Source organism: Podarcis erhardii (assembly GCF_964252035.2).
Source record: "Podarcis erhardii genome assembly, chromosome: 1".
In the NCBI taxonomy this organism is placed as follows: Eukaryota; Metazoa; Chordata; class Lepidosauria; order Squamata; family Lacertidae; genus Podarcis; species Podarcis erhardii.
In genome coordinates this window covers 105,670,080-105,958,437 of record NC_138497.1, presented here as the reverse complement: position 1 = coordinate 105,958,437, position 288,358 = coordinate 105,670,080, and the positions used below count along the sequence as shown (strand labels likewise).

Sequence of the window (288,358 nt, the reverse complement as noted above, 5' to 3'; positions counted from 1 at the left end):
TTCAAAGAGCCTCATGAGAATGTTTGTTCTCTCCTTCCAGATGCTCTCTGAAGAATCTTACCAAATGGAGACTCATAGTTTCACTACTAACCAATTTCCCTATCTCTTTTGATTTGATTGCCATCAAGCCTGTTGAAGAGTTTTCAAAAGCCTTCATGCTCTTCTGTGATATTTTGATTTGACTAATATGGATTCTTTCTCCTGGCAACAGTGGTGAGCTCCCATTGCTCTGTCCCAGCTTCTGTCAACCTAGCAGTTTGAAAGTACACCAGTGCAAGTAGATAAATAGGTACTGCTGTGGCAGGAAGGTAAACGCCATTTCTGCGCTCCCTGGCTTCTGTCTTGGTGTCCTGTTGTGCCAGAAGCTGTTTAGTCATGCTGGCCAAATGACCTGGACAGCTGTCTGTGGACAAATGCCAGCTTCCTCATCCTGAAAAGTGAAATGAGTGCCGCACTCCATAGTCTCCTTTGACTGGACTTAACCATCCATGGGTCCTTTACCTTACCTCCTGGGCCAACATGGCTATTTTTCCTCTATTTTTTGCAAAGCTTGTTACCTTGGCAGAATACATATATGTTCAAAATGTGTTGGGAAATCTGGAAATTCTATCAAAAAGAACTGATCACTCCCTAGCTTTTAAAATACGCATTGGAACACAACAATATTTCTCAGCAGGAAACCTATTCTGGCTGTCCATGATTGTTATCTAGTTCTGTGTGTTTCAGCCATTTCAACACAAACTGCCTGAAGATAAATAATGCTGGAATGTAACAAATATTTATTACCAAAGCACCCATAATGGTGCACCCATAATCCACACACCCTTTCTGTCAAACAAAATGTTCTGTGTTATTGTGAGCTACTGACATTTAATGGAAAACACCCAACCTGGTTGTCTAGTTCATTTTAAAGTTCATGATGGATCATGTTAATGTTTGTCTGGTCTGCACTGTATCTTTTTTATTTTATTTTCTTAAAAAAACATAGTTTTCCATACTATTTATGGTTGGAAAAGTGAGATAGGCATCCATGTCGTACTTATACTAATCCACCTTGTTTACTGATAGTGTACATAGTCAATTCTCTGACTTCCAAGCCATACTCAGCTTTCTTAAGTAGAACGATGGAAGGGGTTGTGTAGCCTACAGCACACGTCATAGTCAAGCTGTTGTGTTACATCTCCAAAACAGTTCTGAAACTTCAGAGATTGTTACATGCCCATAAGCGGTGCTTGACAAGCTAACATCATTATATACACAGAGTGGGTATGAAGATAATATGCTGACATCAGCCACTGGAGCAAAAATTGTTGCAACCTTGCAATATTGGTAATTAATGGTGGGAAATATCAGCACAACTGACCATGGCAGAAGTCAGAACTGTTCCTCCATATACATAACTGTTTGTTAACAAGAATAACCTATATATTATTTTAGTAATTAATTGGATACCAATTTGGATTCAGAGCAAATGTATGTTAAGCACTGTTTGATTATGATGTGTGTGTGTGTGTGTGTATGTGTATGTGTGTGTAGAAGAGGCTCATCTAGTCCAATATCCTGAAATGCAGGAATCACAGCTAAAGAAGAAGATAAAGAACTGCACAACATTTAGAAGATATCTGAAGGCAGCCCTGTATTGGGAAGTTTTTAATGTTTGACATTTTATTATGTTTTTATGTGTGTTGGAAGCTGCCCAGATTGGAAGTGGTGGTGGTGGTGGTGGTGGTGATGAAACCCTGGCAGGTGTCCATATAACCTTCATTTTAATACCTCCAATGAAGGAGAGTTCATCATCACCTTCTGATTCCAAAGACACCGAAAATGAGACAGGCAGATGGGAATATATTGGACAGAGGGGAGGGGGGAAAGAAGACAGCACCAAGAAGAAGAGACAGACCTCAGAAGAGGCTCTGAAAGTACAAATGCGTAAGCTATATGTATTCAGAAAAATGCCATCTGCAATTTCTTAAAGGCACACAGGAAGTCATCCTGCACAATTAATAGTTGTGTAAAAGAGAGAATTTCATGCAAGCCATACCAGCAGCCGTACAATTGTTAAAAACATGGAAGTCTGCCCTGCTTTATTATTTGGCTACCCTAAATCTTTATTCTCATATTCAGCTCACATAATTTCCTCTCCATCCTTTTCCCTTCTAGCAGCACTGCCAAAGACTCTTCCCATTCATTGGGCGTGCTTAATAACTGGAAAACTCACGTTCCAGTTGTTGGCATATATAAAAACAGATGAGGCAGCGCTTGGTTCTTGGCTCCATCACTTGGACTCTGTGTGAAACTTTCGGCTCCCTTTACCTAATTGAGCCACCTTTTCCTGCTAATGTGCTTTTCCCAGCTTTTCCTTTCTGTTTTAACTAATTGCCACACTTCAACACTTCGGGGAATTGTCTCCCAAGGGAAGTTCTCATTATGCACCAGCTTGCTTCTGCAAAAATCACACAAGGCTGGTATTTCCATCTCCATTTCATTTTTTCAGATAATGTGTTAATTACCTGGAACAGTCCCCAAGGCAACTTCTCCAAAGCCACCTGCATCTTCCAAAGTAACAGCCGTCTTCTGTCTGTCAAGAAGGAAGAAACTTGCACTTCTTTCCACCTACAAACAGGCAGCAGGATAGGCAAATCAGAGAAGAAAGACAATGCCCTTTGTAACTTGTTCAGATGCTGATCTTTGCCATTTGCAAGCAGTTTCCAGTTTCCAAGGTGAGGTGTCTCAGTTGTCATGATCTTCACATCTTTTTCTCTGAAGCATGGTTGGTTGGTTGGTTGGTGGCTGTATAAAACTAAAAGTGAAATGCAAGGCAATGTTAAGAACATAAGGAGAACATAAGGTCTGGATCAGACCAAAGGCCTACCTAGTCCAGTATTCTGTCCCAACACTGACCCAAATGATGCCTCTGTGAAGCCCTCAAGCAGGACATGAACACTATAGCACTCTTGGATGGGGGGAATATAAATAATAAAGTTGTTGTTGTTGTTGTTGTTGTTGTTAATGCTTCCCAGCAACTGGTACTAAGAGGCCTTTGGTCCTTGAGTTAGTTTGTATGCAGCCATCATGCCTAGCAGCTATTGATAGCCTTACCTTCCTTGAATTTGTTAAATCCCCTTTTAAAGCCATCCAAGTTGATGGCCTACCTTCATGGATCACTGCCTTGCTGTGGCGAAGGGGCTTGAATAACTCAGAGAAGCTATGAGCTGTGCCGTGCAGGGCCACCCAAGACGGACGGGTCATGGTGGAGAGTTTTGACTAAATGTGATCCACCTGGAGCAGGAACCGGCAAGCCACTCCAGTATCCCTGCCAAGAAAACTCCATGGACCAAAACAACAGGCATATAAAAGTTATGACACTGGAAGATGAGCCCCTGAGGGCACAAGGAGAAGGGGACGACAGAGGACAAGATGGTTGGACAGTGTTCTCGAAGCTACCAACATGAGTTTGACCAAACTGCGGGAGGCAGTGGAAGACAGGAGTGCCTGGCGTGCTCTGGTCGATGGGGTCACGAAGAGTCGGACACGACTAAATGGCTAAACAACAACAAAGTTGGTGGCCACCACTATGCCTGGTACAGCGGCGTAGCATGGGTAGCTGGCACCTGGGGAGGGCGCACACCGGGGGTGGGGTGTGGAAGGTGAATGGAGCCCATCACACCAGTCCAGCCATCACTGACAATGACTCCGGAGTGACCGAGTCTCAGGGGTCTGACGAGTCGCATACGTCACTGCCAATGCCACTTTTGACCGTGATGGCGTGCCTTTACTTTGATGCAAGCAAAAGTAATTGGGCAGCAATTGTCACCTGACAACAATGCTTATTCAAATTGTCTCTGACAGAGAACATGGGCCCTCTTTCATGGGAGAGAGCAATAGTTTTAACAAAATGTAACCTTTCATTAGAGCAGTTGGATATCAATTTTGGTTGAAGTACAAGGTACAGAATCAAAAGAATCCATAATGGGGGTAGCATCCCCTTGTGGTTGGAGGGTCTATTGTTCCCTAGTGACAAAATCCCATCACTGTAGGTCATGGGAGGTCTGGATGGCATGTTATTGGCTATCAAGAACAGAGTAAGAGGAAAGAATGAGTTATGCAATAAAATGCATCAACATCAGAAGAAAGATTATCAAGGTTCTTTTGCATAGCAGATTTACTGTCCGTCTAAGTGAGCAGCATTTGTATTATACACAGCTGATTGTGCCGTTTTACACAGACTCTTTGTCTCATTAGATTTCCAGTGAGGAATTTAAATATGCAAGAAAAAGACAGCACCCTCTCCTTCTGCATGAAGTATGCGGTCTCTAAAACTCCCCTCCTCTCTCCCCTAGTTATGATGGAAACCACTCCTCAAGCAGCTCCCTTAGGACCTAACCTCATGTGACATTAATGATGTTATTAGCAATCATGTCATGTTTTTAATGATCATGTCATGATCTTGGGTGGGAGTTATTCTCAGGAATGTGCAAAGGGGGGTACCTGTAAAATCTACAATCAGTTTTAAAATCCTCTGCCTCTCCCCTGCCCCTCAAAAGTGCTGCTTCTGTTATTAGGAAGAAACTTCCTGCTGAGGTCAAAGGTTTCTCCCATTGTTGCTGACAGTGTTACAAAGCGGGCAAATTATTCCAACAGCACCTCCTATTCGCTGAGAGGTGATTGTAGGAGCAACATTGCATCGTAGCCTCTCAGGGAATAGGAGGCGCTGCTGATGGTCTCTACCCACCCCTGGGGGAATAGCATTGTGGGGACTGCTGAGGAGGCAGCATATACAGCCTCCAAGGGGTGTGCTGCAGCAATTGCTGCACCAGGTGATGCAGTCCTTGGAGGCTGGATCTGTGGATCCTGCTGCCCGAGGCAGCCACTTCACCTTGCCTCATGGATGGGCCAGCCCGGAATACATTGCTATCTTGCAACTGGCCTCAGAGCAGTGGCGTAGCGTGGGGGGTGCAGGGGGGGCGGCCGCACCGGGTGCAACATCTGGGGGTTAGGGAAATCCACGGGTTAGGGGGCGCAAATCCACGGGTTAGGGGGCGCAAATCCATGGGTTAGGGGGCGCAAATTACTTGCCTTGCCCCGGGTGCTGATAACCCACGCTACGCCACTGCCTCAGAGTTCCTGTTCCTGCACCTATGCTAGGCAGGTTTGGTCCTGGTCAGTTAGTGAAGTACAGAATAAGAAAAAACCAGAATAGGATGGGCAGAGGATTGGAAGCTAGGTCTCAATAGTGCCTGCTTGAGTGTAGAGCTGGTATTTGAATGGGCCAATCAGGATCTTCAAAATTGCCTTTTATCGTGGCCTTTCCTCAAACCCAGCATTCCCATCTCCGGATGTTTTGCCTCCATCAGCCACTGCCAGGATCCAGGATGACCAAGGACGAGGGGAGTTGTGACTAACTGCAGAAGCTAACTAAATTTATTGATTTGTAGAGAATGTCACAATTCAACAGTGCCTTTGAGCAAGGTCCAGTTGGGGCAAAAGGAAAAGGCAAATATGGAAGGCAGAGAGAACTCCCAAGTCCCCTATCATATATACATTTTATAATAAGTTTCTTAATCCACTATTGCTAAATGTCGCCTTTACTCATACCCTGCAGAGATTGTACTCAGTAATGTCTCATCAGCTTGCACAAGGTTGAGCCTAATGCCAATTAAAGCAGTATTGATAGCCACTGAAAGATAAAGTTAACATACTCAACATACTTCATCTATTTTGACCCAAGAGACAGGCTTCTAAAACAAAAGAAGAGAAGTCAGGGCCAATATATACAGCTGACCAGAGTATTAACTGAGTGCTGGGATGCTTGCTAGCAGAATCCTTCAAGCAAGAAGATGTATTTCTATGGCTATTGTACTGCCAGTGCTGTTTCTTGGCTGGTCTTCCATGTGTGGTGTGGACTGTACAGTCAATACTCATTAATCATTTTAATTGTTCATAGTGTGGGAGGCCTTGAAAAATAACAAACTTATTATGAACAAAGTTTGCCCGTATTTTTGTGAAGACAGAATGATAGAGCTGAACAAACCTCAATCAGCATTGCCTTTAGTTTCAGAAATAAGCAAGCTTTCAGGGATCAAAATATGTGCAAAATGCAATGGTAAGCAAATTTTCTTAAAACAGGACACTCCACTGCCACGAAACTAAACACAGCACATCATGCTGTAGAAATATGGATTAATGTTTGTTTTACCCTCTCTGAAAACTGATTATTAGGCACTAGTGACCAGTTTTTAATTTTATATTTAAGCATTTAAGTTATTTATCTACAGTGGTACCTCTGGTTAAGAACTTAATTCATTCTGGAAGTCTGTTCTTAACCTGAAACTGTTCTTAACCTGAAGCACCACTTTAGCTAATGGGGCCTCCCACTGCTGCCACGCCGCCGCCGCATGATTTCTGTTCTCATCCTGAAGCAAAGTTCTTAACCCGAGGTACTATTTCTGGGTTAGCAGAGTCTGTAACCTGAAGAATTTGTAACCTGAAGGGTTTGTAACCCGAGGTACCACTGTACTAGGGTGGCCACATGTAAAAGAGGATAGGGCTATTAAACGTTCAGATGTCCTGCCTTCTTTTAATCTGCTAACAATCTCTTCACCAGTCTATTGAGATCCTAACCAATCTCTTGACAACTTTCTTTCTTTCTTTCTTTCTTTCTTTCTTTCTTTCTTTCTTTCTTTCTTTCTTATTTTCCCCAATGCATTGGATGGGTGAATTGCCCATGATTTGGCACATTGTGTAACCTTCTAATGTTTCATTACCAGGATTCAATGGATGTACACAATACCAGAACTCCGGGGGGGAGGGGGGGGAGTCTGAACTATTTCTATAACCTTGATGAAAAAAAAGCTCTACCAAAAGAAGACAGAGGAAATAAGTTAGACTGCTTGGTGGGAGAGAATGTCAGCCTTTTGCAGCCTAAACTGAGGACGCAGGATCAGGATTGAGAGGAGTAAAAAAAAATATCACATCAATGTATCCATTTTGAAAGACGAGATGCACCTCCTGGTGGTAAAAGGATGTAATAATTCAACACAAGCAGACAGGCAGGTTTTCGGGGGGGGGGGTGCGGGAATCAACATCAACAGAAATGCACTCAGTGATATTTAATGGGAGAAATATACAGAGGAAGTTGCCCACTGCAAGGATTTGTGCAATCTCACTGGACACGCATATGGCTAAGTTCTTTATGGGACTGTCAGCTATCTCGGCTTCATCAGGACAATTCAAGAAATCTCTAGCATGCATATTTAAAGATATTCTGGAAGCATGTTATAGGGACTAGTTTAGAATGTGGTGGCCACGCACTCCACAAAGGGTGGTCCTCTACTTGGTAGGGTCTCAAAATTGCCCATCAACAGCTTCTACCTGAACAGCAGACTGAGCAGCCAGACAATTCACCTGGTCACAGCCTTCTCTATTATGGTGAGATGTTCTGCATTTCTGTTAAAATTACAGTCCGTACTGCTTAATTTGCATCTGTACGTATATATTAGCATATGCAAATACCATGTAAATTGGTGCAGTCTTTTGGGATGGTGTGTTGTTTCCTCTTTTTCAGGTGATGTATAAATGGCCAGCCTACTTTAGAAATGGACAGTTTTTAAAATTACAGTAGCCCATGACCTGTTCATACTGAAATTGCCTCCTACAGTAAGATTTGTTTGTTTCTCAGAAGCAGGTAGGATGCCCAGCTATTTCATTTCATTGCCCTGAGGTGAGAATCTCAATTTTACCTGTTTTTCATCCCCCAACCAGCACTGGCTAGCTAAAAGGATGTTGATCTCCTGCTCAAACATAATAGATTCCTATTGTTCATTTGGCAATCCCACTTTGAGAAACTGTTTTAAAACTGCACTTACTAATGTAATACAATATTGTATGTTTTTTTTTTTAATGTGACATACTTCACCAACAACAAAGTGCCTTTGCAGTCTCTGGGTGAAGTTACAGGAAGATTTGCTATTAGGCATGTTTGCTAATGGCTTTGGGTTTCCCATTACTAGGAAAGAGATCTAATTCATTTAACACTGATGCTAGGAAATTCCAGCACCAAGCAGAATGCAATCAGCGTCTTTATGGTTCCCAGAAGTGGAGGTGGAATGAAACAACAAGCCTCCTGTTTGATTTTCTATTTCTGTTATGTTTTTGTCATGTTTTTAATGTAGGAGTACCTTGTGGTATCTAACTAGTCTTCTTCAGAGTAGTGTAATGGGCTAGGTGTTGGAGCCTCAGTAATGAAAAGTGCTACAGAAATTATACATAATCAAAACTGTTCCCATTTTCCACAGGCAGCTTACTTAAACAAAACAGCGAGTCCAGCCACTTAAGCGAAAACTATTGACAGAAAGCTATTGACACTTATCCAAAAATCTGGTTTAGAGCGGTCTAGTACCCTTTCATGAACATTTTAACAGGGGAAAATGCCTTTGCTATTGAAAAACATGGAACTGAATGAAGGCAAATCAATAGCTATCCATTTAAAAATTCAAAACAACCAGATTATGAAGTAACCTGGTTTTTGTCCTTCAGTGTTGTTCCAAATCAGATAATATCAATATAACTATTATAATTATTTATTACATTTTTATACTGCCCTTCATCCGAGGATCACAAGGCAGTTTAAAATATAAAAAGATAAGCATAACAAGTAAAAACAATAACACAGACACACTGTTTAAAAGGCCATAGATTGTTTAACTAACCAAAGGTCTGGGAGTAGAATGATGTTTTTGCCTGGGACCTACAGTTCTGTAATGAAGGGAGCCACCACAGAAAAGTCTTGTTCTCATGTTGCCATCCTCTGGACCTCTCATGGAGGTGGCACGCAAAGAAGGTCCTCAGATGGTGATCTCTTTTTTTAAAAAAAAATAATATTTATTAAAGTTTCAAAAAAGTTACAAGAATAAGAAAGAAAGAAAAAAGAAAAAGAAGCAAAAAATACAAAATACAGAAAAGTAAAAACAATTAAAAACAAATCAACCTTTCCATGTCTTGTCTTTCATTTGCTTGTTTCCCTGACCTCCTCACACCTCCCTTTTTTGTATTCTAGTTCAATTAACGATTTCAGCAAATCCTTTCCATTTTTGCTTTTATCTTAAGAATTTATCTTAATATATTATAACTTTACATTCTCACCTATTAACAATCCATTTTTACACACTCCTTTGTAACATTACTGCTAAAACCACATAACTTCATTCCAACATCCTTCTAACATTCCTTAATTTTACAATGTTTCTGTAGATAGTCTTTAAATTTCTTCCCATCTTCTTCTACCAACTCTTCTCCCAGGTCTCGGATTCTGCCAGTCATTTCCGCCAGTTCCATGTACTCCATCACCTTCATCTGCCACTCAGATGGTGATCTCAAGGTCTGGGTTGGTTCATCGTTTCACATGCCCCCAAATCTGAAATGAATCTTCCCCCTTTACCTCCCTCCCTCCCTCCCATGTGGCATGACTAGCATCTATTTGCATGTGTTCCTAGCTTGACTGGCTCACTGTGGTTTGCTCAGTGAAATAATGAACTGAATACATGCATTCTTCTGCCTTTATCATGACTGGTTTCCACAGAAACAAATGTCCATGTCTTGTGGTTCTCAGGGTATGTCTATCACTCAACACGCCCTCCCTACCAAGATGATAGCAGTCATTTTATTAATTACTTTTGTGGGGAGAATGGTACGTGCCAAACTCAACAGGAAGATAAAATATACAGCTTTCAATGAAGAAAGTAAACAAGGTCTCTTTATTTTCTGCAAACTGCATCAACAAGTAACATCTTGGGACATGAACTGCTTTTATTGACCAGGTAAAACAACAGTGGGAAGCAGAAATTGAATAACAAGCCAAAATTAGTTTATTTTAGAGCCATTTTTATTTCTAGGCAATTGCATAATTGGCTATGCTGTGTTGCATTCTTAATCAGGTGCTGAAAGCTTTATGCCTGCATCTTCATTGCAATGCCTGGGTTTCCAACGGTTTCGAACTAAAATGTCTAGATCAGGGTTTCCCTAACTTGGGTCTCCAGCTGTTGTTGGACTACCAATCCATCATCTCTAGCTAGCGGTGATCAGGGATGATGGGAGTTGTAGTCCAGCAATAGCTGGAGACCTAAAGTTTGGGAAACCTTGGTCTAGATCAGGCATAGGCAAACTCCAGCCCTCCAGATGTTTGGGACTACAATTCCCATCATCCCTAGCTAACAGGACCAACTGTCAGGGATGATGGGAATTGTAGTCCCAAACATCTGGAGGGCTGGAGTTTGCCTATGCCTGGTCTAGAGAAATTGTGATGAACAAGAAAGCAACAATTGTGCTATGCTACTTTTCAGGTAATGGTTTTATCAGGAGTGCAATAACTAAGCTAAGTGGGATAGGTGGAATAGTGGAATAGAAATAAAACTAAGAAAGAATAGCTTTTTGCCTAAGCTCAGTCTGCCGTAGAATCAAACGTCTGTCAACAGTACCATGAAGTAGGGGGCAGAAGGGCTTTCCTGAGCTCCCATCAGGTCGGTTGCTGATGGTAACCACAAGGGAGTGTTGGGAAGGCCAAGGAGATCAGTGCTGCGCTGTGCAAATGCATTGGCTGAAATGGAACACCTTTTTAAAAATAAATAAATCCATGAAGCTATTGCTTTGAGCATTACATAGGAAGCTGCCTTGCACCAGATGAGGCCATTGGTCCATCTATCTCATTATTGCTGACTCAGATGCTCAGCAGCTCTCCATAGTTTTGGAGTTTCTTTCCTAGCCCTGCCAGGATTAGCTTGGCATGGCATTGGACATGGTAGTTCAACTGCCCTCAGTCCTCTCTTAGATCCATTCCAAACACAGCTTCCAGGACATATGCCTCATTGGAAACAGTGGGACTTGCACCCAAGGAAACATTCTTAGGATTGCAACGGAATACACTGCTGAAATGAGCGCGGACAGAGTTTCTGCTGCTGCTGCAGCTAACAACAGGGTAAAGTGTAGTCTGGTTTTAAACGAGTGGGGTGTTTAGATCCCATATGTGTTAGACTTCGTTTAATCTTTATTTCATTTAATTTATATTTAAGTTACACAGTTTACACATTTGTTGATGTTCTTAATTAATTTTATTGGGGACCTCATTGAGTTATATTAGCTTTTTGCTGTTTAATGCTTATGTACAGGATTATTTTTTTTCTACATAAGTTCCAACTGTTCCCCCATACGTTGTAAGTGCTTATAAGCTAACCAACCATATGGAAGGTCGTTATCATTATCGTAACAGAAGGCTGGTTAAGATCAGTCAAGAATGAGTTTTCTCTAGGAAGGACTAGGTTTTTCTTGCAGGGAAAATGAAGGATTGCTGTAACTCAATATGGGTTATTTCAGTACATAACAGGTTGTGAGCCCATAAAATTTCCTTCTCAGAAAACTTAGGCTAGGGCTATTTAATTGCCCAAGCAGCCCATTCAGGGAGAAGCTGATCAGAACAGAAGCAGTGGTACATACTAACTATGTAACTTGTGGGATGGTCATATGTGCACCTCTTGGCTTGATCTCCTCCTTCCTTTTTTTGAACAGGAGAAAATTGTACAACTGATTTGCATGAGCTTAATTTCTGAATCTTAGGCAAGTCAGTTGAAAAATTGGAGGCATTTAATTGGCATAATACAAGAGAGAGAGAAAATGGAAAGTGAGGACAAACAAAAGGGAATGCCAACTAGTATGAATGGGGGAAAACTGAAGTTGCTCCTCTTGTACAAATTCAAATCTGTGCAAGTGTGGACTTCTCTAGTCTAATTTGAAAGGAAGGGGAGTGGATTAACAGCTAAATAATGCTGAAATGTGGGCCAGCCTTGTATCTACAGGACATCCTGCATTTACGCTAAAGGACAAGTTTCCCCCCTGCTAGGTGATTATTTCAGTCTCTTTGGAGATGCTCCAACTCCATCTGCCAGCCTTAGAGCCTCACACTATGCCTAAATGAGCATGCCTGCCTCAAGCACTTCCTCCTGTCAGTCACTAACAAGCACCTTGCTGGATAACCAAGTTGGCCACAGCGAAACGTGCGTAGATTCAGCCCACTGGTGCTCACCTAATGCTTGAAACGACAGGGAGGGGGAAATGTCAATTAAGATGTCATGCCCAGAGAAGGATAAAAGAGAAATTTGGTTCAGCCAAGGGGCAGCAAGCCGAACTGAAGGATGAATAGAATAATGGGGAAGAGAGGAACGAGGAAACCTGTCTTCTGTCACTCACTCTGAGCCGCACATAGTGTGCTACAATGATAACTTGCTAGTGTTGTAAAAAGCCAGTCACATAATGACCCCCGAGCTTCTACCCCAATCCTACTGTCCTCATTTACTTTATTCTGAATCCCTGTGTGAACTAATTGCTTGCAAAAAAAAAGGTTGGCAGCTCTAATGCGACAGGTTACAGCACACAAAGGTTGTGGCCAGTCAGATACAGTACGCTTCTCAGTATCTCATAGGAAATGGCCAGAAAGAGAGTCGACCATGCTAGAAAATGGAGATTCTGGGTCTATGGACTTCCTCCTTTCACTTCAGTGAAGAATAAGCCTTATTATGTACATCATTGGAAAAACCGGACTCCCCCTTCCATCCGAAAGCCCTTGCTCTGTGTGTGCATGGAAGCCTCAGTTCTCTGCAAGTGATCTCTGGATCAGAGCAGTTTACTGTGTATTTAAAGAACTACCTTATTACATAGCAAGAATTGAGGCGGTTAGGACAGTGAGCTGAAAAAAGGGTTAAATTTTGACCCCATTCAGAATGCAGGAAAGAAGCACCACACAGAGATATATATGGGCATTCTCTGGTTCAGGTATAATACCTGAACAGGGCTAGCAAGGACAATGCTTCTGGCCCCACTCTGATGTGGCCTTGTGACATATTAATCCAGACAAAGTTGATTGGCTGCATAATGGTATGATGTCATTATATTACCAACATATGATCCCTGATAGATTTGGCTTGCTTCAAGAAAAAAACAACACCATTTTTTAAAAAGGCACCTATACTCTAGGAAACAAAACAGGTAAAGTCAATGAACAAAATGTGTATCCAGGGTCAGCAGGTATCAGGGACTGGGCAGAGGGGGAATGGAGGAGACCGCCTCCCCAGCCTCACCCTTCCAGAGAAGACAGTTCAGAATTACAACAGGGGTTTGAGGGAGGTCACAGCTCAGAGGAAGATGAGGGGGAAAGCTGGGAAATAATGGGAGAGGAGGAGGAGGAAGAAGCACCAGAGGAAGGACAGCTGATGGACACAGTGTCCATGACCCCACCCCCTCCCAGAACCTGGTGAGCACTGAAAGTAGAAGAGCAGAAAGCTCAGATGCTGAGGGCACATTTCAGCACCCTATAGTGATGACACATGAAGGGAGAGAGGGAAGGGGTGGAGACTTACTCGGGGCAACGCCATTATTCCAAGAGGCTGCATTTCCAAACCTTTCTCTGTGAATATTGAATAAAAAGCAGTTGGTAAGAACTTTTCATTGTCTTATCTGTTCCTGGCGACTTGCCATGGGGGTTGGATCCACTGCCACCTGACAGCAGTGAGAGTCTCATGAGCTTCCTTCTGCTCTTGCCCCACCCCAAAAAACTTCAAAGGCAAAGCATAACTCAGCAAAGCCCAAGTTGAATGATCCTATAAAGAAGGTGAGGAGACAGCTTTGCCTAACAGAGCTGACATCTTCAGTGGCGTAGCGTGGGGGGTGCCAGGGGTGCCGGCCGCACCGGGCGCAACTTGGGCAGGGGCGCACTCGCACTAGCAGCTCTCTGCCCCTACTAAAATCCACTGGTTAGGGAGCCCGCGCTCGCTCGGCTTGGCGAGGAGGTCGCAGAAGGGGGAGAGCAAAGCCTTCTGCCGCTGGCAAAAAAAGGAGAGGAAGCCGGGCGGGCGGGCTGGCTGGCTCGCGGGGGTCTGGCTGCGCCTGCTGCTGCCGTTGCCGCTGCTGCCGGGCTTTGACAGCTTGGCGAAGCGGAGGGAGAGGTAATTGCGTCTCTCTTTCCACTGGCCGCCTGGGTAGTGAGCCGAGCGGAGCAGGGAGTCTGGCGAGGGGGCGGGAAGAGACTTTCCCCCCTTTTTCCCACCTCGCCTGGTCAAAAAGGAGAGCGGAGTCTCCTCAGGGTGCCCTCAGGCAGGGCAGGGCAAGGCAAGCAGAGCGAGGAGGAGAGAGAGGGGAAGGGGGGGGAGCAGCCAGGAAACGACGCGGTGTGGAGGGGGAATCAATTAAGGAGAGAAGCCTCGCTGCTGCTGCTGCTTGGGAGAGTAAATTACTGTACTTGCCTTGCCCCGGGTTAGGGGGCGCAAATTATTTGCCTTGCCCCGGGTTGGGGGGCGCAAATTACTTGCCTTGCCCCGGGTGCTGATAACCCACGCTACGCCGCTGGACATCTTTGCTCTTTCTTGTGCACAATCAGAAACATCTTTGTCTTCCACGATCCATATTTAAGTGGGAGTTTTTCAGATCATGTAATGGCTACTTTAAGAGAGCAAGGCAGAGGAAGAAATGCCAAATAAAGAGGCAGAAATACCCACACCCCAAATATACTAATGTAGCTCAAATGCCATCTCAATTCTGTGACCTGTTTCAATTCAACTTATTTGCAGGTTTTCCTTCGTTTGCATAATTCATTCTGTTTCTCCCCATCACAGAGAGGTCAGTAAGCTATATATGGCATGGATCTTCAGTCTATGGCCACTGGAGATCCTGTTGATCTCACTAAGCATAGCGCATTAGCTGTACAGTCATAAAGGCTAGAATTTTACTTTTAAACATTAAACACACACACACACACACACACAAATAAATCCTCAAGATGCTGAAATCTGTAGCCCCTTATGCTCTGATGAAGAGTCACATGAATAGACAAAGCCCTGAGCAATGAGACTAGTTTACCTAGTGTTTCAGTGAGAAGTATAAAATGGGGTGCAGGGAGTTAACCATTCATGCCTTGGTATTTGTGTTTGTTTCCTTGCATTGCTCTGTTAATGCAAAAGTTGTATATCAACAGTGACAATATGGGGAATTAGAGTTATTCAATGGCAGATATGTATGCAGGCCAACAATGCTGCTTTCAATCTTCAATCCTCTGTGGGCAGTAAATGGAAACAAACCTTTTAGAGACAAACACTTTTTTGTGAATAACTTGCGGCTTTTCTGAAAACCCGTCAACAGTTTTATAGAAATTTTTTTTTTAATTTTTTTATTAAATTTTGACATAAATATATTTCACAAACGTACAAAAGACAAAATGAAAAAGAAAAAACAGAAAAAGAGAGAAAAAAAGAAAAGAAAAAGAGAAAAAAAGAGAAAAACACAAAATACATACAACTTTAAATAACATTGATCGACTTCCCTTTATCTCGATTTCGGAAAATATTGCCTTGTTTATCTATCTGCTGTGTCTATTCCTTAATAAAACTTTTTACGTAGTAAGCGTTATCTCATGCCTACTGTGATTTCTGTAAGTACATATGTGTTTCTGATCAACATTTTGATTTTCCCCTTGTCTCTATTTTCATATATATCCTAAATTTATTCCATTCATTGTTAAATTTTGCACTTCTTTGATTTCTTATTTTCTGTGTCAATTTAGCCAACTCCAAATAATCGGATAGTTTAAGTTGCCACTCCTTTAGTGTTGGGATTTTTGGTGTTTTCCAGTACTGTGCTATGAGGGTTCTGGCGGCCACCGTTGCATATTGAAAAAAGGTTCTATCTTCTTCTTTGATATCCTTACCAATTATCCCCAGCAAGAAGGCTTCGGGTTTTTTAACAAACGTATATTTAAGAATTTTTTTTAATTCATTATAGATGGATTCCCAAAATTTTTTGAGAATCTCGCACGTCCACCACGTATGAATGAAATCGCCCTCCTTGCTCTTACATTTCCAACACAGTTTATCGCCCGTTCTATACATTTTATGTAGTTTTACTGGCGTTATGTACCATCTGTACATCATCTTATACATGTTTTCCTTTAGTGTCGTGCATGCTGAGAAATTCATATCTTTACACCACAATGCCTTCCATTTGTCAAACTCTATGTTGTACCCTAGGTCTACCGCCCACTTCACCATCACTTCCTTTACTTCCTCGTCCTTGGTGTCCCACTCAAGCAACTGGTTGTACATTTTTGATAATAATTTTGTTTTACTTTCTATTATTTCAATCTGAAATCTAGATTTCTTGTCATTTATTCCGATCTTATTATCTTCCCTCCACACTGAATTAATTTGATGGTATTGAATCCAGCCAGTCAGCTTGCTTTTTATTTCTTCATAAGGTCTAATCCTCCACCCGGATTCTGTTTTGGTTAGTAAATCTTCATATGTCCATCTTTCCCCCTCGATGTTTAATTTTTTAATTGTTAAAATGTCTATTGGTGATAACCACCAGGGCGTTTTCTGCTCCAACAATTTTTTATTCCTTTCCCACACTTCCAGCAGTGACCCTCTGAGAATGTGATTAGAAAAACCTTTATGAACCCTTCCTTTATCTCGCCATAAATAGGCATGCCAACCGAATCTTAGATTAAACCCCTCTAGATCTAACAAATTTTTGTTTTTGATGACAATCCAGTCTTTTACCCAACAAAGACATGCTGCTTCATAATATAACCTCAAATTTGGAACCGCAAGACCACCCCTATCTCTTTGGTCTGTCAACAATTTGAATCTAATTCTTGGTCTCTTTCCCTGCCAAATGAATTTAGAAAGTAATCTCTGCCATTCTTTGAATATTGAGATTCCTATAATTATCGGTATATTCTGGAATAGGAAGAGTAATTTATAGAATAAATGTCCCAGGAAATGTTTGCTACCCAGTGATAAAAGAATGGGCACACTAAGCGCATATTCCAAAATACTTCTTCAAAAGGCAATAACTGTGACTTTGTTTTTTTACTTCAGCAGCGAGACAAATGTGGAGTGAGTCTGTAGCTGTGATTCAGTAGGTGCCTTCAGATGTGCAGAAAGCATCCATTAGGACTCATTTTGTCCTCCCTTTCAATGCTACCGTCAAAATCACAAGCTGCTTTTGAAACTCCCTGAGGTTAAAAGAAGTTTGAAATCTGTGCACAGGGGATGTGCTGTTTGGAAGGATGAGTGGAGATCTCACTCGGGGTACACAGACCAAGCCGCGTGTTTCTCTGGCCTGTGGGTCTACATAATCGTTACATGTTTATCAATGTATGTGTCGAGAGGTAAAAAGACCCGAGAGTGATGTACAATTCAAAACACAAAAGACAAGCAACCAAAACAAGCAACAAAATTAAGCACTAAAATTGGAGACAGCTTAAAATCGTTCTACAACTTGGTAAGGAAATGAGTATAACAGTGAATAAAGTTTGCTGTAGCTTCAAAGGCAGTGGATTTGGCAACATGAGTAGACCCCTTCCAGAGCTAACCTCAGGGACAAACTACACATTTTCAATAGCTTCATAGAACAGGTTCAATGATGGTTGCTAACTCTTGGCATACAGAATTTTGGTAACTGGGTAAGTGGTAGAACGCACAGGGCAGGGTAATGCTCTGTAAGTCTAAGATGTACAGCTTATTACATGTGCATGCAAATTTCTGACATCCAAGCAACGCCACCCATGCAGTCCCCTGTTCAGCTTTTATCCACCTGATCATTGGGAGTAAGACTCCATAGGTCTGAAATAAGGCACCTACACACTGCGGCAGGGCCAGCAGGATATACAGCACTGGACATGATGTTCTCCCTTCCCCAAGGATAGGCCATACACATGGATAAGGTCTGAAGAGTGACGCAATCGAAACAGGGCCCTGATTTCTACTGTGCCACCATCAGAAAGCAGAAAGCAACCTCCTTGCACATTAAGCAAGTCAAGAGAGCAAACTGTTGAATGGTCTCTTTAAATCTGAAGGTTCATTATTGTTCCACAAGATGTGTTTTTCTTTCAGGGCCAGAGCAAATAGCATGACCTAGTTTTACAGCTGTGAAGCAGTATAGCAGGTGCTGTTAAGTTATGTTAATTAAGCTGTTGGGTATAGTATATAAAGAGCAGCACCTAGCTCTCTCAGTACCTCGGTGGATGGTTTGGTGTTTGGGCCGTGCTTATCGATATTAATGTAAAAGGAGTTTTTGTTATTAAAACCTAGCAAAAGTTATTTTGTGTTTCTTGAATATGTGGTCTCCCCAGCAAGCTTTCTGCAGCGCAACTAATCTGCAAATAGCCCACACAAACTAGGCCACTAGCTTACTCAAGTCAAGTCACACCGATATCTCATATGTATTTATTGATTTATACCCCAACTTCCTCTGATCAATCATGCTCAAGGCATGTTAAAAGCAAAATATATAAACATGACAAATGAAAAACAAGTGCTAAAACAATTGCCCATCAGAATAGACCAGTCTTAAGAGTCTGTTTAAAAGGCAAATTTAGAGGAGGCGGGCAGGTGAACCTCCTTGAGAAAACTATTCCCTTACTATGGAGCCATAACTAAAAAGACCCTCTCTTTCATTCCAATCAGCCATACATCTGTTGGCAATAGGATAATAAGTAGGAACTCAGGAACTGAACACAGATCAGGAGCAGGTTCATCTCAGAGGAGGAATCTCGGGTTCATATGTGTAGAAACACAAAAGCTTTTTCCCATTCTCCAGTCACTTCCAGACGACCTGTTCATTGAGCATTCATCTTGATTTGCAAGCATAAAGTTTGCAGTAATTAATGGGGGCAGGAAAAGCAGATTAGGAATGGGTGGGGGGTAAAGACAGTGTTCTGTTCTCATCCTGAACTACAATCCCAGAAGTAAAACAAAGCAAAACTGGTTGAGCGCTCCCCTGCCTGCTCCACACCATCAGACAGCAACCCTAGCTGCAATGTTCTGAATGCAGGGAAGCCATTAAAAAAGGTTCCTGCAGTTTGCTAAAAAACAAACAGCCATGGCTGACCAGCTCCATTCAGAAACTTCTCCCACAGAGCGAGCAATTTGTTTCTTAATAGCTGTGGCTGAACATTTCAGGTATCAGAAAATGAAAGAAATTTGGTAACAAGTCACACTGCCTTATGATTGCTTGGCAGTCGGTCAAACTTTTGAGTTTGGAGATACAGCCTTGAACAACTAGTTTACTTATTTGGAATCCAAATGCTGAAAATTGTGCAGCGATAATTTCTGTAAGGCGTTTGAGCAGGAATAACAAAGATTGGAGGGACACAGGTGGCGCTGTGGGTTAAACCACAGAGCCTAGGACTTGCAAATCAGAAGGTCGGCGGTTCGAATCCCCGTAACAGGGTGAGCTCCCGTTGCTCGGTCCCTGCTCCTGCCAACCTAGCAGTTTGAAAGCACGTCAAAGTGCAAGTAGATAAATAGGTACTGCTCCGGCGGGAAGGTAAACGGCGTTTCCGTGCGCTGCTCTGGTTCGCCAGAGGCGGCTTAGTCATGCTGGCCACATGACCCAGAAGCTGTACGCCGGCTCCCTCGGCCAATAAAGCGAGATGAGTGCCACAACCCCATAGTCGGTCACGACTGGACCTAATGGTCAGGGGTCCCTTTACCTTTACCTAACAAAGATTGGGTGGCTGGCACTCTACTTTGTACTCCTAAATACATTCTTAGGCTGCAATCCTATACCTGCTTGCTTAGGAACAGCCCCATTGAACTCAATGGGGCTTATTTCTGAAGAGATGTGCACTGTTAGCTTTAAGTGCAGGATACCTTTGCTCACACAGACCCAGGGACCCTCCTTCCATTCTGCCTGTCGCAACGATGGCCATTTTGCTAGTGTTCCATTAAAAATTAGTTATGGTCTTGAATTGTTGGGGAGGGCGACTCTGTGTTAAGTTGTGAGCGAACATAGCAGACAACACAGCGATTTCTCCAGAGCAGCTCTTTATTTGTAAGCTGGACAGAACTGATCAGCAAACAGCTCAGCCTGCCTGCTTTTATAGGCAGCCGGCTATCAACATTGTAGCAACAACAACCCAGGTTTTCCCGCCTAAAATAACTGACATGGACCTGAGTGAAAACTATCTACAGTATCCCCCTGCTGGCCCAGGGTGAGAACTTCAGTACATAACACCCTGCATTGCCTTTTTAAGAAGCCGTAGAATAGAAGGGCACTAACAAAGGACACAAAGGCGTCCACATATATTCCGGAGGAAAGGGCAAAGGGGTAGCCACAAAAGGGTAAAAAAAAAAAAAGCCCAGAGAATAGGTGGAACTTCGAAATGAAGAAATAGAGCGCTGACCTTCAGAATTTCACAGCAGTCCTAACAAAAGGCAAGGAGGCAGATTTCTACAGTCAGTGCTTTAACGTCAGACCCAGGGGGTTAAAAAGATAATAATAATAACTGGCAGGAATGTCCTTTAAAACATTCTCATTACTACCAATGCAAGAATCTCAGGAAAGTGCTTTTGTCTCTGGCACAGCACACAGTTCGTTGTTGCTTAGTGACAAGCAAAAGACCATAAACCATTTTGTACAAGGTTCACAAAGAAGAGTAAAAGACATTCCTCTTCACTTGCTTATATAAAGAAATATTAGCATCACATTTTTTCCCCATCCCACACGTACTCCTCTAAAATAGGCCAACCATTCTGTTTACTCACTCTGAACCACATCCTATTTTCATTTCATGACCATCATCATTCAGCAGACTGCTTCTGGTAAATTGTTTATATGTAATGTTTTTGAGATTAGAATCTCTGTCCTAGTTTATATACTACTCCAACAATGTGACTGTCACCAGGAAGCCAAAACATAAGAAGACCCTTGCTGGATCAGAGCAAAAGCCTACCGGGTCCAGAATTCTTTCAACCGAAGTGGAAGAAATTTGCAGGTGTAGTTGCTCATGAAAAATAGATAAAGCCTGCCAGATCACAGGCAAATAGATCCAGGGGCTTTTATGCTGGACACCTTGAAATCATTTCGAAATCCTTAATCTTTGTGGCAAAATTAGATTATATTGGCAGGTTTCCTCAACCCATCTGAGGGTATGAATCCTGCCAAATTTCAGAAGAATAAATGCAATAGTTTTTCTGCAAGGACAGTCTTTACAAAGTTGGGATGGGTAAAAAATTAAAAAAAGGAAGCACTTAACCTCCTCTAGTTATTTGTGGACAATTCCTCTGAAAATAGTGACTATGAGAGAGGTGTTGCTAGGTTGACTTGACAAAGTGCAGACAAATTGCTCCAGTAGTTCCGAATTGCCAGGTCACCATGAAACACTTCGTGGTGCCCTGGTGTCCTCACTTCATTTCAGGCTGCCTCATACAGATCCTACTTTGCCTCAAACTAGACTCATCTAATCCAGCATGCTGTTCTCACCAGTTGCCCATGGAAAGCATGGAAGCAAGATATGAGTGGCCCACAGTCAACGGCAACAGCTGAATAGGCATCAAAACAGCCTTCCCAGGCCTGGTAATCGTGGGGCATCTCAACACTCATTTATTTACTTATTGCTTATTTCTCAACCAACCCACCCTTCATGTGTACTGATACGGGTGGATGAGAGACACCATAACGCTGCAGGTTTTATGTTTCCTTATTTGTTTTTGAAGAAAAAGATAGAATGAACACTATATATATATACCACACAGCAAAAAACAGTTCCCAATCCAAATATCAAGATTACCCTGAACTCCTGACTTCTCCCCATCCCTTCCATGGGCCCTAAAGTAATTATTTACAACTGCATATCAATACTTATCCAAATGTTTAATCCTTCTATATTATCCATTCTTTCCATTACTTTACAAGTGTGGTCAAAATCCTGCTAATGTTTTAACCTACTTACAGTGGTCTCGTAAGTAAATTATTAAAGTTCTTGTCTTCTTGATTTTTGAGCTTTCCAGTTAATTTTGACATCTTGGCATAGTCCATCAACTTGGTTTGCCAGTCTTCTCTGGTCAGCGTAGTTTCTTCCTTCCATTTCTGGGCTAGTAGAATCCGTGCGGCTGTTGTTGCATACATAAACAATCTTTTCTGGTCCTTTGGTATCTTGGTACTTATAATTCCTAGCAAAAAAGCTTCTGGTTTTTTTAACAAAAGTTATTTTAAACATTTTTTTCATTTCATTATATATCATCTCCCAGAAATTTTTAGTTACTTTACACATCCACCACATATGATAAAAGACACCTTTTTCTTTACATTTCCAGCAGATATTTGAACTTGTTCTGTACATTTTTGCTAACCTGGCAGGTGTCAAATACCTATACATCATTTTCATATAATTTTCTTTCAGTGAACAACATGCTGTGAATTTCAGTTCTGTTTTCCATAACCTCTCCCCCAACCACGGCTATCAGCTGCCTTCAAGCAGGTGAACTTGCCTTATTTAGTGCTCCATATCATTCCACAGCCAGACGGGTGCCTCTATCCATTTGCCAATTCACCTCTTGCATGTGGAAGAAAACTGGGCAATGATGACTGTCGCAGCTGCTGCCTGCTGGGCTCTGTTGGGGAAGAGGGGAAAATCTCACCTTTATATCCACTCAGCTGCCATGTGCTTTTGTGATATCACAGGCAATTCGTAGTCAATGGTAACAGCTTGGGAAGCCTCACAATTTTAGGTGCACATCAGTGCAATGATTTGTTTGTGTGTGTGCTTATTAACAATATTTCCTATAGCCCCTCCTTCTACCAACTCCCCATCCCAATCTCTCAACTAGTTAAGCCATCACTGTTCCAGGAAACATTCCAGCTTGGGGGGAAACCCTTAAGAGGGGTTCAGAGGAAAGCTGGTGAGGGGCACAGCATGGGGAGTATTTCAAGGATGAGACAAGAGTGGTCTGGAGGGCTGGATTTAGCCTGAAGACTAAGGTGCCCTATAGATAATTGCAACATTAAACAGTGGAAGTGGAGCATAGAAACTGTGGCTAGTAGCTGTTGGTGCCTTATCCAGGTGCAGCAATAAAACAGCTAGCACATTTGCAAAGCTAAGCAGGGTCCAGTGTGGTTTCAAATTGGATGGGAGACTGCTGGAGACTGGACTAGACTGACCCTCAGGGTCCTTTCCAACTCTACATTCTATTATTCTAACTTCACCTATGCCCCATTTGTATTACAGTACGTGTTGGCTGCTAGGTAGCATTAACTGGTTCCAAGGCTGCAAATACTTTCAAGGCACATTATTTCCCTCAATGAATTTGGAGTACTGTAGTTTAACACACACACACCCTTCCTTGAGTTACCATCCCCAGCAACCCTTAACAAGCTACGGTGCCCATAATTCCTTGAACCTTAAGTTTCTATCAGTATAACTCAGGTGTAGTCAACCTTTTTATACCAACCACCCACTATACACTGTACATCTTTCTTGATGGTAAAATTTCCTTACTGTCCATCAGTGCTCGATGGAAGGAGGATTCAGCTTGTGCCATAGAACCCCCTACCATCCACCTAGAATCCTCAAACACCCACTAGTGGGCGGGAAGGACCAGGTGGACAACCCCTAGTATAACTGAATAAACAATAATTTACTCCATTAGGTCTAGGTCTTGGCAAGTCTAAATAAAGGGGAAACCTAGAAGTGTGTGCATTTTCACAGGCACCATTTGAGAAGGGAAAGCCATCTCTGTTTGGGTTTTCTCTCCCCATCCTCTACACACACCTTCATTAGTTCCTACTGAAATCACAATGCCATCATCCTAAGCTATATTTGCATACAACTCAGATTTCGCTTCTACAAGTTTTTTCAGCTTGAACTGCTTGTTCCTGTTCGAAGTCACAGTCCTTTGAAATCACAGCTGGTTACTCTATAAATTAGCTTAATGCAGCCAACGCCACACCGTGAGCTCAGCTTGGAAAGCAGCAGCATGAAAAGATCAAATTTAAATGATTTGCTTTACTTTGGGATTCTGTAGACTAAGGAAGATGAATACAGAAAAGCCATCACTGAATAAGAAGCAAGGCTTTCCTTTTTAAACGAGATCCAAATGAAAGGGAGGTGGGCATTTTCTGCTTTCAAACCCTGCTGTATTGTTCTGCCAGCAGCTTGAGTTCTTCTGATTAAGTAAAACTAATATCTTAAAAATACAGCAGTGCTGTGTAGCTTTTAAATGTGTGAGAGAGTATTAGCCAAAATGAAACAAGGTCAGTTTTTGTGCTTGGTTTTCAATATTAAATTTGATATTAAATATTAGCATCCATTGTCAATTTAATAATACGCAACAAAAAGTCACCTTTGGGCAGGAGAGTCCTGTTTATTCTGTATAACAATGCAACAGGGTAGAGATATCACTGGTATGGCATAATGGCTAACTGTCCGGTCCTAACCCCCTGATCTTTTTTGCTGGGGGTGGGGTGCAGTAGGAAATGGAGCTGATCCTCCACTGACCCCTTCCTGTCACCCCCAGCTTTAGAGGTAAAAAGGTACTGGCAGCTTCCCAGCTATGGAGAATATGTTATTGCCAGATCCAATTTTGCAGCTCACAGCACAGAAAAAGTGACAGCTGGAAATTTCTTTTTATTCTCCCCCTCCCAGCTTCCTTCTTATTCTTACTAAGAGAAATGTTGGTTCTTACCAACAGGATTGGAATATAAGTGTATATCTCCAGATTTTTCTGGATTCTAACTCCTATCTGCTCAAGCCAACATGGCCAGTTGCCAGGGGTGATGGAAATCCAACAATGGGTGGTTGAGTACAGGTTCTCTATCCCTAATATAGACTACAGAAAATGATGGCTCTGCTGGACACCCATGTAGGCTTTGGCGCACACCTTATAACACTGTTATCATGCCATCTCCCCCTCTCTTATGAATTGACTGTCTCCAGTCATGGAGACTGAATAAATTAAATTATCTGTCCCACTGAAATCACACAATGCACAACAAGCAAAGGAAAGGAAGCCAGAACCAATACTCCAAAGGAAATCAAAGCAAGCCATTTCTGTTTCACATAGGGTTCTCCTCCCTGTTCACAAAAGAAAGTTACTGTAAGTTTGGAACTTTTTAGTGATACACATCAATATTTACAGGTAACCTCCCAAAATAGACCAAAAGCTTCCTGAGCATTCAAAAAGCATTCCATCAGCACCTGGTAATGCTGCTTACGAAACATGAAAGTGGTTTTTAATTGTTAACAATTGCCAGCTGCAAAGAGGCTTTGCTTCCCTTTGTGTACCTGACCATCTCAGCCCCAAAGCTGCCAGAGAACATTTCAGCTGCATGTTACAAACGTCGAAGGAAACAATTCTTGCCACTACCAATACATTAACGCTCTTAGCTTTCCTGTCTACGCTATCAGAGTCCACATCTTTCTGCGTACATTCAGGTCAGATCTGCCAGGATTTTGCTTTCAACAAAAGGGACTTAACAGATCCTTCGCTCAAACCCTTTTAAATGTCAGGCTGTGTCCTTTACAACAAACATCACAAGAAGCTAAATGGATTCATTATCAACAAGGTTTTTTCTCTGCCCCAACCTGAGGCTTTCTTTCCAATGTAATTCTTGATTTAATTGCATTTTTTGCCCTCTTTCCTTTAACTCGGCGGCGGCCACCTGGTGGTTTGTTGATAGCAGCAGCTGGCATCCCACCCCTAACAAAGCAAGAGCTTGCCCCCAGAGGGCAAACCATGGTTTAGTGTGAATGTGTGAACATGCTGGCTCCCAAGAAGGAGATCATAGTGACTTTGCTCTTCCCTGGGTTTTCTAGGTCAGTGTGGTGTGCCAGCTGAACCAAAGGTTGGTTTAGTTTATCATCTGAACACGGGGTTGTAGTTAAGGTCTCTCCTCATTAACCACACTCCAAGCGATCTTCCTCAAGTAGTGGCACTGCCTTAAAGGTAAAGGGACCCCTGACCATTAGGTCCAGTCGTGACCGACTGGGGTTGCGGCGCTCATCTCACTTTACTGGCCGAGGGAGCCGGCGTACAGCTTCCGGGTCATGTGGCCAGCATGACTAAGCCGCATCTGGAGAACCAGAGCAGTGCACGGAAATGCCGTTTACCCTCCCACCGGAGCGGTACCTATTTATCTACTTGCACTTTGACGTGCTTTTGAACTGCAGGAGCAGGGACCGAGCAACAGGAGCTCACCCTGTCATGGGGATTCGAACCGCCGACCTTCTGATCGGCAAGTCCTAGGCTCTGTGGGTGTTTTTTTTTTAAAATGATATTTATTAAGATTTCCAAAAAAAAGGTTACAAAAATGAAAAAAGTAGAAAAGAAAAAGAAACAAGAAATACAAAATACAGAAAAAATTAAAACAGTTAAAAATAAATCCCTCTTTCTATGTCTTACAATTCATTTACTTGTTTCTATGACTTCCTCACACCTCCCTTTTTTGTATTCCAGTTCGAATAGTTAATTCAGCAAATCCTTTCCCTCCTTGTTTTATCTTAGTTCTTTATCTTAACATATTATAACATTATATTTTCATCTATTATCAATCCATTTTTACATATTCCTTTTTAACCTTATTACTAAAACCGCTTCGTTTCATTCCGACATCATTTTAACATTCAAGCTCTGTGGTTTAACCCACAGTGCCACCTGTGTCCCTTAGGGCACTGCCTTACCAGCACATTATTAGGGGATGGCCCAGTGGGTCCAAGCCCCACATCGTTTGCGCCAGAGCCATTAGTCCATCTAGCCCAGTACTGTCTCTGTACTGACTGGTAACAGCTTCTTGGGAAACATTCCCAGCCCTTGCCGCAGATACCAGGGATTTAATCTAGGACCTTCTGCATTCAAAGCAGATGGCCTACCACAATGTGATGACCTGTCTCCAAGGAAGGCTTCACAGGGCGTCTTTCATCCTCTCTTGATTGTTGGTCGCTTTTGATAAACCATTTGGCAGTCGCTGAGTTAGAAATGTGTCTGTGCATTGCTAACAAAGAAAAAAGAGAGTTTTAAAACACAGAAACTGAAACATAGATACATGCACCAGGTTCCCTCAGCTCAAAACTGTAAACTGAGTGTATTGATCTGCATGGGCTCTTAGATGTCTGGAAGTCTTTGGATGTTTCAGATGGTTACACAAACAGCCTCCCACTCTATATTGGGATAATGTAATATTTTTTCTCTCATAGGAAAAATCCTGAGACACGGTAAGTCAATCCATCACAACAGTGCTGAGGTTAAACACATCCCTAATCCAGAAATATCATGCACCCTGAGCATCTGTAACAGTAGCCCACTAACTGTTACAACTGTTTGTTTTTTTAAAGTAGTGTCATATCTAAATAACTACTATATTCACTTTGCTTTCATCCACCCTTTTATTGTGTGATGCTCCCCTGTGTAGAAAGCTACACATGAGCAGCATGATTTGACTAAAATTCAGGGGAATCAGAAGATGGGGGTTGTGACTTTCATTAGGCCCAACCCTGCCTTTCCCCTGTAAACAGAGCACTATTGGTGAATTTATAAGCAGATTATGTTTCCGCTCAATGAGTCAAACAATCATTGGTCCGTGTAACCAAGTAATCTGTGTCTTGACAAGGAGCAGACCCTCCAAGTGTCCCTCTTTTCCAGGGACAGACCCAGATTTACAGAAGCCATCCCGGTTTCTGATTTGATCCCGGAATGTCCTGCTTTTCCTTAGGACGCCCCTATTTTCATTGAAGAAATGTTGGAGGGTATGGAACAGATAAAGGGACCCCTGACCATTAAGTCCAGTCGCAGATGACTCTGGAGTTCCAGCGCTCATCTCGCTTTACTGGCTGAGGGAGCCGGCGTTTGTCCGCAGACAGCCTCCGGGTCAGGTCATGTGGCCAGCATGACTAAGCCGCTTCTGGCGAACCAGAGCAGTGCACGGAAATGCCATTTACCTTCCCGCCAGAGTGGTACCTATTTATCTACTTGCACTTTGACATCCTTTCGAACTGCTAGGTTGGCAGGAGCTGAGACCAAGCAACGGGAGCTCACCCTGTCAAGGGGATTTGAACCGCCAACCTTCTGATTGGCAAGCCTTTGGCTCTGTGGTTTACACCACAGCACCATGAAATAGGATGTCCCTATTTTCATTGGAGCAATGTTGGAGGGGTATGCAGGAATGGTCCCTCAAAGGCCTAGGAGAAGGCCTTTGCTAACCAAGTTACCGAAGTTCTGTTTAATTGGTGATTCAAAAAATACTGAATCTGAGACCTGCGTGTGCATTCTACCAACAATCCAAATTCCTTCCTCCTGCAATTAAAAGGTAACAGGTTTCTTCTGGGTTTGCACCAGAAATGGCTTCGGAACAAAAGAACGGGGTCATCAAAGAAGGTATTGTTTGTTTTCTGCATAATGAACTGGGGCAACTTAGAAGAGCTTGACCCAAAGGCTTGACCCAGATAGTTTGTAGAAGACCTTGGCTTCTTGATGATGAAAGCAGCTTCTCTCTCTCTCTCTCTCTCTCACTCTCTCTCTCTCTCTCTCTCACACACACACACACACACCAGCTCTTCTTTGTGTTGATAACATAGGCAGCGAAAGCTGTTGCTTTGTCTGGCTTAAACAGGGCCAGTCTCAGGTCCCAGAGCTGCACAGATATTAAATGCCAGCTCTGTCTCTGAGAAGAGACAGGCTGCCAGTCAATAAAGGAACTGCATGTATCACAAAACAATCAATCCTTTGCTTTCAAGGAGGTTCAGGTGCTCTGACTTCAGTGGAAACCTGTGATTAAACCGATTCATTCCACAAAATGCACCCTAATGCCTTTAAAAAAAAAAAAAAAGATCGGCTATCCTCAAAATGGCTGTGGTGCCTTGTTTCCTCAATGATTCTTGGCAGTGTGCAGTAATTTTATTTATTAGGAAGGCTGAGAGCCACAGACAGATGCAGACCTTCACAACTCTTCTCATTCAGGAGGTTGGAAATCATCCGTGAAAGAAAAGCTTAAGTAGCAGGGTTGGTCAAACCTGTTGATGCTGGGTTTCTCATTTTTTTCCAGTCTTCTGTTCACCACATTTACAGTTCAATTGACTGTTGTTGTTGCTGTTGTTGTTTTTATTTTAAAAAAACATAAACATATCTTCATGAAAATGTCTCTGCATTTTAGTGTCCTTTTCTCCTAATATACAAATTTTTGTATGCAGTTTTGCAAACATGCACATTTTGCAAGCAACTCTCCTGAACACTGTCTGTTATTTTCATGAATGCATGCATTCTTATCCCTGCTGTCTCCTAATATATGTGTTTTGGGGGCACATTTTCTAGTTGGAGAAATGCATCACAACATTTGAAGAAGTACAAATTTTGAAAGATGGCGAAGTGCCGGTGCGTGGATTGTTCAGGAAAGTGTGGGTTGGGTAGGCTTGCATTAAATTAAAATATGAACTGAACCAAATTTCTCCCAAGTATTCCAAGGCAGTCCTGTTGGCATCATTAGCAGAAACAGTCTAGGAACCAAGGGGCAGTGACTACAAGCTCTACAAACTGTTATACAGACACACTAGTGGCAACAGTAGCACTTATGTTACAGTCCATACATTTGCCAAGGAGACGAGGCACCAGTGACCTGGGTTTCCCACCCAATTTCCACGCAATTGGCCCAAGGTGTGAGCATGATCAGAGTGTCAGGTGGATGTTGGGCATGGGCGTAGCCAAGGTGGGGCAGTGTTAGTTTCTGTTCTTATCACTCTGCAGCTGCGTGGAGTCACAGGACTTTGTTTACATTCCAGAGACCTTCCAAGCTAGTGGAAGTCTCATGGGAGGGGAGACAGGCTGTGATGTTAGTGGTTTCCTGTTTCCTTTGTTCCTTTGTTCAGTTGCTCTCTGCTTTCATAGAGAGATGATGTCTTTTCTGTTCTGCATAGTTTAGAAATAAAACTCTTTAAAATGTAGCCATAAATCTCATCACTTCCGCATGCTGTTTTGATGCTCTGCTGGGAGGACGTGCCTTGGAGCCTCATCAAAGGCTCGAGGTCGTTAAACACGTCAGGAGGCGATTCTGAAGGCTCGGAAAGAAAATGAGCTTTATCAGCTTGGCCGAGCGGAGATCCCGATAGGCAGGGAGGGGTAGCTGCTCCACTAAATAAATAAAAACACATAGCAAACTGAGGTTCTTCCCTCCCACACACAAAAGGCCTGCCCCTCCTAACAAAAATCCTGGCTATGCCCATGATGTTGGGCCTAGAGCTGGCAGGTTACAACGGTCAAGGGCAGAGCCACCAGTCATATTACCATCTTCTCACACCAGTTCAGCAAATGCATGGATGAGAACAGTACTAATGTGACAGTGACACTAAAGTGAACCATGGTTGTGAAACCAGATGCCTAAGCTGAAGACTGAGGAGGGCCCTATTCTCATTGTTCAACGAAGTGTTGGAATGGGCAGAGAGGTGTAAACTTTCCCAGCCTCACACACACACCCCATCTCATTGCTGAAATGAGGATGAGAATAACTCCTTCTGTGAGGAAAGGAAGCTGTGTGCCTGTCTGCAGGTGTGTATGGTGTACATCTGAGCATGTGAGAGAGAGTAGGTCCACCCACAGCCATCTTTGGCCCTGCCCACATGCACTCAGAGGGTTGGCAACAAAGAAGTCAACAAGCTCCCCACCCTCACCCCTTGCTATAAGCTGTTGTTGTTTAGTTGTTTAGTCATGACCGACTCTTCATGACCCCATGGACCAAAGCACACCAAGCACTCCTGTCTTCCACTGCCTCCCACAGTTTGGGCTATAAGCTGTAGCAATTGACAATGTAGAATTCTCACCAACTCTGCAGCTTCAGTGTATCACCAAACCATCTATTTACCTGTTGAAAACCAAGGACAAATCATCAATGGTTTACACACATTTTAGGACACAGTCATTAATGGTATACAGTGTTTTCAGCGTCTTCATAATTTAGAAAGCTTCACATTGTCCAACAGTGATAATGCCATCCCTGACTCTGGTTTTTTTTCTGATCTAAATTAAATGATTGCTAGTTTTGTGATCGGTTAGATGAATCAGAAGGTACTAGATCTCTCTGTTATGTGGCAGCGTAGACCTTTAACTTGCAAACAGAGATAAAAGAAAAGATTTCTCAGATTATTATTTGAGCTATAATTTGATGTTTTCATTCTTCTCCAGTTGATCTGATCATGGATCCATTGTAGCAAATTTTAACACCAAGATCTGAAAAGCACTCTCTAGGGACACAACAACTACTTATAATTGGCATCTCCTCAAAACATTTGTACAGGAGATTAATCATTATCAAACACACTTGTTAATTTACTGCCTGATTATAACACGAACGTCAAAACTGCTCCTTTTGAAATGGCTTGATATTAAATATAAATGTTTTATCTATAATAGTTGAGGAAAAACCACACACACATATATGGTTACATTAATCTTTAGAAAATCACAGACCTTTTGCAAGAAATTCAAAACGAACCATTTCATATAGCAAGATGGGAGCCAATTAAAATGACAGTGAATGGCTTCAGTGAAGTATAATCTTCCATAAAGGTTATATTATAATTTTTTTCTCAATGCATTGCTGAAGATAAGGCTGAAAAAGCACTTACCCTGTAATGCTCACCTTATATGCTGATAACCAGCATTGCATGTAAAAGGATTTTCCTGAAAAGTCAGAAAATAAGCAAGTGTGACATGTTCCTCAGCATGGGGAAAATGTAATTTCTCAGATCCACCAGCTATATCAGGGTTAAGGCGAGAGTATGGACCCTGTGACCCTGCAAATGTTACTGGACTACAGTTCCCAGAAGCCCCAGCCAGCATTGTCAAGAGCCAGGGATTAAGGGGTTGTGGTCTGGCAAAATCTTAGGGCCACAGGTCATAGAACTGCAGAGTTGGCAGGGACCACATCTAGTCCAACTTCCTGCAATGCAGAAATATGCAGTTGTCCGAACCTTCAACCTTGGCATTATCAGCACCACACTCTAACCAACTGAGCTATCCAGTCCTGCTAGAAAAAGAGACAAGAATGCTTTGTATATACAAAATAGAATCAATCAGTCACATGGAATAAAGTGCATTTTTTTAAAAAAAAAAATCCAAATATTACATTTTTTAGGGGAAAGTAAGTTATCCCATATAGTTTTATCTTTGTTTTGTTTTTTATTAAAAAAATTAAGGCAGAACGATTTGGATTTTATGGTTCTTAAACTATACACTGCCTTGTAGTAGAAAGATGGAAGCAAACTAAAAATCAATTGCTATCTTACAACAGTAGAATAGCAATTTGGAATGCAGTGTACACAAAACGGTGGGTAGTGTCATAAAAAAACATTTCACAGTCCATTTTTAAGGCTGAATATAAGAATGGGAAGAACACTCTGGCCTCTGCCATTGGCCAGGGGACTGAGGGCCACTAGAGGCTGCACCCCTGCCTCCCAGGAAGAATATCAATACTGTACAAGAGAGGGACCAACTTGGCCACATCTACCACAGGCCACTTTGACAGGTGGGTGGGACCACCCTCCTGTCAATGACCTGATGTCATATCATGTCAGGTGATTCAGATTTAAAGGCACAACTACAAAGGAAGGATCAGGAGTGCATCCTAGGTCCCATTTGGGCTATAAACGTAGCATACCACTTAAAACACTTATGTCTTCCCCCAAAGAATCCTGGGAACTGTGGTTTATTAAGGGTGCTGAGAGTTGCTAGGAGACACCTATTCCCCTCACAGAGCTAAAGTTCCCAGCATACCCTGGGAAGAGGGATTGACTGTTAAACCACTCATAGGATTGCAGCGTGAGTGTGATTAAAGAACTGAAAGCGAAGAACAGCAATTGAAGAGTGCCAACCATCTGTCTGCAAACAAATAAATTGACAAGGCAATTATGCATCCATCTATAAAGGAAGGAGGCAAGGAAGCCAGGAAGAGGAGACTAATAATGTCCAATTTAATCAGTTTAGACAAGGTCAACCAACAATGGAAAATAATGCATTTTTAAGGCTACTTCAAGCCATTTTTCATCTTGTGAATTCAGATGCACAAACATCTGAAGATTTGCCATGCCAAAACAACAACATGCACATTGTCCCTTGGTCTGAAGTGTTGTTGTTGTTTAGTCGTGTCCAACTCTTCGTGACCCCATGGACCAGAGCACACCAGACACTCCTGTCTTCCACTGCCTCCCGCAGTGAAGGGGGAGCACCGTGTGTAGCACTATACTGTATGTAACTGGGGAAAAAATTCTTGTTGTTGGCACCCTTCTGTCTCAAGAGACAATTGAGTGTGCCTTCAGGGGTCAAGTCAAACTGATTCATTTGCAGCACCAAAGTGACCTCCCCATGGTTCAAGCTTGGGCAGTGTGTATGGAGGTCCTGGGCTGCCCAGAGAACAAGACCTCACTGATATGGTCCAAAAGCAAGCAGAGCGATACATTTGACACCAACCAAAACCTGAAAATACATTATCTATTAATTTGTGGCATATATAAATACAAACGTACATTGATTTAGTCAATATATTGGTGCCACATGGCAAAATCCAAGGATGACCACCTGCTTGTGCATCTGCTTCCTGTTTTCTTCTCCTCCATCTGTTCTGGAGCGTCCTGCAACCTGCTAAAGCTGATCCAAAGGCTTCCAGAGGTGCTACTGGAGGGGAGGAGAAGAAGGAAAAAGAGCAGCCCATTGTGGATGTGATCATCTACTTGCACTACATTAGATCTCACCCATAAAACAAAAGTTGCCTTAAAACATAATAAATCCACCTGTAGATTGAGGAAGTAATAAGTTTTCTCCGTGGCAATCGATAAATGGTTCCCGATTTAGTAGAAAATTGCATTGCAGTTGTCTCTCTTTTCTCCATCTCAGAAAATATGTCAATTTTTCCATTAAAGCAAGATGCATTCTTCTATTTATGCTTTTATTATTAGCACTCTTTGTAACCTCCATTCCTTTTTGTGTATAATATTATCTCTGTTGTTACCTTGCATGAGGTTAACTCCTTATGATCTTATTTTACACTGCCATCCATATATAAAGCTTAAGGGGGGGTGGAATAATGGCTCTAATGGAAATTAATCATCTATCATCTTTGTATAATCTTTGATTTTATCTTTTTTCAGTATCTCTTTGCTAACTGTTGCGTGGCAAGTCCCCTCCCCCCTTGTGAAATGAAGACACGGACACATTATTTAAGGTTAATGGGCGAAAAAAGGCCACAACTTTATTGATTACAGGAATTGAAAGGTATTGGCCTTAGGCATTGGCTCCTATCGACTACCCGGCATGGAAACCGGGAAGGGTTAACCACCAGCCGGTGGAGTCCTGCTGAAGTACGCCAACTAGGATCCCCCGGGTGTCACCACTCGGGGGCGTGCCTTAGGCCCTCACCTCCCTAGGTATCGGACAGGGCAACGCCCCCCGGAGTCCTCTAACAGACTACCCTTTTCCTTGGGGGAAGGTGATGGTGCTTCCTTCCCCCCCCCTTCATTTGCATCACAATAACCCCTGCCAATGCCTAACCGCCAATACCGAGGAAGTTGTGACGTTTGCTACGAGGGAGGCGAAAAAACCAAATGGCAGGAAATTTGCCAAGTGGAAAAATTCCTACCAGGCCCCTTGCAGCGACCAACCAGAGTCCATAGCAAGGTCAAAGCTAGCTAAACCTAAGGGTGGGTGGGATGGGAAATCCGGAGCAGCTGGAAAGGGAAGAGAGGGCGGTCCCCGGGCGCGCCAGCCTTAAATGCGCAAGGCCACGCCTGTTGTAATCTTCAAGCCTAGTCAGAGGAATGTGCCATTCTCCAGGCACCCGGCTTGGATTACTTGTTGACCTCCCTGTCTGCGACTCCCGGCAGGAGACAGGCGGGGTCTCTATCGGCGATCCTCCTCAAACGTGAGAAGAACACACCACTCTTCCCTCCTCCCTGTCTTCGCCAGGAGGGGGAAAGAGACAGACAGAAATGTATTTACATGCCTTTATTTATGTCTATGCAGCAGTACAGAGAAACACGTCTGCACTCTCCAAACACCAACAGCAGAGAGAGAAACTCCACCCCTGTACTTCCAGTACATGTCAGGTGACACTCTGAGCTAACATCCGGTGCTCAGTACAGTGAAAAGACTGTCCCTTCGCTCCCACGGTACAGTCCCAAACATCAACATCCTGTTTGGCTTTCCAGCCAGCTGCAGCTCGCTGCTGCATTGCTCCTTTTTCGTAACAACGCCTCCCCGGCCCGCCAATTGGCTGGCCGGGTCGGTGACGCGCCCGAGGATTCCCCTGCTCTCGCGGGGGCTAAGAGCCAGCCCCCGCATGCGCGGGAGGGGGTGGGCCCGCAACCCCACCTCCTTTCAAGCTCAGAAGTGGCTATGTAGCCACCATATGTGATAGCAATCCTCTCTCTATTTCTGACACTTACAACATATCTGTGTTCCAGATCATTACTGTTTATTACTATTTATAGCCATTGGTGTCATATATCACCTTGCCATTACTGTATAATAATTTTGGCTTACAATCGCGTAAAGAAAGTGTACCTGCTTTTCATAGTTTCCTAAACGTCCATTAGAATATGTTGTCCTATGTCCTATACCACTTAACCATAAATTTGTTCACTTTCACAGAGTCCGTATTGCATTTTAGAAGCAGTTTATTTATCCTTGTTGATATATGCTATTTACTTTCTTGATTGGTTAAGTTCTCAAAATGTTAGTTCTCTCATCTTATGGTTACGTAGTTCTATTTGCTTATTAGACATATTGAACCAAGGAGAACACACCTGACCCAACCTACTTCTGATACTTGAGTATTCAACCATCTTATTTGGACAATCCAAGCCTACATATCAGTCTGTTTGCCTGCCTATCTATCTGTCTGTCTGTCTGTCTGTCTGTCTGTCTATCTATCTGAAGCTCCTAGCCTGTCTACATTACATTGCAGATCAGTTTCAAGTTTGGGGGTTCCCCCCCCCCAATAAAAAACAAGAACACCAAAAAAACCCACTCTTTATTAAGTCACCATTTATACCCTGTTGTGTTTGTTTTATTATTTTCTAAACTATGTCCTGATCAGTTTCATGTTGAATTAAACAGCATCTGCACTTGCTGTTTAGCATCTATGGGTCATATATACAAAAGCATACTCACTGCAATCATGAATTCCATTGGCTCACAAGTTTGCATTTCATTTGTAACTATTCAGTTTTTAAACTGCTATCAAACTTTTAGGAGACCCCGTGGTCATGTAGCTGAAGCCACTCTGTATTTTGTTTCTACAGTGAGTCAATTAAACATGATAGGCAAATTGAGCAACCTGATACTGATATTTCCACATGGCAATCTCAGCCTAATGAAAATCCTCCTGGAAAAACCCTGTGTTAGAATAGCTAAGCATCAATGTACACCTTTTATTCTAACCACAGAGCACTGCTTTGATTCAGGATTTAATGCAAAAATATAGAACTCTCTTCCTCAGTCATGAAGTCAGGGTGATTTAGAATTCAGAGATGCCCACCCAAGAGTGCAAGCCCTCTTATACCTGCAGAAGGGTGGGTTTGTGTTTTTTTTTCTTACTTCAAGATTCTTGCACAAGGAAGAGAACTAAAATTCAGAGGTGTGACTCTTCTTGCTCAAGACGTGGCACAAGGTCTTGTGGAAAGACAACAAAGAGTTGTTGGCTGACATTTTGAGAGATTTCTGTTGTGTACAATATCCTTCATCTCCTGAATTTTCCCAAAGAAACCTGAAAAATGTTTACAGAACTAGAGATAGAGGCTTCATGCTAAGATATAATTAATGACAAGAAGCAGAATGTAGTGTGTGACCCTGAACGATATGACACCAGATGAAAAGGAACATAGGGAATGTGTGACCAGGCTTGATGAATTTTCCAAGCACTTAATAATTCATTCACAACAGGCTTGGTCTTTCATCAATACCAGCAGTAGTGTTTGATGCCTCAAACCCTGGATATGTTCTGTAAGAGCTATAAAGATGTTGTAAGCAAGCTGGTTTTAAAATGCTATAGCTGTTAAGCTGACATTTTTCATTTTGTTGTAACACATTAAAAATTAGTCTATAGCGCTGTGAAATCAATTAATGTGAAACAGAAGCCACTGATGAGAAAGCGTAAACAAACAAACAAAAAGATGGCTCTGAGGGTTGGAAAACTACCACGTAATAAAGACTACTTTTCTAAATGTTTATTCCTTTGCAACATCTATTTCTTTCATTTAGTAATGGGAAGCAACCTACTTTTGCCTCCCACCATTTCAAAATTTCTCAAATTTGCAGAATAATTTTAAAAAGAGTGCTGCTGTATCAGGCCAAGCATGCTCCAGCACCATTTTCCCAATCCAAAATACCCCGGAGCTGCTTTTTACCAGGTATGTTTGCTCCGTGGGGCAAATAGCAGCTGTGTATGTGTCTGTAAACCACTGACAGCTTTAATGAGTCATTTTAATAACATGTAATCTCCCATTGTCAAGTCTAGTTTGGTCTTGCAAGCAGATGTTGGCGATCCAGATATCAGAGACCTCCCAGCTCCTTTAATGTATTTTAAAAGCAGATGTGAGGGATCTGAACTGGAGCCACATCATGGTACTTGAAGCAGAGTTTTAAAACCAGCACTGGGGAGGGGACTCAGCAGCTCAGGAGCCAAATGCAGCCTTCCAAATCCCTCCATCTGACTCTTGGGACTCTACCCCCAGGCCACAATCCTCATTGGCCCTGCTTCCTGCCCTCCTTGACTGTTTTGGCCTGGCTGGCATGTGTTCTTGAACAATGGTAGTGCTCCATGGGGCAAAGAGCAGCTGTGTATGGGAATAGCAGCCTGGATGGGAAGCTGGAGAAGTGTGTGTGGAAACTAGCCTACCATACAAAAGGAAAAGAAATACACTTATTGTTCCATCTACTTCTAGCCTCAAACACCATTGGCATGTGCGCCCCCACAAAAAAAATTGCCTTGAAGGGAATGCAGCCCCCAGGATGATAAAGGTTTACCACTCCGTAAACATTTTTCCACAATGCAACCCACCCCACCCCACCCCCCAAGCATTTATTTGTGCTTAGGAAAAGCCATATGTACTGAGTACCCAATCACAGTTCTCTAATGTCTCATCTAATTTGGCCCAAAGCATCAAAACCAATTTCGCAACTATTCAAATAAACCAATCTGGATTTAAGTGCTTTTCATCTAAAGGGAAAAAAAGGAATCTTGCTTATTAAAGTTTCATATTAAGAAGTGGGGGGGAAGGCTGGAGTTCCGGCAATCATTACTGGAAGCAAAGTGGAGTAGAATGAAAACCTCTTTTTTATTTTTTTATTTTAAAAAGCTTTTTGATTTAATAGAGAAAAACCTTGAAGGCTTATTAATTTTCAGGAGCACTGGGAAGGCATTCACCTGTATTTTTTTTTCCTACCTGTTTCTTCAAATCTCTAAATTGCATCCTATTTCTTCTGCCTAATATGAGCAGTTTATATGCTCTGCATTCATTCATTCTGCCTGTTTAGCAAACCGTGGAAATTCATCTCTTTTAAACACTGTAGGAGCTGATGAAATGAATTGACAGCTTCAGAAAAACTGGGTTTTGTTAGAGAAATGCAGCTCATGGGATTAGATGCTGCTGCTTTTTGCAGTTAGCGACAATGGTTCTCTAACAATTCCATTTCTCTCTAATATACGAAATTGCAAGGATGTCATCATGCTGCAGTTTGCTTGGTAGTAGACAGGTGGAGCTGTAAACTACAGTGTGATGAGTTGCTGGGCTGAAAGGTGGGTGGGCAGCCCAGGAGAATACAGGAAGGAGGAGATCCAGAGGGTGGATCCAGGGGCAGCCTACATGAGTGGTCCAGGTGAGGTGAGGAGGAGGGAGTCAGAGTACAGAGACACAGGCAGGGGAGCAGGTAGGACACAGAGCTGTAGAGTACAGACCTGTGCCTGGAAAATGCAACTCAAAAGGAAGTCTGAATGACCCCTTTGCTTTAAAAGAAATACAGAGAAATTGTACAATAGCTGGTTAGATAGATGGTGTCCAGCAAGTTGGGAGGAGACCCAGTACTGTGATGGGGAAACTGTGATGGAGTTGGTGAGCCACCAAAAGCAGTTTTGTAGGATGTGGGTTTGCCACCTTTGCTATAAGGACAGCTACTTAAGACACCTATGTTTAAACATGTAAAAACATGATTGCTCAAACATATGGTGCTTGTGTTGTGAACACTATTTATACATAGCAGCTCTAAAGGAAATGGGGAAACACTTTTACTGCTTAAAGCTTCCCAGCTAAAGCAATGACCACCGCAGTGGTATACATTTCAGACATTAATATGTTTCAGTAGCAATTGATCGAGAACAATTCAGTGGATGAGTGGCTGTTGGCCAAAGCATTAACAGTTTCTTTGTCTTTATTCAAGAATGTTTACTTTCCCTCCTCAAATCCCCTCTTCCTCCCTCCAAAACAGATGGCATTTGATTCCAGATCTGTCTGGGAAACAGCTTCTTTGAAAACATATTATGGCATCGGCATCTGGTGGTTGCTTCAGTTTCAGTCTGAGCAGTGCGTCTCCCCAGTCACTAGAAGTGATTCAGTTCCTGAGATAATTTATTATGCCATCTCAGGTCACTCAGTGCAGTGAGCACCAAAAAATGTAAAAGAAGATAAATATAACATGAGTCTGTCACTGGAAAAGAGAATTGGGAGATGCACAAAGTGATTTAATGGAGCAGCAAAAATGGCTATCATCTGGCAAACATCACCCTAGAGAGCAAGATGAAATTAATGGCTAATAGATGGTAAGGCAAGATGTGAATGGGGGGAGATGTTCCCCAAACCCAGAGAATAAGGACAGAAGCGCCACGTACAATGATAGTTCTAAATAATAGTCATGGTGTAACAGTGCAGAGAAGAGAGACTTTGCTGTATGTGGAGGGGAAAGCAATGTGTGATGCCAAGGCTGAATAATCATGGCCTTAGCCTGAAAGTCATTCCCCCTGAACCCAGGTATGTTTTAGCTACCTGTTAGTGAAGGAAATTCACTTTTCTTCTCATGCTTAATGGTGCACTAGTGCTGACCTAAGCGTGGGGCTCAGCTCTGGCAAGGAAAAAAGGTTCCAGGGCTCCTGAATTCTAGCTCAAGATGAAATGCTGTGAAAATCAGGAGAGGAGATATGTGGGTGAGAAGACCAACGGCATTCCCTACATTCAAACACAACGAAGAAGGTGACATGGAAATATTTCGTCTTTTCTTGAGCTAGTCTGCAATTTGTTTATAGGCAACATTGGGCAGTTAACATCAGTGGGTACTGGAACTTACGATGGCTGCCTAGAAACACTTATCTCCTGGATCAGCAGTATCCTACCCCTGAATACCAGCTGGTGAGGAATAACTCATGCGCTGCCCATAGGTTGGCCACTGTGAGAAACAAGACACAGGACTAGATAGGCCTTTGGTCTGGCCCAGCAGGCTGCTGTCCAAGGTGCTGCTGGCAATGGGGAACTTCAGAACACCTGATCTCATGGCTTATGGTTCTTTATTTTTAAACCAGACTTGGATTAGACAGTCCTTCAAAGAGACGACTCCTTCAAACTTCAAATTGCTTGTTTTGATTTATTGTATTCCTCCCCCCCCCCATTTTTATGGTTTTATCTTTTTGTAAACCACTTTGAGGTTTTGTTGTTGTTGTTTTTACAATCAAGCAGTGTATAAATTTTATGAAATGCATGGGCGTCTACAAGATGGTACCTGTGACATCACATTGCTAATAAATAGAACACAATAAGTGACCTCTTACCTATTGGATTCTGTTTTTATTTCTATTTAAATAAAATGTTTAGAGGCAGGGCATTCCCCTGTTGTGATGTTCAAGTACAAAATTATTTTAAGTGCAGAACAAAGTGGCAGACATTATAACTCTCACAGCTGTGGTGTGCTGCTTTCTGAAAAGCATGAACTTGCCTGTTTCCTTTAACGCTGCCTTTCTTACAATCCTTATCCTTGGCGGTTTCAGCTGAAATATCTATAGGCCTAACTTACCAAGTCTTTATTTTAGACTAGCATTGATCACCGGATTGAGTCCTGCTGTAACAAGACCGAAACGGCTTCATTTGACATCACTTTGTATAAAAGTAGGCAATTGCTTGATGCTTCATTGTCTTCAAAACTTAGCCCTGCAGCTAACCAACATGTCATCACTCAGATTTTTATTGCTCTCTGTGGGGCATTAACAGCTTTAAAATGTTTTCTTTTTTCACTCAGAGAGCATGTAGAGGTGCTCCCCACCCCGTCCACTACAAAAAACCAACATCAAGAATCACAGTAGGCTACATTGAAGGATTTTTTTGTTATTCTATTGTACACAGTGCTGATTCCAAGTGTTTAAAATGAGGCCTCTTCTGAAGTCCATTGAAGAAAACAAGTGCATTCCTATTCCTTCTTTCTTAACTGATGAGCACATATAACCTGAGGCATCGTAACTTGAGGGTCGACATCTGAGTTTCCAATATATCTTTCAATCCTAGGAAGAGCTAGATCTTCACATATGCGACAAAACTAAAAATTGCCATCATTAACTGGATTAGAGCATTCATTAAAACGGGTGCTATTTGAAGCTCGAAGGCAAGGAAATGAGTGAGTCAGCTTCACCAAAGTAGCCCCATCATGTGCAGGTTTTCCAGCACAATTGCCTCTGATTAAAGAATGGATGTCCCTGGACAGCATATGAAAGACAGAAAGCGAGGAACCTGATGGCAATGATTTGATTCCAATACAGTGGTACCTCGGGTTAAGAGTTTAATTCATTCTGGAAGTCTGTTCTTAACCTGAAACTGTTCTTAACCTGAAGCACCACTTTAGCTAATGGGGCCTCCTGCTGCCGCTGCTGCATGATTTCTGTTCTCATCCTGAAGCAAAGTTCTTAACCCGAAGCAATATTTATGGGTTAGCAGAGTCTGTAACCTGAAGCGTACGTAACCTGAAGCGTATGTAGCCTGAAGCGTATGTAACCCAAGGTACCACTGTACTCACCCTTCACCCTAACATCCTAGGGCAGGTTACGGCAATTTAAAACACAGTTTTTAAACTTACAATTAAAAAGTTTAATAAAAAAGAGGGGGAGCCCTGAAAATATACATCACAGGTATCAAAGGATGTGGTGCATGCTTTTTTATGTGATAAGATGCCTCTTATCTGCCTAAATTTCCATTGTTTGGAACTGGCCCTACCAGAGTGTAGCAGCCACCTCAGGCAGCTTTTGACGAGGAGCACAGAGCACACAGAGCTATTTGCACCTTGTGGGTTGCCATGCAGGGGCTACACAGCATCTGCTGTCCTTGGCACTCCTTTACAATCATTTGTATGCATGACAGGCCAGAACTAACTTCTGCTGCCTGCCTGAGGTTGCAAAACAAGAGATCAGAAGCATTAAAACAGGGGGTTGCCAAAGAATCCACAATGCATGTTTGTTCTTCCTGGTCAGTTCCTTTTTTTACTGGCTCTGCCTCTCCTCTATACTGAACACGCCCCCTTAAACATGCCAACATATCACTGGATACCAGGATCTCACAACCATCCTCCCATCTGTTATGAACAGAAGAAATCTCTCTGTGAGCAAAGATGTGCTTTCTCAAAATTCCAAATGTGGCCACCGGCCCAAAAAGGTTGGAAACCCCTGGCCAAGTCCTCACTGGTAATTTTCTTACCAGACAGTAGTAGCTCTACATATGCATCAATCAGCATAGATGTCCACACATCTGCACACATGGAAGCCTTTCCTTAAAACTGGGAACTCTGGGAAAGGCTGGCTGCTGGAAAGCAGGAAAACTCTGGTGTTCTACTGGAAAATTCTGCTGTAGTTTTCTGCACTCTGCTGATCACACTAGTTGAAGTGTGGTGTGGTATCAACAACAGGTTATGGGACAACTGACTTCTACAAGTCTAACAATGTGTCTCTGTGTGTGTGTGTTATATTTATTCATTTCCTTAGCTCAGCTTCATTGCTTTCATGCCTCACCACACACAGATAGGGAGGCCAGAGCAGCAGCATGCCAGAGCCTTCCTCATTCAACAAGTGCAAATTGGCATTCATATATTCACCTGCATGACTTGCTGAACTGACTGGCAAAGCATGAGGTCAGAGAAGCAGCAGCAGCAGCAAAGGGAGAGAGAGGGTGGCAAGGGTGAGGCTTTGGAGTTGGAGACAAGGGGTTAGATGATGCATGAGAGTTGAGAGATGAAAGAGAAAAGGAGAAGGGGGGAAAGAGTTGTGATGGGTACACAGAATAAGAAGGACGTAGAGTCGAAAGGGGAGAAGAGCGGGAAGCATGTAAGCTGCCTGAGATGGGAAAGAGACTTGCAAGCAGGGATCAAGAACATGAGGATTTTAGGGTGTGGGGGGTTAAAAAAAAATTAAGAATTTTAAGAACTTTGCTTTAGGATGAGAACAGAAATCGTGCTCCAGCGGCGCAGCAGCAGCAGGAGGCCCCATTAGCTAAAGTAGTGCTTCAGGTTAAGAACAGTTTCAGGTTAAGAACAGTTTCAGGTTAAGAACGGACCTCCGGAACGAATTAAGTACTTAACCTGAGGTACCACTGTACACTAAAGTATTGTATGCTTGAAAGCTAGGGAGAAGAACATGGCCTTCAGCTGGTGCTGAAAGGACTACAACATAGGCTCCAGGTCAGCCTCTCTGAGGAGATTGTTCCACAAATGACCTCTCTCTCTAGTATCATGGATGTTAACTCATTTGGTGGAGTTCCTGGAGAACAACTCTGGAAGATGATGGTTAAGGGTTGAGTGGGTACATGTAGGAAGATGCAATCCTGCAAGTAACCTGGCAACAAGCTTCTTAATACTTTAAGGGATTACATCACCAGGACTGTTTTGGCTACCTCAGTTGCTTGGCAGAGAATGATACTGAAGAGGTTGAAATCTGTTTCCAGTCTAATCTAACAGTATGTTGACAGATGCCCATAATAAGAGAGTAATTCAAAAAGCCTCTTCCTTGTCCAGGAACAGCTTCCACCAGCTGGTCTCCCTGACCTCAGCCAATTACAGTGCTTGCCATTTTATTTTACATTGGGATGTTAAAACAACAGATCAAGGGCAGCATTCTCAAAATGTCCCCTCAACAAATAAACGCCTAAGCATATTTCATTTCCTGTGATTTCACCTCTCTGCTTTTTATTTTTTCATCCTTTCTGCAGGAAGTTGCAGCTGTTGGCTAAAACATGGGTGCTGCCAAACCTACTCCATATTTGCAGAAGGGGTTTGTTAAAAGCCAGCAGGAAAACGAACAGACCACTTGCAGATTTTAGCTGCTGAGCTCTGTGAAAGCAGCATGTACTCATGAATGAGAGCCACTTACTAAATTGCTTGTAGGAGAGAGATCAAATGTCCAGAAGGACTGCTTGTTGTCCAGAGGTAATCCTAGAAGTCACATGCCCCACCACAAGCAGTCCATTACTAGGAGCAGATGTATGGATGCAAGTTTGACCCCACCAATTTCTGCAATTCTTCCATCCTTTGATGAAGTGGAAATATGATGAGTCGCATTTATACTGTATCTGTTTGTGCAGATGCTCAGGTCTCCTGTGTTTTCTTATACATGGGAGCAGGCATACATCATGCCAATAGCTTAATTCTCCAGGTGATGACATAGTAAACCTACGAATGACTAAATCTTATTTTAGCCCTAATCCCCAATCCTTTTCTTTATTCATTGTCATGGATTCCATCTACAATTATTCCGTTTATTTTTCTCTATTTTAATTGTTCTTTCTGTAGGGCTGCAGATTAACCACCTTCTTTGTCATAAATCAACAGTCAGCCAGTAACATTTGAAGCGAAAGATTGAACATTTTGACTTTTTAAAAGAATTAATACTGTGCTACATGTTTTGTACATAACACACACGCTCACACACACACTTTGTAACTGTGGGCTGGATCTAGATTTTCCATGATACTTCGACTCCCACTAATGGAAGAGAGGAAGAGGAAATTTCTGCTGATTCCTCCTTTCCCTTGCAAACACCTGAAAACCTACTCTGGAGATTTGGGGTATCTGCCAGAACAGTATGGAAGGGGGATAGGGCTGCAAGGCTAAGTGGAGATAGTAAAAATTACCTCTCCAATTTTCTCCAGCAGGAACCTCCGCTGTCTCAGAGTTGTAAGCAGTTTTGAGCAGAAGAAGTCCTTCAATTCATGGAAGGAATTGTCTGGAAGCAAGAATTTCATTGCCCCTTTAGACTTGGGTAGGGCTCACTTTGAGGGGGAATTGGGAACATGCATCTACATTTGCAGGAGCTTCATTTACTAGTGAGTAAGGAGGCTTCCAGGGACGCAGGTGGCGCTGCGGGTTAAACCACAGAGCCTAGGACTTGCCGATCAGAAGGTCAGTGGTTCGAATCCCCACAACGGGGTGAGTTCCCGTTGCTCGGTCCCTGCTCCTGCCAACCTAGCAGTTCGAGAGCATTGCTCTAGTTTGCCAGAAGTGGCTTAGTCATGCTGGCCACATGACCCGGAAGCTGTACACCGGCTCCCTCGGCCAATAAAGCGAGATGAGTGCCGCAACCCCAGTGTCGGCCACAACTGGACCTAATGGTCAGGGGTCCCTTTTTACCTTTAAGGAGGCTTCCAGATGGACTTTTTATTCTGAATTGTTTATTGGGAAGTTAGTGTCCTGGGGGGGATGGCAGACCCCCAGTACCTCTGAGCATCTCCCGGTAGGCACATCTCTGGAATGGCATGTCCCTTCACTCCAGAGTGCCTTTCTGCGACACTTCTCATATGAAAAGTGCACACAAGTCTTCCAGCATCACACGGCAAGAAGATAGAAACATCTGTAGATCTAAACTACGTTTTGTTCATAATATATACAGAGAATCCATAATCACATCTGTGTTCTCCAAACTCTGGCAGAAAACAGAAAACATACAGCAAAGGCGAAAGTACAGTCCAAGAACACTCTCAGACGGAAGAGATAAGACAGTCTTCCATTCCCACACTCTTCTCAGACATCTCATGTGATTTATACTAATCACACTAGCCAGCATCAGCTACATAAAATCCTAACAGTTAGATGTTGTTGTGTGAAAATAGGTGCTATCCCACAATTTCCAGTGTATTTTCCAGTCACTTTACCTATCACAAAACGTCTAATCTTTTTGGGAAGTGGGCTTGTTGTCCATGACTTCCTATTCCACTGTAACTGTGCAACCTGAATTTCTCTCTATATGATTGGGTCCCACTCAAAAATAGCAACAACCTGGAAGCACCCTGTGTCTCTGCTATTACCTTGCATTTGCATAGATGAATGTTTAAATGAGTACTTCTTTTACATGAGAAGAATAGCGCATGATTACCTCAAAATCATCCCTAGCAGCAGTGACAGTGTGAATGAAAAATGGCAACGAAAACAACATTTATTATCATTTAATTTGTAATGTATGAAACACAGAGAAATTGAATCAGTCATACTAGTATCATTTGTTTTAACTGATGCCTTTCAATACAATTAGCTTGTGTTAACAGTTGTGCAATTATTGAAATGTGTATCAGAAGTAGTAATGCTGCTGCTGCTGCTTTCGCAACAAAAATAGCGTCATGGGCAAGTCTATTGTCCTTAACTTTTATCTGTGTCTCTTACACTTAAACATTACAAAAAGTCCAAGCTGACATATTTCCTGCCCCAAAAAAATCGAATTAAAAGTTTTGTGTAAGCTGATTTTCTTTTGTCAACAGAACATAATTAAATTCCTCATTGTTACAGTTTTGGCATCCAGCAGATTTCTGGGGAAATTAACTGCTACAGAAATTAGTGATCTGAACATGCCCTACTGAGATACAGGATGTAGCAAGTAGGTTTCCAATACTTTATGATCCCAGAATACTGGCTAATAAAGTTTTGAAAATGAATTATATCAAGCCCATTAAACTAAGTTACTCCCCTTTAGTAAAAAGTTTGCATTCTATAAGTAGTTCATTAAGGGTAAACAAACGCCAAACGTAAGGTCTACGAACTCCATAATGATCAGTGGCATTGGCTGAGACCTCCAATGTCCGATTTACCTTTGCTGTTAATATTGGCAAGTGACTAGTGGCTGATGCTCAAAGTAAGCTGGGCAGATGAAAGAGGACAGGACTGCTGCAACTTCAATAGCTATGTTGCAGCAAAACCTTTGCAGGTGTACTTTGTATGTACAATACTGCTATTATGTAAAAAAAGGTAAAGGTACAATACTGATTTTCATCTGGCAGTGCTGTAGCGGGGGGGGGGGGTAGCTGGGTTTTTTGTTCTGGGTGAAGACTCAGGGGGCGCCATTGAGGGTCCCAGCGTGTGTGTGTGTGTGTGTGCATGCGCACGTGCGTGCAAATGCACGTTGGGGGGGGGGGCAAACTGGGTCTTTGACCTCCAGGTGAAATAAAGCCTAGTTCCGTGCCTGTCACCTGGGCCCTCTCTAAAACAGTAGGGAAATAAAGGAAGTAGGATGATTTCAAATCAGACCAAAGTGGGATTGTCTTATATCTTTTCCGGGGTCCAAATGCAGAGCTCCAGGCCTCTCTATATGGCCCTCAGAACTCTGCCTAGGCCACACCCCTCTCCCCACCCCAAATAACAACAACAACAATTTTATACCTTGCCCATCTGTCTGGGTTTCCCCAGTCACTATGGACGGCTCCCTAACTCTCATTGACTTTGTTCCACAGCTTTTTTAACTGCTTTGGCTGGGCTAGGATGGGGCCTTGAACTGCTTTGGCTTGCATGAGTTGAGTTTGAAGGGTGATGACTCTTATTTCAAAAAGTGAAAATCCAGACACAAAAGTTAGCTTTGCCCAAAGTTGTTTAGCATTGGGTTTTTTTTTCAAAATCTAAGGAGAAGGAGGAGAAGTTTCTGAGCTATTTTTAAGCAAATTTGCCAAAATCTAAACTTCCGACATGGGTTGCCATATGTCCAGATTTTCCCAGACATTAAAGCAATTTTTCGCATCCCGGCTACGTCTAGGAAATTCCAGATGTATGGCAGTCCGAGGGGCATGCATGTTTGCTTAGAAATGTCTGCTTTTTTCACCTGTTGTCGAAAAGTAAGAGTTACATCCGTTGCTCCGCGCACATTAGCCTCTGGCCACACCCACCATTGGAATATCCCGCTCCCAGAAGGTTCCCCAATGTGGCCCTCTGGCTGAGAAGGGTTCCCTGTGGCCTACAGAATAGCAGGAAGAAGAGCTTCTTGCCAAACCTCACCATGGGAAGCTAATCCAAAATAGCAGTGTTGCTACCAGTGGAGCAAAGGTGTCAGAGAGGATGCATTTGGGTGGGGATAGGATGGGAAAGTATTAATAAGTGACCATTTTGCACACTCATTCTTCTCAGGTATAAATAACTCTGGCAATATTTAGATTATGTTGCTTTTCAGCAACTTTGTAAAGCTCATAGAATTAATGTTGGTGGGGAAATGGCAGCTGAAAACCCGTGTTGGCCTGATAGCTATTGATATCTCTTGTGTGAGAGAAAGTTAGCTCCATATGAATGCTAGTGCTGTGCTTTGTATTCTGATTGCTCTGTTTAGATGTAACTGCTTCTTTTAACCTTGTTCTTTTGAAGAGTCTATTTTAGAAATACATTACTATGGGCAAGAGTTAAGCGATGCTTAGCCCTTGATCTTCCAAACAGTCCAGTAGAAAGTCAGCGGGGTTATTCCAGAGGACACATAAAGGGAACTGTAACTTCAATGTCATTCTAACCTAATTTCTCACAGTCTTTTTTGTCCCTCAACTCTTCTCTGAAGGGTCATTCGGGGAATAGGTAGGTAGCCGTTTACAGAACATGTCATGAGTCCTAATAGAAGATTCTCTTAGCATTCTACTTTATTTTTAGTACAACAGAGCAAAGTTTATTTGTTTAAATAACACAATTTAAAAAAAAAAATCCTCTGCAACATGAGATATTTCCCCAAGGTTTACCTGTGCCTACAAACCCATCTATAAATTTTTGATTCCTTGTCTGCCTCATTACAATTTTATTTGTCAGAGCCTGGCTCTCTTAAAGCAATTTTCCCATTCTATTAATATTAAGAAATAGTGAAAGCATGCTAGCTTTCTCTCTTTTTTAAAAAAAAAAAATAGTCTCAGATGTGTCATCATCAGGCTTCTTGTCTTATTTGCAAACCAATCTGCCAGTAATATGCATAGGGTTGCTGTGCAAATGTCACTGTAAGTTTGGGAGCATGGAGACAGAACCAGAATTGGTTGCTCCTCTGCCTACCATTGCCTGTGGGCTGCCCTGCCCTCTGTACTACCAGCCTCAATGGGCATCAGCTGCCATTGCTTAGCAGGATTCAACTGTTCGTAGTATTCCCAAAAACATTTTTTTCCAAGTAATTTTTTATTATTTTCTTTACATATATATTCTTTTTCCAACAGTCCTTATTGTTACCATATGTTCCCTTTGACTTTGCCGAGTCTTGACTTCCCTCCCTCCCTGCAATTGGTATATTTATCCCATTCTTATCATGCACATTATTCTTATATCACTACTGTTTTACATTGAATGTATTATTCCAGACCTGCTAGTGTCTTTACATTTTTACAGTTCTCCTTTAAATATTCAATAAATTTACTCCAATTGTTCCTGTATCTCTGGTCTTCTTGGTCCTGGATTCCCCCTGTCAATTTGGCAAGTTCTGCAAAGTCTGTCATCTTCACCTGCCACTCCTGGATGGTTGGTATCTCTTGTGTTTTCCATTTTGGGGCCAGTAGGGTTCTTGCAGCGGCCGTGGCATACATAAACAAATTCTGATCCTTTATTTGAATTTCCCTTCCCATTAGACCTAGCAAAAATGCATTTTTGCCCAAAAACATTTTTAAGAACTATTTGGATGGTTCTTTGAGACTACACACTCTCCTTTATGAAGAAATTGTTCAAAGAATGGGAAAACAACAATTTTTAGCAACTTGAGTTTGCACGTGGGATTCACTGAATAATATGAAAGTGAGCTGTTGTGTGTCTTTATTACAGTTACACTGTGTGTGCCAGAACATTTAAAGTAACCAGATTGATGTGATTAATATTTCTCCAGCTTCACATTCAGTGAGGACATTAAAGACTATTGAAAATGTCACATTTAAAAACAAGCAGGGTTATTCATCTAATTATAGCAAAACATTACTAAGGAAATTAAATAACACTCAAAAATAAATTGAAAAGTACTTTCCCGGTTCTGACTGAGAGCAAAGCAGAAGAATATAGAACTTTAGCTACATGTATACAGTTGTACCTCAGGTTAAGTACTTAATTCGTTCCAGAGGTCCGTACTTAACCTAAAACTGTTCTTAACCTGAAGCACCACTTTAGCTAATGGGGCCTCCTGCTGCTGCGCCACCGGAGCATGATTTCTGGTCTTATCCTGAAGCGAAGTTCTTAACCTGAAGCACTATTTCTGGGTTAGCAGAGTGTGTAACCTGAAGCGTATGTAACCCGAGGTACCACTGTACAGTCATCCAAGCAGATGGGAAGAAGGGCCAAAATTTCAAATGAGATTCACTATAAGAGCAAAGCAATGCACTTTGGGGCAAATAGTGTGTGTGTGTGTGTGTGTGTGTGTGTGTGTGTACTAGTATACAACATCACCATATTAAATGGATTGACAGCAGATCAAGAAAAAACACAGGAAAAAGAATCCCTGTTTCTTCATGCCAAACAAATGCAAGAAATTCACTGCCAAAGAAAAGTAGGGGTTAGACGGTTTTCAGAAAATGACAGATTCAGGGAGGATGGATCTACCAGCGGATAAAACAAAGCCTGGTGGCACCTTGAAGTCTAGCAACTTTATTTGCAACATAAGCCTTTATGAATTTGAGCACCTACTTCATCTTATGCCACCACAAATTTGATAGAGACTTTAAGGTAACGACAAAAACGGAGACCCAATCTCAAAGATGCAGAAGAGTTAAACAGTTGCAAAATATCTGTTTTCAAATCACCGGAAGGCAAATCTCCTAAGATTGGTTCTCCTTTCTTGTCACTCTCATTCGACGCTGCCTGTTTTTCACAAGAGGGACTTTAATGTGCGGCAAGATTCTTGGTTTTGCTGCAGTGGCTTAGCATAGCTACCCATCGGGAAGTTGCCATTAAAGAAAACAACACCCATCTAGTATGTCAGCTGGAGACACCATTGTCAGAGGTACCTTAGATTAGCTTTCCAACTGGAAGCATAGATTAGTCCAGAGTTTGATTCAGCCCAGCTCTTATTGGGTTGCCATTAGTGCTTTATCCCAAATCTGCCCTCCTGTTTCTTTGTAGCAAGGGTATCCTTTGGACTATAGGGAGACAACAGGATTTTCTGGGCATAGAGTGTTGTTATGTGAATGGGACACTTCAGAAATTAAGATAATGGATGACTAGAATCTCACTGGCACTGCTTTGCAGCACACTCCACTGACCTGTAAGCGAATTTATTTATGAGCTTTCCATGGAAAAGTTCTAGGGCTGTAGCCTTTGGGGCTTCTAGGGCTACCATACATCCAGGTTTTCCCAGAAACATCCAGGAATTGGGCTGCAAAATGGCATCCAGGTGGATTTTTGCTGAATCAGGGAAACCCGGACATATGGCAAGTAGGGTGATTTTTTAAATAAATGAGCATTATAATAGCTTGGCAGTGATTTCATTTCGGGTTTCCCAGGACAAAACCCAGCACTGTCAATGTACATACATACTTTTATTTGTGTGCCGTCTTTCTACACTTCAAACCATGCTCAAGGTGGCTTACCACATACAAAATACATAACTACAGCATAACAAAAGCAGTCATGAACAATAAATAAAACATTAAAAAATACAAAACTAAACTGAACAATTTCCACATAAATCACATGATCTAAAATAAAGATGAAAAACCAACAGCACCAACTACCCCCAATAACACCCCATACTAACTCTCAATTAATGGTGGCATATATACACCATGCATTTAAAACACATCCCACCCTCAAGGAATCCTGGGAACTGTAGTTGTGACTCTGTGACAGGTAAACTACAGTTCCCATGATTCATGGGTGCTGTGTATGTGCTCTTAATGTGATTTAAGGATTTTGTTTATATGCAGCCTATGTAGACAAATAGTCATTTCGGGAAAATGTAAGTAATATGGCATGTTATTATCAGAATAAAATCTGTTCCCAAGCACAAAGGACATACAGTGGAACCTCGGGTTACAGACGCTTTCAGGTTACAGATGCTTCAGGTTACATACTCCGCTAACCTAGAAATAGTACCTCAGGTTGAGAACTTTGCTTCAGGATGAGAACAGAAATCGTGCAGCGGCGGCGGGAGGCCCCATTAGCTAAAGTGGTACCTCACGTTAAGAACAGTTTCAGGTTAATAACGGACCTCCAGAACGAATTAAGTTCTTAACCCAAGGTAGCACTGTATAAGGTAAAGGTACCCCTGCCCGTACGGGCCAGTCATGTCTGACTCTGTGGTTGCGCACCCATCTCGCTTAAGAGGCCGGGGGCCAGCGCTGTCTGAAGACACTTCCGGGTCACGTGGCCAGCATGACGAAGCTGCATCTGGCGAGCCAGCGCAGCACATGGAAACGCCATTTACCTTCCCGCTAGTAAGCGGTCCCTATTTATCTACGTGCACCCGGGGGTGCTTTCGAACTGCTAGGTTGGCAGGCGCTGGGACCGAGCAACGGGGATTCGAACCACCGACCTGACGATCAGCAAGTCCTAGGCGCTGAGGTTTTACTCACAGCGCCACCCGTGTCCCCACTGTATAGGTAAGCATAAAGCAATTGCACCATAGACGGCAGCAAGCTTACAGGAGGTAAATAACACCAATAAAGTCAACTCTTAGGCCATCCTGTAACTCTCACCAACCCCTACAATAGACTAAGTATCCTTCTCCTAACCGGTTAACTCAGATAGAAAGCACTTCAGCTTTGGGCCCAATGCACTGCTTGCTAGGCCAGCTAGACAATGCCTTGCTTTGCCATTTCCCACTCAAGTTGAAATGATTTGCATTGGATTTTTGCTGCTTATCTGCTCAGAGCAGATAAAATGATTGCATCCAGCCATTTGATAGCTTTAATGCCTCAGTCACCTGCAATTGTCCAACTTTCAGGCTCACCCCTGCTGCTGCTTCAGTTTAATCTGTCACACTCTAACGCTAGTGGCACAAGATATATTTTTCACATTCATTCACTATCACAGTCTGACCTAATTCATTTCTGGTGGGCGGGGGGTAACCCCAACAATGCCTACATAAAATATATAATTCTCATCCAGCACAATCTGTTTAAAACATCACTCTCATTTACCTTTGCTTGAAAGACCTCACATTTTAAAAACACAGTAGAGAAAGAAGCAACTGAGGCATTTCATATCTCTATCTAAATCAGATTAGGGAAAATAATTTCTGGAGCACAAATTCAGATGCAACGTCGGCTGCTCATTCACCCATGCAACACACACAGAAAGAATTCATAAGCTTTTAATTTTTTAATTAACGCTTATATCCCACTCCAGTATTAGCAAGCATGTCTACTGTTATGAGCTGTTTAGCTATGGACTGTTCCAGAAGTTAGAGAACTCTGCATTAAAAGTCTTCAAGCAGTCCTTCTCTAGGATGCCATAGCAGCAGAGTTCCTGCAGTAGAAAGGGGTTACTGTTAGGCTAAGGCTGTGTACAACACCATACAGCTCTCAACTGAGTCTTCATCTGGGAGCACAGAGAGTATGCATAACTTTCCCTCTGCCATTTATCTTCCCAACCACCCAATCTCTTTCAAAGGTTGCCTAATTGACTTCATAGATGAGCAAGGATTAAAACCTAGGCCTTCCTGGTCCAACACTGACACTTAACCACTATATCATACCTTTCAAAGCAAGCCTCTCAAGGTCGTGAGAAACTCTTCAGTTTGCCAGCCACAAATTGTTGAGTGGTCTCTTTAAATTTGAAGGGTAATTATTGTTCCACAAGATGTGTATTGCTTTAAGGGCCAGAGCTTTAAGGGCAGACCTAGTTTTACAGCTGTGAAGCAGTATAGCGGGTGCTGTTAAGTTGTGGTAATTAAGCTGTTGGGTAATGGTATATAAAGAGCAGCATGTAGGTCTCTCAGTACCCTGGTGGTTGGGTTGGTGGATGGGTCGTGCTTGTTGATATATTATAATTAATGTAAAAGGAGTTTTTGTTTTTGTTATTAAAACCTAGCAAAAGTTATTTTTCCATTCCTTGTAATGTGTGGTCTCCGCAGCACACCTTCTGCAGCGCAACTAATCTGCAAATAGCCAACACAAATGAGCTTCCTACTAACTTGATAGCTCGCCCACTGCACTCAGCTCCAATTCTGGCATACAGAATATACAGTAGCTGAAATGTCACATCCTCTTCCCTCAAACTTACGTCAACTACATTTTGCACCTGAAACTCATTAGGTGAGTGTACAGATATGGCTCTCCAATGGCTATTCATGTTATTACAAACAGGAGGAATGCTGATATTCTGCCTCCTGGTCCAGCAAAGATAAACATTTGGGTTAGAGATGAGTTTATGCTACTACGGGCTATGCTACTGGAGCAAATTATAACTCATCGACAAAATGTTGATAAAAGGATTGGAGCACGGGAATAGTTTTTCAATGCAGTTATGCCATTTGTACCTTTAGGAATTTTTCACCATAATAGAAAAAGGCTTTACTCCTTACGATTCCTCATAATTATAAAGAAATAAAAAGCACTCTCGGCACAAATTGGGCACTGCTAGGCACAGAATTAGAGGGAAGAGTGAATAAATCAGCAGTAGAGAATCTAATTTCGTATGTAAATCAGTCCAGTAAAACGTTTTGCTTTCATTCTCAAGAAAATGTATTTCGCAAATATGATTTTTAAAAATGTATCTTTAGCAATTATCTTAAACCAGAATCCAAGGCCCCACTTTATGCTTGCCAAAGGGCTTGTGCTGCTTCTTGAGCAGCAAACTGCATTGTCAGACCACAAACAGCTTTTAAACTCCCCTCTGTTCAAAGGGGCCTTAATGCAGTGGGTGGGCTGGGGTGAGAGAAACAGGTTTAACATGCCCTTGAGCATAGAGCTTTATCTGGAAATGCAACAGCTTGCCTAAAAGCAGACTACAAAGAGCTATCACAAGAATGAGATGCCTGATTTTTTAACATAACAAAATTGCTGCTGTGGATTTGAGACTTGATTTTTGACACAGACCTCAGTTTGGATGAAAGCAAACATCCCATTTTTTCTCCTCACAGATAACCAAAAGACAAGTATAAACTTTTCTTCACCCAGCTAGGTGGTCCACACAGCAATACCTCCCTGCTTGGAGGCACTGGCAGAAGCAAATGAGAAATACCAGGTAAGAGCAGTAGTGCTAAGCCCTCTTCCACAACCTCCCATATATTCTGGCTGCACTTGGGTCTTGTTGCAACCCAAAGGGACGGAGCAATCTGGTTTAAATACTTAGGGAACCTGGAAACATTTCAGCAGTCAATATGAAATGGCCACCAGTTTTAGTGATTCCTTTGGGAGACTTGAGTGATGAATAACCAATGTGGTACATTTTTGTCCAACTAGGACCCAGGAGATGCAGGTTTAAATCCAACCTCAACCATGCAACTCAGCCACCATCTGTCAGTTTAACCTATTTAATGGGCCAAGAACCCTTTTCTAAAAAGCTGTGGTTTTTGGTCCATAGTAACAATGATCAAGCCAACTTATTACAAAAGAATACATCTAAACCAGCCTATAAGGTTTATAGGGAGGGGAGAGAAATATTTTTGTAATGTTTTAGAACATTTAGATGTTCAATGATAATGCCCAATCTTATGCTGTTTTCACCCTACTGTAACAATATTTCTTTATGCTCTTTATCTTTATTTTATTAATAAAATAATTTCTTCACAAGGTTAAAAGGGGTGGGGCTGAGGACAGCCTGCAACTGTTGCCTGAAGCTGCCATTGCCAAACCGTTGAGATTAAGTTTGCAATGTGAGCTTGGATTAAGTATAGTGCAAGTTATACCAATAGTACATTGATTTAAATCTATTTTGAGCTGCATACTGCCAATTCCTCCCTGTTTTTTCCTATAATCCATTTGAACTGCTTAACTGGGGAGTGGGCAGGCATTCAATAAAAAAGCTGTGTGGTTAGTAGTCAGAAAGTCATTAGCAGTAGTGGGGTTTGAATGAACCCCCTTGTGTATTAAAAGCACATGGGTTTGTGGTATTACAGAGGCTAGCTCCCTCCATTCCCCAAGCTGGGCAACTGCGAGAAGAGGTCCAATATCAGGGTTGGTCCTGTGGCTGAAATAAGTTTTGAAAGAAGCATTCTGTTGTAGCCAATAGATTAGGTTGTGGTGTGTGCATGATGCCCACAAGTTTCTCTGCTTTGTAGACACATCCACAGGCCCAAAAGGTTAGCAGTCCCTGCCCTATACTTTGCAGTTCCCCATGTGTGCAGTTTTGCATGCTTTTATTGGTAAGCGGGGTCCCTTCTATTGGTGAAGGACAGTTCAGAGAAGGACAAGGGAAGGACTGCTGCACACATAGGTGTTTCTACTATCACACATAGGTGTTTCTACTAGCTACTACTTAGAACTACATGTACATATTAAGGTGAGCAATAATATTCATTCAAGAGGGGCAAAGCATGATGTGACTGGGACGTTACTGGTAACAAAATTTAGTAACAGAATAAAAGATAAATGATCTAACATCACCAAAAGCAGAATAAATGACCAAACACCACTAATAGTAAACAAGATTAGTTTATTTGCAGTAAACAATTTACAAAAACAATGGGGGGTTTGTGACGCAAAAAAATACTGCATGGACAAAATGAGTTCGGTACAAAAGTCAATTATTATATTCTATATTTAAAAGGAACATGTGTTTCTATTATACTTTGCCTTGGACCCTAAGGGCTGTATCCGACACTGCCGGTCCATTGGCACAAGGAGCTTCAGCCCCTTCCCCATAACCCTCAAAACCACATCTAGAAGGATGGGAAGCTCTCCAGAGATGATTTGGGGGATGCACAGCAGGCAAGGATAGGCAAGTCCCGTTGCACCCATGCAACCCTGCAGGCACAGCATCAGCTACAATCCCACCCCAAATTCTGAATGAATGCGTATGTTGCCTGCCCACTCTCCCTTCCCAAATGCAGCCTTCTGATGGTGCAGCACACTCCATTTAAAAGGACCCCCAATCTCAGAAATGCATGGGAAAGACAATAAAGTTCTACAGAGAGAAAATAGCAGTATGTGTATTCTTTGGTTCAAAGCCATACATTAAAAAATCTAGTCAATTAATTATTTGCCTATTTGCATACTTTAACTAATCAGGTGTTGAAGTCAGATAAGCATGATACATTAGTTTTCATTATAATTAGAATATTTTAATTTGTTACCCTGGTACTCATTTTAATACTATACATATTGTAATCAGTGCTGCTTCTTTTTTTAAGGAGAAAAAGGTGCCGGTACTCACCATGAGGTTGTTACAGGAAGTGCCACACTTTTAACACTTGGAGAAAAAGAAAGGTGCCGGTACTGTGTCCCCTGAGTACCCCCAGAAAAAGCACTGATAGTAAGCTATAAGAGAACAGCCCTGCTGTTTTAAAAGTGTAACAAGCAAAATATACAGTTCTGTTTGGACAGTGTTAAAATATGGTTCAGTTTTACATGCAAGAGCCTCTGGCCTCAGTACTTCCCCTGCTGTCGCTGTGAGAAGATGTGAAACTTTCACTTCTGCTTTCCATTAACTATGGCTTGTCACATATGACCCTTCAAACTGTGGTTAATCTTAACTATGATTTCTGGAAACAAGTAAGAACTGTAAACCAGGGTTTGAAGTCCAACAAAAGTTTCTCTAAGTTCAAACACAGTAGATGTATAGGGACAATAAATCTTCCCTTTGTGCCAGTGAATTTCAACCTAATCAGAAAACTATGGTTAATGGAACAAGGCAGGAATCCAGTTTGATGTCGGTTTCATATTCTGTCTTGTTCCTAAGCTGTTTCCCAATTTGGATGAAATGAGAAATGAAAGTAAACTGAGGAGTTCCTGGGGTTTTCGCACCTGTTACGAAGGGGTTATGTGCATGCTCACAAGCCTTATTCATACTGAACTTATTTAAGTCAATATACGATAATCAGAACCTTTGCTATGGCCATCAGCTGATGCGAATAAAGTTTTATCTATCTAAGATTATCAGAACCAGGCCAATAAATAACTGTTAGTTGAAACAGAAGCAGAAGTTTCTGATCTTCTCCTTGTGGCTGCAACAGGTGGACAACAGAAAGGAGCCCATGAATCCAAGGTTAATACACATAACACTAAGCCATAGTTTATTTTAGCACTACACACTTTTGCAGCCAGTCTCACTGAGAACAGAAAGAAACTAAACTGAGAACAGGGACAAAACACATTACAGCCGCATTAATACAATATTGGTGTAGTCAGAATTTTGACCCAACACTTGGAGGTAGTGAAAATTAAAGCAGTGCTTTCTTAGCTATCAAGTGGTACAATCTACACATACTTCTAATTGAAATCCCCCCCAGCACTCCTAATAAAAGTATTATGTAACATTGTTACAGCTTGACAGCTGGTGCCTGAACTGATGCCTGTCAAATGGGAAGCCCCTCTTTCTTAGCGGCATGAGGGAGCGAGCGAAGCTGAGAATTGAGACTTGTAAATTAGGGATCAGCCTGCAAGAAAGAAGCTATGTGATTTTGTCTTCTAGGTCTTTGACACATATATAGCTGTCCTAGCCCTTCAATGACCCCATAGCAGGGCAAAACTAGGCTTTATTTCACCTGGGTCAAAGGGTAGAGTTTGGCACTTCCACATGCACTTGCATATGCATACACAAAGGCTGGGGGACTCAACTATGCCCCGCTAGAGGTTTCACCCAGGGCAAAAAAACTTGCTACCCCCCCCCCCGTAGGGCTCTGCCCTAGAGATAAGAATAAGGTGGTTAGCAAGTTTATTTGCACTGAATTTATGTTCTGTATGTAAACCTTTTTTTTTTTTCCAATCTACAAACCCTGTCCTTTTAAGTCTAGGAACAAAGTAAGTCCCATAGTGGAAATTGAGTGAAATTGCAGGGTCTCTCCTTTCGCTGCTGTCCCCTTCTCCCAAATGAAATTAAGTTAGTGTAAATCCTCTGAAATCGAATGAGCACAATTGATGTGATTCAAACCTCCCCCCCCGCCCCAATTTTGTTGCTAAGTATGCAGCATGTCAAAACCAAACCTGAAAGTTCACTGAATGGTATAATAGAATAATGGCAATTATTATTAATCCAGTGGCTATTTTGAGCATTTTATCAGCAACAATCCTGAGCTAATTCTCATGAAGTGGTTGCCTCATGAAGTCTTTTGAAAATGCTGCAATCATTTCATGCAGCCGGACATTTTGTGTACACCTCCTTTCCTTATTAATCTGTCTCCACCCATTGATTTGTTTTAGAAATGCCTCCAGCTGCTTCCTAAAACATTTGGCATCATTTTGGAGAAAGCATATTAAAACAGAGATTGAGGCAAGTATACTGAACACATGGATGGTTTGTTTGTGTGAAGGCAGCTTCAAGCGTCGTCTACTCTAGAAAGCTGTCTCTCTATGAGAAAGTTCTCAGTACAGACTAAAGGAGACACCATACTAGGGCAAGAGCTGCCACTATTCCATTCAGTATGGCCATACTATAGCCCATGTGAAAGGAGTGCCCAGTCATTCGCCTGAAAAAAAGCAGAAAACCAGTATGTAGGTAACAAGAACATTACAAAAGCTAAAATTAAAACTTTTTAATCCTAGTCATAGTCCTATTCCAAAAATGAAAAATTATTTCATTACCACAATAGAAAGCCTGAAGAAGCCAAAGTATAGCAGATTATTACCAATTCCCTTCAATAAAACTCCCACAAACAGCAAAAACACAGAGAAATGGGAGTATATTCAAAATATTCTACATACAGAAAGCAATAAATATTGGTAATTTGGGGGGGGGGTAGTTCACTGTATATATTGTAGATCATGGATTTAATTATTTTTTACCTTGACTTAAAATTGTTTCAGGAATACTAAAGTAAAGGTAAAAGGACTTTATATAAGATATGAAAACTTATGATAGGACACACCCTGCTGGCTAACCTGTAAAATTGTTTAATATGAAGTCTCAGAAAGAACACATTCTTTGTATTTTGTGAATACAAGGCAACAAAACTGTCCTTAACATACAACATAACAAATTAAACCTATTTTACATCCTATCACGTATAACAGCTTATGGTAATATTGCATTTCTCAACTAAAAACATAGAATTATTGTACTCTAGCTAGTCACCATGGACTCTGTCCTGGTGACTAGTCCAACACTAGTTGGCATAAATTTGTTTCCTCGAATATGAAGTTGTAACAGCACCAGCATATTTAGTAACAAGCTGTTCCTTACATATCTATTATAGTGGTTTACTAAGCCCCGTATCTGGTCATATTTCAGTCTTACGAAGAAGGAACTCACTTGAATCGTGCAGGTGAGAGTGGAGTAGGAGGAAACATTCCCGGTTCAAAGGAATCAAAATAGGTTACTGTCCAAGAAAAACTGCAACATGAAAGTCCACTCATCAAGGATAGAACAAGTAGACTCCAAAATCCTTAGGGAAGAGAAACAAAGTGAAAACCTGGAATACAATTTTAATTTGGCCACAGGAGAGATGCATCAACTCCACTGTAGAATAAAGATCAAATCCGGAATGGAAGTAAACTAGCAAAATGACAATTACAATACAACCCTACGAATGTTTACTCAGAATTAAGTATATTGAGTGGAACATGTTTGCATTATATGTGTGCAGAATGTTGTAATTTTCATTATGGTTAGAACAAAACTAGCATTTTTGTGTCTGATCTATGGAAAGTAATCATCCATTGAGTTGTTACTGTTCGCTCTATTCATTTTTTATAATCTATCTGGAGCCAAATACCATCTGTTGTGGATCTTCATGTAGTTCTCCCTCAGTGAATTGCAGACTGTAAAGTTTATATTCCCCCCCCCAAAAAAATTTCCAGTCTTCCAAATCGATTGTATAGCCTAGGTCCCGTTCCCACTTTAGCATGTTCTCTCCTTGTACCTCTTGATCTGAAGGTACTTTTTGTAACAATCTATACATTTTTTAAAGTTTTTTTGATTACTTTGTAGTACCTCTTTCAAATTTTGAAATTTTGTTTTCAAATCCCCTAGTTTTTATATCTTTCTCATACGTTGCCTTTAATTGGAAATATTCTAGCCAATTTATTCCCATTGTTTTGAGTTCTTCATAATTTTTTTATTTAGTGTTTCCATTTGTTTCTTCTGCTAATTATCTATATGTTGGCCAGATAGTTTTTATATTATTTTTTAGTGTCGAGGTTGCCTCTAGTGGAGAGATGCACCATGGGGTTTTTTCTGTAATTCTCTCTTTCGTTCTCTCCCATACCTCAAATGGGGCCTTTCTTACTAAATGAATCCTTTATGCAGTTGTATCTTCCCATAAAATAGATATCCGTGCCAATAATATCCACTTTTTCAACCAGTTCCAGCACACTGCTTCAAAATATCTTCTTAAGTCTGGGACTGCAAATCCCCAACTTTCTTTTGATCCCATCATTATTTCTGATTTTATTCTGGCTTTCTTCCCCTGCCATATGAAATTGTCAAGGTCTCTTTGCCAGCTTATGAAATACTTTGTCCCAATTATTATTGGGATAGTTTGAAATAAAAATAAGATTTTTTGTAATATCACCATTTTAATCATTGATACTCTCCCCCCTAATGATAATTTTAATTTGTTCCATTTTTCTATATTCCCTTTGATTTCCTTCCATTTTTAACATAATTGTCATTAAATAAATCCCTGTTTTTATTTGTAATCCATACCCCTAAATAATTTACCTTGTTTTCTATTTTTAATCCCGTTGTTCTCTCTTATCTCATTTCTATCTTTCTCCCCCATATTTTTTGTTAATAATTTTGACTTGTCTTTATTCAAATCCTGATACATCGCCAAATTCTTTCATTTTTATTAATGCTTACTGAATATTTTCTATTGGTGTTTCAGTTGTTATAATTACATCATCCGCAAATGCTTTTACTTTATAACTCTATGTTTCAAGGTTTATGCCCATTATTTCTTCATCTTTCCTTAAAGCTATTAATGTTTCCAATACTGTTATAAATAAAAGTGGTGATAGGGGGCATCCCTGTCGTGTCCCTCTTTCAGTTCAAATCAATTTTGGACAATATACTGATACATCGCCCAGCCCTATTAGCCAATAAACAAAGCCTAAAATGAACAGCCATTATTCCAAAATAAAGCGACATGAGCAGCTTACCTAAAATGCTTGTTTCTATATTCTCATCGGTCTTCCCTTTTTCAGATCGCAAATCTGTTGGCAGAAACAGCAAACAATGAAAGTTGTAAGGCAAAGCAATTCTGGGTAGAAATTGTTCTCTGGCAAGTAGCACACCCAAGCATTTTTTCTTCTGCTGCACGACTAGACAATCATTTTGTTGCATAAAAAAATCAGTCAGAATTCAAATGCCTGTTAAAGTGTGCCACAGGTTTTTAAGCAGAAGTATGCGGGTGGCGCTGTGGCTTAAACCACAGAGCCTAGGACTTGCCGATCAGAAGGTCGGAGGTTTGAATCCCCGCGAAGGGGTGAGCTCCCGTTGCTCAGTCCCTGCTCCTGCCAACCTAGCAGTTCAAAAGCACGCCAAAGTGCAAGTAGATAAATAGGTACCACTCTGGCGGGAAGGTAAACGGTGTTTCCGTGCGCTGCTGTGGTTCGCCAGAAGCAGCTTAGTCATGCTGGCCACATGACCCAGAAGCTGTACGCCGGCTCCCTTGGCCAATAAAGTGAGATGAGCACTACAACCCCCGAGTCATCACGACTGGACCTAATGGTCAGGGGTCCCTTTACCTTTACGGATCACTATGGATGCCTTCCTTGAAATTCCTGCATTGCAGGGTTGGGGTTGGGCTAGATTACCCTCACGGTCCCTTCCCTACGATTCTATGGCTGCTGGGAAAGCGCTAGGCCTGGCAAGCGGTATCCCATGCACCGAGGCGTCTCCTGCCTCCTCTTCTCGCCCTCTCCTCACCTCTCAGTACCAGGCAAGCGATGGCCAGCAGGAAAGCCAGCAAGGACACGGCCAGGAGGCAGCACAGCACGGAGAAGGCTCTGCTCGGCCACCGGCGAGCCGCCCCGTCCGGCAGCGGGGCCAGGGTAGCCCGGGACACGGGGCTTCTCCCGAGGCCGCCCAGCAGCTCTCCTTTGCCGCCGCCACCGCCTTCCTCCTCCTCCTCAAGCTCCGCCTGGAGGTTCCGCGCTACCTCCCCTCGCTCCGGCGGCCACGGAGTGCCGGGGGGCCCCACGCGGCCGTAACGGACCGCGGTGTTCCGGTAGCGCACTGCCATGGCAACGGCGCTTTCGAAGTTCTCGCGCGCAAAGCGGTTCCCCTCCCCGCCCCCCACGCGACTGCCTCTAAACCGGAAGGGTATCTATCTCGCGAAAAGGGGGGGACCGAGAAATTGCCCACGCCGGAAGAACGCATCGGGAGCCCCGCCCTCTTCTGTCTGTCTCTCTCGCACCTGCCACCCCACCGCCTCGCTCGCTCAACGGATTAAACTGCTCAGGGCCTCTTAAAGGGACCGAGCGAGGAAGCAAGCCAAACGCCTTCGCTGTCTCGCTCCCTCCGCCCGCCCTTCCAGTTCAGCTGAGGGACCTCTTGGCTTTCCGTAGCCACGCCCCCGATCTCGGCTCGCGGGAGCCCATTTTCCCAGTGTCCTTTGCGCGCACGTCCCCCTCTGCTCCCACTCTGTAGTTTCCATCCTCCTCAGGCCCTTCCGTTGGATAAACCCTGACCCCACGCGCGCTTCTTTTTTCTTTCCCCCTTCGCCCCCCGCTTTGCTCTTTGCCTCCCGCTGAGGGGAGGGAGAGCGGGAGGCGGCGGCGGCGGCCTTCAATTCTCCCCACAACCCGGCCTGGAGTGAGTTTTTTGTTCCGGCCCAGCCGCGCGCGCAGGGCGCTCCTCCTTACGTGTCGGTGAGCCTGACTTTCGACGGAACCCCTTTTCTCCCATTGGGCCGCAGGGCGGCCGCCGCCGGCCCCCGCCCGCCCCTCCTTCCTCTTCCCGTTCGCTCCTCCTCTAACGGTTCCGCTTAGACGCCCCGCAGCCGGGAGGGCAGGCTCGCCGGAGCCGGGCCCGGTCCAGGGGAGGCGATGTCAGGCGGGGACTCGGCGGCCGCCGCGGCCTCCCCTCAGCCGCTCCCTTTCTCCCTGCCCAAGCCGCCTCCCCTCATGCAGCTCAACCCCGGCGAGGGCGTGCGGCCCGTGGGGGCTCCCGGCTCGGAGCAGTCGCCCAAGAGCAGCCGCATGGGAGGCCGCCCGGATTGGCCGGCCGGGAAGCCCGTCAGCCTCTTGGCTCCCCTCCTCCCGCCTCGAGGGGAGCCCGAGCCCCTCCTGCCCTTCGGCCCGTCTTCCCGCCAGCCGCTCCGGGGGAGGCTGCTGGGCAGGTGCGGAGGTGGCGGCGGCGGCGGTGGCGGCGGGAGCCTCCTCAATCCTTCGATGCGACCAGGTGGCGGCGGCGGCGGCGGCGGTGGAGGAGGCGGCGGTGGCGGTATGGGCCGAGAGCCCCTCATGGTGAGTGGAATGGTTGTGACTTGTTTTTCCCGCTGCGTTAACTCCCGCGTGGAGTTACCCGTCGCGCGTTCATTCTGAGCGCTTTCAGCGTGATCCTCAAACTCTGAAGTCGAAGAATAGGGTACGGTTCTGGTCTAACCTGAGTGGAATATGGAGATGGGTAGTTGTTGTAATAGGTCCGGGGCAACTTGCAGTCCGGCATAATCGCCCTTCTCTGTTTCCCACGCCCTACACACATCCCCCCCCCAAAAGAAAAAAGAGTGAACTTCATGCTTCTAACATAATCGGTTTCTAATAATGGAGCTTTTTCTGCACAGACGTCTTGTCCTATCTTGATCTCTTAAGCACATCATGTCCGAAGTCCTTTTGTTCAAGTTTTGGGCTACTTCGTTACCAGCAAGCTGCTTATCAAGTTATGTATTAAGTAGATTCATACTTTGTTTAACCTTGTGCTTTTCAAGTAGCTGGATGCAATCTGTGCTCATAAAATGAGAGAAAAGGGTAACTTTTTGTTTGGTGACGGTACTATGTAAATTTGGCTTTGGGTAGAAAATGGCTGTTTTTAACACAATTTTTAGTTGCAAGTCTGTACATATGAAGAATGGTTGAACAAGCCCAATCAGGTATTCAGTTTAGTGTCTGAAGACAATCATGAGAGGGGAGTGGGGGCATGCTGGCAAGATTTGTCCCCTCCTATGCCTCATCTTCCCCTCCATTATAGCCCACTGCTCCAGGAGTTGGAAGATAAAGTTCTATAGCAGGGAACCTCTTGTATGTGGAGGTATCATAAAGGTAAGGTAAAGGTACCCCTGACCATCAGGTCCAGTCGACCGACTCTAGGGTTACGCGCTCATCTCGCTCAAGAGGCCGGGAGCCGGCGCTTGTCCGCAGACAGCTTCCGGGTCACGTGGCCAGCGTGACTAAGCCGCAGCTGGCAAACCAGCGCAGCACACGGAAACGCCGTTTACCTTCCCGCTGGAGAGCGGTCCCTATTTATCTACTTGCACTTTTTGGGGTGCTTTCGAACTGCTAGGTTGGCAGGAGCTGGGACCGAGCGAAGGGAGCTCACCCCGCTGCGGGGATTCGAACCGCTGACCTTTCGATCAGCAGGTCCTAGGCTCTGTGGTTTAACCCACAGTGCCACCCGCGTCCCACGGAGGTATCATAAATTTAGGTAATTGGTAGTGCTCACTTGCCAATACAGTAAGTTGAAAATAATATGCACATGATTGTCAGGATAGTTTCATATTTTATGTTGTTCTTTTTTGCCCATTACAGGGTAATGGCCTGAATGGCAAATAGGTGTATACATGTTAGACACATAATGTGGGAAGTAATCCAATAATATGCTGTTTTTAGTAGTTGTATTTAATTCTATTTAGTTTTTTAAACAATACTGCTTGAGTTCCTTTAGGAAGTTAAAAACTGCAGTTCTATCAAACATGCAGCCCCCATCCAATTGTGGTTCGATGCAGGAGACATTGAGTATCCATCATGACTTGCCATGCACTACTTAAGTGCAGGTAGCGTATCCTTCAGTTGGCCTTTATATTAATACAGTGAGGATTGGAGCTTAAGGCTGTTCTTCAGTAACATCTCTAAATGTGATAAAAATTTCAGGACATTCTTGGTAATCAGATTGCTATTTCTGTTCTTATGGAGACTGAGTCAATGTTTAAGCTTTCTACAATACTTTAACATTATAAAGAAATTAAAATTCATAAAAGCCTAGCAGGTAGGGAGGATACTTGGTTGGATCCACGGGAATCCTACTGTTAATGAAAGAGATTTTTATACAATAAAGACTTCTGTGAATGATAGTGGGGAGAGGTGGTAGTTTTTCCTGATTGGATCAGGGCATCTACACCCAGTTTCATATTAAATACAAACCTTTTTCAAACATTGGGGAAGTCCTGTTCATGAAAGAGCATTTTTAAATCTCACACAATGTTCTAAGCTATACTCTATAGATCTATAACTATATAGCTCTATAACTCAATGTTCTAAGTTACTCTATAGGGTAATGCTGCAAAGAATCAAAAGTTTGGGGTTTGCTTTTGTGGAAACTCTGGAAAGCATTAAAAACCAGTGGAATGGAATATTATAGTTTGAGAGTAATCTACTTTCACATTAGAAAACTTAAGAAGAAATATATTGATGAATCCGAGAATTTCATGGAAGCAAACAACATGTGAGGCCATAACTTTATTATAGCAGACAACAATACCTAAATGACCTGACTTGGAACCCAGAGAGGTTGTTTCCATTGTGTTTATTATCTTGGAATCTTGATCTGTCACGAATATTGTTTTTTTCAGATGGGACATCCGGGTATGCCTCACTACCCTCCCATGGGAATGCATCCTATGGGCCAAAGGCCACCCAATATGCCTCCAGTCTCTCATGGAATGATGCCTCAAATGATGCCCCCTATGGGAGGGCCACAAATGGGACAGGTAAGTTGGTTTTTGTTGGTTTTGTTAATAGCGTCTTAAAAGGTGCATTTTGAAGCATGAATTTTAATCCATTTTAGGGTTTTCCATAACTCAGTAGGTGTTGATTACTCTGAGCTTCACATCACTACAGTTTTTAAACTACCTTTTCTTTTCTTTTTGGAAAAAAACACATTATTGACTTCATTGAATTGAAAGTTGTCTTGCAAGTAGACAAATCACTTCTTCTCAGTTGAGACATATTTTAATTCATGTAACCAGTAGGTCAAAAAGAAGACAGAACCCTACCACTTTAACGCCTTTTATAGGAGTTCCTGAATATTTATAGTTATGGGGCCTTTGTGCTGTGAAGTGAAGGGGTTTAGCCCTTATATGATCAGTGACGAGCATATATCCTGTGTTCTCCTTGAGAATCCGTGAGAGGTATGGCCAGTGAGCAGTTGAGCCCTTTCTCTCAGTGCTTTACTTTCCCTGTTCTCTCAATTGTAGAGGTTGTAGCATTTCATTTGTCTCTTCCATGGTTATCTAGAAGAATCAGAAAGAATAAACTGTCTAGCATTTGCTTCTCTGCTTCTCCATCATTGGGAGAAATCCCACTTCTGACGATAGTTAAAGAAGACTTTACTCTGCTTAGGATTGCCCCCCGTCCCCCGGCTGTCAGATGCCTTTTCAGTAAAGCCAGCAGCTTCCAAATATTTCTTCCCTGATGTCCTAGTTGAAGGCGAATAAAGGGAACCCTGTCCTAGCATGCAGTTCATAGATCAGATTTGTGGGTGGCATGCTTCCAGATTATGAACAGTGTGACAGCTTTTTAGTTCAGATGCTTGTAGGGTAGCGTAAACAAGAACTAAAGAGGAGAAGGAAAGACATGCAAAGTAATTTGGGCAGTGAGTGTTATTTTCTGTAATTGCTCACTTTCAACAGTGATTTTTACTACAAAAGCTTTGTATTCTCCAGTGAAGCTTTGCTGATCAACTTTCCCTTGGTTAATAGTGTCAGTAAAATTTCTATCTTCCGGTGTGTATTTTAGAGGTAAATTATTAGAAACAAGAATTGTTTTTAAGTAGGTCAGAATGTGGTTTGGTATCCAGAATATAGGAGTTTTGTATCTTAAGTGTGGCTATCCATCTGTTTAGACTCCCATGTCTGCCCTCCCATGAACTTTTATCTGTTTGTTTAGAACCTCTCTCCTTGTTGCTTTTGGGGGCAAATACCCATAGTTCCACTGGGAATGTACCCACAGTATTTTGTCATATTCCATTGGACCTTTTCCCTTAATTTAAATAACAGCTTGTTCCTACTGATGATAGAATTCACTTTCTTCTGCCCTTGGTTTATAGTGACCCTGAACTTGAAAATTGTGTGCATAACCCATAAAATTTATGTTGCCCCAAAGTAGTTAAAGCAGGGCTGTTAAACACACAGTTAACAGGCTTTATAACCATGTATTGTGGCCCATCATATATTGGATAAACATTGAGTTTTTGTGGCTCACCAGGATCAGAACAAACTGGATTTATCAAGTTCTGTTAATGTGGGAAGCATACAGCTTGTGTCTTGGAGGCTATTAATCTGCCATCTCTGAATTAAGAAATCCTTTGTTTCAAAAGCTACTTGGATAGAAGCTTTTAGGGAGCATCTCTAGCATGGAACACAATTATTTGGAAGCAGCAGTGGGGCAAGACTCCTTTCTTCTCCTGCTTCTACAGGATGGTGGGGAATGGGAGGGCCACTCCCATTCTTTCTTCTCTTCCTCACGCTTCCAAGAAAACCTTGTGGATTGAGGGTGGAGCAGTAGCCCTACCAAATACCTCTCCCTCCACACAAGATGGAAGGTAAGAGGGAGCAGTAACCTGATGCTCCCTGAAGATACATGGGAATGGGGTCACTTGGCCAATCCTCCAGGGACTGTCACTTTATAGTGGGGGGTGATTTCCCAAGAACTTTTTGTGGGGCTTGCCAATCAAATTGGCTGAATATGGCCAATTGAATACATTACACACATATGTAAAGTCCACTGCTCTTGTTGTCATCCACTTGTTGCAGTCCCCCAATAAGGGCTGATGAAAAAAATCGGAAATAAAACTTCTAGCTTTCCTACAAAATTCATTTCCAGTTAAAATATCATGTGCATACACAAACAGATTAATTCTTCGTAGTAACTGCATTGGGTCTCTGCCTTGAATGGCTTTTGCTAGACCCCCACATAACCGTTGCCTTGCAACGTCCCAATGTGAAGAATAGCCCCCTTCAGCATATTTATGATGCTTTCAGGAACAAGGGCAGTGATGTGGTTTTAAGCAGCTACGGTAGTTTGCATCCCTGTTGCATGCTTTTCTCAGCTTTTTTTAACAGTTCATGTTTTTGAACCCTGCAGTCATAATTCTTAAACTTTATAGTACTCTTCATCTTGGAACATCTTTGCAAGCATAACTCTTACTCCAGCCCTGTGAGACAAGTTCTTCAGGTATTATCCTCTGTTCATAGATGAGGTAAATGAGCCCTCAAGATTATTAGAGTTTACATAAGTCACATGGATTGGGTTTGGGAACTGGAATTAGATGCTTAATTGATTTGGGCCCCATTCCTACAGTGTTTCATGAATAGTGCTAATATTTTGGGTTATTTAATATTAAAACACTGAGTTTTGGGAGCCCTGTATTCTTGAGAGAACCTTTCTGCTTTCCCCTCCACCCTGAAACTTCACTTCCTTTATCTTTTGCTTTGGGTACCCATTTGACAGACCACTATGAGTAGCTGAAAAATCTTGCCCTTATTTGTTGGCCCTCTAACTAAAAATCCCATGCCCACAGAAATTCCTCTGATCACGTAAGACCTTAAAATTTTATACCTGGAAAACCATTAAGCTATTGGATAAATATTTTGTTAGGAGTATAAAGCACTTTACATAGTTATATTTCTTTGTTATGCCCCAATTTATTTATGTTTGAGCAGGATCAAACACTATTTTTATTAGCATAAAAAGTTACATATGTAGCAATTTGTATTAACTTGTAAACACGTACTATAATGATACTTTTATTGTAGATGCCTGGAATGATGCAATCAGTGATGCCTGGGATGATGGCACCCCATATGTCTCATGCTCCCATGCAGCCTACAGGACCGGTAATTATTAAATCTATATTTTGTGATTTTAAACCGTTGACTAACTGTATTTTATTTTTAACCTAACATACAATGCATATTTTTCCCCTGTTTGAATAATTTTCCAGCGATGTTGTTATGGGGGGGTTATGTTAATGGCTTATTCTTATTATAAGGTACAGGAGTGTGTGATTTATTTCCTACTTAATGTCAGGAGCAGTTGTCGGGAATAGAGCACCCAGAGTAAGTGAAGTTAACTCTTTATTAGCAGAAATGTCTGTTCAGGAGCGCTAGGCCTGATGAGCACAGCAATTCTTCTCAGTAGATCTTGTCCCTGTGAGGCAGTTGTAGAGGCTGAAAGTCCCTGCCTTCCCACAGCTGCCTAAATCATCTCTCCCAGGTCCTTCCCAAGCATTCTGAGACTATGCTGACATGCCTGTCACTGCTGCTCTCTCTTCATATGTCTTCTGGTCCTGGGAGACCCAGGGGAGGAGAACTTGTAGTAGCAGGACAGGGAGGCACCCTGGCTTCTTCAACAGCCTGACTCATCTCTACCTCTTGGCCTCCCTCCTCTCCTCCTGATTCTGGACTTCTTTCTGTCACAGACTCTCCCTTCTCACTAAGCTATACTTTGTTATTCTAGTGCAGGGATGGTAGAGTGCAACTCCCATCATCACTGACAAATAGCCATGCTGCTTAGGGCTGTTGGCAGTACAACAGCCTCAAGGGTCATTCTAAGTAACCTATTGTGCACATTGCTTACAATAGCCCACTCTTGAATGGTAAAACAGTAAACTTTAAAGATTAAGTAAACAATAGTTTAAATAAACTACAGTTTTTCTTATCAAATGTAACAACAAACTGTGGTTAATTTTAAAAGGTACTGGATTCTGCCATAGTCTTGAAGCTGTATCAGAGGTGGAGAAGACAAGAGGCATGTCTAGTGCTAAACTATATGTTATGTCTTCATAATTCAGTTTTAATGCAATCAGAATAAGTAAAGCTCCCTAAAACACCTGAATAGCAGCTTCAGGGACCCAGGGAATATTTTTACAGCATCAGAGCTATGCTTAAAGCAGCAAATGCTAAAAGATAAGTGGCAAAACAAAAGTGGCACACAAAATGACTTCTCCATTCTCTTACACCCCCCGCCCCCAGCCCCTTACGCCCTGTTAAAAAAACAAAATAAATCAAATTTTATTATGTGACAACTTACCCAAGCAGATAGTCCTGTATTGAAGGATTCTTGAAATAATGTGAGGTGATGTGAAAGGCCTGATGAAGTCATGAGCCTTGTCACCCTATTGTGCTGCTGAACATTTAAGGACAAGGCTCCCTCAGGAAATTTGTTTAGCTATGGCATATTTATAGTATAAATCTAAAGGCTTTTTCTGGTTAGGTCAAATTGTCATTAAAAAAAATTTCATCACCTCTCACTTGACTAACATAGTGTTGCTATACTGTTGCATCACCTTCACAGTAATTAATTGGAATAACAGAGAGCAATTCATAGGATTTCAATTTCAAGATTAATTGGTTCAATCTTTTGAAACAGTCCTTTGAAGATTTTCCAAGTTTAGCGGTTGGCAGAACAATAATATGGTTCACCAAGCGCCTGTTAACGAATTGCATTATCTAGCCATGTTTAGTGTCGGTTTCATCTTTCTCATAGCTCCTTTTTAGCATCCAGGAGAATGAGGCATGTCGTAGCAGACATTTGAAAATCATATTGGAAGCGCTATCAAAAACATGACTAGTAGGGGCTGCTTTGATAGTGTGATGTGTAGCTTTATATACAGGCAGCAACCATTTCGTGCAGAGGGTCCGTTCCCAGCCCTTGCACACATTGGTGGAGCACAGATAAGTGCGCTCCATTACACCACACCACACACACTCATCGGCGATCGTGTGTCAATTGGATGTGCCTAAAATGGTCACCACCCACATAGCAGAGTTGCTTCTTAAGCAGGGGTTAGGTTTCAAAGCAAAAACTACCTTATCAAATTCCTAGTATTACCTTGTTTGTAGTGCCTTCCTCAGTCTCTGTATTTTCTCATTGGCTGTTGGCTGGCAAGGGGGCTTTCCTACTGGCTGACAAGTGGGAGAGGGCTTGCAGGGACACCTCCATTGCTCCACTACCTCTCTTCACTTCTCCACGTGTGAGTGACCTACCAAAGTTGGGAGGGGGAGGCAGAAAGAAATACAGGCAGGCAGAGGAAAAAGGCTGGGGTGGATTCTTAAAGTTGCACATAGGATCCTAACTTCTTTAAAATGGAAAAGCCTCATCATCCCTTGTTCTTCACTACCATTACTTCATTTTGCAAAGCTGTGATATGTTACTCACTGGTTGTGGTGGCAAAATAAGGTTGGTGGTTGTTTACCAGGGGGTAGGCATTACAGGACAATGTCATAATGTAGTACTGGGTTTAAGTCCTCAGTGGGACGAGAGTGTGTGAGAGAGGGAGATGCTGTCTTGTTAATATTTTACGTTCCAAGAGTGATTTCTGTCTATAAAACAGTAACTGCTACCAAGCTCCTATAGTTGAATTTGCTTAAGTTAGCATGTAATACATCATGTAAGTTTTAACTTTTTTTTTTCCTACAGCCAGGAGTAAACAGTATGGATTCTCAAATTGGTATGTAAAAAGAATTCACTATTTATTTAACAACCAGAAAAGGTTCAAAACTAAAAAGAAGTTTGTTAATAATAATGTGGGTTAAAATTAAGATTTTATTCAGTTACAGGCAACTCCTCTTTTATGTGGGGGTTCCATTCTGAGGTACCAAACGTGTCAGCCTTCCACCACCATTCTGCCCCTTTGTGGTGCCGAAAATGGTGCACATGCCAAACATGCACAAATGCCTGTATGTAAGGAGAATTTGAAAATATCCCTTCTTCCTATTTACTAATTCTCAAGGAACTAAAACATTGAGGTGCTTCCCACTCGGTTGACAAGGAGGTAGGATTTTTTTGCGGAAGGATTCATCTGGGATTGAAGTATGATGCACCTCACACTTACTTATTTATGAATTGAAATTGAAAGAGTTTGTTCATTTACCAATGGAGAATTTCACCAGCATCTTTCCCTCTATTTCCAGAGTGAGTGTGGCATCCTTGCATACCTAAAATATTTACATGCACAAGAGGGAAATTTCACTAGGCTTGGGAATCCTGAAGCTTACAGAAGCACAAAAAAGTTAAAAAATAACACTTTTGGCAGGGGAACCCCAAAAATATCCTTATAAGCTCTGAGCTTACCCACAGGCCATTTAATGCAGACTGATTGATGGGGAAGGAATGGGAAATGGGAAATCAAATGGGAATATCATGTAGGGAGACATGGCTGTCTATGACTGGAACACTGAACAGGAGCATTGCATGTTACAATGTTTTGTTACAGGTCCCAGTTTTAGCATGTGAGTATTGTCTCTTGAACGTGCTGGAGTTGAATATAGTGACTCTTGCATAAAACTGTGAACATGACAGTTAGATCTTCATCATTGCGGATCATTAGATTTTGAGCATTCATTTCAGATTCTGGCCTTCCTGTTCTGAGAAAATTATTCATTTGAAGCTCAAAATGAATAGGCAGGAGTAACTGAGAGATTCTTGAAATATTCAGTGAGCTTCAGGGGGAAAGCTTTTATAACAAGAAGTGACTGGCTGCATTTACTATCTGCTCATTGCCAGAATGTAAATTCATAATACAGTCTGCTTGAAATGGTTAATTGTAAGTCACTTGTAAAATTTAACATGTATGTTTTCATGTGGTCTGAAAGTCTTTTGAGTCACATTAAAAGCAAATGTGGAGGTGTGGATTGTTCTGGTTGTGCTGAAATGTGGTTTATCATTTTATATTTCATAGGTTTAGCCCCCCCAGGAACTCAGGTAAGCAAGGAACTTTTGTTGCTTGGGCAATTTAATAATTTCATGTATTAAACTTTGTCCAGTTTCCATGATTTTTCTCCCTTCCATTCTAAGGCGAGATTGCACCTTGCCCTGTGCGTTGGATGCCTGGGTTCCTTTACATACCTTCCAAACATCCACATGTATGCATAACAAGAGTGTATGTGCATAAAATACAACAACATGGTTGACTTTTATGTCAGCTCATCTGAAACATGTACATGAATGAAATACATTTTATTTGCTCCCAAAAGTTCACTTTCTTTGGAGAGGTCCTTTTGGAGCTCCTCACAACTTCTCTTTTTTAATGACCCTGAACAATTTAATGTTATCAGCAATTTAGCAACTTGGCCACCTCACTACTCATCATTTACTCTAGATGCTAATAAACTAGTTTTGAAAGCACAGCTCCCAAAATCAGCCCATAGGGGACTCCTTCCATTCATAGAACTGCCCATTTATTCCTACTTTCGTCTTCCTGCTACTAAACAATATGTGATCCACAAGAAGAGATCTCTTCTAAATCCATGACATCTAAGCTTATTCAGAAAGCTTTGGTGAGGTATCTTGTTGAAACCTTTTTGAAAGTCCAAGTACACAATGACAATCAGTTCACCTGTATCTATAATGTGCTCTTAAAGAACTCATAATATGTTCGTGAGACAACTTGCTGAGAACAGAAATAGATGCTTTTGAACTGTTACTGGGTATGGTGGGGGAGGTTTTTAGCATCTTTCTGAAACTGCTGGGAGCTCTGTCTCTGTGTTTCCTCTGAATTGGGAGAGGAGGTTGAAGGGCTAGACTGGTGCTTGGAGGCGGTAATGGCTCATGGACTAGTAAATTAAAGCTGAATTCTGAAAAGACAGGTGCTATATCTTCAGAGCTTATGAGTCTGGAAAGTGGGGAGATGGTGTGTTCTGGAGGAGGTGAACTCCCCTGGAAGAAGCTGTCACTGGATGCCACCATACCTGCAGCATTCTAAGCTTCCCATTGACCTGATCAAGCAGTCTCTTTGTATGTTCTTATCACAGACTGCTCCTGGAGATGTAGTGGCATCTGGTGAGCAGGAGACTTGGAGAGGGCAGCTAGGACTGCAGACTGAGGAACAGGAGTGCTAGATAGTGGTGGTCTTTGTAGAGTTGGTAGCTATCACTTCCCAGAAGATCCCTGGTTTGGAGAAGACGTCTGCTTCACCTGACTACAGATTTCAGGTGCAGATGAGTTTTGCTTGGACTTCACCTTTGCAGTTATTCTGGTGTGAGTCCTCTGACATTGGTTGGGAACGCTAATGCCACTCCTAGTAGTGAAGCCCAGAATTAATGAATCATGCATGGCTTAGCATTGCATCCGAATGGGACCATTTTACAGATTGGGGGTATGCTGTACTTATGGCTGTGTATTCTTCTGTTTGCAATCTTACATTGTTTTAAAGAAAAAGTAAGCTGCTATATTTTCTTCAGAAGTGTGCTTTCCTCTTCAATATTTAGCCTACACCTCCAGTAGTTTGTTCAGTGCAGCAAGTCACCCCGGCCAACAGCTCTGCTAATGAGGAACCTTCCAAACAGGTATCAATTTACCCCTGTAGACATTTCTGTGGCACTTTGTCTTGCACTTCCTAGACATGTTGCAGAATTTATTGATACGAAGCTTTGTTTTTCATAGAAATCTATGTGGTCAGAGCATAAGTCACCAGATGGAAGAACATACTACTATAATACTGAAACAAAGCAGTCTACCTGGGAGAAACCAGATGATCTCAAAACACCTGCAGAGGTAAAATAAACAAATTGAGAAGAGTGCCTATTTAATTGACCATGTTTTCAGTGAGTATAAAATGCCTTTTATCACTGGAGTGTGTGCCAGTTTTCCTTTCCAGCTGCAGCCTTTCGTGCCACATTGAATCCTACTCTGGAGAGTTCCCTAAACTTCAGGATTAGCTTTTTGAGGGGCTGCAGTGGGAAGAGGGTGCCCCAAAAGCTCCATTACAGGCATGGTATTTCACGTGCAGCCCTTTATATTTTGTCCTTTGTTTCTTTTGATGTGGCTTTGCATGCCTCTCCTTTGATTTTATAGGCATTTTTAATATATGGTGTGTCATATTACGGAATGATTTTTAAAACGTTTTTTCTAAACATTCTGTTCTCTAGCAAATGTTGTCAAAATGTCCGTGGAAGGAATATAAGTCTGATTCTGGAAAGCCTTACTACTACAATTCCCAAACAAAAGAGTCACGCTGGGCAAAACCCAAGGAACTTGAAGATCTTGAAGGTAAATTTTGTGGGACCTTTTTTTCTGTCTTGATTTATAGCTAGCACCTATTGGGTATAATCCAGGGCTTGGCTAACCTGTGGCCTTCCTGATGTTGTTCAGCTTCCATCAACCACAACCATCATGGCCAAAATGATGGTGGATGTTGTCATGCCGCAACTTCTGGAGAGCCATAGGTTGCAATCCTGGCATACACCGTATTCTCTGGGTAGCAGAGATAACTCTAGTCATTGAAGTCAGGATTGGATGCTATTATATAATGAAACTGTCCCTAATCTAATAAATGTCTTTATTGGGGGAGGAAAAGGGAGAATATGTTGGCTAAGCTGTCATGGACAAAGACGAAAATAACATAATTGACCACAATAGCTATTGTGGAATCGCTTGAAAGAGCAGCTGTCACCCAGTAGTAGTAGCTTCCTTCAGTAATTTTTAAGTGAGAGAATTGTTGCCTCTATTCCCAAGTTCCACGCAGACGCCACAGTCTTACTTTGCAGCTCAATATTTTGATGCAATTTATTGCATTTGGATCAGTTTAATACTTGTCTTAACATACTTTATCTTCTAATATGCAATTTTATTCAACTTATAAATAAATCTGACAACAATTTATTTCTTTTGTGCAGCAATGATTAAAGCTGAAGAAAACAGGTATGTTTGAAAATATTTTACTCGAGAAAAATTCCATGAGCTGGGACTTTTAAAAGAAGGGTGGTATCAATACAACTATATTTACACTAGCTGTTTGTGGGTAGAACAGACTTCAACTTGCACACTAAACTTCACCTTCCTCTGCTCGGCTGCCTCCACATGCATTATTGCATTGGGTGGTGGTGGTTGTTGTTGCCTTAAACACATTTTATTTCAGAATCTCCTGAGTATTTCTTAGTAGTGAAACATATTGTTATTTAGTCATGTGCGACTCTTCGTGACCCCATGGACCAGAGCAGCCCAGGCACTCCTGTCTTCCACTGCCTCCCACAATTTGGTCAAACTCATGTTGGTAGCTTCGAGAACACTGTCCACTGATCTCATCCTCTGTCGTCCCCTTCTCCTTGTGCCCTCCATCTTTCCCAGCATCAGAGTCTTTTCCAGGGAGTCTTCTCTTCTCATGAGGTGGCCAAAGTATTGGAGCCTCAGCTTCAGGATTTGTCCTTCTAGTGAGCACTCAGGGCTTATTTCCTTCAGAATGGATAGGTTTGATCTTCTTGCAGTCCATGGGACTCTCCAGCGCCAGAATTCAAAAGCATCAATTCTTCGGCATTCGGCCTTCTTTATGGTCCATCTCTCACTTCCATACATCACTACTGGGAAAACCATAGCTTTTAACTATACAGATCTTTGTCGGCAAGGTGATGCCTCTGCTTTTTAAGATGCTGCCTTGGTTTGTCATTGGTTTTCTCCCAAGAAGCAGGCGTCTTTTAATTTTGTGACTGCTGTCACCATCTGCAGTGATCATGGAGCCCAAGAAAGTAAAATCTCTCACTGCCTCCATTTCTTCCCCTTCTATTTGCCAGGGGGTGATGGGCCCAGTGGCCCTGATCTTAGTTTTTTTGATCTTGAGCTTCAGACCATATTTTGCGCTCTCCTCTTTCACCCTCATTAAAAGGTTCTTCAATTCTTCCTCACTTTCTGCCATTCATCCAGTCCAGCCTTGCACATGATGAATTCTGCATATAAGTTAAATAAGCAGGGAGACAATATACAGCCTTGTCATACACCTTTCCCACTTTTGAACCAATCAGTTGTTCCAGACCCAGTTCTAACTATAGCTTCTTGTCTCACATAGAGATTTCTCAGGAGAAAGATGAGGTGATCAGGCACTCCCATTTCTTTAAGAACTTGCCATAGTTTGCTGTGATCAACACAGTCAAATGCTTTTGCGTAGTCAATGAAGCAGAAGTAGATGTTTTTCTGGAACTCTCTAGCTTTCTCTATAATCCAGTGCATGTTTGCAATTTGGTCTCTGGTTCCTCTGCCCCTTCGAAATCCAGCTTGCACTTCTGGGAGTCCTCGGTCCACATACTGCTTAAGGGTGAAACATATACATTACCTAATAGAGGAGGGGGATTTGGGAACATATGGACATAGTTGTTCACTTCGCCTTTTCTTTCAAACAAATTGCAGAACTGGCTTTTTTTAATTAGCATGGCAAATTAAGCTAACTATTAGTCTTCAGCACTGCATTCTGCAAACCTAGAAGTCTGCAGTTTTTTTCATAATGTGTAAGTTTACATTGGACAGTTGGAACCAGTAATCGGAAAGCCATATACATCAGACCCTACCTTATGGAACTTTACCAGTAGAGAGCTGGCAGGAACTATCCTTCCATTCATGCTTTTCCTGAAAACTATGTTGTTTAGGCTGGCCAATTGCACTCTAGAAGATTTAATGATGTTTTTAATGTTATTTTTATGCTGATTCTATGCTCCTTGAATTTTTAAAATGAAAGTATGTATTATAAATATATAATTAAAGACATAAACCACAATCCAGTAAGAAGGTTGTAGGCTGCCAAAATCTGAAGAGAAATTGGATTTCCCCCGGAATAATTCTCAATGATAAATGCATTGTTCCTGTGATTGGCAGGGTTATTAACACAAATATGATGTCTGCTGTTTATGTAGCGGTAAACCAGAGGAATCTGTTCCACCATCGTCTGCAGTCGCACCAGGGGTTACAAATGCTGCAGCCATTGTTCCTGAAGCTCCTATAGCTGCCCCAGCAGTCCCTGCTGCTCCAGCTGTTGCATCGGCTCCGGAAACTGAGCCTTCCACTGTTGCTACTGTTATAGAAAATGAAAGGGTCACTGCTACAGCTGATGAGCAGGTACAGCCAGCTGCTGTTGTACAGGAACAGACTGCAGAAGTTGTGACAAACTCTGTCGAAGAAGCTCCTAAACAGGAATCCTCAGAGTAAGTATTGCTATGTCTAGTTGGTGTGCACTAATCTCTATTTTTTTTCAAGACAGTACTTGGGGTGGGGGTGGGGAAGTGGATTTGGCAAAAAAAAAAAGTGGGGAATGCGAAAGGAAATAACTCGCCTCCCCACCTTTTTACTGCTTCTGAACTTGTGTGCCTCACACCCTTTTTTGTGCATGAATAGACTTGGTTAAAATAAGGGTTAGGAATTGTTTTGTACTCCATAGCAGACAGATGAGGAAATTAGTGGATACAGAGTCAACCCTCCCACTCCTTGGGAGCCTTCCTAGCAAATTTGGAGTGATTTCCCCTGTAGATTAATCTTTCTTTCTCCATTCCTAAGTGCTATGTTGTATTGCCACTTATAAGAGGCAGAAGCACCTAGTTGATCTCCCTTCACATCCAGTGAGTGGAGGGAGATCAAGACTAGATGCGGAAGGCTTTCATATGCATCCTGGGAAAGTGAAAAGGCGTGGCAAGCTGAGATAAGTATGAATGGACTTGACAGTGCCATGTCCAAGCCATTATTTTCTTCCTTTGGATATATATATGGGCAGTTCTGTGGAACAAAAGTTTTAGAACATGTTTAAGTATACTTTTAAAATACTATGAATAATGTAATGTGTAGTTTGGCCATTAGAAGGGTATATTTTATTAGAGTTGGGAAACTTCAGCCCAAGGGCTGTATTTCCCTCATAGCTAATCTTCCAGGCTATGCTACCTCTTCCCCATCCCCCCCCCCTCATGTCCACATTCATTCAAATCCAAACAAAAACATATATACACACAAAAATGTATTCATTTGCAAACTCATTTGAACATGCACCATACAGCACGTAGGCTGTGTAAACAGGTGCAAAGTGTATGAATTAGTTCATGGATTGGGTTTTGAAAAGAAGTCAAGGGCATTTCATACATAACAGTCTTATTAACGCCTTATTAAATTGCCTTCAGCCTTTACCTGATTTGCAAGAAAACTAGCACATTAGAGCAAACAGCTCTTTAAAATTACTGGTCTGATAACTACTGTCAGGTATGAAATTGCTTCTTCCTTCTCAGTGGAGAACCAATATATTTTTAGTTCTGAAGAAATCGGAACTACCCCATCCCACATAGGTCTAGAGGGTCTATCGACCCTCAAGAGCTCTTTTTGTGTGGGGGGGGGTGGGGGGAGAGATGGGGAGTTGCATGGTTTGTAGTGGAAAGGAGGAGCCAGGAAAGCCCTGTTGCATGAGCAGTGATTTGCTTGATCTTTTAAGGATTTAACCCAATGGCTAGAAGCTGTCATATAATGCTGTATCCTGGAACCACATTATGCCTGAAGTCTGTTGGGGTTCAATTGTGTATGCTGTCACTTCCGGGGAGACATTAGCTCTATTGTTTACAGTTCCTACTCTTAGTGTCGCTTACATTTAATTAGTACTGGTTTTTGCTAAAGCAGCATGCTGTTCTTTAAATCCATAGTGTTGCTGCCAAAAAGGACGAAGAAGATGCCCAGCCAGTTAAAAAGACCTACACATGGAATACAAAAGAAGAAGCTAAGCAAGCATTTAAAGAACTATTGAAAGAAAAGGTTTTTAAATTGAGTCAACTACTGTTTAAAATTTCAAGAATTGCAAATATACTTGAGTTGGGAGAATTGCTGATTTTGAAAGAAACTTTATGGAATAACATTCATACTGAAGTAAACATGGAAAGAATATTCTAGCCAAAATGCACTTGGTATAAACTTTCACATCATGCTCCAGTATTGGTGAAAAATTCTTACATTTGTTTAGGTCTTTTGCGGGGGGCAGTGGGACCAAAGAAGGAAAGACAAATGAAATTTTTATGTGAGAAGAGCATTCTGGTGGCACAACAGTTCCACATTTGCAGAATTGGCCGTGGGGGGGGGGGCGGAATGAAGAGAAGGAAAAACGGTTGTGTTTAAAAACTTCAATTACCGGTATCCGCTTACTCTTTGTAAATTCTCACTCTGAAGAGTCAGATGTTGCTTTATTAAGTGGTATTACATCCCAAATGTTACTAATGAAACATCACTGCAGAATCAAAAGGACGAAGCCCTATGTTTTTATTAGCTTACCACCCTATCAAAAAAAGTTAGAAAATAAGGAATGCAACACTAGCCATATTCACTCATGATAAGCCATAAACAAAGGCTAAATCATATACAAGCCAATCATGCATGCTTTGCTTCTCTTTACTAGCACTAGGGGGAAAGCAAATGACAAACCCTGGCTTAGTGCTATGTTTCAATCAGATTGTGGTTTGTTTCCTCTGTATGCTATAGGACGAAACAAAGCAGTCCAGATAGGTGTGTTAACAGTAATCTGATAACTATGTAAACAAACAAAAAAATTGTCCAGTAGTACCTTAGAGACCAACTAAGTTTGTTCTTGATACAAGCTTTCTTGTGCATGCACACTTCTTCAGATACACTAAAACAAAAGTCACCAGACACTTATATATAGTACTTCTGTTTCAGTGTATCTGAAGAAGTGTGCATGCACACGAAAGCTTATACCAAGAACAAACTTAGTTGGTCTCTAAGGTGCTACTGGACAATTTTTTAATATATTTCAACTGCGTCAGACCAACACGGCTACCTACCTGAATCTGTTAACTATGGTTTGCTTTCATGTACGAACTGATTGATGCACCATTTCTAGAAGTGTAAGTAAATTATGAGAAGGCTAAAAATACTCATGAATATAGAAAGTGTCTTGTGTACCAAATTTATCATTTCCTAGTTTTATGGTAGTTTATCATTTTTACAGGAAAAGCAAAGAAATGTGACAGTCGTTTGTACAAATATTCTTTTATTTTTATAATAAAAACATACCAAGCAGAATATTTACCCACTTTTGCCACCAAATAATCTGAATCAGTACATTTGACAACTATGCCCCACTGCACAATTTAGATGCATCCATTCTTACCTTAGCTAGCATTCCTAAAGCTACCGTTGCACAAACAGAAGTACTGATTTGAGGACTTACATGATTTACTTCATGTCTTCATAGCGTGTGCCATCCAACGCCTCTTGGGAGCAAGCTATGAAAATGATAATTAACGATCCAAGATACAGGTATGCTGTTCCTATTTTCTTTTTAATCAACATGCTTTTAAGTACCGGTAGTTGTGTGTATAAACTGATGTTCTGACAGCTCAAGTGAGCTCATGGTTTGAATGTTGCCCTGATGTTCCTATTTTCTGATATTTTTAATCCTTTTAAAATTGTGTAAGTTGTATGTTTTTCTTCGTATGCCACTTTGAGAAACATGTAAAAAAAAAGTTATGTATATATTTTAAATAAATAAATTTAACTTGTTTTTCTCCTGAACAGTTTTTTAAAAACTGGGTTGTTGTTGTTTTGAGGGGAAGCAATTGTGTACTAAGTACTTTGAAACTCTCTCCCTGTGTGCAGTGTTAAAAGAAATCTTCGTAAAAAGATCAATTGATACTGCATTTATCAATAAATTTATGGCTTTTTTCTTTAATTTGTAGTGCTTTGGCAAAACTAAGTGAGAAGAAGCAAGCATTTAATGCTTACAAGGTCCAGACAGAGAAAGAAGAAAAAGAAGAAGCAAGATTAAAATACAAAGAGGCAAAAGAATCTTTTCAGCGTTTCCTTGAGAACCACGAGAAGATGACATCCACTACCAGATACAAGTAAGATAAATCTAATGCATAATACTAGTTGTACAGTTCTAAATTTAAAACTTGAGCCTGGGTTGACTTAAGAGGGGAATGTGAATTAAAAAACAACACTTTAAAATACTGTTTCAAATACTGTGCTATGGGGAATAACAATTTGTGCAAAGTCACTGTTGCAAGGTTATGTTCTCCAATTTCTACTTCTGCTGCCCATGCCTCCTGTCTGGTGCAGATTTATATGGAGGAGGAGGACTTGGCAGAAGTCTATTCCCTCCCCTTTTCTGTTGAGTGAAACTCCGACTCTGCAGCCATTTGAAAGTCTAGATACAAACCATGGTTGCCTCTGCATTTGTACAAAGACTGCAGTGTGTGAGAAGTTGTCACTGAGACTGTTGGCAAAATATGTATTGGGAATGGATGCAAGCAAGGAAGGGATCCATTGCTGTGTGTTTTAAAAATACAAAAACCTTTCATCCAAGCAATGGGAGAAAAGAAATGGCAGGAGCTGGAATACAACACATAGAACTTTTAAAAAAATCTAAATTGTTAACACATTAGTTCTTTTATTTTAGCTTTGCAAGCTGGAATGATTTTGTAATATTAAACATGAGTTACGTATGATTACACATTTTATACTCTCTTGGTTATCACACATTTGGCAAGGATTGGGATGTTGACTGATCAGTGTTAAAGAGTGGGAGCAAAGTGATTTATAGAGCCTTTTTTCTTCCTATTTCTATACAGAAAAGCTGAACAAATGTTTGGAGAGATGGAAGTCTGGAATGCAATATCAGAACGTGATCGTCTTGAAATATATGAAGATGTCCTATTCTTCTTATCAAAGAAAGAAAAGGTAATTTATACACACCCACTTACTCCTCTTCCTCTTTTCTATAGGTAAATCTGTCTTCCTCTACATTTTAACAAATATCATATCTAGATTTCTATAAATGACAATGTCTTTTCCTTAATGTGGCACTACTTAATTTAGTTCCGAACAAAATAGAGCAAAAGCTTGATGTGGTTACACCATAGGCATTTCTTGAAGATAGTCTTCTAGTCTATCCGGAATTATGCACGCATCCTGGCAATGAAAAGTAGTGTGATGTCTCTTTCTTGTTCAGTGATGAAGTTATGCAGTTGCTTCAGACTGGCGGATTTGCTACAAAATGCCGCCTCTTAATCTGTTGGTAATGTTTGATACTGAGCATTTTAGCAAAACAAATGCCATTAAATGTATCATTTAACTTTTTCAGGAACAGGCCAAGCAGTTGAGGAAGAGGAACTGGGAGGCATTAAAAAACATCTTGGATAATATGGCTAATGTCACATACTGTACTACCTGGTCAGAGGCTCAGCAATATCTGATGGACAATCCTACCTTTGCAGAAGACGAGGAACTTCAGAGTAAGGAGACAGGGTTTAATCCACGTAGTGCTAAAGTTTCCCCCCTCTCCTTCCCCTCTGTGCCTCCTAAATCTGCTCCAGGCCTTCTTCCCACTCCGGAGCAGACTTGGGGACAGCATGAGGAAGGATTATCCCATTGCACTAGCACAAACATTTAGTTAAATACAACTCAAAATATCCTGGTTCCTTTATTGTTGGAATATGATCTTAGTGATGATCTGATGGCAACAGCAACTCGGATCTTTAACCTTCAATCTAGCTTGCTCCAGTTTAGAGGTGGTGTGCCTGATAAAACAGCATTGTTACCTTTGGCAGCCAAGATTTCCCAACTCACATTGCTCTTGGTGGAGAATGCAGGAGCCAGCACTGCACAGACTTTGATCCAATTCAGACCTAATCAGTTTATTTTCCTTTATATGGTTTAGCAGTATTTTTTGTTAATATTTTGTTTGGGTGGGGTGTGTGTGCGTGCACATATGTGTATATATATTTATATATTATATAGATAGATGGATAACATGAATATAAGCAAAGCACCTTGGTATCTTGGGTTTGGAAATCATTGAAAGCTCCTGTTACTTTAAAATCAAAAGCTTGTCATTGGTATAGCAGAAATGAAGGAAGGGAGTGCATGTTTCTAGGGCTTGCTGCAGATTGCTCTTGTAGTGAGAAATTGCCATTAAAAATGTTGGGGCAGGCAGGGATGTTGAAGGAGACTTGTCTGATGTCAGAAGCCTGCTGTACTCCTGGAGGCTCCCTGTGCACAAGTGGCTCCAATCTTCAGGCAGTTGCCCTCCAGAACTTGGATGCTGATGAGAATGATGCGGGGGTCGGGTTAGCACATTTGCCCCATGCCTGTTCCTTCTTTTTTCCCCCTGATAATGTAACATCTAAAGAGAGGGCTATGGTTTCTTCTGAGACTTTATAAATCTTACATGAGAAACAAAGCAAAAGCTTTGCCAAAAGCACGAGCCAGATTTTTTAAAAATGGCTTACCTCAGCATTGGGGAAGTTCCAGTTGTGTCAACAGGCACAAAAGGATTCTCCTTTCCTCTCAGCCCCCCTCACCTCCTACCTGCTGAAGGAGATTTTTTTTCCCCAGGGACAGGGGGCTGCTGTGGAGGAGGAGAGGAAGGGAAGTCATGTTTGTGCAAACAGAAGATTGTGGCATAAGCAAATTACCACAGTTGGACCTTACCCTTTATTTTCTGAAATGTTTGCATGCTGCTTTTCTAGATATGGATAAGGAGGATGCATTGATTTGTTTCGAAGAGCACATAAGGGCTTTGGAAAAGGAGGAGGAGGAAGAAAAGCAGAAGGGATTGCTCAGGGAAAGACGACGGCAGCGTAAAAACAGAGAATCTTTCCAGGTTAGTGACAAAATGAACTACTAGGTGTTGGGATAGGTTACCATCAATCTTGGTATTCTGTAAAGTGCAAATAATGAGTGTAGATAAATACTAAAGGATCTTGCAGGTCAACATTTTATGGCTTCACCATAGTCTGTTTTACCTGAAGAAAGTTTATTTTCGATTCATCATCTCCTGGCATGTCTGTTACAGTATGGCCCATGGTCAGGGATGATGGGAGTTGTAGTCCAGCATCATCAGGGAGCACAGGTTAGCCACCCCTACTCAAGACTGCAGTCCTAACTCCACTTAGCTGGTAGTAAGTGCCACTGAATTCAGTGAGACTTAATTTCTGAGTAGACATTATTAGTATTGCAGTCCTAGAGGTATGCTAGATGCTTTTCCATTTGATGTCCACATGCTATATTGTAGCATTCTATGGGGCAGTAAAAATGACAGGCCTGACTCATTTCCATTTTAATATACAGGATTGTGAGATTCCCCATTTTTTACTGTTTCCTTTGCAGATATTTTTGGATGAGCTGCATGAACATGGCCAGCTGCATTCAATGTCATCATGGATGGAGTTATATCCAACCATAAGTTCTGATATTCGATTTACTAACATGCTTGGTCAGCCTGGTAAGTATATTCTCTCATGCTTGTAGAAAATAAGATGGAGGTAATGCTTGTGCATTTTTGGTAGATAGAAGCAGGGTTACTAATGTAATAAGAAATGCAACTCTTGGGTAAGCGGGAGGTTTTGACCAATGTAGTTTCTTTCTTCAGGCTCAACAGCACTTGATCTCTTCAAGTTTTATGTTGAAGATCTGAAAGCACGCTACCATGATGAAAAAAAGATAATAAAAGACATCTTAAAGGTGAGGGGAAATGTGATTTTAGTTGCTGGGAGAAAACCAGTGTTTCCAATCCAAAATGAGTGGGTTTAGATACCTTGAGCTGGGAATCCACACTGTCATGTTGTAACATGAGTTTGTGCCATCAAAATTTGCTGTTTTGCAGGACAAAGGATTTGTAGTTGAAGTGAATACTACATTTGAAGACTTTGTCACAGTCATCAGTTCAACTAAAAGAGCTACCACTTTAGATGCTGGAAATATCAAGCTAGCTTTCAATAGTGTAAGTTGGGCTTTTAAAAATCTAGAATATTTTTTAAAATCCTAATGTTAAGAAGACTTGATAAAATGTTTACAAGTCTGCAAATAAGTATGTAGTATCTGTATAGTCAACTGCTAGAATATCAACTTAATGATGATAGGTGGAAAAGTGTGGAATTGATGGGGCTGTTTAGACCTAAAAGCAAATCACAGTTGAGGAGCCTCAGGCTTGCATCCTACCTCCTCCACTCAGATAAGTTTCAATCAAAGTTTAGTGGCAAACTATGATGTATCAGAATTTGCCCTGTTAGTCATTTATAGAATCCAAATCATGGGTGGTGCCAAATGTTGCATGAAAAGACCTCCACTCATGCAACATGACTTCCTCTTCTCCTTCCTACACACACACCCCAGATAAGCTCCAGATGATTGAGGGACTCCCCAGAGGGGATTCTGGAGGTGCTCAAGTGAAAAGAGAGGAAGGCAAAGTCCTACATAGTGAGTGGGAAGTCTGTTCTACTCATGAATGGATCACATTAGGTTCAATCACATGATTTGGTGGTGCGTCTGAACCACCATTATATGTGACACATGCACAGCAAGTGATGAGAAAAGTACTCCCTTGCAAAATGGGATTTGGTTGTTTTCCCTTTTTTCCATTGCCCTTACATTGAATGGTCACTTGGTTTCGTTTTCATGTAGCTGTTGGAAAAGGCAGAGGCTCGTGAACGTGAGCGAGAGAAAGAAGAAGCCCGCAAAATGAAACGGAAAGAGTCTGCTTTTAAGAGTATGCTAAAACAAGCAACCCCTCCAATTGAAATGGATGCAGTGTGGGAAGATGTAAGCATGTTCCATAGCATTTTGCAAGAGAATGTTGGTTACCCAGAAAACACTTTTCCCCCATTGTTAAATGAAGTGTGTGTTTGGGGCGGGGGGCGGTGTATAACTATCAAAAGTAATGAACAGCAGCAATAGACCTATAATAGTTAAATGTATCAATCTACGTACAATTTCTTTTAAATGAAATTAGAAAGACTGTAAATGGAATAATAAAATAGGTGAAGTGCTTGCAGGGAGATAAATTGAAGGATTTTAACTCAAGTGGTCATGGGGTGGGGCTGTGGGGTGTCTTCCCAGGAGGATGCAAAAAGGTCCCGTTTAAGAGCAGAGATAATAGATACATTTTGGAATGAAATGCACTTTTGAATGTTTTCTCACATTTAAAATTGTGGCATCAGATATTCCAAACATGGATCAGACAGGTTTTTATACAGGGTACTCTTTTAGAAGTCAAGGAAGAATTAATCCCACTTGGCACAGTATGAATATTTGATGATTGGAAAAGCTTTGGATTATGTTCAATGAGAACACTGGAAGGCATTTCTGAAAAAAAATGATGTGGGGTCTAAATTCTTAACCTTTATAAGCATCATACATAAAGCACCTCACGTTTCTGTCTTTACCATGGGATCTTGGCTAAGATTCAGCCATGCTAAGAATATCAGCAGGAGTGTGTTTCATCATTATTTGATCTGGTTTTTATGAACACAATACTTTTAGCTAGTAGATTGTATTGAGCCGTAGTCTGATCTTTTTTTGGAAAAACAAAGTAATTTGTATACAGAACATTTTTATTTTATAAATTGAAGTTGCTGGCTAAACCATATACATAATTCTTCTCTTATATATAGATTCGGGAAAGGTTTGTGAAAGAACCAGCATTTGAAGACATCACTCTAGAATCAGAAAGAAAAAGAATATTCAAAGATTTCATTTATTTACTAGAGGTAACGATATTATGATAAGAGCATTGTCTGATAGATTTGAAACAGATTTTTAAAAACTTAACTTATTGAACTGATCCCCTACAATAGAATTGGAGAACCTTTTCTTCCTGTATCTCTTAGTGAAAATCTGTTGGCGCCTGCATGCAAGTGGTGGGTGGGAGCCAGAGCCAAAAGTTGGTGAGGTATTCCCTTTTCTTGTGGACACCCTTTCCCAATTTTTTCCTTGGACAACTCATGAACTAAAGCCGCCTTTCTCCAATCTGGTGCTCTCCAAAGGTTTTGGAGTACAAAAGGCCTTGCCCAGCTTGCTTATTAGAGTGAGCCAAAGGGGATTAGCTGGGTTGGGACCAAAGAGAATAACGTCTCACTGGGGCAGGAGCAAGTTCCAGCCATCCTTAAGGGGGCATCACTGAACCAAGTTATTTATTTAACAACTATCACTGATTGGGGAATACTGTGGCAAGGTGCTTGAAAGGGTGATGGCAGCCCAGCTTGGATCAATTTCATTCTGGCTTCATCTGGGGTCCAAATAACAGAAGGATGCTGTCCCTAAAATATTTAGCAGTAGGTGTCAGCATTTGCCTGGACACAAAATACTATTGAAAGCATAGCTTTGTAGAATATATTTATGGGGACATTAGCTTCCTGTCTGAGAGTGATCTGTAATTAATTTTAACGGTTGGCATCTTTTTCATTAGATTCTATTTTTAATAACCTAAACACTGGTAGTGTATTCATCATCAGGAAGGATTACATGAAGATGTCAGCCCTCCCACTGTTGGAACTGCTCTTTAAATGTTGTAATTCATACCTCCCAAACATATTTCTTTGCAAGAAGTATCCTGTGTTTCCAAAATCTCATTTGCTGTTAAGAAGATGGAAGAGTATGAACAAGTGTGGCTTTGCAAAGCCAGTAAAAGCCAGTGTCCAAAAAGGCATGCAGTGCAGTTTCAAAATAAAAGTATATAGAGGAAGTATTTCAGAATAGAGACTTAAAGAGATACACTATACATACTGTATTTGTGTAGCAAAAAATTTAACAAAACGCATGCTTACTCTTTCAAATGAGTAATTTTTATTCTTTCAATGCTGCAGCATGAGTGTCAACACCATCATTCAAAGAACAAGAAGCATTCTAAAAAATCAAAAAAACATCACAGAAAAAGGTCTCGCTCTCGTTCGGTAAGGTAGAGTGCAGTATTCAGTTGGTTCTTTTTACCACCCAGCCTTTAAAAACTAATGTTACATGTCAAATACTCTTGCTTTAAAGGGTTCAGAATCTGAGGATGATGACAGTCATTCAAAGAAAAAGAGGCAACGCTCAGACTCTCGATCAGTCTCCGAACGCTCCTCCAGCGCGGAATCTGGTACTTAAAAAAAAATCTTACCTAACAAAATAGAGATTTAGCAGTTATCAACTTAAATAACCCTGATACCTATTTAATTCTAATGCATTAATAGAGAGAAGCTACAAGAAATCAAAGAAACACAAAAAGAAGAACAAAAAGAGGAGACACAAGTCTGTGAGTATACCTCAGTTTGGCACTGTTCTCCCCCCACCCCACTCATCTATCTGTGAAACGAAGAATTAAGGCGCACTTAATAAAATTTAACAACAGTGTGCTATTTTATTATTTGAATGTGAATTGTGTGACTGTACATTTGGTACAGCCATTTTTTTCTTTTAAAAAAATCCCTAAATAGTAGTAGTTGTCTTCCTTCCTAACTGAATTCTTGAAAGTTAAAGCATTCTGTATCACTGAAGTTTCCTGTCCTGAAAGCTCACAAGCTGCCAGATACTTCTCCTGAGCCAGAAAGTCTGAATCCAGTTTGTTGTGCTTCACTTGCACATAATTTCTGTGCTATGAATATGATGTACAGTTAGAAGCCTTGCAGGTAGACGAGTCCCCCCCCATACCAGTTAAGACTTGCAGCCAGTTGGCATGAGTAAGAGCTAGGTTAAGTCTCTTTAAATGTTCAGTCATGATTTTGAAAGTTAATATTTTGAACATGGAAGACTCAGGTTGAAATTCCTGCCTGTCTTCACCAGACTGTTGTGTGGTAATGAGAACTGATTGAAACACAGGCTTGGGATATAGAAAGACTCTTGTGGAACTAGAGGTAGATTCCCATTGGCCCCACCCTTCTACAGTGTATTCTCTGTGCATCCTTGATTTATACTGTTTATCTTACTCTGTACAGGATTCTCCAGAATCGGATGTGGATCGAGAAAAAGACAAAAAGGAGAGAGAAAATGAAAAGGAAAGAAGTAGGCAAAGATCTGAATCTAAGCATAAATCACCTCCTAAAAAGCGACCTGGCAAAGATTCTGTGAGTTTGCTTGGCTTTATTGTGTTAACTATCTTACCAGTAGATTAGTGGTTGTGTGGTCTAAAGGTGGAAGGATCTGCTATTTCTGATCGGTGTCACTGTTGCTTGTTTTTTACCCATAATAGTTATGCTGCAATTTTTTAAAAAACCTGGGGCCCTCCAGATGATGTTGGATGCCAATCAGCCCAGCCAGCATGGCCAGTCATCTGCAGTGATGGGAGCTATATTCCATTATCTGGACAGCCACAGATGTATTTTGATACATATAAGCTGCCAAAGCTATCACAACATTTGGAAAAGAACAAATTGGTGGATAACTGATACACACATTGGCCCAAGAGGTCATTTTGTATAGCTGTAGTTTTGTTTTGGCCTTTCAAGTTTATAGCCTTCCTTTAAACACCAAGCTTGTATAAGGAAGCATGGACTAAAGTGTAACATTATATCTTCTCTTCATCCACAAAATTTCTTGAGAGCTTATTAGCTGTAGCTGAAGACCTAAATGCTAGAATTTAATGATCCGCATTTAAGTTTTGCTGGCTTTTGCCTGGCCCAATTACAATATAGATTATTGGCTCTGCTAATTCTCAATAGAGTGGCAACTATGGATCATAATGGCTTAATGGGACTAAGTTATTGTGGTTCAAGCATAACAAACTATTGTTTGGTCTCCAGAACTGTTTCTAGCTAATACACATCTCTTGTACAGTGGTACCTCGGGTTAAGAACTTAATTCGTTCCGGAGGTCCGTTCTTAACCTGAAACTGTTCTTAACCTGAAGCACCACTTTAGCTAATGGGGCCTCCCGCTGCAGCCGCACCACCACCGCACAATTTCTGTTCTTATCCTGAAGCAAAGTTCTTAACCCGAGGTAATATTTCTGGGTTAGCAGAGTCTGTAACCAGAAGCGTATGTAACCCAAGGTACCACTGTATAAGCCTTAGAATTTACAGTGACCACCAGCCACTGATACTATATGTATTTACTCAAGGTGGTGATGTGTAGTTAACTCAGTACCTTCAAGTTAACAGTACTATTGAAAATCCACTGAGAACAGCAAAACGATCAAGCCACTTGGCTTTGCACTAAGCTGAACTCTGTTCTGGAAGTCCAGTTAGGGTTTAGAATACAGTATGAGCAATTCCCCTTCCTCCCTGCGATTACTGAGGCATCTGATGAGTACATCCAACTCCTTTTTGAAGATTTAACACTAGGATTTAGCCCCCTGGACCTAAATCACTTTGGGCATAGCTTTTCTGTGAAGAAGGCACTAAGAGACTCCCATGTTTATTCGGAGTTCAGATTAAGTTACTTTCAACTTCAGAAAGATCAGATTCCTCAAGCATCTTTTGTTCAGACACTAGTTATATCAACATTTTATATGGGATTTCTGTTCATAGTGGTGGAACATGTCATTTCTTCTCTCTTTACATTTGACTTACTGAATGTGGATTAAAAGGACAGCATATAACTTTAGATAACATTGCTGTAGCATCGTAACCTGGAAGAGTGCATCCTTCTCCTTTGTTCTCAGTATGTTGTTCACCACTAAAGTTACTGTCTGCCTGGAAGTGTGACTACACAATGTCCTTGATCAATTTTGACTTTTCTTGAGGGAGCAGTGCCAGCCAGTCAAATGAAAAAGCAATTAAAAGAAATATATTGGGTGCACTTAAAAGTAGTTATTTGAATTTGGTCAGTAAATAGGCCTGAGGCCTGTAATTTACCAGTGGTGCTAAAATCGTATAGTTTGAGAGTTTCAAGTGATTTTTAGTATGAAATCTTAGGTTGTCTAGTGATGGCCAAACTGCAGTTCTTAATAAATACTGAAATGTTCAAAATAACTACAATGACTGAATTCTAAACTGTGGGAAAGGGTATATCGATTATTTTTCATTGTCCTTTTTCAGGGTAATTGGGATACCTCTGGTAGTGAATTAAGTGAAGGTGAACTAGAAAAACAAAGGAGGACCCTCTTGGAACAACTGGATGAAGATCAATAAAAAGTATTTATACCAAATATGTTTACAATGTGATTTAATAAGAAATATAGATGATTCATTTCAGGAAATGGATTCCAATGTTCCATTGGCATAGCAATGGCTTTTCAGTTCTACTGCATAACTAAATATTTCAAATAATATCATTGTGTGCCTGGCAGTAAATTGTCAAAGACGGTGAACATTCAGAATTCAAGCTGAAGTTCTGCTTCTAATAAGCTAGGCAGCCTGTATATATACCCCATGCACCTTGGCATTCTTCAAAGAGCACATTAGGATGAACAGAAAATCTTTTTATTTTTGAGCCCTTTCAATAGCGGCTTGGAAAAGTGCTTGAGCCTTTCGGGCCTCTTGTGTCTATAAAACAGCTCTTGCTATGAAAGCCTAAACTTGTTTTTCTTGTCAAATAAGGTCTGGGGGTGGGTAAGGGGTGCACATGTTCTGTTCAGAAAGATGCTCCTATAATTTTCTTGGGCTCCACTTCTGTTGGATTTTTTTAATTACTTTTTTATTTTGCAAGTGGAGGGAAAGGAAGAAGAGAGGGGGAAATATTTTTTCTTCATTTATGGTAGTCCAGAATCCATTATTGGGTTTTTGTGTATTACCTTGCTGGCCAAAATGATGTTTTAGGTGGTTTCTATTGAATTTTGACTTTAGGTTGAAATGTATATCGAGTTTCACCCTGAGGTGAATTTTTAGTGTCAAGTTTTAAAACTGTGAAAAATAGATTAATTAATGGAAATCCTAATAGGCCCTTAATTTTCAAGGCTGTAAGGTATGCTGATGTAATAACATAGCTGCCATTTTTTATTAGAGAAGAACCTGGTATATGTACAAAGAAAAAAACCAAATTGGCAAAGGGTATTATTTCAGCATTAATCTTAATGTTACAGAAAATAGCAAAATCAGACTAAATTGATGCAATATGTTGCCTTAAGGACTTCCGAAGAATGTACCACCAAGTTTTGGAAAGCAGTTGCAATACTCTTGTCTAGAAAAATCAATGTTAACGTAATACTTTTCTTTTGAAAGATGTTGATCTAATGTTGAAAACCTGGTCTCCTTTTATTCTGTTCTTTTTCCTTTGTACTGAATAGATTCTGACCAGCCTTTGATTAAAACTATCAGCCCTATACATTGAGGAGTATTGACTACTGTGGTACAGACTCTAAAATCTTTCTGATTTGAATATTTTTGTACATTTTTATCACTTATTAAACCTTGTCTTCTAGCGTGCACTAGTATTTTTTCTGTTTTTTTAAAATGCTCTGTACAGCCAACACATTACTGATCTCACACAGTGTTACTGGTTAAGTTAAGTACTCTAGTGTGGTGCTTCCATTTTAATATATGTATAATCACAGCAACAAAAGAAAGGAGCTGTCAAAGATCTGTAACAGCACAGAAGTGGAATACTTAAATATATAGTGGTGGTAATTCAAGATTGGCCTTTTTATTTGTGAATTTAGCCTCTACTATGCAAATTAAGAAATAAGGACAAATATAGCAGGCATGTTGTTATCCTTAGGTTTTACAGATTTCTATGGCGCTTGTGTAACAGTTTGCTCTACTTGCAAGTAAAAGGTTGGCTTCACAGTACAGTGGCTTGGAACTGCCACTCCTATAAGGGAACTCTGCTGATTGGAGAGAAGCCATTTTCACTGATTTTTCCTTCTCTCCCCCCTCCCCCAATTGATAGAGTATGGGGGGAGACATCAAACAGTACAGGGTTGTACACGATGCATTCTGAATACTCTCAGGCACAACAAAATGAATCATCCCTCCTTTATGGTGATCACTTCTTAATGAAAAATTATTCATACTAATTTTGTCTAGTTATATAGCTTAAGGTAGAGTGCAGTGAAACGTCCAGGAAATTCCAGAGCAGTAAGTGTTGGGGAATGAGAATGTAAAGTGCTATGACTTCCTGCTGTCATAGTGTTTGGGACTCTGCTTATACAAGAGAATTTAAATATGTATTTTGTTAATGTTGAGGAGGGGGAAAAAAAACACAATTGCATATTTGGCTTCCTGTTTGAGAAACTGCAAGTACGGTTAACTTGTTCATACCAATTGCATAGTTTGCCGTACATGGATTGGTAGCGCATCATGTTTCACACTCAGCTACATACTGGTGTAGAGGTGGGAAAGTGTCACAGTACTTAAAACAGCTATGAAGGAATAGCAGTTTCCCCGCTCTGATGCAAGTAATATTTATGTAAAATATTTTCTTATTGCCGCCTTGCATAATTTACATGAAGAAACATGTTTCTAAGTAAACATTACTTTTTAAAGCGTTGTCTTTATTTTTCCATTAAAAATAAAAAGCTTTAAGTATAAAGTTAGTTTCTTCATATTTCTGCAAACTGTCATGCCCCATATCTTATTTGCTACAATCTGATTTCTTCTCTAGTTTGCATATCTTGTACATTTGAACTTTGCCCACTGCGTCTCAAAGAGAAACAACATACATATAAGCTGCATCATTTGAAACTTCTTCAAATAGGTTCAAATGCAAACGTAAAGCAATGCAAATGGTTACATGGAGATCTTTCCAATTCTACCATTCTGAGTCTATGTAGTCCGCTCATCCCCTCACTAGGTTTCATTTTTCCAGCGTTTAATTTAAAAAGGGTTGTTTGCTCTTAACCTTATAGGAGAAAGTGCATGGTAATGAAGTTACCTGTTTATAGCTCATTACTACTACATTGTGGAAAAAGTCCAGTGCCAATAGGAACTCACGCCTACATGCAGCCCTCTCTGGTTCTTGTTTTAGCACAGCCCTTGTACTCTGCATAGTTCCATGGCCCCATATAGATCAGTCTGAGTAACAAGGAAAAGCTGTGGATCATTTGTAGTAGTGTAAATAGTTTATTCAATCATATGCCATGAACAGATCAGAAAAGTAACATGAACTGCTTTTATAAAACACCTATAATATTGCTAAGAAGCAGGTCTGTTACTAGATAAAATATTGAAGAGAACATGCCAATATTACAGCCCATTGTTCCTTTCTAAATATTTTTAGCATACTGTGATTTCTCATAACTCCTTAAATTTTTGAATTATATTACCAAATGTTGTTTCCCCCAAACCTAAACATTCATCTTTCTGCGAAGGAAAATGGCACAATCGTGGCATGTTCTCTTTAACATGTCAAGTACACATTGCTGTAAATTGAGAGAACAATTGGCAGTTTGTTTAAAATAAACTTCTCTGTAAATAGTTAAGCAAATGTCAATGTAATAACTTTTGAGCCCCAAACTGTCCATTTAGTTAAATATAAAAAAACAAAACTATAAGTTAAAATAACATTCAGATTGTATAGCACAGGCCGATGCATTTTTAAACAATATTTACAATATTACCCCGAGGCTAGAGTGGGAATTAAAGAGAAGTGTAAAAACCATAAAAAGCACCAAATTTGTAGCAAAATATCTGTACATTTAGAAACATTATCATATAACTACACATTATTAAAGGAATATGGGACCTTTACCAGTGGTTCACATAAGCACAACAAAAAAGAAAATAATTCAGTGGTTAAATACTATACAATAAATTTTACAATTAACAGTGATGCAGTGCTACCAGGAAAGGAAAGCTGTAAGCAGGATGTCCCTTAACTTTAGTCTGATTTTTGTCTTGGGAGAGAAAATCAAGTGCCCTGCCTTGTAAGCAATAGGTGGGGTTGGCAATGGCCGCTCTTGGTAATTAAAACTTTGCTTTAAATGTTTCAACTGGTTAAAATTTGAAATACAAGCACTCTAATCTGGAAAGGATAGCCACAAGTGCAAGGCAGATGCATTTCTAAAATGAGAACGTCATCTGTGCACTGTAGCGTTCAACAGCTTGTGCGTTCCCTATTAAACCCACATGTTTGGAAGAAATGAAGTGCAAATACATTTACAATTTCCAACTACACATCTGACTTACACTTCTTGTAGATGCTGCATCCATCAGCAGATCTGAACTGGGATAAAAAAAATCTATTTCAGGTTTGAGAATGTATGCAGTGATACAACTGTTTCGTTAACTAGCTACATTTCAGCTGAGAGACAGCTCTTACTTTATGAGCCAACCTGGATTGTCGCATGGCAGAATTTCTTGTGGAATGGAGGTACAAGCTTATTTATGGAGGGTATCCTAATTTTTCGGCAGGGCACCAGATTTTCATTATTCTGACAACTGAACAGTTGTGGTCCTCAGGAATTATAATACTGATTACTGAGAAGTTAATATCTTAGTGCTAATTAATAAATAACATTGTTACCCAAAAGCTGCCTCTACCTGTAGAAAACAGTGGTGGAATTTCATCCATGATTCTTCTGTGTTTGCATTGTGTTCTATGAGCTATACCTCCTCACTTCAACTTCACTACCAACTGGTATATAGCAGGTAGAATCTGAAAGCAGGTAGCTGTGTATTTAAAATAAGCCACATGTTATCACATCCTATTTACAGCCAAAACCCCACTATCCAAGCCTTTCTTATGCCAGTTAAGTTTAACCCTTTGTAAAATGTAATCACATCTACATCAACTTCTGTTTTCTGGATGTTTTCCCCACCCTTAAGAGGAATGCATTCTTCTTAAAAGGGTACAATTTAATGAGTTTCTCCCCTTCGTATATGGTAAGTCCTTACATATGCATATGAAGGTGTATGCATACATCATCATCATAATAAGTGCAACAGAATCTCAAAACTAAGTCAAACTGTCCAGGAGGAATGTATTGAAATCATTAAAAAAAATCCACAGTGGATCACTTCCAAGTATTACCTATTTACAAGTCATGAGATCAAGAAAGCCCACTGAAGGCTATTCACTAAATGGTATGTAACAAAACAAAACAAAAATACAATATGTATTTTACATTTTGGTTAAAAACACTGAACAAATTTATTGGTGTAAAACAATACCCAATCAAATAAAGTCCTATTGCTTTGATTAATTTGAGCAGGTAATTGAATTTTAGGCACTTGGTAGTTACAGTTGAGTGGAGAGCTCATCTCTCCCCCCCCCCCCGTATTTTTTCCCTCTGTGTTCCTATGTGTTTGCTGTTGTTATTGAGCCCTTCAGAAGATAAGTTAATGTACTGCAATAAAGTCCACAATTAGAATGGTAGCGCAAATATAGTTCACATGGCAAGGAATCAGTCAAGCACACGTTCTACTTTACACATGCACGTTCTCCCAATCCAGCTCACATGGCTATTTCAGCACCGTTGAGAGTGCGTAAATTCTGATCATCAAAACGCCGCCTCACGCTTCTCCTCACCGCATCGGCTCGTCTGTAGGGCTGGTTTCTAAGATCTGCGGGGAAGAAGCAGGAAGGTGTCAGAAGCGGGCTAGGCTGTGCCTCTGGATCTAGACAAGGAAAGAGTCCTGCTGGTAGCCAATCAAAGCAGCTTGAAGCAAAAGAGAAAAAGGGACTGTTTAAGCTCCCAAGAGAGCCGAGCAGAACAGCACTGATGGGTCTCTCTCTTCACTGACTATTACTAATATGGAACTTCTGCCTACTGCATTATTCAGGGTTACGGATCTAGGTATGAAAAGGGTTCTGCTGTGGAAGCAATCTCGCAATTTCCTTGCATAGCAAAAGCTTCCATCAGATTTCTCCTGTATAGAGAGAATCGGGTGGGGAGCTGCTTCCACACCAGGGTTCTGCCACTGAAGGACCAAACTTTGGGGCCACCATGAATCTGCATCAGATGCTTTTTCTTAGGATGAAAATGAGGGTATGGATTATTATTTTTAAAAAACACACACAAGACAGGATGGCAGCAGGGTTAGATGCTAATGCTGGTTGGCTGTCACGTGCCACTAATTTTCCCTGAGACCCAGGCTTCATTCATTCTCCCAACCTCTTCAAACTGACCTCAGCCTCTTCTATACTGGTGAGTTATAATGTGAAAAATGTGTTATAAAAATGGGACAACAGGGCGCTGTAGTGTTGCCCATGTGAAATTGCATTGAGAGCTATATTTTTATAGTGTTTTCCAGATCAGTGTAGATCCAGCTGGCGACTCCTTTGCCCCACATGCTACCAATTTCTGCTGTCCACAGGAGGCAAATCTATTGTGTTTGCTAGTGGTATAACCTTCCAGGTTTTTTAAATAAAAAAGCAGCAGCAAAAACAATAAGCAGGCACTGCTCCTCTTCCCGCCCCCCTTCTACCCTGGAGGTCCCTTAGCTCTTTAAAATCACACCTCCCCAGCTGTGCTAGATTTCCAGACTACAGCAACCTACCAAACCATTCACAATTTGCACAATCTGTACTTGCTTAATGCCAGCAGTTTTGACTACTGTATTGCATTGGCACTTTTAAAAGCCAGTTGGTCTACACTGCTAGCAGTGGCGCGGTCCTGATTATGCTTAAAAGAAGGGAATGACGTGGGTAGGACTGCTTGTGGCTGCTGCCCCAACAACATTACCCAACCCTACAATGCCGCTGTGAGCAGCAGCCACATGGCCAGTCCCATTTGCTTCAATAGACTATTGTATTTTAATATTCTGTTGGAAGCCACCCAGAGTGGCTCGGGAAACCCAGCCAGATGGGCGGGGTATTAATAATAAATCATCATCATTATTATTATCATTATTATTATTTGCTGAAACTGGGGACAGTGCTGCATCAGGAGCAAAAAGCACACACCTATCCTGAATTTGTTTCCCTTTCCACCAACAGGGTTCCCTATAAACTCCCTACTCACACACACTCCCATACATAGCAGCACGAAGGTGCTATCCATACACACACACACACACACACACTATTCTCCATTGTTTTTTCTTAGATTTTATTCTAAGGTCCATGCACACTCCTGCTCCAGGAGAATGAGATGGATACAGGAAACGGGCACTTTCAGAGGAATTGCCCCTCAACATAGCTGATGCTCCCAGAGCCCGCACTGATAATTCGAAGAAGCCAGCCAAATGCTCTCAGTGGCAGCGTACAGTGTAAGGCTGGCTGCCATTGCTATGGGAAGCGCTGCTACTGAAGCAGAAAGGCAAACAAAGGTGCCGTTGTTAAAAGAGGAGCAAAGAGAATGACAGTCCCCCCTCGCAGGGAAGATTTAGTTGTAGCGCTTACTCAGCCTACAAGAATAGGATTCACTAGCAGCCCCCCGAGGTCTTTTGGATAAAGCAACTGGCTGTAAATCACAGGAGGCTCCCAAAGACCCAATTGGGGAGGCAGGGGCAGCTAGTAGATGTGGGAATAATAGTTAATTGCTAAGATGCAACTAACAGCCATAAGATCCACACACAGCCTTTTCTCTTTTCCTAGGGTTTGCTTCACTAATAGTGCCTGAATCCACTGTCCTTGCAGGGTAGACAGAGCACACAAATAAATCTTTGCACGTAAGCTCCCATTTCTGAGAGGTTCCCACATTTCTTTAGTATGGCAAAATGCCTTTTGGAACCACCTGGCATATGGAAAAGGAACGGGCAAAGCTTTATACACTGTATGCTTACGTCAGGACATGCTATATTGCTGTTTGATGGGCTGCTGTTAAAAAAAAAAAAGGAGCACAGCGCCTGTAAAATAGTTGGCAACCCTACTTTGTGCCCCTTCCCTCTCTGCAGAACACAGACTCATCAGTACAACACAGAGGCAACAACATCTATTTTGTGGAAGAGTGGAAAGGGAGGAGCCACTAAGTGATGTGACGTCATCCAGCACAGGCAAGAGCTGCAGATTAATCCATCCCACACGCTACAGATAAAAACACACAACAGAAGAAAGACCGAAAAGCACCAGCAACGCTGCTAAACGCTTACAGCGTCATCCCTCCTTTATCTTAAACTTGGCTGTGATTTGCAGCAGTTTTTGTGTTGGCATACAGAGAGAGGAGGAAGCTAAGTAAAAAGTGATGCTTGCCAGCTCTGTGTATCCTCCACCACCGGTGTGCTAGAAGAAATCCTTACCCTCGAGTGAACATTTGGAAATTTAGTGATATTATTCTTCTTTAAGGCTAAACAGAAGGGGGAAAAAACACAGAATGATGGTTAAGTTAAAAATGGGATGGAACATGAAGAGCAACTCAATTCTGTGCCCAAAAAGCAAAATAATAATATATTTATTTTTAAAAAAAATAAATGTAAAAAGCCACACATGTTAGCAAGTAAAGCAAAAGTGGGTGAGGTGGAGGCTTAAAGAAGGTTAAAAAAGAACGGGAAGGAAAGAGGTGGCCATTGTAAGCCTCTTACTAATAAAATTCCAAGCTGCTTTGAACATTGGCTCCAGGATGACTGTCCAGCAATTAACTTGAAAGAGCAAAAGAGGAGTTAACAGGCAGCATTCTTATTTTAAAGCTCCCCATTAAAACATATTACACCAGTAGGAAATGAAATGCTGCTTTAAGATGATTGGTTCTTGTATCAAAGACAACAGCATTGACAGACACATGCAGCGTAAACAGCACTCCTTTTTAAAAAACATTCTACAGTGCAAGATGTTAATGGATCCAATTCCATGACAATAACACAGGGTATCTTCTATGGCAAGGCAATTTTGATCATATTGCTTCACTAGGCCTTATCTGCTGCCTGAGTAGTTTCTTCATCCAGCCCCTCAATCTTTGTTTCTTGGCTCTAGATGAGCGTAGCATGAGAATTATTTAAAATTTATTTCTTATGGCTTGGGCTCAGAAGTCAAGACCTGCTTTCAGAACCATGGTCTGCCTGGGTCCTGGGTTTTGCCCAGCCTCCACTATTACGAAGGACTGAACTGATCAAAGGCAGAATGCTATCTTAAGTGAGGCTACCACTTGGCTCAAAGGAGATTTCCCATTAAGTTGCCATGGAACTGAAGCTAACGACTGTGGGTGTGAAAAACAAAGGGAGTGGGTGCGGGGACCATGACCACATTTATTTTATTCCTGTTCACACATGCAAACACAAACATGCAAGCGATGGTTAGAAGGACCCATGTGGAAATAGGTGCTCACAGATCACAAAACAGTGACTTCATTTTACATGCCATAAAACAAAGCCCATAAACATTCAGCCTGGCTCACTGATGTATACTAGGTTTGCTTCCAGAGATAGGCTTGGCTTAACAGGACTCATGCAACATAGATCAAGTCACGAAGTAAAGGAGGTGCGAGAGCCCAGAGGAGAAGACACAGAAAAGCCAAGTGAACTGTCCATCACATTTGCCATTACAACCCACAACCATCCCTTGCAAATTGTGGTGGCTGGCTTGAAGCGCAGCCACCATGGGCCTTGAGGACATTTCTGTGACTTCCATCACTTGCTGCTCTATGGCGCTGAGCCCACAGGGTGACTCTGAAATGCGGAAGGTAGAACAAACGGTCACTGGGAGGATGGAAGGGAACCAAAAAAAGGTTCCTGACAGGCAAAAACATGCAATGAGATGAGCGATGTCAAATATGACTCCGACGAGTTGCCAAACATCACTAATCCATTCAAACAGCTATATTGCAGAGAAACGTCAAAAACCTACAGCAACCTTTTTGTTTTTTTTTTAAAGAGCGTTGGGTGTGAAAGAGGAAAGGTTTAGTAATGGAATTCCTCTGTGAGAACAGGTTCGCAGAAAAAACGAGAGCCACGCTTGGCCGTTCGAGCAGTAAAGGGCACAGTCTTCAGCACTGCATGGAAAATAACAGCCAGACAAGACAGAATATACAGTAAGAAGCAAAGATCTATTGTATTAGTACATTGTTAGTGCTTTGTTAAAGACACCCTGAGGTGGCTTATTCAGTCATTTAACCACAATAGGATTTGTTTGGCTGGGTTACCAGTAGAATTATCTTTCTGCAAATCACAACAGTTACTGGGGTGTGTTTTTTAAAGGTAAAATTGGTGTATGAACAAGGGCGTGATGAAGTGCACACTTTTATCTCAGCACAACATTTATTTGCATGGCTGTTCTCGCACTCTGATGGACTGCTCTTGGAACTTAGTGAAATGAAATCACACAACAACAGAGTGGGCAAAGTAAACCCTAGGCGAAGTCTCAGTCAGGAATCAGCCATAAATTTACCACTGAAAATGAGACATAAGATGCTAGTGAAGTCCTGGCTGGATAGGATCCATGCATCTGTGCATGGATGTTTTTAAAACCCACCGTATTTGTTGCTTGCATTTGGTATTACTCATACTCAGGGACCTATTACTGCTGATTATGGAGAAATTATTAACAATTAGCTGCTGCTGTTTTCATCCACTCTGTGATTGTCACAGAAGCCACTAAATCAGATTTCAGCAAATCACCTGTCTGTTGCAGGAGTAGTTTGCCCATACTGTACTTGTCATGGCTGCTATAAATTAGACCCAGCCATTGTCAGCCTATTGCGTTCAATTATGGATTGCAGAAAGGGACTAGTATTAGTCTGTTGCAAGAGGAATATGCAGCTCTGAAGTTCAAAATCGTTCAACAAATCCAAATCACACAATTTTGTCCTCCGTCACATATTTAATGCTGGAGCAATTACCATTAGTAGGACTTGAAGGACAAAACAAGAGCTTTTAAAAGCAAGGCTCAACACCAGTGGCTTTGCACATGGATCAAAAATACTCAAAGATTTGCAAGGCATGCACCTGTTGCAAAAATACAGTGGTGCCTCGCAAGACGAAAAGAATCCATTCCGCGAGTCTCTTCATCTAGCGGTTTTTTCGTCTTGTGAAGCAAGCCCATTGACGGCTTAGCGCTATTAGCGCTATTAGCTGCTTTTAGCAGCTTAGCAGATAAGCAGATAAGCAGTTTAGCGGCTAAGAAAAGGGGGGGGAAAACCCCGCAGGAACTCGCAAGACATTTTCGTCTTGCGAAGCAAGCCCATAGGAAATTCGTTTTGCGAAGCACCTCCAAAACGGAAAACCCTTTCGTCTAGCGGGTTTTCCGTCTTGCGAGGCATTCGTCTTGTGGGGCACCACTGTACGTCTAATAAGGCTCTACGTGGTCTACAGCTTGAGTTATGAGAGCATGCTGAAGTGAAGGAGAAATTAAATAATACACAAATGTTATGTCAACGAGGCCTTGCCAAAGAACAGGCCTGAAACCCTGAGCGCTATATAATGTGCACCATTTGTTAAATGACTTGATACGTGTGATTATTGTCACTTAAATCAATTTATAACACTTTAAAAAGCTATGTTAGAGCTTTGCAAAGTGAAAGCTATGAAGGGGCACTTTGGAACAGCCTCTTCCTCTTCCTCCTCCTCATTATTATTATTTTACCTGTGATGATATCTTCGATAGCTCCATCCTTCCCCTCGTACACATGTCTATTGTCCTTGACTTGTCGCCGTCTTAGCTCTGCAATCAGCTCTTGCTGCTGCCTCTTCGTTTTATGAGACGGAGACTGAAAGGGAGCAAAGGACGGTAAAAAGGAGTGGCCAACAAGATGCTGAAAACAGCTGCTCTTCTCTTTGAGGTGTAACTTAGGTACCTGCCCCGTACAGAGTTAGAACCACTAGGTCAACCCTGTCTTTCTTTCCCCAGCCCTACACATATTTCACCTGCACTCATTTTCACTAACTCCCAGTTCACTTCGGGGGGGGGGGAATGGGAAGTTATGGTTCTAACCTATGAAACTTTGAAAAGTTTGGGATCAGAGTATCTACAAGACCACCTTTTCCTACACCAACCTCTCGGCTGAGAGAACAATGTTTGAGGCCTGTCTCAGGGGGTCCTGGCCTTCTGAGGTTAATCAAAATAAGGGCCTTTCATGTGGTGGCTCCCTGATTATGGATTGCTATTCCCAGGCATACCCATCTGGCACCATGATTATTACTGTTTAGATGTCAAGTGTGGTCTGTCTTGTTTGTCACATCCTAACACTTAATCTGCTTTTAGCTAGTTTTTGTTATTTATACATTGTCATGCTGATCGTTTTTGTTTTTGTTGTTTCTTTTTTATTGTTCTACACAATATCAATGGCAATTGTAAAGCTGCCATGAGGGCCAAGACACTGGAAAAGTGGGGAACACAATCCTGACATTACAGGAGGTGGGGGTGCTTTGTGCAAATATCTGTAGAAGTCACTTTGTGTAGCCTGACCTTGCATGGTGAAAATTCCTAATTGCATTGTTAAAATATATTATCATGGAAGAGAGGGTCTCATATGCCAAGCAGAACTCTGGAAAATGCTAGATGCAACCCAAAACGGCCGTTTCTGCCACTGCGTTTTCTTTGAGCCTCTTCCGACTAGCCTTCCTTCACATTTGGTCACTGCATACTTATGGGTGACTATGTGCTGAATGTCTTCCTATTATCGAATTGCTTGGCCGAGACAAATGCTCATTACTTCTCAGTAAGCATCTTTCAAACAGGGCAAATTCCAAGCATTGTATCAATGGCTTTAGGAGAATAAACACCTTTCTGAGATTTAGGAATAACAGGAAAGGGCATACACATGAAACTGCTCTGGTTTCCTTGTAAGTTTCTTGTATGTCTGCCTTGTTAAAATGTCTCTATGAGACAGAGAGCTTCAATAGTTATCTCTCAGAGAAAACACCTGACAGAAAGTTGTTTGGAGTGTTGGTTCCTTGCCGATCCCAAAGACTCAGAGAAGCAGTCTCAGCCAATAAGGCAGCAGCAACCAAGGTGGTGCTTTCCAGATGTGTATTCCACAACTCCCATCATCCCTAACCACTGGAGTTCAATAATATCTGGACTGCACCACATCGGCTGCTCTGCAATAAGACGATCTCTTTCACGGGACCAACACGTGCCACTTTATCAGTGCACGTAACCAAAATCGATTAATGGCTTGTTTGTTTGCTACCTTTTGGTCTTGCTGCTCCATCAGTGCCTCCTGTTCCAGAAGTTTTTCCATCAATGCCTGCTGTTGCTTTTTCCTCAACTCGTTCTCCTCTTCCGCTTGCTATCGACAATTTTAAATGAAATACACACACTGGTTAGAGTTCGCAACGACTTCAAAAAAATGGGATTCGTTTTTAGCTCACTCAGCAAAATACAAATTCATTAAAGCCAGTTTAACTTGGATGTGCCGCTTCCTGTTGTGGCATGATACGGCAAATTCTCCCAAGAATTTCTTCAAGAATTTGTCCTCTTGTGATTCCCAGCAGCTGTCATTCAGAGGCATACTGCCTCCGACAGTGGAGAGCATAGTCATCAGGGCTAGGAGTCACTAACGGCCTTATTCCCCCTCTCTTTTGAAGTCACCTAGTGGCAGATCTTTCCAGCCACATGTATACCTGCGTGCATGACCTCTGCATGTCTGAATGTGTGTAACACAGCAGGAGTGCTGTGTGTTCCTGATGTCTGGTGTGTGTTTGTCTTCTCTTACCCCCTGTTGGATTTTGTTTCATTTTGCCCCAGTCATCATTGGAATGCAGTCCCCAAGAGGTTGGGCAAGTTTCAATCTGGCCTTTGTTCTGGGACACGTTTTCCAAAGATGGAACCTTAAGGCTCTTTCATATAAATCATATGGAAGGGACCACGAGGATCATAAACCCCTTGCGATGCAGGAATCTTTCACTCAACATGGGGCTCAAACCCACAACCCTGTGATTAACTGTCCCATGCTCTACCGACTGAGCTATCTGTGTATTTGCTAAGGAAACTACAAAACCACAGAGGGAGCCTTTGGTTAGAAAGTGTGGCCACATTTGTAAGAATAACAGAAGTGAACTGAACTTTTGTTTACCTTGTAAGCTTTCACAAATCGAACAAAGACTGGGAAGAAGACTGATGGAGGTGTCGTCTTGGGATTCTCTCCAAAATACTTCACAGCATCATCAAAGGCATCCTGTAAAAGAGAGCCTTTTTAATATATATATATATTTCATTTCAACAAATCTCAAGGCATAACCCAAACTATGCAAGATGGTGTTTAACCCACGAAAAGGAAACCACCCCCCACAAGCTGAAGGCTGATCAGGTGGCAAGCAATCAGGAAGGAAGCAGCAGAGACAAGAGTGTAGGTGCATTGGAGCCTCTATTACCAGTGCAACAGAAGGGAGGCCTGCTTTGCAACCTGTTTTGCAAAGTGCGCAATTTCAGGTCTTTCCTTAGAAAGCAAGAAAAATCCCAGTTCCAAGTATAAACTTGCAGTTTGAAAATAGGCATTTTGAAGTTCTGCCATGTACTGCTGTTAATTTGCCCTCTTGTGCTGGGATTACTCAACCATTTTTGCCTTTTGCAGGTTCAGAACAGATAAAAGGAAGAAACTTGTTTCTACCATTATTATTTTAACCAAGAAAGTAAATAATGAAACTTAAGTGGAGCTACTAAACATTAAGTATCTGTGTGTTTCCCCTGGAAAATAGCTGTGTGTGTGTGTGTGTGTGTGTGTGTGTGTGTGTGAGAGAGAGAGAGAGAGAGAGAGAGAGAGATGTTTAAGGGTGCATGATTGCACATGCCACTAAATGAAATGCTATTGCATAAGGTGTGAAGTCACTCTCAGTGACAGATGTCACATCAATACTACAAAAGGATAAACACGTTCTATTGTTTTTTTTTCAACCACCCTTCCTTCTTCAAGCAGCACAGAGAAGCATTCATTGTTCCCCTTCTATTCCCCCTGAGGGGGAATGACTGGCCTAAGCTCAGAAGAAGAAGAAGAAGAAGAAGAAGAAGAAGAAGAAGAGGAGTTTGGATTTGATATCCCGCTATATCACTACCCTGAAGAGTCTCAAAGCGGCTAACATTCTCCTTTCCCTTCCTCCCCCACAACAAACACTCTGTGAGGTGAGTGGGGCTGAGAGACTTCAAAGAAGTGTGACTAGCCCAAGGTCACCCAGCAGCTGCATGTGGAGGAGCGGAGACGCGAACCCAGCTCCCCAGATTACAAATCTACCACTCTTAACCACTACACCACACTGGCTCTCGTTCATTTAGACACTCTTAACTATACAACACTACACTAGAACAGGGGAATCAGTGAATACTTGTCGCGCCTACTCCAAAAGGAACATCTTTGAGCTTGAAAAAGGTAACAAAAGTTCTCCGTTCCTGAAAGCTAGACCACTGAACAACTGCTGGGATACACAGAATACCTGAGCTATTTTTGCATCATCCTGCAGCTTCTTCAGTTTCCCTTCATTGTTCTGAATAAACTCCTTCAGCATGGTGTTGTGATCGTGCATGGTGTACTCTCGCTTCGTTAGGTCGAGACCTCTTTGGAGTTCCTTTACATCCAACAGAACATTTTCAAGGGATACTAAAGGGTGGAAGGGGAAAGACAGTCAAAATGTTACTACGCATTGCCTAATTGAGCCCTAACATCTCCAGTTAGACAGATCTCACGTAGCAAAGCCTGGAGATATAGCTGCCTGAGACCCTGGATAGTTTTAATTGGGGAATCTCTGTTAAAGTGTGGTTGTTGTTCCTGCTACTACTATTAAAATTGAGAAGCCAACAATGGAGGGTCTCACACACACAAGCCAGAATTGCAGGCCAGTGAGCTTATATTTTGCATCCAAGAGACAAAACTGGAACGGAACAGAAAGGCTAGGAATGAGATGGGATGGGGGGAGATGCATCAAACAAAAGGAAGGTGAGTAGTTCAGGGAAGGTATTGTTTTAAACCACCATTACAATATAGATGCACATGCTCCAGTCGGGCTGATGCCTCCTATACAGTTTCTACCCTGACCATGTGGAACGGAGTAGGAGAATAGGATCTGATCTCCTCCACCTCTCGTGGGCCATTTTGTCAGGTGGGCACCATGCCCCTTCCAAGTAAAGATTTCTCTATGTGTAAAGTTTTCTGTCGGAAGGATCCTTTCTGTTCGGTATGTTCACACAACATTTACAAGACGTGCCTTCCAACAGGATGTGCATCTCTTGCACCTGAAGTTAAGGACTTTACACAAACTGTGTGGGAGCCCAATTACTGAAAAGAGGAAAGGCTCATGTCAGCTTTAGGGAACAGTGTGCTACAAGAACCAAGAAGGCATTTAAAAATTATGATGCTTCTGTATCCTATTGTGCCCACAACATTTAAGATGCCCACCTGTCTTCTGCAAGGTGGTATCTTTTCCAAACAGGTAGCTTTCCCTAGGACATGGGTGCATTACTGTATTACAGTATCCACAGAACATAGCTGAACCTGCTTTTAAGTACTTGGGAAATGAATGTTGGCTATGTTACCTGCAGCAGCTTTCTCCACATAGTGAAGCTCATTGTAAAAAAGCGATACTTGCTGATATTTCTCTCTCACAACATTTGATATATAGTGCAATAGAGTTTGTTTCCTGTCTGTTGATTTTGTGTCCAGTAACTGCAAAGAAGAGGCAAAAGAAGTATGTTAGATTTGGCTTCAACATCCTTGAGTTAACTTTCCTTAGCAGCCAACCCATGATCTGCCTGTATACCAAGGGTGGAAAAGCTATAACTCTCCAGATGTGGCTGAGCTACAATCCCACCACCCCTGGGGCTGATGGGAGTTGGAGTCCACAACATCTGGAGGGTCACTGAAATAGACACATGACACAATGAAGTAAGTGCAATGCAATGAAGATATCATAGCCCTGTATGAATGTTACAGGTCAGGGGAGGGGAACATGTGACTCTTGAGATGATGTTGGACCAGAACTCTCATCATCTCTGATCATTTGCCATGTTGATGGGAACTGAGGTCCAATAACATCTGGAGGACCACAGGTAAAGGATTTTAGGACCCCTGCAATTGTTGCCCATAGTTTTGAATTTATTTATGTTACTTAAACATGATAATTCATCATATTGTCAGAAGACGACCACAAGGAAAAGAATAATCTAAATCAGGAAAACTATAGGCCATTAAAGCAATCAATGTTGTTATCTTATTAAATCTGTCTGGTGTATTTTCATAGCACTGGTAATTATTGTTTATTACAGGTCATTAGAGGCATTCATTCCCCACCCCTAGCAACAGGGTCCATCGCATATTGCTTTTATGAATGGTCCAATGCTATTATCCAGAAAGTGGAGAGACTCATAACTAGAACTGGCAGAAAAGACAGGGGAGTGCTAAACAGACTTCTCTGCCATTGCAAATCTGTACAGGGGGTCTACCTGATGCAGTTAGTGGTAAGGAAGAGTTTAATCATGGTGAGAAAACAAACCAGGGGAGGGTAATGAAGTTATGGGGAACTGGAATTTACCTTTGTCTTGACAATATGACATTAGAAATCTAAGCCAATGGTTCCATTCCTTCCCTAGCTCACTGACAACTCACTAAAAGGATGCTTAGAACACTGTTGTTCATACAGGCTGTGCAAATAAATGGGGATGTGCAAACAATCTTCCAAGCAAAGCTACTTTCAAGTCCACTGGGGGTATATTTCCCCTTACTTACCAGATCTAAGCTCTGCAGTTTAAATCCATAAACAGCTCCTCGTTTACTGCTGTTCATATAGTTACCCAGAGCCAAGATTATCTATGGAAATCATAGGGGTGGGAAAAATTGTAAGCATCAACTAATAACACATAACATTCTGTAATAAAAAGGAAAGGGGTCATTTTAACTTAAATATATAGCCCCCTAAAGACTACTGTTTAAGGGGGTGTGTTTTTACCACCAATTTTTTTTTAAAAAAAACAACAACATTGAATAAACAAAATAAACACTTGCCTCTAGGATTTTCTTGAGTTTCTGAGATGACTTTATTGAGACAGATGCTGCAATTATTGCATGAAGTTGCTAGAGGCAAAAACAAGAAATCATCTGAACATCTGTAAAAGCCAAGTGTGAACTAAAAACGGACACCCACTGGCTTCTGCAAGAGGGACAGGTTGTGTATGTGTAGCCTTAGTCAGACATTAAGGTTCACAGAATACTAACTGGATAAGCCAAGTCACAGTCCTTCACCCCAGCTCCTATGACACCTCACATGAGCCCCTCCCTAATGATGCTTGAGATATTTGGGAGGATGCCTGTAGGGTCAGCCTTCCAAATGCATGTAGATTGTCCTCATGAACTGCAATCCTGAGCACTCAGGATTGCAGGTCACAAGGAGAGCCTACAAATGTTTGGTAGGCTGCTGATATCCTCTCAAACATGCAAACCTCATTGGGGAGGGGGTGGCATGGGCCACAGTGACATGGGGAGGGAAACACATGTGACCCCAAGTGCTGTGCACTCACACTGTGTGAGCTGGAATGCCCAAATAGTGCTTGGGTCAGAATCATATGGCAAATGACTATTTACAACTGACTGGATCTGAACCAGGAAGGCAATCCTGCATACACAAGAGAGGGTGCACAACTTTTGTTGATACCCGCTGGCTTGCTACAGTCCCTTTGCTACATCCCATACTATTCTGGAGCAAATGCCAAAACTCAGGGACAGATTTTTTTAAGGGTACAGCAACATGAAGGGGGAGGAGATATGGCCTTATGCCTTGAGTAGACCTTTGCTCACAAAATTTAGGATGAAGGCCCCGATGGGGTCAGAAAGAGGCAAGCAAGCAATGGTGCACAATGAACTTATCACCATGTAGTTCCAGGCAGCTGCTAGAGGTGATGTGTCAAAGATAAGCAAATATTCCTGCACTGTGGGGAGTTGGCCCTTGGGTTCCCTTCCAACTCTACAATTCTATGATCAAGCAGGGGATAACTTCAGCCCATCTCTAACAAACAACTAGACTAAAAGTAACTGCTCCAAAAGGAACGTAGCACATGCATAAGCCACACCATGGAATTCCATTCAAGAAGGAGCTACTCTCCCCATCTCACTCACTGGAGTCAGCATCTGGATGCTTTCTGCAAAATTGCCAACGAATGCCATGATGGTCATCTTTTGCATCAGCCTCTCAATCTTGCTGAACTGCATCATGAAACGATCCTCATCTGAGAGGTTCTCAAGGGGCTTCCTCTCCCGCTCATAAAGCCGCAACATTTTCACTTCATTTTCCGTGGGCAAAAATCTCATCAGGCATTCGACAAAATCCACTGGTAGAGTCTTCAAATCAAACCTGGCCAAATGCAAAAATATATAAATATATAAATATATTTAAAAGAAGAGATGTTTACAGGGAAGGAAGAGGGAGAGAGCTCTGTTTTCACTGAGTTCCTCTATCAATGCATCTTATTAGAGCTACTAATCAATTCTACAGACAAAGCATACTTAATGCAATAATCAAGTTAACTGTGGGCGCAATTATTTCACACTGGCAATTTTGGCAGTCAATATGCAAAGTGTGAATAGATGTGTGTCCCTAAGTACTTGAATATGGGTATCTGTAAGTGAAAGACATGCACAAGTTACTGACATTTTACGTATTTGCTGTAGGAAACACCACTGTAAGCCAGGTACAATCGCAGCAAACAATTACCATATTAAGTGTGAAGCGGCACTTGGGATTTTTAAAATTCTGAATATAGATGGTTAGGACTGCACTGAGAACTCTCTTGGTTGCTTTTTATATATTGCTCTGAGAAGCACCCTGAAAACCAAGTAATCGTATTTTTAAAGCTGCTAAAAGAGCACGATTGCAACAAGCATAATGAACTTTATGTAAATAGAAGCAGAAAAAAGGCATATCCCTTTAATTGAGATTTGTAGCCTACACACGGGTGCCATTTGCACTGAATCTCAAAATGCTGGTTTTGACCTTTCATGCTCCTTAATTTGGGTGTGTGCTTCCTCTTTTAGGAAGTGCTCCCACAGCCCTGTAGCATCTCCCAGCAAGCTCAGCTAAGAATTTGTACATTAATGGAAGAGGGAGGATATAGGAGAAAGGAGCGCCTTCACTGTGGTAACCTCAAACACAGAGAATGGTTTATTGCAGGAAATCAGTCTGCACTCCACTCTTCTGAAAGAAATGCAAAGCACATTCCTGCAAGACAGCTTCTGCAAGACTTTAAAAACGAATGGCTGTCAGCATGACCATTGCACTGAAGTGTTTTTAGCATTATGGCTTTCAGGTACTTTAAAAGTGTTTTACTGGATCATTTTATTATTGCCAGTTGAGTATTTGCAGACGCAGCCTAAACACCACAACACCAATCTGCATTTCATTCAAGACACTTGGACTCAATTCAAACACTGTGAAGGGGAGGGGGGGTAACCTAACCCTTTCCCATTCCTTTAATAGCTACCATATTTATCTCACAATAGTGTTTAAATTGCTGCTAGAAATGAAAGCCTTGCATGACAAGAATTATAGATGAAAAATACGAACAACATTTTTCAGAAAACCACCAGTTGCTTTTTACAGTTCTCATAATGGAAGGAATTCAACATTGCGTAAAGGCAGTCCTTCCATCACAGCAAGCGTTTCAGCTTCCCAGATGAACAATGCACATTGTTCTGGGGGTTCTCCCAACCCCCAAGACCAGTTTGGGAGGGGGGGTGTAATTGGGGGGGGAGTCCCATTGCACAAGTAGAAGTCTTTGTTCAGGGCTTCCACTGACTGGATTCATTAGGTGAATCCTGCCCTGTGTTACTGTGATATATGCAGAGTAAGCAAAATCCAACGGGCTTACTCCAGAAAAGGGTGCACAGCTTAACAGCTTTATGGTGATCAACTGTATATATAAGCATTAATGGCATATGAGGATCTTCCTTGGATCTAAGCAACTTGCAGAAATACTGCTGACCAATTAATACAACGTGCCTCAAACCACCTTTGTAAAACGGCCTTTACACTTACGCCTGAATAGCTTTGCATATCTCATCTGCAGTCTTTCCAGCTTTCCTTAAGGTGATCGCAAGATTTTTAGCCCTGTTTGCTTCCAATAGCGTGACTTTGTTCGATCCCTTTTGAGTTATTTGCTTGCTTGAAGAAAGATCAATGGCCGGGCCTTGGGCTTTTGTCTTGAATATTTCTTCAAATTCATCCACATTTAAATCCTAGGACAGAAACCAAACAGAAACAAGAAGGAGTCTAGAAATCTATGTCGAATGGGGGGGAAATGCAATTAATGAAAAGTGTAGAAGCTGTAGTGCACTGGGAAAGGGGGAGGTGACTGTGTGACGAGGAGAAGGCTTTGATGCTCTGCAAAGTTTCTTGGTCCATTGCAAGATTAGCAAAAATACTGCACGTAGCACAGCAGAATAGGACTCTAGTTACCTTAATGTCAACAAGACCATCAAACAGAGTGATTACTGAGGTCATTGGAGTGTTTAAAACTTTTTAGGTATGTATGATGCAAGGTCAAAATAACTTTTTTAACAGCTTTTTAAAAATAGCTTTTTAACAGGATACAGTAACTTCCAAAACACAGACAGACAGAGAACACCAAATCACAATCTGCAGGTCTCATACCTCCAATATCCTTTCGTCATCAATTTCATTGAAGACTGTCCCATTAATCTGATTGGGTTTCAGAGCCACCCAGTTAAAAACTGGCATGCGGAACTTTGTCTTAATTGGCTTCTTGATTTTCACAGCTTTAAAGAAAGCAGAGAGTACAATTACACATTTCAGAAAAAAGGCAACAAGCCTCTTGAGCAATCCAGAAGTACTTATGGGGGATGGCACTTCAACACTGGAGGAGGCCTGACAAGAAGTAAACAAATACTGTAAAGTGTTGGGGAAAATTTGGGCTGGCTAGAAAGCTTGAAGAGAAGAGACAATTTCTCTCTCTAATTCAGGAAGTTTGCCTATCATTCATACAAAGGTTTGACAAGAACAAGCATGTTTTGGTACAATTGTGCCTATTTTCCCTATATTTGATGAGAACACATGATTCAATCACTACAGGAAGTCTTAAAAATTGTACTCTGTTTACCCATGTGATTTTAGCTACGTCCTGTGATGGTCTACTATTATTCTTCTGACTGCACTAAAATTAACCCAACACACAAACATTGCCTGATTATTGGATGAAATCATGTGGAGTTGCCTATTTAAGGAAGAATAACCATACATTTACCTAAAAATCATAGAAACATGACTCAAGTTTCCAGTCTCCATTAAATGTGTAAAAGGCACCAGTGGTACTCAACCAAATACTGTTTCTGAGTGGGCACTAAGGTACCAACCGGTGAGTGCTGTCTAGCCTCACTCCATTTAAGAGGCAGAAAACCTCATCATTTTCCAGATGTGAGCTCCTCCCCTTCCTGTAGTGAGCAGCTCATTTTCTGTCTTATTTGAAGTTGGAGCGATTGCTCAAAGGCTTCTCTGGTTCAGCATTTCCATTAAAGAAACTAAGTGTGAGTATATGGTATTTTTCTCTCATGAAAGGTGGTGGTGCCCAAATGCCCACACGAGAATTAACAGATAGGGATGAGGTTTATTGCAAAGCATCTAGAAGATGTGAAAGTCAGGTGTCAGCCACATTTATGGAGTGATGGACATGAGCCGGGAGACTGCCAATTCCCAGCAGGAAAATATTGTGATATGTTGCACTTACAACACCTTCCAGATTTTAAAAGCAAGCGAGTACACACAAACATGCATCTGTTGATTAGGATTGCAAATGTGTGATCTGTACCTTTATTTAGCATGATCAGTGTCATGACAGCTAAAGGAGCTTCTCCTCCCACGTCAACTTGCCCAGGTGTTAAGCAGGGGAGGCCTTGTTGGCAGTGCTGCCTCCTTCTGTGGTTCATGCAGCAATAAAACTGCTAGCACATTTGCAAAGCTAAGCAGGGTCCGGGGGGGAGCACGTGTTGAAATTTCTGCACTGCAGGGGGTTGAACTGGATGATCCACAGGGTCCCTTCCAACTCTACGATAATATGATTCTTCATGGCAGTGGCACATGAAAGGGCCTTCTCTGTGTTGGCCCCCAGGTTGTGGAATTAACTCCACCCTGAGGCACGTCTTGTGTCATTACTGCAAGCCTTTCAGTGATTGGTCAAGATGCACTTCTTCACAAAGGCCTTTTTTCTGAGTGGATGTCATCCCACAGTACTGCTGTGGATTGCTGTTCTGCCATTGGTTGTTTTGGGTTTTATTCTAGGATTTTAAAGTTTGCATTTGCTTTTAATTATACTATTTTTTGGTAACACACCCTGGGGCCGTTTGGACAATCAATCAATAAAGTGTCCAAGTTGTTGCATGTTACATTTGCATCATGTGTCACTGATTCACTGGGGCTACCAGTTTAAAGTCCATAACCATGCTGAAAACCTCACTCAGGGCTCATCCACACTTCGCTTCGCTCCACATTTCTAGCAACAGGTCCAAGCTTTCCAGGTCTGTGTCTAAATGTTTTCCACCTTCCTTCCTTCCTTCCTTCCTTCCTTCCTTCCTTCCCGGTCCTTCCTCCACAAACTCCCATTCTTTGCCACTAAAAACAACTTCGTGGAAAACCCTAATTGCTGCTTGCTCCAATTCAGCAGTAAAGATTGGGTTTTCCTGAGGAAAGCAGCAAGGGTGGGGGGAAGCACTCAGTCACAGACCAGGAAAATGCAGACCTGTGCCTAGAAAGTACAGGGCAAAAGGCAAGCGTGGATGAGCCCTCAATCCTAAACAAGCAAGTGGTGTTTTGGAAATGCAAGAAGAGAAGCTCTAAGCTGAATATAAGCAATTGGAATTGACAGCAGCCACCAGGGAAACTACGCTGCAGATTAAAAGAATCCAGAGTCTGTGTTTTACACAGTAAAGGAACACTCTCCAGTCTCGGCACAATAATTTCTTGGATTATTTGTTACTTTGACCATCTCTCATTGTGATTGTCTACTACTTTTTCCAAAGCAGCTCTGAAGACATGCCTTCCCCATTAACCAGTGGACAAAGAATAATAAGCTGAAGCAGGAAAATTTAGGTTAATTACTAAGGGGTGGAGAAACTTCCTAACCCTAAGAGCCAAGGGGACTGATTAAATGTCCATCGCTGGAAATATCCAGCAATTAGTAACTCATTCACTGTAAGCATTAATCTTCATGAAGTTCAGGGGATGTGCACATAAAATTCAGGAAATGACATTCTAGAGAACATTTGCCACTGAAAACATCAATTACAGCAGAAGTTTTAAATTGGTTCTGAAGCTTTAAGCAATTTGGTTAATTAATCAACTCAACCAGCTCCTTCCTCACCTTCATGTCATTGAGGACCAACTCCAGTTTGAAACTGGACACACAGTGTGCAGATTCCAATGCACAGTGTTTTGCAACAGTAGATAAAATCCTGCGCTACAACGGTAGTATCAAGTATTGCCAGAGAAAATCCTAGCTTATTTTGCCACAATGTGTATTATTATTTAGTGGGACAAGCAGTTTATCAATTTGACAGCATGAATTTAAAACTAAATTAGTGAATTGTTAACATTTTTGCAAGCTTCACACAGTCAAGAAGCCCCTGCTTCTTACTCCTCCAGTTTTGAAGATGCTACTTAGCCAGGAAAGTGAAGTTGGAAACATGCAGTTGTTATGTCCACCGTCAAGCAAAGCATACCTAGTGAATTTTACCATGGGCAAACTCACATTCCCAAAGGACACTACTGTTCACGTATGATGACTGGGAATGTGTACACCCCAAATAGCTTATTATCTATCCTTCCCCCCCCCCTTCCCCTATAATGCAAATTTCCACACATCTTTTGTCAGCTGTCAAAACTGGAGCTGCGAATTACAATTTGATAGGCAGTGAGCCCGATATTATGTGATGATGTCACTATCCACTCAAAGGTCTGAAGCTACTTCTCATTTGCTTAAAAGATGCACTTGTTTGGATGTGCGGTGACATCACGAAGGGAAGGTATATTAAGAATATTTCTGTTTGAAGGTAGCCAAGTGATTGATCTTGATGAGTCTCTAACATAAGATGCAATGCTGCATGCAATGATATGCCTTAGAATACCCTAGAGTTTCTATTTTATGGAAAAACCAAGGCCACATACACACCACACATAGAAAACAGCAATGATACAACTTTAAACAGTCATGGCTCCCCCCAATCAATCTTAAGAAGTATAGCTTGTTAAGGGTGCGGAGAGTTGTTAGGAAACCCCTTTTCTCCTAAACAGAGCTTTTGCACCACAACAAGTCAAACAAACATCCCACGCTTTCGGAGAATGCAAAAACACAGCGAGCTAGTTTTTAAAGTGATACACAAATGGATTTGGTTAACAAGACAGGAAAAGAAGACAGCAGAAAATGGGATTAAAATGTACTTAAAATACTCAGCAAAAAGGAACCTACAGAAAAGCTTGATTGGCCCATCTTACAAGGAAGCAGAGGGAATAAATAAGAAAAAGGTTAGCTATGGTTACGTAAGTCATTTAATAGAACAATCTATTATCACAAATCAGGGCTCCTGAATACCACTTCACACATTATCATTTTTCTACACAGAAATAATCAATTGCACTTAGGCGTATAGAGTTTATGGACCGGGCAGCCTACCCATGGTAACAGGTATTTACCTAACATCACCCGTTAAGGTAAATTGCATTTTCCTACTTGAGGTTATCTTAGTGTAGCAGAACAGCAATGGATGAGGCATGTGCCCACCAAAAGCCTTCTATGGATTTCATTTAAGTATCAAACAAAAGGTAGCATCCATTGTTGGATGGTCCAGTACCATATTAATTCTGCAGTAAACAGTATTACTTGGAAGCTACACTTTACCCAACTTATTTATATGGGGAGATTGCAAACAAAGCCATAAAGAATTAAGCCAAAACAATAACCTAGAATTAGTTTACCAACAAATAAACTACTGAAGCCCAATACAGTGGTACCTCGGGTTACATACGCTTCAGGTTACAGACTCCACTAACCCAGAAATATTACCTCGGGTTAAGAACTTTGCTTCAGGATGAGAACAGAAATCGGGCTCCGGCGGCGTGGCAGCAGCAGGAGGCCCCATTAGCTAAAGTGGTGCTTCAGGTTAAGAACAGTTTCAGGTTAAGAACGGACCTCCAGAACGAATTAAGTACTTAACCTGAGGTACCACTGTATATGGAGCATTCGTTTCCTGAAGCACCAATATGTTTCCCAAAAGGAGCAGAGATGGCCACCAACTTGGATGCCTTTAAAATAGGTCTAGAGAAATTCAGGGAGGCTAAGGCTGTCAGTGGCTACTAATCTGATGGACTATGTTCCATCTCCACTGTGGGAGGCAGTATGCTTCTGAATACCAGTTGCTAGAAACCAAAGGAGAGAGTTCTGTGGCATTCAGGTCCTGTTTGTGTGCTTCAAACAGGCATCTGGTTGACCACTGTAAGAACAGAATGCTGGACTAGATGGGCCATTGGCATGATCCAGCCAGGCTGTTTTTTATTTTATTTTGTTAGATTTCCCCCTGCAACATATTTCCTTCATATACAGGCAGGAGATCAAAACCCAGCTATTCTGAATTAATTTCAGTTCCCAGTGGCTGTCATTTTCAATAAGACATCAAAAATGGCTCTAGATTCAGCCTCAGGACCAAACCCAGAACTGTGGTGTTAAGTTTTCCAACTATGTTGAGGGTCTTTCTTCATTAATGAAGTTTTGTCCAGGGATGTTAATGGGCTGGCCTGATTCACGATTTTTTTAATTCTTCCAAATTGTGCTCAAGTCAACAGAAACTGTATTAATTGCAGTGAGGCAATAGATAAGAGTATTAGCAGGCTGAATGAACATCAGATTTGCAAAGAGGGTTGTGACTAATGACAAAACCAAGCCAAGGGTTGTAAATTGAAGGGGGAGGGGGAACAGGCTGGAGCTACACAGCCAGTGCAATGCCACTGAAGAACCAGAAATTGAATCTCTCATCTTCCAAGTTCACCTCTACTATCAGAGGATGAGCAACTGCTGATGTTGGACTCAATGCAGGAAGAGGAAGGTGGGGCGGGGGGAACACACATTCATTTGAGTGCTTTAGCCTTGGCTACTTCAAGCTACTGTTATTCCAAATAAATTTCTCAGTGGCACAGAGGCATCCAAATTCTGCCTGTTTTTAAGGGATATCAGAGAAGGTTTAAAATAAAGAACCAGCCACCTGCTTTTAAACATATATATATTAGGGATAGTACCTGGGCTTTCTAAGTCTGCAATTATCATATTGTTCCATGACCTAAACTGTAAAATACCAACAAATATTCAATCGCTTGCTCAGTTCCTTAGCAAACCCACTCACACTTTTCTGAGAGATGTCTGCCTCCTATCTTCAGAACCCCAGATTTGGAGATTTGGATTCAGTGTTTGAGGCGAGGCATCTAACACTTTTCCACCACCAGTGAGATAACATGAAGGGATTGTAGCAACAGTATAAAGCCTCCGTTTAAAATCAAAGCATTTTTCTGCTAGCTACTCATAATCTGCAGAATGGTGAGGGAGGGATGGGAATCATCAGATGTCAAAGAGATAAACAACTACCTGACATTCAGAAGACATCTTAAGGCAGCCCTGTTCAGGGAAGTTTTTAATATTTAACGCTGTACTGTTTTTAACACTTGATTGGGAGCCGCCCAGAGTGGCTGGGGAAACTCAGCCAGATGGGCGGAGTATAAATAAATTATTATTATTATTATTATTATTATTATTATTATTATTATTATTATTATGTCTTAAGTGTTCAACCTTTGTATTGGCTCCATCAGGTGCTCACCATCTCTCCTTTGAGAAGATGCAGCAAAACAACACAGAGATTTGTCATTTCTTTAGAAAGTTATTTTGCTTTTAATTCACTGCTGCAGCTAAGGTTTTGCAGCACTGGGACACCTTGATTCATTAAGCAATGAAGACTTTGGAGCACTTTTTCATTACATCCATTCTGACTCATTCCTCTTTGACCAAGGACATTTTTTGTATTGTGTATAGGACTTCCACGGCACGCCAGCAACACTGGCTGCTTCTTACCTGCTAATCCTGAGTTGAAAACGACTGTAGGGGAGGCTGTTCCCGGAAGAGGAGGCGCTGATGGTGGGGGTGGGGGTGGGACTGGAGGGGCCAGTCCTGGTTCTGCAGCTGGGCCAGGAAGAGGAGGTGGGGGAGGAGGGGGAGGAGGCGGTGGAGGGGGAGGAGGCATTGGCGGTGTCACAGGACCATTTTGAACTGAGAAATGAAAAAGACAAAACAGCATTTTAAAGTATTCAACCAAACTATGTCCGCCTCCCTCCCACACCCCAAGGGAGTTCTCTCAACTACAGGCAATCCACATGGTGAACTTTGCTATACATTGTGCCTGCAGAGTAGAGAAGCTGCCAAATAGATGTTATTTTGCAGACCCTTGCAAATCATGCAATGTGTAGAATGGACCTCAAACACAAGATGGCAAGTTTAGCAAAAGTGAAGAGGATGGAAGTTGAGAATAGGATTAGATAAACTCCTCAGGGTAGGGGAATCACTCTGTTTTCATGCTTATGTTACTCTGCATTGTGTCATATACCTAATACTACAACTAGCAGTAGTAGTCGTCGTAGTGATAACTACTTATAGTAATAACAATTACTGCCACTGCTTTTTATTATTATTAAGTTCACTAACTTGTCATGATGATGAAGACATAGGGTGTAATCCAGAGCCAGTTTGGCACACTTCAACAACAGTCTAATCATAAAGTTATTTATTTGGGAGTAGACCATATTGATTTCGAGGGAATTAATTTCTAATTAAATATTTTTAAGGTAAGATGCCTAGATAGCCAGTGAACACTTAAGTGTGACTTGATTCACTGCATCCAGCTTTCTCTGGATTGGGTCCCAGCCTCTTTCATGTATGGTCTGATGTACTGTGGGAGAATAGGCTAACCCCCACTACCTTAAGTTGAGCAAATCTCATTTCTTCTGCAACATTTCTCACCTGCTTCCGATTCTGATTCTGACAACGGCAAGGGTGGTGGTGGAGGGGGCAAGAGAACCGAAGGTGCAGAGCCAGAAGCTGATCCTCCACAGGTGCCTGTGGCAGCTTCTGCCCCTGAGGGCAATGTCCCAGAAGCCACCCCAACAGGAAGAATGTTGATATCACCATCTCCTTTCTTCTGAATTTTAATGGACCCTTGCTTCTCCAGTTCATGGATCTTCTTCTCCAGCGTTGACTGTCGTTGAATAGCTTCCTCTTTCTCTTTGACCATTTTCCTCAGCGTGTGAACCTGTGTGTTCGCATCCTTGTATATTTCCTACAAAAAGAGGCCACGGGTAAAGAATCGACATGTGTTTGACATGCAGAATCATCTCAAAACTGAACGAACAACATAACATGGGATTCCCAGCTGAGTCATTGTCAGGCAATGTTTGATGGTGGCGGCAAATGCACTTCTCACTTTATCTTCATCCAAACTGCGTTTTCCTTTAATAAGTTGGATAAGGAACCTCGATCATGGGCACAAACTGGCAATATCAGGAAGGTTTAAATTATTTCCTAGGGTAATGAAGACTCTATGATATGTACTATTGGCACACCCAATCCATTAAGCCAATAAGATCCTATTGTGTTCTGGGTTGGATTGCCTGACTTCTGGTGGAAGATACTAGTGACAGAATATCGGCTTGTTTCCTTTTATCCCATTCCATGGCTAAGAGACTCACAGAAAGGAACCAAGTGTTATAAACCTTCATTGATCCAACTTCAGGATTAAATCACTTCTGCAGACTGCAAGTAAACTGAACTGTAGCCAACTGTGGGAAAAACAGTGAATCTAGCAGTTTCCATGTTTTTAGAGTCTAACATACTTGTGAGGAACTTGGCTGACCATCCAGTGAGCACCCTGAGCAGCACAATCCGCACTCAGTACACTTACTCGAACGACATCCAGTTCTTTGTTCCTCTGCATGAGTTGTTTTTCCAGTTCCACAATCTTTGCCATAGCTTCATTTTCTGTATCTTGCAGTTTTTCTGATAACTAGACACAAAAGGGGTGGGGGAGGGGAATGTTAATTGGCAAAAAGGCTTATTCATTCACAGTGGCAACTGCATGCCAGAGCCATGCATTATGTATATAATAAACATTGTATCATTCAGTTATTCATGCTGTAAAATGTCTAAGAATAGGCCCCTTGCCAGAGCTATAGGAACCATACATAATCTTTACAATCATAGGGTCTATTTGTGATGGATCAATAGGTTTGGTGTTGAATTTACATGGTCAAAAGCTGTGGGAGTCGCCCATGTAACTGTGTATGAGAGAGAGAGAGAGAGAGAGAGAGAGAGAGAGAGAGAGAGAGAGAGATGTCAAAGTTTCATTTGAGTAGTAATGCTTTACTCAAAGAACCAGCTTCCATTTATTTTTCTTGAGGCTGTGAACATCATAGTTACATTTTATGAAACTAATGAAATCTTGAGATATATAGTGATGGGAGGCTAAATGCAAACACTAGAATTGACGGCAGTTTGTTCTGATTTAGCACTAATGAACGCTCACACCTCCTTCTGTGGGCACCCTTTGCGGCGCGCAGCACCCCCAGGCCATGTGGGACTCACCAGCTGGTTGGGCTGGTTGGAGTTCCCACCAAACCCTGGTTTAAACTGTCCAATTGGTGGCTTGTGGGGGTGGGGCAAGCCGAGCGGACCATGTGTGGACAGGCTTCCCTCTGGTTCGCTTGAGTTGTATTACACGGTGGAAAAAATTAACAGGGCCATCCGCTTGGCAATCTTGCATATCGGAGGCAGAGTTGTGAAGCATTTGGACATTAAAACCAACAGATTGGAACTTTTCAGACCCGACAGAGTGCACCTCACCACCTCGGGAAATGAACACTGGCTGGATGACATTAGGCATGGCTTAAAAGAATGATTGTCGGATTGCTAATGTGTTTTCAGGTGTACATAGTCTTGGCGGTGAGACTGCAAGTTTGTGGTCTCAGGTGGCGATTTTAGGCCTTGGTCGGAATCCTTTAGTCTATCTTCCCTAAATGGGGGAGGGAAGGCATGAAGTGGTCACACACACACACACGGCAGCGATTCCAGGGTTCCCCGTTAAAGGGGTTTTGAGTTGAGTCACTGGCCATACACTAAAAGGTTGTCAGTGAACTCCCCTGCATTGCGTGGAAATGGGGAGGGGGGCTGCCTGCGTACACAAGCGTCTTGCAGTGCACCCTCCCCAGATCCATTTAACCCTGAGGAGTCCCAGTTCCCCAGCTGGGGGGGCTGGGGGGGATAGACGTCCAATGCCTAAGCCAAGGTCTTCCTACATCTGAAAGGTTCAATAAAGTTGTGGCCAATTTTAATTCCATAACACATTGTCATGAGTCATTATTTCTTCTGGTGGTGTCTTGGGAGTCTCTGTCTGGGCACGCAAAGAGTGGGTTTTCCAGGGGAAAGCAGCATGGCAAAGACAAAACTGCTTGGATCCATGCCTAAAAGCATGGAACAAGCAGGAAACCGCTCAGAGACATACTTTTTTGGCATGGGACAAGCACAAGTGATGCCATGTTCAAGTACTTCAGATTTGATCACCCATAACACAGCCTTTTTTGCCTTTATAACTAGTAACTAGTAATTCTTAAGTAGGGACATCTCCTCCACCATCCCATTCCAGCATGATCCCTGCGGCTAATACATTTTTAAATCTGTAAGCTATGCTTTGTGAACACTTACAGTACTGTATATCTTGGAAGCTACAGAGATTTGTGCATGCACTTTTATGGTATGAAACACAGATCTGCTTATTTGTGGGGGTTTTTCCCCTATGTGTCCATGGAATTTGCAATTTATATGTAAATTAGCACACACACCCCAACCTATAACAAGAGTTCTCGGTCAAGCTGCTCTCCCAAGTGCTTCCATCTGGAATTGTAATTCAACTGAAATTAAATACTCCAGAGCTGTTTTGAGTCAATAACATGATCAGAGAACAACAAGGACCACACGCATGCAATATTAATATAGGGAGTTTTCATTCATATGGATATAACACCATTGGCTCTATATCACACGCACACACACACAAATGCAGTTTAATAATATTGAAGTTGGACCTAATAGGAAAAACATTTTTTAACAAAATTGCTTGTGTAAGTTTTAAAACTCTAGTTGGGAGTATGTAACCACTTCTACTTAGGCTATAACCCAGGTTTCCTCAACCTCGGCCCTCCAGATGTTTTTGGCCTACAACTCCCATGATCCCTAGCTAGCAGGACCAGTGGTCAGGGATGATGGGAATTGTAGTCTCAAAACATCTGGAAGGCCGAGGAAGCCTGCTGTAACCTTATGAGATATGGTTCCAGATTTGTTCCTACCAGCTCCAGACCCCGACTCCAGACCCTCTGAAAATCTCTTCTAGGAGGCTGACTGGGGGTTGGGGGGGTTAGAAGCTTCAGGGAAGGATTGGTGCAAAATGGCTTCCTTTCCCCTTCTGCCATTGGGATCAAGTGTCTTTCACAAATGGAAGGAGCACTTTCAATTGTGGATGGCTATGTCTGGATGCAGCCCCTGGTTTTTTTTTAAAAAAATGAGTGTTTTCTGATTGTTTTAATTATAAATATTTATTAACCCAGAGAGGGAGATGACAAACACTTAAGAGAGTAATCAGATAATGTTTGGTTCACAAAAAATCTTAGTAAACCTCTGCAGCAAACATCACTACCTGTTTAAAAAGGTAAAGGGACCCCTGACCATTAGGTCCAGTCGTGACCGACTCTGGGGTTGCGGCGCTCATCTCGCTTTATTGGCTGAGGGAGCCAGTGTATAGCTTCCGGGTCATGTGGCCAGCATGACTAAGCCGCTTCTGGTGAACCAGAGCAGCGCACGGAAACACCGTTTACCTTCCCGCCGGAGCGGTACCTATTTATCTACTTGCACTTTGACGTGCTTTCGAACTGCTAGGTGGGCAGGAGCAGGGACCGAGCAACGGGAGCTCAACCCGTCGCAGGGATTTGAACTGCCAACCTTCTGATCAACAAGTCCTAGGCTCCGTGGTTTAACCCACAGTGCCACCCGCGTCCCCTGTTTACTGCCTGTTTACTAGGCAGTAAAAAGAGCAGGCCTGCTAGATCAGGCAAAGGGTCCATTATCTCAGAATCCTGCCCCTAACGGTAATCACTCGGGCACTTCTGGGAAATCCACAAACTGAACATCGTTTATACAGCAGGTAAAAATTTTTTCCCACATTTGTGTCAGTTTGGAACAGAGACAAAAAATGAAGTTCAAGACTAAAATTGCAAGGACATTTTTTCAGTCCAGCTCTAAATGAACTTCCAGACAGAAATTGCTCAAACCTCTTGTGCTTTAACAGGAATTTGCCTCCTTTAGTTCCTAGTAATATTAGAGTGTCTGTTTAATGATGTCTTGCAGGCACGCTGTCCGTGACATTGCCAAGATAAAAGCAGGCATAGCACTGCAGACTGAACTAAAAATATTAAATCACACAGAAACCAATTATCCAGGTAAACTAGCCTTTCCTCTATATTTTAAGAGTGTGTGTGTTTTCTTCTCAAGGTAGCAATAAAAATAATAGAAGACCAAAAGCTTTACTGGTAGTAATGGATATAAACGAAATAAAGTGCATTTATAATCACATTTTGATGCTCAGATAAATAATCAAATGACCAAATAAAAACCAGCCTCCAGAAAGACCCCCCAACCTCTACATTTTAAAGCGCCAATACTAACATGAGATATATTTTCTTCCAGTTCTTCTACTCTTTCCAAGGCAGCATTCTTGGTTTCCGCATCTTCAAGTAAAGCTCCCACATCAAACACGTTGTCCAGGTAAGCTTGAATCTGCACCTGCAGCTTATCGCTTTCTGTGTGTTTCAGTTTCTGGAAGATCAAAATAGGGCAGGGGGCACAGCATTGTTTAGCACCGCTAAATAAGTCAGGTTTTCCACCACCGTCACATGTTGCTAAAGTGGTTGATTTCATTGTTACTAATAAAAGCAATATATATGCAGGCCTCTGGGTTCAGGTAAGTTGAAAATAAACTATGGTTTAACGTGAAAGAGCAGCAAATGTAAGACAGAGTTGTTCCACCTGGCCTTTGGCTTGGAATCAAATTGATCCCCTCCCCCTCTTCCTTTTTCTTTTCTCCTTCTGTGATGGAACTCCTATTTGGGGACTTCCCTGGCTTTTTTCTGGCCCACGTAGGACCAGTCTGGATAGTTGGCCTTGGTGAAGACTTGACGTTTTCATCCCCCAAAAAGTTTTTGATTTGAGTTCCTACTGAAATGAGGCTGCATTTTAATGTTGTATTTTAATCTTGCTTTTAAGTTGTATTTCAATCAATTGTTTTTATACCCGTGTTAGTAGCCCTGAGCCCGGTCTTGGCTGGGGAGGGCGGGGTATAAATAAAATTTTATAATAATAAGTTAATAAAAAATGGGTGCACAGTGCTCCGAAGTCCCTGCTTCACACCTCCACCATTCCTGTTGTTGTCGTGAAAGGGTAAGTTATAAACCATGAGCGGAAGCTTGTCATGGTGTGTTCTTTCTCCCTCCTCCAATTCCCATTGATTCTGCTGGATAACAAGGTTAATCATGCACATCTTGCTCAGTTGTGGACTTTAAATGCATAATATTGGCAATGTGTTCTATTCTAAATCACCATCAACCCTCCCCCCTCCCTCAAAAAAGCAATTTGTTTGAGTTACTTTTAAAAATACCCATCACATTATTCACCCTGACTTAAAAGGAGGCTCTGTGTAAGGAATTTTAAGAGCACTGCTGTTATGGCATTTCCATACCAGCAAAAGTGTTTTTCTTGTTGAACTGAACTTACCAGCGAGGAGGGGTTGTTAGCCTAAGGTTGAATGAAAATAACTCAAAAGGGTTAGCTTGGGATGGTGAGTAAGTGAGTGTTTAAATGCAAAAAATAGTCCCCATGCTGCACTGTACCACCAGGACAAGCATATTATATGGAACATAAAGTATTGTTGTCAGAATACATGAAAGAAGCTCTTGACTATGTTATACGATGGAACAAAGCCAAAAAGCAGCAAGAACAGCTGAATTCTAAGCAACAACAACAAAAAATCTGTCTCCATGTTAAAAGTTCCTAATAATAGAGCACCATGGGAAGAGAGGAATGAAAAACACTTCAAGATGGAGAAATAGGACACAAGAACTTAACTGTAATTGGTACCCACAAATTCATAGCAGGTACGAGAAGAAAAAAGTAATAAAAAGATATTCCTTTTGCTGTATAAGCCTAACCAAAGCCCATTGATTTATATTAAGAGGCCAGTATTATTTTATAATTTATATCACAGCATTGGTACAAATGTTCAGACAATGTGATTACAATACATCAAGCCTAGACTTCATTCTATAGGAAGCAATTTAACCTAATTTTATTTTATTTTATTTTATTTTTTTAATAAAATTAAATTAAATTAGGTTAAATTGCTTCCTATAGAATGAAGTCTAGGCTTGATTATGCTGGCACAATACTGGAAAGTGGAAACCATCCCCAGCATGAATGACTGGCAGATTAAAATGGTAAATTATGCTGAGCTTGATAAACTAACAGGTAAAATAAGAGATCAAGATGAACAGAAATTTCTGAAAAATTGGGAGTAAATACTGGAACTATATTGGAATAAATGTTTAATGTGAACTGGCGGGGTTAGAACAATACTACCAGCGAGTGAATCTAGGATTATAGATTAAAAATCAAATACGTAATGGAAGTAGATATTCGATACTTACTAAAAGGATGGAAGGGAGTTCAGGCTGTGTGTTTTGTTTTTTGTTTTTTGTTTTTTGTATGATGTAGCCAAACTATTTTTTTTTTTTTGTATAGTTGGAGAAAGGAAAAAAATTGACTTATATATCTTTGTTGTACTGACCCTTGTTTTGTAATCTTTTCTGTATTTTTTTCTTCTTTTTTATATGCCTGTCTTGTGTATAACTTTAATAAAAATGTATTCCAGGAAAAAAAAAGGAAGCAATTTAACCAACACAGCATTACATATCAGCTGCCGCTCTCATATTGGCTTTTCAAACCCAATTATGGACATCCCCATTTCTGAGATGAAAAGGAACTGGCTAGTTATTTTGGGACTCTAAGCTCCAGCTCTAAGCCACATGACTGAACACTCCCCACTCCCGGGTCAGAATTACGTGCTGCACATGGTGAGCATCACTGGAACAACAAACTACGTTTTTGTAGATCACAGTTCAACCTGCCTTAGGGAGGTTGGCTGCAATGAGTAGATTAAGAAAACCCAGGGCTTTTTTCTCCCAGCCGGAACTCACTGGAAGTGAGTTCCAGCGCTTCTCAGATGGGCACCATTGCCATTATGAGAGAACAAGGAAGATGTTCATGGAGAGTTCCGGTACCTCTTTTTCTAGAAAAATACTACTGAGAAAACCAATTGTCCTTCTAAACAATTCAGGTGTCCCATTATAAAGTCTATGGATTCTAGGGGGTGGGTCCTAACTCTGTAATGAAGTGCATGCTTTGTATGCACAAGGTCCTAGGTTCAATCCCTGGTGTCTGAAACCCCGAAGTGCCAGTGCTAATCTGTGCAGACAATACTGAGCTAGATGAAAAACTGGGTCTTGATACGCTTCTCTATGGAAGGCAGAGAAAGACACACACACCTCCATCTGAAATTCCAGGCCAGCAGAGCGACTGGTGAGTCATTGCCAGTTAGTGCAAACAATACAGACCTAGATGGACCAAATAACTGACTTGGTCATATAAGACAGCTTCCTATGTTGAGCGCTAAAAATGTGTGCAAAACTCAAGGAAGACAAGGGATGCGGTGCAGAGAGAGGAATGGGTAACGACGACATAACAAAGCAGAAATTAGCAATATTATAGTGATACTGGAGTGGGGGATCTCAAGTGTGCAACTGAAGTTTCTTCTTCCTCTTGACAACAGTCCCATGTCATCCTTTGCTTCTTCTATCTCCACAGTTGTGGTTAACTCACGGCTGCCAAGAAGGCAACCACTGTATGATTCCCGCAACTGAACCACAGGGATGCAGAAGGAATAGAATCCTCAAAAGTCAGCACAGTTTTGGTATGTCGCTCTGCTTCTCAAAAGAATGAGCAGGAGAAAGTGGGGAGCAGGAGGACTCAGGGGAACAGAGAGAGTGTTGAGCTGCTGGGACTCCTGAAATGGATCCAGTTGTCTCAGCAGTTAGGTCAGCGCAGTGGAGGTACACTGTAGCAGAAGCATTCCATTGGAGCAAAAGTCACTGCACCAGAAGTGTGCACAGTATATGGCTTCATTCACATTTTCTTGGCATTGGAAGCGGGTGGTCACTGTGCGTAAAATGCAGCGTTAAGAGGTGATTCTCCCTTCTGACTTCTTCCAGGTTTGTGGCTGGCTTTTACCTGGGGCCTCAAAAGTTCAACAAGCAAAAAAAACAGCAGCACAAGGCACCGGTCGACAGAAACTTGTGAGAGAATTTGGTCCTTTTTCTGAAGATGGCACGGCTCGTCAAGGAACAAATTGATATAAAGAGCCCGTGACACTGACGTTTGCAGCTGGAGCATGCATTTAGCTCATTGAGCACTAAAGGCAGAATGGACATTTCTAAGGAAAGACTGGCATAGGAAACATTGGTCAAACGGGGTGGGCTACCTTTTGGGGACTGAGAGCTGCACTCCCTTTGTGGGGAAAGTATAAGATACTGGAAAAGTATAAGACATGGGAAAATATAAGATATAATTCAGAACATGCAGGGGTGACCCCTAAGGGAGGAGGGTAGGTGGGTAAAACTGAGAAACATTCATTTTTCCCCTTGCATAAAGACCTCAAGCAGTGGATCAGGGTGTATTGATGGTGGTTGATTATTCATTGGATTGTCTTCGTGAGAAGCTTTTTATTTTAGTATGGCTAATGTCTGGCAATTGTTGTTGTTGTTTTAAAAAAAGTAAAGTAAAAGCAAAGAACTCCCTATGGCTCTTTTTAACACAGAAAGCAACAATGAATTCTCAGCATAATCATATCCAAGTACAAAACAAGCCAAAGCAGGCGGTACTCACATCTAGGTATTCATCCAGGCCTAGCTTAGTAAATTCATACTGGAGGTGAACTCTGAAATTCATGTCCTCTACTGAGTGAACCACTATGTTGATGAACTGCATACACGCCACCTGTAAAACAAGAACCATCAAAGAATGGAAACTGGTAGTGCTAACCCTTCATTTTGCACAGGGACAAATCATGTGCAGCAATGTTTGCTGCCTTGTATACAACCCGGATGTTTTAAGACCACCTCAAGATTATGCCTGACAATTTGTGGGAGGTGGGGAACGAATTATACTTGACAAATAGAAATAAAGTTTTCTGAGTAAGAAGCATGTGTCTTGAAGAAGGGGAGATGTCCTACAGCATGTCTGCTCAGAAGTAAATCCCGCTGACTGAATGCATTGGGCTCACTCCCAACAGGAAAAAGAGTATACTACAAACTTAAGCTCTTCTTTAATGGCAATTCCTCTCACCAATTATTGCATATGTCGTGCCTAGAATGGTGTGGATTTCAGAATGGGAACTGTAATCAGACAAATATGGTACTGTATGCGGAACGCAGCACTTTGAACACTTCAAGAGGTCTGGCCTAAACACATTCAGTGAACTGGGACAGGGATAAGGAGAGTAGCGTTAACACAAGCAAAAAGCAGAAGACTGAAAAGAAGTCACCCATTAGAAGTCATTTTCCCTGCTTCCTGGATAGATGATTAGAGATAGATAGATGATAGAGCTAGAGCTAGAGCTATATAGATAGATGATAGATAGATGATAGATAGATAGATAGATAGATGATAGATAGATGATAGATAGATAGATAGATAGATAGATAGATAGATAGATAGATATAGATAGATATAGATAGATAGATAGATAGATAGATAGATAGATGATAGATAGATAGATAGATAGATAGATAGATAGATAGATAGATGATAGATAGAGCGAGCTACAGCAGTGGAAAATATAAACACTATCTGATCCAAATGTGGTGGAATGGTTTCAGACACTAATTCACAAAGGTATGACCAAGTTTTAAAGTTTCCATCATTAATATCTCTACTTCTCTCCCTTCATTCCAGCTACAAATCCAAAATCTGATTGATACAAACCAGCATTGCAAGAACAATTTATTTGGACTGAATAAATGGATGCTCTGACACTCATTTCCACATGAGTGAGGCACATATTTAAGGATCATGAGCTATAGTTTACTGAAGCAAAATATCTGGATCATTTTAAAATGGCACTTCACACACTAACAGTGTCTAGGAATGCCTTTTCAATTTTTCTTTATTCCAGAAAGCTTTTTTTGGGGGGGGGGTCCCATTCTTCTGCCCAGGTGTCATGTCAAGTTAAAGGTCAGCAGCTTAGAGTGATCATTCTGTTTACGTCAGGTCTCAGTTGCTCAAGTTTCAAGAAGTGCTGTGGAGCCTTGTTTGACTCTTTTTTACACTGTTACGACAAATACAGCTTCTGTTCTGCTAATAAGCAACCAGCAAATACAAGGAACAGAAATGGTTCCCCCAGTGCAGACGGGCTCAGAAACCAGTCATGGAAGGTCACCAGAGACTGGTTCTTTTCCTCCTCAACTTAGTTCCTCTCCCAAAGCTCTTGAAACACATGTCCCACAGGTGGTTTCCAGCGACATGCAGATCTTGTTAAACACCAGATGGCAACAGACATAGCTGATCTGTTTGCCCATGTGCCATTAATTCTCAAGTGGCTCCTTCTGCATAATTATTTCATTTTATGTCACTCGGGGAAGGTGGGGGCTTAATGTAAATGACCCAAAACTTTATTCACAATGAACAAAAGTCTTGACTCCCAGATGTAGCGCAAAAGCAGATCTCAAAAGTGCACTCTAAGGAGAAATGTTTCTTAAAATGCTTCATGGTATTTTGCAAAAGGTAGACGGTTTATACTGCCCTAAGACAGGAAAGTGTTTAGTAACCAATTCTGCTTGAAGCACCTACAGTCGAGGTTCAGCTGAGACTAATTTAACTGGTCAGATCTCATTGTCCCCAGCCTTTCAACAACTCCTGAAAAGGGGAGGATGGTGAAGAGCAGGCTTCCTCAACCTTGGCCCTCCAGGTGTTTTTGGCCTACAACTCCCATGATCCCTAGCTAGCAGGACCAGTGGTCAGGGATGATGGGAATTGTAGCCTGAAAACATCTGGAGGGCTGAGGTTGAGGAAGCCTGAAGAGCTTCTTCCCAGAGCAACTGTACTGCATCTCACAGTGAACCCTCTCTCTCAAAACCAGTGATCCCTGCCTGTCTATGTATTGCTTTCTATTGCGCTGAATCTTTTACCATCAGTGTCTATCAGAATGGGATGTTCTTTGATTTGTTTCTCTGGAGTCTCTGCCACGCAGTGGTACCAGATGCCCACTGGGATTGGTAGGGTGGGAGACAGACTGACCAACACCAGGTGGAGCCAGAGACAAAGGCAGATGAAGCCAACTAACTCTAGGTTTGTTTCCATCCTCCTCTGAGTTTCATAAAGGAGTGCAGACAAAGAGGAAAAAGCTGGCAGCCAGTGTCCCGGACTGGTTGTAAGTAAGAGGAGGCAGGAGGGGGTTGGCAGAGTGTGATCTGAGGCTGTTGGGGGCGGGGTCCCATCCACTCTAATGGATGAGCCTCCAGTGCTGTGTCCAGGCCCTACCAATGCTTATCTCCTTCCTTTCAAGCCCAATCTTGGAGGAAATGTGATCGTTTAAAATCCCTGGCATCCACAAGCTGAGCTTGCAAGATCTCTGCAGGGAGCTTCTACCAGCCAGTGCAGTCAAACCAGAACCTGATGGATCAGCTGACTTACTGCAAGACCACTTCCGATGTTCCCCTCCATCCTCTTCACTGAAACTAACCACTTGTGCTCACTGTCTGAACTTGTGGGCTTTATTCATGACAAAAAAGAGTCCTGTGGCTGGTGAGTCAACTAGACGTCGCCACTTTCTCCTCCTTGCAGATGATCAGTCTGTTAGCTACCCAAAAAAGTTAAAAATATTCTACAGTGGGGTTTTTTAAAAATCTCTTACTTCCCTTTTGCAAGCAGCTTACATGGTTTATAAAGGCACGCTATATCATATGGCCATGCATGAAAAGGGTACTTGAGTTAGTACAACAGTCTATCATGAGTCTTGTGGAGAAGGGCGGTGGAGAAGGGGGGGCTGGAGGAGTTCAACCCGGGGGAAAGGTCCTAATGAGTTGGGGGTGGTGATCAGGAGTCCCAAGAGGAGTCTTAGATCCAGGGGAAGGCTGAGTGTGTGGTCAAGAGAATAGCACACCTAAGTGTCAAGGGATATCCCAAGCTCAATGTCACTGCCAGCTGAGGTGGCTCAGATGTTTTTCCCCTGGCAGTGAGAAGCCACCTCTTTCGAGGGAAGTACTTAGGGATAAATCTGACAGCAAGCCAGCCCTGCCATCTCCACCTACTTGGGACCACCAGGTCTCCCCATTTGGCCTTAGAGTTTGATTGACCAAGCCACGCCATCCTGCCCCTACAACTGATGATGTCAGATGCAGGGAGGAAAAGACAAAGCTGAGCCAAAGGGGATTTGCATAGCACTCTGGAAGCCCCGACAATCAGTTGGTTGTCAGGGCCTGTGCACTACACACAACACTTGGCAAGTGACAATCAGCTGACCATCTGCACAGGCACCTGGTGTCATTGTGATTAACAGGTGGAAAGCCCCGTCCACCTGTCAAACATGGCTCACAGGGGAATAGACTCTCCAGGTTCAGGTGCAATAAACCTCTGAATGCCAGCTGGAAGAGGATATGAAGTCAGGAAGGACTGCTGGTATTCTTTGTTAGTGGACTTTTCAGAAGCATCTGGGTGGCCAATGTGGAAAGTAGGGTGCTGGACTAGGTGATGCAACTAATCTTGTATTCTTAATTTATACAAGGGCTGGTACACATACACTCTTTTGCTTTGGAACACTGATGAAGGGATCCTTGCTCAGTGATGGTCAGCGCAGGAGATTAGAGAGGATTCTAGGACAAATGTGCCTTGCTCCCTTCCCCATGAGAAAGAGGAGTGGCTTCTGCTGCCAAACAACAGCCTTTCCTTATTAGTAACATCTAGAATTTTTAAAGTATTGCATTGCCTAAATGATTCAAAGTTGGTCTTCTCACACCAGAGAACACCTTTTCAAAGTGCTAAACCCTGGTGCCTTCATAGAAATTCCAGCAGTGGTAACAGGGCACAGATGGGTTCAGTGGCCAAACTTAACTTGTTAGCCAGAATTGTGGCCTTTTAATTTCATGCTGGAACATATAGTTCACTTGCACTGTCTGTCCTCAGTGTCTATTTTCTCTCTCAGTAAAAGGGGATGTGGGGATCAGTGACTAAACTAGGAACAAGGAAACTGGTAAAATGGAAGTGGAACATTTGTCTGTAGAACAGGAAGAGGAATAGCATGCCACTTCCCCATCTATGCTTTGGTTCATGAGGCATAAGCATGCTGTAGACTGCAAATATTTACTTCATTTCCCCTCTCAGTTAACACTGTTCCTTACTTTAAAATAAGCCTTCCCAGACCATGGCAGTATCACTTTGACTTTTTAAGTCAGGGTAATCAACATGGTGCTTTCCACAACTTGTGGACTACAAGTCCCATCGGTCACAGTAAGCACAGCCAATGGGAAGCGATGACAGGTACTGTAGTTCATCAACATCTGGATGAACATATTGGATACCCCTGGCTTACGCACTTTTTCTGAATCCTAAAAATTTCAAAACTGCAGCCTAGGACCAATAACTGGAGCCAATCAAGCTTTCCCATTAGGAAACACAGCAAAGAAACACAGAGGTCACCAAGGAAGTATATCCTATGATTAAGTAGAAAGGAGTGTGTTGCATGCAGCACTGCTTGGTGAGCAATGAAACAACTCCTATTGCTCCTGCCTATTGCATTTCCCACACAGTCTTTGCCTTGCAGCCCCGTTGTTCATGGCCCTAGAAATGAGGGTTAGCATTGCAAGGGGGTCCATAAGCTTGGGTCCTCTGAATGGTGCTTACAGAACAGGCTTTCCCTTCTGTTCTACCCACTGCAGCCCTCCCAAAAGGTGATCATGAGGTGCAGGAGACTCTCATGGATGGAGTGGAATGTGCTGCTGCAAAGGACTGCTCATGCTGAATACTTATGCATCCAAACCATATTCGTTTTGTCTTTGTTAATCTGGGTGAAGCTGAAAACTTCTTTTTTCTCTTTAGGTAGGCCCACTCCAGAAAGTTTTGAAACCCCCAATTTATATGCAAAATATACACTTAAAAGTAAACAATAACAATGATCCCAAGTAACATAAGGTGACACATACAACACTCACCATGAAATCTATATTGTTATCTTCATTTCGAAAATGTTCCATCAGCTTCTCAAACCTCTGCTTTTCCCCACAAACCTGGAAAGGAATTGCAGAGAGGTTCCGTTATACATCTGTACACTAGAGGGAGTGCTAAAAACACCGCTGAATACCTCTTGGCATGTAATGTGCAAAATAAATGGGAGTTCTGAACTAGTCAAGTAGATATTCTGATACCACATATCCAGAATACTGCAGTCAGATGCAGTGTCTGGGCAGAAATCGCTAAAATGTCCGTGAAAATCCAGACATATGGCAACCCAGGGTCGCCTTTGGCGATTTCCCTTTAAAATAGCTCGAAAACGTTTGTTTTCTTTTGCGATGTTGCCAAAAACAGCTCAACAACTTTGCCCAAAAAGTGTTCAACAACTTTTCTGTCCGGCTTTTCACTGTTGTGAAATATGGCAACCCTAACCACTATAAACTTCTAAAATACAAAAGAACATGGAAAATCAGTATTTAATTTAACCGGGGTGGGGTCATGTTTAGTAACCAAATTTGGCACCTCTTTTATTTGCTCTTGCATCTACAAAGGCAAGTTAATCCTCATAATAGCAACTTTTTCATTGCTTTGCTCCTTTGGGTTTTAACAACACCTTAACACAGAGAAATTAAACCACTGAAACTATGACAGGTAAACTGTTCACCAGTATAATTATAACAGGTTAGGTTGCTGGGAAAGGTATAGAAGCAGGAGCTGTAAAAAAAGGTTGGTAAACCTAGTGAAAAGCTTTGCCATTAGCATAAGCTCATTATGATCATTGAACTTGCTACAGCATGTATGATTTGTGTGATACAAAACGAACAGCATGTAGGCCTAGACTTACTTAGGATCCTTCAGTCATGTCCTATTAAAATAATAATTGACCATGTCAGAGTCAATCATATTGTTAATACTACAGAAGGTGTAGAGACCATTGGACCCTCCAAATACTACAGCTCCCATTAACCCTGGCAATTGGTCAGGCTTGCAATTGGAAGTTAGAGCTGACCAGAATCTTCAGGGCAAAATTTTCCCCATTTCTGCACTACAGAGGAAGCAGAGCTTAGAGCACAGTCTTGGTGAAGGCCCTAAGAACTGAGGCAGGAGGGGTCTTCTGCGTTAGACCAGGGTTTTCCTTTTTTTTAGCCGGAGTTCACAGGAGCTCCACTGTGGCTCATCCCAGTCACTGCTAGGGATTTCTGATGGTGGCACAGAAATTCTCTACACAATCAGGGCAATCCATCTGGCAAGCTGCTCTGAAAATTGCGGAACATTTGCCAGTTGGCAACTGGAACAGGCAGATCAAACCCTGGGACTCTGCTGAACTTTTGAGTTAAATGAAAATGCGAGAATAAGACACAGAATTCAATTCAGAATGAACTCCTTAAGGCAGGGGAATCAGGAGGCAACCGTGAATATGATCTAACTTTTAATATGCTTATGCGTTTAAACCTTCAAGTCACACTCTCTTAATTGTTCTGCTTTCTTTCTTTTTCTCCCACTACCCAGAGGTCACAATGACTTCTTTTTCTTCTTAGTACAATGGTCTAGTGTAATCAACCCATTTCACTCCAGGGTAGTACTATTTTGGGAGGGTGTTTCTTCCAGACTGGCATTGCAAGCTTACAGATTGTTGGGGGAACAAAAGACCAGTTTTCTTGCAAGTTTCTGTTTAAGTAAATGGTTGTTTAATGTTTACTAGGCTGAAAATACTTTGGAATAAAAATAATACACACACCAAGAGGGCTAACATCATTTGCAGATTACATCTCCAGGCAAAGACGATTGGCTCATGTTTTCCAACACGTCCTGCTGTTACTTATAAAATTAAATAGCTGAATTGACCAGTAAGAATGAAGCTGGCTTCTTATTTGCAATAAAATTCTCCTCCTGAGTTACGATACATAAATTTGAACCTCTATTAATCTCTGTAAGAGTCTGGGGTTCAATAATGGACCCTGCAGGAGGGAAAGTAATGAAAAATAAACAGCCACAGTTCACTTGCCAAGCACTGATCCTCAAGCTCACTAAAAAGTAATAATAACAACAATAACAATAACAATAACAATAACAATAAATCCTTCACAGCTTTCTATCACAGGCCCAAAATTCTGATGCCATAACGCTGCATTTACTTGTTGGTAAGCCCCATTGATTTCAATGGATTTTTTTCTCCAAGTGAGCATATTTAGAATTGTAGCCTCGGCCAGACTAACCAAGGAACATGATGAGGTGCATTTTCACCAGTCCTTTCAATCACAGGTTTTAAAAAAGCATGTTTAATATAAAGTGAGCATATTTAGAATTGTAGCCTCGGCCAGACTAACCAAGGAACATGATGAGGTGCATTTTCACCAGTCCTTTCAATCACAGGTTTTAAAAAAGCATGTTTAATACAATCATTTATTTTTTTTTAAAGAATTCAGCCCCATGAAGCCCCAATCCAGGCCCACATTCTTGATTTGTGTTGGCATTGATCTGGTTTCCTGACCATAAATACTCCCTTCCATCTGCACTTTGGGGGCAAATAAGAGTGCAGACATTGATTTCTGTATGGCTGCTTTTCCTCCCAAATAAAAGTGGCAGAATTAAGCAGGCCCCTTCTACAAGTAGAGCTCTCTTCAAGCTTTCAAGGCAAATTTTGAGACTGCATTAGGCTGGTCCACAACAGGGCCTTCTCGGTAGCAGTTCCCCATTTACAGAAAGCCCTCCCCTAGAGAGATGAGCCTGTCTGCCTTTAGTATTAACATTCAGGAGGAATTTAAAAGCATCCCTGCTTATCCAGGCATTTGATGTCTGGAAGATACTGTTCCTGGTAATCTGGAAATCATTTGCTGTTTAGGATATCTGGATGCTTTTAAATGTTTTCAAACATTAAAAAAAAAAATTTAAAAAAATTTAATTGTTTTTTTTTTGCGTTTTTGTTGTTTGCAACCCTGGGCTCCTTCAGGAGGACAGGTGATATATAAAATGATAAGCAAACAAACCAACTTGGAAGGGGGGAGAGAGAGTGTTAAGTCTGAAATATGACTGTCGGACAATTTATTGCATGACGGATGGTAGCTACAATTCATTTCTTATAAATAAAACCAAATTTGATCCCATATAACACAAAGAGAGAAATACAGCCTCCCTTAAACTGAAGAGAATGCTAACAATCCCGACTCATCCATCCATTTATATTGTATAGCTGCTCTTCAGAAGAGTTGTTCTGTACAAAATAATAATGATAAAAATTAAATTAAAAAAATGAAGATCAACCCATACTCCAGTTTTAATGTAACTGCAATATATCTGTAAACTTGGTATCCCAGGATGTTTTAGAGGCTGGATTAAACTAGATTAAACTACTGGAACCAGCTCAATATGTCTGCCTGACTTCCTGTCCCATTTAGCTGCTCGTAAATATCAGATAACAGACCTTCATATATCATTTTAATGCAGTGCAGAGGAACTTTCTTTTGACACACAGTGGCCAAACAATGTGCTGGGATTGTAATGAACGTCATTTATTAAGCCTGGAACTGGGGGAAAGAGCATGCTGGTATTGAAACTGGATGAAGCATAGCTCTTCTCAAGGACAACTAAGGCTACAATCCTAATTCCACTCCCCTGGGAGTAAGACCCATTGAATGCAGTGCGAATAATGTCTGCGTAGATAAGGTGAGGATTACACTAAAATGAAAGAACAGTATAGGAAACAAGAGCAGACAAAACAGAAAGCACAAAAAATCCCTTTAGTGCCAAAGGCTCTTCTATATCCTTTGAAACAGGTGAATCATTATTTTTATACGAACCACGACAGCTCGGTTCTCAGATGCATTCCAAAAGGAATGTATTCCTTATGCACTGCTGCCTAAACTTAGCAAAAACCAAGTGTGTGTGTGTGTGTGTGTGTGTGTGTGTGTGTGTGTATCTTAAAAATGAGCTGGTACATGGAAATATGCTGCAGATTCAAGCCTTTGTCACAATTCGCTAATGAGATCACAGGAGGTCCTTCTGCCCCGAATGGAAACAACAAATGTCAGCAGAGAAGAACTCTAATCTCTCTCGCACATTTGCCTCTTATGCCTCCTCCCCACAGCATTCAGGCACAGCCTCAAACACACACCTCCTTTCCACTCACCAATTCATATGTTCCCTACCTAGCTCAGACTTCTCTGTCCCATAAAAGGGAATGAGCAGCTTCTGTCTTCATTCTTAAAAGGCAATTTGACAGGAGCTTGTCACAGAGTACTCCCTCCTTAGACTGAAGACTCTAGCTTACCCTCCATTTTTGAAATGATCCTGGATTGAGTGAAAAGTGTGTGTGTGTGCGCGTGTGTGTGTGAAGTTTGGCCTGCATTTATGACTTTAACTTTTTTTTTATTTTAGCCGCTGTTTTAACAGTCTTAAACTTAACTTGGCTCTGGCTTTAATAGTTGGTTTTACTGTTCTGCCCATTCAAAATCATTGCCTATTACTATACCCTATAATAACTACACAGTATAATTATTTAGTGCCTTTATTCTTGGTTTAACCTCTCATTTGCATGCAGTTCTGGGAACCCTTCGAGTTCGAAGAGAGGGATAAAAATGGAGGAAATAAATTTTAAATGTGTATTTCTTGGATGGATGCAAGAGAGCTGGGGAAGCATCCTGCTCTGTCAGCAGCTGCTCAAGTTCAGTCACAGTTCCACTGGACATCATGCTGTTTAATGTTTTCATGTGTATTTTCCAGGTATTTCCATTTCTTACTCCAAAAGCACTGGTGGCGGGGGGAGGGGTTCTACTCACACTACTACATCCCTCATGCTTGTCTGTGACTCCACAGCCATTTATGGACCAGTCAATGTCCTACTACTATCTCCATAGAGGGCTTCCAAGTTCACAATTCTACAGGAAATTTAATAATAAAATGGTAAAGTATATGTTTCACAATGTTACCTGCTAATTAGGTTGATCTATTTAGACCTGGGATGGGGAACCTGGGGCCCTCCAGATGTTTCTGGACTACAGACCCCCAAATTAAAAGAAACCTAACTCAATGTGCTAAAAATATGTGGATTTTATCTACAAAACAGCCCAATGTGTTTTGGCCAATTATCATTTAACTGGCGACAGCTAATGTGAATGAGAGAGATATTTTCCCGAGAACTCTGTGGGCTGTTTTTGTCAATTTGACCTCTGAAGGTTTTTAAACAACAGCGGGGCAAAACATGTCGGCTTGTTTTGAAAATAAAATCCCTACCAGTGAAGGAAGTGAGGCAAAATAAGGGAGAGGGAGAGGGAGGTGGAAAGAAAGGAGGGGGAGGGAGAGGGAGGGAGAAGTGCAGAGGAAAGATCAGTCAGATGGGTCAAGGATTTTATTTGAAGGTTGGAGAAATAGATAAGACTGCTTAGAGTCATGGAACTGTAGGGTCTGGCTCAGTTGCAGCATGGTGCTGATAATGGCCAAGGCTGCAAGTTAGATCACCATATGGGATAGCTGCATAATCCTGCATTGCAGGGGGTTGTGAGCCAATGTTATGTATTATAGGCCCAAAATGCAAGACCTGTGCTCCTTCACACTCCCTTCTTTATAGTTGCTTTTAACCATTTGTCCTTGTTTTTATCTTTTAAAGTTATGTATGATATAATCACCTTCTAACTACCAGTTTTTATCCCTTACTTGTTTTAAGTCTTAAGTGTTCGCTTCATCCGTAAGTTTTATCTTATGCTGGTCTGTGACCGAAATAAAAGCTTGATGCTGATACTATGTATTATGAACCACGGCGATCTGACATTAATTAGGATCCCGCTTCTAGATTCAGTGTGAACTAGTGTCACAAACTAATTTGCACATGGAGGCTAATGTTCACCACACTAGAAGCGGCGTGAGATAAGCATGCTGAAATGTGTCCCCATGATGCACATGTATGAACAGCTACATTAGTCTCAGGCTGGGCCTCATGAAATAAAGATGAGCCGCTGAGCTCCGGCAGACCTTATCCAAAGCAGCTGTGTAAGGCACATGGCAATCTCTGATGAAACAAGAGCAACCTACCTCTTTAAAATTATCAAAGGCAGACAAAATGATTTCGTGCCCTCCTCTTACAAGACAAACTGCTGCCAACAGTTCTAAGACCAGTGCCTTTGTTCTGTGCAAAGGAAGGAAGAGAGAAATCAATTAGAGCAATGTGATGACTCAGCTTTCGCAAGATGGATGTGACGGCATCTGAGAATAATATTTCTTTAATATTCAGCTGCTGCTTCAAAAGAATGACCCTGCTATTAGCTTCAAGCAAGATGTTGCGAATGCTCAGTACCTCTGCGGGTCATAGAGTTGTTTGTGTCAAGTTAAGCGATGGCAACTTTAGATTAAAGCAAACCAGCTGAAGGAGGAATTAATCAGGGACTATATAGCATATGCAAATGAGGGGTTTCTCACAGAGCAACTTCAAGCAGGAAAAACTAATCATCACCACACACAAAATTTCCAACACAAAAGAGGAGCCTTTTACCTGGGATTCTTGTTGTTCAGGCTTAGTGCAATTTCATTAACAGCATGGGGGTGCGACATGACCATATTGAACCCGTACTAAAACAGAAATTGGAAATAAGAGTACAGTGTTTGGAATGCATTATTATCTTTATTAAAAAATCCACAAACCTGGGCAATTTCATTCATTTCTTGATAGTGAGTGCAAGTTTGCTACTGAATGTAACTTAATTAAACTGAGAATTAGAGCCAATCCAGGCTTTTTGGCAAGTGTATCTATAAGATGTTTGTACATTAGGGTTGCCATATTTTGAGGAGCAAAAAAGAGGACATTATGACGACTCTCATTTTAAATACCCCTACTATAGGTAGGCTATAGAGACTGTGATATATTGCTGAGGGGGGCAGAAGAAGAGGAAAGCAAGTCTTTAACCACCAGTTAAGTCTATGCCTCATCCAGAAAGTATAGCCAGAGATATTTTGGCAAATTTAAAAAATCTACCAGGAAAAAAAAATTGCCCTGAAAAAGAGGACTTGTCATGGAAAAAGAGGACACATGGCAACCCTATACATCTAAATACGACAGACCACAAGATTCAGTCTGAATTCTGATTTGGTGTTTAGAAAGCAACCCACCTTAATCCAAAGCAGTTTGTAGGTTGTCCAATTCAGCTCAGAGTCAATCCAAGTCTGCTTTGTTTCCCCCTACCAATTGACTATTAGTAACACCAAGAATGCATCCTGACTGTGTCAGGAATTACTTCCAACTTTTTTTACCCAGTTTCAGTTGCAGAATGCTTGGTTGATCTGCCCAAAACGTACCATGTTTTATATTATTATGTCATACTCCTAGTAGGCCCAATTAAATCAATGGATATGAAAAACCTACGTCTATTTATTTCAGTCTACTATGAGTATGACTTAGAAACAAGCCTTTAATAATTATCAGTAGTGGGAGTCACAGGGATAACCACTATTTTTGTTTTCTCTCCATAGCTTTCAGTTATAGTGCTTTACATAATATTTTGTGCCCACATGACTCAGCCTACTACATTTTTATAAGCATGGACACATGTTTCCTTTACTGAGAGAAGGAACACAATCCATCCCATTGAAATAAGTTACCAAAAGAACTAAAGTTTCGTTACCTGGTAATTCATGATGGCCCGTAAACACATGATGCAGACATGGACATCATCCTTTTTACTCACTAATCTTGAATTTTTAAGTGTTCTTCTGCTTGGTAAGGTGTTATACCTGCAAAGAGAAGATATTTGGCTATTAACAAAAACTGATTTTCCATCCGTTCTCTGCCATCACCTGTGAAGATATGCAAGCAGTCTCATTATTAATAATGACAACAACACAACAAAATAGTGACAGCAGCATCATTTCAGTCTTGCCTCAGCATTTCAGTTGCTGCAAAATGTTCGTATTAGTGTCATGAACAAATTAACAAAGTTAGCTTCATATCATACCATGGAATCATAGTTGGAAGGGTTAGAAAACATTTCAGTAGAACTGTTAACTGGTGTGTTATACAACAGATCTGGATTCAGTTGGACTATTATTATTCAGTTGTGTGACAAACTCAAAGGACTTTATGCTATGAGAAAAGGCTTGGAATACAGTAATTCCCAGTATTTCTGCATCCTCTCAAGCACCTGTCCTACCTTTTCTGAGGTTAATAGATGCACTAAGAAAGCCGACATCTTTGCAACAACAAGCGAAGATGTGCTAGTTTAGCAGCTGTTTACATTGTGATTACAACCTGGCACCTGTCAGGTCTTGGCACTCCGTCAATGCATGATGTCTGGAGTAATCACTTAATCACTGCTGTGGTACTTTAGGTCCTAGCAAAGCCATACATTCTTTCTGAATAAACTCTCTAGCTGTCAGTTTCTTGCCAAGTGTCACTCATCCAAAGAGCTACATGTTGCATGAAAGGCAGGAAACGTTAACACCGATGTTATTTGGCTTCATCTTGTATCTGCCTACACAACTGAGTTCCATACAAGCATATTCAACACTTTAACGGGGATTTTCTCGAGCTGCACAGAGAGCAAACCTACATGTACACTGAAAATCCACAGCAGATTCTCCCCGAGACTGTAGCTTCAACCTCCACCACACTAGAAATTCAACACCCGATTCAGTTTTACAGTGTTTCTGCAGACTTTGCTCACATATCTTCAAAGCAATGCTAACCCCTGATCTGTGACGGTGGAAAGAAGAGCACACCCTGCCCACCAGCAGTGTTGCTGCTGACAGAAGTTGTCATAAGTCATGGGTAGGATAAAGAGCCATCCCATTTCCTAGTAAAGGGTTTAATCCGGGCCCCTCTGCTTCACTAGCCTGGAGCTGGCACCACAAGACCGTGGAGAACTACCACCACCTCCATCCACGTTCCACCCTGGCCAGCAGGGCTGTAGAGTTGGCAAGAAAACCCCTGCCACCACCTCTAGTTAGCACTGAACTCTTTCAAGTGTATATTCATGACCATAAGGGTTAAAGACTTCCTTTTTAAAATGGAGATAAACAAAAGCTGACAAAACAAAAGATAAACAAAAGCTGAGATTCTCAAGAACCTGGGTTTGGTGCCCACTAGCTTACTGTGGCTTTCCTGCACTTACTCAGCCCTGCATGTAAAATTCTATCAGCCCTCCATTCATCCCCCACCCCCACCCCATAAAGCTCTGTGCTAAAGCAGAGCCTCCTTATAAAGGTCCTGTAGTAATAAGTTTACACAGAACATATCGGCTGCCATGGTTGGTTGGATGGTTAAGCTTAGAAGTGCTATTACATACTTGGATTCTACAGAAACACACACACACACACACACACACACACACACACACACACACGTTGGACCCAGGCCCAGTTCTTCCATGGCCTCCATTTACTGATTTAATATTCATGGGAAACTGTTTTCATTAGTCAAGTTACAACAGCACTCTGCATTTAAAAAACAACAACAACTACCATCATCTAACAAACTCCAATGCAGCTCATTATCCCACAATGCATTAGGAAAAATATACTTTTATTAACATGTTTTATCTACAGTATCATTTTAACATGTGGATATAAATGTTCATAGATTAGGTCTTTTTAATAACCTGCTCCTTCTAATTGCCAAATAAAACAACGTAGCACTATTCAACCTAGCCAAATAAAAGCTAATTATTCTAAAATTGTTTTAGCTGTTGCTTTTAATGGCCATCTTACTAAATCATCCTAGCATAATTTAACTGGGGCTGAAATACTACACAAGGAGCAAGTCTTGTTGAAGTATATGAAGCCAAAATATATAGGTCTGGATGCAATTATCATGATGTCTGCATTTAAACTGAAAACCTTACTTACCAGTATGAAAGAAACAGACATTCAATATTCCCGAGCTTCATGTTAATAGAGAAAATGTTTCCATTTGTTCTATACCAACTCTCTGCCAGGTCTCATTGGCAGTTACCATCATGTGATAATTAAATTCGATATGAAAACATCACAGCCTTTGTTCTCACTGGATATTCTCATAAGCATGCATGCCAGTCCATCAAAGACAGCTGGTGCCTCAGACCAACATATTTTGGGGAAAATTCATATCCTATACCATTTATTGAACACTGAATCTGAAACTTTGGAGGGAGGGATAATTCAGGACCACACCTACACCACTGTTCTGAGAGCTTTCACAGGGTGAGATTCACAATTTTCTCCAAACATGTATCTCTGACTCAAATGTCAGTTGATAAATCAGGGCATTGTACATTAGATATTACTTAAATTTGCAGTGAACAGAAATAACAAACAATTGATATCTCCCTCTGACACAAAATAAATGTAGCTGTATACTCTCTGTTGAGCATAAATAGGCGAGTGAAAAAGATCTGTGTACATTCATGAAAAATATATATTTCTGATAGGTGGGAAGATGAAATAAAATATTATCTTGTGCTGTGCAGCAGGCCTTGCAGAGATCTGTTCCTCACTGCTCATATATGCTTCATCGTGGCAGCACATGATATATGTTATTTCAGCTCTAATGTCAACTGTCTAAGCTAGTTTATGCTACAGCTTGGAAAAGCTATTTTAAAAAGTGCATTACTGCCATAATTTCCAATGTTCATATAACTACCCATTTTTATTAGCCACCCTCTTCTACTAAAATATTATCATAAATGGAACCAGGAACAGCTACTTAAAAAATGGAATGCTATTAAAGAACATATGAGTTGGGACTCCGCAGTATAAGTCCCTTCAGGCCAGCTCTCAGACTGAGCATGTAAATACAGGGCAAAGCTCATTTTGCTTTCTGGGCTCAAGTGCACCACTTCTAAGGTTATCTAAAAGATTGTGCTCTCCAATGCAAGCCTGTCTGGGTTGTAAGAACTCTGAGAGAGCCCCTTCTTTCTGTTCCATCAACACCTGAAGTGTTTGGGTAGGAATTTGATAGGTAAGAACTCTGAGAGAGCCCCTTCTTTCTGTTCCATCAACACCTGAAGTGTTTGGGTAGGAATTTGATAGGTGGTCTTCTCATTGATTGCCCTCAAACTCTGGATCTCCTTGCCAAGGAAGGCCCTTCTAGTCCTGAGGTGACTTGAGGACAACATTCACCCTTGGGCCAATCCTCCAAGGCCAGATACCAGTGGTGAGTGCAACCACACCACCCAGACATAGAACACAAAGAGACATCTGTCTGGTCAGCTGAGAAGGAGATGCTATTGTCTTCTTCCCATTCATCATCTGGGGCACTCTGCCCCTAACCCCCCTACACTCCTATTAAGAAAAAAGTCACTGTGTGTAATCCAGGTTTCCAGAATGGAAAATTAACACCAATTTCTGTTGGTGAAATGAGTATTCTGGGCTGAATACCAGGCAAGAGTCATTACAGCTGGCAAATCTACAGCCAAGCTGAAGGGACACTTATTTAAGGGCCTCTGTTAATAAGAAAACACTTTACATTAACCAGCTACAGGAGTGGAACAGACTGAAAATTCCTAATCTGGATCTTTATTTCTCAGTGCTATGAGCAATGTGGAATGTGTGTGGATATTCCCTGAAGTTATCCATTTCAATTATTACATTAATTGGCAGAGGGCCTTCTCAGTAGTGGCGCCCGCCCTGTGGAACACCCTCCCATCAGCTGTCAAAGAGACATTTAGAAGACATCTGAAGGCAGCCCTGTTTAGGGAAGTTTTTGATGTGTGACATTTTAATGTATTTTTAATCTTTGTTGGAAGCTGCCCAGAGTGGATGGGGAAACCCAGCCAGATGGGTGGGGTAAAAATAATAAGAAGTTGTTGTTGTTGTTGTTGTTGTTGTTGTTGTTGTTGTTGTTGTTGTTGTTGTTATAGATGCTAAGATTAAGATAAACTTAAGTAAGGTCATCAAAGGAAATTTTCACTTCCATTCTCTCCACTGCAGCCCCTATCCCCATATTCTCAGAAAGTCTCTCCAGAGGATCAGTTGCCCTCCTGAACAAATCTGGGATGGGGTGATGGGAGCTGTTGGAGAAGACGACAAGGGCCCAAGCTTGGGTGTGCCTCCATTCAATTTTGGACAATTCCCCACTCCAACTTCCACTAGCAACCCCTTGTGCAGTATCCCACATTGTTCAGGACCCCACACCTAACTCTTAGAAGAGGCTGCAGAGAGAGAAGGGGTAAGACACATTCCTTCTGTGAACTTCATTAACATGTCACCGTATCTTAGGTTGCAAGCCATATCAGCACATTAGGTTCCTCTATCTCAGCAATTGAGAAACAAGTGGGGATTGTTTCTGACACTTTGTGGATAAAGATCCATAGCCCAGAAACATATATATATATATATTAAGGAGAAAAGAAAACAGAACGCTCTTGATCTTTGCTTATGCGGCATGACTTAGCCTCAAGTTTATTGCTTTGACAATGGCTGTAAGATGTGGGCATATTTTTGGTGCTTTTCAACTGTCAGCAGATATCAGAGCTTTAGTATGTATCTCTATCTTCAGCATTCCCTCTGTTTTGTTTGCTTTATAGTGGCAGAAAACACTGGTACCCAGTGGAGACATTTCACTTAAAGGAGGTCTTGACATCACACACACACACACACACACACACACACACACACACACACACCAACTGAATCTAGGGTGGGTGAGATTATGCCCCCTTGTCTTTCACTGCTTTCTTTTCATTTCTTGCTACCAAATGTTAGGGCAAAGAAAAGCTCTTAGACGAGCTGCTGATTTTCATTTTTCTTCTGCTGCAAGTCAGAGATGATGCCTCTGATAATATATTTATTTTAGTAATTAATATCACATGTTTCCCTTTTTGCCCTTCACTTGTGCTTTTTTCTTCCTCTCCTTCAAAGGCACATTCTAAAGCTAGAGAAGCCTTGGGGGTGGGAAGAAATCCACCCTGCCCATATTTCTCTAGCTTTAGAGGTTTTCTTACTTCCAGAGAATGAGCTGCAAAGCACCCAGGTCAAAGCTCACCAGGGCCATAGATTTTTAGGCAATCCCACTATCTTTCAGCCTCAGTGCACACTACTGCGATCCCGAAAATTTATATTGTTGTATGGGTAATGCCAATGAAGCACTTTCAAAAGTCTTAAAAACGCTATAGAACAAGTCGCTATTATATTAGGACTGATGAAAACAGCACATTTTGTTGTTGTTGAGAAATAGCTGTTGCTTCTCTGCATGAAGAGGGGAGTTCATAGTAGCCTCTTCCCCCCCCCCCCGCCCCACACCTTTGTGTACATGCATGTACAGAGGTATTAGACAGCGTGAACCATCTTTCCCATTTCAAGCTTTTCAGCACAACTGCTCAAATGCTCACGATGTGGGATTCGATCCAGACATAACGATGCTAAACCACAGAAATCAATGGGACTTAAAACAGTCTTGATTAAGTGAAACCCTGTTGCTTTAATAGGCCTACTCCATCCACTCCACCATTTTCAGCAAATGATTTTGCAGGGACTTAACACACTGGGGAATGTGGAAGCAGAGCCCTGCTGGAGAGAGGAAAACTTTGCTGTGGAAGGATAGCCTCTTTTTCACCTAAATTGCCAGCTGTGATGGCAACAATGAAAAACAGAAAACGAATGCTCATTCAGAAGCAGCAGCAACCTCAGGGGAGCAGTGGTAGGGCACAGAGGGCGTGTTGCCTTCAATAACTTGATCAACAGACATTAGGCAAGAGGTGCTTCTGACATTCTATACAGCAAGAAATAAATGTGCTTCCCCAAGTAGAAAAATACCGCACTTTGGTTGCTCAGAAATTACAGTATCGATGCAACAAAAGTGCTGCCTTGGAGGTAGACCCGCAGGGAGTGCAGAACAAAAAGGGAAGCAATTAATACATTGTTGTCGCCTCCGCTGCTTTTCTGCCTCTGCAGTGAGGTTGTGAACGTTACAGCACAAATGTGGAAGGTGTGGGTGATACAGTGCAGTCCTATGCATGTTAAACATTTGTCTCGTATGAAGACGGTACACTAGAGTCAACTGCACAGAGTCCCCCCTTTTTTTGGGTAGGCCATAATAAAGATCACATGAGACAGTGGGTTGCTTTGACTAACACATTAGCTTTGAAAAGAGGCTCTCTAACAACTACACATACCTGAGGAAGGAATATCTGGGAAGGCGCGATTTATAATTCCTTTTGGGACTTCAGCAAGATTAGAATGCTGGAGATGGACTGAACTAGGCTAGCAAACCAGAAACAAATCTTTGGGAACGTTTAAAAAATAAAACAAAATGTTCCCCTTGATGGCGGTGACATGGGCCTCAGAACAGGCCAAAGCGAAAGCCTTAAAATTCCATACTAAGAAAACTAATATATGATGGAATACTAGCCAATAAAAGCTGAAAGACAACAGTGTACATTTTGTGGTTTATTTATAACTAACCACAAGCTATGGGGAATTCCTACTTTAAATTCCTGTCTTATTTTTTAAAATCAACCACCACCACCACTGCTGCCAACACACACACACACACAAATACAGAAGTAAGTATCAGCATATTAGATATAATGAGATAATCCACATCTCAGACAGTGAAAGTTCCTCTAGCTGGAACCATTCATGAATGACACGTGGTCCACCTTCATTATAACACATGGCAAGCAGTGCAAGGGAGCCTGCTGCCATGTACCAGTCAGCTTTTAAAATTCTATTTTCTGGGCATAGCTTTTACACCCACGACTTACGAGATTTTCCGGCTTGAAGCCTCACCAGTAGAGTGTAAACTGAAGCCACTCCAGAGGCAGTTGTGTGAAAAGCAGCTCTGGCGGCGTTTGAACTGAAGTTGTTCAGGCAGACAAACCATTCTGATGGCATTTTGAGGCACGGATGAGCATGGAGGAGAAAAGGAGAACAAGGCAAGTGAGGAAGAAGAAGAAAATGATGCCATAGGGAAGGGAAAGGAAAGCACAGGAGAAGCCGTTGACACAGAGCGAAGAGAAGGTGTATACAATGTGGGCGGCGCATATGAAAAAGGAGATGGAGAGGAGGAGAGAAAGAAAATGTAAGCAATGTGTAATGCACACCTGTATTTCTGCTACAACTATCTTCCAATGGGGGTTCAAGGAAGAACACAACCAAAATCCATCTACTACTGATTTATGAAGTTTTAAAGCCCTGCTTTCTTAAATGGATCTACAGTGTACAAACTGTGCAAGAACTGCTGCTGCATAGCTGTTCCTGGGTATCACCCTATAAGCAATTGCCTTGTCCCTGTCTAGAAAGCATACAAATTATTTGGCCCACTGGAGACATTTTTGATATTACCCTCTCTCTTCCGCTTTTTCCAGATCAAAAACTAGCCCTAACAATTTGATCTTCCTTCTCTGCACTCTTCATTCCAGTTGCATGGATCTCTTTTGCAAATTATCTGTCCTCTGATTCTCTCCAAGCTTCTGAAGCCTGAATCAATGGCATGGGCTAAATTTGTTCTAAGTCCGCTGATGCAGCCTGACTGTTTAATGTCGAAGTTCCAAGAAAAGGAGTGAAAAAGGCTGCATAAAATTCTAAATTCTAAACCCTTAGTGATTTGAAAGCTTCTTTACTTTTGATGTCAGCCAGCAATATTCAAAAAGGAGCAGTGAACTTAAAGCAATTTGATATTTACTATCAATAGCCACCTTAAGACGGATACTTGCATTGAATAAAAAACAGGCTGCATTTGAGGTAAATCGTTAGGGAAATTAGCTTGTGCATGAGCAGTTCCTGCTGATCAGGCATTCACTACTTCCAAGAAAAGCAACTATGCAATAGTGGCATAGTTTTTCCATACTGATATTTCTACATGGTATTAGAGGGAATAGTAAGTGCTAAGGGAAATAGTACTAGAGGGAAGATCCCGCCACAGATAGATACTAAGCAAGAGATACTACATGATAACCACTGAAGAATAAGCAGCGATGAAGAAGCTGTTTCAGAGGAGCTGAACTAGGGACCTTGAGCAGATCTCAGCCTACTTGGTGGTGGCCCTCAGCAATGCCTCGCCTTGACCTTGCGTTGTGCTGACACCAGCAGCAGCAGCTCCCCAAAAGCAAAGAGCATAGGCATAGGGAGAGTTGTTTAAGAGAGCGCTAAAAGAGAGAGAGCTTCTAGGGCACAAGTTGGATGGGAGAGAAGGGAAAAGGAAGATGAAATGGATGGTGGGCTGACAGACTGATTCCTCAAGTGTGAGGGAAGGGAGAGAACGAAGGGGAAGGAGACGAGAAGTGCCTGAGGCTGCTTCTCTGCAGTCTAGTCCCTCTGCTCTGCACTCATGCCCAAACAGTCCTCCTTTCTTTCCACCCACTATCCTGTTGAGCCAGAGAGCTTCTCTTCTCCCTTCTGAGTGGAAAAGGCCATAGGGAGTGTTGTAGGAAATGAGAAAGAACAAAGAGGTTCCATTTAAATAAATAACAAATTGGAAGGGCCATCTACCATTAAACAGAGTAACATAGCCACTTCATGAAACAGATTCAGAGTGTCATGAAAGGGTAGCAAACTGGTAGTTAGTCAATTTATTACTGTTCTTATTTTTACTACCAAGGACGGAGAGAGGTGCTTCCAAGGTTTTCTGCCTCAGGAGTCAAAATAAATTGACTGGTTTTAGATACTGTTGGGAGGATCCACCTAATGGGCTTCCACTCCTCCCCCTCCTCCATATAGTAAATATCACAAGTAATGGGTTTGGCATGTAATAGTTCGAAGATTTTGCCAGCCTTGGTCAAATCAGTTATGAGTATTTATTTATTCTTTGGTATATCCATGCCAGAGGGTAGTAAGAGCTCTCCAAAAGGCTGTTTGCTTTAGAAATGTAACCAGATGACTCTTCAATGTGGAAGGACTCTACAGGTGTCTACTCTGAAGGAAGCCTCATTGAGTTCAGCAGGAACGTGCTAAGCGGGTATGGGACAACAGCCTTATCGCTCCATTAATTTCACAACACCAAGAAAAAAGCACTCCTAGGGGCATGCTAATTATTAGCCAAGCAATCACCTGCAAAATAAAAAAACACCACAAGCAAACTACAAACTCGGCTCACTACAATATAAATAATTAGCTTCCTCAGATAATTTTTAATTTAATTAAGCACAGCCTGTGAAGTTTGGCTAAGTAGTCGTCAAAATATGTAAACTGTATAATGTGGATTGGTGTCAATATCAAAATAATGTAATATTCAACTGAATTCTCTCCTGCGTGAAGCCGCCATCTTGTTCCCTGGAGCCGCCTTGCTTTCTTACCGTAGAGTAGAATGTCTGCTAGAGCGGGTAATGCTATTGCCAACGGGAGAGGGGAGGTTACTTCCTCGATGGAGGTCTTCAATGGATCGACTCCAAGGCTTAGATTTATCCATTGAGTTTTCCATGTTGTTTTCCAAGCTTTCAAAGTCAAATCTAAACGGAAATGAACATTTCAATGCAGGTTTGCAAAACACAAAAAGAGAAAAGAGAAAGTAAGCAAGAAGAGAGAGACGTAGACAACTTTTTCCTTCCTGCTGCTGAACATCTGCAGATTTACTCTGTCCCAGCTGATTACAGTCAACAATATAGTGACAGAGCGCACTGTAACATATTTCCCCTTGAGCTAAAAACAGAGTGCTAGTTACACGTACGTTTCACAGTAAATTTGGATCTTGAGAAACAGGGAAAGGGCCATCATGCAGATAGAACTGAGAAAGAATCTTACAACCTTATCCAGATTTTCTAACTTCAAAACTGCTTGATTTGTTGGAGGAAAACAAGTCTCCACGGCTCTCTTCATTTTTATTTTATTTTTTTAAAAAAAATCAATTAGCTTTGCTTTCTAATTTAGTTTCAAATCTATCCCTGTATAATGGCCAAGACCAAACTCCAAACATATGCAATGCATTTAATGTAATCATTTCTGCTCTTCCTTTGTTTTATTTTTCCCCAGCCCTTACTCAATGCACTACTCTTTGAAAGCGGAGCCATCTCTTCCCTTCTTATATGCTCTGAGGTTATTCTCCATGCATGCCATGTTAGGGAAAAGTAAACAACAAGTAAAACACCTTGCTCTTGGTTCAATATAGGAGGTGAAAGTCTTTAAAGCAAGCACTTCTTTTCCTGCAACGTGCCTTTCCCCCCAAATCAGTAATGTCCTGCCATTAACTTTGTTCCAGTTCAAACAAAACAACTGTCTCTCCCAAGCACCTTTGTTTGTATGTGTCCTAAAAACCAAATCACATTTCTCTTCATCTTAAGAACCTGAGGCCCTGAACCAGGAGAACTGCAAGTATAGCAGAAACTTGTTTGCCCGTTGCTGAATTCATGTTCCTTTGAAGTGGAGATGGGAAATCTGTAAGCCCTCCAGATGCTGTTGGGCTGCAGCTCCCATCAGCCCCAGTCTGCTGAGCCAACGGTCAGGGATGCTGGGAGTTGTAGTCCAGCAGCATCAAGAGTGCCCCAGGCTCCCCATCGCTGCTTCAGAACATTCAGGACTGGACAGCACAGAAGCAAAACAGGACACTGAATGAAGCACAGTTCGGGCCAATCTTCCTCTCCCCTGCTTCCCCGATAGATCCACACTGCAAGGGGATTTCTCATGGGGAGCTAACAGCATGTAGCTCCATAAGACTCCTAACGCTTCCCAGTTTCTGCCCAGTACTAGCAATCACACCACCGCCACCATCTTATTGTATCTATTTTCATGGCTAATTCAAATACTTTGAGAGTGGCAAGAAGAAGCTTGACTGCAAAGTGGTTCTGCTTTCTGCAGTTCTGCCATAGCATACCAAGTGGAACTCACTGGTCTCAGCCATGGTAAGACTGCGAACCTACTCCATCTTAAGATATGAAATCTCACTTAGGGAAATTAGAGGTATAAAAGCTTTGGAAAGGGCCCATTGCTCAGCAGAGTAGATGTGTTGCATGCAGAAAACCCTTGGTTCAAAGCACTGGCATTTTTTGTTAAAACGATTTCAGGTAGCAGGTGATGGGGAAAACCTTGGACCTTGGACAACTAATGCAAGACTTGACAATACTGGGCAAAAGTGCTTCCTGTGCCCCTAAGAGGTCTACGATTCCATGGAACATTTGAATGGGTATGTTCTGAAGGTATGGAACTATCTACTTTGGACAAGGATGCAGAAGGCTGAAATCATCTCAGCATAGAGGAACAAACAAGTGCAGTATCCAGTGTTTCCTATATGCTGCTGATACAACATACTAAGACAAGCAGTGCACTGTGTAACCCCACAAAGAAGAGATTTCTGGCAGCAATCTTTGGAAGACCATCAATTGCTAGAACGGTAAACTATTGCACTAAAGGGTGTTCATGCTTTAGTGCACGGTCATGCACTAACAAGGCCAAAACAGCAAATCACTCTACACTGTAATGTTTTGCTTTGCGTAAGCCAGGTCTTACTTACGTGACTGCATACTGTGCAAAAGACAAATACTCTACCAAAACATCCAAGCCTTTGTTTTCTTCATTCAAAAACTCCCTGACCCACCTGTTAGGGGAAATCATTAGAGATCAGCATATTTGTACTTGTGCAAGCAAGTCTGCACACACACACAAAAGAACCCAGTAATTACAGGAGAAAAGAAACACATTTTGCAAAAGCTAGTAATTTCTCTCTCAGAAACTTTTCAGCATGGAATGTAACGGTGTCACCAAATCACAAGGCCACTGCACATGCTCAGAGCCAAGGTAAAATAGCCCCTCTCAGTCAAGATTTTGAGGTTATCATTAGATAACCAGCACAATTACCAGGTATTTCACTTATTTTAATTTAACCATCTGGTCAGGAAAGCAAGCATCATTTGGGCTTTCTGCTATCTCTATGTAAATGTAATGCCAAGGATATTTTATCGTTTTGAAAAACCTGGAAATGCACTAACAGAGAAAGTTGGTCAACAGTAACACGGCGGCAAAACCCAAGCAAATATCATGTTAACTGGACTATACCCCCAAATCTCAAGAAACAAATGAGTTTTTGAACTTCCTTTTTTAAAAAATAATATTTATTCCAATTTTAAAGATTACAAAAAGAAAACACTAAATTAAGCAAGAAAAAACAAAACAATACATCACATGAATACAGACAAGCAGAAAATTAAAAAAACCCAGAAAAATACAAACAATTAAGAAAAAAAGAAAAAGAAAAAAACAAGTTAAACCTTCCCATAACTCATTTGCTTGTTTCCTTACGAAACAAGGAAGGAGTTTTTGAACTTCCAATGGTCTTTCTGCAGGGATAATTGGACCCGAGCCATAGCAACCACACCAGTGATTCCTAATTTGTATGTACTGATTTATTTTAATGCAATATTCTTTTTATCATGCTGTACACTGCCCTAGTATATACTACCTGAACAGCAGTAAAGAATCTTTCAAAATGGATTTTCATTTGACATAGATTAGGCAGAGGCCTTTTTATTGGGGACCCTTCCTCAGACTGGGAATTATGGGAAATTGGCCAGGCAGTGGGGGTGGGGAGAGAGAAGAAAGAAAAGGCTGGGGAGAATACTGATGGCCCAAAGTCTGTGTTTATTTCACAGCAAATGATTTAGGCTGTAATCACATACAGCCTAATTGGGGGTGCCCATTTATACTTTTTAAGTAGACAGGTATAGGATTGAGCTATCAGTCACAGTTTTAAGAAGCAATGCTCTCGATGGATGGGACCAGGAGTACGTGGTACGGCTGACATTTCACCACATATGGAAGGAAGCCATTTTCTGTCTCAAAGGATTCATGTGTACAGGTACGGATAGCTGCACACAACCAATTAGCTCAAGCTCATAGTCACATTGACACACACAAAAGAATTTCACAGCAGCCACTGACTTCAAAGTCCTAATGAACTTAGCAGAAATAGTCTCTCACTTCAGTCACAGCTAACATCTGGCAAGACATTAGGGTAAGTCATAAATTTCACTTGGCATTTTTAAAAAGTTAACTCTCGGGCAAGTTTCCATAAAAGAAAAGAGTAAAAGATGATATACTGACAACTTCTACTGCATATTTGGTTTGGGAAATATTACTGAAGTTTGACGTTCAGCTGATGACAAAACTGCTACAATTGCTTACAGACTTCATTGGCATGTCATCTCAAAGATATTGCCTAAACATTTGCTGCTCTGCCAACTATGTATTAGCAATGTTGGCCTAGCTTTGGTATTTCATGGTCAATTTCACTTCAAACGGGCTTTGCAAAAGGTGGGGGAGGGGGGAGAGAAAGAAAGAGAGCCAGAACTTTTAACAAAAATAGTTTGTGAAAGATTGGGGGGGGGGGCGTGTTCCAACACACTTAAAATGCAGCTCTCTTTTGAAGCAACACTGCAGTTGTTGAATTGTGTCTCTCTAAATTCTCACTGCCTGAGCAGCACAACGCTTATGCAAAACCAGGCCACATCACAAAGTCATAGTGCCTTGAAGGAAAGAAAAATATGCCAGAGTAGTAGTTTTCAAATTGTGTTCTAGGGAAACCTGAGGGTTCTGAAAAGCTTCTCAACGTTCCCAAAGAAAAGATCTGTAATGGTGGTTGAGGTATATTGTTTTTGTTGTTTTTCTCTGCCTTTTAAAATGTTTTATAGACTATTTTTCTTTCTTTTTCTTTTTTTCTTTTCTCTTTAACTCTTTGTAATTAATATTATTCATAAAATAAAATAATTTAATTTTTAAAAATGAAATGAAACCAAGGCACCCAGAAAAAAACATTTTTACCCACCATGGGTGATGATGATTTATTAAATTTCTATACCACCTTCAATCAAAGTATCACAAGGCAGTTTACAATAAAAACATAAAAATACATGCCATAGTAACAAACAAAAACAATGGCTCCCCCAATAATTTAAAAGGCCACAGAAAGTTTAATTAGCCAAAGGCCTTTGAGAAGAGGGATGCTTTCACCTGGCATCTAAAGATATGTAGAGAAGGTGCCAGGTGAGTCTCTCTGGGGAGAGCATTCCACAAGAGGAGAGCCACTGTAGGAAAGGCCTGTTCTTATGTTGTTCCTGCTTGGACCTCTCACAGAGGAGGCATATGAAGAAGGGCCTCAGATCATGATTACAGGGTATAAGTCTGACATATTCACGAGATTATTCAGTTGATGCATGACAATGAGGCCCCGCAGGCCTGGCCAGTACTTATATGTACCGTGCATTCTCTGGAATATGTCCCAGAATGCTCTGCAACACAAGGGAGTCAATGGCAGATATTTAGGAGTACCTCAGCAGGCAAGCCAATGAGGAAAGGGTTCCTATAGCAAAGCTTGAAAACCCACAGTCATAATACTATTTGAACCATGGTTCCATTTGAGCCATGAAGATACACAGCTAGGCCAAGGAAGCTTTGAGGCATCTGATCAAGGCCTGTATTTTAAAAGGAGCTTAAAGATATATTTGCAAATGTTTATATGTTTCATGCCAGGCAGAAACCACCTGGCTAAGTACTTTGGCAGTTGTTTATCTTCCTGCTCTCCTGAACAAGAGCCCCCCTGATTTATAGCAGTAGTAGGAGACAAGTTTCTCAAAGTTGTAAAAGGGAATTACAGGCTGGGAGCAAAAGTTACACTGACCCTACATATTCACAATCAAGCTGCAAAAACACTAATTAAGAGTTGGTAAATAGTAAGACTTATTGCTTAACAGAAAATAATACCATGTGCCTCTCATCAGACTCTAGCCATATTTTCCTAAGGTTTAAGGTATACTGAGAGAGTTAAAGGGCAATAAATTTTGGGAAGAGCTAATGGGAAAAGCAGCTGGCTGGGAAAGGGGGGGTGTAAACTGAAGAGGCTTCTTTTGAAGCTGTTTTTTACTGAGTTCCTTTTTTACTTTGCAAAGGCCTTTTCTTCTAAAAAGCTATCTATGTTATGTATGAGATTTGTTGGCTTAATGTAATTAGGCAAAGGATTTAGAAAGTAAGAAATGTTAGATTCTTATGTTAGATTCTTGTTTCATTGATGGTGTGTGAGAATGTGAACCCAAGATCTCTGTTTAGATAGAATTTAATACCACGAGCCATTTGTTTTAGCCATTTGTTTTGGAATGCAGGGGCAACAGGGGCAAAAGGTGATCTGGTAATTAAGGTGCCTTGTCGAGGCAAATGTAAGATATATGGCTACTTGTCTGCCATTTATGGATAGAAGGAAATATAGCTCTTTGTCTCCCATAAAAGGTAATAGGAAATGGGTGTATCTTTTATGATTGGTTCTAGCAAACAGCCAATAGGAATTTCAACCAGGCTGATTGGACAGAGGTAGCCAAAGGAGGAGCAAGGGGGCTGGGCTGAGGAAATATAAGTGCTGGCCATCAGGGCTGGAAGGGGCAGAGCTTTGGTAACCATATACCACTGTGCCTATCATTTATTTGTCTGACAAATAAATTATTACTTTAATTTCTCTATTGCTGCGTTGAATATTTCATTCCAGCTAAGCGTTAACCACAAGCAGGGTGCTACAGCTTTAGACAGGTTGTGAGAAATGTCTTTTGCCCAAACGTCAGCAACGGTAAAATAAAATAAAATAAATCATTCTTACCCAATGTGATTCGTTCTTAAAGAAATTTCTAGTTCTCGTAATACTTGTGTAGATTCTTGAACTCTTCTCCTAAATTTCTATAATTTGCAAGGAGAGAAAACAATGCCTGGGTGTGATATTTAGATTAAGGTAGATGGTATATAAAACCTTCACACTCCCATGACAAGGGGAATACATAAGTCATTAAGATGCATATTAAGTTTAAATTCTGAAGAATTACTCTATTAATCAGACAACCAGTGTTTTTTTTGTGTGTGTGTGTGTGTGTGTGTGTGTACACATACACACACACACACACACACACACACACCATACAATTTCCAGTACAAATAAACTTATAGTATATGAAATACATTTAGAAATCAAAATATATCTTTTACGCAACACTTTCTCCAAAGCTATCCAATATTTCATCCTGACTATTTAACCTTCTCTCTTATACTATACTATATGGGTAATAGTTACATTTAGCTACACATTTTACTGCATGATCTGTACACACATGGCAAATGTGTTTTATTGTGCTCTCTCCCTCCAATCCACCTGGAGCAGGACAAGCTTAAGTGACAGAATAGTGCCCAGAAGCTGTGATGAGCTGGATGAGGACCAAGAAACTGAGAGCGAATCCTGATAAGGCTGAGTTGCTGTGGACAGTTAGTTCCCAAATCCAGAAATTAAGAGAGACAGCCTGTTCTAGAAGGGGCAGAACTCCCTTTGAAGGAGCAGGTGCATAAACTGGAGGTTCTCCTTGAATCTCTGCTGACACTAGAGGCCCAGGTCCACAACCAGCTGCTTCCTCAGCGATGGCCTCAGTAATCCACACTTCAATAACCTCACAACTGGATAACTGCTCTATGTGAGTAACCCTTTAAAATGTTCTAAAAGCTCCAGCTAGTGCAGAATTAAACTTCCAGGTTGCTATCTGGGTAACAACAAGGTAGGATTCATGTAACACCAATCCCTAAAGCGCAACACTACCTGCCTGTGTGCTACTGGATCTAAACTAGATTTTAACTTGAAGCCTACAGGTGCTGTGTTCTGCAACCCATGAACCTTGTGCCAAACCACTTTCATTCCAACTTATGCCAGAGGTCTACTGGGTTTGTAATACCCATCAATTCTTTGCCCACTGACCTGCAAAGACATCCTTCAATGCCCAACCAGCCATGCAACTATAAAATGAAATGTAAACTTTTCACTTAAAAAAAATATGCAAGGAAGACAAACTCTTCTGAACCCTGATGGGACCTGCCTTTTGATATAAAAGAATGCCCCATTTATTCCATCATGTCAGCTGAATCAGGTGGTGAAGTTTTGACTAGACATTTCCTGGGTACAGGTCTCGCTTGCTTGCATTTATATAGCTCTTAATCACCTAAGTCTCGAAGCAGCGTACATAAAAATTACAAAAGTTATCTTTGGGGAAAAGGAGAAAAAGCTGTGGGAGAGAAGAATGAATGTTTGAAAGCCTCTGTTAAAAATATAAAATATATAAATATAAATATAAATATATAAATATATATTTATAAAAATATAAATGCACATAAGGCATTAACAAGTCTAGAAGAAGGCTGAAGTGAGCCCTTCTCCCAACAATGTCCCCCAGCATGCAAGCTTTCCATATTTTCAAATGTGCAGGGCTGAGGGTCAGTGCATAGAAGAGGTAAAGGTAAAGGTAAAGAGACCCCTGACCATTAGGTCCAGTCGTGACCGATTCTGGGGTTGTGGCACTCATGTTGCTTTTTTGGCCGAAAGAGCCGGCGTACAGCTTCCGGGTCATGTGGCCAGCATGACTAAGCCGCTTCTGGTGAACCAGAGCAGCGCACGGAAACTCTGTTTACCTTCCCACCAGAGCAGTACCTATTTATCTACTTGCACTTTGACGTGCTTTCGAACTGCTAGCTTGGCAGGAGCAGGGAGCGAGCAACGGGAGCTCACCTCGTCGCAGGGATTCGAACCGCCAACCTTCTGATCGGCAAGTCCTAGGCTATGTGGTTTAACCCACAGCACCACCCGCATCCCATAGAAGAGGTAGGCAGCATTAAAAAAATGTTAACACCTTCACCCCTCTCATCTCCAGCATAATTATTTTTTGCACTCCAGACATTGCTGAACTACAATTCTTATCACCACTGACAATTGGCCGTGCTTGTGCTTGGTCTTGGGTTTCGGAGGAGCTGCAGTTCAGCAACATCCAAAAGCCCAAAAGTTCCCCATACCTGGTCAACTGCTTCATTTGGCTGATTTTATATACTACTCCTAAATGAAAATTGGGGGGGGGGGATTCAAACATTTACAAAATAAAATCTCTTACCTTCCTAGTTACAGCTGGATCGAGATAGCCTTTTAATTTCTGGATATATGTGTGTGGAGGATTCTTGACTTGAAATCTTTCCTGTAGGGGAGAAGAATAATGGTTAGCCATCCAAACAGTTACTAGATATGCATTATAGCTAGATACCATAACTGAACGTGCCACTCTTCGCTTGCTGTTTTCATTTAATTAATATTTTATCTTCAGTTTCTTTAGGTGTCAGAAACTGGAATAAAGGCCCCGGAGTCTAAACGCTCTGAAAAAAACTAAACATGTCATAATTAAAAATGAGCCACAGTTATGCAAGTTAACAGCTCTGTCACCTCCTCCTGTTTCAATTAATACCATAGGATAATTATGTGTGCCGTGAAAAAACTTTGCATGAGAAAGAGGTTTCCGCTACCAACTTCAAGATACAAGCTCTGAGTTCATTTTTTGTCTCCTTCCTTCCCTCCTTCCTTGACTAAACAACAACAAATTACATAATGCATCTCAAGATAAATATGATTTTGATGCATATTTCATCTCACTTTATGCATTTCTACGCATATTTTATTCAAGAATATGCAATTATTCTTTTGCACATTTTTGTATGGTTCTCACAGTTTAAAAAAGAAAAAAGGTATCGCAAAATTCAGAGATGCAGGAAAAATGGAGAACTATGGTCTGATTCATGTCCAGATTAGATCAAGTCACTTAGCAACAAGGACCAAACAAAATTCTCCTCCACCTCTGATCCTTCCTCCAATTTACAGAAACACTGGAATGAGTACCTTCTGATAAGAGTAACTAGCAACCTTTTTTTTTTATGACACTTTTGGAAGGAGAGTTTAGAAGCACACAGGAGGGCAATTAACCATTTCCGTGCTGAATACTGCCCTGCAATAGTGCTTCTCCCTTGCAAGAATGCCCTTAAAGCCAATGGAGCTGACGGCAGAGGGGAATGCTAGAGCAGGAGAAAGAATTAAGTACACACCTCCCATTTGCCCATTCCTAACTGGTCCCTTCCTATGAGCTATCAGACAATTGCTAGCCACATTTGCACACAACATATAGTTTGGCCCTCGCAACTCAGTCTAACAGATGTGTACAGGAAGAGTGTCACCATTATCTATGTAAATTCACTGTAATCTGTCATTCCCTTCCTTCTCACCATTCCCAGTCTCCCAAAATCTGAACAGATGTAGTTTGAGGAGGTGGTTAGAATAGGTAGTTTGTCTCTAATAATAATAATAATAATTTATTATTTGTACCCCACCCATCTGGCTGGGTTTCCCCAGCCACTCTCTAGTGTGGATATGCCCACAATAGACATGTGAAAGTTCACATCATCATCATCATCATCATTTTATTTGTATGTCGCCTTTCCATAGCTGAACCTATGCTCAGCTTACAACATGACAAGATTTACATAATTACAAACATAACAGAAGTCATAAACAATAAATAAAACACATCAAAAAGTACACAACCAAATGGAAACCATTTCCACATAAATCTGAAGAAGTGTGCATGCACACGAAAGCTCATACGAAGAGCAAACTTAGTTGGTCTCTAAGGTGCTACTGGACTCATATATATATATATATATATATATGCTTTCGTAGATTTTCACGGGTACAGGAATGCAGGTTTTGGTGTCCTCGGGTGTCTTCCCGTGTAAAAGTTGGGGTGTCTAGGCGACGTTTCGACGAGGTCTCACTCGTCATCTTCAGGCTGGTGCTTTCGGCTTCTTGTTACTGGAACAGAGCAGGATCTCAGTGTTTGAGTTCCTATAAATACTGTAGAGGGGGTGTGGTGTATAGCCTCCAATGTTCTGGGCAGAGAGGAAGTTCCCAGGCTAGTGTGCCTTTTCTTCTTTTGTTCCTTAATTACTTGAGAGATATCTTGAGTGATTTCTTGAGTGATATCCTGAGTACCACTTAGGTGGGTCATTAGGTGTGGATTAGTTGTTAAAGTCTTTGTGTCTTGACCTCTTGAACTTTGTGAAGAGTTTTCCTGAGAAGATGGCTGTACTGTACTTAGTTGTGCTCTGGCTTGGCTTCGTGTATAGGGGCGAGCTGTGGTTTTGTGGCTTGTGTCAGCCAACACAATAGAAGCCAACAACCAACTTCCCTTCCTTGACGTCCTAATCTACAAAAAACCTGATGGCTCCCTAGGACACACTATCTACCGGAAAAAAACACACACCAACCGCTACTTACATGCACAATCACACCACCACCCTGCACAAATAAACTCCGTAGCCAAGACTCTCATCTCCAGAACCAAACGCCTGGCTGACAAAGACCACTTGACAACTGAGTTACAGAATCTCTCAAACGTGTTAATTGCCAATGGATACCAGCAAAACAGGATTACGAAGCTAATCCAAAAGGAAACACCCCCCAAAAACCAAGACACAGAAGAAAACAATGGCATGGCCCTCCTCCCTTATATCAAGGGCACTACAGATAAAATTAGCAAAATCCTCCATAAACACAATATCAAAACAGCCTTTTGCACCAACCAAAAAATAGCCAATATCCTCAGAAACCCCAAGGATAAAATCCAGTTGGAAAACCAAGGGATCTATGAAATACCCTGCAAAGTCTGCCCAGCCACGTACATTGGACAAACAAACAGACGAATAAATGCACGTATCGCAGAACACAAGAATGCCGTCAAAAAAGAAGAAAAAACTTCCTCTCTTTTCCAACACATGAAAGAAACAGGACACGAAATTAATTTTGCAGATTCCAAATTGCTCTTTAACACGGAACATCACCACAAGAGAATAATCATGGAAGCCATCGAGATAGAGAAACACCCTCACAACATGAACAAGCGTGACGACACATCCCGCTTGCCAGACATCTGGAAATTAGCCCTCCCCACAAAAACTGACACCAGATCCAGAGGCACACAGAACGCCAACACCAATCAACCACACCAGACCCAAACCCAGACCCTCTCCACAGATGAATTACAGACACCATCCAGTAGCCAATCCATGGTGGCACCTCCGGATGCTGCACCCCCCTGCAATCCCTACACAGATCTGGCTGACACAAGCCACAAAACCACAGCTCGCCCCTATACACGAAGCCAAGCCAGAGCACAACTAAGTACAGTACAGCCATCTTCTCAGGAAAACTCTTCACAAAGTTCAAGAGGTCAAGACACAAAGACTTTAACAACTAATCCACACCTAATGACCCACCTAAGTGGTACTCAGGATATCACTCAAGAAATCACTCAAGATATCTCTCAAGTAATTAAGGAACAAAAGAAGAAAAGGCACACTAGCCTGGGAACTTCCTCTCTGCCCAGAACATTGGAGGCTATACACCACACCCCCTCTACAGTATTTATAGGAACTCAAACACTGAGATCCTGCTCTGTTCCAGTAACAAGAAGCCGAAAGCACCAGCCTGAAGATGACGAGTGAGACCTCGTCGAAACGTCGCCTAGACACCCCAACTTTTACACGGGAAGACACCCGAGGACACCAAAACCTGCATATATATATATATATATATATATATATATATATATATATATATATTTCTACAGATAAAAATGATCTGTAAAGTGGCATACTGGAGGGGAAATCATATCTCCCATTCATATATATCAGTTTTGTGACACGAGACAGGAAGTTTTGGATAACATCTATACCAAATCACATCTGGAGTCAGTGACTGTTCCTGTCACAGCAGGCCTGTCCCACACTGCTACACCAAAATGACACCTTCCTAGCACTGCACCCCAGTTTGAACACCTATACACTGGTGCTTGTGAACTGAGGCTGCAATCCTTAATGTAAGATTAACCCTCACTGAACTCAAAAGAACACTGTCTCCCTCTGTCCAGCTTCACTGACTTCAGAGCAGCCGTCGACTCTATGTCCAAGCTTAAGGCAATAAACATGAATTATATCCTACAATAAGATTTGCGTTTTTGTTTCCTGTAGCATGGCTAAGAGCTTCAAAAATCTTCTTTTGTTCATATGCTAATCTCATAACTGCATAGTGTGACTATGATTCCAGCACTATGTGCTGCTTTGGTACAGTATTTTTTTTAACTGTTTGCTTATCTTCTGTAAATATGGATTAAATTAATAAAGCTGAATTATAATACCACACACCATTTTATGTCAACATCAAATCCTGCACATTAATATGCTTATCATATTCATATCTACCGATTATCAACACCCAGTGAATGCTAAATACTGATAACCATATCCTGAAGACTAAAACAGAGAGATCCATTGTTTCTTTAAAGCAGTGGTTCACAAATTACACAATGTTTAATATCGACTTATGACTGAGCCTGTTGGCATACTCTATAACTTACATCCCTTTTCCTTTGTCACATCATTCCACCTTTACGCCTATATGAATAGTTCCATGCATCCTAATAATTTGCTAGCACATAAGAAGTGGAGACTAAGATAATTAAAAAGAAATAAGTCACGTGTGGAAATCTAAAGCTTGCGTGAAAGGCAAATCTAGTAAATGCTTAGAAATCGTGACTTATGCAAGTCTGCAGCATAAGGTGGCTGCAGGTCAGCACTAACTGGCTAACACCTTGCACCATTTTAATTCCTCAGAATAGTTCTATGGCTATTTTCATCTCCCCCCCCCCCCCGCCATGTGTGCATGCATATATCTGTGTTTTTAAGCATGCAGAAAAATAAATGCTTAACCCTTTTTGAATAGCCAACCTAGATAATCAAGAGTAGCATGTGGGCAAACAAACAAAGCCAACTCTAGAAGAAGATTCCACTTTTTTTCTTCACACATAAAGCAACATACTATGGAAAGGCCCGTTACTCAGGTGTTATGCAGCATAAGTAGGATCTGCAGGCCATGAACACTAGCCCTGCTCCCAGCATTCCCATATGTGTCAACCACACCTATTTCACCACAAACCTTCCCATATTGAGGGAAAGGTCTGAATGGGGCTTTAAAGTATATGGCTGATACACATTTAGAAGTTTCGTTGTGATAAGGAACCCTGATAATGCAGTGCTCCTGCTCTCCCGGAGACTTCTAAGCAAGCTCAGCCAAACACACCTTCATTGCACGTCTTCATTCAGCAGCTAGTAAGTTATGGAAGTCTCTACCACAATGAGGTTATGAATGACTACTAATCTCGAGGGCTACAGTATATTACTTCTAGTACCAGATGCACTATGTCTCTGAATACCAGTTTTTGGGGATCACAAAGACTGCTGTTGTGCTCATGTCCTCTTTGTGGGCATCCCACAGGTATTTGGTTGACCACTGCAGAAACAAGATGCTGGACTAGATGAGCATTTGGTCTAATCTAGCAGGGTTTTTGTTGTGTTGTGTATGTAGGGGTTGTGTACATTGGGGCCAGGGCTGGATGCACAGACCTTGAGGGTGTCAACCATGTCGCCTTTCCCTATTCAGGCATAATGGTTCCTAAAAAGTGTTTCCATTGCCCCTAAAATTATTGCTGCCCACAGCCATAACTGCCAAGGTCACTCACACCTGATGAGATGGCACAGTGGTTCAAATGAGTTAGAATTGTTGTTTCCATGAATCATCTGCAATGTGAAAATCATCTTCGAAGAAGCTAACAGAAGAAACTGAAAGTTTCACATTATTGCTCCCTGGTGCATAAAGCTTCTTTGACCAACCATGTGGGAAACTGCTCACTGAATCATAAACCCGGCATGCATAATCCATAAAATGTAATAGTTAGTTAGAAACTCATATAACGAAAGCATGACTTTCCTGCCAACTTCCCTAGAGCAGACAAGATAACTATTCTAAAATAGTGGCTGTTGAGAGCACATTATTCTGATGGGAATACTGTTTGCTCGAACTTGTTTACAACTGTCTGCAAAGCCATTCCCTCCACTCTCGTTTCCTCTCTGCAGAACTCTTTCAACTCCTTTTGTTTCATTTTGGTTTGCAAATGAAGAGATCTGGAAGTCTGAGCTTTTGCTGGAGTTTTCCGATCACTGTGAAGGCTAAATACACTCCGGGGAGATCTGCACTGAATACAGACTAGTAATGCTCCCAGAAAAACATGAATTCTTTTGTCTGAACCAAGCCTAGCCCAATTTGAAAATCATTTAACTAGTAGTAAAAGAACAATTAAAGGTCACATCACTGGGGAAAGTGGGAGGAAATGTAAAACCTGAGTAAGGTGACTTGGCAGGTAGCAGATGACTTGAGTTACATTACTGGAGACAGTCTCAGGGTGCTCTGAACTGATTTCCCATTCTTACTGTTAATATTACAAAGTGGAACTAGAATGTATGACAAAAGACCTACCTCTTGCAATAACAAATACTTTGTTCTCAGCTTTCAAGAGAAAGGGGGAAATGATTTAATAAACACACTTGTCAGGGCAAGGAGACCTCAGAGATCAGCACCAATAAATACTCAGAATTGTCTGTGCTTGAGCCTATGTAGAAAAGGCCAAGTGTCAATGGACACACACCAGTCTCACTGTCTTATCCTGGCAGGATATAAAGGTAAAGGTACCCCTGACAATTAGTCCAGTTGCGAATGACTCTAGGGCTGCGGTGCTCATCTCGCTTTACAGGCCGAGGGAGCGGGCGGCCGTCTGCTTTTGCAGAAAGTATTTCTGGGTCATGTGGCCAGCATGACTAAGCCCCTCCTGCCAAAGTCAGAGCAGTGCACGGAAACGCCGTTTACCTTCCCACCGGAGCGGTACCTATTCATCTACTTGCACTGCGTGCTTTTGAACTGCTAGGTTGGCAGGAGCTGGGACTGAACAACAGGAGCTCACCCCATCGCGGGGTCTCGAACTGCCAACCTTTCGATCGGCAAACCCAAGCGACACAGTGGTTTAACCCACAGTGCCACCCGTGTTCTACCTGGCAGGATATGGCATGACTTAAAAACAAAAAACCAGGGGGACACAAATCACATGCAAATATTCATTGTAACCATAAGTAATCTCATAATGTTCGAAACAGAGTGACGAGTGCTTCCTTATTAATAAGCTACATTTGTATTCCTTCTTCCATGAAATGAAAATCAGGCCAATGTACACAGAGCACTCAATGACTTTTTTTGGCACAGCAAATCTCTGACAGCTGCTGAATGTCCCAAGATTTGAAATCAGTTGCCTTAATCCAAATCTAAGAATAATCTCTATCCAATTACACTGAACCTCTAACTTCAATACACTGACGCACTCCGCAAATACAACAGAGCCAACAATTGTTTCTCTAAAAAAATGAGTTTCCATGCCTAAATGCACAAAGGTTCTATAGTGAAGAGAATTCTAAATCTATATCTATATCTTCTGGGGCCGATGGGAAGAATTCTAGTACTTACCCATTTCACCCAAAAATATCACTTTCACATTTGAAAAAAGTAAATGTGTATTCAAGGTGACAGGGTTGGTGGGGGCTGGTGAAATACAGATACTGAACATGTGAAGTTCAACCACGCTACAGAAGAAACAATTCTCCATCTTCTCCACCAGGAAATCATCTTCTCCACCAGGAAATCACTTATTTCTCAAAAATTGGCTGACAGGTTTGCTTTACCTGAAGGAACAACTGTACACGGGCAATTTGCATTCCTACTAATTCAACAGAAGAAAGCATGTTCACCGAAAGTAAGCAAATGAGATCGTAAACTCCTTGGTATCTGCCTTTTTGTACTTCACTTCTTAGTACAGTGCTGATGTCAATGGATTATGGTTGCTATTACATTATATGGACAACCGTAAATGGTTCCACCTTTAAAAGCTAAACCGTTCTGGCACCATGTCTATGGAATACCACTGCAAAACATGCTTGCCTGGCAACCATTTTCTTTTAGGGTTCTTTTCTTTGCTCAGGCTTTCTTCTCCCAGGCAAGTATGTAAAATCTTAATTGCTGTATGTTTTATTCTTATATTTGGGACTTGGTGTAACCAATATGCAGGTGAAACCTGACCCCCTCTTGCTCTCACTTCCACCTAAATCCAAGGAAGCTCAAACAAGACAAAATAGAGGTGCTCCTCAGCAGCAGAAAGGTAGGGCAGAGAAGAGGGGCTCAACTTACCTTGAACGGTGTTACAGTCCCCTTGAAGCATTCATCTCTGAACCCAGAAGCTCACATTTCCACAGTACTTTTGCACAATAGGGGTTAGAGTGTCAACAGTGCCCATTCCCTGAGAGGTCAGACATGGCCCTGGCAACACATACTTTGGTTACATCTTATGCAGGGCTGCCTTTGAATGAAGAGCATTTAGAAATTTCAACACTACTGACTAGGGTTAGATATAGGACTCATGAGGCTCCCATGTTACAGCTGCTTCACAGGCTACTGGACCATTCTCTCATATAAGTTTGCCTGGGTCTTAAGCTCTTCGGGAAAGGACATCCTCTTTGTCTAGTCAATATCCAACTAGTCAATGTATGTCATCACTTGGCAGAAACTAGAGAGAAGGCATTCTCAGCAGCTACAGGGCAACCATAATTTTTTCTCCATACAATGCTCCTGGGAATTATAGCATGCTATCCTGCAGCATCAGTCTATGCACCGATCTTAAGAGGTTTTTAAAGCAACCAAGCAGCTACATGCTGATCATGGCATGCATGTTTTTAAAGCAAGGATGAGGAACCTGTGGCTCTCCAAGGTGTACTTAAGACTCCAGTTCTCATCAGCACCAGCCAGCATGGATGGTCAATAACATCTGGAGAGAACTGTAGGATCCCCATCTCTGGATTAAAAAACTGAAAAGGCAAAGGAGAAAGATGGAAAGACCACCTCCTCACCTTGTAAGTGCCCCTACACACCCTAAAGCATGGGTAGGATTCAGCCCAATCACCTTATAAATCCAGTCTGTGGACGGTCTGAGAATCAGCATGTTTTTATATGAGTGGAATGTGTGCTTTTATTTAAAATGCATCTCTGGGTTATTTGTGGGGCATAGGAATTCATTCATTCCCCCCCCCCAAATAACATAGTCCAGCCTCCCACAAGGTCTGGGGGACAGTGGACGGGCCCCCTGCTGAAAATGTTTGCTGACCCCTGCCCTAAAGTGCTGTGATTCTTGTGGGCATTCCCACAAAAGTTGCAGAAATCCTCCCTACAACTTCACCCAGCCAAGAAGGGGTCATGCACTGCCCTCATCTGTATTCTGACAGGCCTTTGGCCTGATAAATTTGTTTGTTTATGGCCACTATTAAGTGTTGGAATCTGTTGGCTTGATGGAAAAGCAAGATATAAATTTAGAAAAGAAAGAAGTTATTGGTTTAATTTGTTTTCAGCCACCTTAGGGATTGTGTGTTCAAAAGCCAGGTTATAAATATTTAACACAAACAAAAAATGCCTTGTCAGCTAAATCAATAGGCCAAAGCTTGGGAGCTACAAGCTGGGAAATAACAGAGTTTAAACTTGGCTTCAGAGTACATGAGATGAAGTCCAGCTACAAAATGGTTTACAAGCAGACTTCAAAGTGATAATAGCAAACAATAAAATTAGTCCATTTTTTCTGCATACTAAAAATTGGAATAGTGAAACCAGTTGTGAACAAAAGATCGTCCCCTCCTTAGTTTGAAGAATCTTCTTGGGAGTTCTTCAATAGATACACAATGTTGCCATGTTTAGTCTAATTGTCAAGAAATCCTGTATTCTTTTGGCAGCAGTGGAATGCTTTCTATTAATGATCAGAAAATGTTATGGTATGAGCCTGTCCAAACTGCAATTTGCAACCAGTAATAAGAGGGTGAAAGTGCATTTGTTAAAGGAAATCTCAGGGAGTATATCCTTACAATTTATCTTCAAAACACTCCATACATCCTTTTCATTTCCCAAAGCAAATTAACTTTTTTTTAAAAAAGCAGTGCTTGCTCATCTGCACAACATAAGAACAGAAAGCATTTCCTAAAATGTGCTTTAGCCTTACCCATTGGCTAAGGGCTTTCTAGGGAGTGACCTGCCTCTAGCCTAAAACCAGACTGATGTGGAACACCTGTCATTGTCTAGGACCTTGGAACACACAGTCCTGTTGTGGTAGATAAATATTACACAGGCATCATTCCCACTCTGCATGGAGGCAAATGGCCAAAACCATAGTTTTAGTGCTAACAGAAGTGAACTTGAGTTCACTGACTCTCTTCTTCTCCAATGCAGCCATGAGGAGGGGATTGGAAGTTTATGCTTCCGTCTGCAGTTAATTGTGGTTACAAACAATGGTCAGTGTTAACTATGCTCTAGGGCCATCGGGTGGGAGGTCCACATGGGAATGTGGGGAACACATTCCAGAGGCATCATGGGCAGGGCACTGGGTGTGACATCCACCTATGTAGCACAGTCCTACCGTTCCTGCTACACAAAACTCAAAGGTATACACAGTAGTGGCCAGAAAGGCAACACGGGTTGGTCTCCTGCCTTGCCAACACCACATGGCGCTTCCGGTTACTGAGAAGGGGAAGGTGTAAAGCTGCAGGATGCTCAACAGTATACTGGAGCAGCAGAAGGGTCAATTCACTGCTTCACCTACACCATGCTGAACTCCCCACTCTTCAGCAAACAGCAGCGATGCACAACATTTGGAAGCTAGAAGAGTAATGCAGCCCTATTTGCTCTACCCTACTAGCCGATACTTGTGTGGGAGAGGGGGAAAAGAGAGAGAGAGAGAGAGAGAGAGAGAGAGAGAGAGAGAGAGAGGAGATAGATGATGGAGAGAGAGAGATCAATTTTCAAAAACGGCTGTGTAGTTACAGCCCATTTAAAATAATATAAAATATAAAATAAAATAAAATTCAGTCTAGAAAATTTCCAGAGGAGGGAACAAGGAGCAGGCAAAACCATTCCTTCATCCCCTTGTGTGCCTCGCTTGACAGAAGACTTCCTTGTTAGTTCAAACACAGTTTCTCGTGTTGTCTAAACTGGGAAACTCTGGTTTAAGCACTGTTTACAAACCAGGATTTCATAATTACAGTCTGCTTTGCAATCCTAGTTTTTAGGTGGTATTTAATCTACAGGTGTGGGTGAGTTATAATTTCATAATTACAGCGGTACCTTGGGTAACATACGCTTCAGGTTACATACGCTTCCGATTACAGACTCCGCTAACCCAGAAATAGTACCTCGGGTTAAGAACTTTGCTTCAGGATGAGAACAGAAATCGTGTTCTGGCGGCGCAGCGGCAGCAGGAGGCCCCATCAGCTAAAGTGGTGCTTCAGGTTAAGAACAGTTTCAGGTTAAGAACGGACCTCCGGAACGAATTAAGTACTTAACCTGAGGTACCATTGTATATGAAAGATGGGCGGGGTACAAATAATTTATTATTATTATTATTATTATTATTATTATTATTATTATTATTATTACTATTATATAACAAGAGACTGCTGGATCAGGCCAATGGCCCATTTAGTCCAAAATCCTGTTGTCAAACTGGCCAAGCAGTTTGTGGGAAGATCTTTTAAGCAGGACCTGAGCACCACAACACCTTCCACACCTGTGATTACCAGCAACAGGTATTCAGGTGCATATTGCCACTGATAGCCTTATTCCCTATGAATTTGCCTACTCCTTTTTTAAAAGCTATCCACCATTGGTGACCACCACTGCCTCCTGTGGAAGTGAGCTCTGTAGTTTAACTGTGTGATACTTTCTTTTATCTGCCCCGAATCTTCCAACATCCAGTGGATGTCCACAAATTCTAGTTGTTACGTGAAATGGAAAAAAACTTTCCTCTACCCACTTTTTCCATTCCATGCGTAATTATATAAACGTCTACCTCGTCCCCTCTTACTCGCTTTTTCTCTATGCTGGAGAGTCCCAAGAGCTGAAACCTTTTCCTCATGGGAAATTGCACCATCCTCTTTTATCGTTTTGGTTGCCCTTTTCCAAATTTCATATCAAAATTCATATTCTACTACAAGTGAAGAAAAGTAAAAAGTAGTAGCTCAAAGGGAGGTTCCAAATGCCATCAGAACATTAAGGCGTATTTTGTCCCCCCCCCCCCCCCGCCCCAAAAATGTGAATCAGACAAATGAAATTTCAAATTCCACTCTCTTGGTGCTCCGAGATTCATTGACATGTTTTATGCCAAGAACTATGGCCTTAGTTTCTAAAAATAACCCAGCTTTTAATGCAATGAGGACACACACACACACACACACACACACACACACTCCCTTGTCGCTAACAAATCTTTTCTAAAGAAGGTGGAAAAACCACTCATAAACCAAGTCATAAATGAGAACATGGAACAGCTGATTCCAGGATATCCCCTACCCACTGCTGCAGAAAGGTTAACAACTCCACAAGAGGACAAGAAGTGGAATATTTTGTTTTATTTTTCTTTAGTCTAGATGGCTAAAGACCAATTTAGACATAATGAACTAAAGAACAAAAGTTTGGGGCTTTAGCCTTAAACAAAAGGGAACATTTGCCTAGATGTGTCCACAAAGCCCTTAGGGTGTAGGTCTAAAATTGTAATGGGGTAGCGAGGTAAATTTATTCCATTCTTCATTTATAAAATTTGTATTCTGCTTCTAATAGATAAAATAACATCTAAGTCGTTTTCTTTTACATACAATATAATTGGAGGGGCATCAATACAGATTCAAAGAAGAACAGCCTTCACATCAGACTTAAAAAAAACAACTATATAAAAGCAGAGTAAAACTATATACCACAGACAAAACTAAGCACTGCACAGAAAAATTAATAAAGAACATTACAAATTTGGAATCACGGTCTCCAGGAACACGTGTGTCATTTATTGGACAAGGACTTGGACTACGTAGACCAGATTCAAAGTCTACTTGAGTGTCCCTACATCCAGTCCAAAATTTTGGTCACACCAACTCTCTCCTATGAATCCTGTAGCTTTCCTTCCTTTGGTAGGCTCCAAAACTTGCATTCCAAAACACTCTGACTCTGAATATACCTGAGAATTTCAACCACTCTGGTGCAATGGGCAGAGGACTGGTAATCAAATGGAAAGCCATATTTGAACGGAAGCCCCCATTTGAATTCCTGCTCAAAGAGCTCACTGGACAAAAACTTACTCAAGTCTTCATCCTTCAGGTCAACATAGCTTACAGGGCTAAGGACTTTTTAAAAAATAAGCATTCCCATCTCCCCCCCCACACACACATCTCCCTTTTGAAACTGCATTGCCCCCAACCACCCATCAGGGGCCATAAAAGAACTTTGTAAAGGTTCCAAACACCTAATCTCCTCCCCACAAACCTTAATAACCAACAGATTGTACTAGTCAAGCACAAGGGATGCAATGATCACATTTCTCATGAACCAATGAAAGAAAACTCTCCTACATCACTTGCCCTAGTCATCGAGGTCCTACTTGAAGATGGCAAATGAATTTGCAGTCAAGAACAGGCAAATACAACCTTTATTTCTTTTCGTATTGCTCTTTCCCATTGACCTACCTAGTGCATGTGTTGCCTTGAAACATAATCTGATTCCCCCACCTTCCAAATTCCTACCATTCCAAACTGCAGAAATAGCTTTCTCGAGCAATTCTCCCCATTCTAAAAAAATGCCTCCACCCTAGTCTATCTACTGAAGTCGCAATAAGGAGCCCTCCTCTTTCTCCTCCTATCCAGGTTTCATGGGCAAAGCATTTGTGAAGTATGCAGATGCTTGCTTTGATCTTAATTTGTTTACTTATTTAGCTGAACAGACAGGGGTGGGGGCAACATTTTAACATGTAATCCCAAAACTATCCAAAATCTCAGATGCTTGGAGAACTATAAAAGTCGGGGTAATTTTTATTTGCCTTTGGGATGATGAGATTTTTGAAACGAGCCCTCTTTCCCCACCCCAAGTTAAAGTGAGAATTCTCATGGATGATTTTTAAAAATAAATAAACAAAAGCATAAGGAGAAGCCTGCTGAACCAGGCCAAAGGTCCACTTAGTCCAGCATCCTGTTCTCACAGTCACAAAGCAGATGTCTCCCCTTATTCACCATTTAACTAAATAATATTTTGCTATGTGAGAAAACAAAAGCAGGTCTCTCTCTCTCTCTCTCTCTCTCTCTCTCTCTCTCTCTCTCTCTCTCCCTTACAGATGCACGCACACACAAACACACACAAACCCTTGCTTCAAATGTCCAAAATCTCTCATAGGGTTCTCAGCTTCTTAGGCTAGTGATTCAAATACATACGGCAGCTTACAAAGGAAATGTGCCCCTTCCTTTCCTTTTGTTAAAATATATTATATTTTTATTAGTTTTCAAATACAAAAACAAATTTATACATTCCATACATCTTAATTACATCTTACTTCTCTTTTTTGACTTCCCTCAATTTGTCTGCCATTCCTTCCTATTGTTACTTTTTACACATTTCTGCCCTTTTAACCCTTTCCCCTCACAGAGCTTCCTTAAAGCTTACAAACGTAATTTTATTATCACTCAGTTTTTGCATATATCGGATAAACTTTTCCCAATCTTCTGTAAATCTTTGGTCTCGTCGATTCCGGATCCTTCCTGTCATTCTGTCCAGTTCTGCATAAGCCATCATTTTAGTTCTCCATTCTTCTCAGCTTCTTAGGCTAGTGATTCAAATACGTAAGGCAGCTTACAAAGGAAATGTGTCCCTTCCTTTCCTGGGCAGGGGCCTAGCAACAATCAAATACTTATCAGAGGAATAAACCGTCTGTTACCACCAAATAGGATCTTGTCAGTATTATGTCTCTGCTGTTTGACATGCCGAATCTGCTTTAACCACGTGCTGTAATTGCATGGTTAAAGATATAAATATTGCATGCACCATATGCTTCATCCCAACCTCTTTATGAAATGTCTGCCTCATGGCTGCTCTAATTTACACCCACTGGCAATCACCCTCGAGGAGTCAGTAGGTCAGCCGCAGATGGGGCTGCTGCAACACAGAAGCTCTTGATGTTTACAGTCATGGTAGAGGTGGAAAGGAATGGCAAAGGGGATGCATAGGAGGAATCATCATAACTGTTCTGGAACTCTCCCCCTTTCATTGGAACAGGGAGATGAGAGCAAGTGCCATTTAACAGCAGGGCTTTGATGAACCAAGGTGCTTCAGACGATGAAATGACAATATTCAAGGGTATCTCTCAGATTTCCCTACCCCTTTCCTCTGATTGAAATTCTCACCTGCCTTCCTGAACCCTGCTATCAATGTATCTCCAGACTCCAAGACTACTGATCTCTATCTGAAATGGCAGGGCTGTGTGCTGCAAATGAGCACAATTGACTCTGAGGTGTGAATGACGGTGCCTGGGCCCCAACCATATAGCTATTGCATTCTTCCTGAATCCTGCTGGCTGACAGTGTATACAACCGAGGACAAAGCTCACAATTCATAGAGGCTTTTCGCTCTTAACTGTGCACGCTGTAAGCAAACAGCCCTGAGGAAATGAGTTACTTACAGCAGATTAAGCAATTTGCCACAGTGTCTCAGTAAATTGCAATTGTAAGCTGTACAATGCTTTTAAATGTTCTGCGTGGAAAATCCAACCAACACAAACTGTTAGTCCTGTAGCTCCAAGACAAAATGACAACTGCACTGGGGGATATACAAGGCATATTCCATGGAGTTGCTTTTGGTTTAAGTTATTAATTTGGGGTGACTTTATGAAACTATGGGCAGACCCACTGGCTGAGCTTCAGAAGTGCTTAAGTGCAAACAAATTTGCTGAGTCTAGTCCTCTGTTTGCAGGTCTTCTGTTTAACAGAGCCTTTCCAAGATTGCCAGATATGCCTTTATTGTAAAATATTTCCCCTTCTTTTTTTTAGTGACTGCTTCAGATTCAAAAAACCCTAATGCTTCCCCATTGTTGTTTAGTCGTGTCCGACTCTTCGTGACCCCATGGACCAGAGCATGCCAGGCACTCCTGTCTTCCACTGCCTCCTGCAGCTTGGTCAAACTCATGTTCGTAGCTTCAAGAACACTGTCCAACCATCTTGTTCTCTGTTGTCCCCTTCTCCTTGTGCCCTCCATCTTTCCCAACATCAGGGTCTTTTCCAGGGACTCTTCTCTTCTCATGAGGTGGCCAAAGTATTGGAGCTTCAGCTTCAGGATCTGTCCTTCCAGTGAACACTCAGGGCTGATTGCCTTCAGAATGGATAGGTTTGATCTTCTTGCAGTCCATGGGACTCTCAAGAGTCCTCCAGTGCCAGAATTCAAAAGCATCCATTCTTCGGCAATCAGCCTTTATGGTCGAGCTCTCACTTCCATACATCACTACTGGGAAAACCATAGCTTTAACTATACGGACCTTTGTCGGCAAGGTGCTGTCTCTGCTTTTAAGATGCTGTCTAGGTTTGTCATTGCTTTTCTCCCAAGAAGCAGGCGTCTTTTAATTCCGTGACTGCTGTCACCATCTGCAGTGATCATGGATTTCAAGAAAGTAAAATCTCTCACTGCCTCCCTTCTATTTGCCAGGAGGTGATGGGACCAGTGGCCATGTTCTTGATGCTGAGCTTCAGACCATATTTTGTGCTCTCCTCTTTCACCCTCATTAAAAGGTTCTTTAATTCCTCCTCACTTTCTGCCATCAAGGTTGTGTCATCTGCATATCTGAGGTTGTTGATATTTCTTCCAGCAATCTTAATTCCGGCCAGGGATTCATCCAGCCCAGCCTTTCGCATGATGAACTCTACATATAAGTTAAATAAGCAGGGAGCCAACATACAGCCTTGTCGTACTCCTTTCCCAACTGTGAACCAATCAGTTGTTCCATATCCAGTTCTAACTGTAGCTTCGGAGACAGATGAGGTGATCAGGCACTCCCGTTACTTTAAGAACTTGCCATAGTTTGCTGTGGTCGACATAGTCAATGAAGCAGAAGTAGATGTTTTTCTGGAACTCTCTAGCTTTCTCCATAATCCAGCACATGTCTGCAATTTGGTCTCTGGTTCCTCTACCCCTTTGAAATCCAGCTTGGGCATTAATAAATGATGCTGTATTTCTATTTGGCCTGCTGCAGATATAATAATTGTGCAGTGGCAGGAAACTGTGCATCCCCAAAGACCATGGTTTCATGCTCAGAATGGTTGGCAGCAATTCCATCATTTTCAGAAAAGACTAAAAGGTACTAAAGAGGGGAGGCAAATGTTTCACTTCTCTATATCCTGCAGAAGTTGGCCCAAGTTAATCAATCCAAACAGTAGGAAAGGGCTTTTCCCCTTTCCTTAACAATGGTGGTGGCCTAGTCTCTGGAAATGAAATGGGGACAACAGACTGCTGATCCCACAGTTTCTCTTTGTGAGGAGACCAACTGTGATAGTCATGCTGTGTCATGAACTCGCAGGATGACAGAGAGGAGGAAGTGGATCCTGGTGAGGAGTGTAGCCAAAGCAAGCAGGGGATGGGGAAGGAAGTACTCACTGGGTGATGGAGCATGGCAAGGGGATGGGGTCAGTGCACAGGAACCAAAACAACAAGACCCATCACCAGAGCCAGAGGAGCCTCAGGCTCCATGAACACAGTGGGCTCTGAAGCGTAGGGATGATCTAGGAAGCTGAGGCAGGCAAAGGCCCACAGCCCAGCTGCCTAGCTGGTCAGGTAGGGCTCGCTAGCCCTGGGAGGATGTGTGTGATTCCTCAGCTGGAGTGAGCCTGGAAAAGGTGAGGGTCACCTGCCCCGTCAAACCCAGATGCCGCAATCAGCAGGCAACGTACAAAAGGGAAGCAGAGCTGAGGTGCTGCGTCTGCTCAACTTGCCACGTTGGTTGGACCATGGCTTGGATGTTCCAGGGAACTCTGGGAGACTATTCTTTTGTGGGACTGACCTCCAGGTGCCCTGACCCCTGGATCGGCTGCAGAGGTGGGAATTTGGCCTGAGTGGACTTTCGACTTGTTGGCCTGCACGCTAACATCTGCTGTGGGAGTATTCACTCCAGCAGGACTTGCCTCCAGGTAACCCGTGGTTCGGTTCAGGACGCTGCAACCTGGAATTGTGTCTACCAAGAAATAGACAGAACCTATCTTGTTTCTACTCAGGTCAAGCAAACCATTTAATCTATTGCATTTTATGCCAAAGCTTAGAAAGCTACCCTGTCCATATCCTGTATCATATCAATCAACAATAAGAAAAGTGTTGGAAAGGGGAAATAAAATACATATGCTCTAAAATACAGATAGAGAGGATCCTTTCAATGAGGGTTTACAACTGGCCTGCCCTACAGTCTGAGCTAATGCAGTTCACGTGGGTTTAGAGCCCAAAGATTTGCATCTTTTCCCTTGGCTTTTTCACAGTCATGGCACTTTTATTACTCCTGGCCATCACTGGCAAATCACACATCCCGGGTGCTCAAAAAGAGGTGTCTGGATTGAGGTGCAACAAAAGTGGGGAAATATTGAATATTGAGCACAGCAGCGGGTGCACACAACTGGATCATCAGAGACTAGAAGCCACATACACAGGCTTTTCTCACAGCTACCATACACTCAAGAGGTTGCATGAATCAATCCTATGTTAGAAGTCTTCTGCCAGCAGAAACAACCCATTCCATTTCTGTTCTCAGCTACCCCAACATTTTAAGAGACTTAATGAGAGCATTGGTCTTGTTTGCATGGAGAAAAGTACCAGGTTCAATCCTCAGCACTTTAAAAGAGCTGCTCTAGATCTGAAGAGCTGCAGCCAGTCAGAATGGCAGATACCAGACCAGATGAATGAAGAGTCTGTCCTGTATAAGGCAGCTTCCTAGGCATCTACTATCATGGCATAGGGACAGTGTTTGTAAGACCAGCCTTAAGGAACTTATTGGTTGTCACACTTACCTGATCACAGATCAGCTCCCACTTCTTCTCATTGTCGTACTGTCGAAGTAGCCTTGCTTTGTCAGGAGGCAAATTCATTGCATTCTGCGGAGAAAGAGAAAGCAAACATGGGTGACCACAGCAGGCTTAAGGTTTGAGAGGTCTGATGTGAACAGACCATAACAATGTGGTTGCAATTAACGTTAATTGTTTTCCTTTGAATTCTCGGTTAACAGAGTTAATCCACAGCATTCCACAAAAAAGGATGTTGAAACAAGAATTGCCAGGGAAGAGTTGGACCAAATAAGGCACTTTTTCCCTCCCCAAGGGGAATCAATCCAGACTTGGTCAAGATTCAGAGGTTTCTCACGTGAACCAGAACAGGATAGAAGAGTCGCCGGTGATTCATGGCAATTGTCTCCCCCTCCTCTGCCACATGTGCACACCTTAATTGCTGCAGCACTTGTACAACTGTATGGCCCCAGCAGTATAAATAAAGGAGTATGCAAAGTAGAATGCTATATTCAATGCACATTAAGGCAGTGCAGTTACTTATTTATACTACTTATTATTATTTATGTTTATATTGCCACCAACACACTAGGTACATAACTTCCAGAAGAGAAGCCGTGTTAACCTGTTGCAGCTAACAGACAACTGTTTCTGCGCACATGCGCGCGCGCACACACACACACACAACACACACTGATCCCTCTCTATCTACCATCCAGACCAGCGAGAAGCATTAGCTTCCAAGACACACTCTGGCCAATCAAAAACACCCTGAGGTGCGAAGTAGAATGGGGAGGGTGTGGCCTGGAAAAAGTTCAAGGGTCAAAAAGAGACACCTTGAGGGCAGCATTTGGCCTGCAGGCCTGAAGTCCCCCACCCTTGATTTAAAGGATACCAAAATAAAACAGCACATTTCACAATGAACGGACAGGATCCTTTGCAGGACTTAACTGAGTGGAAATGACAATTTTCCCCCCTGGCAGGCCTCCAGCTGCATAGCAGGCAGATATAAAATAAACCGCTTTGAGCTTTTATTGCAATCAAGCAGCATTTAAATGTTTTGAAATATATACATATATAACAAACATTCCCTGCATCCATTTTGGGTAGGGTGGGCTTTATTTATCAGGGGTCAGCAAACTTTTTCAGCAGGGGGCCGGTCCACTGTCCCTCAGACCTTGTGGGGGGCCGGACTATTGGGGGGGGGGTGCACAAATTCCTATGCCCCACAAATAACCCAGAGATGCATTTTAAATAAAAGCATACATTCTGCTCATGTAAAAACATGCAGATTCCCGGACCATCTGCAGTCCGGATTTAGAAGGCGATTGGGCCAGATACGGCCCCTGGGCCTTAGGTTGCCTACCCATGATTTAACTATACTTGTAGAATCATATCATAGGATCAAAGAATTGTAGAGTTGGAAGGGACCGTGCAGGAAACTTTCCCAACTTGGGGCTCAAACCCACAACCCTGAGATTAAGAGTCTTGTGCTCTACCAACTGATCTATCCCCATAGTATTATATCTTTCAGATGTAACCTGCCCTGTTGTAACTCAGCATCAACATCACACGAACCAAAGCTTCAACTGTTGAATTTCTGCCTGCGGTACAGCTGTTAAGAGACACAGCAGCCCTGCCAGAAAAAGCGGCATTCCTGATACTATATCAGGTATCAGCCAACAGCCTCCGTAATATAGTTTAAAAATATTTGTTGCAAGTAGAGCATTCATTGCAAAGTCCTGAGATGTAAGTGTAGGTAAGAATCATAATCCGTACAGAGTGAGCTTTCCTCCTCTCTTACCTAAAGGCATAAATGAAGGCCTACAGTTTAAAACCTCTCTTTTAAAAATAAACCTTGAAATGTCATTAAAATGCTAATGAAGTGCTATTCTGTTGTAACAGCAGGGCAACATTCTGATTTTTAAAATGTCACTGCATGCAAACTGAAGGAGATAATTTACATACTTGGGCTCTAATCTGTGCCCATAGTGATATGGCCCTTCTCATATAAAGGTAACACAATGAATTGGAAATGATGGCTGACAATCAGCACTAACAAAATATTTGAAAAGATTGGGGGGGGGGAGGTTTTTCAAAACAGGGGGAAATGGTGCTTGGCTACAGTCAATGACTTCAGGGCAGCCTCACATCTTAAGATTTCAAAAGGTAGGATCTCTCTGCTGCCACTACCAAGTACCTAACAGAGCACAAGAAAATCAGCGATGTTGAACTCAATATGCATACGCTGCTATGCCACTATTTACTGTAATAAAATTAGCATGAAGCTTGTTTACATTGCAACTACTACATCAAGCAGAAGCTAACTCCCAAATTGTTCCAGGTACCTAGTAAAATACAAATGGGTAAACGAAATGCTACACAGAGTATTGTCTATTCATAGCAATACAATTTAGTTACACGCATTGAAAGCAAATAAACAAATCATGGGCGTATCTCATTTAGGAGTTGGAAATGGGAATGAACTGGAGAGAAAGTTATCAAAAGTTGTGAATGTAGAACTGTAGTCATTTCACAACAGATCCCAGGTTCCGACCTACTATTCTTTTCCACCATGTTTTGCAAGCTTCTGTGCTGGTGCTCTTGAGGAAAAGTCACTTTCATTCAACTTTACACCTACCAGGATATCACATTATTATATTATTATTATTATTATTATTATTATTATTATTATTATTATTATTTAATTTCTAGGATGCTAAGTGGCAAAAGGAGTAGGGTGGGGTGGGGGGAAAGAACCCAAAACGTTTAATCCCATTTGTAATGGCTCACTGTGACTTTCAATGTCATGCCTTCATACAGCCAGGAGTGCAATGAGTGGCATTCCTGGTATTGCCAGAATGTTGAAATTCCAAAGCGGAAGAATTCATGTGACTCAACAATAACTGTAAACAATTAGCTCCCTAGTACCTGTAAGGTGTCTAAGTCAACATTGTGGCTACGCTTGATGTAGAGAAGCTTTGCACAACACCCTTTACAAAACTTGCCTATTGCCTCTCCCAAGATCAAAAGGAAAAGGAGACATGGCAGCCACTACAGTGCCATAAAGGACTCTTTCCAGCCTGGAGGGAGCACTTGTCTACATGCCTGGGGCAGTTGATATTTCTTCAGAGTGAAGTGGGGCACCAAGTACTTACAGCCCTGCTTTAGATGCTCAGCTAATAAAAAACAATCTACCAACTGCTTCAAAAATGCGGGTTCTTTTATTATTTCTGCTTTTGAGAGCAGATCCAGGCTTGCTCTTTCTGCCTAAATCACCATTTTATTAGCATCACAATTGCAACTTTCTTCTCCCTTCTGTGGAAGGCTAATTCCTTGCAATCCTACCAAGAAATCCTCACCTCTCCTTTTGCATTGTCATAAATGATTCATGGTCTACCCTGGAGATGTCTATGGTGTGACTTGTCCTCCTTCCTGTAATTACACCGCATGCTTAAGTGTGCTGGGATTGTGTAACATTTGCTAGTCATGCTGTACTGTGTTGTAATCACCTCCTCCAACTGAAAGATAACCTGGCTGCAGTTCACAGAGCCCTGCTTCACTCAACACAACCCGCAGCAAAGTGAATGGATGAGGCAACAGTCTCCTTTTGACTGTACCTTCTCAGGCTCAAAAAATAGTTCAATCTTGGGCTTCCTGAGGCTCAAAGACATGGCCACTCTGGGTTACAGGATCACCACATGCATTAATTTTGTTTAGATGTGTTTACACCTGCACATGTAAAACATAGACAGGGTCTATGTGTGCTGCAAACCAGGTATACCGGCAGCTACCTGGTGATTGTACTTGGTGACAAACCCTGGTTTGCACCTCTATAGACAGAGTCTACAGAATAAGTGAAACACATCTGAAGCTGCAGTTCTAAGCACATATTCTTAGGGATTTACTTCCAATTATTGCTTGGAATCACCCTGTAAGTTTCACTGTCTTGTTTTGCAAGCTTCTGATGGAATGTTGTTGGAACCACAACTTCCATCGTCCCTTACTGTTGGCCATGCTGGCTGGGGCTGATGGAAGTTGGGAGTCCAGAAACCTCTGGAGGGCCATATCTGTTCACAAGAAAACGTCTCCTTCACTCAACATTACAACTGCAGAATGTCACTTCAGAGACTGACCTCATTATAGGTTTTCTATAAAACCTATCAGCCAGGTTTTCCCGCAAGCAGAGAAAACTCAACACAGTTGGCTTTCCCTTCAAATTCTCCTACTTTCAAAATGGAACTAGCAGGTTAGCACTGCATCAGAAATCCACCCTATTTGTCACAGCTTCCAGGACCTTCCCTGTCCTATGATCTAGTTACATGCTAGGCAGGAAACATTAGCATTCCTAACTCTCACCTGCCTTTTTGCAGAATTGCTCATTCTATCACCCCAGCAAGTGACTCATTTCTTCTCTCTGGTGCTTTCCACTTTCCTGTGCAAGGATATTCCTTGGCTTTTTTTCCTCTCTTGCAAATGTTTTCCCTTCAGGCCACTGTTCTTGTTCTACCTTGTTTTGAAATCACAAATATGCCTTTTTTCTCCATTCCAACTGCTAACCTACACGATAGATGCAAGACTGGAACAATAGCAATGCAAGCCTCCTTTACATATCTCTTCCCACCCACTTCTTTTCCATCGCTTGCTCTTGCTCTTGGTGTATTTTTAAAAAACAAAAAACCTGGAGTTCTTTATATGTATGTTTTTGCTGAGAGGCCTTCTTTTAATCCTTCCTAGTGGAGGAGAATCTAAATTGCATTCCAAGACTATACAAAGATCCAGGGTTATGTAAAACATTGCTATTGGCAACCGACCCGCTAAATCACCTTGAACTGTGATCTTAGGAGTGGTACAAGGCTAGGAAGAGAGTTTCGTCTCAGAACTCAGTCAAATCTGCAGCTTAGAAATGCTATGAACTTTAAGACGATTCAGAATCACTGACATATACTTTTCATGTCACTTTCTGTTGACACCAAAACAAAATTATGATGGGGTTCTGGCCACGTAAGAATTATCTTCTCCTCCTATGACTCTAGTAAATTCATATTTAAAAAACAACAACACACACACAGTGAAGTTGACACTTATATGAAAAGTATGCCATATGTATAATACAGCCATATTCTTTTTTTCACATTTTGATTTGAAATGAGGAGCTTTACAACTGCTTCCAGATTCTTTCTGGGTAATGGCTTTTTTTAAACATCCAACATTATCATTAGCTCCCCAGATTAATTTGTGACAATTCCATTTGCATGCATCCAAAAATAACACGAGCTTCCCCAAGAAATATGTTAGCTTCTGTTCTGGTGAATCATTGCTGTCACATGCCTGGTCATCTTAATGGGGATAGCAGCTTAATTCCTACATAGTAGTATCTTGCATGAAGGAATTTTGTAATGAGTGAAACAGCTCTTCATATTTTATAGTTCCAGCGCGACACGGTTCCCCCTCCCTCACCTCATACCCCTACCAAATTGCCAGAGGGCAGGAGAATTCCCAGAACAGCACACAGGAGAAGAATGTTCCATCAGGCAAACAAAAATTATGACAAAGTTTCCTTACAAGCAGTTAATAGCTACTTTTCCCTGATGTGATTTACATGCATATATTTCATGTCTTATTATCCCAATGTTTCTGTCATGCTAGCCAAGTAGCTCAGCATACACACACACACACACACACACACACACATTATAATATAATTTAATTTTTGCTTCTGATAGTTCCCCTTTTTTTACTTCTGACAGAATCCAAGAGTTGTGTGTGATTGCAATAGCAATAGTAGATTTAATAGCCTTTTGGCTTGTACCTAAAGGGAGCAAAATTCCATAAGAGATTGGATTTTCTTGCTGTTAAAAAAAAAACAACTCCAAGGAAGACAGATGTTCAACAGGTGCTGCATCTCCCAACTCTATAGGAAAATCATCCTGCAAACATTGTCCTGTTTGAGGTAACTTAAAATGACATGTTTACCATATCCTTTATGGAATTGTGGACACCCTAGCTGCAGTCACTTTTAAACAGAAAAAAGTGCAATATTAAAAAAGCTATCTGAGGAATCTTTTACTCCTGATCTTAGAAGCAGCTATGCACAGAGCATAGAATTAGGAGTGCCAAACCTTGCTAAGGGAGGTAGAATTTGGAGTCCGGACAGCTGCTTTTCGTGTTCTCACCTCTTCATCACCCGTGATGACATGTTGCATTTACACACTGATATAGAACAATAAAAAGCTTACCGGATGCTTAGTTGTGCAGGATGTGGCCAGGATTAAAGAAGGAATGTTTGGTCTGACTTTGGAATGTAGCCATCATTTAATAATAGGTTACTAGATTGTGTCTGTTCATTCTCACTTCACTGCACCTGATTTTACCATACAGAAATAAGGAGTCCAGAGGCTACATAGAGGGGAATTGAGTAGACCTGATCAGATTTCTGGGAGGCTACTCACACCCTTTCTTATAAACACCTAAAGGTCACTTTAACAATAGGGAACTCATTCTCACCTCTAGAAAGACAACCAAATACCACTTATAACATTACTACTGAGAGCATTTGTTAAGCTGAACACCACAGGAGCATTATTTAATGTGGGTTCAGTCCTCAGGATTCACACACAACAGGAACAGGAGACAATGAAATTGTGGTTAAGACTGATTTCAGGAAGAAAAGTTCTCTTGAGCCATTCCTCCCATGGGATGAAGGTGAACGTTCTTTTCTCTTATAAAACATTCATTTCCATTTATTTTCAGGATTACTTCAAGCTATTGCTGCTAAAGGTGGTTCTACAATCACAAGGTGTACTTAGTTTTTCACACGTGGTTTCTTCCATTTTGGCTTTATTTCTGTTAAACAAATCATGACACAGTGTAGTACGTCATGTGCTGTTGTTCATTTGAGGTTGTATTTACCTGATTTTAAGACCTGATAAGAAACAGATGGTTGTTATTATGTCCTCATATGTAAAACCACAAAATTCAAAGAGGGTGTACTTTCTTTTCCCCATGACTGTACCTTTTGAAAGGGCACTAAATAAAACTGGCATCACATTAATTCTTTTCTACAACTACTGTTACTTCTATTTTCTCCGGTACCCTGTGTCTGCAGACCAAAGAAAAGTTGGGGACTGCAGAAGAAGTAGTTATCTAGGATAGCACAGAAAATGTTTTTATATGTCAGCAGTATTATAACTCCTCTGTTTGTTAGCATGAGGCCTTGTAAACAGCTGCCAATGGGTCTCATAGCACATACCATTGGTCTGTATCTTCCTAATTAAATTCTAGTTAAATGAACACACTACTTCTTTCCACTCCCCCTGTTTGTGGTCTTATACTAATTGCCAAACAGTGCCTTTCATTTGATTTATTCGCATCTCATATTTACAAAGCTTTAGGTAAATTATGATCACAGATTGGAAACTAGAAAGGAAACGTTAGAAAAGTGATTGAAATGTAATCACCCAAAGGCTTCAAATTTATTACAACACTGAACCGAAGACTCTTAGACCACCACACTGATATATATCCCAAATGACACCACATGATTGAAGACTATACATTACAGACTATACAACTACACATTTTCATGATTTTCACTTCAATCTGTTCATAAAAGGTTTTGTATGTCACAACAGAGCTATCACTATGGAACTGTAACGTATCAAACACTGCATGAAAGGAGTCACATCCATGCAATGGTTTTTCCCCTTCCCCTCATACTCCCAGGAAAGCATCTTCCAGAGGTTGAGGTGACCTACGGAACATAATGAGCTGTGTTATATGGGGCTCCAGTGCCAGGGAAGAATTGTACAAAACTGGCTAGAAGCATCTTATACCAGCAGAGAAAACAGCAAAGGTGAAAGGCTGCCTTAATCCAAATGACCATGGCAAGCATCATAACTGCACTTTAATAGAGGAAACCTTAAGAGGCACTCTACCCCAGCAGCAATGTACAGAAGCATTCTGCCTGAACCACTCAAAGGAACCAATGGAGCAAACATAGAAACAAGTTTTGACGTGAAGCCACACATACATTTACTTTCCTGCATTGGATTGGATGCAATCTATGGATTGCACCAATTCACCCCTTCTGGAGTGCTAGACTGCTGTGCCTGATGCTACTAAATAGTGCTAGACAGTTTTGGTCTGCAAACCCAAGAGTGAGCTCACTCTGTTGGATATTATAGTAATGAGTTCATTTTGCTTGCAAGAGAGGAAACCTATATGTGTCTGCTTCCCAGGAGACTAGTATATTTCAGGCAGAACTATGTCCCCTTGTGAGCTGTAGAGAATGGGTACCATGGGGGAGGAGAATGGTCTTTTGACCACCTCTTGCCCACATCCACAAAAGCAAAACAGTCACGTTAACTATTGACACCACACTGACCACTCAGCAGCCATATTCTAGGGACACTATGCACCTAAACTATCCACACAGATAGTGGGGTGGGAAAGTATCCTCTCCTACATGCAGTACAATCAGCTTGCCTCCCTCTACTTTCCATGCAACTCTTGGTATCCAGAGAGTAAAAGTCTAAGCCAGAGGAGCGCGACCCATGTTGGCTGAACTCATACATCCCACTCAGTATTGTGCGGATACAAACACTTTCTGTTTCCTACAAAGCAGTGTTATGTCATCTCAGGAGTTGGGGAAGGCTACATCCATCTGGACGAAGGCCAAAGCATCATTGTATCCATGCCACATTTTAAAGTCCACCCCCTCAATCAGTCAAAAGCTCACCAAAAGCAGAGCTTTGCTGCTCAGTGCCATGTTGAACTCCATTTTAACAGGAGGTGAGACAATGAATATTCAGTTAGCTCTGCCACTGTTTTCCTTCACTCTCTACCCAGTGCTTGCCAACTGTGATTCAGCTACTTAATTTTTTAAGCATTTTGCAGGTTATACGGTTCAAGCTGCACTAGGGATGCTGCACATTCATTCACCCCAAATGGCTCTCCTGGTAAGTGATCCACAACCCAGCCATCCAAACATAAAGGAAATACTTATCTCATTGAGATCCACCATCATGCTGAGAGCCTCAAAATCCCCTCCAGCTGTTGCCAGGAATGTAGGTGAGAAGCATGGATTTCCCTCTCCACATACTTTCATTATTATTTATCTACATGTTCTGGGTCCAAAGGAGGCCATCTTTAGCAGTGGCCAGCTGGAAGATCTCATCATAGCTAGCAAGTCTGTCTATTTCAAGGGTGTCTAACCTGCGAACCCTCCAGATGTTACTGAACCAACCAGCATGGACAATGGTCAGGGATGGTAGCAGTTGTAATTCAGCAATACCCGGAGGACTAAAGGTTAGCCACCCCTGGTCTATGGAAAATGAAATAGGAGAGAGCTCTTGACAGGCAAAAGGTTGTGGGTGGGAGAATGTGAGTCCAATTAAAATGTAGCACTATAAGCCCTTTTCAGACCTTCTCTTTGTGTGTATACAAAATGTAGCACTATAAGCCCTTTTCAGACCTTCTCTTTGTGTGTATACAAAATGTATGAAGAAGAGCGATGGTGTGTTTGGTCCCATCTGCTTATATCTACTTATCCAGAACAAGATTTGGAAAGCCCCGCTACACAGAAAGCTGAATGCACATAAAAGCCTCTTTTTAATCTTTAGCCAACCAGTCTCAGAAGCCAGAGGCAGTGTTGGACCCCACCACTCAAGTCTACAAATGTGAATGTTGGAAAAACATGATTGTCATGCCTGCAGAGAACATACAGAGCTGTACTATAGTGTATATGAAAAGAAGTTTGGGGCTGATGAAGAGAGTGGTCTACATCCTACAGAGCATGTGTGGTGTTGTTATTTGAACTTCCTGGTGTACTTAGAAAACCTCTATCATTTTCTTCTTAAAGCATTCTGAACAGCTGGTGACAAGAGACAGCTGTGGGACTGCAGAAAGACAAACATCCCAATCTCTGAAAGGCAGAACAAAGAAGTTCTGAGGAACTGCAGACTAGTTAGTCTGACTTCAATATTAGGACAAGATATAGCAGTAGATTTCTAAGTAGCTTGATAGCAATGCAGTGATTAGTAGGAGCAAGAACAGATTTGTCAAGAATAAATCGTGGTAAGGTAATATTATACCTTTATTTGATCAGGTTATCAGGGTTGCAAGAATGAGGTGGATAAAAATTATTTTGACTTTAGCAAAGTTTCTGAAAAAGTGTAAGTGATATGTGGTTGTAAGTAGGTTCTGGTTTGTGTTACACCCTGAGAGCTGTCTTCTTTCTTGAGAATAGATGAAAACCTTAGAAGATATTCCACTCTCTAAAAAAAGTTTGCAGGCCTGTTTCTATTTTTAAAAAACCAAAACAAATAACTGGCATATGGCATATGCTTTACTGCTTAGTTAGCAGAATATGATTTGCATGATTTAGCAACACACTCATTTAACGTAAATCCAGGATCACGAATTGATATCACAAGGTCAATCTTTCTCAAGCTTTTGTAATTCGTTTCTTTGTTCTTGGGAACCTTTCTGCCTACGCCCTCCCTTTTTCTTCATGAAATATGATGCCACACCTTTATCAAGCAGTTCAGCATCGCAAACATGTATCAGCATCCTTTCATAGGACAGATCTGATATACACATTATACAAAGCAAGTGAGAGAGAGAATGGTAATTTACTGGTTCACACTTTCATGTGAGATAAATTGGTGCAGCTGCAAGCCTGCAAGCTTTCACACCAAAGATGTCACTCTGCCACTTTGACAGAGGAAAGAAATTGACAGAAAGGTTTCCTTATTCTGGAGGGTCCAAGAGATTCCTTTTACAATTCACATCTCTTCACCACAATCTGACCCAACTCCCACTCTGAATGAAGATCTAGAATAATACAAAACATCCTGTGAGGAACTCCACATTTTAAAAAATCCCTGCTATTTATTGTGGACAATTAAGCTGAAAGGAAATTCTGGACCAAGTGGCATCACCTACCTTTACCTAACCTTTAGCCCTCCAAAAGTTTTTTTGACTATGCTACCATCCTGACAATTGGCCAAGCTAGCTGGGACTGAAGGGCAGAGGAGTCCAACAACAACTAGAAGGCCATCCCTGCTGTTCACTAACCATCATTCTGGCACAATTGGCCTGATGGACAGTGGTACCTCAGGTTAAGTACTTAATTCATTCTGGAGTTCTTTATTTAACCTGAAACTGTTCTTAACCTGAAGCACCACTATTAAGGCCTCCTGCTGCCACCGCACCGCCGCAGCATGATTTCTGTTCTCATCCTGAAGCAAAGTTCTTAACCCGAGGTAATATTTCTGGGTTAGCGGAGTCTGTAACCTGAAGTGTATGTAACCCAAGGTACCACTGTACAAAACTGGTAAACAGCTGAGAAAGTGCATGCATGTATGAAAGGCATAACACAACCCAGCCTCATCCTTTGCTGTGCTTGTACATGGTCCACTCAGTGAACCAGCCTGTTAGAATGAAACAAGAGGTCTGTGTGCACCTCTTAAATTCAGCTCTCATTCCCCTGGGGCGACACATATTTTGTTTAGTGCTTAAATCAAAACTGTGCCTGTGCAAAGAAGCAAGCACAAAGCCAAACCCACACCCACAGTACAAAAGAAGCCCAAAGTACCTTTTATGGGGGGAAATACTGTCACAACTCCATTGTGCAAAAGAGAAAAACATCAGACATGCTTTCCTCTGCACATGTTGTCTTTAAGATGAAACAAGACTTGGCGCACCTTAAAGACTAAAACATGTTTCCATGGACTAGAGTCTCTTTCTGCAGATACATAAAGAAATGAACTTTATTACGGCACAAGTGTTCTTGGACTAAATGTGTTATTCTTTAAAGTGTCACAAGACTCTTGGTTGTTCCTGCTGCAACCAAAATCACCCTTTAGATACAGTTATCTTTTGAGTGAATTCTGTGTTCTCACCTTTTTCTTTGTGACAAATTCTAGTGATCACCTGAGCATGTAAGTCTGCTTTGGGTTGGATCTGTATGTTATCCCATCACACAGTTACCCAGCATGGGGTGCAACTGGAAGAAAATAAGACTTGTTCCTTTTCTGTTACAAACCCAACTGAATGGAACAGTTAGGAAAATAAAAAATCCTCACCCAAAAAAACTGCTCAGTTCTAGTGGTCTGGTATTTCCCTCCCCCTCACTTGCTTTAAGGGAACTGGCATTTCTCTGAACAGAATATCAAGTATTTCCTAGGCTACTTGAATGACCATCAACCAGTAGCAACTTTAAGCTACTTGTGATCTGGTCTGCACTTGAACTGGTGACCTGGTGGTCAAAGGCTCTTATATCCCATTACCTGTTCCTTGAGTCAGTCAATCCCCTTATTATTATTATTTTTTAATCTGCAACCATGAAGACTGCCTCTTCAACTTTTACGTAATGCAATGTTGCTTAAGAAGGCCATGTGGAACATGCTCAGTAAAGGATTGTTCTCTCCTTTCTTTCAGATGTCTACACTGTGCCAATTAAAAATAATAGAACTGTACTTTAAATGACTGGAGAACTATAAGCTGCCTTTCATTGAACAAAAGCTCTACATTCCCTTTTACTCCTGCTGCAAGAACAAAGCCAATGTGATAAAGAACTGAAGTTCAGGTTTATTCTTTGCTGAAAGTACTAGCACAACTTTCAGAAATCTAAAGCTAGAAATGCTCATATGTATGTGGAATAGGGTTTCAGTGTTGATGCATATTACTTGTTTACCCAGTTTTAATATATTATGCATATATTTATAACTCCATAGTGTCCACCCCGAGAACGGAGTAGTATAGAAATGTGAAGGGAAAGAAACTGAACTATAAAACATCTCAAAAAAGTATGAAGTGTATTATATGAGAACAAGTCCAACCTAATCATTCTTTTAAAAACCAAAATAGGTTTCCACAGATTTCTTAAGAAGCACATATATATTTTTTTCCAGCACAACAGTCAGCTACAAACCTTTCCACCCCATCCTGCTATCTCGAGGCATACGGAATTTGTCCAAAGACTATAAAGGTAACAGAATGGGTCACATTGCAAATCCTGAATAAGGTTCAAGATTAGGCAAGTCAAGATAAGTTAGGCATTACAATAATAGATTTTGAACCTTGTGGGCAGAAGGAGGAAATGGAAGTTTACCGCAGTGGGAATTCCCAAGATGTTTGCTAGGATGCTGAAACTCCAAAGTCAGCTCATGCCATTGGTTAAGTGGATGTTGACATTTTTTGTTCCTTTCCTCATCAGTAACATGAACTTTCCTCTTGAGGCACAGAAAGTGTGTGTGTGTGTATGTGTGTGTGTGTGTGTGTGTGTTCCTTTTGCTTTGTTTCATTTCAAATTTCATTTTAGATGTCAAAAGGGTGTCTATAGTTTTTTCTCTACAGATTTCGACAGAAGAGATAATAACAAGGGCAGAGACAGTGAAGACTATTCCTGCATGAAACACTACCGGGCTGAACGTCAGCCCTGTTCAGCCATTTGCCACATGTATACCCTCCAACATTTCGTCCCATTCCATAATGATAATTTTACTATTTATATCCAACACATCTTACTGGGTTGCCCAGCTACTCTGGGCGGCTTCCAACTTATATAAAAATATAAGAAAATATTAAAGCATTTTTTTAAAAACTTCCCTATGCAGGATTGCCTTCAGGCGGCTCGGGGGTCAAATAAGTCCATACCCTCCAACATTTCTCCAATGAAAATAGGGACGTCTTAAGGAAAAGCGGGACATTCCAGGATCAAATCAGAAACTGGGACAGCTTCTCTAAATCAAGGACTCCCCTGAAAAATAGGGACACTTGGAGGGTCTGAACATGTTGAAGTGCACAAGGAGAATGGGTCAGTAAGACAGCATTGCTGGCATCCTCACTCCAGAATCGTACATGGCATTGTCCTCACCCCACCCTCAGGTGTCAGCAGCATGCTGGGCCAGATGTCTACATAAACTCCCTTTTGAGCAACCACTGTTTGTTGATCTGTTGCAAGCAAAAAGGTGCAGATACAACTTCAAACATGCTTCATGCATGAATAGATTAATTTGCTCTAGCTGGGTAGAGAGGATCCTTTTTGACACGTTCTTCGCCAAGGTTTCATGCATTCAAATGTCTGGAACATTTTTAGCGGCAGATGCCAATTACTTTTACCCCACAGCTGCTTAATTTGTTTGAAAGTCAGTATTCAGCCCAAGAGGCTGGAGATATAGGAAATGCTGGAGCCTCATTAATTCACCACTTATAAGAGAGATGCTCTAAAAGCTTCAAAGCTCAACAAGGTGGAGTATTTATTATTGTTATTATTATTTAGGTATTGAATCACTTCTGCTGGAAGGCTAACTCCAAGCAAATACACTTTCATCCCAATAAAGGAAAGCCACAAAATCTAAAAGTTAATGAGTTATTTAGGGAAGATCAGACAGAGTGAGATAAACTATCTCAGGCAATCAAATCTGTTTCAATATTACAGATGAACTGTCACTGAGGGTTTCTGATTAGTTCTTCTGATCTCATAATAGCTTTTAACCAGTGGTTCACACCCAATGTTCTGTTCACAAACAGCTGCACTGCAAAGAGTATTTACTATTCCTCTCTTATAATGCAAAGTGTGACTTAAACAGAAAGTATGGCTAGATTGTGTGTTACATGGTCCCAGGGCACGATCTGAAATCACATGATGTAGCCACCTTATTGAAGCTAAGCTCTTCTGGCCAGTGTCTGGGATGGGAGTCCACCTGGTGTACGCCAGGTATGGAGAGGCGCTGAACAGAGGGAGAGAATTTTTTTTTTCTTGTTCTCCTCCTCTAAAACTAGGTGCGTCTTATGGTCAGGTGCATCTTATAGAGCGAAAAATACGGTAGGTTCCATTCATATGCACACTGTTAACTCTGGCTCCTGTGTGTGCGCGCGTATCTGAGAAAAGAGCGATACATAGGTATTTCCCAGTGTGTTGATTAGGTGGGAAAGGCCCACACAAATTTACCTTGCCCATGTGGTTGCAGAATTCACACAAAAGAATAGGCACACTAAGGAATGCCTTGCACAATGCTTTCCCAAAAAACGAGTGGAATTTAATCTCCAAATCGGCAACATGATCCACGGAGCAGCTTCCTAAGCACTACACCCATGGCTGAAAAGCCCACACACTACCACACACATATTACAAAATGCTGAAAGAGACACTCTTCCCTGCATCTGGGGCAGGGGGAAAACACTTGTCTGCAATGATTCTGAGTTCTCTCAAAGCATTTAAAACCTTTTCAAGCATTCCACCTACTTCAATTCCCAGGATCTAAGAAAACTGGGAAGGTTTGTTTTATAAGAGGGGTGGGATCAAAAATATTTTTTAAAATAAAAAGATAAAGATCACCATGCAAAATACCACTATGATAACAAGGTTTTGGAATGCATATTGTGGGCAGCTGCAGAAGAAGACGGCATTGTTCCACATACGTTTCGCAGGAAAGGGGGGGAATGGCAACACTGGTGCATTTCATATTACTTTTCATTCTGCATCTAAAACAATTCTGTATTGTTTTGCGGAGTATTTACTGTAGTGCCTGCCTGTTCAATTCAAGCATTTGTAAACCTTTTCGCATAGCTGCGCTGCTGACACACATTGGTACAAAGTGAATGTCTGTTTTTTAAAATATATATATTGTCTTTTATTGTTCTGCTTTGGCAGTTCTTGTGATTTTTTTTGTTATCTGGAAAGTAATAGCCCAGTAACAAAATGATCAGACAATTCTCCAAACAACACTTCCGAGTTTTTAAAGGACATTTATTGGCATAACGTGTTTACAGAACATACAGTGCAAATGTCCTTCCTGTCAGCTTATCAGTTTGCTAGCTGAAGAAGAAGAAGAAGAAGAAGAAGAAGAAGAAGAAGAAGAAGAAGAAGAAGAAGAAACTGAGAGCAAAAGTATCTGCTGAAAACCATCTTCATGCTAAAGGAGATAGAGAACAGTTCATTCAAAAGCCAAGAACTTCTGTCAGGGTGTAACTTTTGTCTCTCCAAAGAACTAGCTCATTCAGTGACCACACCAGAAGTCATAAGGGAAACATTTGGCTGCTGTGTATGTCTGCAATTTATTTGTACTTTAAGAAGTAGAGTGAAGACCATTTTTCAAAAGGACCACTATTTTATCAGAAGTTCTTCCCTATTATGCATCAGCGCTGCACTGGCATTATGCTTGCTCCCTCTTAATCACCACTAATAAACCAGGAACCAACATGCTTTTCTGCCCTGCCACTCCTTCCCTTTTATCCATGCAGGAAATTCTTCTACTTAACTATGATTCAGCAGTTCCGTGGCATCTAGTGTTAACTGTGGATAAGATCGACAGAGTTGCCCTTGGGTCCAGGATCTAAAGCCTTCTTCAAACCACTGTGTCACGCCACAGTTAACAAATGATGTTCCAGAACTGCTTAACCGTAATTGAAAATGACTTGGAAAAGTATACTGACGGTATCATTACTGCCCTTTATACAAATCTATGGTGTGAGCGCATCGGGAATACGGTGTACTGTTCAGTTGCCTTACCACAAAAAAGGGATAGGTAAAGATTCAGAAAGGTACTGGCGGAGGAAAAGGCATGCAGCACAATCCCAGAAGGGTGCCATCGCGGCTGCCCCCCACCTGTGCTGGACGCCACACCCCAGGACGTGTGCCATGCCCCTACGAGTGGTATGCCCCGCCCCCAGGACGCATGCCAGCCCCGCCCCCACCTGCTCTCCGCCCCCCCCCCGGTGCCGGAGCATGAAGCTCCACCACTGCAGAAAGGGGCAACCAAACTGGCCAAGGAGATGGAGCAACTCCCCTATGAGGAACAGTTACAACATTTGGGGCTTTTTTTTAGTTTAGAGGAAAGGGGAGTAGGAGGAGACATGAGAGAGGTCCATTATGTATGCTGTGGAGGTTTTTCTCCCTCACGATACTGCAATTGGAAACAGAAAATGAAGTTGAATGTTGGACAAACTAAAGGAAGTCCTTCTTCACACAGCACATGGGTATACTGTGAAACTTGTTGCCACAAAGTGTAGCAGTGTCTGTCCATTTGAGTGCTTTGAAGGGGATTTAGGAAAGTTCATGGAGGTTAAGACTACCAGTGGCTACTAGTCATGATGGCCGTGTGCTACTTTGAGTATCAGAGGAAGCATGGCCCCCAATACCAGCTGCTGAAGAACATGAGACAGCTGCTGTGCTCTGCTCCTGTGGGCATCTTTCTGGCCAGTGGGAGAACAGGATGCTGGACTACATAAGCCTTTAGTCAGATCCAGCAGGGCTCTACTTACGTCAGTGAGGAAAACAGAAAAGGACCACACTTTCCCAAAGAAGGCTGACTATTAACCGTGCTTAGCATTGAGACAGTGCTGCATCTGTGGTGACCTCCTCTGATAGATATTACTATGCAGAACGTTCCAGTGCTTGCAGCCTATTTGTGCATCTCTCTATACTGACCCTACCTCCATCACTACAATAATAATAATATAATAATAATTTATTATTTCTACCACACCCATCTGGCTGGGTTTCCCCAGCCACTCTGGGCGGCTTCCAACAAATATTAAAATACAATAGTCTATTAAACATTAAAAGCTTCCCTAAACAGGGCTGCCTTCAGATGTCTTCTAAAAGTCTGGTAGTTGTTTTTCTCTTTGACATCTGGTGGGAGGGCATTCCACAGGGTGGGTGCTACTATCAAGACGGCCCTCTGCCTGGTTCCCTGTAACTTGGCTTCTCACAGTGAGGGAACCACCAGAAGGCCCTTGGCACTGGACCTCAGTGTCCGGGCAGAACAATGGGGGTGGAGACGCTCCTTCAGGTTTACTGGACCAAGGCCGTTTAGGGCTTTAAAGGTCTGCACCAACACTTTGAATTGTGCTCGGAAACATACTGGGAGCCAATGTAGGTATTTCAAGACCAGTGTTACGTGGTCTCGGCGACCGCTCCCAGTCACCAGTCTAGCTGCCGCATTCTGGATTAGTTGTAGTTTCCTGGTCACCTTCAAAGGTAGCCCCACACAGAGCACATTGCAGTAGCCCAAGCATGCACCACTCTGGCGAGACAGTCTGCGGGCAGGTAGGGCTCAGCCTGTGTACCAGATGGAGCTGATAGCTGCCCTGGACACAGAATTGACCCGCTACTAATTAAAAATGACATCATCATGTAAAGGGTAGAAATATTTTCCATGCAACATAGCTGCCAAATAACAGCCTAAAGAGAACTTTAAAAAAAAACTAAGAGAGGTTTGCTTGGGCTAATAGCTTGAAAGCAGCCTTTTCGATTGGAATCTGCAAGGTAAAAGAAAGTACAATTCAGGCTCCTACAACAACAGTCCAAAGGGCTCCAAACATGAAACTCTGTGTGATCTGAAATTGCCGAAACTGAAACAAAAAAGAAAACATGACCGAACAAAACACAGCATTCTGGCCTGAAGGCATCTCTGTTTCTGCATGTGCTACTAGACAAACCTGGAAATTATCGACTTCATCATGTATGGAAACTTCCATGCACAACTTATAAACCAAAATAATGATTTTTAAAAAATGAAATGAGCCCATCTCTGTTGTCCACAGAATCAAAGTTTTATAAGGAAAGCTTCACTTCCTTTTGAGTGCTTACATTGCTATTGCTTTTAAAGGGGGGGGGGGCAAGCCCCGGATGAAGATTCCTGATCAGAAACCCTAAAGACATCTAGGATGAGGAACTAGCAGGAATCCAACCTGCATTTTTAGTCTGCTTTGGTGTTGAAAATGATCTCCACTTGTTCTTCCATGTCCCTGAGAATAAATAAGCTTTGTAAACCATGTTACAAAGCTACAACTCTACAACTCCTGGAAATAAATATTCATCCTCAGATGAAGATCTGTTGGTGATGCTGCATTGTCTAGAAGGGCCATGGATCAATCACTGAGAATCTCTTTTGCATGCAGAAGGTCACAGATGCAATCCTTGGGATCTCCAGGTAGAGCTGATCTCGTTTTTGGACAACCTGAACAGCCGCTCCCAGTCAGGGTAGACAATATAAAAAGTGATTTGGGGACCACATGCTGAGTGTGATGCAAGAGAGTTATCCTGAAAGGAGAAGCAGACACACAAACCTTTGACTACAGATGGAACTGCAGTGTGAATTAGGTTGATCATCATTCCATTATGCAAACAAGAATCACATGAAGGAATTCTACGAAACTATGAGATAAGGTGCATCCATCATTAATCACCATTTTAAACTGTTGGTATACAGCTGACACAGAAGCATCCACTTGATCAAAATATACACATTTACATTAACTATGACCTTGCGGGGGGAACACAGAAGAGTTAAATAACCATCCAAATCCAAGAACAATAAATTCAGTTCAATTTCCAAATCACAGATCACATAAACCTACAATTACTGTGAGATTAAATTGCTGAACTGCATTAATTGTATATTTTGTTCCTGTAATTGCAGCACGGTTGAAGGGTTACAAACATAGGGTTCAGGCAGTCACAAAATAATTACCTTATCAACAAACAAAAGAGGAAGGGAGTGAAGAAAGTAATCATATTTATGCTTTATTAAACTAGAATCAAGCAGCTAGTATTTTTCATACTGGTTATACAATCCTTTAAGGGTGAAAATTCACTATGGGGCAGTGATGGGCCAGGATATTTGCATATGCAAATTTCTGTCATTGGGCTGTGCCTGAGACCTGTGAAAAGCATGGACTGTTGTTGATTTCCCCCCTAATAGCAAATGCAAGTAGGAGCGGGGGATCAAAAATTTATTTTCCAATATTGGATGTTTATAGTTGCTATTTAACAGGTAGTGCTTCACCCTATAATAACCCTAATAGTTAGGTACCACACACATGCAGCTGTGAATCACACTCCACCATGGTATTGGAATGTCTCGCTGGCACAGTGGAACACTGTTGCTAGACCTGCAGACAGGCATTAAAATTATCAACATCTATCAAGTTAGGGAGCAATGAGGCAACCTGGCAGGCCTCTCTGGGGTGGGGGAGGGATCACAACAGTTGAAAACAGCATGCCAACCCACCACGCTTCAGATGACAGTGGATAATCAACAGGAGCTTTGGAGATTTCACCTTTCCCTTGAATTCTACATTGGGACACAGCTTGTAGACACCTGCTGTACACTAAACACACACACACACACACACACACACACACACACAACCCAAGAAACTATTCATCAGAACTAACTGCAGAACTCTTGCTGTGACATAAAGGAAAGAGAAATCTGAAAATTAGGTGTGCAAATATAATTTCAAAAAATGTAATTCCCCATGGCATGTATTCCAAGACATAAAAGCATTTTTAATAATTTTTTGGGCAGGCAGACTCTTATACTCTGATGGGTTTGCAATGAAAATCTGCCTAATGCACAGCATACGTTGCATATCGTTCATGCATAAAGCATAAGCACCACAAGAAGAATCCACGAAAAGCTGAGGTGTAAGCGCCTTGTCCAACAGAACTAGGACACATGTCAGCTGTGACTGAGCCTCCTAGAATTCTTACTGCAATAGCACAGTCTGGTCTGGCCAGCAACTACCAGTAAAACTGATAAAAACACATACAAATGTCCTTCATCTGTTCCAAACCCCCGTGCTACTATTGCAAGGGCTTTGTAAACAGATGATCATGAAGCAGGTCATTGGTATGGTTTTCTGGCACCTAACTAAGAAGAGTTTTGTGCAAAATTAAGATCTGGTGAGCCTGCCATGTCATCTTCCAACATGCTTATTTGAAAAGAAGCCCTATTGATATTGATGGCCAGGAACTTCCTGCTCCCATCACTTGTTGAGCCCATTGTGGATGGGGATTGCCCATGAGTGATCTGGCCAGGGATTGAACAGTGTCTTCCTCTTGAAAAGCTTCATGGCTGGTGGCTAAGCAGCCAAGGCTGAAGATTCTACACAGCTAACTCTGCATGCAGCCCAAAGGGAATGAACCTCAGGCCTGGGGGTTTCATCCAATGTGCCACCAGTGTCTCTCTATCTGGTCCTCACAACCCTCCCCAGGCCACATACTCTCTCCAGGACACATTCAACCCTGCTTGGCATTCTGAATGTTTTTGTCTGGATGGAAGGTGCCTTTGAACTTTGATAGTGTCTCTTGCTTATCTGGGGCGGGGAGAGAGATGCATGAGCGTGTGTACAAACTAGCCTACTTTACAAAGCTAAAATTTACTTTCATAGCTCCACCTACGGTTGGCACTTCACCCACCACTTCCATGTGGCCCCCGGAAGCTTATCTGGAAGGGAATGTGGTGAAAAAAGGCTCCTCAACCTTGCTTTAGGGTTTCACAAGAAACCTCACATCTCAAAGGGCAGGAAGCTGCTTCCATTTTTCACATAGGGAGGGGGGCATTGACAGAAATTTCCACATTTCCCAAAGGGCAACCTTTTGAGATGAAAGCAGAATCTGACAAAATATCCAACTCAGCCTTAACATTTTCCATTAAAGATCCAATTCCACTTTCCACTATAGAATGAGTCACTGGGAACAGCGCAAAGATCCCAGCACAAAAACCTCTATTCACAGTAACTAAGGTGGTCTTCCCTAGAAAAATGAGCAGTGCATGCTAGCCAGGCAGTAAGTTTTAACTGCACACATCTGGCTTTTGTGGAGGGAATGAACATGAAAATGCCTACTGTGTAGAAGTGCTGTGTTGCTGCTTGGTTCGTTTAGCCTTTAGCTGAATTGCTCTATTCCCAAAGCTCTTCTTAAACAAAACAAAACAAAACAAAAAGTCAACATGGTCTCCTCTTCTGAATGCCACCGTTCTGCTGATTTCATCAGAAGAGAAGTGGAGTAAAGATGCAAGCACTTACAACTCTGAATTACTGCAGCCAGGCAGCATTTGCTGTGCCAACAAGGTATGAATTTCCCTGAACTGTGTATAAACATTGCCAGGGTTTCATCAGCTCAGTAGTGTGCCTAGAGTCCCTCTCATCATCCGCTTCATCTAATCCTACAACTCAATTACCTTTTATGACATCTTTCAGAGAAATAGCTAGTATGTAAACTAATTCAATTTCATACCACAGCTGAAAGGATATGGGGTTTTTATTTTTATTATTATTTACAGGTGAAATTAGGCTGCACTGCAGCTTCTGCCTGAATGGGTGCAGAAGCTGTGAAATTCACTTCCCTTCTGGCCCCTGCACAGGGCTGTCTTAAGCATATGCAGCGCCGGGGTACAAACATCCACCCAGCGCTCCCCCCCCCCAGGTTGCCCAGAGTTGTCAACCTTTTTTAGGGGGGGCAGCACACTCTGGGCTGGCTGCCGAGGAGCACAGGCAATCCCAGGCAGGCAGGAGGGCAGAGCCAGCCAACTGCCCTCAGCCCATCGCTGGCTCGCTTGCCCCCGAACTCACGGTGGAGAGCAGCCTGCAGCAGAAGAGTCCGCCACAGCACTCCGATGGGTGGACTCTTCCCCAGACTCCAACTCTCAGGCCCTAGACTGTCGGCCTGGTGCCCCTGAGAGCCCAGCGCCCGGGTGCCCCACACCCCTAATGCATATGGTTAAGACGGCCCTGCACCTGCACATGGAACAAAAATAATTTTCAGCTCCATTTCCCATTGTTCTGGTAAACACACAGCAAGCTGGAGATTGGATGTTGGGCAGGCAATGAAGCTCATTTAGCAAATAAATAAATCTGGAAGCCTTGAATTGGAACTTGATCACACAAACATCACGACATTCAGAGACAGAAGGATTTCAGACACCATCCTAGATTTCAAAAAGTTTCTGGTTTTTGGCAAAACTTCCATGTTTGAGTTCACAACAATCAAACTACTTCTCTCTACCTTGTTTTCCACCAATGAGCTGGATTAAAAAAAAAAAGGTGTCCATTTATGATTTTTATCATCTGAAATTTAGTTCTTCTTTAGTTAAAGATTAATTAATTTCACCGAACCCTCGGGTTCAGAAAATTACTGCAAAGCACTTAATCCTTCAAAAATTCTACTGTTCCCTTGCAAGCTTTGGTGGGAAGGGGTTTTACCAAGGAAGTCAAGTCACACCACATCCGCGTTGCCCAACAAATGATACCATCACTTCTGAATGACACTTTGGACCGCAAGTTTTATTCCACATTTCAGGATGTGAGAGTGAGAGGATGAAGAATTCTCATCAAGCCAGCTCTGGCACAGCTCTAACTTAACACCCAATCCTCCGCTGCTGCTCACATACCTTGCTGTTATTGGAAGTTCATTCAATCAGTGCACCAAGCCTGGTGATGGTCGTGACTTTCCAAGGTTTCAGGAAGCCCACCCTAGCTCTTCTACCTTTTTAACCAAGTATGCCAGACAGAGATCAAACCTGGAGTATCTTCTGCATGTATAGAATCTTCTTTTAAGGCCAATTCAGATGGGGCATTAGCTCATTACAGGAAGTTGTTCCTTATAAACTAAAAAAGAAACCCAAAACAAAAAAATAGTTCAGTTGGGGGGGGGGATGGGACAAGATCAGGACTGCACAGCGTGGGAATTTTTTAACCCTTCTTGTGCTGTGATCCTGATGAAAATTCCCAAGCTATGGCCAACAAGAGTTTTCCACCTGAACAGTGTGACTTTTTTGTTACGATCACAGCACAGGAAGAAAGGGCTAAACTTGTCCATGGTCCTGATGTGGTTGTGGTTGTTGTTGTAATCGTCATCCCCCCATCCACTCAAATGACAGCTATTTAGAGGATGGGGAAGAAGAAGAAGAAGAAGAAGAAGAAGAAGAAGAAGAAGAAGAAGAAGACTTCCAGCGAAACATTTATCACCACATCTACTTCGGTTCTTACTACTGAAGTAAGACCTCTTCCCGTTTTGATTTCCACAAAATCACTTGCACATGTATCTTCTTTCCTTTGAAGTAAAGAATGCCAAAGTTAAAACGCCAAACCTTGTGCTACGGACCTACAGCTCTTGGTGTGTATACCCTTCACTTGAAAGGTTCTTTTTAATTTATTGCTCAGCGTTGTCATCTATTCCCTATCAGAACTTTCAAAAGGAACGGTACAGATGTCAAGCTTCTCCCTCCCCACCACCCCAAACGAAAATACTGCCAGGAAATTCAGCATTAAACATAAATGAAGAGTTACTTTCAAGCTGAGAAATAGCCTCAAGAGTACCTAACAGACTTGCTAAAATGCTGACTTGTTACATGCGCTTCTTTTCAACGATAGCACACAAACTGCTGCCTGCAACAAAATATAACCCATTCAGGCACACAGACTGCAAAAGTGGGTGGGGGGAAATCCATGCATATTTCAGGAAACTGTCTCTCTGTGGGGGTCATACAACCATTGCTCAAATGCTTATTTGTTAAGGCAGCATAGGATGTGCATGGTAGGTTTTTCCACCTCTGCTTTCCACGTATCAGTACTATAGGACTGCTGCTATGCTGGAAAAAGCAAGCTATAGCTTGCTGAACTATAACGCTCGTAGGAAGGGATTAATGACTGAGCCATGCAAGAAAAATCATTGTCCTTCCTACTGGGTCAGGTGGTAGTATTTTTAATGTTAGAATCAGGATCAGCTCTGAGTTTGTTGGGGCCTTTGGTAGGCTTATTTCTGGGCCTTGTGTTATCACCACCCTGACTGATCCTCTCTCACACACACACACAAATGCACCCCACCACCCAAGAAATGAAAATACAGTGGTACCTCTAGTTACGAACTTAATTCGTTCCGGAGGTCCGTTCTTAACCTGAAACTGTTCTTAACTAGAGATGTGCTTTCACTAATGGGGCCTCTTGCTCCCGCTGCGCCGCCGGCACACGATTTCCGTTCTTATCCTGGGGCACACGATTTCTGTTCTTATCCTGGGGCAAAGTTCTCAACTCGAAGTAACACTTCCAGGTTAGTGGAGTTTGTAACCTGAAGCATTTGTAACCTGAGCCGTTTGTAACTCGAGGTACCACTGTAGCAAAGCCTTCTATAGCCAATCCACTTTGTATTTCAAGTTTGTGCTGCAGCTCATATCCACTGCTGCTCACTGCCTGCCCTCAGTCCCTGTGGGCTGACCAGGCTCTGTGGCTGAGGGCAGTGATGGGAATGTCTGCTATCAATGTTCTCTATAGCGTAAAGGCTACTGCAAGTTGCCATTTTTATTACTCCAGAAGGCCTATGAGCACCAAAGTAGTATATATTGGGTTCAGAAGCATTCTGGGATAATAAAGGTAGCAGGTGCTGTGGACATTTCACTCTGGGCATTCCTTCAAAGCAGCAGATGGGGAGGGGGTTAAAATAGCAATAATTAATGATTATTGCATGGGCCCTTCTGGAAATACTAGGCCTAGTCATAGCCTCTGATGTTTGTTGCGGCAAAAAAATCCATTTATTTCCAAACCATGGCTCTCTGTTTTTCCACTCTCAACACTCCAACTCTATGAGAAAAAGCATTTAGAAGAAATGCCCTGTATGTGCAATTAATTCATACTGCAGTGAAAATTCTTACATTTCACTTGTTCTATTTTAAATATCAAAGGGTGGCTGTAGCATGCACATTTTAGGATCTCAAATGGAGAGAAGCAACATGAACTTGAATAAGCACATATAAATATTCTGTGACCCACTTTTACTGCTGACACCTCAGAAGCATGAATGATAATCCCCAGGATGGATTTAAGGCTACAACATAGTAAAACGTAACACAGTATCACTAGGCGGCTAAAATTCATAAGTGCAGTTTTATCACATATTCTGCAAATATGTCATCAATCGGTACTCTACAAATTTTCCCCTTTTTGCCCAGAGAATGTTATTATAAAGCATCATCTCTGACATATGGAGCTCCTTTGTATCACAACCAAAGAGTTCAAGGTAAGGAAAACTTGACATGCTGGAGTAATTCACTCTCTGTGCTAAATACTGTCAACAGATCTGCTCCAAAGCGGTGCTATTTCTGAACAGAGGTTCTGCTGTCAAAGTGCAGATCTTCAGGACCAGCTATGAGGAATGCCTCATTTAAAAGTCTCTGAAGCATCCTCTCATCAATGTGTTAACCTGGGACCAATACCTACATTGTAATTTTCCAGATCCTTGGCAGCAATGTGGGGTAGGTCTTTTTCCATGAAAAATACTCCAATGGAAAATTCTAAATTATTAAAGAAAGTGTATGGTATATTGTTAGAATGGGAAACTAAGGACGAAGAAGTCAAATCAGTAATGATCAAATGGGCACAGGATTTAGGCCATAATATACAATCTGAAGATTTGATAAGACTCTGGAAAGTGAATTTGAAATTTATGGATTGTGTATTATTGAAAGAGAACTACATGAAAATGGTGTATACACCAGTAAAACTGCCAAAAATGTATAGAACAGAACAAAAGAATTGTTGGAGGTGTAAAGAAGGGGAAGGTACATTTTATCATATGTGGTGGGACTGTAAGATTATTATTTTTTTAATGGGAAATGATAGGCAATGAATTTTTAAAAATATTTAAAATAATATTTGTCAAATAACCAGAAGCATTTTTGTTAGGTATTTTAGGACAAGAGTTGTCGAAAGAAAAAAAGACATTATTCATGTATGCTACAACAGCAGCAAGAATTTTACTAGCTCAAAATTGGAAGACCAGAGAAGTATCATCAAAAGCACAATGGCAAGAAAAGTTGATGAACTATGCAGAGTTAGCAAAGTTAACGGACAAACTGCGTGAAAAGAACAATAGTGGCTTTGAAAAAGAATGGGAACTCTTTACAATATATTTGCAGAAACAACACAAAGAAATGGTCTTGCTGGCCAGGATTTAAATAAACATTTACAATTTTTATTTACAGAGAACAAGAAGTATAACAATGTGATAACATAGTATTGTATATAAACAGCAGAATGTAGCCTCTGATGTAATAAACCAGAAATGGTAGTTGAGGGAAGTCAACAGGGAGGGAGGAAATTGGAAAATATATGTTCAGTAATGATATTGGAAACTTGTTTTGAGAAAAGAAAACCAATAAAAATTATTTTAAAAAGAAAAATACTCCAATGATTTTCTAAGTTTTCCACTTCGTAAATTCATTTGTAAATTAATCCAACAACAAAAAAGGCTGCCAAGTGCAAGCACAATATTAGGTAAACTAATTTTGTCTCATATATATATTTTGTCTCATATATATATATTGTCTCATATATATATATATATATATACACATACACACACACACACACACACACACACACACCACAGATGAAGAATAAATTCAGTGCCATAAACTCTTTTGCAAAAAAAAAGGAAGGAAAAAGAAATGGCCCATACCATATGTCCAGTACCAAAGGCACAGATCCAGCTATTTATTATATATTCTATTGAAATGGGTAGGTCCTGTTTTCTCTCAGCCTGCTCTTGCTTTCATTAATGAATTCTGGCATGTGCTAGTTTGCAAAGAGAAAAGTAATCATCCAAAGTGCTTAATCTAATATGGCACCTTGTAGGTGTCCTGTCATCTTGCCAATCACACCGTCCTGCTCCAGTACAGACTGCTCTTTCTGTACACTTTTTACTACTGATTTTACCCTTTGATTACACAATGCTGACGTGTGTATTGCACAGGGCCTCATGTTCCCAACCAGCATCAGACACCTTGGCCCAAAACTGACATCATCATATGGTGTACTTCCACAATGCTGAAATCAGCCTCAGATCAACCAACTCAGGCTGATTTGGCCCATATAAGTATACATATCCTTTTTTTAAAAAAAACATAAATGAGTAAAAACCAAATAAATAGGCAGAGTGTCCTCTGAAAATCCTTCTCATTTGTGTGTTAAAATAATGAAACTAGAAGGCTAGCAGGTCATAGACTGTGGTATATTTACATCTTCAGACTGGACTATATCATCCTCAACGGTAATCACCTTTAAAGCCAATTTGTGTCTTGGCCGTGCTCAGCAAGATCAAGAGATGGAAACCACTCTGGGTAATACATCTTTCCCACTATCAAACTAAAGGGCTTTTAGCTTGGCTAAGAGATCCATACATGAAAATTGAAATTTGAATGGAGTGTGGCACCCAGTCTGTAATGCAACAAACAATACGCTGAGCCATGTCCTTTAATTATGCAATGGCATGACTAGGGTGGAGAAGTGGTTATGTACCACTTGACCAACAGAACCCCCTTTTCCTCTTTAATTAATTAAACACTTTGCATTTGACATACAGCCAATTCTTAAGCCTGCACTTTGACCAAAGGCAATTAAAACAAAACAGATTTAATAGTCTACCCTTCTGTTGAGAGTACAGTAGCAACAAGACAAAATCAACTGATCAGAACAGTGTTCAGAACCCAAACCCAATAAAAGCTATGGTTTTTTTGTTCATTGTTGATTAAAATACTGGTGTTGGTTAGCATTTAAAAATGAGTTGGCATGCTTCGTCAGACGTAATTTCCTGTGATAAATTTCTAATCTGGTAAATATTGCTACCAGTGAGAAATGAGGGATCTTTAGACGATCAGCTTGGAGGAAGAGCTGTGCAGTGTTATATATTCACAGGAAGTCCTTACTTTAGTTATATCTGTTGGTTTTTAAAAAATACAAATGCAGTGAAACAGGGCAAAATACAAATTTAAAATTACCCATTCACTTGCACTTAGCCTAACACCTTTTTTTATTTAAATGCAATGGGCAGATTTGTTTAAAACACAGACACAATGAAGTGCTTCTCTAAAAAACTAGCTATATTGAGAATGTTACCTTTTTTAAAAAAAGGATGACATGGAAGTTACTTTGCACCAGGCTCCTAGTGTCAATGAACTTCAGCCATAAATTGAAATTTGGAGCCTTTCCGGGTGATTTCCTGATTGATAGCTCAGCCTCTTAGCCACTATGCCAGAAGTAGGCAACCTAAGGCCCAGGACCTGGATGCGGCCCAATCACCTTCTCAGTCCGGCCCGTGGATAGTCCAGGAATCTGTGTGTTTTTACATGAGTAGAATGTGTCCTTTTATTTAAAATGCATCTCTGGGTTATTTGTGGGGCATAGGAATTCGTTCATTCCCCACCCCTTAAAATATAGTCCGGCCCCCCACAAGGTCTGAGGGATGGTGGACCAGCCCACGGCTGGAAAAGGTTGCTGACCCCCTGCACTATGCTATGCCAACCTATCATATACAGAGCCTCTAAAGCCATCCCCCTCCATCACTGGGACAGTAGCTCTTCAGTGAGTTCCAATCACAAACAGGAGCAGGGAGAAGAAGTGGGGGAAGCATAAGTTACTCATGCTTGCACTGAGGATTTCAGCAAAGCCCCATGCTGCTTTAAAAGCCTCGTAATATCTAGTAATACTCTTCTGATTAAGGTCCATTAACAAGAGAATTCCATTTGCAGAGTTGCTAAATCGGACCACAACAAAACAAGAATTAATCAGAGCCTTAAGATAACGTGCAGCTGACACATGGTCAGTCATTTCTCCACACCACAATATGACTCATTCACAGCCACAAAAATGGTCATTAAAATAAACAGGGGAACTCCAAAGAAAGGAGCTCATGCCTTTGGTTTTAAAAAAAACAACACAAAAACACGTTTTGGTTTCTTCTTCTCCAAAAAGCTCACTCACCTCCCAACTGCTGAAATGGGAACTGCTGAGTTTTCCTGGCCTCCTTCACATATTTTCTCACACAACTCCTATTCCATTTCCAGTGACCTAATGCCTGCACTGAAACTCCCCATGCCTCATACAGAAAAGCAAAGTGCTTTGCCTTCCACACGAGGAAACTCACGTGACCCTATTGCACATGGTCAATACAACGATGTCACGTAGACAGGCAGAGTAGATCTTCATGCGTATTATCTACCTACCCACTCACCCACGCATGGTACATGGTGCTGTGCTATGCTCCCCTTGCAGAAGGCTGATTCACTTTGTATGCTAGTCTGTCCTTCCAGATACAGGTCTGGATTTAACTAAACAGTTGTGCTAGCCAGAGCCCGTATGAGTCTCACAAGCATTAGGGGGCATTCTCTCCTTCTGTTCCACTGCACCCTCTCCATCAGCTCTGGGAAGGTCAGGAGAACCCCCAACAGGAGAAGATCGTCCAGAAATGCTTACACTGAAGGAGCAATCATAATAGTGAAATGTTGAACTCCTCCCAGACTATCCACAACTCAGTGCAAAGGCTGGAACATCCTCTATGGGTTTTTGTTGTTGTTGTTGTTGGACACAAATGGCATGCTGGGGATCATTAGGAAATGGACTGAAGTAAAGCTACCAATATCATAAAGCCTTTATACAGATCAATGGTATAACCACACTTGGAATACCGTCTACCGTTCTCACTTCTGGAACTGGGATGTGTGGTTTTAGAGTTGGTTCTATTGGCTTTATTACTGTTAGAGCTTGCTTTTTATTCTGCTTTTATCTTTTAGACTGCTTCAATGGCTTTTTGCTGTGAAGCATCCTATAAATCTTAACACCTCAAATGTGATATTGTAGAGCTGGGAAAGGTTCAGAAAAGGGTGACCCAAATCATAAAGGGTCTGGAACAATTCCCCTATGAGGAAAGTTTGCAAAGTTTGAGGTTTTGGAAGGGAGATGGTCGATGAAGTGTACAAGGTACACGTTCTGTGAAGAACACAAGCAGAGAGAGGGGTGTTTTCTTTCTCTCAGAAAACTAGAATTCTGTGGACCTAATGAAACTGAAGGGTAGGAGAATCAAAACAGACAAAAAGGATACTTCCTTCACACAGCACACAAGCTAACTAGAATTTGCCACTACAAGCTGAAATGATGGTCATCAACTTAGATGGCTATAATATTTGGAAGGAGATTAGACAAAGTCAGGGAGGATAAAGCTGTCAAGGGATGCTTGTTATTATAGCTGTATGCTACCTTCAGGATCAGAAGCGGCCTATCTCAAAATGTCACTTGCTGGAGAATAACAAGAGGAGAGAGCTATTGCTCTCGCATTCCCATAAATACCTGGTTAAACATATTAAAACATAAGCTTGACTAGATGGACCTTCGGTCTCATTCATCAGGATTTTTCCTGTGTTCTTAAGATACACCATTGTTTGTCGGCTCAGCCATAGCGTATTTCTTTATCGAGATAGATGCAAGTGATTGGAACAACTCTATTGACAGTTATTTTTAAGCTAAATGGAAATCATTAGCACATGCAGTGGCGGGGGGTGGGGTGGATATTCTGTTTCTGGAAGCAGAACAATCCTTTTGGTGACCCTGGTGTGCTTACTTTCTTAGTTTGGGGGGGTTGCTCTTCAACTCAGTTACAGCATTGGAAGGTGAATGAAAACTACCAGCTAGTTTCTTTTTGCTTTTTAAAGTTCCAAATGATTATAAACAGCACTGCCAGAAATACTCTGGGTTAGCTTTTAGATCCCAAACTATAAAGGACTCAAATCTAGCCTATCAATGTTTATATGCGCAGAAAGAAACAAGAAACTCTGGAAAATATTTTATGAAAATCCTTGGAAAATGTTAAAACAAAACAAATTCCTTCCAGTAGCACCTTAAAGACCAACTAAGTCAGTTCTTGGTATGAGCTTTCGTGTGCATGCACACTTCTTCAGATACACACCTGAAGAAGTGTGCATGCACACGAAAGCTCGATACCAAGAACTGACTTAGTTGGTCTTTAAGGTGCTACTGGAAGGAATTTGTTTTGTTTTGACTATGGCAGACCAACACGGCTACCTATCTGTACTTGGAAAATGTTGTTGTTGATGATAATTATTATTAATATAAGTATTATTATAATAACTGTTCCTTAGACTGCATTAACACCATTCAAAATAAATGTTCACCTACAGAAACACATGTAAAGCTTTCAAACAGCATGACTGCACACCTCAAGGAGCAGATCCATGTAAGATTCTCATTTAGTATGAGAGAGAGTTTCCTTTTCCTAATGAGGAAGCCTCTTGGGAAATGGTGGAATTCAGAATTCTTCAGAGCTGTTGAAATGAAAATATCTCTGTAAAATCAAGCTATGGCTTTTCCCGGCTTCCCCAGTTGGGAGTCAAATAAATCCCTCAGATGGTAATTAGGTTAAACAGTTCATCAGGCTCACTCCGGAGCAAAGTGCAGCCCAGAATGAAAATGAGTGTGCAAGCTACCAAGAGCTCTTGGGTAGCATATGAACAAGACAGCAAGTAGAATTAATACTACATCAGCTCCTCTGCACCAACCTGTTGCCCTGAATATGTTGTTGTTGGCATATTAATTTATATATTAATACCAAAACAGAGTTATGCACTCAGCAGACTTAATAGTAGGTTCAAAATAGCCCCCTGCCCAAAGCTAGTAGAGGATCTTGATACAACATAGCCAGGTCTTTTTAGCGCTTGGCTATGTGGAAATGAACTCAAACCCCTTTCCTGCTCGCTTGCTCGCACTCTGTCTTTTCCTCTGCTGGACTAAATGGCAAGTCAAGGCATTTAACGGACTGTAAGATACCGTGGTGCCCAATCCATATAAAAATGCAATAAAATGCTGCATTAAAAACCCATTGCTTTGGATAGGCAACTAGTCTTATTCCTGCAAACTCAAGCACACTGCAGGCTGGTTCTTAACCCTCTGACAAGCTTCCGGCTTCTTCATTTTGTTGGTGCAGTGAGCATCCTAACCACCCACTTGAACGGGTCTACTAAAGGAAGGGGGCATCTAGAAAGGAAAGCTAAATTGGGCCTACTCTACATTAATAGCAACATGTACATCTGAGAGCTCCAGGCCAGCAATTATTCTCAGGGGTTTCGTGTACTGGGCTGCCACAATGAGCACCATTCTTGGCTCCCATCACACAGGCTATCTCTCTCTCTCTCTCTCTCTCTCTCTCTCTCTCTCACACACACACACACACACACACACACACATTCCTAAATCATATAGCAATCTTCTGCAGTAAAACTGATGCCCAGTCAGGATGCCCAAACAAGATGACCTCCCTGGAGGTTGCTGGCAGAGGCACTTCCTCTTTGGCAGGTCTTGAAGCAAGCTTTATGGCTGGTGATTAGCAGCTACTTGTGCAAAAGTAGCCCAATGGCTCATGAAAGAAAATCCATTAGCACACAATAAACCCTTCTGCTAGTGGGTTTCATTAGCAATAGGGGCTTACTGAGCTTCTTCAAATAATGATATTGTCACAAACCACACATGCACACAAAAACAACTATTGGTGGCCAGTTAACTAGCCAGTTACCTTCATAGAATCATGGAGTTGGAAGAGACTACTAGGGCCATCGAGTCCAACCCCCTGCCAAGCAGGAAACACCATCAGAGCACTCCTGACATATGGTTGTCAAGCCTCTGCTTAAAGACCTCCAAAGAAGGAGACTCCACCACACTCCTTGGCAGCAAATTCCACTGTCGAACAGCTCTTACTGTCAGGAAGTTCTTCCTAATGTTTAGGTGGAATCTTCTTTCTTGTAGTTTGGATCCATTGCTCCGTGTCCGCTTCTCTGGAGCAGCAGAAAACAACCTTTCTCCCTCCTCTATGTGACATCCTTTTATATATTTGAACATGGCTATCATATCACCCCTTAACCTCCTCTTCTCCAGGCTAAACATGCCCAGCTCCCTTAGCCGTTCTTCATAAGGCATCGTTTCCAGGCCTTTGACCATTTTGGTTGCCCTCCTCTGGACACGTTCCAGTTTGTCAGTGTCCTTCTTGAACTGTGGTGCCCAGAACTGGACACAGTACTCCAGGTGAGGTCTGACCAGAGCAGAATACAGTGGCACTATTACTTCCCTTGATCTAGATGCTATACTCCTATTGATGCAGCCCAGAATTGCATTGGCTTTTTTAGCTGCCGCGTCACACTGTTGGCTCATGTCAAGTTTGCGGTCAACCAAGACTCCTAGATCCTTTTCACATGTACTGCTCTCAAGCCAGGTGTCACCCATCTTGTATTTGTGCCTCTCATTTTTTTTGCCCAAGTGCAATACTTTACATTTCTCCCTATTAAAATTCATCTTGTTTGTTTTGGCCCAGTCCTCTAATCTGTCACGGTCGTTTTGAAGTGTGATCCTGTCCTCTGGGGTGTTAGCCACCCCTCCCAGTTTGGTGTCATCTGCAAATTTGATCAGGATGCCCTTGAGTCCATCATCCAAGTCGTTGATAAAGATGTTGAATAAGACCGGGCCCAAGACAGAACCCTGTGGCACCCCACTAGTCACTCTTCTCCAGGATGAAGAGGAACCATTGATGAGCACCCTTTGGGTTCGGTCAGTCAGCCAGTTACAAATCCACTGAGTGGTAGCATAGTCAAGACCGCATTTTACCAGCTTCTTTACAAGAATATCATGGGGCAGGAGGGAAAGGAAAAATGGGACTATTGAGTGAGGCGGGGTTGGTTTGGGGTTTTGTTTTGTTTTTGGATAGCAGGCAAAATACAATACCAACACCAGGCAGGTGAGCCACGTGCATACTCTGTCTTCTCTTCCAGAGGTTTCAGAGCCAAAATCTGCAGCCTTTACATCTTTATGACCTAAGCAAACCACACATTCAAGCTACAGTGCCTGGCTCTGTAACATGCAAACTGAAGAGGCTTGGTTTTGTTTGTAAAAATCAGCTCGCTGTGGGTATTTTCTTAAGACAAAGCAGCAGTACAATGTGTGAGTGTGTAAAAGGAAGAGGAAGAGCTTCTTTTGAAGTCCTAGGAAACTGCACCTTTCCCAAACAATTATTCATAGCTGGTTAAAGGTGAGCACATTAAGTACCCAGTCACATTGCCTTTCCTAAAGCAGGGTGGCTGCTCTCCTGTGCCCTCCAGGGCAAAATGGTTTCCACAGTTCCACTGACTGTGACTGCGTACTTGTCAAGTATCAGCACCAATGCCAGGGACAGAGGCGGTAGGAAAGGGTAGGAAAGGAAAGGGACAAAGAGAACAGGGAAAGAATAAGGAAAAATATTAACACAAGTTGCCTTTAATTAAAGTGTTCTTTTTATGTTCCAAAAATCACATGCAAGGGCACAGTACAACAATCACAGTTATAATTCTTGGTACTATATGGGTTGTTGTTGTTGTTTGTAAGCCTTGCTCAAATGTATACTTTGTAATTGTAATAATACTATACCTATACTATACTCCTCCTCCTCCTTTCTTGACTGCTAAGTTGACTGACACTAATATCTAGGCATATATGCCTGAATTAGTTTTACCCTTCCGATTACTCAACTGACCTGGTTAACAAAGCAAGCAAAGTTTAAAACAAACTCTGGTTTAATATGACATGTGAACTGCACCAATACTTCCTTTCTAGCGACCAATGTTGCTCCACTGATTCAAGCCAGCTGTTCATTCTTTATATACACACTATTTCCCACATCTTGCTAGAACTAAATACATACCCTTGCGACCTCATCTCAGAATTCAACAACTACTGGATAGAGTAAGAGGTAGGGTTAATATCTGCCATTGCTGTGTCAGGTTTTGTGGATTCTTGCCTTCTAAACGGAGCTCAAAAGATATAATGATTATCTTGCTCTACAAACAGAAGATATAAAACATTTGTAAATGTACAAACCTGTCTGTCAAAATACATATTTTGATGCCTACACATTAGATCTAAAAGCTACAGTGATAATAAAAAATCCATGCATATACAAAATTCAAAATATGTTTTAATATGTTTTAATACTATCATCAGTCATATTTAAAAAGGAATTAGAGGTTGTTGGGGTTTTTTTAAAAAAAAGATCTTTCTTTCCCTAATTGCATAATTAAATTTAAAGATAGAAAGAGTCGTTTCACATCATGCTGTATCTGATTTACAGTAGTGCGCATTCCAGAGTCTCTTCATTACTGAGGGAAAGACAACTTCACTGGGGGACAAGAAGGCCCTCCAGATCCTGTTGGACTCCAACTCCCATCAGCCCCAGCCAGCATGACAAATGTGAGGGATGAGACGACTTGCTAGTGAAGCAGCCTCTGGAGTGCTGTTTGCTACCTCTGGCTGAAACACATAATCTTATAGCAACAGATGCCAAGGATTAAAGTATACAACCCACCAAAATGGAACTCGTCAAGAAGGCATGCTCAGTTTGACCCGATACGATCTAGTTGTGTGTGATTGCTAGGAAAGCATTCTTACCCTGCTTCACTTATTAACACCTGGCGTGGCATATTTGCTTGAATTATCTGAATTGTTTCATTGACCTACTACACAACTTGAAGAAGTGCCTTAGTGAAGCACCTTAATTTTGGGGGGTATTTTAGTGGTAGTGCTTTGCATGCAAAAGGTTCCCAGGTTCAATCTTTTGCAACTCCAATGTGTGTGGGGAGGGAGAAGACTCTTCTTACCTGAAACCCTACAGCTAATCAGTGTAGATAATACTAAGCAAGATGGACCAATGTAAGGCTGGTTCCTCTTTTCCGATGTTAGTTCTGCTCCTCTCTGTCTTATGGCTCTGACAGAGAGGGACATTAGTGTGCTACAATGGCTAGAATGCTGAATTAGGGAGGTCCAGGTTCTAATCAGCCACTCAGTCACTCATCTCACTGGGTCCTCTTGGGCCAGTCATTCTCTCTCAGACCTACCTAACTCACAGGGTTGTTTTGAGGATAAAATGGAGGGGCTGATAATTTTATAAACAATCCTGAGATGCCAGGAGGGAAGATTCGACAGAAACATAATAAATAAAATAAAGGCGACAATTTGTGTGTCCAATTACAGATACTTTTAAAATATTGTAGTTTTCAAAGGGCCGAGATGCTCTTCTAACAGCTGATATGAAGGTGAGATGTGCATAGTTTGTAGGCATAAAACCCAAGTGTGAATCCTAGGAAATTATAAACGGGTTATAAGCCTGATCAATGCAGAAAACAGAATTGGTGCCCCAGTCATTTACAGTCTCTCTCTCTCTCCCCCCCCCCCCACACACGATACTTTCCAAAACCATGTTTCAGCCCTTCTTTACTGCTTGTGGTTTGTTTGATAACTGCCTAATAACTTACTAATTTGTTTATAAACAGAAAGAGAAAGTTCAGACAAGTTCTCTTCCCACCCCTTATCCACCAAAGGGTCAAAAGTACATGATAGCAGTGGCACAGATTGTTTTCTTCCCTACATGTCCTCCTTCTCATAACTGGTGGATGAAAGTAAAACTGATTATTTTAAAAGTAAAAGATTAACGAGGTTTAAGGTGGTGGGGCATTCCCCCACTGCCGTTGTTTATCTCTTTCATTTCAGTATTAAATTTGCCTTTTCCAATGGGAAGCCTTGCTAAGATTCTATATGACAATGGCAGATGTGAAGCTCTAACCTGAAGGGTCTTGGTATCATCTTCTTGACCCATATACATACTTACTTACGTACTTGTCCTTAGAATTCTAGAATAAAAGAGCTGGGCCATCTCCTCTGGCCTTTTGCTTTCTATTTTCTCAACAAGCACTGAAAGGCAATTAGGTTTGAACCTGGCAAAGCAAAAACAACACTTCACCATGTCATAGAAATGAAGAGAGCTATAATCCAATTAAGACAAATTACTCTTCCAATTTGGAACCGTGGAGATGAAGTACAGAACACAACCATTTTCACCTAACTAATCAAGGTAAACCACCAATAATCTAATTGATGCTACTGCCATCCAGCTTCCCACTTTCAAAAAAAAAAAGGAGACTGAGGAGAAACTAGAAGCAAAAAGAAGCCTACCTTCTATTATAAAAAAAGAAGTAAAGGAACCCTATCAGAATATATTTCTGATTTATTCTCTGTCTCACACACTGCATATCCCAAGGTTCTTGGATTATTATTGCATTTTCAGAGAGAAAGAGAGAGATGCTACAATTCCAGGTGAGACAGTATGGCGATGCAGACCACTGCCATTGCCAACTTCTGTTGTAATCTTGTGATTCCTGACTAGGGCAGGTGGATCCACTCCCCAAATACAGAAATAAAGAAGGTTGTTTATCTAGTTTCTTATTGCTTACTGCCTAGGTAAGTCCCTGGTTTTCCACAAACCTTTCACTACCTCCCTCTCTGTATATCATTCTTCTCAGGCCACCTTCAAAACAAATTGCTGGTGGTTGGTCCTTGAGAGACCAAGCAGCGTCCCCGCCCCAAGCCCTAGGCTGAAATATTCCTATTAAAAAACAACAACACTTAAAATAACACTTAGCAACAGTGACTGATACTTTAAGACAAGAAAAGGAATATCTTTTTCTATAGCTCTGCTTCACAATGCAATATGGCAGCTACAAGCCATTCATCTGAAAATATCCATTCTCATTTAGTCCAGCTCCAACAATCATGGATACTTTATTCTTTTAAAAAGGAAAAAGAATCCCCCCCCCCATTTTTAAAAAAGCATGGCACTCTCTTTACTACCATCCCAGTGATAAGCATATTTTAAACAACTTGTTTTGCTCAGCCTGGGCTGCTCAAGTTTAAAAACTGTGTTTCAGGTTCTTGTTACGATTTTTTATTTTTATTTTATACTCTGCGCGTATGCATTTTGCTCTGGGAGCTATGCTAATTTTTAAAAACCCTCATCAATAAATAAAAGTATCATTTTCTTCTTAAAGTTAAGCTGCTGTGAATCTTCCCAGCAAACTGCAATAAAATATATATTAGAGAAGCAAACTTCCCTGAGCTTTATCTCTGAGCACACAATATCAACTGGATAATCTCTATGTTAAAAAGGTAAAGGGACCCCTCTGACTGTTAAGTCCAGTCGTGGACGACTCTGGGGTTGTGGTGCTCATCTCGCTTTACTGGCCAAGGGAGCCATTGTTTGTCTGCAGTTTTTCCAGGTTGTATGGCCAGCATGACTAAGCCACTTCTGGTGAAACCAGAGCAGCAAGCACATGGAAATTCTGTTTACCCTCCTGCCAGAGCGGTACCTATTTATCTACTTGCACTTTGACGTGCTTTCTCTATGTTACTTATGTTACTCTATGTTACTATCTCTATGTTATTTAGTATATTAAGTACTATCTTGCTTTACTGAAGAACTTTGGGGTGGATTCCAAAATGCCTGCCAACAGAAGGGAGAGGAAATGTTTTTATTTGTTGATTTCTCCTCTCCCTTGTAGTAACCTGAAAATCCACTTTGGAATCTTGGGAAGACTTTTTGGACCAGTGCTGATGATAGTATTAGGGGCTGAAAGGGGAGGGTGAAACCAGGGGATATAATCTCCCTTTCTTCCATTTAAGTGGGAGTCTCCACTGGCTCAAAGTTCTTTCTTCACAGAAGGGATCCTTCTGTGCCTGGATGAACACCTTCAGATTCAACAACTGCACTGTTTCAAAATCTATTTTCACTTGCCCTTGCAAGGAAACGTTTAAATTTTGAGGGTTCCTTGGCCTTTCAGGTTACAGGCAATGTGAAGAAGATTTGCCTATGGGGCTTTATAATCTATGCTGGTATCAGAAATGTGCCTGGTGATTATTAACAGTGGTTTCTTTCTGCTACAAAGTGTTTTTTTTAATTAAAAAAACCTCTCTGGTGGTGAAAGCAAAAAACAACAACAGGAGAAAAAGACTATTGGTTCCAGCAAATGAAAGATAATGAAGGGGGGGAGTAACCCAAACAAAACTATTTCCATCTAAATTCCTTCATAAAACTCAATAGCATGCTTGGAAGCAAAGTTTGGTAATTTATGGTGCAGAGCACAGGGCTGGCTTCCCACATTGCTATGCATTATGCCATAACACTCTTTGAAGTGGCACTCTGCATTGTTTTCCAGCTCTCCTACTGATAGCGAAATAGCATGTTCAGGAATCTGGATTGCTGTAAATCTGAGCAGGGAGGTCAGCCATGTGTTACGCTTCAGATATAGACCATCCATTGTAGGTAGGGGGTGGGGAAAGGGAGATAGCTATGAGGAAGAGAGCTTTCTTTCTTTTCCTGTACTGAAGGGCCCAGCGTTTAACTTGTGCGATAACAATGCATTTATATAACAACAATTTGGCTGGGTTACAAAAGGGGCTGTTCTTTCACTTTTGCCCATAAGCTTTTGTGTGTGCTCATCTAGTGTGAAAACGGGGGGGGGGGGGGAGAGAGAGAGAGAGAGACAAACAAACAGTAATAAGAACACCTAGTGGGATGGGTGGCAAAAGCAGTCCTGCTTTCCGTGACAAGCAGCCTTGTTTTCTGGCGTGTTTCTTTTTGCTCTCAAATTCATGCATCCCAGTGACCTTGCACTGTGCTGCACAAGCTTCCTCAATCCTGCCACCATCACCATTCAGAGGTCTCAAATTCACACTACGGATTTGACCTCCACTGGGAACAACTCTCAGGGAGAGACAACACAGACAACCTTTTGTTGCCAACACACACAGAGACAGGGGCAACCACCTTTTGCCCAGCTGTTAGGAGTGACTTTGGCAATGCACTCCCCGCCCCCACCTCCCCTCAGACTTCAACACAGCAAAATTATTCCGGAAAGGGAAACAAAACAAGCATGGCTAGCAAACTGAGAATGCCCCCATCCCTTACACAGCAGTTTTGTTTCCTGGAGGAAAGCATGGAAGATTGTGAGCCGTAACAGATTTAGATAGGTGAGAGGGTTACAAGCACACACATTGAGCAGTCCTGACTGGTACATAGTTAGTGCTGCCATGCTCCTATCGCCAAAATCCGGCAGCCTAATTTGCATGTCATGAAAACTGCATGGTGGGTTAGGAAAGGGGTTTAGGAACACGTAGCCCCTCCTCCAACCAGTGGATTTCTTCCTTCAAAGCACCCCTTTTCAAAGCTGTTTTCTACAGGAATGAAACAAATGTTTGGGTCAAATACTTGTGAATGCAATGTATGCCTGAACCCTCAAAGGCGAAATAAAAATTAAGGCAGCTTTACATATTGTAAGACACCAACTCGCTTGCAAAGGCTGCAGTATCCTGGTAATCCATTCTGCCTTTTCTTATGCATGCCAATTTCTTATTATATTCATCCATGTAAGTTAGTTTGGGGATTTCTTTCTGCCCCTTTAGGTACTTTTGGCCATGTCAATGATTTTCACAATTTCTGCTACATTTCTATCACTGAGCAGACTGAGCAGCTTTCGAGAACACTCTTTGTCTTTCCCTCCCCTCTTGCACACACATAAACACAAATCTGCTTGTCAAATCATTTGTGCCTAATAAGACTGTGGTTAATGAAGTCAAGGCTTCCCACAGCTTCAAGAAAACTCCTTTTAAAGCAGTGCAGTTTCTTGGACAAACAGATGACAAAAGGGTCCTCCCCAAGTGTCATGTGTCAAAACATCTGCTGCCTTCATTGTGCACTTGTCAAATCTTCATCCCAAGCTGTTATTTTACTAGCACTACTACAGGACAGTCTTCAACACTTTCTTTCGAACTATTTTGGGATAATGTGAGTAGCCACTGTGTTTATTCTGCACACATATAAGCTTTATTCAACTGTCACAGACTATACTTTTTTGCATTTCATTGTCAATTGACCTTACATTTGTTAAGTCTTTAAGGCGCCGCAACATTCTGTTATTTGGGGAAGAATAGGCGGAATATCAGAATGCAGCAATGACATGAATATTCAGAGTATTGCCCAGGGACACTTCTCCTGTTAGCTTTTGTGATTATCATTTCAGAAATCACACCTATGTCAAAATAATAAAAATAAACAACGCAAGACAATCGACCAGCTCTCACACATCGATCACTTGATTTCCCATCTCCAGAATACTCTGCACTAGATGACTCATAGTTGCACGCTTGAACGAGCTTTATTTTTTAATTTAAAAAACTGCAGCTTCACATTTGAAGAGATGCATTAATAAACTCTCTTGGCAAAGCTGGATCCATGATTATGATTGTGGTCATTTATTAAACTTATTAAGTGCTTGTCACCTGAAGGTCTCCAAGCAACTTGCACTAAAGAAAAATATATACAACTTGTGAAAAAACTTTTTTTTAAAAAAAATGCCTCAGTTGTACAGCAAGGGATTGCATTAGCCAAAAAAAGGGGGGGGAGTAGCTGCCTCCAATATGTGGATAGTAACAGCCCCATGGCACTTGGAACTGGTCAGGCCACAGCTGGGATATTGCATCATGGGCAATGGAGCAAGCTTCTTGGGAGCATTACTGAATCTCCTTTCTTAGAGGAGCTTTTAAAACGAAGCTGGAGAAGCTTTTGGCAGACATAGCTGAGGCTCAGGAAATCCCTTCTCAGCGCAGTGGGGCTGGGCTAGATTATCTTTATAACGACCCATCCAAATCAGCGGCTGCAATAGATTCTTCTGGATTTAAAACAAACAGCTGCAGGGTTGAGTCTGGATGTAGGAGACTTGGGTTCAAAGCCCCCATTGAGCCATCAAGCGCTCTGGGTGGTCAGTCTCTGGCAAGGGTAACTTTTACAAAAGGGAAAGGGGAATAGTTGAGGCTCTTAACCTCTTCCTGTCCATGCAACCATTTGAATTGTGGGACTGCAATGAGGAGGAAAGTGGGCTATGTCCTTCCCTTGCATCAATTCCTCCAAAAACATATACCTTTGCACCAAGGGGCAGACTTTGCAGGTGTACTGCAGCAACTGGCAGGGAATGGGGTATAATATGTCCTTCCCTAACATCAGTTTCTCCATTCTCTTTCTCAGAAGCCTTTGCTTCTACTGAGAAACACCTGTGCCAAGGCAGGATTGGGAAACAGTACCAAAAGTTATTTGTGGGTGGAAGAGATACAGAAATTGTTTCCTTTGTTGCCACTTCCCATTATGTAAACTATTTAGCACCAGAAATCCACTTTCCTTTGATTTTATTTGTTTTAAAAGAATTTGTATGCAACATAATTTAGAATCTTGTTCAAACCTTCCTACATTGCACATTCTAAATGCAAAGTTTATTCGCATAAATGTGGTGGGTAGTCAGGTACGGCCCAAGACATTTTGCCACCCGAGGCAGACCCCAAAAAGGCACCCGCTCTCCACACCATGGAAGAAGGGGTGAGAGAAGATCTACAACAGGAACAAGAGATGGCCTGAAATATCAACACTGAGACGTGCTACCTTGGTGTATGCTGTCGCCTGAGGCAGTCTCTCACTGGGTCTCATGAGTTGGCTGGCCCTGTGTGTACTTCTAGAACAGTGTTTCTCAACCTTGGGTCCCCAGATGTTGTTGGACTACAACTCCCATTGTCCCTGAGCTCTGGCCTTGCTAGCTAGGGATGATGGGAGTTGTAGTTCAACAACATCTGGGGACCCAAGGTTGAGAAACACTGTTCTAAAAGAAAAGGAGGGGAGGAGGGAGGGAGGGGAAAGGTGATGGGGGGAGAGAGAGAGATCAACAGAAAACACAGGAACATTAAAAAGCTGCCAGGATTGTCTCCTCTAACATGCAGAAGCTCTTCAAGATCTCAGGCTGGAGTCTTCCACATCATCTGCCACCTAATCATCTGGGATAAAACCTGGATCCTTCTGACAGCAGAGCATGTGCTCTTGCCCCAGGAGTGCCTAAATCAACCACAGGTTTCCTCTGATCAGTCCAAAGGTCTACTGGGTGCCTGAAGCAGTTAAGCAGAAGGTGCTTGAAGCAGTAAGCAGGGACAGACGGGGAGCCTTTCCTAAAGTAATGGCGAAGCTTCCTAATGCACAAATCCTTGCTGGTAGGTAAGTGGCAGAGGGCATGTTTGCTTCATTGGCTCTTCCAAGATGATGAATGTAACTCTTGCCTCAGTGCCCTTTGGAAATTGACAGGGGCTGCAACGAAATGAAATAAAAGCAACCCTGACAAATGGCTGCTTAACAACACAGATCATTCTGCTTTTAATCAGAAAGTGGACTCCAACCCTATTTTTAAAAGATCAGTTAAAGGGAGGAAGGCAATATATTGCAAACAATATATTAGCAAAGAATAAACTGAACAGTTTTAAGGAAGGATGAGGAATTGCTGAGGATGCTATCAATCAATAAGTCACAGCACATTTCATCCACAGCAGTCACAAAATGGTGTGTCTGTCAAACACTGGCCAATCTTAAGTGAGAGGGGTTGAGAAGGGGCATTGTCAGTTAGTTAGTTAGTTAGTTGGTTGGTTGGAACTTCTATCCTGCTCTTCATTACTCTAATCCCAAGATACAATAAATAAACCACAATGAAATAAAACAATCCAGTACAAAAATAATAATGTAACTTTAAAAGCAATAAGAAGTCTACACAACTATCAAGATCAAAGTATACACAACTGACAATTGTATTTCAATCAAAGGCACCAGAAACAGTAGTTCCTTTCCACCAAGAATGTCATTTCTTGTGTTATCACACAACAGGATTGAATCCATCTTGAAATGACTATGGAGGGATCAATTTGTAAAAATGCCTAATTTTAAAGAAAAATGTGTGAAACTTGCCTTCCTTCCCTCTTTTTCTTTTTGGGAGATATACAAATTGTTCAGGCTGTTAGTGCTGGAGGAACCCAAAGATCAAGGGCTATCTATAAATCTTGCAACTGTGAATGGGTTCTTGATTTGGACTTGCTTTCAACACCATAGAGGGAAGTCTGATTTTGAAACAAAGGCAGTGAAATGCCCAAGAGTTGCTAAAATTTATAACTATAGTGTTATAACTAATGAAGAAAAATGTCCCTATTTTTGTGTCCCTAAATCAAACGCATTTGTAAAGGAACTAAGATTTGATTTTAGGTTTATCACGTCAACCGTCAATGCAAACAGGCTCCCACAATATGCTCCACAAATCAGAATCCGGTCCTACAACGGTTGCTCTAATCCAACCCAGCCCAAAGCTATAAACAACAGGACTGGATAATAAACCATCAAGACAGTCTAGACTAGAAACTGGGTAATCAAGTTGACCTAGGTCTGAGATTACACAAGATCGCAAGTGTTCTTTTTGATCTTCCTCACCAGTTTAGTTAAGGAAACTGTCTGAGCAAATATTAATTAGAAAATGCAATCATTCCAAGGAGAGGCTTAGATTGGATCTCAACAGAAGATGGTTAACAGATTAATGTAGCTCTGGAAATGTAACAGAACTGAGCCAATAGAGAAATAAATATTGTTTAGCGTTTGGAGTGTCCTCCTGCAGTGGCCTCAATTCTACATAGGGCGTACCCACAAACATTTTAAAATGCCTTCATTTCCTAGATTTGTAATCCCAAACAATAAACACAGTTCCTCATCTGCACCCATATTGCAGGCAAGACACTCTGGACAGACTGAGAGGCACTTTTATTTCAGCCAATTATTATTTTTCATCACCACCAAAGCAATATCCAGCTCTGGAATATGGGTAATATTAAAAGATGCAACTGAAATCCCATCTGCACTATAAATTTAAAGCCAAATCATACCACTTTAAACAGCTACAGCTTCCTCATAAGAATCCTGGGGAAGTTCTGAAAGTTGTTAGCAGAAACCTAGACCCCTCAAAGAGCTACAATTCCCAGATTGGTTTAACAGTCAATCCTTGGGGACTCTGAGAACTGTAGCTGTGTGAGAAGAGAAGTCTCCTAACGACTCTCAGCACCCTTAACAAACAAATACTTTTCAGGATTCTTGAGGCGGTGCACCAGTGCTTTAAAAGTATAGAGTTGATATGGCCTGAAATAACATTGACCTATTGCCTGTTACTCTGTTTACAACCAGCAGGCGGGTGGGGAGCAGGGGCGGGGGGAACAGAGGAAGAAGGAAAGTAGCAATAAAATCCATCAGAGGCCCTTTGGATGTTAGCCCACAATCCCAATATTTCTGCTATATTTTATTTCTATAGTTGCAGCACCCCTGCATCTGCCACATTGTAGTTTCCAGGATTTCCCCCAAGTATAACATCACTTCGGCATTATCAGAAATTTCCAGACAGAGAAAAGAAGTAGTAATCCTTTGGGTACAAACAAGTCTCTGCTCCTACTATCTGCTAGACTAAACTTGCACCGCTGTTGTTCCTTTGGCTCTCTGTCAGCTCTGCATCTTGCAAAGTATCTGACCTTGTACACAGAACTGGTGGGTGTGAGCTCTGCCTTGTCCATGTGCTGAATAATATGGCCTCGGGGAAGGAGGAGAGAAGTGAAAGTTAAGCTTTTCAGACCCAGGCCTTTGTTACTTTACACCCACTGTTCCTCATTAGCTTTCAGTTCTGACTATTAAAATGGGTCGTTTAACTGCTCAGTTCCTCAATTAATACTGCGAAAATTACGGGCTGCCTGTTTTAAAATGAGGCAGGAAAAAAGAGTGTTACGTTACCAGTGGGAATGCCGCGGTTGCAGCAAAACTCTCCTAATTTCACTCTGCAGGAGCTGAATGCAGAAGCGAGCTGTGCGGAGCCTGTTCTTACAATTTGCCAAAAAGAGAGAAGGGAATGGGAAACAACCCGCTATTTACACACTTATGCAAACACACATACAGTTCTCAGGATTGCTGGATTCACTCTGCATGGGCACTATAGTTATTGCATTGTAGCAGAGTTGCCAAACAATGCTCAGTCTTACTCCCAACCTTGAAGCAAAGGTAGAGGAATCGCCATGAAACGATTGGAACAATTCCATGTCCATCTCTGCAGCTCCAAGGTTGGGAAGAAAGGGGAGATTCTCAATCGAGGCAGCAGCACATTCAGCATTGTGAGCCAAAATGTGGGGGACAAGATAGACTATGGGGGGGAGACAGTCATCCCATTATACTTTTCCAGTTCTTTAGGGGGGAAACCACAAATATTAGTTAAAGACTTCAGATGTGTTGTGCATATTCCTCATCAAACCAACTCTCCCCACACACTCCCAAATTGTAAATGAGGTACTTATGTTTAGAGTTCATAAACTTCAGTGTTTTGCCAATGAAATGGTCAGGCAAACCATCTGGGAATCAGGTTTCCTGCAGCTCTGTTCTTGTCAATGTTTGTGCCTCTTCTGAGACATCTTGGTAACATCTTGGTGGTGACCCAGCGAGCATTCATTGACTGATGCTGGCAGAGGGGTTTGGGAGGTCAAGGGTATGTTTGCATTCCAAAAAGAAATAGAAGATGGCACAAAATCCAGGGCCACTGATGTGTTGTTCTTATTTAGGAATGCTCAGTGATGGCAAAATAAGGAGACGGATGCACCTGCCTGATACCCATTTGACTGCACAAAAGCCACACCAGCACATCTAAGCTGAAATGGCGGTGGAGAGCTCAGCCTTATCGTTTAAGGGCCTCTCTGGTCTGGCTAGTAACAGCTCATCCATTCACATTATTCTGCCGCCTTACAAAGCAGGTGTGTGTTAGAGGAGGAGGAAGTTCTATCCAAATCTCTCAATAACTTAAAAAATTGTATTTTTAAAAAGCCCAAATCCCCAAAAGACAGAACCACTAAGTAACGGTACTGGAGACTGTTCAAGTGCACTCACAGGCCCCATGCATACAGAGTTTTCTATGGGGGTTGTTTTCTTTTCTGGAGAATCTTCCTCTCTGTGGATCTGAAGAAGAGAGGAGACTTTGTATATGGAGCAAAACATCACTTTTAAACTCAGAGCCATTTCAGAGTATACACCAGGTGAAAAAAGTAAAATAAAAACATAGAAGCCTGGTATACAGATCTTTAAGCTGTCATGATATGCTAAATTTCAATGAGTTTTAGTGCTTAGATTTTCAAAGGGCAGATTAGAAATGCTTGGGAACAGTTTCACAGAAGAAAGAGCAGACGGGATTCCTTCTTTCCCTGAACTTCCTGGTGACCACTTGTCTCTTACATTCCCTGCCCCAAGTCAATCCTCCTCCTCTTGTCTTGTCTCCTCCCAATCACAAATAAAAACGAATCAAATGATGCTCAGTTATTGTTGCACTTGATGCATCTTAAATCCTCGATTCACCATGTGTGAAGACTGGTTTACTTTGAGAAACAATGAAAGAAAGAAAAAGAAATGGCACCAAATGCAACTAGGATGAAATTTGCCCTAAGTGGAACAACAATGACAACTCTGCTGCTGGGTTTTCACTTAGTAGTGAAGATCACTAACGAAATGCCTTTTATTCTTCCTAATAAAATATGACCTGTCAGTGTCGTATCATTACGGCCTGTAGAAAGGATGAAAAAATGGTTATATGTAGTGCCCAATACACCCTTGAGGCCATCACTGCACTGCCCCTACTGTGTGCTGTGTATCAATGGGCATTCACATAATCAAAACAGGCGATGTGCGTAATGAACAATTTTGTCTCATACACAACATGCACCGCAAAAGGGATCCTGGTTAGGCAGAGACAAAAAAGAAAAAGGAAAATGCAGGAAAGGATAATTGCTACAAAGAAGGAGGGATTAAAAGGACAGGGTTACCTTTTCAGTTGAGAAACAGACAGCCATGCAAAGCAGTAAATGCTGCTAATCTTAAATAAACCAAGCCAGCTTTATGGGTGAAGTGAGGGGGAAGAAAACGGAGTACTCCCAACTCCAGGCATCTTGTATTTGCCTCACTCTGGGAGGTTTGACAGCAGCTGTCCTAACTTGTGTGGTACAAAATTAGTCCCCGTGTTAGAACAAGGCAGAAATAATTTTCACTTGTGTATGAGGCTAGGACTTGGCACTGCTCCCAGGCGTGAATGTGAGGTTGGAAGGAAATGTTAGGCTCATGGTAGAACACTCAAAAGCAAGTGACCATGTCAAGCCTATTCGTCAGCACAACTCCAGAAAGCTGGAATGGCTCCACATTCACAAACTGAGAGAGCATGACACACAGGTCACATCTAGAATCCAAGCCAACAAGGACCCAGTAGTGAAATGGCAGAGAACCATGCACGTATGTCCCCAACACGGAGGAAGTGTTTATTTGTACTTGTGGCTACTATCGGAGACACAGCAGGCAGACTGAAAACCAGCCCTATAGAAGTGCTGCAGAGAGAAGGTCAAACCTCCAACACACAGTGGTCCTGAGAAGGTTGGCTTGGCCAGCATTATGTAGGGTTCCTCACCTGCAGAACAGGGGATTTAGATCAAGGATTAGGGATCTGTGACCTTCCATGTGTTGTTTGACCACAACTCCCAGCATCCCTGGCCATTTGCCATGCTGTCTGTGGCTGGGGGGGGGGGGTCTGGCCTGATGGTCAGGCATTTCCCTATCCCTAAAGTGGTGAAACAAAGTTAAGGCCCAATCAGTACAGATTTTGCCTCACAATGTACCCTCAAACCTCTCCAACTCAACACATCAGAAAAGAAGTCTGAAAGGGATGTTAGGATAAAAGAAGGATCTTTGTCTATGCCTCATACTTGCCTTCCAGTAATATGCCTGAAAATGCCATTTACGATTGCCTAACAATATAATATTTTTCAACACCAGGTGATTAAAGAGTCACCCGTTGACAACCACTGTCTGCAAAAGTTCATTAGCTATCTGTAAGAGGGAGGTTTGTTAATTATGTGGGATGGGATTATATTTGGGGTTTCCTTGTCAGACTGGAAGCAGGTGTCTCAAAAATAGAGCTGGAGGCGGTAAAGGGCACTTAGTGGGACTATGGGATGCCGAAAGGGCCTCCCTTTCCTGCACAGGAAGACAGAAATGCACTTAGCAAGTCAGTCGCTTGTGCGTAACTGCTCCATCGACGAGTTTAACAGCTTCTTTGGCAAAAGCAACTGCTGAGGCTAAGCATCTCATTCATACATGAGAGGAAAGCCGCAACTCAAAGACGGTAAAGCCTGGCAAAGCTTCAGTAATCTATTATGATCTGACATTATGTGCTCAGGAGGCCCATTTTCACATCTAGGTTAAACTAAAAATGGTGAAAGAAAGACCAGTTGGTTCATGTAAGGCAGGATTTCCCAAACTGTTTCTGGACTACAGTTCCCATCATCCCTGACCACTGGGTCCTACTAGCTTGGAATGATGGAAGTTGTAGTCCCAAAACAGCTAGAGACAGTTTGGGAAACCCTGCTGTAAAAGGATCAATTGCATCACACAGCATAGTATGCAAAAAAAGGCACCCTGTTATTATATACTATTATTATATTACGTACTATTATTGTATACAGTATGTAAAGCCTCACATTGAATCTCAGACATCTCCCAGTTGGCTGGGAAAGATTCCCACCCAAAACTTTGGAGCGCTGCTTCCAGTCAGTGTAGACCAGGCTTCCTCAACCTCGGCCCTCCAGATGTTTTTGGCCTACAACTCCCATGATCCCTAGCTAGCAGGACCAGTGGCCAGGGATGATGGGAATTGTAGTCTCAAAACATCTGAAGGGCCCAGGTTGAGGAAGCCTGGTGAAGACCATATTGAGCTCAGTGGTCTGACCAGATACAAAGCAGTTTCTTGCCCTGCCACTGGGATCCACTGCTGGCTGATCAGCTCTTGATTACACGAAAAAGGCTGTCTTCCTTTCACCCTCCACTTTTCCCAATGTCACAAGCTCGTGCACTAAGGTGGCACTAGAAAAGTATACCTTCTACCCCACACAAAAAATAAAACAAATAACAATCCATACTCCCAAACAGGGATTCCCTAGATGGCTCCCTACACTACCTAATGGTACAGCTGCCCTTTCTTGTGGGAAAGTGCTAGAATTGTACATGTACTGAAACCTCCACCATCTTTTCTGATATTCTATGGATCTTGCTGAGATCCATTGTGGCATCAAACTGCCTTGCACAGGATTAAGCAGAGCTACAGGTCAAGTTTTCAGACTAGCTAAGGCTCACTATGTTCTGACTGAAAAGTGTCCGCAGCCTTCCAAGTCAAGATTACGTGGCCAAGTCAACAAGCCAAAGGAACATTTATACTATCTTGCAAAGAAATAGGGGAAGAGAAATAAAAACATGACAATGAGCTGTTACACCCATACAAAAGTGAAATTTGGGTGTAGCTAAATGTTAACAGACTTTGGCACAATCATGAGGTTGTTCCTGTTGATCCTGCACATCCCTAACAACAGAATTTATTACAAAACAATGAAGCAAGAAGAGGGACATTTTAAGAAGCTATGGTTGTTATTTTTCAGTTAAAAGCCTGTGTAGAATATATAAAACCCAACACAGGAAAGTCATTTAGAAGGCTGTACATGCACAGTTCTGAGTTTCATGTAGTTCAACAATATTGCAACTTAAGATATTTGAAATGAAAAGCCTCCCCTAGGGAGGTGGCAATTTTTAAGCAAAGAAAGAGAGGACACTTAGCCCTTTCCCTACATCTCAAAACTGGGATGTAGGATGGAAAGAGAAAGCTGCTGAGTGCTACTTAAATAGAAAAACCACTCTCTTATTCTCACCTATCTGGTAGAGATCTCAACAGGGGGGAAGGGGTAAGCTCAACCTCCACCATAACTCTGATGCTCAGAATTTCAGCCTCACAAGCCTCTTTTTCATTTTATTTAATAAACAGGATCTTCTCAGACCCAGGGTCTACTGTTAGTCCAAACATGCATAACCCACAAGTTCCCTATCCCTGCCACTGAATATGAATACAGACTAGAATAAAGACTTTTGCTTGATGTTTTTCTGCAACTGCAAAGTAACTTTCCAAATTACTCCCCATCTTACCTTAGTGAACTATTCTGGTACACTGTACCTATTTTGGCTCATTTTTCTGTTAATAATCTGCAATGTGCATAGTCTGAAATTAAAATCTGTTAAAATCTGTTCAATCATGGAAAAGACTTGCTGAAATAGTTAATTGAAGTGGAATACAAAAAGGGAGGCGTTGAGGAAGTCAATGAAACAAGTGTATGAAAGTTAAGATCGAAAATATTGGAAGTGTTTTTAATTGTTTTTGTTTTGTTTTGTTAATTTAATGTTTTATGTAGTGTTTTTGTTTTTGTTTCTGTTTTTCTATGTTTAACTTTTCTTTTTTCTTTTTGTAATTTCCAAAAACTTAATAAATATTATTTTTTTAAAAAAATCTGTTCAATCTCTGATCCTCAGGATGACCACTGGCAATACTGCAATACTGTCTGGAGCTGATGGAAGTTGGTGTCAGACAAAAGGCTTCCCACACCTATCCTATACTCCTAAAGTAGCAGAGACCAAGTCTCTTTATTGCATTCCTAAAGGTAAAGGTACCCCTGACGGTTAGATCCAGTTGCGGACGACTCTGGGGTTGTGCACTCATCTCGCTGTATAGGTTGAGGGAGCCGCTGTTTGTCCGCAGACAGCTTCTGGGTCATGTGGCCAGCATGACTAAGCCGCATCTGGAGAACGAGAGCAACGCACAGAAATGCCGTTTACCTTCCTGCCGAAGCGGTACCTATTTATCTACTTACACTTGACATGCTTTTGAACTGCTAGGTGGGCAGGAGCTGGGACCGAACAACGGGTGCTCACCCCGTCGCGGGGATTCAAACTGCTGACCTTCTGATCAGCAAGCCCTAGGCTCTGTGGTTTAGAGCACAGTGCCACCCACGTCCTAGCACACATCTAACCTTAGAACCGAAAACCATATGGAACTGAAAGAAAGCTGAGCAGTGCAAGCGTTGTGTAAGCCATTTAAGCTGTTTTGTCTATCTTTTGCCTAGACCAGATGTGGGGAACTTTTGCCCTCTAGATGGTTTGAACAACAACTCCCATAAGTCCTAGCAAGCATGGCCAATGACCAGGTTCTCCAAACCTTAACTAAGCAGCTGGGCTTTAAAAGCTGCAAAGCTGTATAAGTTGTATTCATGACTAACTCAAGTCCATTGATTTCAATGGGACTGCTTTGAGTGTGACTTATTACAACCCTACATAAATGTGAAGCAACTGCATTTTGATTCAATGGCTTTTGCAGTGATGATCTCTTTCTGGGAATACATCATACTGATTTCCTGGTTTGCAGCATCTGTTTAAATAAGCATGAATATGAGCTTCCTGCCTAAGTTGATTTAGATCGAACTTTTGCATTTCTGCTGAGGTTTACTCTCCTGCTGCCCAAGTGCCACTATCTTGGCATTTATATTTAAAAGCAGCATGTCGGTACGATTGCATACAGAAATAAATCCACTGTACTCAATGGTACCTACTACACCTGGCCAAATTAGATATAGGATTGCAAATTTCAGTGTCCATTCATGCAGTGAAAATAAGAATTTTAAGAAGAAAAGTATTTACACCAAGTTAGGTATGGTGAATTCATTTTGTAAGAAAAATGTGGTATACAAGAGCATCATTCAGTGCGGATGTTTCTATGTTATGCAAAAAGAATGAACACAGGCCCAGTTGTACTTTTGACATAATCATTTGCTACTATGCATTTCTGAACCGTGTGTGCCTGTATTTATTTATTTTGGAAGTTGAAAGGATGGGCCCATCTGGTTGACACAAAAAAAACCCCTGAAGAATGGAACACTCTAAATCTCTGTAACTGGGTTAGCCAACCTGCTGCCTTCCAGATGTTGTAGAGCTTCCACTCCCAGTAAAAGCTAATGGGACTTGGAGTGGTAATAAGCACTGAACACATCTGGAAGGCACCAGGTTGATAAAAGCTTATTGTCTTTCTTTAGCCCTTTCACATGGTTGAGTTTGGACCCCCCCCCCCAAAAAAAGCCATTGTTCACATGTATTCAGGCAAATTGAAAACTACAGACAACTTTGCAGATATTGAAAAACATGCAGTAGTTTGCCTGACTGCAATGATTAACAGCACAATCCCAACCTTGTCTACTCAGAAGAAAGTCCTATGGAATTCAGTGGCTCCTTGAATCCAGGTTAAGTGAGGTTAGGATTGTAGCCTAAGCCAGTAATGAAGAGCATGTGCAGGCTCAAAGCATGCACACCTCCTTTAAAACAAGCACTCCACTTCCCCCATCTTGCCTCAGATGATTATTGCATTAGCATAGGAAAGCCTACAACATCTATTACCGGGTGCTATGGCTCTGAAACACAGGTATTGAGAAGTAGTAGTAGTAATAGTCAGGGCTTTTCTTTTTCCAGCTGGAACTCACCAGAACTCAGTTCCAGCATCTCTGAGGTGGGCACCATTGCCAGTGTAAGAGAACAAGGGAGGCATTCGTTATGAGTTCCAGCACCTCTTTTTCTAGAAAAATAGCACTGGTAATAGTTAATACAACAGGGTACAAGACATCTAAAACATAGGAAAAGCAGCAGTCAGTGCTGTCCCAACTTGGAGTAAGAAGCATGGAGATTTGTAAAGCGTGGGCATTTCAAGTCCCAGGAAGTTAAGAAAAGATTGGCAATGTATTGGCCAATCAGGTGACTGTTGCCATCAGCTTCTGAGCAAACCTTTCACACTTTCCATATCACTCCAAAGGAATAAGGCAAGATCAATCAAGTTTTAAAATTGAGCCCCCTTATAGAATTGATGGAACTACTGGACAGCTACAATGCTGGCACACAACACAGGAAATGAAATTTGTAATTTGAAGGGTACCTGAAACACATTTCCAAACTACTTGCTCTCTGCGACCCATTCACCAATTAACCTTTCCCAGGGTTAAAAAAACCCCTGTCTCTATAACCATTCTGTGATTTGCTAATTTTTTCTCTCCTGAAACAAGGCAATGTTTAGAACCTGCACCACAGCAATACTGCTTGCTAATCACAACATTGGAGAATCTTCTTTAATTAGATTTGTTTACAACAAGTACCTACCAACTCAGTCCTTTAGAGATATTCTGGGAGGCTTCCTGCCACAACTGATTTACCTTCCTCAATGGCAAAGGTCAATCAAGGTACAGATTTAGCACTTCCATGGCCATCTGTTGATGCATTTGGAAAACAAAAGAGGAGACAGGAAGGGCTGGAGTCTGCTTAGTCCCTCAAAATATTGTATGGTTCAAACCATATTTTTTTTTGTTGTGCTTTTGTTTTCATTATGCATCCCAAGAACAACAACCACAATTTTGGCCGTGGATATTCTTCAGTGCTTTATGGACATTGGCAGCTTCTGATTCCAATGTGCACGCTTTGACTAAAACTGTTGCAAAAACAGAAAGCAACTGAATCGTGATGTCAAGCATAAGCATGCTCAGTGAGCACAGACAATTGGGCAGTGAGGGTATGGAAGAAGGTACAATATCTAGACTAAGACATCAGGCTAAACCATAAGTCTGAATTCAGCACTCTTTAGTTTAAGGCCTCTGTGTGAAAATGCCCACTAAATTAAGCCAATGTGCAGTGTAGTTTAGTCCTATCAGTGCCACATTTTGCTATGGCTCCTATGATGAGTTCCAAATTCTGCTTCTCAGTCCAAGTCATAATCTCATAGGGTTGTGTGACTTAGGCTCATCCAGCCCAACAGCCACTTCAGACATTACTTTTACCCATCCTCAGTTGTTGTTTTTTTTACTCATGCAAGTTATCTGTTCTACAGAATCAATGGTAAGTATTTACTGAAAGGTCACAGACTTCAGCTGTGAGGTTTTCTGTATTTCTTGGGTACAATTTATCAAGGAAATGACTGTGTGGTTAGTAAGCCCTTGCACTCATTGCACACCTCACGAGAGTAAAGCAGTCTCCCCGAAAAGACACAGCAGCCAATCTACCCTAAGAATATGAATCAATAGTATGAATAAGTCACACACCTATCCCTATGCATAGCTTCAGGTACTCCTCTTCATGTCTGTAAATACAAAATAACTTTAAAGGTTGGAAGGCTAGTTTGGAGGTTCTAGCAGGGGAGCACAGCTATCGTATACCCTTGACCAAAGACTGGTACACTCCTTCTATCTGGGATGGTCGTCCTCTTCCACCGAGCACGCAGCTTCGGGAGGGATGCACATGGAGCGGTGAGGGAGGAAGGGGACACCTGCCTAGCCAGCCAGATCAGCCGAATCAACCCTGGCAATCAATGGGGTGACAGATGTCACAGCCAGTTCGCCCTCACATCCTTAGGGTTAGTGAAATATGAATGTCATGTATGTACATTATAAACAAATGTCATGTATGTACATTATAAGCAAACTACATAATAATATGTTTGGGAAGAGAGCAAACTAATAATTTTCTTCAACCCGTTTGTTTGTTTTTAAGAGGATGATCTGAACATAGGTTCTCAAAAAGCAGTATCCCCTAGCAGATTTTGTCAGTGACTCTTGAAGAAGTGGCATTCAATCCCCGCACTAGAGCTGAAGGCACACCAACTGTCTGGATCTCAAACCCTGCTTCATCTACCCAATGGCAGGAGAGACAGTGGGGAAGGCAGGAACTTCTGGGCCACTACCAAAGTGCCTAGTAAGCAACACATGAAGCTACTCAGGAGGATGAGGGAAAATTTAAGAGCACCTGCCCAAATCAAGGCATAGCTGAGAGCCAGGAAGGGTGGAGCCTTTCACAAATCCATCCTGTTCATGAAAGGGCATCTGCTTCTCCCACCCCCATGCACTCCCCAAATCTGTTATCAGGTTTTCCCCAACCCTCCAGATCAGATTGGGGGGGGGGGCAGAAGCTGAACTGGGAGGGGGAAGGAGAGGCATAGGAAGTTCCATTGGTCAAGCCATAGTCCTGATGTGAATGGAAACAACTTTGGAATCAACCTCAAGTCTGAGCTGCTTCACTGCTGAAGCATTCTCGGGGCAACGAACATTATGGCAGAGTTATTTCTGCAAAAGGAAAATAAAAAATAGTTACCAAAGCCATACCAGCCATTTGTTTTCCACTCAATCACCTTTTTTGTGTGTGTGTTGTTGTTACTGAAGCCACAAATCACTCAGTCAGCTCTAGTAGTTTCACCTGTGTTAGGATGTTTCATAATAAAAAAATTCAACAAGGAAAAAAACCTCACCCCCAAAAAAACAGAGGGGCAAGAATCGCTAGTTGTCATGGAAATGAGTTATTGTTTAGACTTTTCCCCAACATTCTACTTTTTATATGAGGGATTTGTCCTCCATAGAAGCATTAAATCATGTGATCACCTACAGAGCAGCCCTGACAGAGGTTTACTGTATGAGGTAGAAGCAGGCCGAAGCCTCACTGCTAATATTCATCACTCTGTACTTAATATAAATAATATTCAATAATATAAATAAATAAATAAAATTTTATTATTATTCTACATAACTTTTAGAAGACATCCAAAGGCAGCCTTGTATCAGGAATTTTTTTACGTTTTGACATTTTACTATGTTTTATACCAGTATATGCTCTAAGCCGCCCAGAGTGGCTCGGGAAACCCAACCAGATGGGTGGGGTATAAATAAAAAAATTATTATGATGATTATTATTATCATTCTTATTAAAAATTATTATATACAAATATCACACACCCAAAAAACCCCACTAAAGGTTTGTTCTGTGGCTAAGGATTTGCAAAAACTAAGAACAATATATCTATTTTGACACTCAGGAGAGAGTATCTTGCCAAACTGCAGCAACGTATTTGTGTACACAATAAAGGAGGAAAAGCAAATCTTTCAGAAGCTCCTTTTGGCTCCAAAACAAGTGAATCATTGAAATATGCTTGCTTTCCTTAAAATCTCAACAAAGACTTTTCAGTCAGGAATTGTGCATACAGAAAGAAACTTGGGTCACCAACATCAGGAGAACTGTAACCGATGCACGCTCTAATTCACAGAGCAGTGTCCTCTCTGCCTGCAACAGCCAAGGGTGAAGAGTTCAGATTCAAGGAAGTATCTTCAATGCTGCTACATTCAGGAAGAAATCCAGGGCATGACTTGAGCTCAGACACATTTTTAAAAGGCAAATGAAAATCACATTTGGAAGAGCACTACACACACACCCCATCATAAGAAGGGACTGTTACAAAACTTAAGGGTGACACACGTATAATCTAATACTACACACATATTAAAGAATAAACACTTTAAGGCTACATAAAGTAGTGGTTAGCAACTGGTCATTCTTGGGGAAAATCTGGCCAGCAGACTCCTAGTCAGCTGATCCACTAGCAGAAGGAGCGGGTAAAATGTAAGCAGAGACCAGGTAAACTTTAACTAGCTAATTTCTATAGGTGTTTACCAGAAGCCTAAGACTTTCTATCAGTATAATTGATAGAACACTAGAAATGGGATTTAGATTAAGGTTACCAGATTTTTTTTTCAATGAATCCAGAGACACGTTTCAACTTCATTGGATTTTGTATGGGGACTGATTTGTAAATCCGGGGACTGTCCCCGGGAAATGGGGACGTCTGGTAACCTTAATTTAGATGCCTTGTTCATGATCAATCATTCAAATCCTTTCGGTGGTGTCCCACCACTAAATGAAGTCCAGTTGGGGGAAAAATATGATACCAGAGATTTTTTTTTTCTCTGCTAGAACCCTAGCTGTGGAATTTTCCACCAAAGTATAGGCGAGAGCAGCCCTATCTCCAACTGTGTTTAAGCAAACAGCAAAAAAAAAACCATTTTTTTATTCCATGTGGTTTTTAACCTGTGAATAAGACAATAACTCTGCTCCTTTTGATTTTAAGGATTTTTTTTAAAAAAAATATATTATTTCATAGAATCATAGAGTTGGAAGAGACCACAAGGGCCATCGAGTCCAACCCCCTGCCAAGCAGGAAACACCATCAGAGCACTCCTGACATATGGTTGTCAAGCCTCTGCTTAAAGACCTCCAAAGAAGGAGACTCCACCACACTCCTTGGCAGCAAATCCCACTGTCAAACAGCTCTTACTGTCAGGAAGTTCTTCCTAATGTTTAGGTGGAATCTTCTTTCTTGTAGTTTGGAACCATTGCTCCGTGTCCGCTTCTCTGGAGCAGCAGAAAACAACCTTTCTCCCTCCTCTATGTGACATCCTTTTATATATTTGAACATGGCTATCATATCGCCCCTTAACCTCCAATTTGTTAATTGATGCTTATTTTGTTTGGTTCTGCTCTTTTATGCAAACTGCCTTGGGGGCCCTTGTTGGGACAAAAAAAAGTATAAAAATATACTGTTATGTTAAAAAACAAAGCTACTTCTTATCACATCTACAATATTAACCAAACAACAACAACAGACCTAGGCAACATATTATTGTTATTATTTATTTATTAAATTACTATACCACCATTTCCTAACCCAGGTTTAAAGTGGCATGCAATTGAGGTCACTCTGAGCCACTCTGGACACAGTTTACTGTGGGAAATCAGCATATAAGTAATAAATTAAGCTTAACCTGTGTTACTTGTGGTCCACTCTGATCTTTTTTTTGATCGTGTTAATTTAAGCAAGAATTAACACGGCTCACTCTTAGCCAACTTCTCCGGCCCTCCCTCTTTTTTCCTTTTAAAAAAGCTTTCCTCAAGCCAGGAATACAGCATGATAATGTCTTGCTAATTTGCAATGTGAGAGTAAGTATGCTCTGCCAACAGATGCAGCAAATAATTGTGGAGCAACAAAGAAAAGCCAATAAAATGCATGCATATATTAAGATGTGCAGCTTTTAAAAATCAATTACTCGGTGATAGCAGGAGCAGCTTGCCTCCACTATTGCTTACTGGGGAGGGCAAGACGGCAGAAAGGCCAGGTAGTGCAAGCTGCAGCCTTGCTGCCACTGCCTTCCCCTTTCCAGTAAGCGGCAGTGATGGAGGAAGCTCCCAGGAGGCTATTGCTGCGGCTCTGCCCCACCAGGCAAGCCACTCCTGAACTGCATAACGCACGATTGAATATAGCGCAAGAGTGTCGCATAGTGTAGCGGTAAGGTCAGCGACCTTTTTTCAGCCATGGGTCAGTCCACCATCCCTCAGACCATGTGGTGGGCTGGACTATATTTTGAAAAAAGAAGAACGAATTCCTATGACCCAAAAATACCCCAGAGATGCATTTTAAATAAAAGCACACATTCTACTCATGTAAAAACACGCTGATTCCCGGACCATCCGCAGGCCAGATTTAGAAGGCGGTTGGGCCGGATATGGCCCCTGGGGCTTAGGTTGCCTACCCCTGGGTAAGACTGTCATACCAGGACCTGGAGAACCACTCAGCCATGAACCTCACTGAATGACCTTGGGCCAGTCAATGCTTCTCAGCCTAACCTACCTTGCAGGGTTGTTGTGGAGATTAAATGAGGAGGAGGAGAACCCATGTATGCATGCTACCTTGAGCTCCTTGGAGAAAAAAGGTGGGTTATTAATGTAGCTGAGTAAGTGAACATGCTTTAGATTGCACATTTCTAAAAGCAGCTCAAAAACTTGATCATGACAGAGCACAGCAGGTGGGGGGAGTACACTAAAACATATATTCTCCTTCTTACTAGTACTGAAGTTAACAAAAGGCTACATGGATAATATGGTTTGCCTCCGTACCACGTTCTTCAGGTACGATTAAATTCCCTTTTGCTGCGTAATGATGCAGAAGCCATCTGCAAGGGGGGGGGAATTAATTGTGATCCGCTGCTTCATGGGTAAGAAGCTCAATTCATTAAGATTTTAAGACTCAGTAAAAATTACCTGGGTTAATCATTACTTAATTTATTTACAGTATATATCACTGTGCACAGGGCGGGGGAAATATAACAAGGTGGAGAAGAGCAATGTAAAAAATATTTTCTTCTGTGTACTAGCCTTTGCCTATATTGCATGGATTATTCTTTCGTTTTGCTTGGTTTTGGAGAGGAGGGGGACCAATATTTCATCCTGGTCCTATGTGCCAATCATGCAGGTCACCCCCTGCTTATAACTCTGTCCCCGTTTTATGCTAATGACTGCAGCAACAGGTTTGGCATTGTCGGTTTCATATATCTACCAGTCAGCAAATTTAGGGTATGTTTTAGCTGATACAGCAGACACTATTCTTTAAAGCTGGAGCACTGTCAACACACAGCTCATTACTATAGAAAATGTGCTGTGATGAATCTGTCTTGCTTCATATTTCATCTTGTATCACACTGCTGGTGTATTCAGCTGGATGGTGAAGAGGGTAAACAGCTGAAGGCCAGGTCTGTCAAAAAAGCAACAACCTCAAGCTGACTTGTGTTATATAGTGTTATATAGTCCCATAGTGTTATATAGAGCTGTCTGTTCTTTTGTCCTCTGTGGCAGGCCTGTCCTCTTACATAGGTTCCTTCTAGATGCTTCCTGGAAAGGCAATGGTAAACCACGTGGTGGTAATATCCAAGGGGCACCATCTGGATATCTGCAATTGTCGTTCAGACACTCTTGTGAATGGATAGAAACAAAACATAGGACCAGTGAGTGTGGTAACTACGAGTGTCCATGAACTTCTCTTTCCAAACCTCCTGTAAGTGCCAACAGTACAGTGCTTGCTTCATTCAAAGTCCACTTTCCTCAGCAACCCCAGTCTGTCATACCAATGGTTCCCTCCTTCCATGTTCCCAGTCGCTCGCTCAAAGCAGCTGGCTTTAAAAATAAACTGGGAGAGCCACCCTGTCCCCACATGTCTTCCTCAAGTTGTGACCCAAAGGGCAGATACCCTTTGGTGTCTCCTTTTCAGGGTCAACCCAGGCAAGTGTCAGCCCTACCAGAAATGACTCACCACCCACCATCAGGTCAGCTTTGACCGACCTTGCCCAGAAGAGCTCCACCATGGCCGCCTTCATATTGGAAAATGATACTCCAGCCAGCTTCACATCGCTGTTGCTCCATCACTCGCCGATGTCCTCAGCACTCACACACACTCCAAACGGAAGTGACAACTGACAAAGCCAACCAGGAAACATTTAGCAAGACAACCCAAATCTACAACCCGGTTGAACAGCTTATAGGGATTTGGGTTGACATATTTCAAGAGATTTCAATAGGAACTGGTCGTCTTGATTAAAGTATATTTTCTTAGGCGGGCTGCGGATGACAACTGCAGTTGATTAGGCTGCAATCCTGTGCACACTTACTTAGGAATAAGTTTCACTGAACTCAATGGGACTTTCTTCTCACTAGAAATGAAAAGATTGCCCTGTTAGCCATTGTCAGGAAAACTATTTGAGGGGCTCCATTCGTTTTGCCTGCAGCCTTAAAGCATTAGCTGTCAACCCTCTCTCTCTTCAGCCTCCTTGACTTCAACCTCCTGCTATGAACCCCAGCTGAACTTCCATTAAAGCATGGATCTGGAAAAAGGTTGCACAAACACAATGTGGCCTAAGTATTTCAGCCTAAATTCTATCATGCAGATGGGGGGGGGCGGGGGAAGCAGCAGACTGTCACAGTGCAACCATTCCTTTAACAGGGTAAAATGTGTTGCCAAATGCTGCTAAGAATGTATGTCATTTGCAAGGAGCACCAGTAGACAAACAGCACTTTAAGCCCTAGTGAGCAATTTGGTCTAGATTAACGCTGCTTACTTCAAGCCGTCACACCAGCAAGTGAAAGCAGACTGGTTAATTCCTGGAGGCAGCCAAGAAACATTATTGGAAACATGTGGCGACTGTTGCAATGGGTTTACCTAAACTTATTTGGCCTTAAGTTGGCCAATTCCCTCCCCTTTCTGGTGTTGCGGGAAGACTCTAAAACTAAAGATCTCATTCAATATTTTCCATAATGAGAGCCAAATTCTGCCTTCAGATACTTGCTCTGCAGTTATGCAAATGCATTCAAAAGGCAGGATCATGGGACTTAAGATTCTTGTCTTCCTTAGCACACTGAATTCTAATTAATGAAGGATGTAAAAACAGAACAGCCTTTTTACCCTGAGTTTCTTGAGGGTTCTGCACCCCTTCCCTAACCCCATAAAATAGTTACAGAGTTATTACAATTAAAAGTTCTGAGAATAGAACTATAAGTATCATTTCTGGTATGAGGTAAAAACTCTTTTTCTAATAAAAAGTAGGTTAACACGAAGTGGTGAAAAATTAAAAATAAAGAGCAATAAAAACACAAGTGTCCACTAATTTAGACTCCATGGTCTGGAGGATCAGGAACAAACCCCGCACTTGCACAATTCCCAACTTGTCCTCCATTCCTCTCCTCATACGTTAAACCTACTGGGCAACATTCAGACGTGAACAAATTGGAATCCACTATTACTTCCAAACCAGCAAACTACCATACGCCCATGGCCCTCAAAACCACGATTGCAGTAACCACTCTTATTTCTTGATCCTGGGGCTTGGTCTACATATGCCAGGCATGTACAAAGTCATTTCTGGGGGCTAATGCTGCCCACTGGTTGGTTTAATCCGGCCCTGTGGCAGTTTATTTCCTAGGGTAAAATCCTAAAAAAACAACCACCCACAACTCCAACCCTAAAAAAGGTCAATAACTTCAATCCTTAAAAACGGTCAACAACTTTGGTTGGCCCCCACGGCCCTTCACTTCATCAAATCTGGCCCTCTTTGAAAAAAGTTTGGACACCACTGAAAGAACGAATTAATCTAGAATGGGCTGTACCACTACAGAATATAGGTAGGAACATTTTCCCCCTGCTTGTTAAAAGAAATCCTGTAAGGATGGAGGGAAACCACCTCATTTGGGAGAAATATTTTATACCAGCTTAAAAAGGTAAAGGTAAAGGACCCCTTTCAGTTAAGTCCAGTTGTGGATGACTCTGGGGTTGCGGTGCTCATCTCACTTTACTGGCCGAGGGAGCCAACGTTTGTCCGCAGACAGTTTTTCTGGGTCATGTGGCCAGCATGACTAAGCTGCTTCTGGCGAACCAGAGCAGTGCACGGAAACCACCGGAGCAGTACCTGTTCATCTACTTGCACTTTCACATGCTTTCAAACTGCTAGGTTGGCAGGAGCTGGGACCGAGCAATGGGAGCTCACCCCGTTGTGGGGATTTGAACCGTCGACCTTCTGATCAGCAAGCCCTAGGCTCAGTGGTTTAGACTACACCGCTACCCGCTGTCCCTTATACCAGCTTACTTCTGACTAAATCATGTACCTGCACATTATGTTTGCTTTTCACACAGGAGATGAGTTTTTTAAAAAAAGAAAATGTATCCCTCACTTGTATTCTGAAGTGAAAAACAGAGCATTCTCTCACCCAAGACCTCCATCCCTTCATTCTTCTGAACATGTAAACAACACATCAAAGTTACCTTTACAGGGAATCACAGTTGGACAATCATAATCTGGCATATGAAAATCCAAGGCTCTATTTATACAGTAAAGTAACACACATGATGGCATCTGTCCCAAAAAAAAGATCCCAAGAAAAGTAGAGCCAAGTGATATAGATCATTGAATTCAAAACATGACACCTTAATTACAGATTTAGATGGCTGCATTATTTCATGACTATTGCACCATAAATGCTGCAGGCACAAAATGGTGACTCTCCCCTAATCCCATTTCTCTCTTGCAATAATTTGCTTGTCATCGTGCCCGACGGGCATAAAACAAGTGAATTTCTATCATGAATACAAGTGAATTTAAGTGAATTTACTGCATGTCAAAACTCCCCAAAAGGACACACCATGACTTCATGTGTAATTGCTTGCAACAAAACAAGGGATAAAAATGATCTGACTCCACCGAAGTGTTTCAGTTATAAATTCAAGACATAAACAAGATGAATCTTGATTTTGCTCATCATTGGAAGAATGGCTTCCAGGAGGATGTGGCCCCTAATGCCAGAATTCATTTCAGTACAAACTGACGTTGCTTCATTCACAAATAACAGTACGCCAAGAAACCATATCATCTACCAGCTACATGCTGGTACACACAGTCCAATCACCCATGCTTGACTCTTCTCCTCATAAACAATCATGGTTTAATTTCAGGCTGGCTAGCCACCCTGGCTTGCAAGGAACAAACAAACCATGGTTCTGGATTCAGATCCATTGCTAAGATATCCCCTTTCTGGTTTGTTTACCCCTTCATGTCCCAAGACAAGAGCAAATCAGAATAATTGTGAACAGTATGGTTTATTAAGCCAAGGTTCCTGATTTACCATTGCATATGAACACTAGTCTTAAATAGGTCTTCTCCTCTTTCCCAGCGGCCTAGAAATCAACAAGTCATCCAGTGGAATGACCAATGAGCTGGAGTTGAGAAGACATACTAAGAAAACTGGCACCTTATCCCTGACCAAGGTTCCCACTATTTTCAATTTTCTGCACTTCAAAATGACTATTATTTCCAGAGAATTTTCAAATCAGCAAGCAAAATGCTTAAAAGAATTGGTTTATGAAAAGTTCCCTCTGAGTCAACATTGTAATCTTGGGTGGGGAAAATGTTGCCATAATTGTTGATGTGGGAAATGGAAACAAAATGTTGATAATTTTCTATTCCAGACAGACTTTACAACAAGTCCTCAAAGGGGGCTCACTGTTTCAAGGCTCTTACAGCTGGCTATTATTGTAAAATATACGTATTTCCTGGCTGAGCTTTTGCTTTAAAAAATAAAATAAAATCTGTGGTCACTTCTGTGCATTTTGGGGGGGGGGGGTTTGAGTCCCATACTGAAGGCAACAAATAAGAGTCCTCTTCACATGTCTCTTTAGTTATGTGACCATTTTTCTGCCCAACCCCATTTCCCCAAATTCAGGTGTACACACGTGCACACACCACTGATCTGAAAATGAGGGCATGGATAAGATCTTATAACAGGATATTGTGGAAAAAATGTGCTTCATCCTCATATGCAGTGTATTAAAAATCACTGATTATGTATGTATGTGTGTGTGTGTGTGTGCATACATACGTCCATATTGTACGTACATATGTACGTGTATGTACATACGTGTGTATGTACACACGTACGTACACACATTTCTATTACCTTTATAAAACCATGAGACAGCATCATTGCTAGCAATCAAATATTTGCCAAGCACAAGTCATACCTGAAATAGGAAAGTCTAATGCTGATTTCAAATGATTTTCTTCCTCCTTATGGGAATTAAGAATTAAGCAAATACCTTTACATATTGGCATGGTAAAATCCTGACTACTTGCTGAGTTCTCTCTGCGGCAGTACTACTTCTTCAGTGCTATGTCTAATTAAAGCAGTATATCTCTGAATATGCATATTACCCTCCATCTTCCTCATTACCAGCTCCTCTTTTTTTCTTTTAAATTGCTGCAAGGCCTGCCACAGATTCTGTATTGATACTGGAAATTTGCCCACCAATCTCAAATGTAAGGTTCCATCAGCAGGAAAGTACAAACCACGGGAAGTTAAGACCAAGGGAATTCCTTAGCTGTTGTCCAGCATGAGCTATTTGAATGCTACAATCAGTCAGCGTGAATTGTAAGGGGTTCCCAAGTAATTCCAGGAATGTACTGAAAAATTATGCAAGAAGGGATTCCCCCAAAGACAGCTCCACATAGATTATATGGCCAACCAAACCACTAAGAATGTATCTGCTCCAGTTAGCCCTTCCAGCTCAAAACAATACGTAATTATTTATTCCTGTTTCCCAAGTCGAATGGTGATATTTCAAAAAGGCAGGGTGCCTGCAGTTTTGGTCTTCTTAAAAGAAAATGGCATTTTGGAATGCATTAACAAAGTCTTCTTTCTAAAAAGGGATCTTTATAATGGTTGCCAAATATCACCGGGGGGGGGGGGATTCTAGATGACAGGCAAATATTTCCAAGACTCATATTTTTATAACTGCTGGAGACTGGGAGAAGGGTTAAAAGGAATGTGAGACCACCAAAAACACAAATAGTGATTTCTTTAAAATAATACACAGAAATAGATGTTAAACCCCTCAAGGCTGATCTTGCTGTCAGCATCGTTGCTGTTCACTCCTCAAGTACCCTAGATTCACACAGGACCATGCACGAACACACACGAAACTAGGCAGCTACATAGTTCTTGCTGATTTCATAGTGATGACGGAGCGGAGAACTATTCCCATACTCCTCAGTATGCATAAGCACATAGGAAGACTGGACATGGCCACAGGTGCATCTAATCTAGCCTTCTCTTCTCACAGTGACCAGCCAGGTACCTATGGGAAGTCTGCAAGCAGGACCAGAGTTCAGCTGCCTTGGAAAACCAGGCCAAAACCTAACCAAACTCTAGATTTATTTATTTTATTCATATATATACACATTCTTATATTTATATCCTGTCTCTCTTCCATCATGGAACCCAAGGCACCCGAGGTGGTCAACAACCCAAGTGCTGACCAGACCAAGACCTACTCAGCCCTGGGATATATATTTGTGATATGCCTTCAGGCCTTTAGACTATATTCTGCTGTACTGCACCCATCTGTCTCCATCATCTCCATCCTCTGCTGTACCTATGTGGTTTATATTCCCCACCCCCACCCAAAAGTGAATTTGTTCAATTTGAGAGCCAGTGTGGTGTAGTGGTTAAGAGCGGTGGACTCGTAATCTGGGGAACCGGGTTCGCGTCTCCGCTCCTCCACATGCAGCTGCTGGGTGACCTTGGGCCAGTCACACTTCTTTGAAGTCTCTCAGCCCCACTCACCTCACAGAGTGTTTGTTGTGGGGGAGGAAGGGAAAGGAGAATGTTAGCCGCTTTGAGACTCCTTAAAGGGAGTGAAAGGCAGGATATCAAATCCAAACTCCTCTCTACAGGCTCACAGCAGACGGCAATCTTGTTTCTAAAATGAGGAGCAAGTGGCTACTTGCTGGTATCTCCCTCCCACGTTTACAAATTATAGCAAAATATGTTACTGACAGGTGGAGGCTACTCCTAAAATAGGAAGAACTAATCTAGCTACTGTAACTTCAAATCCATACATAGCTACTGAGTGTTTTAAAGGGGATGGGAGGGGGGGAACCACATGAATAAGACAGATTCGCAGGTCATATTTTTAGAAGTTTAACAACTGCCAAATGGTGCATACGTATATTTTATATCTGCACACCAGATGTGGGTTTAAGATATTCTCCAAGCTCACCATTAGCCAACACCCCGCCCCACAAGATGTTAAGAGCACTTTATCATGTACAACTGATCCAAAACTTGAGATTTCTTTAATGAACTGTTACGCTTCCTCTCATCCAAGATTATGTGAAGTTCTGGGAATGTGAGGGGGAAGAGAAGAAATCATTCAGTAATCTCACTATGCAAGTGGAGGGGCAGTTCACATGAGGTTCCTATTGTACGCGGCCTACACTCAGTAGGGTCATATCCACCTGCCCACAAGCTCCCATGAGCTTATCTCCCTCAAAAGCAGAGCTTAAAGACCATGTTTGCTGTGTCCGTTAGGTGTTGGCCCTACTATAACTCTGCGAGTGTATGCCAGAACTTCACAGCTAAGGTTGAATCTTTACAACAAAGAAATGGTGCTGGTTGGAAGGTCCAAGGGTCTGGTACCGAGGGAACTACTCATTGCCAACGGTGTATATATTACCCTATGCAAGTAGTTGTGCTGCTGGACCTGACCTTAAGTTTGGATAAATACTGAAGGAGCCAGGATTAATATATCAGGTGGAGCAGAAGGAGTGAACAGAGCTCAGCAAAGATGGATGAAAGAACACTCCCACCTCAAAAATGCTTTCAACATTTAAGTCCAATGATTCCATTATTACGCTTTCTACAGGTTGCTGCCACTACCAACATAAGGGCCACCCATCCCGTTTTGCCGCCTGAGGCAAAATGGAAAGGTGCTGCCCTGTGCTCCCACTGCCCACCTTGCTGCCCTGCCAGAGCCCAGCTTCCCAGTGTTGTGTGGCCACAGCTTCTGGCAAGCTCTCACAAGAGCCCCTCAAAATCATGTAGAGGTCTCTGGAGGCCTCTGTGTGATCTTGCTGGGCTCTCATGAGATCTTGCCAGAACCTGGAAGCTGCCACAGCCTCTTCTTCTTACTTTGCCAGGATTGGGACACCCGTTCCTTAGATTCTGCCTCAGTGTGCCTTGTGGATGAGCCAGCTCTGACAGGCGTCCATCTCAATTCTGCAGCCTCTGAAAGCACCCTTAGAATATATTGTTTAGAGTTCTTTGCTTGTTAACAGTAGAAGTAGAAGGGAAATGCTATTTTCAGTTTTAAAAGGCACAAAGTCTTTTTTTTATAATAAAAAAATTCCCACCCTTTCACTAAAGGGTGGCTTTATTTTGCTGTTATGTTGCCTGCTATGTCTAGGCAACTGTCTCCAGATTTGCCTATAAATCTTCATTTGTGTTTGCCTGTGGTATTTGAAGCCCCCAGGCACAACCGCAAACTTCTATCATTTTTATTCCCCACCTTCTCTTTTTAAAGCACATTTTACAGACAGCAGTCTACCACTATATGCTGTGTTGAGTGAAACTATTAACATGGACCAATCAACAGCTAGTGTTGCATCATGGTACTTATTTATTAATTAAAATTATATATAACCCCCACCTTTCAGGATACAAATCTTTCCAAGTAGGCCTACAAGTAAGCTTAAATGGAGTCTTTAAAAGCCAGTATAAGCAGTAAAGGTAAAGGTAAAGGGACCCCTGACCATTAGGTCCAGTCGTGACTGACTCTGGGGTTGCGGCGCTCATCTCACTTTATTGGCTGAGGGAGCCGGTGTACAGCTTCCGGGTCATGGGGCCAGCATGACTAAGCCGCTTCTGGCGAACCAGAGCAGCATATGGAAAGGACCGTTTACCTTCCCACCGGAGCGGTACCTATTTATCTACTTGCACTTTGACGTGCTTTCGAACTGCTAGGTTGGCAGGAGCAGGGACTGAGCAACGGGAGCTCACCCCGTCACGGGGATTCGAACCACCAAACTTCTGATCGGAAAGTCCTAGGCTCTGTGGTTTAACCCACAGTGCCACCCGTGTCCCTAGTATAAGCAGTACCAACGTATAAAAAGTAATCAGGATCCTTCCTACGGGACAGTTGGAGGGAGATGGCCGTGTGGGGCATGGGGAAGGTGTATTATGTTGTCTTTGGCAACCCATCAGTAGAAATGTCACATTTCACCTTCATTATATCCTGCTTGATTCCTGCATTGCAGGAGGCTGGACTGGATGACCCTTCAAACTCCACGATTCTCTGCTTCGTCCTCTGCAGTAGAATAATATGTATATAACCAGCAGATAATAAGGAGAATTATTCCAGTGACATTATTCCACCAACACTCCCCTCCACTTTCCATTTCTGTGCTCCAGTCCACTAAGCAAACAGCTCTGCATGGTTGCAGATCTGCATACTAAATTCAATCAGAAGTGACTTTCGCTCATTACAGGACAGTCTCGTGGCATTACTCCCACCTCAAATCAGCAGAACAGGAGGCATTGGGAAGCCAAGCAACAAGTCAGAACTACAACTCTAGCTGCAATCCTACATACACTTCCTTGGGAGTAACCTCTACTGACCTCAATGGGACTGTGTAGTGAGTAATGTACAGAACGTACTTCTTAGTAATGAGTAACACTGATTTATTAATTTGAACTACTGATTTATGATGTATTTTGTATCTGTTTTGTGGATGTTGATTTTATGCTGTTCATTGCCATTATATATTTTTTCTTAACATTGGTGGTATGGATATTTTTGCAAATAAGTAAAATAAGCATGCATAGGATTGCACTGACAAGCACCTAATCAAGATAAGCCACTTTTAAACAGAACAGGATTTCAGGGAGGCAACAAGATTTTAAAAGGCTGCACTTAAAATTGTAAAAATATAAATAAATAGAGGACACGCTAAGTATGGTATTTTTTTTAAATCTACAACAAACTCATTAAGACTATGATCTTTAATAGCCACCACTGTCTTCCATGAGACTCTTAATCTCAGGGTCATGCGTTCGAACCCCAGGTCGTGCAAAAGATTCCTGCAGTGCAGGTGGTTGGACTAGATGACCCTCGTGGTCCCTTCCAACTCTACAATTATAAGATTCAGTCTGAGATCACACTATGCATTGTGTTAACACTGCTGCACACTTATTTGGAATTCAGAGGACTTAATTCTTAGTAAACATGAAGGGGGGGGTCTGGATGTAACAAGGATCAAACAGCCTGGAGCAAATAGATTTTACTCCTGGAGCAAATAGATTTGTCTCTTTGGTTATGAATGCATACCTATTACATTATATTTAATTGTAATGGCTTACAGTGATAACCAGGGCATAGAAGGAGTGAGCTGTCCAGAAATATAGATTGTGAAGAATACTAAAGAGAGAGAGAGACACCAAGAAAAGGAAACTAGAAGCACTTGATTTCCTCAAAGCACCTTCACAGTTTCTTTGAATCATGGCTATGGTGTGTGTAGAAAGGACAGTGATATTGAAAACAAGACAGCTGTTGGGAAAGGCAAAAAATGAAATCTGCATACTGTATATCAAGAAAGTGATTTTCCTTCCTTGCTTCTTTTATAAAGAAATATGGGAGCAAGGCAGTCAGAAAGCTAAATACAGTGGTACCTCGGGTTACATACGCTTCAGGTTACAGACTCCGCTAACCCAGAAATAGTGCTTCAGGTCAAGAACTTTGCTTCAGGATAAGAACAGAAATCAGGCTCCGGCAGCGCGGCAGCAGCAGGAGGCCCCATTAGCTAAAGTGGTGCTTCAGGTTAAGAACAGTTTCAGGTTACAAAAAGAAAGAAAAGAATCTTTAAACTCTTAATAAATATTTTTTTTTTTTTTAAAAAAAGAACAGTTTCAGGTTAAGTACGGACCTCCGGAATGAATTAAGTACCGTATTTTTCGTCCCATAGGACGCTCCGTCCCATAGGACGCACCTAGTTTTTTTGGGGGGGGAAATAAAGGGGAAAATTTTTCCTTTATTTCCCCCCCCCAAAAAAACAGGTCGGGGAACAGCGGGGTGGCGGCGCTGCGCCTCCCCGCTGTCCCCCGAGCTTGTGGGGCTGGCCTATGTCTGCCCGAAGTGCGGGGCAGTCTGCTTCAGCGCGCCTCGCGCTCCGTGCAGCAGGCTGCTATCCGCAGCGTGGGGAGCCCTGCAGGAACTCCCGCAGGGCTCCCCATGCTGCGGGTGTCTGCCCGGCGCGCGGGGCGGCATGCTGCTATCCGCAGCGTAGGGAGCCCTGCAGGAACTCCCACAGGGCTCCCCACGCCGCGGATGTCTGTCCGGCGCGCGGGGTGCTCTGCTTGAGGGCGCCCCGCACGCGGGGCGGCAGGCTGCTATCCGCAGCATAGGGAGCCCTGCAGGAACTCCCACAGGACTCCCCACGCTGTGGATGTCTGCCCGGCGCGTGGGGCACTCTGCTTCAGGGTGCCCCGCGCGCCGGGCGGCAGGCTGCTAACTCCCGCGGGCTCCCCAGGCTTGCTGATAGCTTCCTGAAGCCTGGAGCAAAACCTGAAGCCTCCAAGCTTCAGCGAATGCCTGTATTCGCCCCATAGGATGCACACAGATTTCCCCTTCATTTTTGGAGGTGAAAAAGTGCGTCCTATAGGGCGAAAAATACGATACTTAACCTGAGGTACCACTGTACGTATTTCAAACAATGAAATGTACTTTATTGAAATGCCCGTCTCTTTGAACTAAAGCCATTCTCACCACATATCTTCTTCCGGTTCAAAATGTCAAAAGAACCTTCCCAACCCCAATAACCTGTATGAAAACTCAAAGCCATAAATACTATTGTAACATCACACAGCCATAAGATGTTACTGCATATTGCAGAGGATTACAAGGTAGTAGATCCTACACTCTCTCAGCCTGGATCACATATGGATCCTACACTCTCTCAGCCTGTCAGAGAAATATGTGCAAAGCATTCACATGCTCCATAATGAGGGAAACAAGCAAGCCAGCAAGAATACGTTTCTTGCTACAGCAGACTTTTAAAAACACTTTTCAAAAGAAGAACTATTTTCATTTTTAAATGAAAACTTTATAAACTACAGCAAGAAATCAGCACAACAGAACACAAAGGAGTTGCAAAAATTATTTTAAGGGTGGGAGGTGTCTGCAATTCTGCATTCTCAAAAGCACATACACACACATTATGGGCATGATGCTCGTGGCTTTTGAGATTCAAACATTATTCAATGTGTTTAGAATTTTTAAACTCACCCTCTCCCCCCCTCCCTCCATGGCTCATGGCAGAAAACACATTAAAAAATTCATTTTCTTCTCCTGGCTCAGTTCTCCTCATTCTCATGATGTGGGGTATAGACTGGGGAGTCTCTCAGGAAATGTGAACAAGGGCTGTTTGCAGCAGTTGCGCACCTGCACATTTGCTCTCCTGATCCTGACTTTATGCCTGGCCACACACACATCACATCACATCCCCAAGGTAAAGCATCTAAAACAAGCTACTTCCCAGGCATAAGCAAGGAAAGACAACAATGGCACGATGGGGAGTGCAACACAGCAGGTGCTTTGTACGTAATTAAGGATCCAAAGCTCAATCCCTGACTTTTCCAGTTCAAATGGTTTCAAGCGGAACAGCTGGGAAGAACCAATATTTTTATACCCTAAGAGCTGCCGTCGCCCAGCTTAGACAATACTGGACTAGGTGACCTGCAGTCTGACTCAGCAGAGGGCAGCCTCATCTGTTGATTGTTGGTGCTGTTCCCAGGTGTTGCACACAAAACGTACTTGGCAACAGCATCTACAAAGATTTGTGTAACTCGTTTAATTCAGCTGCCTTGAGTTAATGTTGCTTCATTTTGAGAAGCAGCTGCATTTGGGGGTTAACAGTTCATACATTCATACGTTCTGGGTTTATGACTATTTTTTCCATATGTGGTGCCACTCCAAAGTCAGCCAAAGAGCTGAGAGGCAGTGGTTTTATGGCAGGCAGGGTTAGGGGGTGGCAGGAGGGGAGAGGACTTCTGCTTTCCATGTCAAATTATCCCTCTAGGCCAACACCTAATTGGTGGCTTATTAATAGGACAGGATGAGGGAGGGATAATAATCCTTGCTATGCAAAAGACAGCAGACAAAAGGTGGGACAAATGACTTTCTGTACCCTCCTAATGCTTGCCATTAAAACAAAAACAAAAAAACAGAAAATGAGGCACAAAGGCAACCACTGTGTTGCCCCTATGGAAAGTAATAAGTGTTTTCTTCCTCTTTGATTATTGGAAAAACGTTGCATGCACGTGTGTGTGTGTGTGTGTGTGTGTGTACGCGTGCGCGCGCGCGCGCGCACACACACACACACGATAAGAAAAGCCTTCAGTTCTTTCTTTCTTTCTTTCTTTCTCTCTCTCTCTCTCTCTCTCTCTCAAGCTTTGTATGTAGTAGCTTGCAACTGTCACTGCAAATCTTTCCCTCTTGTTTTGGATCAAGCGATTAAGAATCTATTGTGTCAGGCAAGAAGCCAAAGCCCCATTATTCTTCCAGGCTCTTTTCTGCCAAGCCAGATGCCACTGCCAGGTAGCCTGTGAAGTCTTTCTGGAAAAATGGCACTGGCACCTGGCTAACATTAGCCGCCAGTTCTGGTTCCAAGGCAACCTGAAGATGAAAGAAAGGTCCAGTTTGATGTTGAAGAGGGAGGGCAGAAGAGAGGCGACAGCTTAAATCCAGCCATTGGGGTGTGCATGCTTACAACTGTCGAATAAATAGGACTGCAAATTGTGTCAACAGAGATCAACGCAATTACATAAGAATGTAAGAACTGGGCCAATGGCCCATCTAGTCCAGCATCATGTTCTCACAGTAGCTAACCAGATGCCTGTGAAAAATCTGAGAGCAACATTACTTTCCCCATTCACAATAACTGGTATTCAAGCTTACTATGAGACAAAATGATGGCAGGATGCAATAAAATTGTTTCTAATTTGCCACTTTGGGTTGTGTGTTTGCTTTGGACTGGGTCAGCTGCTTCTTATTGCACTGATGCTATTTCCCAGCAAAGTGCCTAACAAATCTTAAAATCTTCTGCGCCCCCATTCAGAAGCGTGACAGAAACGATAGACTTTCAATTCCATTCTTCCGAATTTCCTAGGAAACCCAGCAATGAGAAACAATGGCTATATCATTAAAAGCAATAAAAGAAGCAATCATTTGCTATTAATTGCGTGTTTTGATTTGCTATAAAACTTACTGGATTTGATATCTACTCTTTTTTAAACCTGCAGGAGCAATTTATTAGGCCTACAATGAATCAAATCAGGTGCCAGCTGGGGTACAAGACACAACTATCAGCTGGATGCTTAGTGTCCCTATTGCCAACCATGGGACCAAGTTTCAATCAACTAAACAAACCTTCTTCCACTGTTCCCCCCACTTTCGTTATCCTATCAAGTGTCCATGATGGTTCTTTCAAAGGCAGAAAGGGAGCATAGAAAATAAAATTGCATTTCACAAGTCTTTAATTCTGCAACCTATGATCGGAGCCATGTGACCATCCATGCGCAGTCTCTTTTCAATGGATTTTTTAAAAAAGCATATTACAGCTGCTTTACAGGCTCTGGTTATTATTTGGCCATCATTATTGTTCTGAATATCTTATGAAATGACTTTAATGCACCACCCCCAAAAGGATCAGAAAGATGGGGGAGCGGAACGTACAAATCAAGTCATGTTGACACTATCCGTAGCTATAGCATAAGTTTGATTTTAGACGCTCAAGTCAATTACTTTTGAAAAGGTACAGTTGCCAGTTCCAAGAATAAGGAATTTGCATTTAGCAGTAAAGCAGTCCACCAGAGAACTGGGGGGAAAAAACGCCTGCAATCCACAATCCATTTATTCCCAAAGTGGCTCCACTGTCTTTCTCTTTTCTTCTCTGATGGCTCTGCCATCATTGGTTTTAGGACTGCAGCCATGTGCATATTTACATTTAAATTGAGATATATATATCACACAGACTTCTTCACTGTGTAGCACTTGGCAAAAAAAATAAATCCCACTAATCTCTCCCCTTTTCTCCAGTCTTAACCCCCACCCCCCACCCTCAGGGCTGGTCTCCCTTCTGTGATTTTTGCTAAGTCATGTCAAAATGCCATGGTAACTCCATTGAACACGTAGCCATGCTGCATCTGAAAGAGCATGCCAACAGCAAACACTGACTGACCATTTCCAGTGTTTTCAGACTTTGGATTCTCCTCTCTTCCCTGCCCCACCCCCTTGCCCCTGCTAAGAGTGCTTAAGAAATTCAACCAAAGATGAGAAAAACAGCTTATGGAACAAGGATAAGTGTAAAGAAATGGCATCCTGGAACTCTGAAAGGTGACTATCTATGCAAGCAACCTTCTCTAAAGAGATAAATGTTTTGTGTTTATTTGGGCAGGATCTGGCACCACTTTTAAGGTGATTTTTTTAAAAAAATGAATGCAGGAAATCATTTCCCAAGCAAAGCATTGCCATTTGCAATAAAAGGGGGGAGGGAAATTCTCTTATCCTTAAACTTTAGTTAGGAATCTACTTAATCTGTAAAGCAGAGCTCATAAATTGCTCAGAATGACAGACAATGCAAAATGAAATCTTTAATCCCCTACTTATTTCCTTCCCAATGCTACTCAATAATAGGAAAGGGCTTTTCAATGCAAGTATAAGATCTCATACTCAGTTAAATTAAACAATCAGCAGGGCAGCTCCCCCCCCCCCAATTCTCTTTTTTCTGTATCTAAATGATTCCCATTATTAAACCATGAATAAAAAGTTTGAAAATAAAATGAAACTTCTTAGGACATGTTCCTAAACTGTTGAAACTTTTCTAATAACTGTACAGGTGTTGTATGCAAGAATGAATGAATGAATTTGCAAAACTTTTGGGGGGAGGGGGTTGTTGTCTTTCTAGGAGAGGACAACTTTCTAATACCCAACACCTGCCTTCTACAAAGGCTGGCAGGCAAAGATATAGCAATGGAATCCTACACAAAGACAGGGAGCAATACTGTGGGTGAGTACTCTGAACCCACAAGAGATGTGGAACATTTCTGTTCCAGAGGCAGCGACACTACAGCAATCTCTGCCACATCTGTTTGGGGGATGCAAACACTAAATAAACTTTGGACCCAAATAATATCTGTGACCTCAGAACACCCCTCAGTGCCATTAATGAGGTCTCTCAGTTCCAAGCTCCAGCAGAGTGAAACAGAATTAATGTTCTCAATGCTAGAAATGGGAAGATAAATCAGTTTAATACCCTTCATAACGATGAATGTGCAATATTGAAGGAAGAAAAGGCAATTCAGTAAACTCTCTTTTTTACGATGTTTTATGCCCATTAAGAAAATCAGCAGTTTCAACTGGCGGTCATATTAAATGCCTTACTACTGATGAAGCCTTGCAAATGCCACTTACAATAATGTGAGTTTGGGAGTGCTAGACTCCCCTAAAATCCTGGATCCAGTAAAGGGTTAGAATTTAATCAAGACTCTTTGAACCCTTGGATCCAGCAAGGATTAATATATAAATCAGGAAATCACCTGGGAGAAGAGCCATTATGGAAAACAAAAGGAAGTGATGGCCCATTAAGAAACACCAAGGAGAGGGCACTCTATGTCAGATGGTTCTTGGGAGGGGCCTATCCCTGAGCTCTGAGACAGTTAGTGATGATGTGGGCTGGAGGAAAATAGCTGCAGTCTGTAAAAGCGGCAAGCTGGAGGGAGGCTGAGTCATGGCTAGTATCCTTTTGACTCCAAAGCTGCTGTGGCTGTGGGAGAAGCAAGAATCGCTTGGGGTGTTCATGCTTTGAGCTCCTCCATCACAGACCAATGAGTAAATGAATAATAAAAAAAAAAAACCCATGTAAATCACGCACAGCTAAAAAAAGAATCCTGGAAACATTACTTAACAAACTACAGTTCCCAGTCTTATTTTGGGTTGTGTGAAATGTATAGCATGTACATGACCCAATATTGCCAGCATGCTGTCCAGTCAAACTAACTTTAAGTTGAAATTAACCCGGTGTGTTTCTAGAGAAATTTACAGGTAGGCTACAACAGAACATGGCCATTAAATTCCACTCAAGTCAATGGAAAAGACTCCCACTGAATTTAAATGGTTGTCAATTACACAACAGCATTACATTTAAGATTCTTTAGCCATCTTACTGTTGAGCACAAACATCTTGAAGTGTGTTTTACATGAACCCAAGTCATATTTGGGGTACGTATTTTAGCACCCATACTTTGTGCATTTCGTTCTGGATTCAACAGAAGCGGATGATCAGTAATTAGCAGAGTTTATTTGCCTACCAAGTTTCTGGCAGACGCTGTTCGGGCACAAAAGAAAAATTATACTCTGCATGGCATGTAGATGGCTTTTTTGTTGATAGTATAAAAAAGAAAATCTTTAGCAGGCTAACCCTGGTTCAGCATATCTCATTCAATCACCACATCTTAGTGGGCTGGTAAATAAGCATACTGTACCACAATTCTAGTACTCTGCTAGGGCAGCTGTTTGGGGTACAGCATTCATCACCAAGCATCCATGGCATTAGCCCAACAATGTAGCCTCCAAGGCAATAAAAAGGCCATTTTCATTTTGCACAGTTCAGGGCTTAACCCCAGCTGAGAAATAAAGACAAGCAGCACAATTCAATTTAAACATCTGTGAAGCAAGCCTGTGCCTCTCTTTATATTATGCTATGTTTAACTGGGTTTCAAGTGCAGTTCCTCCATAAAGGAAAGGATGAATGGTGTTCAACTAAGTTCTTCCCCCTGCAAAGGGCTGCAACAGAGAGCAGTTTGTCTTGGGTCTATTGTCCCTTAATATCCATGAAACACGTTGTGTAATTCAGTATCTCTATTCAGCGTGTTCTAAGTAATCTTTACAAGGGCGGGGGTGGGGGAGAGAATCCTTATCAATGAGGAGGAGTGAAGGAGTTCACACTTTTTAGTTTTTTTGCACATATCAATTCTCTTGGGTCTGCTCTTTCACGAATTCCTGCTGCGTAGGTTAGGTCACTTCCTCCTAAAATGGAATCTTCAACTGGAATTAAGCAAACTTGAAAGTCTTCTTCGGGAGGAGATTATGACCAATTGTCCACGACTGGAGACTGGTCTGCAACTGCTACCACACAACTCATGTCTCTGAGGCAACTCAGGAAGTGAGTGAAGATTTATCATTGTTCTCATACAAAGCCTGAGGGGAGATGGCAAACACTAAGTGATAATAATTTACTGATTACCTAGAACTGGGAGTCGGTGAAGCATAATCAAAGCTTCTCAGAATGTTTTAGACAGTTTTGGAGAATGTCAGTGTGGGCGGCTTCAGCCAGATGCTGAAAAGCTGAAGAATAAAGCAGGAGTTGCTTTGAGTAACCCTCAGGGACATCTGACTCTTGCAAATTCCCTCAGTGTCTGGGGCAAGTAAGAATTGCCTCCAGACAACGAGGCAAGAATCCTCAAGATGAATTGAGTGAGTGTTTCTTCCACTTTCCCACAAGGTCTGCCATTATTCTGACACAAATAAGTCCCATAAGTATGTGTTGGAAGCGCAACTAATGGAAAGGTTTGTGAACCAGTTTAGTTTAGTTAGTTTATTTGTAGTTTTTCAAAGTTTATTTGCCAGGCTACATTATAGGGGTTTCAGATCTGGTTAATGCATTGCATAGGGCAGATTAAGATTCCCCTTCACCCCATGTATCTACATAAGGCTCCAAGGCATGAGTGGGAGCCCAAATGGTACAGTATATGCTTTTTATTTTATTTTTTAAAAGGAGTTCTTGAGCTATTTTTAATGAAAATTGCCAAAATCTCCACTACCGACATGGGCTGCCGTACCAAAAATGTACAGAAAATTCCGGATGTATGGCAACCCTAAGTAGAATAAGAGATCAGGAAAAAAGAGTCTTTAAGGAAGATTGGAAAGGATTTGTAGAATATTTCAAAAATTACTATAAACAAATTAAGACGTTAGCAGGTTTGGAGTAAATTCAAAGTTAACTGAGATAAAATTGAAAAAGAAATGAAAATGGATTGTATAGAAAATGCAGTGGAAAAGGGTAACTAAAATGAACCATGGAAGATGGGGGGGGAGGGAATTTGATGCTAAATGTATGGCATGTATTTTGGTGAATGTAAAAAATTAAAAATTAAAAATTAGATAAATATTTTTTTAAGCATCAGTGGAAATTCTGAGGCAATCAGAATTTCCCTTTGCATGGACAGCCCTACACAGTTATGGCCATTTAACATAGACACCCAATGCCCAGCCAATGAGGGTCCTCTGGCTCCTCCTGCTACAGAATTCAGAAAAGAAGTTCCCTTGGGTTCTATGCGTGAGGAGCATACATCCAACTTGGCATGCCAGTCCTGCTTTTTCTATCCCAACTACCGAGTACTGCTTGAAGCAGCTGCACAAGCTAGTTCTGTAACTCCAGAGTATGTTCTTCCATCACTATTCCATGAGTAATGTGCCTCTACGAGTGCCCTGTTCCCTCTGGCACCACTGTCACTTTCTTACAAAACATAAGCTATGACATTTCCATCCTTTTTTCCCCTTGACCTCACTATTACGGAGGCATGAGTATAAATGCCTGGTTAAGGTTGCAGTGAAGGATGTAACACGCAGATCTCAGCTCCAAACTGTGAAATAGAATATAAAATAAAAATGTAGGTCAATGTGCTCAAGGAAAGAAGGAAAAAAGCAGGTATTCCTTCACATATCCTGTTCCAATAGGAACTGTATTTACAACTAAATAAAATTGGTATTTATGAGAGCTGTGCCAGACTTATGCTAATCATTAAAGCAAAGAAGCATGTAGAGCAGGGAAGTCAAGTCATGCAGATTTATTGTTCTTGTGAAATCAAATATTCCTGCTAAGCTGAAGCCAAAATGAAGGGTCACTTTGTTCAGGCTTCTTTGAACTAAAGCTGAAATGCCGTAGATCTACTGTGAAGCAAGAGCAGACCTGGACAGGTAGCAATGAGTGTTGTGGGCTCTCTGGCTGCCAGAGGCAGAGCTGCCATGATTTCACAGGACTAGGCAAGTCTGAATTAGGCAGCTGAACACTGAAGGGGAGTTAGAATGTTAGCATTTGAATTATAAACTCAATGAGCAACTGCTATGAAATTAACTCCTAAAGATACTGCCTATATGCTTTTGGTTCGCAAGCAACCTCTCTCCTGCATGCAAACAAATGAGCTAAGGAGTTGGGAGCCTTTTTAGTGACAGGTGATTGCTCCCTGTAGGACCAATGAATTTAGGGCATATGGGGACAGAAAGCCCAACTACTTCATCTGGAAACGTTCTGTGCACTCCAAGAGCATCCACTGGGCTCTGCTGATTTTTTTATTTAAAAATATTTATTATAGAATACACCTCTGCTAATTTTAATGTGGCAGGAAGACCGCAACAGTAAGGTTGGGGTGGGTGGGACGGGATGGCTCCAGGGGGCACATAATGTTGGATTCTACCTAGGATCATTCATGGTCAGAAAAAAAGATAGGAGGAGTGGAGAGAACCAAGGATAAATTCAATAGGCGTTTATCAAGGCCATAATCCACAAATGAAGAACCTGTGGCCCATCAAACACTGCTGGACTACAACTCCCATCAGCCCCAACCAGCAAGGGATGATGGGAGTTGTAGTTCAACAATATGTGAAGACCACCATATTCCCCATCCCTGCCACAAACCCTTTTATCCTTTCAGATTTTTGCCAGGGTATCCAGTATAGCTGAAGACCAAGGGATACAGTAAGGTAAAACAGCACACTTGCCTTTTGGTGTGAAATTACTCTCCTACTTGATTCACTGTAACAGTGATTTCACTTTAAAAACAAAAACACCCAGTAAAAATAATCTCAACTATTATAATCTATTTCACACTTAAAATAGTTCTCCAGCTTGGAAAAGCTAAAGAGGCTGATTCACTTAGCCACAGATATACTGGGCCAAGGATTTTTATCCTCTAAACTTTTCACAATGAAGTAAGCATCCCCAACTACATTCTCATCATGGCAGCCTGAGAATTCACAAGTTAAAAGGACTGTTTTCTCACCATCCAGAAACTGTGAAACACCATTTAAAAATAAATACGCTGGCATTTCTCTCTCAAGTGTTGATAAAAGTGTCTCTCCTTCCCCACTTAAGGGCTTCGTTCTGTGTGATATCATTAACACGAGAGCTCTACGTCAAGATACTTTTTTACACAGGATAAAAGTCAGCCTTGGAGTAGCTGAAGGACATTGGCTGAGATCTTGAGGGCCAATTAAACTTGGCTCTTTAATGTTTTAGCACTGCAGCAGCTTCTAGTGCCAAATAAATAAATAAATAAATAAATAAATAAATAATTTATTATTATTATTATTTATACCCTGCCCACTCTGGGTGGCTTCCAGCAAAATATTAAAAATACAATAAAACATCAGACATTAAAAACTTCCCTAAACAGGGCTGCCTTCAGATGTCTTCTAAAAGTCAGATAGTTGTTTATTTCCTTGACATCTGATAGGAGGTCATTCCAAAGGAAAGGCGCCACAACTGAGAAAGCCCTCTGCCTGGTTCCCTGTAACTTTGCTTCTCGCAGTGAGGGAAATGCCAGAAGGCCCTTGTGGCTGGACCTCAGTGTCCGGGCTGAACGATGGTGGTGGAGATGCTTCTTCAGGTATATTGGGCCGAGGCCGTTTAGGGCTTTAAAGGTCAGCACCAACACTTTGAATTGTGCTCAGAAATGTACTGGGAACCAATGTAGGTCTTTCAAGACTGACGTTATGTGGAAGCATTCTCAGTGTGGCGAGTACTCGCTTTGAAGCAAAACCTGAATGAAAAAGAAATCAAAAGCATGCATAGAAATGAGGCATATGTGCTCCAGATGAATATGAGCAATCCCTGCTAGAAATAGCACACAGAACATCAATAATGACGGATGTATGAATCCATGTTATATCATTCATCTACCTAGCCCAATGTTGTCTCCTCTGCCTTGCACCTGCTCTTCAAAGTGTATCTAAATAGATCTGTTAGGTGGGGATGATAGGGAATTTAACACATGCACTCTATGACTCAGGTTGGTGGATAGTTGTGGTGGGAAGGTGTTACTTGATCACACTAGGATGTGAGAGTCCAAAAAGACTCTAAAGAAGAATGAAGGGGATTTAGTAAAAGGTTAACAAGGTGAACATATGACGTTTGGTTAAGGACTAGTAGAATGAGAGGTTTAGGCAGGACTGGGTGGGACTGGATGGGAAAGAAGAAGAGGGGTGGGGGACCGTGGTAACTATTTTATATTTTCTTGTCTAAATTTGGTTTCTGGGAGAAGGGTGCCACACATGCACAAACACTGAAATTTACCGTAACCTACTGTACTCATTTCACATGGTAACAAAGATAACTTCCTGCTCAGGTTTGCATTTTTTTAAAATAAAAAAGTTATATAGGTATTCCTGCTAAAACAGATCTGTCTAGGTCAAATCCTTCCTAAGAGGCATGGAACTATCATTATATAAGAAAAATAATTGGGAGGTTGTTTTTTAAGGGTGAGGTTCGAATTATATTTTGTAGGGCAAAGGAGCCTGTAAACAGAGAAGCGTGAAATGCACAAATTAAATAATAAACTTATAAGTCATAGGCATATAATTGAGTTGCCTGTATTCAAAACCACAACCCCTTTATAATAGGCCCAGGCATATTAACCCCTCAGTGTTAAACTGCTACACTTGTTCTGACAAACACAGTCCTAACCTACTCGCTTTGCGATGCTATACTGGAAAAGGGGAGCAGGGATCTTGCACTGCTCCATATCTGTTAGTTCAGCTTAGCTTCATGCCACACCATGTGGTTTAATGGCTGGAGCACCTTCCCCAAGCTGGTAGTCTCCAGATGTTGGATTACATCTTCCACCAACTCCCAGCCAGCAAGACCAATGGTCAGAGCCTGTGGGAGTTGTACTCTAAGGCACCTGGAGAGCACTAGATTGTGGGAGGCTGGGGCTAGAGTGCTTAGCTTGAATGTGAGAAATCAAAGTTCAACTCTCCACTCAGCCTATAGAGTCAATGAATAGCCTTCGGCAAGAGGTATCTGCCAGCAAAATCCATCTCAAAGGGTTGCTGCGTAAGCTGTTCTTTAATTCCTTAATGGGGTGGCAGGATGCAAGCGTAGACCCAGATGAATGCGTACAGCATGTAGTTCTGAAAAATGTGCAGCAGTTTATGTGAAGAGCAGGTCTTCAGATTTAGGATTTAGCTGTTATTTAGGAGACAGAGCTAACCTGGGCCAGTTTTGTAACACATGAAAGAGGGATTTGTCAGCTGCACCTGCATATCCAAGGAAGCACAATATCGTAAGCAACAAATACACCCTAGCACCAGAAAGCCATCTGGAAAAAAATCCGCCTTTCTTTTCGCTTGTTTCTCCAAAGTAAGATTATTGTACACCTCACATGCCCTCAGACAAACCATCTGCCAAAAGATCAACCAAAGGAACAAGGGAGAAGATAAAAGGAAACTATGAATTACTTGCAAATGTTAAAAGAGTGTGAAAGAGAGAGAAAACATCCCTTGCAACACAAGAGCCCAGCACTGGTGAGGTCTACTAAAAACAAAACAACAGCAACAAACAAAACACACAAAAGCCATTTTCTTAAGTCACTGTCTGAAATGGCAGATGGCTATGTGAAAGCGATAGCATAAAGCAACAAGGTCAGAAGCTCTGAGCTGAGCTAAGCGGTTAGCAAAATAAATGTACTCAAGTTCAAGGACTTAATCAGCATGTTGCCTCTAAAGGAAGGACCTTACTCCTTACATGGTCCCCCCCCCCCATCTCGTTTCCAAAACAGTAAACAGCTGATCTTTTCCAGCCCATCAAACCTTTAAAACAAAAGTCTCTGGAGACACACCAGCCTTCATGTGGAACAGCCACCCACCCACACAACAGATAGCAAAAGCAGGCAACAACCCATTTAGAAAGAGTGAGGGTAAAGGGTAACAAAGGAATGTTTCACAATTGCTTTTGAGATGCATTGGCCAGGAATATTCTTTAATGCAGGTGGTGGATCTTTCTTTTTTCACCCTCGTCCCCATTTGAACAACACAGAATTATACTTAGCGCATTCCCATTTTAAAAGCTGCTGTGTGTGTGTGTGTGTGTGTGTGTGTGTGTGTGTGTGTGTGTGTCAACAAGCCCCTAGATGAACAGCAAAGTGGCACTGAGGGAGCTTAATTTGATTATTTCTCAACTACCACTGAAAGTACAGCCATTCCATTCCAAGAATGGAACAGCATAGATTTCAAGGAGAAAAGAGAAATGGACGCATGGAACGCAAAGGGGTTGGCCGCCTAACGACTCAGATTCCCTTTCTTCTCTAGCTTCTCCGCCTCTTCTTTCTGATAACGCTGAAACACCAATCTTCCATTGTAAGTGAGGTTTCTAATAAACATTTGTAAAGGCAGGCCTCCTTCACAAAGGGGGGGAAATGGGCACATGGTGTATAACTGCAGGTTCTCTTTCAATCCCATTTGCAAAACATGAATATTTCAAACTGCCTCCGCTAAAGGTCACCTTTATATTAGCATTCAAAATTAGATGTATGGATCTTGTCAGTCCTTAATTACCTCCCCCCATGTTATGATTGTGGATTTGTTACCGCGCTCCACGCTGCAGCAGAACTTGCAGGATGATTAACTTCCGTATCATTAATCTATGAAAATCTACATTGCTTGTCTTAACATGAAGGAAAGAGAGAGAAAGCCGTCCGGGATGTGCTGTTCGGCACACTCACCCAAATATACAGCACTAGCAAAAGCTTGGTGTTTGGGTGCAAGGAGAACATGAGGGGACCCCACCGACAGAACCCTTGTCAAGAGCCACATCGGACACAGGGAAAAGCATTCTCCATCCTGCTGGTATTGGACCATGTGAACTGCTGCACATAGTCCCTGACTTAAAACGCACACAAAACAAAAGCAGTTTGAACTTCATTTATGGCCAGAGTCCACAGTTGAGTACTGACAAGGCCCACCCAGATGCTGGCCTGTATGTGACTTTTTTTCTGGATTCTATGCAGCTAACACACCCAGCAGTTAGCTAATGCAGCAATTGTGAATTAAGGAGACAGGAAATCTGAATTATAATCATCTGGTATTTGTTAAAAGTTTTTCATACATACACACACACACACACACACACACACACACACACACACACGTGTGAATGGCCTATAGTGCTTGAAGATGTCACATCATTCCAGCCACTCCTCATTGCATATCAAAAACAAGCTTGGTCAGCATACATTGCACAGTTCAGAAGAGTGAGTATTGTCCAAAAAACCCCACCCCTTCATGTTCTTTGTTGGTTCCTCTTTCCTGGGGTACCATGTTCTCCACTTCTGGTTTAGCACCACAACACTGGCAATGGGAGAGGCGAGCTGGTTGCCTGCACAAGCCCTTAGGCAGAACTGCACATGAACTGCAATACTGAACAGCAGCAGAAAAAGCTCATAATGTATTGAAAGGTGCGGGAATCCACATACTCCCCCCCAAAAAAATATCATCTTTCATAGTGGTTGTTTTCAAAGTAAGTTTCGGGTCAAGGTGTTTGTGAAAAATATGCCTGAAAGTGCTCAGAAGGCCAGAGGAGTCGCTTGATAAATAGGACATTCAGTGGTTGATTGGGGGGTGGGGGTGGGAAGAGAGAGAGAATCAGGAGCACAGTTCCTTGCAACAAATAGAAGATGGGAGATTTATGCAAAACATGTAAAGAGAAATGCTTCTTGCAAATTTATTGAATTTGCTAAATTTGCAGAATTCATCTCACTCACCTTCCTTTTCTTTTTTCTTTTTTTATTTGTTCTGAAATAATTTTTGACGAAGAACAGAAAACACCACAGAAGAGATACAAGAAGTCATTTACTGCAGCTCCTCAAATCCACTCATTTATAAGAACCTCTAGTAGGATTCAGAAAACTGCAAACAATCTCAGGTATTTTCAAATGTGACCTAACCAACTCCAGGTTGGGTATAAGAGCAAAATTTTCTATGGATTTTTCACGTCCCACACCTTTGGGCTCAATCATTGGGACTCCAAGATCCAGCTTTGCTTTCAGCCCGCAGAAGTCAATACCTTCTTGCCCCACAGCAAGCTCTCAGGACTGATGGGGATATGCCATCCTGAGTCTTGTTCCAGCTTTGATACTGTCAGACATCTTTGTTTTCCTCCCCTCCCCTCCTAGTCTCTGGAGAAGAAGGCCCATTACATTCACGCTACTGTCTCTACATCCCCCACAGAGGCATTTCCTATTCCAAATGAGGTGGAACATTGCCAGTCAGAAGCCATTTGCCCTGCTAAACTGAGTGCCATGGAAACAGCTGCTTTCCCTCTCACCACAAGGTGAGAATAAGGTGGTCCTTTTTTCCTCTTCAGGGCCCAGGAGGCAATTAGCCTAAATTCAGGCCTCCCTACCTTCCTCTCTCAACACCTGTTCTTTATAAATTCTTTCCTGGGTACTTATAATTTCAGATAGCAGTGACCATCCTACAGAAACAATGAGGAAGATAAATAAATTGCCATGTGATATACAAAACAGAAAAATTAAAGTGCCATTGCAAGAAGAAGAAGAAGAAGAAGAAAAAGAAGAAGACGGAGTCTATGTCACAGCAATTCCCAAATGGCCTGAAACATCAACAACATCCCACAGCTAATAACTCGTTTTGCTGCTAACATCTGTGCTGTGCAGCTTTCTTAAACAGAAAAACAACACAAATGCCCGGAGACCCAAAGATTACTTCAAAACAGTCGCTTACGGATTACTAATCAAGTTGAGCAGAATAAATGCCCACTTATTTTCAGTGGGTGATGCTCACTTGTTCATCAAGTGGGGCAGGAGTAGAAGCATGAGGGAGAAAGTGTCATCTACAGATCTGGAGGGAACATTTCCACTGCACATTATGGTCTGCTTAGCTTTCCAGCAGGCAGAATCCTTAAACTGCAGATACCCAATTCTTAGCCGATACAATTCGCATTGGTGCAGTGCAGAGTCAGATTGCCCTATCATGACTCAAAACAACATTCTAGGAGAGAGAGAAAGATTCTGGTTCTCTTACTCTTCTCCCTTACGCATGCTCCTTTTAGCTCATGCAATAGCCTTCTGTAAGCTGTGTCATCTGTCATAGGGCTAATTCACAACCTGCTAGTCCCCACCCCCATATGTATGTGAGCACACAGCTGTTGGGGAGGGGCTATTTTCACAGCCCAAATAAATAAAGATGACACCTGCTGCTTACTTTCTCTTTCTTTGATGTGATAGACTGCAGTTGCTGGAAACTGCTTACAATGTGGCATAGGCTGTGGATTTTCCATTTTAAAGATATTGTTAAACACCTCACTTTATTTCTGTATATCCACACTCCAAACTAACCTGGATTGTGGCCGTTACCTCTATAAAACCCTTAGGCTAGAATTCAATGTCCCACTAAGACTAATGTTCTCTCAGCTTGCCAGACAGAATGATCCCCACTCTCCTTGCACGCCCCCAAGCCAGTGTTAGAAATTAGTCAGGCACCAGGTGCGTTTTGCTACTGGTGTGGGTCCAATTGCAACTACATGGGGATATCTGGGCGCCAATTGTGGTGATTGTAACCTAGATTTAAGGTGCCATTTGGTAACTAGCTTATACATCTGAGTTTCTAACACTGCTCCCAGCCAATTTCAGGGGGTGTGGAGGAAGGAGATGGGGTACTGTGCAAGTGGGAAATCCTTTTGTAGGGTTTCAGCTGATGGGGCTTGAAAGGTGAATCCCTTAGTTCTTCTTAGGCAAACACCAAAAGAAGCATCACTATGATTAGCTAATCAAATAAAGCACATTCCAATGTGGCCATGACCTTTTTTGCTTTTAATATTATTAGCCAACAGCTCTGTATTAGAAATGGGGAACGTTTCTGATTCTATTCAAAGGTCTGCTTCAGGTAGAGCATCCACCTGCTGAACTGTTCAGATCTTAAGCAGCCCTGAGGTATCTTTGCATTGCAGAATTAGTCATTTATGAATTGCGTGTAAAGATTTAAAGGAGGCTGCAACCAAAACATACAGCTAAAATAGATTTCCCATATCAGTGACATAATTATCACTACGTCAAGGTTACTTGATTAGGTAAGAAAATGTCATATCCTTGGGATAACTTATGTACATCCCTCAAACACAGTGAATTGTTACAGTTATCAAAATATATACAGAAAGAAGATTATGTCCATCAGGAGCAAAAGACTCTAGTAAGCCACTGTCTGATTTCCAGTCTCTGCCTCCAAATGCTACTCTCTTAACTGTTTCTGCTACCCAGAACTTCTATTCTGACCTCATTTGCATGGCACACTTAGCCAAACTGTGGCTTACTGTGAACTATCTGTTGCTGAACTACTGGAACCGAAGGAGAATCCAGGCCCATGGCTTGCTTCACCCAAACAAACCATGAGTCGTAAGCAAAGAACAAATCTTGGTTGTAAACTCATGGTCTGTTTGGAGTGAGACAAATTACAAGCCTGGATTTGGCGAAGACAAACCGTGGCTTACCGCCCAGTAAGGGCCATGTTAGATGGCTGGCTCAGTTGGTAGAGCATGATACACTTAATCTGAAGGTCATGGCAGTGAGCCCCATGTTCGAAGACATCCCTGTATTGCAGAGGATTGGACTAGATGGCCCTAGTAGTCCCTTCCCAATTCTACATTTCTATGATTTCACTGCTGAATCCTAACGACTTTACAACACTTCATCCACAAAACATTCACGAGGCAAATAAAGAAGAACCTACTTCTATTTCAGGGTTTCCCAAACATGGTCATCCAGCTGGTTTTGGACTACAATTCCCATCATCCCTCACCACTGATCCTGCTAGCTAGGGATGATGGGAGTTGTAGTCCGAAAAACAACTGGAGACCCAAGTTTGGGAAACCCTGCTCTACTTATAATGTAATTCATTCAAAGCATACCGTTGCTGCATTGCTCCCTTCCCAAACAAAATCTACAGAAGCACCACTGACATGAGGGGAAAAACTGCACAACAGCAGACTGCAGTAAAACAGCCCACTCTAGTTATTGCTGAGATTTTTCCCAAAAAAGACGTAATTTTAGCTATCCAGATTGTCAGGTTAATGCACAGCCTGCTATATAAGTAATGCACAGCCTACTGTGTAAATAAGAATCACTATTTTTTGTTTTTATTTTGTACAGCCTTAATTATTTAACTTTAGTTTTGCTTTGTTTTTACCTTAAAATGTCCAACTGTATAATCAGCAACAGTTGTGCAGGATCCATTTAGAAAAAGATGTTACAGGACATGTGGCTAATGAGTATATTTTTACAAAAATTTCAGTTCAACCTTTAACATGTGCAAGGTGGAAAGCCATGTGTATGTTCTGAACCACAAAACATACTGTCCCAAGCACATCCAGTGCCAATGAGGACAAGTGATGGGAAGTTTAATTATTTATTGGCAGAGCCTCACTAACAACAGCTCCAAAGGTGCAAGAGATGCAGACACCACTTCTGATAATTAGCTTCTAGGCATCTACCTCCTTCAGAATTGTGCTCAGACCTGGACAGGTGGAGCAACAATGTGACCACACCCCTTGCAGCCCACTTAGACCCCTTGTCTGAAACGGTGTGCGCAAACAACCGGCAAGTTAGGAAGAGATAACTGTCTTATGCCGTTATCAGACCAGTGGTCCACCTAGCTTAGCATTATCTCTACTAAATGGTATGATGCTAGACCACAGAACATTCCATATTTCAATTCAAGAATGTTGTGCTTGACAGAGGAGACTCAGGAGATCAAGATTTTCTTCTTGTGTGTTTGACACCGTTCTTTGATCTTGAGCCGAATGCCTACATGTGTGTCCAATACTTCTGCTCCTTCAGTTTCACTGGGCCTACCCTTACTAAAATGCTTTAAAAGAGCCCTCCTGAAGCTGCTGTTCTCCAGGTGTTGCTGGACTCCAACTCCCATCTCAACCAACTAGGCAGCACGGCCAATGGTCAGGGATTATGGGTATTGGGGTTCAACAACATAAGGTGGACACCAGGTTGTGAAAGGCTATTGTGAAAAGATAATCAAAGTGGTGTGGGCACAGCTGTTCAGTTCCAATAATTTTATTAACTATGCACACAAGAGAGTTAATTTGGATGACCTGCCAAGGCTTCTCAGTGCTAGGGGAGGCACATGCAAAGAGAAAGAACAAGAAAGGATATGTCCCCGTTTTTACTGATAAAAATAAATGGGGGGAGAAGATTTCATTTCACACACTCCCCAACGCCATTTTATACTCAGGACACAGGTTAGTTCCTACCACCAACGCATCTCAAAGTACCCAAGATTTAGTTACAAATGTGCTGTCGGTATCGAACAATTATCCCCAGCACTAGGCAATTCACACTCAAAAGAGAGCCTGTGGGCACTTATTGACTGGCTTCATTGTGTAAATGACCATAAATCCAACCCAAACAGCATTCTTAACTTTTAACATCAATTTGTGCTGGGGTTGCAGCCTAAGTGGAGATTCTCCTACAAATTGGAAGCAATTTTCTTGACTGTGCCTCCCCCATTACCACTTGAAAGCACCTCCACTGGTGTAAAGTTTGCACTGTGCAGTGCTGGCTGAGGGAAGCAGAAAGCCAGTGTCAAGGGAGAAAGTGCAAATAGTTCAGGGATTAGGAATACCTCCTTCACCATGCTTGGGCAAAAACAACAACAAGGAATGGGGGGGGGGAGAGGAAAGACTCATCTACTAGAGAGAACTCCATCCTACCTTATTTTAGCTGCAAAGGTAGGTCAAAAAGTGTCATCGCTAGAACAAGGAGGAGAAAAACTGGAAACATATGTATTATCCTGACAGTAATGAAAAATCAAATGCAATTCAATTTAATCACATGACATGGTACATCCTCTGTTTTGAAGCAATCGTGCCTTGATTTGAAGCAAGCACCAATGGACCTCTTCTCAATGTAGAAATGAGAGTGGACAGCAGTTTGCCTTATTTGCAGGTCTTTGGGACAAAGGCAGCCTCCATCCCACTGCAGTCAATATGGTCTGGTTGCAATGCATCTCTGTCCCCCAACATCACTTAGCTGCTATGGGCTGGAACCTGGGGCCACCATGCATGCTCTGCTATGGTCCTATTAACCTCTACCTAGCTGTTGCAATAACAAGCACAGATCAGCTGCTAAACTTGCATATAGCTCCCTCTGCAAGATATTCTCACCCCCCCCCAAAAAAAACCCTACTTGCAAACAGCAATCATTAAAACATTTGGATGGGTTAGCAAAATGCATACGTAAACCACTTTTTAAAAAGGTGGGGGAGGGGGAGAAACAGCGATGGACATTTGTGCCTACAGTAATAAGGAAACTCAATCCACCCCAGCAGTTTTTGTTATTGAATGGTAACAGATTGTAGCCACTAGCAGAACTGGAGGAGTGAGAAAATTCTGAAGGACAAAACAAAAACAAAGATGGTTGAGGCCAAGCCTGATTTTACTATGAAGCGTGCAGCTTCGCCTCCAAATTTCATTTAATGTCCACTGGATATCAGCTCTTCCAAAAGAAAAAAAGAAAATTCACCCTCATCCACAAAACGCTACCAAAGAAAGCACCCACACAACGCAACTGTAGCCAGAGCAGGAATGGCCTTTTTCAGAGAGGTTACAGCTGAGAAGGGGAAATATAAACTTCCCCATCCTGTGTCTTGTGAACCCCTCCAAAAAGAAAGAAAGAATTCAGATACCCCCCACCTCCCTGGGCACCCTTTAGAAGTTCCAGTGGCGTCCAATTTTTTTTTCAAAGAGGGCCAGAAGTGAAGGGCCATGGGGGCCAACCAAAGGGCCAACCAAAGTTGTTGAGCTTTTTTTAGGAGTTTACCCCAGGAAATAAACTGCCACAGGGGCTGGATTAAACAAACTGGAGGGCCAGATTAGGCCCCCAAAACGGACTTTGGACATGCCTGAAAGGAAGTCAGGAAACACATCTGCATACTATGCAGTTAGGATAATGTGTAGGTTGGCCCTTAGCAGGAAGAAACATTCCATGGAGAAACCTGAGAATTATGCCATTTATTTTAAAATCAGGTATGTTTCTAGTCCTCATGGACGGAAAATCTGGGTGGCTGTGTTTATTTATTCTTCAATTTATATCCTCCTTCTAAAGGAGGACGAATGATACAGAAACTACCGTCTTTGAAGATTCACTAGACTAGAGGTAAACACAACGCACAATATTTTTCTCAACTTCTTGACCTAAAACGTAACACACAGAATGGATTCAAACACATACTTCATTTAAAAAAAACAACAACGTGCATTTATTTCTTTATTACCTTTATCTACCACCTTTCTCCCAAGCTGCCCAAGGTAGCTTACAGTTTTAAAGCACTACAATAAATTATAAAACATGCAAAGTCATAAAGTTTAAAAGGTTATGAATTAACCACATGGCTTCTCAAAGGATGTAGAGCCTTCAAAGTATAGTAAAACAATTTAAGTAGTGTTAAATATTAACAGCGTTGATGCAGAATGGCATATGTTCATTTAAAAAAAAGCCAGCTTGTACGTTTTGCTGTTCTTGAAATATAAAATTTATTTCAGGGTACTAATTCAGGATTTCACATGATGGGGGGGGGGAAGGATGCACAAATAGCTTTCAATGGTTCCAAGTTAAATAAGTGTGTATCAACAAATACAAATTAAAAAATAATTCCAGCATGTTTTTAATTTCAGTGGGTAACATGGATGGTTACTTATATTTGTAGCAGAGATACTTCAGCGAGTCTGCTCTGAATATCATCTGATGTGCGAGAACCACCTGCAAGCCTTTTCCCAACAGGACACAGTATTTTGTGGGAAATTGCTTTAGCTTCTAAAGTCCTAGAATGTAAAGTCAAACTTTACATCAAAATGGAAGGTGCAGACTAATACCTCAATTAAAAATAACTAAATAAAGAACAGGAGGGCTTCCAATTTGATTGGAATCACAGGAGAACGAAAGGTCTGTTTCATTCTTTCCCTTCCGACCACCAGGAACACATATTACCCCAGTTATAATTCTACCTATTAATGAAATATGTCTTTCCCATGCTTAGGCCCTTGTGGTTCAGCCTGAGCTGCAGTATCTGAAGGAAATAACTGGTCCTCAAAATCAGAAGGCTGTAGTTTTATTCCAGGGTTCTGCCAAAACACATATATTCCAAAAGAAATGATTTTGTGACGTATGGATTAATCTTTCCTAGCATTGGCATAATAAAGTCATCCTTTGCATCGGGGTCTTTTTATAAAATAATCTAGCGTATTACTTTCTTCTAGGCTACTGCGAGCTTACTGAAGGCAGAAGCAAATGACACATGCAGCTTGACAGAATGGGTTCATACCTTCATCAGTAAAGTCCCAATAAATTAAGCCAATTATCTGGTATGGAAATATGCTACCAAAATATTCATATACACATACACAACATCCTATGTATTTGAACATTATTTCGGTGCTTCATGCATATATTACCAAGTCATTTTACAGCTGTGGTCCACAAGCAAATACAAAGTTCTGCGGTTTTTATTTCAGGTGCTGTAAAAATCAGAAATAGACCATGTGGTGCCTTCTGGATGTTTGATGATAGAATCATAGAATTGTAAGAGTTGGAAGGATGTCTCCTGAGGATCATCTAGCCCTGCAATGCAAGAATACACAGCTGCCTCATACGGGGTTTGAACCTGCAACCTTGGCATTATCAGCACCACACTCTAACCAAATGAGCTATGCAGGTTGCTGAACTATGGCTCTTATCAAGCATGGCCTATGGGTCAGGGATGATGGAAACTGGAGTCCCAACAATGGGGGTGGGGGGAAACACCACATTGGTTATCCCTACAAATGTCCATGAGAATTAGGGTAAGAAGCTTATTGATGCAAGGTGTGCAGTTTAGAGCACTGCCTAGAGAAATTTGGACTGTTTCATTTTCCTAAAATAAATTAGAAAATACTGTTGGAAGCCAAAAGGCTGTGTGTGTGTGTTGTTTGCTTTGGATCTCCTTAGAATGAGGGGCTCAGCTCAATGGATGGAACTGATATGACTTGTGGATTCAGAAGACCATTGCTGGCAGGGCCAGGTCCCATAAGCTAGCAAGGCTGCAGATAACCAAGAAGCAGAGGTGCTGAGCCAAGCTGGAATTTGAGGCACAGGCAGGAGGCCAAGTCCAACAACACTGTTCTTGTAAATCAGGGGTGGGGGGCCTGTGACACTCTGGGTGTCACTGGGGTACAACTCCCATTACCCCTGACTATTGGCGATACTGCCTGAGGCTGGTGGGAATGTAAGTCCAACAGCTTTCCCCCAGCCCCATCCTGCTCTAGAGGAAGGACAGTCCAGGAACAGGTCAGGAAACAAACCAGGTGGCACATATGGCCTTAATGGATAGCTCAGTTGGTAGAGCATTAGGCTTTAAGAGTGGTGGGTTTAAGCCCCATGTTGGGCGAAAGATTCCTGCATGGCAGGGAGTTGGACAAGATGACCCTTGTGGCCCCCCCTTTCAACTCTACAATTCTATGGTCTGTTGTAACAGTGCTCTCCTGCTTCCTGAAGCTACTGTGGCAATGGAACACCAGCAGATGCAGCTGATGGCTTGCAATTCTGGTAGACTGGCAATAGCAAGCGGTAGTTCAGCATCAGCACCTGGGACAGCACACTGTGGGAGCTGGGAAGCAAGACTTAGTCTTAGGCCAGCCTTTCTCAACCTGTGGGTCCCCAGATGTTGTTGAACTACAACTCCCATCACCCCTAGCTAGCAAGGCCAGAGCTCAGGGATTATGGGAGTTCTAGTCCAACAACATCTGGGGACCCACAGGTTGAGAACTGCTGTCTTAGGCACACATACCCTCCCAAATTGGGCTTAGGCCACAGATCAAGTTGCCTGGGTTATCCCTTCTTTCCTAGTCTGAATCCTGCTGAGAACTAAAGCATTTGTGTGGGAAGGTGCAGGTTTTGCACCCAACTCCCTGGAGTAAAGCAGTCCCTCTTCCTAACACACCACATCAACAACTGCCATGATGGTGTAAACTGTTGGAAAGGAGGCAATGGAGCAGCCTACAAGCAAACAGGGGGCTGCCGTGTGGCTCCCCTGAACATGTTGCCCAGACGGAAAGAGAGCAGAAGATGAAATGGGTAAAAAATACCCATAGGCCAATATGGGGAGGCTGTGGATCCCACTTTCCTTTTTAACCATCAGCTAACTTGTTTCTTGCTGCTCCTTTCTGAAGCTAAGCACAACATGAGCTTTACCATCCTAGTTGGGTTTTCTTTTTTTGGTAAGTGGTGGACGCACACATCATAAACTACAAAATAACAATAAAAACGTGCTGTTCTACATCCTCTTAAACCACACACAGAGTAAATCATTTGCACACAGCTCAAGGGTAAAGGGATGTTTCGTGTTAGAATGACCACAAAAACATGAGCCAATGATCAAATCATGTCAGCGGCAGCTCATCAGGAAGCAATCCCTTCTGCAGCCTCCGCCATGGCAGCTCTGCTTCTGACCATGTGTCCTCCATAAACATGAAATGCTATCAAAGACTCAGAAAAAAGACCATCCTGCTGGAAGCACTGCAATTTCACTCTTTCCTCCTTTGGGGAAGGGCTCATGTCTCATTGGAAGGGGATGATGCTTCGCACTCAAAAAGTCCCATGTTCAATCCCTGACATCTCCAAGTATGGCTGGGAGAGACCCTTGCTTGAAAAAGCCTACAGAGCTGCTACAAGTCAGTGGGGACAGTTCAGAGCAAGATAAATCAATGGTCTGACTCAGTACAAGATGGCTACAAGCTTTATCGTTTGGGGACCAAGACATAACTTTCTTTGTGCACACACACCAGAGAAAGTGAGGGCTAATTCAGACATTTCTTTTCCCCCAACTCTCTCTTGAAAACGTAAACAGAGGGTGGAGGATACACAGTACACAAAACCACAGAATGTCCTATGATGCTTGGGGATTCTGGCTGCACATATGACTGAGAATTGCCCGTGTGCAATTTGCAGTATTATGCATGGAAGGGCATGCATCCAGACCTTTCACAGCATGCATGAACTGGGTGTTTCCACACACACACCATAACCATGCCTGCTTCATAGTTTTAACACTCAAGTATGGGAAACTGGAAGTCTAAGCAGTCCTTAGTTAAAACATTTCATACTGAAATCAATGTGGCTCATATGCTTAACAGTGTTCTTCAATGTATCGCTGATTGTGCCTAATGTCTCAGAAAGGAAGGCGAAATTGTGACCCTCCAACCTGTACGGTTAGTAGGCATTACTTAACTTTATGAGCTGCATGTAACACATGCCTGATGCAAAGCCACCACTTTTCGTATATTTATTTCTGACGCACAGGACATGTTGTAATCTATGAGGACAAACCACACTGTTAAGTGTACAGACCTCGCCGATTTCAATGAGATAAAGTCTGGCCAAGACTTTGCTCAACCCAGATGCAGACTAAACATATCTCATTGCACATTCCTTAGGTGTATCAGCCCTATTCAGGCATGCAGGATCTCAAAACCTAAAACTTCATTTGGGATGAACACATGTGAGATTAAAGTGGTGAGCAGAGAGGAACGAAAGACAGAACCCTGCCCCCAGCATCCCAGCATGCAGGGGTGGCTGCTGCCCATTGGGACTGGTAGGGAGGATGGCAGGGAGACCAACAGGAGGTGAAGCCAAAGTCAATGACAGGCAAAGCCACCTAATACTAGTTTCGTCCCCATACTTCTCCTCCCTGCAGAGTTCTATAAGGGCAACACTGAGTCTTAGGAAGGGGATGCTGGCATGCAGTGTCACCCCCTGGATTCATTGTTAGTCTAGAAGACGGGCAGAGAGGGGCTGGTTGAGGTTAATGGGGCAGTGCCCCATTTGCCCTAACAGACCAGCATGTACAGCCTCCTTTCCTGCACCCAGTTAGCGAGAACGTGCCTAGACGCCTCCCCATTCTGCTTAAGAATTCTGCTTAACCCCTATTCTCTACCTTCAGACCATCTCACTCAACATGCAAGGATCATAAGAGGACCTGACGCAAAAGTGACACTGGGAAGGGGGCTCACATGTGTGCCCTTCCCCACCACACATCTACATGCATTTGTCCAAATGCATGAACAGGTCTGCTGTATTCAGCGATTAATTTCTAAAATGATATGTCAGGTTTCGAGGCTCACACATGCCTGGAAGGCACAGTCTCTGAAATAGAAGCTCTCGTTCTAGATGCCTGGAGCTAGCTGAGGAAATTTGGTGGTGATGAAATAGCACTCTGCAGATTCTCTTCTTGATATGACTTTCCATGATCTAGGGGTGAAGACATGTTCCGGAGATTTCCCTCATGAAATCTGGCTGAAATGAAGTCCCACATGCACTCCTTGGTTTAATAGCCACTCTTGAGGATGGCAATACGCAGATGCCCAATATCAAAACATATTAAGAAGAAGTCTTAATATGGCTAAGAGGATAAAATAAGCAGATCAAAAGAGCTCATCAAAGTAAAACTAGTGTACAAAAGCTGGCCAAATTAAACATTTGGAATTTGACAATAAAAATAACTCAATAATTTAAAAGAACAAAACAAAAAGAACAGAACAGAACTGGGATAGACCTCAGCTACCAATTTGCACCCATTTGTCAAATGAAATAAAGATTTTGGAGCAGTTGGCATCTTCCACTGGCTGCTTAGAAATTCTGTAACGATAAAAAGAAGAAAGCAGGATTGTGCTGCTGCTACTTTCTGGCTTCAAACACATCTTAAATGAGCCTGAAACAAAGAGGCATTCTGCAGGCGTCATTAACAGGGGAATATGCAGGCAACATCTCTTGGAAAAGGGTGCATTAATGCTCACTCCGAGATACAAATATGGAAAGCGAAAGATCAATGCAAGTGGGATTGGTGAATCTGGGGTAGTAGTATCATTGGCTTTCACTTTAGGTCCTCCAGCCTTTCTTGCCAACACAACCAGAGCTTTGACATTTCAATCATAACACGAATGAATTAAGCTGCTGGATGGCTTCATGGTTATTCAACATTCTAAAGCTCACCCACAAAGCTGACATTGTCTAAGGAGAGTTCTGCTGGGAAAATCCAGATCAACCCAACCATTTTAGCAAGGGAATGCACTTCTTAATTCATGTTAACAGGCCAACCAACAAGCTGGCAACAGTGGCATTTGACTTTCACATTGAACTTCTGTCCTATCCCCACCACCCCAGTCCCTGTGAATCTATTTCCTTGGGATGCAACACATGTAAATGCTGTCCTGGTTTGTCTGTATTGGTTTGTCGATGTCCACATGGAGCAGGAGTTGCACAGGACAAGCAGAAGCCCTCAGATCAAGAGGTGGGCTAGAGTCCTTGTGCTGGGTCAAACCAAAGGCCAGAATCCCTGTTACACAATGCTTCTATTCAATAACAAGACCTAGCTCTAGATATATGCACCATGTGAAACCAATGTGTCCCAAGACACAAACATGGAGGTCTCTTGCACAGGACAGCAATGCTATGGAATGTGTGTGCATAGATCAGTTCCTACTGCCAATCATCACTTGCACAGATTCTGTAGCATCACCTTGCTGGACATGCCCCAGGTAGAATGAAGAAGGGTTATCTGTTATCAGTAAAGCGGTTGCGAGAGGTGCGGGTTAGAGAAATGAATCTGGGGGAAGGAAGCTGATGAACTGTTTTGGTGTATCAGTGCTTCCACAAACAGGCTTATTCGCGTGATGATCTGAGCGAGTCTAATCAGAAATAATCAAAACAGGCATCAGCTTTAATTGGAGAATCCACTGCCCTCCCCCATGAATTTCATCACAGAAAAGACAGTTGTATTATTTCAGCACCGCATTCACTACTGATTTTATTATATTGTGATTAATTTCTGCACTCACCATAAATACTGCATTCTTGCCGACCTCTATGTGTGTGTTTGCACCATGATGTGTGAACAGTATGGTGGAATTTATTAAGCCATGAGTAGCTTCATCACGTATTGTTCAAAACAACTGGAGCCCTACCACTAACTCCCTGGAGTTTTATCTTTGAAAACATCTCTACCTACATTCAACCAAAACAGGTGTAATTCCAGTGTAGGGGTCAGCTCCCCTTGCACTTAAATCAGCCCCAGATATCCAAAGTCAAACTGCATTTTTAAAATAAAAAAGTCCTCAGTATTTCCAAAAGTGGGAAATGGATACAGGATACTTCTCCCCACACCCTCCTCCAGTCCTCCTTCTACTGTGCTACATAGTGCTGGAGGGCTGGGCATTTGGTAACTATATAGCAAGAGGGAGAATGCAGTTCTACAAGCAGGAAAGGGAGAAATGTGCCTTTTCCCCTTTCCTTCCATAGGTGGAGGCAGTGTGCCTCTGAACACTAGTTGCAGGAGAACACAAGTGTGGAGAGTGCTCTTGTGGGCTTCCCACAAGCGTCTAGATGGCCACTGTGAGAACAGGATACTAGACTAGATTGTCTGTTTGGCCCCACCTGCCTTTAAAGAAGCTAAACACCACTTTAAACAGCCACTGCTTCTCCCAAAGAATCCTGCGAACTGTTGTTTAGAAGTTGTCAAAAGAAGACTATTCATCTCACAGAGTTCCCTGGAAAGAGGATCATGAAACCATTCTAGGAACTGTAAGTCTCCAGGGAAAATAGGAGTGACCTAACAGCTCTCAGCACCCTTACACTACAGTTCCCAGATTCGGGGGGGGCATGGCTGTTTAAAGTGGTATCATAGTGCTTTAAATGGTGTGAATGTGGCCCACAATTGACACTGCGAATTTGCCCAGGTCTTTCCTTAAGACCCTTTCAGTCTAGGCTTAATAATAATAATAATAATTTATTATTTGTACCCTGCCCATCTGGCTGGGTTTCCCCAGCCGCTCTGGGCAGCTTCTAACAAAGCTTAAAAATCCATTAAAATGTCACACATTAAAAACTTCCCTAAACAGGGCTACCGTCAGATGTCTTCAACTCTCAGCAGCATTGCGTACCTCCTGAAAGCTCACAGTTTCTATGTCAGCCAGTTGTGATGATGATGATGATGATGATGATGATGATTAAATTAGCATTTTTAAAATTTCTAATATTTTATTTATACCTAAGGAGTATGAAATAGATCAGTTTTGTTTTTGGGTGGCTCTGTTTCACTATTAGAAGGAATAATGCTATCGAGATGATCCAGATTTACAAAGGCACTATAATCAAGAATGAGGACATTGATGAGGCAGGCAAAAACTACACTGCTGGAGAGATGTGTAAGTGGGAAAGCGTTCTAGATCACATATCACAATGGCTTTCTTCAGCACTCAGGAATTAATAAACCAAGCCACCTCTGCATCAAGGCTTACATGATCTTCTAGTACAGGGTCGGCAACGTGCGGCCCATGGGCCGGATCTGGCCCACAAAGACCATTTTACCGGCCCACGAGCCACCGCCAAACCGAGCTGCCCACTCCACAAGTCCCCCGCGCACTGTGTGGCACGGGGACTCGCCAAGTGGCACCAGAAATCGCATCTGTGCACGCTCAGATACTGGAAATCACTTCTGCACATGCCCAGATGCTGAAAATCACTTCTGCGCAGGTGTAATTTTCAGGGTCTGGGCATGCGCATAAGTGCTTTCTGGCACCGCGGACATGTGCAGACACAATTTCTGGCGTTACGCTGCGCCGGTCCAGCCCACGGACAATCTCCATGGCAACCCCTGTTCTAGTACAAGAATAGATAGAAGTGGTAGGAAAGTATGTTTGAAGGGGGAAGATTACTTTTCAAGCAGGTCAAAGCACCTGACATAACTGAAATGATCTCACCACTGCTCCCCCTGAAAAAAATAATTGCATGTTTAATTGCCACCTTTTTTTTTTTTAAAGTGTTTTATTACTTAAGGCTCCATCTAGCAGGATGCAATTGCAAAAGTAAGAGTGGTACAAGTACAGACAAAAAGAAAATGTATTCCTGTCTGCTTCCTTTGAGCCACATCATTGCTTCTGGCTGGATGTGAACTCAGATTTCACACACCCAAGTCACTGCTACAGTGGCTGAGTTCCAGCATAAATTATGCCAAAGGTAAAGAAACAAGAATGATGATGATGATGATGATGATAGCAAAGCACGTGCTTCCTGAACCCTCTGCAAACTTTCACAGCGCTTGAAAGGAGAAATCCTGACTTCTTTAAAATGTGCAAACTTACTCCCAAAGCAATTTAGGAGATCTTTCAGGGTTACTTCAAGACTATGAGCACTTCCTCCTTTAAATCACTGTATGCACAATCACTTTTGACTGATAGCTGGATTGCTAAATATTCATGGGCATAGCCTGCAGAATTTTTGTTTTGCAAAGTCAAATCCACAGGCAGAAACCAGCACTGAAAAGTTGATTGCCTTGCTTCTGTATGAAATAGCAAGCTCTGCTTCAACACTTAAGGGATGGGAAATGCTGCTTAGAAACCATTATGCCAAATACAGGTTTAAAATAATAATAATAATGTAAAGATCATAATTCTACACGTTTACCTGGCACCATCAATTCATAATTCTGAGGAAAAAGACAACCCTCCAGCTCCTTTACAGTGCATAAAGTGGAATTAAAAGTCCCAAAGACAGTCTGAAGCAAAAGAGAGGAGGGGGCGCACCCTCTTCATCTCACGGAAAAGGTTTGCAACTTGCTGTGAAAACTCAGCTGCCGTGAGGCGGCTTCTATTAAACCATTAAGAGAAATAAAAGGCAAAGGACAGGCCAAGACTTAATCGCTCCCAGCGCCCCTAAGCGACCCATTGGCTTAAGTAAAAGTTGCGACCTTGACGCACGTTTCCTCTCGAATCAAATTAGCCGAAATCAATGGGACTTCACTTCCCACCGAAAGTGCATTTTATCAGATCCGGCTGCAAAAACCCCCCAGCTGCGGGAAACGACATGTTTTCTCCGATTTCACAGCCAAACAAGCAGCCCACAGCAACAAAACGTGCGGGTTTCCCCAACTTTGACCGGGAAAGGATGGTCTTTCCCCCTCTCTTCCCCTCTCCAGGTTTCCCGACTCGTTCTCTCCCTCTCCCCAACCTCCCCCTAGCAAACGAGACGGGGACCTTTCTTTAGGAGCAAGAAGCAGCAGCAGCAACTGCGACTGGCCGCCTGCCGCACCGCAATAACTTTCGCTCTCTCCGGGATCACACAGTTTGCAAAAGCAGACCGGGGGTCGCATCTTCCCCTTCAGCGGGGAAGGAGCAGGAGGGGGGAGGCGGAAAACGATCGCTCGCCGCTTTGAGGAACGGGGAAGGCCGGGCGTGCAAGCGAGCGAGCGAAGCCCATTCACTTCTTTCTTTCTCCTCCCTCCTCCTCTTCACGCCCCCTCACTCTCTCTCTCCCTCACTCGCCCGCAGAGCCACTCCGCCTGCCGCCCCTTGCCCCGCTCCCCCTTTCCAAACAATGGATCAGCTGCTCCACAGGCACTTGGGCGCCCACCGCCCAACTCCGAGCGACCCATTTCCCCCCTCGAGGGGGGTGTGCGTGCGTGTGGAGAAAAGAAGCGCAGTCGAGCCATCTCCACACGGGATAGAGGATTTCCACACCTTTTTTTTTTGTGTCCCCTTTTAACGAGGAGGGAGGACGAGGAAGGGGGTGGGTCGAGAGAAGCCCCCTCCTCTACTACTACTACTACCACCACCACCACCACCACCTCCTCCTCATCTCTTTCTGCCTCCATTAGGGGGTCAGAGAAGAAGAAGGGGCTCCGTCCACACTCACCAGCACGACGGCGAACCTCTCCTCCAGTTCCGCGGGCTCGGGCATGGGCAGCTTGAGCGGCACACTGTGCGCCCTGAAGTCCGTCTGCTGAGAGTCCATGCTCCCCGCATTGCCCATGGCAACGGCGACGGGGCCGGGGGAGCTCCGTCCGCCGCTCTCTCACAGGCAGGCCACGCCAGGCGAGGCTGCTGCCGCCGGCTCTCGGCTCCCACGACGCCGCCGCTCCGTTATCCCTTCCCCGCCCACCCCCAAGGAAAGCGGCGCGCGGACCCCCTCCCCAACCCAAGCCGCCGCCAACAAAACTGAGGTAAAAAATAAATCAAAGCTACAGCAAGGCGAGCCGCCCGGATCTGTCTGTCTCTCTCTCTCTCTCTCTCCCTAGTCTTCTCTCCTCATGCTCTCCTGCTGCCTTCTCCGCCTCCCCGGCGCAATCCTTTTCTCCGAGAGGTGCGAGCCGCCAGCCGGGCTCTCAGCTGCTGCATGTTGCACAGTTTCCACTCCGAGCGGTCCCGCCTGAGGGAAGCAGCATAGCTCCTCCGGCGGAGAGGTCCGCTGCTCCGGTAGCCCCGCCGGCGCCTCTCGACCGCGGCAGCGAGCGCAGCGCCCACAAAGCGCAGGACGGCAGAACAGCAGCAGCAGCCGCCGCCGACGAACGAGCCAGACAGCCAGACGAGCGCGCAGCCCAGCACAAAGCCCCCTTTCTGCAGCCGCCTCCTACGGAGCCGATCCCCGCCCCCGGCCCCGGGGAAAGCTGGGAAGCGTAGTCCTCGCAGGTTGTTCCTCATGCGCGGACATGCCCGGCTCGCGGGGCCGGTAAAGAGAACTTCAATGGATGAAAAAAGAAACTTGGGAAATCCTCACGGAGAGGGGGGAGAGAATTGTTTTGCATTCACTGAACAAAGGGTGCCAAGTGTGACGGTGGGGAAGGATCTACCATTCACACAGAGCGGGCGCCCCGTCAAAAGAATCTTTGTGAAGTGTGAATTTAACCCAGGGGTCAGCAACCTTTTTCATCCGTGGGCCGGTCCACCGTCCCTCAGACCATGTGATGAGCTGGACTATATTTTTTGGGGGGAAATGAACGAATTCCTATGCCCCACAAATAACCCAGAGGTGCATTTTAAAGAAAAGGACACATTCTACTCCTATAAAAACACACTGATTCCCAGATGACCACGGGCCAGATTTAGAAGGCGATTGGGCCGCATCCGGCCCCCGGGCCTTAGGTTGCCTACCCCTGATTCAAACCATATCATAATTTGCCTGTCATTCAGACAATAAATAAATTTTACATTCGTTTAAATGAATGTGCCTCAACCATGGCTACTGATTTCAATGAGTCTGCTCGGAGTAAACGTGAGTTGATTGGTATGGCTCCTCACTAGAACATTAGATTCTTAATCTCAGGGTTGGGGTTCAAGATCCATGCTGGGCAAAAATAAATAAATTCCTGCATTACAGGGGGTCGGATTAGATGACTCTTGTTCCTTCCAACTCTACAATTCTACAGCCCTATATTTTAAACCACATGTGTTTATACATTTGCAGTATCACGCAAGTCCGTCTTCCAAAACAGTAAAAACCCAGCCAGATGGGCAAGGTATAAATAATAACATTATTATTATTAAGCAGATAGATACATAGAAGAAGAGGAGGAGGAGGAAGAAGAAGAAGAGTTTGGACTTGATATCCCACCTTTCACTACCCTAAGGCGTCGCAAAGCGGCTCACAATCTCCTTTCCCTTCCTCCCCCACAACAAATGCTCTGTGAGGTGAGTGAGGCTGAGAGACTTCAGAGAAGTGTGACTGGCCCAAGGTCACCCAGCAGCTGCATGTGGAGGAGCGGGGAAGTGAACCTGGTTCACCAGATTACGAGTCCAGTGCTCTTAACCACTACACCATGTTGGCTAGTCTGAATAGAGTTGCCATATTTTAAAGATGAGGATACATTTGCCGACTTCTATGGATTGCTATGACAACTCTACCCATGAGAAAGAGGACGTGTCCTGGAAATGTGTTTATATTATGGCAACCCTAATATATGCTTATTGTTATTAAAATTTATGATGGCTTATGCCATAATAAACTTGTTAACCTTTAAGGGACCACAGATAGATAGATAGATAGATAGATAGATAGATAGATAGATAGATAGATAGATATATGAAACTGCTGCACATATTGTACCTGATTTCAGAGACAGGTGTTATTTCACGGTCAAAAAAGACACAGGTGTCCAGTGGTTTCCAAAGTAAACTACAAATTAAGGCAATGTCACACTTAACAAGAGAAAAAACACTGGCAGAAACCCCCACTTCATCGCCAGGTCCCTGGCCTGTTTAGACACGTTTCATATTGGTGAACACATCTTTCAAATGTCTGTGTCTCCTTGAGTCTGATTCTTTATGTGAGCATCCCATTTATATGTATGCACTAAACTTGCAATATTTTAAGCATCAATTCCAGGGGGAAAAATCCACACACACATAACCCCATTAAACCTGTTCTATGGAAAGCACCATGTACGCAGATGGGGGACAGGTCCCGCCAGCAGCATAGCATGGGTGCTAGTGCCTGGGGCGGAGGGCACACACCAGGAGGTGAGGGTGAATGAGACCCGCTATGCCAGCCCTCACCACCAGAGCAACCTCCCCACTGGAGGGAACCGGGGCCACACTGCACCTCCTGTTCAGCTGTGCAGAGGGGAGCCCGGCCAACCAACATGGTCATTGGTGGAAACCCCCCCCCCAATGCTCATGGAGAGGAGCACTTTGCAGGGTTGTGCTGAGGTCACCAGCATGTCAGGGGGATTGGTTCGCACCCCTCAAAATTGTGCACAAGGGGCCATGGTCCTACTGCCCCCCCTACACTACACCCCTGGGTTTACTTTCCTCTTGAGTTAGAATTTGACCCCTGGTGATGTTATCCTCAGAAGGCCTGCTATTCAAGCACACATACACTCTTGGGCAAGATATAACTCACCAATGAGGCTTTGTTCTTTTGTTCACCTCCTTGTGTTTGACTTTAATGAAATATGGCTTTCCCTTCTCTTTGAAAGCAGGTGCAAAATGGGCATGATTTTTCCAGCACGCATTACTATTGTAACAGTTACTGATAGTGTGTGTTACTGATAGCGTGTGTGGCTTTGTAACTCTTGGCACCATCTGCAAATCCTTTTTTTTTTGCTCCGGGAGACGTGTGTGTTTCTCGGGAATAGGCATGAGTGGTGTCATGTCTCCGCATCAGGACCAAAATGACACGTATGCAATTAAAAAGCATTAGCATCTGACCGCTTTCCTAAGAAAAGCCCACATTTTCTTGGCAGCGAACGTGAGAGATGTAGTAAAAGTGCTATGAATCACACAATACAATGCTTCATTCTTGTTCATGAGTCTGCAATGCCAATCACATCCTTGTATGAATTCCACCCCCTCTCGCACTACAACTTCAAGCAATACCTTTGAACTAGGCTTTCATTCATAATTGAGAACCCTGCCAGCAAGATAAATATTTGTTAAAGCAAAGTTGCCAATTACTCTGCCTCGGAAAGCACCTGCAACTACCCACATCAAGATAATCCCGCAGAAAGCAAAATGGCATATGTTATTTTTTAAGGAAGGAACGTTTTGCTATTTATCTGATATAATGTAATTGTTCTTGCTACGGGCAAAACGAGAGAAGCTGTCGTAATATATAAGTCGCTATTGCATTTATTAAAGTCAGAGAAGATTACGGTGTTCATCTTCCCCATCATTAATTAAATCAGTATATCTGTTGCAGGTTTTGAACAGTAATGGAATAGCAGATGCCGGATTCCATCTTGATTTAGCTGCTTGCCTTTTCTTTCATTAAAATGAACGTGTTTGATTCCATAACATAATTAAATAAAAGTTTTGAATGGATGCTTTATAGTGGACTTGGCTGCTAATTTATATGATGGGACCAATGATCCATTAACAAAAAGAAATAAATAAAAAATGATCCATTAACATAGACAAAACACACACAGTATACCTTCCTTGTTCCAAGTTGCAAAACAATTCCCTGGTGTCCATCTTTGGTTGTTATCTGTAATAAGCTAAAAAAAAAAAAGTTACACAGCTATACTAAAAAAAAAAGTGTAGGTGGAAGCAAGTTTTATTGAATTCAGTCTCTCATAGATACAGCACAATCTTTTGCATATTTGATATGTTCTATAGGTCTGGCCACCTGCTAAGTGTGCAAACATATTTCACCCTCAGAGGGTTTTATTTCAAGAATGTTTGCATTTATCTAAGGCCGGGGTAGTCAACCTTTTTATACCTACTGCCCACTAATGCATCTTTCTTGATGGTAAAATTTCCTTACCGCCCACCTGTGCTCGATGGAAGGAGGATTCAGCTTGTGCTGTAGACACCCCCGACCGCCCACCTAGAATCCTGAAACGCCCACTAGTGGGCGGTAGGGACCAGGTTGACAACCCTTGATCTAAGGCAAAGAGTAGATAAGTACCATAAGTGATCTCACATTCAAAGAAAATGAACCAGTGGTATAAATACATTCACTCCCTTCAAACACTTTCTCAACAGGAGATGCTTTGGCATCATGGATTTGATGTTGCTCCATGTCTGTATGAACCACACAGAGTTATCCGTAAATTACACCTCTCTCACAAGAGCCAAGCCTTCACAGACTTATGACTTGGATGTATTTGGTATTTATGTATTAAGTATCTGGACTTATGTTCCTCCTTTCTTCCAATATGGGGCCCAAGATGGCTTACAGAGACAAAATCAATTCATCGCTGGGGTTGCCCTCTTCAAACTTAAGACAGTGGTACCTCAGGTTAAGTACTTAATTCGTTCCAGAGGTCCGTTCTTAACCTGAAACTGTTCTTAACCTGAAGCACCACTTTAGCTAATGGGGCCTCCTGCTGCTGCTGTGCCGCCAGAGCCCGATTTCTGTTCTTATCCTGAAGCAAAG

At 42.0% G+C, this 288,358-nt stretch overlaps 3 protein-coding genes across 8 annotated transcripts; 1 reads left to right on the top strand and 2 right to left on the bottom strand.

Annotated features, from left to right (window-relative positions):
- Window positions 1–56,562: 56,562 nt before the first annotated feature.
- On the bottom strand, window positions 56,563–63,298 carry ARL6IP6 (ARF like GTPase 6 interacting protein 6). Its single transcript, XM_081873758.1, has 4 exons — window positions 62,952–63,298; window positions 62,183–62,236; window positions 60,333–60,465; window positions 56,563–59,550 (listed from the first exon to the last, which is right to left on the bottom strand). Exons 1-4 carry the CDS (start codon window positions 63,265–63,267, stop codon window positions 59,457–59,459), a joined length of 597 nt encoding a protein of 198 aa, XP_081729884.1. The 5' UTR covers window positions 63,268–63,298; the 3' UTR covers window positions 56,563–59,456.
- A 13-nt stretch (window positions 63,299–63,311) lies between these two features.
- Window positions 63,312–94,797, top strand: PRPF40A (pre-mRNA processing factor 40 homolog A). The gene is made up of 26 exons (XM_081871344.1): window positions 63,312–64,492; window positions 66,811–66,948; window positions 69,994–70,074; window positions 72,659–72,689; window positions 73,920–73,942; window positions 75,448–75,525; window positions 75,623–75,733; window positions 76,108–76,228; window positions 76,855–76,879; window positions 78,856–79,143; window positions 80,614–80,722; window positions 82,173–82,237; window positions 82,657–82,821; window positions 83,551–83,659; window positions 84,063–84,213; window positions 85,450–85,583; window positions 86,090–86,204; window positions 86,352–86,443; window positions 86,586–86,702; window positions 87,383–87,520; window positions 88,372–88,467; window positions 89,563–89,649; window positions 89,738–89,834; window positions 89,929–89,990; window positions 90,670–90,798; window positions 92,709–94,797. Exons 1-26 carry the CDS (start codon window positions 64,073–64,075, stop codon window positions 92,799–92,801), a joined length of 3,075 nt encoding a protein of 1,024 aa, XP_081727470.1. The 5' UTR covers window positions 63,312–64,072; the 3' UTR covers window positions 92,802–94,797.
- An 852-nt stretch (window positions 94,798–95,649) lies between these two features.
- FMNL2 (formin like 2) lies at window positions 95,650–284,079 on the bottom strand. 6 transcript variants are annotated; one of them, XM_081871236.1, is made up of 28 exons: window positions 283,397–284,079; window positions 180,313–180,396; window positions 161,577–161,657; window positions 159,263–159,339; window positions 155,141–155,224; window positions 152,994–153,146; window positions 143,412–143,520; window positions 142,286–142,362; window positions 141,829–141,922; window positions 135,786–135,860; window positions 130,468–130,578; window positions 126,142–126,291; window positions 122,333–122,434; window positions 121,396–121,711; window positions 120,454–120,648; window positions 117,808–117,828; window positions 113,985–114,109; window positions 113,370–113,569; window positions 111,455–111,689; window positions 110,348–110,416; window positions 110,072–110,152; window positions 108,883–109,012; window positions 107,787–107,950; window positions 106,436–106,537; window positions 105,551–105,649; window positions 104,002–104,125; window positions 100,681–100,774; window positions 95,650–98,111 (listed from the first exon to the last, which is right to left on the bottom strand). In XM_081871236.1, coding segments are annotated over exons 1-28 (3,270 nt in total). In that variant the 5' UTR covers window positions 283,514–284,079; the 3' UTR covers window positions 95,650–98,110. The 6 variants fall into 6 exon arrangements, with proteins under 6 accessions (XP_081727362.1, XP_081727361.1, XP_081727365.1 ...); XM_081871235.1 differs by lacking the exon at window positions 100,681–100,774; XM_081871234.1 differs by lacking the exon at window positions 95,650–98,111 and having other exon boundaries at window positions 100,401–100,774.
- Between the last annotated feature and the right edge of the window lie 4,279 nt (window positions 284,080–288,358).

What these genes read in the sequence shown, in the direction of transcription:
- PRPF40A (XM_081871344.1), top strand. Translation starts at nt 64,073, where the DNA reads ATGTCAGGCGGGGACTCGGCGGCCGCCGCGGCCTCCCCTCAGCCGCTC. An exon ending in AAGAACTATTGAAAGAAAAG is followed by an intron (nt 80,723 to 82,172) that starts GTTTTTAAATTG and finishes ATGTCTTCATAG; the next exon opens with CGTGTGCCATCCAACGCCTC. An exon ending in ATTTCATTTATTTACTAGAG is followed by an intron (nt 88,468 to 89,562) that starts GTAACGATATTA and finishes TCAATGCTGCAG; the next exon opens with CATGAGTGTCAACACCATCA.
- FMNL2 (XM_081871234.1), bottom strand. Translation starts at nt 283,513, where the DNA reads ATGGGCAATGCGGGGAGCATGGACTCTCAGCAGACGGACTTCAGGGCG. An exon ending in CCTTTGATAATTTTAAAGAG is followed by an intron (nt 135,861 to 141,828) that starts GTAGGTTGCTCT and finishes ATTCCTTTCCAG; the next exon opens with GTTTGTGGGGAAAAGCAGAG. An exon ending in AGAATCAGAATCGGAAGCAG is followed by an intron (nt 120,649 to 121,395) that starts GTGAGAAATGTT and finishes TTCATTTCTCAG; the next exon opens with TTCAAAATGGTCCTGTGACA.
- ARL6IP6 (XM_081873758.1), bottom strand. Translation starts at nt 63,267, where the DNA reads ATGGCAGTGCGCTACCGGAACACCGCGGTCCGTTACGGCCGCGTGGGG. An exon ending in TATAGAAACAAGCATTTTAG is followed by an intron (nt 60,466 to 62,182) that starts GTAAGCTGCTCA and finishes CTCTTCCCTAAG; the next exon opens with GATTTTGGAGTCTACTTGTT. An exon ending in CTCTCACCTGCACGATTCAA is followed by an intron (nt 59,551 to 60,332) that starts GTGAGTTCCTTC and finishes GCTTTTTTTCAG; the next exon opens with GCGAATGACTGGGCACTCCT.